Raw genomic sequence first — 288,358 nt, forward strand, 5'->3', positions numbered from 1 at the left:
CAGGTTGTTGAGCTCTGTCCCCCTGTAGGCACCTGATTTTGAACAAAACCACAGCAAAACCATGGTGGAGAACAGACAGCCCTACAAAGAGGAAGAGAGGCAGAGGAAGAAGCAGAGGAGGAGAAGAAAGAAGTAGAGGGCAAGGAGCAGAACAAGAAGGAGGAATAGAAAGAGGAGTGGGGAGAGCAGAGGAAGGGAACCAGGGCAGTACTCTTTCTGCAGGGACCTTAACCTTCAGAGCCGAATGGGCAACATTGCTAAATAGGATACATGCAAGTTTGATTCTCAACATCTTTTACCAAAGTTTGATTCTCAACATCTTTTACCAAGCAACAAATGGTGATAAGAAAACTACGATAAATCATGTGTGGGGTGGGGTGTGCCGGGAACAACCGCCAGACATATTGGAGACCATGAACTCTCACCTCCTTACTTTATAGCTGCAGAAACTCAGACCCAGAAGGACAAAGTGACTTGCCTGAGGTCCCACAAATTCGGACCAAAGGCTAGCCTCCCAGATTCAATATTTGTGCATTTTTCTTCTCATTTTATCCTCAGGGGGGAGTGGGGGTAATTGAGAAATACTCATGTGAACAGATATGTTTTAAACCAAATAAAAGGAAGCAGCATTTATCATGTTGGCTTTGTAGAATACTAAGTTGGTGGGTCTAATGATTTGTAAAATGTAATTGAAACGTCTTTTGAGCAAATAAAATTTGCATTCTGTGTGAATACTCTGTATTCTGGTAAATGGCATAATGAGAAGACTTCATGAAATAAAAATGGGATGGCAAGAAGCCATCCCTAGTCACAGAGAATCAATCATTATGGTCATGAGTAATGATAGACCAAAAAGGCAGTTAACTCCTAACTGGTTTCTGACAACCCTACGTTGGCTGTTGACCTTTGGACTGATCTCCTGAAGAAGCAAATTAACTTCAAAACTAGACCTTGTTTTCCCCTCAAATACAACCTTCTTGAGTAGATAGAGAATCTTTTTGCTTTCTGATCAAAAGCTGACCTTCTCTACAAAGCTTTTATTCATCGAGTGGTATTGATTTTTGACATTTCATTAAACTTTGATTTGGTTTCTAAAGCAAAATTCAACACTTAACACCTCCTTTAGGAGACACTAATAAAATAAAAGAATTTGTTGCCCTGTCCTATCCTTGCTACATTTCTGGAAATAGTGTTATCAAGAGGATGACCTTTTCCCTGGAAAGGCTGTGTGATTTTTGTCATTTTTCAAGTTCTATTTTTTTTAAAGAAAGAAGTTTAGGTATTTAAAGGTAATAATTATGTTTCTAGCAATCCTAAGGCAACAACCAGAAACTCAGATTCATATACAGATATACTCATCACTTAATCATCTATCATAATAAAAAATTAAAATCAGTCTAAATGTCAAACTATAGTATAATGATGATATTATCACATTTACAGACACTGGAATATTAGGTGCTGTGTAATCATCTTTTGAAGAATATTTAAGGACATGAAACGATATCTCCTATAGAACATAAGCTCCATGAGAATAGACACCAAGTCTGAATTTGCTCAATATTGTATTCCCAATCCCTAGCACAGTGGCTCAATGAATATTTGTTGGATGAATGAATAGATGGATGAAAATAATTAAGTGCAAAACGAGAGAAGAATTCAAAGCTATGTGTATATTGTAGATCATACTATTTCTTCTCAAATAAAAGATTCCAATGAGACACTGTCACTATTATCACAAACAAAAGCAATATTACCAAAAGCATTTCCATCTTGTGGCTTTGTACCATGTAAACATAATAAAAAATGTGTTTGCTCTTGAAAGCAGAAATATGTTTCTTGGGTGCTCAAGTACAGTTTTGATGCATACAATAAATAAGTTGAGACTAAAACAAAAGACGGTCTTTTTTATCCTAATCAACTTTTTTCTCCCCTAATTCTATTATATAGAACCTTATTTTTCAAAATTTGTTCTTTGTTGCCATAGTGATCAGCTCCCAAAGTGAAATTATATCACACTGGCTTTCTTTCAAGTTTCAATAACGTGCTGTCTCCACCCACTTCATTTTCAAAATGTTCAAATCCTCTAATCTCTGAGTACCTTAAGAGCCTTACTTTTGGGGAGTTCAAGTGGAGCTGGGGGGCGGGCGTGGTTAGGAAAGGGTTATGTATGAAGAATGAGAACAAAATGAAAAGAAAAAGTGAGATTTGAAAATAAATGAACTTGACATATAAAATAAAGTTTGACCTTCTCCATATAGTGATCTACTCTTCCCACCTTCTTAAATTTCCATTTTATAAATGATATACCAACAGAGGAAGGGAGCCTAAATTTAAATGAGAGTAATTTGATAATAAAGGTATATGGTCTGTATTAGAATTTATAGGTTATCCTTAATATAGAAAGAGTTTTTACAAAGCAATAAGAAAATGTTTTCCAATAGAAAATTAGGGGAAAGATAGAGATAGGTAATTTACAAAAGAAAATAATAAAATGCTGAATAAGCACATAAAACTATGTTCCACCTTGCTAATAGTCAAGTAAAAATTAAACAAGATGTTATCTTTTGCCTAGCAATTGATAAAAATTTAAAAAGATGATAATGCCAGTATAGCTGGAGTTCATTGGAGAATTGGGCATTTGTCTACACTATGGTAAGAATGTAGCCTTTCTGAATATCTTTTGATTTTTTTTAATGTTTTTATACATTTTTGAGAGAGAGAGAGGGAGCAGTGGAAGGGCAGAGTGAGAGGGAGACACAGAATCTGAAGCAGGCTCCAGGCTCTTAGCTGTCAGCACAGAGCCCGACATAGGGCTCGAACTCACAAACCGTGAGATCATGACTTGGGCCGAAGACGGGTGCTCAACTGACTGAGCCACCCAGGTGCCCCTTTAATATCTTTTGAATTAGGATTTCCACTTCCAGGAGTTGATCTTAAAAGGGGAAAAATGGAGAAATAGGAAATATATTCACAAAGACAGATATGCAATGATACTTAACTTTGTTTTCATACAATAAATGGAATCAAACTCATGCCTATCAATAGGGTGTAGTTATTCCAAGCATGATTTAATTATGTACTGGAGTGTTCTGAAGCCATTGAAGATGATGATGCAGATCTGCATTTGTTGACATGAAGTTTTTTTTTTAACGTTTATTTATTTCTGAGAGACAGAGAGAGAGAATGAGTGGGGGAAGGGCAGAGATAGAGGGAGACAAAGACTCTGAAAGAGGCTCCAGGCTCTGAGCTGTCAGCATAGAGCCCAACGCAGGGCTCGAATTCATGGACTGCGAGATCATGACCTGAGCCAAAGTCGGATGCTTAACCTACTGAGCCAGCCAGGTGTCCCGACATGAAAAGTTTTCATATTGACATGAAAAGATATCCACATACTATGTGCTGAAAAAAAAGGGGGGGATTTGGAGGCCTTCTCTATTTTTTTTTTATTATTATTTTTATTTTGGAATGAGAGAGCAGGAGAGGGGCAGAGGGAGAGAGAGAGAGAATCTGAAGCAGATTCCATGCTCAGTGCAGAGCCCAATGCGGGGTTTGATCCCATGAGCCTGGGATCATGACCTGAGCCGAAATCAAGAGTTGGGAGGCTCAACCGACTGAACCACCCAGGCACCCCTGGAAGATGTCTGAAAATACCCTAAGAAGAATAAATGCGAGAGTCTCCACAAAAACAGGTTGAGATGTTGCTACACCAAAATATGGATTGTGATTATTGCTGAGACAGATGTTTTCAAATGATTTTTATTTTCTAAATTTCTGTGTTGTGTGAATATTTATAATTGGCAAGTTGAAATCAGGAGAAAACAATAGGGATGTTTCTACTTTCATTACACACCAAGTAAGTTTCTTACAGAATTTTTGAAACCTAAGTCCCCAGACACATAAAGCAGTTAGGACTGAAATGGACCTTGGAAATAGAGATGGCCCTGAAATGAAATAATGATGATTGGGTTCGGGAAGTTTTGTGGAAACGCCTGGCACAAATCTGTGACTCAACAAATAGTTATCGAATTAGAACCTGAATTTAGCCCCTCATTTAACTAATGCAGGAAGCCCAGGCTCAGAAGCATGAAGGTGCTGTCTCCATCCAGGTCACGCAATGAGTGAGAGAGGAACTCAGGTTTTCCCCATTTCTGGGTCTTTTGGTTTTCCCACCCGGACATGCCAATCCCACTACATAAACTGAATGTGCCCTCCATTAATTTCAAGTGTCTGCCTACTTTGCATAGCAAAAGATGATTTTTTTTTCTTAGTAGTATGACAAATCTTGAACAAAGAAAGATACACAGCATGACTCAGTGAGCTGAGTTTACATAGAAATTATAGGCTGTGCTGCTGTTTGGTAAGAGTTTGGATCTAATTGCAAGGTATTCCCAAAACAACACCTCTTTGGGTATCATGTGCATTTCTGAAGATTTCCTTGGCTGACTGCTGGCCAAGAGCATTTCCTCCCTGAAAATCCAAACATTGCTTGTTTATTGTTATGCTCTAGTGCAAGACTTCTAGGAATGTTTCTAGGAGCCAAAGACTTAACAGGATGTGTAGTCTCTCACCACTGACCTGCCCCACTTAGGGACCTATCTGGCTAAGGAAGCATTTCCATTGCTAGTATAAATCACCATTTCTGAATCCAAGTGATTCCAATTTTGCTGTCTTGAACACATGAGATAAGTATAAATGGAGTCATATTAATGAGAAAAGCCCACATTTCTGCAACTCTTGACCTGACCTATACTAGAGACTCTCAAATGATATGTTTGAGTGTCCTTGACTAGTGGCTTGACCTTCTCCATATAGCAATCTACTCTTCCCACCTTCTCATATTTTCATTTGGTGTCTCTTCTGGGCTCCCAAACCTGACCCTCAGCTACATCACTCAAGGCGGACCACCTTCACTTCTTCCTCTCTGCCTGGTCTCTTCTCTGATGCTCTCTGGCCTCAGAGACCCTTGCCCCTACTGTTAGTGCCAACCAGAGGAAGGTCAAAGTCCATTCTCTGGCTCCCTCTGGATGTTGCCTACTGTACCAAACTTCACTGGGAGTCTGATGACATATCCTCTGAAGATTGAGGACAAAACATCACAGACTCTGGGCCACATTTTGTCACCAGGAGCTGAAGGGAGCCAATTCATTCACCAATGACTCCACAGGTCAGCAAGGTGAAGGCCTGGCAGGCACCAGACCTACATTTCTCTCTCTCCCCTAGGCACACCAGAATCTGCCTCACCTCTCCTGAAATAAAAATCAGACCCAGTGCAGGTCACCTCATGCAAATCACCTCTTAATGACCAGTCCTCTGATCTTCAGAAAGGTCTGAATCTTGTAATGGGCTCAAGAAGGGACCTTGGCTACATGCACTCTGTTGTCATTTTAGACTGCAAAACAAAAAACCTGTTTGGGGAAAATAAAACCAGTTTCCATGGTGCTAAAAAAATTTTGGCATCCGACTACTCTAGAAAGGTCTATTGGTTCGAGTGCAGTTCATTGGGAAAGAAATGCAAGGCAAAACACGCACCCAGGAATGTGAAAACCAAGAAAGACCTCAGAACCAAACAATGAAAACATCCCTTCCTTTTTGCTTAATTTCCTCTTTTGGCTTCAATCTGTCACAGTTGTCAGAGCAAATCAAATCACTGTTTAGACAACTCTTAAAAACTTAGCAGCAGTTTAAGCTCAATTTTATTTCAATTTTCAAAATGAACTTAAAAACTGCCTTCTGGGGCTCCTGTGAATGGACGGAGCACTGAGCACGGCCAGCGGCGGCTGAGAGAGAAGGCCAGGCTCCATTCGGAAGATGTATGGTTGGGCCCTAGCGAACGCACCCAGATCAATCTCAAGCACCAGAGATCATCTACGCAAACACACAAAATTTAGCACCGCTGAATTTGACTACTCAGACATAAATGCAACTGTTCTCAGAGAAGATCAATGTTTATAGCCTTAAATTCATTCAATATTGAATTTAAATGCAAACTAGTTAATGCCTGAAGCCAAAGCCTGATATTTCAGGGTTTTTTTTGTTTGTTTGTTTTTTGTTTGTTTTTTTTTTTTTCAATGTTGATAGGTCAACCCAGCAAAAAGCATCATGCAAATTCCCAGGTGCTAAGGTGCCGGGGCCTCAAGCACAGGACCCACCTGACCAGAGGGGCCCAGGAACAGGGTGGGAAGGCACACCCACATATCTGACCTGGTCGTGGAAAACCTGCTCACTGGCAGGGCCAGCTGATTGTTTCCTCTGCTTCCCTCCTCCCGGCTGGGGTCTCTTCAGGGGGACCTACGGGGCCAGCCTTCCCCTGACAAAGACAGGAAACACTCAACCCACCATTCAATTCAAGGCCAAGTTAAAGACCAAGGAAAACATTGCCAAAGAGCAGAGCAGACATAATTGGTTGAAAACCCAAAGTGGAAGTGCTCCTGCTGCCCACCCCCCACCAAACATCCAAACAAATCTAGATCCAACTTTTTTTTTTTTTTAAGTTTATTTATATTTATTTTAAGAGAGAGCACGGGTGGGGAAGGGGAGAGGGAGAATCCCAAGCGGGGCTCAAACTCACAAATCATGACCTCATCGCCTGAGCCGAAGTCAGACATTTAACTGACTGAGCCACCCAGGTGCCCCTGGATCCAACTCTTACATTCTTTCGTTAATTGCATTTTGTTTTATTATCTTGCATTTCAAATGCTGTGCACCCTTATCACCAAACATTCGGAAAACAGAGACCAGCAAAAAGAACATCTTTGTATTCATTACTTGGGTATCCTGGGATTCTCCCTGGTGGGCACGCATATATTGAGATAATATTTTCTACAAAACTGAACACCTAAATTATGTGCTGTTTTGTTACCGCAATTTAGGTCAGTGGTGCTCAAACCTAGCTGCACATTATAATCTTCCGGAGAATCTTTTAATGCCTAGATAGACAGGCCTCACTCTTACCACCAAATTAGAATTTCTGGAATGAGACCCGGGCATCAGTATTTTTAAAACTCCCTAGGTGTATCCAAGGTACAAAGAAGTTTGAGAACAACCGTCTTGTGAAGGGTAGCAGCCTTTACCATCCCTGGTACCATATGTATCTCTGGCATAAGGATTATTTTGAGAAAGTGCAGACACAGGCAAAGCTTGGCAAACAGGGTAGAAGTTACTTTTCACTAAGAAAGTAAAAGTAAAAAATGTTACTTTTGTAGGGGTGACCCCCCTCACTGTACCAGGAAGAGCTGACTAACCCGAATGACTCTTATCAGTGGACAAAACACTCCTGAGATCTGCATAACACTTAGTGACCCTTCACTAAACTTTTCCTGGTAACCCCCCATAACCAGCTCCCTTCTGGCCTTCGTCCCCACCCCCAACATCTTTCTTTTGCCTTTAAGATGGTATTGAAGGTGGTGGCTTGGGCCACTGTGGGGAGAGTAACTCAGCTTCCATGGGTCTCTCCCGTGTATATGTGAGGTATGCATGTCAATAAACTTGTCTGTTTATCTGTTGTTAACCTGTGTTTTATTACAGGGGGTACACAGCCAAGAACCTATAAGGATCGGGGGAGAATTCTTTTTCTTCCCCTACAATCACACGAAGAGCTGGGAGTGAGAAGATCAGGTTTGGGGCAAGGTAGGGCAGTGGTTGTCAAACTTTGCTGTGTATCCGGACCCCTGGGGAACCTGGTGAGCATGTGCAGTCCCTGGCCAGCTCCTACCTGCATGAGCCTTGGACTTGTGTTCTTTACTAGCCCTCTGGGCAACTCAGATATACACCAACTTGGACAACCATCAGTTTAGGTGACCAATCTTCTATTGTGTGATTACCTCGTAGGTGACATGCTCCTTCCTCCTCCTCACCGGACTATAAACTTCAGGAGCTGCTTTCCTCTATGGTGGGAGCTTCTACCCATGTGTGGCTATGGAACACTTGAAACCGTGGCTGGTGCACATTGAAAGGTGCTGACAATGTAAAAAGAACACTGGATTGCAAAGCTTTAGCATACATTGAAATCACGGTATTTTTGCTGCATTGGGTTCCTTTCTTTTTATTTCTATTTTCAATGTGGCCACTAGGAAATTTAAACTACGCATGTGGCTCACTTTATATTTCTTTTTTTTTTTTTAATGTTTATTTATTTTGCGAGGAAGAGATAGCGCGTGCGTGAGCACACGCACAAGCAGGAGAAGGGCAGAGAGGGAGGGAGACCCAGAACCTGAAGCAAGGTCCAGGCTCTGAGCTGTCAGCACAGAGCCCGACACGGGGCTGGAACTCACGTGCCGTGAGATAATGACCTGAGCCGAAGTCAGATGCTCAACCGACTAAGCCACCCAGGCGCCCCTCACTTTATATTTCTATGGGACAGGCTGCTCTAGGGGACAGGATCTATGTCTGTTCCCCTCTGTCTTTCCCGCATGTAGCTCATGTAGTGATGTTGCATCAAATAGGCACTCAATCACTGTATTTCTGAAAGACAGGATGAGTCGATGAATGAATGAATGAGTGAGTGAATGAATGAATGAACACAGACATTTGGCAGACCAAGCACTCACAGTGTGATTCCACAAAGGAGAAACTTTGGGAGAATAGTTGCTATTTTGATTTGGATTCCCCCAGACAAGGGCAGTCTGCAGTCCCCAAGACAAGGATTCCAGCACACGTGATCTGTTCGGGGAGGGATCTCCAAAACCCCGAGAAGGGGTGAAACACCATGAAGAACTGGGAAGAAGGAGCAGTATGTTCTTGAGCCAGTTACCACTGTGGGCGACTGCAACTTGGTCCTGCAGGGAGAATTTTAGGGAACAAGACAGCATTTGTGCCTCAGGGTGGTCTCCCCCACCAGAGTGAGGGAGCCAGGGCTTCTGTGCTCCACTTCCCATCAGTCATTAATTGCAGTCTGCAGGGAGGGCTGGATGTGTGAATCCCAGGCACCCTTGTCTCACTGTGTGGAGCAGACAGAGAAAGCCTGCCAGCAAAGAGCTGTCAGTGCTCGTCGTAGGTGGCACGTGCTAAAATGCGATGGCTGCGGGAACCAGGGCATAGCCAGTCACAGCTAATGACACTTCCTTTCTAAGCAAGCCTATTCAATGCAGCATCTAATAATTAAAACTGGCGCCATCATCACACAGGTCTACACCTCCCTCAAGGCGGTCAGTAAAGCCCTTTTAGGATTATTAGCCAGCTCCTTCCTTGTTGACCCCACTTCCTGGTCTCCTACCCGATGCTAGAGGCGCCTAACATATTGGGGAGGAATCTTCCAGCAAGGAGCCCAGGGTGGCTTAAGAGTTGCCCAAAATGGGGCATCTGGGTGGCTCAGTTGGTTGAGCACCCAACTTTGGCTCAGGTCATGATCTCACGTTTCGTGGGGTGGGTTTGAGCCCCATTCCAAGAGCTACCTTGACAGCTCAGAGCCTGGAGCCTGCTTCAGATTCTGTCTCCCTCCCTCTGCTCCTCCCCTGCTTGTGCTCTGTCTCTTTCTCAAAAGTAAATAAGTATTTAAAAAAAAAAAAGGGTTTCCCATATTGGCACCTGCATGCCTCAGTTGGTTGACTGTCCAGCCTCATCTCAGGTCATGATCTTACGGTTCATGGGTATGAGCCCCATGTCACCATCTATGCTGTCAGCATACAGCCAGCTTCAGATCCTCTGTCTCCCTCTCTCTGCACCTCCCCCCCTTCATGCTCTCTCTCTCTCTCAAAAATGAATAAACATTAAAAAAAAAAAAGAGTTGCTCATATTGATTAAAGGTGGCCCCAGCTCCTCTGACACCGAGGTCACAGTTTTACCCTTCATTGCCTGCTCGTTAACCCTAGGCGGAAGCTGCTAGGCAATTTTCTTTCTTCTGGTTTCTCCACTTTGATGCAAACTCACCCAGGGGTGTGGCTGGCCCTTGTCTTTGAATTGGCCAAAATACTCGCACGCAGGCCTGAAATGGCGGCAGCTGCGGGTTTGAATAAAGCATCTCAAATTTCTAGTTTCAGAAAATATGACTTCATATTAAGTCATTTCACAGAAACCAGACCATAGCAGTTCTGTTTGGGGAGGTTAATTCAGTCTGGTTCTAATTTGAAAGGAATCGGGAGAGGCTCCAGAATAATTTCATTAAGCACAGTGAAGCAAGGCTAATAAGCTTGAAGAGGTAGTAAACAAAATGTAACTGAGAAATGGTTGCTGTTGGACTCAAAGTAGTCCTGAGTTTTTACAGCAATTCAAGGCCTTGATTTCATGCCGGTGGGGCCAAATCACTGTCACAACGTGTCATTGCTGGCGTTCTACATTCAAGGCCGTTGCCCCAATCTAAGATTCCGGTGTTCACTTTCTCTCTGGAATTCGGATAATACAAATAGTTAGGTTATTTAAGAAAGCATTTAGGTTATAAATAAGTAGGTTATTTAATTTAGATAGATGATGGAGGGAGAGAGAGAGAGAGAGACATGGATGGAGAGATAATCTTAGAGTTCTGCCTGTAATCAGGCCACCACAACTCTTAAAAAAGCAAAACTGGATATTCCAATAAAAATATCACAGGGGCTCCTAGGTGTCTCAGCTGGGTAAGCATCTGATTCCTGATTTCGGCTGGGGTCGTGATCTCATGGGCGTGGGACGGAGCTCCAGGTCGGACTCTGCCCTGACCGTGGGTGGCCTGCTTGAGATTCTCTCTCTTCTCTCTTTCTCTCTCTGCCCCTCTCCCGCTTGGGCATGCCCTCACTCTCTCATTCTCTCAATACATAGATTAATTAATTAAATTAAAAATATCACAAAAATAAATGAATCCCCCGCTCCTTTTTTGTTTGTTTGTTTTAACAAACACAATATGAAGCATCCAAGGGCGGCAAACACAGATGTCCATAACTGGATATGTTGGATAACAGCTCTTTCTGAGCAAACAGCCCCCATGAGGTTCTACCCAATTGTTGCCGTGAGGAAATATGAGCCCCCAAATCTACTGACTTTACAAGAGAAGCCAAACCCTCAAATTTTTATCAGAAGTCTTTTTTTTTTTTTTAACATTGACAACTAATTTTTTAGAATGTGTAAATACTGTAGAGACCCAAATGAAAAGGGCTAGGCAGGGTTGTGACTTTGGATCTACCGTGGAGCAGATACAGTCCTAGGAACCCACTGGGCCAGATTCAAAGATCTGCTCTCCAGGAGAATGGATGTCACATACAACTAAAATGTTTATACAAGATTAAAAAGGTAGGAGTGGGGTAGGATGTATTAAGGTTTTCCAGAGAAACAAACACACACACAGACACATGCATAGATGCAAGGGAGGGAGGTTAAGATTTATGCTTTATGCTTTACGCTTTATGCTTTATTTCAAGCAGCTGGAGCAAGGACTGGTTAGCTTGAAATTTATAGGACATTCGGGCAGATTGGAAATGCAGGCAGGAGTTGATACTGTAGTCTTGATGTAGAATTTCTTCTTTTCCAAGAAATTTTAGTTTTCACTCCTAAAGCCTTCAACTGATTGGCTGAGGCCCACCCATATTATCCAAGGTAGTATCTTTACCTAAATCAACTGATTGGAACTCTCGGCCACTTCTATAAAATACATTCAGAGCAACACCTAGACTAGTGTTGGACTGAAAAACTGGGTATCATAGCCTAGCCAAGCTGACACACATAAAACTATGCCACGGAATAAGAAAGGTACAAAAAATTACTATAGGAGTTCAGAAGAATGAAAAATCAGAGAACTATAGAAGGTTGAAAAATAATCCCCATGGTAAAAGACTAAAAAAATATGGACTTCTCAATAGGGAAGACCAATAAGAAATAATATTAATCAATAGTGGCCAAGTTGTGGGGCGCCTGGGTGATTCAGTTGATTAAGTGTCCGACTTCAGCTCGGGTCATGAGCTCGCTGTTCCCTAGTTCAAGCCCCACATCGCACTCTGTGCTGACAGCTTGGAGCCTGGAGCCTGTTCCAGATTCTGTGTCTCCCTCTTTCTCTCTCTGTCCCACCCCAACTCATGCTCTGTCTCTCCCTCTAAAAAATAAGCATTAAAAATGTTTTTAAAAAAATAGTGGCCAAGTTGTTATTATGTATTATTTCATTTACTCACCTCAACTCATTGTAAGAGGGTAGCAATGATCGTTACCTCTGTTTAAAAAATTTTTTTAAGTTTATTTATTTATTTTAAGTGAGACGGAGACAGTGTGCTTGGGGGAAGGGCAGAGAGAGAGGGAGAGAGAGAATCCCAAGCAGGCTCTGCATTGCCAGTGCAGAACCCAGTGCAGGGCTTGAACCCATGAAATGGTGAGATCATGACCGACCTGAGCCGAAACCAAGAGTTGGACACTTAACTGACAGCCACCCAGGTGTCCCTTATTACCTGCATTTTATTTGTTTATTTAAAAGAAATTTTTTTAATGTTTATTTTCGAGAGAGAGAGAGAGGCAGACTGCAAGCGGGGAAGGGGCAGAGAGAGAGGGAGAGATGAAATCGGAAGCAGGTTCCAGGCTCTGAGCTGTCAGCACAGAGCCCAACGTGGGGCTTGAATCCACGAACTGTGAGATCATGACCCGAATCGAAGTTGGACGCTCAGCAGACTGAGCCACCCAGGTACCCCAATTCCCCCCATTTGATAGATGAAGACACCAATTCAGTGTTTTCAGTATCTCATAACTAAGAAGTAAAGGAGATGGGGCTCAGATTCAGGCAGTTTGAAATCTCTGGAGCCTTAACCACTACTTACACTGCCTCTTCAGTGAACTCATACCCTATACATGACCTCATTAATGCTCACAAAAGCCCCATGAGCTAGGTATTGTTATTTTCTCCATTTTACGAATGGGGAAACTGAAGCTTGGAGTACACCTGGCAGTGGGTTGGAACCCACTGCATCTGGTTCTGACCTTGGGCTCGGCTCTCACTACCCCCAGCACACCACACACCTCCCTCCTCAGCTCCAACTATACAAAGAAGAATGTGTCAGAGGGTCTAGTTTATGGTCAAATGTGACCTGCAAATGGGGCTTTAAATTCAAGTAAGAAAAAGTGTTAGGAGAACATTGGAAGTAACTTCCTGATTTTCCCAAGGGAAAATGCCTACCTCAGCTGGAGAAAGATACGTTTACCTTGGAGATCCTGCTGCTTTCAACATTAAACTCACCAAAGACCAGAGAGATTTCATTTAATGGGAATGTGTATGGAGACTCCGAATTTTGGTTATTGATTGGCAAGAATAAAAACACAGCACTTTGCACCCACACAGAAAACAACAGCAAAGTTGGCTTCCCTTAAATGAAAATATTTCCTTGGCTTCCTCTTAACTACATATTTTTAGCAAAAATTAAACATACACTGCAAATCATGCCTTCGTTTCTTGGGTAGGGAATAGACTCATCGCAATTGAACTTCAAAGGAGCAGCCGGAAGACTTTTCTTTCCTAGCCCACTTTGAAACACTCCCACACTATTTTATCCTTTCCCTCTGTGACTTATTTTTTTTTCCCCTCCACAGAACGTAGAGTATGTGAGAAATCTGTACTGTTCTATTTTTGCTGAGGAATGAGTTTTGAGCTCAGAAATTGTTAGCTATTCGATTGTTATTTCTTCTCTAGACCTTTATATCAGAGTCAGTGCCGGTCTTTCCTCTTCCTGTGATTGTACCAAAAACGTGAGTTACAGCCTAAAAATTTAGCTGTTGTCTAAGACTAAATGATGCCCTGTGACTGTAAATATCATTTTTTATTTTGATTATATCTCTGGAATAGTAATTATCTAACCCCACATAATTTTGTGTGGCGATCATGACATCACAGAGCAAATAATAAAGATAAAAGCTATATATAGTAAGGCTTACTCTGTGCCAGGAGTGGGCTATCCATACCATTAAGACTCACATTAACCCCATTAGTTAGATGCTAATAGCTGTCCCTATTTGTCTAAGGAGAAATCTAAGGTACAAAGGACTCAACATGGGTATCCTGCCCATGTTTACACAAGGATATTGCTGAGATTTAAAGCTGCAGAGACCATCTGTGGTTCTAACGATGTGAACAATTCCCACTAAAAATGGTAACATTTTCTTTTCCAGTTTCACTTTTCCTTCTTGGGAGTTCAAACAACATTCTATGGAGACAGACCAAATAAACACAAATGTTCCAAAGGGAAATGCTGAGATCAAGTACGTGACCTTGTCCATCATTCAGGGGAGATGCCAGCCACAAGGTTAGCCGTGAATCTACTCCTGAGAATAAGATGCAAGGTGGGAGGTGCAGACTTGGGGGGCCCTTTACTCAAACCACCAAACCTTATTGACCCCAACAACATTTCTCTAATGTAGCAAACTTTATGAGAAATCATACACACAGAATTTGACACCTGTCTTAGTCCGTTCAGGCTGCTATAAGAAAACACCAAGACCAGGGGGCTTATAGACAACAGGAATTTGTTTCTCCCAATCCTGGAGGCTGGAAGTCCAAGGTCAGGGTACCAGCATGGTGGGGCTCTAGTGAGAGCCCTCTTCCAGGTTTCAGAATGCCAACTTCTTGCTGTGTCCTCACATGGCGGACGAGAGGAGCTTTCTCAGACCTTGTACAAGGGCACTAATCCCACTCATGACCTAAGCACGTCCCAAAGGCCCCTCCTCCCAATACCACCGCCTTAGGCATTAGGACTCAATGGTATAAATCTGGGGGAGAGGACACAAATTTGAGTCCATAGCAACACTCCACACAATTCCCTCTTTTTACCTAAGTAACAACAAAAGGCTGAAGTAGGGAAGTGGCTTATTCAGAACCACTTATCCATGTAACCAATTTCTCTGCATCTTGCAGCTCAAGTTAGACAACAGCGACAAGAACATCAGTGTACCAGGCGTCCACCTTCTACGTGGCTTTAAAGCAGGTTTCAGCAAAATCTTAGCACCTCTAAATCTCTGGTAACAGGAACTTCTTTTTTTTTTTTTTTTAATGTTTATGTATTTTTGAGAGAGAAAGACAGAGCATGAGTGGGAAAGAGGCAGAGAGAGGGAGGGAGGCACAGAATCTGAAAACAGGATCCAGGCTCTGAGCTGTCAGCAGACAGCCCTCTGCGGGGCTAGAACTCACAGACCGCGAGATCACGACCTGAGCTGAAGTCCGACGCCCAACTGATTGAGCCACCCAGCCACCCCTGTTAACTGGAAGTTCTATAAAAGATGCTCATAAATTCTTCAAGATCTCACGGTGCTTTCTGGATCATTATAGGAAAGATAAAATTGTGGTCAGTGCCATTTTGCTGTTATGCAATCTATTTTATTCTGTCTCTCCATATGGCATTTTATTTTGTATCTCCTAAACTCCAGAATGTACTTATTAACCACAGCAGTCAGACTGAGCAGAAGTGGTTAAAAGTCGACAGAGCTGGGGCGCCTGGATGGCTCAGCAGTTAAGTATCTGACTTCGGCTCAGGTCATGATCTCATGGGTTCGTGGGTTTGAGCCCCATGTCAGGTTCTGTACTGACAGCTCAGAGCCTGGAGCCTGCTTCGGATTCTGTGTATCCCTCTCTCTCTGCACCTCCCCTGCTCTCTCTCTCTCAAAAATAAATAAAAACATTAAAAAAAAAAAAAAGTCGACAGAGCTGGGTCATCTTGTCGCTCCAGAAAAGTCAGAGGGTTCTAAGCATAACTGAAAGAAAACTGGGGCAAAATAACAGAGAGAAAATAGCTGTAATACAGCATCAAGATCTCTCAGGCAAAGGAAATATTATGATTTCTGCTTTCATGCAGGGGGAAAGCTTCCTTAAGCTTTTACATGAAGCCTCAACAAAGTTACCTTCTTTTATAAATGTAAAGCTGCAGAACCCAGTCCCATTTCAGGAAATACTTGGAAAGGAGGTGGCCAGAACCTTGCAAGAGAATCTAGGCGGCTCAGAAAACATGAAACCAGATAAGTGGAGGTTGTCATTACAGGAGCCCTGGAGGCCCAGGTACAAGGTCTGGGGCAGGTCGGATCCCCCTGGGCTCTGAGCGGAGGAGACTGGCCTGTAGGAGGTCAGTTAGTGGTGCTCTTGGGGTCAACATCTGAGGAAGGGAAGGGTAGGAGATTGGATTGGCAGAGAGGGAGATGATCATGGGCCACAGACAACCCCATTAGGAGATCTGACGCTGGGGTAACAGGTTTAGAGTTGCAGAATGGGCCTCTGTACCCCACCTCCAGTGGTCACTGAGTGTGCTCCACTCCAGCTAGGGTCAGGAGGCTCTCTTTAGCCTAGGAAAGTCCCCCAGCAGCTGAGAAGGGTAGTCCCCCACTCCTCGAAGGGACACTTGGGGTGAATCACTGCACTATCCCAGGGCCATGAACAAGCTCTTCTCCTAGGAGCAGGGCTTTGCAAGACCAGGCAAGGGCATCAGGGCTGCTCTCCCGAGACAGAGGTCAGGTAACATCTTCTATCTCAAGAGAGAAGGCAGGGCGGGTGGTACACATTGCATAGGGACTGGAAAATAAACCCATGTTTCACAACAAAGCACACACTAGACTCAAGGCCAGGCCTGTGATAGGGCCAACCCAGACAGGAGGGTGCCAACTGGAGACTATGTGAGTGCTGGGGGTGTGGCATGGGTCCCCTGCCCTGCTGCCCTCTCTCTTAGGCCAGCTTGGTGATAAGGAAACACACAGAAGTCCCTGGAAGCTTGGCAGGACTGTCTGGGCCACACAGTCACAGGTTGGGGAGTGCAGCTAAATCCAGAGGTACAAGGCGATTTACTGACCCATTGGATGAGGAGTGCAGTGAGCTGGGTGGGGGTGGGGCTGTGAGTGGGGAAAATGAGGCAGGTACCTCACTTTCATCACCTTTAAGGGAAATCAGGAAAGCAGAAGAAATCTGGTCAGGGTGGAAAAATAAGGATTGATAATACTGTACCTATGCCGGGTATTTTACAGCTTACAAAATTCTATGTATGAGAGAGATCCTGCTTTGCTAGTTTGCTCTGCCCGGAGAACGTTTAAAGAACCACCTCGAATGAATGCGATAAGTGCTTGTATCACAGCCGGTCAGAATGTAGCAACCTCACCCCTCACTCCCTTTCTCAGGGCTCCAGGGGTATGAGCAACACCCCGGGGGTATAAGCAACACCCCGGAGCGTGTGGTTTTCATGGTGGATGATCCTCTGTAGATCTCCTCGGCCGAGTACCCATTCTTGTCCAGGAAGACACCCCCAGTAGCCTTTCTTTTCTCTTCATCCTTTTCATTCACGGTGGCATCACCATTTCTTGGAGACTCACCCAAACTGTGAAGATGACAAGGCCATGTCACCATTGTAACGATGATACCACTTTCCTGTTGAACCGAACTTGCCACGGTGCGGTAAGGCCCTTGGAACAACCCTCTGATGTGTCCCCTTGCGTCCAGCCTGCAGGACTGAAATAAGCATTTCGTGGGAGAAAACATAAAACAAGGAAAGAAGAGACCTCCGCAGCTGTCACTGCTAATCAAATGTTGACTCTGCAAGAGCTGTGGCTAGAAGAAACTGAAGGGCTACTCGTGTCCTCTTGTTGTGGGGCCAAAGCATAAAGTAAAAGGCAACTCATAGATTGCCTATTAAAATTAAGGGGTTGCCACACCCCTGTCACTACAGAGTGGTTTGAACACCTGCAGGGAAGGCAGGATGATAGAAAATCATCTCCACACGGCCCGACCGACGGATGGGGAACTTCCATTGCTAGCTGCTCACGAGTGGGTCTTTGAGGTTCACACCCCTATTATCTTAACAGGAGGGACATAACCCTTCAGTGCCAATTAACAAATGCTTTATTCAGGTATTTCATGCTTGTAACTATTGAGGAATGTCCTTGCCCAGCAGCTTCCTGCTGTCTATTTTTAGGTACTTAATTAATGGCCTTGCTCGGGGATAAACACATTGTGTTTTCAATAAAATGATGAAGGTTTCTTAAAAAAAAATGTGTCTTGCATGCCATTATACTTGAAATTGTCCTTCAACAGAAAATTGTGAACAATTATTTTTAACAAACTATTGTAGTCACAATTGATGAGGATGTTAATTCTGTACATTCTCTGATGACTAATTCAGCCATACCTAGCAGATTTTAAGAAGATGTTTGTACTTTAGGGGCACCTGGGTGGCTCACTAGGTTGACCATCTGACTCTTGATTTCGGCCCAGGTCATGATCCCAGGATCATGGGATTGAGCCCCAAGTCGGGCTCTGTGCTGAGTGTGAAGCCTGCTTAACATTCTCTCTCTCTCTCTCTCTCTCTCTCTCTCTCTCTCTCTCTCTCTCTCTCTCTCTTTCCCTCTGCCCCTCTCCCCCACTTGAATGCTCTCTCCCCCTCTAAAATAAATTTTAAAAAGGAAGAAGAAAATGCTTATATTCTAAATTAAGTGCAAGATGGTATGTTCTATCATATCAGAGCTGTGTTCTCAATACCACTCTGGATAAAATCATGCAATTCTTTTTTTTAAGCAACTTTATTGAAATTCCCTTGTTTTCAGCGTACAATTCAATGACGTTTAGTACATTTTATGATTCCTTTTAACAGTGATTATCCCTCACAAAAGCATGTATTGAGTTTTTCCTAATCATGTGAATCATTTCCAATTCAGGTATTTTGGTTGCTCCTGTATCTAGGTTACTCATTTGTACAGAACTCACAGTTCTTGCTGGCTAGGAGATGGAAAGGCCTGGGTTTCCCTGATGACAGATTTTAAACAAATATCTGGTTTGTTATATCAGCATTGCAATGGGAAAACTGAGAAATCTGCCTGGCTGATGCTATTTAACATCACAAAACACTCTAAGGGCAGGGCATGTTATATTAAACATTTCCAATGCTGTGTATAAGTCTGTCTTTTGCAATCATATTTTAAAATGGTTTATTCCATTGTCAAAATACAGTGCATTTAGGTGTCATTAAATACATTTTTCTCTGCTATTTTGGCTGTTGTACAGCCTATCGATCATTGGGAAAGAATGCCATGATGCATAATTTAATGGTTCTGTAAAGTTTGCACCTTAGGAACACCTGTGCATTGGTGTGCTTGAACACCTTGCAATGTGTATTAGAATCCAGCTGATCTAATTTTACACTACTGTGATCCACTTGGAAAATAGGTGGAACTGTGATGCTTTCAATTAACATATATTTTATCCAAAGGGGAAGGAAGGAAGGAAGGAAGGAAGGAAGGAAGGAAGGAAGGCAGGCCTAAGAAAGAATTACTGGACAGTTTTAATTAAAAATCCATGTGCGGGCCATGTGTACAATACTCAGCAGTAATACAAGGCACATTCTTAAAGACATGAACCCTACTGAGAGGTGAGATCATCAAACATGGGATAATGAAGGCTATCAAAGGAACACATATTTGGGGGTAAATTGCATAGAAAAAGCTAAAGGGTCAAAGCAGCTTAGAGAAAAGAGATCAATGTAGATCATCAATATCAAGGAAAGTTTCATGGAGGTAACAAGCCATGAGCTAGACCTAAAGAATGGTTAATATTCTTAACAGAATGTTTCCAAATTTGGGAATACTCTGGTATATATGGTCATAATTTTGATAGATTGTCATAACCTATATTTATATCCACCTCAATTGAGTTAGAAATAGCACATAAATAAAAATATATCCATATGGTTATAAACACAACAATGGACCTGAAAGATATAAAAAGTAGTTTGACAACATCTGGTGTTCTGATGATCTGGGCAAAAACGGGGGTCCAATCACTCAGGGGCTCCTGGCTCAACAAATTCCTGACTTGGAGCACACCCCACACACTAAGATATTAAAGTTCTGAGAAGTTGTGCTGAAGAGAAACTCTTTAGCTCTGTTTACTTGAGAATTCCCCAAGCTCACCTGACCAATGCCCTTTCTCACAGAATGTACATGTCAAGGAACTGAACTCCATGGGAAATGGATTGGGAAATCGTAATCCACAACAACAAAAAACAAACAATCCAATGTTTAAAATGGGCTGAAGATCTTAAGAGACACCTCACCAGAGAAGATGTATGGATGACAAGGAACATGTGAAAAGATGTTTCACGTTGTACGTCATCAGGGAAACACAAGTTAAAACAACAGGGAGACGTCGTTACACACCTATCAGAATGGCCAGAACCCAAAACACTGACAACATCAAATGCTGGTGAGGATGTGGAGAAACAGGAACTCTCATTCATTGCTGGTGGGAGTGCAAAACGGACAGCCACTTTAGAAGATAGTTTCTTACAAATCTAAAAGAGATCGAGCAGCTGTACTCCCTGGTATTTACCCAAGTTGTTAGAAATTTATCTCTACACAAATACCTGCACATAGATGTTTACAGCAGCTTTATTCATAATTGCCAGAACCAGGAAGAAACCAAATGACCCTCAGTAGGTGAATGGATAAACTGTTGTGTATCCAGGCAATAGAATATTATTCAGCATAAAATGAAATGAATTAAGAAGCTATGAAGAGATATGAAGGAAACTTAAATGCATCTTACCAAGTGAAAGATGCCCATCTGAAAAGGCTGCATACTGTAGGATTCCAACTATATGACATTCTAAAAAGGCAAATCTATGGAGACAGTAAAATGATCAGTGGTTGCCAGAGGCTGTGAGGGCAGGAAGGTGGACAGACGAAGCACAGAAGATTTTTAGGGCGACAAAACTATTATGTATGATATTATAATGGTGGATATGTGTCATAAATTTGCCCAAATCCATAGAATGTACAACACCAAGAAAGAACCCTAATGTAAACTACGGACTTTGGGTGACAATGATGTGTTAACGCAGAGTCACTGATTGTAACAAATGTACCACTCTGGTGAGGGATGTTTGATAATAGGGGAAGCTGTACATGTGGTGAGGACAGGGGGTGTCTGGGAAATCTCTGTACCTTTGCCTCAATGTTGCTATGAGCCTTAAAATACTCTGAAAAATAAAATCTATTAAAAACATGCAATCCAGTGAGGCAGGTATTACATTCTAGTGGAATCTGATCTCCCCGCCTCCCCCCTACATTTTGCTAGTTTGCCTGTCTAATACAAAACTTTGTTTAAAACAAAACAAAACCAAAAAAAAAAAAAAGGAAAAATTGGCATTGAGAGATATTATATGACTTTTTTAATGGCCCAGTGAGCAGTTGAACCCAAATCTGCTCAGTTATAGTCTTGTGCTTGTTCTACAAAGTTCTATCTTACAAAAGCATCCTTATCTACAACCTGAAACCCTCAGAAGACTGATGAACAGATTGAAACAATGTCACAACTGACCTTGGGAGGAAAAAAATAGAAGCTTAAAGTTTAACCTACTCAAATGTGGCCAAATAGAAATAAGGTTTTTTTAATGATGAAAGGAAAATGCTTTATGGTTATAAAAATGTCAATATTGCTCAAAGGCATAGAGATGGTTCCATAGGAATTTGCAATCATTAACCAATTCTGTAAGGATTTCTAGTCTACTTTTTAATCATACAAATCTGTTGTTTCTCCTTACGGATTCCAACACTGTCACCCAATTCTTACCTTGAAATAAGAGACATTAAAGAGTTGTGGTTGAATGAACACAGTATATGGAGAAAAATCCAACTTAGTCAAACATATATAAGGTGTACAGGTCCTGTGTTTCACCTTTTCTTCTGTTGAAGTCCTTGCATTCCATACTGCCTGTCACCTACCAATGCTTCTCAATGTGTGTCTTTGATCATTTTTTTTTAAAAAAAGGAACCTCTATGCCCAACGTGGGGCTTGAACTCACAACCCTGAGGTTAAGAGTCACGTGTTTTACTGACTGAGCCAGCCAGGCACCCCGTCCTTGATCATTTTTAAGTTTGATTTTTTTGTTAATGTCTTTACTTATGTTAAATATGCTTGTTTTACTGTCTCTATCCAATTGTTCTGTTATCTGAAGTTCTTGGGAAGGAAGCTATCCCTGTTATTTATGAAATCTGATGACTTGTCATTATGCTGCATTACAGTTTTCAATTGTGAGCTCATCTTCAGTGGGGCTTAGTATTCTCCATGGCATGGGACAAGAGCAAGTCCCTCCAGAGGAGGTACAGGGCCACTTTCCTGGTATAGGTGATACATGAAGTATCAATTTTAAACTCAATTCCATTTGAGAAGGAGGCCTGAAGTTACAAATTCTCATGCACTTTATGGTAGATCAGCCTTTTGTCATTGGCCCATGTAAACGGTTGATTTTTATCCAGTCCAGCTCTTACTAAAAGTTTGATCTCTTGGAGAGAGTTTGATTCAGAATTGCCAAAAGTCTCAGCTCCTATTGAAAATCCTATGCCTTATATTTCTGAAGCTGACACCCATCCCCAATGCTGTCAAGATCCACTTGTATTTTCTTAATTTTTTTTCTTTGGTTATATCTTCCTTACTCTCTTTTGGGTGCAGATGTGCATTTAAATGGTGTTTGTTATATGTTATTAGTGTTTCTAGTACCTCACAGCTAGAGGGTTTGGGGGTTCCTTATTCCATATGCTGCCGGGTTCCAATGCCTTTTGGCCTTCACTGCATGACTTCTGTCAGAGACTGAGGGAACAGCTCAGGTTGGTTGGATTTTGGTGTAGGCCTTGCTTGGCTACTCTGAGAATACATAAAACTACTGTTAAGTTCAAAGTTTTCCAATGAACTCAGAAAAGCTGTTGTGTATTCTTTTCTGGGAGCTTTTCTTACATATCATAATAAAAAGCACTTGTAAATTAATTGAGGAAGCAGCAAACAGTAAAGGGAGATATTTTTGGTCAAATTTGAGATCCTTTATAAAAAACTTCTCTGTGCAGCAACCCTCGATGTCAACAAATAACATGTGTTGAGTACCTCATAGAGTTCTTTGAAGCAGCACTGAAGAATTACAAAGACTCTTGTTGCTTTAAGGAACTTTTCTAAAAGGTAAAGGGGAATCAGCTCAAACGTCCTCAGGGAGATATTGGAAACCTGGCCCTTGCCAGTTACCCCCAAAAGTCCTTCCAGACTCTTATTGTCTCTTCCACACAATTGTTAATGATGAACTGTGCAAGCAATGCTTATTTTACTCACACACAGTTTTATCTAGAATTTATCTGACTATAACATTGCAGTTTGTGTGATATTGTACACATGTATATGCACACATGTGCACAAAACCTATAAAAATGGAGTGCTGTGGCAGACATGTGCAGTGCATTTATGCCTATTTTTATTAGGCTTGAAGCAGAATTTTACTGTTTTGTATTTTCAGCGTTATAGATGCTGAGCCTTGGCTTTTACGACATAGTTGTGTTTACTGCCATTATTTATTTCATGCCTGATTCTTGGTCCGGAATGCAACCCCCAATTACCTCGCTCTTCCCATGGAAAAGTGCCATTCTACCATGGGCTGTATGATGCTCTAGTTCCCTGGGATGCATTTTGGCTAAAAGCAGACACTGTCTGTCTATCAGAACACATTGTAGCTAATTCATTACACTAAAAGGTAATCAATCCAGGAGAAAATGTTCACTGAGCTCTACCATGTGCCTAGCACCATGCTTTTTTAGTATGAGCTTTTTGAGATATTCTAAAAGATGTAGAACTTGGATTTCTAACACTTGAGGAGCCTCCAATTATTTTAAAAGTTTATATAAATGTGGCTTGTAGTCAAGTACCTCATCAAACACCATTTTCGAAGACATGCTAATGTTACTTCAGACGTATTGAAGCCAATTAAAATGCATTTTTTTAAAAAAAATTTTTTAATGTTTATTTTTGAGACAGAGAGAGACAGAGCATGAACGGGGGAGGGTCAGAGAGAGAGGGAGACACAGAATCGGAAGCAGGCTCCAGGCTCTGAGCCATCAGCCCAGAGCCCTACGCGGGGCTCGAACTCATGGACCGCGAGATCGTGACCTGAGCTGAAGTCAGTCGCTTAACCGACTGAGCCACCCAGGCGCCCCTAAAATGCATTTTTTAATATATGGAAGAATCTATTTAGTTAATATTTGAAAAAGTAATCACTTCTGCAAAAATCCCCCATCATGGCTGGGGAATCTATGTTTTTTAAACCTCAAGAGTGCTTAAAGGGAGGGAGTAGGGTGGAGGAGTGCAGGACAGGTGGGAAATGCATTTTCAGCTATTTTGCCTTTTTTGGGTAACCTTGATTAGGGACTATTTTTATAGATTGTGGTTGGAAAGCTACATTCAAGGATTTCTTCTAGGAAACCAGCAGGAAATAATAGGAAACCCAAGTAGATGTTTCTTTAAGAGAATTCTAAAGAAATGGAAAATGTGGCTCCTTCTGAATCATCACTGCCTGAGTCTATATTACCATTATCCTTATCAAGCAATAAATAATTACATTAATGGTGAACATTATACTATTAGAAGTAATTCTGGATTTCTAAGATCTTATAAACCCAGTGCAGTGTTCTTGAAGGGTATTTTCACAGAAATTTTCATCATCTCAAAATTTCTTAAAATTGAGAGAAAATTGCAGAAATACTTAAGCAGCAAATTAAATTACACCTATTATTCTTATATAGTTTTTTTTTCAAAGAGTAAATTTAGACCTACTAAATCTATATAAGCAGAAAATACCAATTTTATAGGCGTGTCAATTTAGAGTTCTTGTTGGGAGAATACAGCATTGAACGGGTCAAAGATTACTGCTCTATTTGCAAATCTTCAAACTGACAGAATCTTCTGGAAAGATTTATGACAAGTTTGTCTTTTTAAAAAAGCAACGTTTCTATAAATCCTACCAAACTGTTATGAATAAGGCTGTAAATCACTTCACTGACTTGAATAATGGGACTTGTGTCTCATGAAACCATGCCAAGAAACCTAGAGGCTTTCATTGATATTGAATCTTCTATAATATTTAATACCTATGTGCCCCTGAAAAGATGAATTCTGATACTGACTGCAAATATTTTTTACCATAAGTTTTGCTGTAAGGAAAAATAAATAGAAATCAATGGTATTAAGTCTGATGGTTTTAAGGAGGTTTATCAGTCACCGGCAGAGAAAAAAAATTAGAAGCAATAGAAAATAAATATAATACATTCACTAAATCAGTGTGCCTATAGTTTATTTGCAATCATGATTGGTACATCCAGTTCTACTGGTTGATTGATCTTGAGTGTTTCTGAATGACCTTTTTCTTTTTTTTTAGTCTTGCTTTAAATTTGTTTGACGAAAGAGAAACTCCTTTGAATGTTCTACTCTTCTTCCCAATTATAGCCACACATTCTCTTAGGGAAATGTAGAATCTGGTAACTAATTGCACTAAAAACCCACTAGCAGGTAAACCCCTGTGGGGAGAGAAGGGTACACGTCACACGAACTCCATATTTGCATATAAACGATCAAGTGAGCGAAATGTATACTGCCTAGTGGCAGCTCCGTGTGCCTTTAGTTAGGAACCTGACTGCCATTCTGGGCCATGACTTTTATAAGTGTTGTAAAGTGTTACCAATCTTTGTTTTAGGCAGCATCAGAACCTAGAAGAAATTGGGCTGGGCACAAAAGAAATCCTGCTGAGGGCAAGAGTAAACTTGTAACCCCAGAGGCGTATAATGTCCTGTGGCCTTTCAGATACTGGTCAGTGATTTGCAAGTGTTTATTTATGCCCCAGTTGTCTTCACAAAGGATTTGATGAGGGTCAGAGATGCATTCAATACCTCAGGGTACAATAAATGAAAATTGAAAAGAAACTGAGTCGGAGGGAAAGTAGGGGTAGAGGAATAGGCAAAGATCTATGCCATGGGGTCTTAAATCTGCGGTCACATAGTCCAGCTCGGGGGACCAGTGCGGTAAGGTGAAGCCCCAATCTTTAAACCCATGCACTACAAAAAAGGTGAGTCTGGAGCAACAGTGGGAAAAGGGGTCAGAAAGTTGTCTCCAATAACTCACAGGGCAGAAGAACGTGTGTAATGTGCGTTTGTTCTTGTGTTTGTAAATATTTAATTCTACTATAGAAAAGAAAATAAATGGGATGAATCAAATTCACAAGATGTATTAAGCATAGAGAAGGAAGTTAGCAACCTATTAGACCAGGAAGACAGCAAATATTCATGATGCACTATATATATAGGCAGGTAAGGCACTCAATATTCACAAGGTCTTAATGCACTACCCACTGGTGATACCCATTCTGGCCCCAAGAAACACAGGTAAAACCCATAGCTGCTCATCAGGCTAGTTGTCAATCTATAGCTGCTGGCCAGGCATACTTGCTCCTCTGTATTTGTTTGGGTTAACAGCTTATGTTCCCAAGAGTTCTGCCTTGCATGCTCTTTCTAGTCCTGTGTCCTGTGTCTAGGTGGCCTCAGCTACTCCATGCCTTGGTTCCTCTAGTATATACCAGAATCACCCTTGTCTATCTCATGGGTCTCCACCTCCCCTGGACATCATCTAGATGCCCATGGCACCTCAAACTTCATATCTCCAAGACTGACCTCATCTTCTCTTCCCCCAAACAAGTTGTCCACCTATATTTCAGCCTACAAGTCAGCAATATCTATCTAATCACTTAGCCAAAAATTTGGATATCACCCTGACTCTGTCCTTTTCCTCAAATGCAAAGACCTGTGATTTCTACCTCCTTAAGGTATCTCATTCTTGTTCTCTACCTACCATCTCTGAACGTGTGCCAAATTAATGACAACCCCTAATGGACAAGCTTGTCAAAGTCTATGTTGGTTTATCTCTCCACTGTTATCTAAGTCCCGGGCATGATGGAAAAGACCCTTCTTTCTCTGTTTCTACTTTTTGCCATTTCACTGCCTGAGTTCTATTGCTTAGAGATACCTGCATCTGTGATTTTACCCTCACTGTTTTCCTCTTTCTAGATGCCCTCTTCTCTCACCCCTGGCACCCTCCAATCCTTCACCCCATTGCCCACCATTTTATTCTGCCAACTCTTAATTTTTTTTTTTCATATGTTTTATCAGGATGTCAGCTCCTCCAGGAAACTTCCCTAAAGCCCTAGGCTCACCCCTATCATCATCCTCCTTTCTTGGTCTTTATCAGAATTGAGTGCCCTCCCTTTGTGTTTTCACAGCAGCCTGAGATTCTGCTCTCATTACACTAGCAATCAGGGTCTCCAAGGAAAGAGATGGCACATTGTAATTAGGATGATTCAAGGAGGTGTGGAAGAACCATAGGGATAGGGTGGGAACCCTAAGGGATGGGGTAGGAACCCCAGGTTAGTAACAATTGATCTGGTACCAACTAATCCAAATAGACAAGACTAGAGACTGGTTACCAACAGTCTGAACAGAGAAAATCATGTAGAAGAGGTTATCTGATGAGGAGCAGTGACCTTTGTTTTACAGTGACTGAGGCAACCTTTCTGCGAGGAAAATAGGAGAGTGATTCTCCTGGCTTCATTTCTCCTCCCTTCTACTTGACTTCATGCCAGGGTTTCCCAATGGCCAAACCAACCAGCGGGCAGAGGACAAGGAAGTGAATTAAAATAATCTCACAGCCAAGTCTGCCGACCTGTAAGGTTGGAGAAGCACCAAGACTGGCTCTAGAGACGTGAATGGATGATATCCAGCAAAATCACGCTGTAACAGAACTCTTTACTCATCAGGCTCCCGCATTAGACTGAGTTACTTGAGGACGAAGAATGTTTCTTTCATCTCTGCATCCTCAGTATCTAATATATACTAGATAATAAATGCTTATTGATCGATTCAGAGAATATCGTGAGTTGGACATTACTAGGGGGACTATACTTTCTGAGCTTGCCACATGCTTTTTGGAATCCAGGGAAAATGGAAAACAGAATGAACTTTATGATTTTCACTTTCTGAGAAAAAGAAACATAATTTGTTCAAGAGAGACGAGTTAGCTTAGTGCTCAGTACTGGGAGGGACTGGATTCAGTCATGTGACTTCCTACATAAGAGGCCTTCAGCTGCATAACGGGCAATCCCTCCAAGGAAAGCCACGGGTGCAGAAACGTTTTTTACGGGGCTGTTTAAAAATGTAAGTGCCTGTACACCTGAAACTAACATAACACTGTATGTTAACTATGCTAGAATTAAAATTTAAAAAAAAATAGGCCCTTGATAAAAGCCAGACTTGTTGTTAAAGAGTAATCCAAAGGTGAACTGAACTAATGTGAACCAATCTGATAGATCTTAGAATATCTTGCCACCAAATGGTTAAGCCTTAGACTTCAAACCTGACCCCCTAAATAAACCTTCAGTGTAGTCTTCTCTGGATTCTCTTTTCTCTTATCAGCCAGCAGAAGAAAAGGACCGACGAAAAAGCTCGTGTGCACTGAGGGACAATGGATCAATCAGAGGGCAGAAACTTGGATCCTTGAGTGATTATGTGGGACCAAGCTCTCTGTCTACCTCCTGCAGGCCTCTGTGCTGAGAGCAAGAAATAGACTTTTAATTTGTTAAAACTCTTAAGTTTTGTTGGGCTTTATAGCAGCAGTTGTTTTACCTTAGTAAAATAATGTTCTAAGTTTTATATTTGAACTTGTTTTAAATGCTATCACCATGATTATCATAATCCACTGTCCATATTCATAATCAGTTATTTTCAGAGAAGCCCTTTCCAGCTTGAATCTCATAATCTGAGGATTACTGTATTGCTGTCTTCCATTTGAAAGATGCCTCATGGAGCCCTTCTTGCTGGAAACATGATAGAAAATATGATAGACAATATTCTGATGTATCTTATAATGTACAAAGCCCTATTTTATGTAATATCTCTCTATATTCTCCCACCAAACCTGAGGAACATTCGAGGGTCTATTATCGTCCCCATTTTGCCGGTGATGAAATTGACATTAAGGTTAAGTATAAAGCGGAGAAAAAAATGGAAACAACTGATATACAGAGTTATTTGAAGATTTATTAAGAGAATGATTTAGTCGGCCTGGCATCTGGTACGTGTTATTTTCTATCTGAGTCCCTCATAAGTTATCTATTGCTGTGTAACAAACCACCTCCAAAATAATGACTTAAAACAGAAATAGTCATTGATTCTGTTCACGGAACCCGGTTGTGAAAACAGGAATAGCTGGGGGTGGGGGTGGGGCTGGAACAGCTGGCTTCCTTGGGCTTCTTTCTTCTGTGGTCTCTCCACATGGTCTCTCCACATGGCAGCCCCAGGGTAACCATGGCAGCTGAAGGCTTCCAGTGTTAGACAGAATGAGAGTAGAGTGAGAAAGAGAGAGCCAGAGTGAGATATGGAGAAAGAGGGTGAAGCAGAAGTTCTTTGTGCCTTATGATCTAGCCTTAGAAGGACGTTATGCTGTGTCACTTCCCTCACATTTTTTTTCAGAAGCAAGACATCAGGGCCAACTCATAATCATGGGGGGAAAAATTAGACTTCACTTCTTGACTGAATTTTTGGCCATGTTTTTTTTTTTAACTACCATATTTTCCTTCTCGAAAATGCTCGCCTAAATTAACGCAGACATGAAGCTTGGGGGTAAGAGACACATCCAGAGTCATTCAGCTGTTAAATGGTTCCACCAATATTAGATCCATTTTTGTGACTCCTACCTCCATGCCCTTTTCACTCCCCCAGAAAATCTCCTGTGATTAGCACACCAAATATGGTAGGTAAGACATGTTATTCCCCAAACAGAGATAATCCTCATTGCCTTGGAAAACATACTTCCATTTATTTTGCAGGAAAAATATTACCCAGAAAGCAGTCATCCATGAGTGCTTTCCAAGTTTCTCCCAAACATCCGTGTTTAAAATTCCCCACCCCCAACAGATGTATTCATTTGCATTCCCTCCCCCCCCAGATGAATCACTTTTTTGTTGTTGTTGTTATTTTTTGACTGTATTGCTCACCTCTCAAGATCTTTTTGTATTAATTTTCAAACCCATCACTAAGGCAGGTACCATCTCCCGATTTGGAACCTTCCCTTGTTTCTGTCATCATGAATGTGTACCCTTCCTGTGGACCATGAATTGAAATGTTCTTTAAGAGGACCATCTGATATAAGGTCTGAGGGGCATTCTTTTCTTTCCTTCTTTCTCTCTCCCTTTCTTTCTTTCTCTCTCTTTTTCTTTCTCTGTCTCATCTCTCCCTCTTTCTCTCTTTCCTTCCTTCCTTCTTTCCTTCCTTCCTTTTTCTCTTTCTTTCTTCCCTCTTCTTTCCTCCCTTCCTTCCTTCCCTCCCTCTTTCTTTCTTTCTCTCTTTCCTTCCTTCCTTTTTCTTTCTTTTTCTTTCTTTCTTTCTCCCTCCCTCTTCTTCCTTCCTTCCCTTCCTCCCTCCCTCCTTCTTTCTCTCTTTCTTTTCTTTGTTTCTTTCTTTCTTCCTCCCTTTTTTCTTTCTTTCTTCCTCCCTTCTTTTTCTTTCTTTCTTTCTTTCTTTCTTTCTTTCTTTCTTTCTTTCTTTCTTTCTTTCTTTCTTTCTTTCTTTCTTTCTTTCTTTTTCTTCTTTTTCTGCAATAGGCCAAAATGTCTACAGTTGATATTTATGTTGAACCAAAGAGAGTTGAAACCTTCTCATTTTAGGAAATCTAGATTATTCGAACAATGATGTAAATCTGAAATCTCAGAGGGCTCACATATTTTCTGTCATTCTAAGAAGTAAGATAAATTTCCCTGTAGGAGCTTTTTTCTGTTTGGGGATCCCCAGAAAGTCCCTATGGGGAACCATCCTTTCTGTTCCCCAGACCTAAAAGGGTGGTGGGAGCAGAGTAAGAAACAGAATGGATGAAGAGTCTCCAGGAAATAGACCAGCACAGTCTTCAGAAACATGATGTAAGCCCCAAAGGTAGTGTTATATTTTCTAGTAGCTGCATTTTAAAAAAGAAAAAAGGTGATATTAATTTAATAATAGATTGTATTTAACTCAATATATCCAAAACTATCATCCAAATATGTAGTTATTACAAAAATATTCACAAGACTCTTTTCATTCTTATTTCTATACCAAGTCTTGGAATCCGAGATACTTTTTGAACACTTCACTCTTGACTAGCCAGCCACATTTTAAATCATCAATAGCCAAAAACATATTGAAGAGCACACATATACCCTTCCTCTCTGTTGCTTCATTGGGCCCGTGAGACGTCAACTCTTTCTTCTCTGGTTGCATGTCTTATCATTCAGATCTCAGCTAGACATACCTATTCCGGAGAGGGACTGTACGACCCATTCCCTCTCTGCCCTACTCTAGCCTGTTCTGTGTTACCGCCTCCAGTGAGCCGATTTCTTCCAAAGTGATCTTATTTGCTTACGGCTTTTTTCCCCCCTGTCTTCTCCACCAGAATGTAAGTTTCATGAGGGCAGGGTTTTTGGGGTTTTTTTGTTTTTCTTTTAAATCTATTTTGGTCTCCGAGCTCCCGGTGCCCAGCACCGTGCCTGGCACACGCGGGGCGCTCATTTCACATTTGCAGGACGGAGGAATCGCATCTCTCTGGAACGCGGCGGCCGTGGGGGGCAGCCGAGCGGCGTGCACAGGTGGAGCGCCCACGGCGCGCGCGGCTGCGCTCCCCCGGCTCCCGGGTGGGTGTCGGTGAGTGGGTGTGCGCGGGGGTGTGCGCGGTAGAGCGCGCCAGCGAGCCCGGAGCGCAGAGCAGGGAGGAGCAGCCAGAGCGCTGCGCAGAGCCCGCAGCGCCGGCCGGGCCCGGCAGCTTGGAGGTGGGTGGGCCGTGCCGCCAGCCCGCTCGCGGGGTCCCCATTGGCCGCCCGCCGGCAGCCCTCCGCCAGGAAGGCGGCGAGGAGCCGAAGAGCTGCTCCCGAGCCGGAGGGGGGAGCGCCCGGCCGAGCAGACGCCGGGGCGGACGCGCGGGATCCGCGCCCCCCACCCGCCCCCTCCCCGCGCTCCCGCCGCCGCCCCGCTCGTCTCCGGCGCTGGCGCCCACGGTCGGCCTCCGACAGCTCGGGAGGGACTCGGGCAGCTCCTGGGCGCCCGGGTGAGTGGCCGCGCGCGCTCCCCGGCTCCTCCCGGGCCCCGCCGCCCGCTTTTGCTTTCGCGGCGGCGGCGCGGCGGGGTTTGCCCGGGCAGCGCCCAGGGCAACTGGGAAGGCCGAGGAGGGGGCGGCTGGACTGAGGGGGAGAAGTGGGATCGCAGCCAGGAGGCGGCCCCAGGCCCGCGGGCCGGGTGGGAACAGGTGGCGCGGGCTGGGCCGGGCGCTTTGTGTCGGGGCGCGGAGACCGGGAGCAGGCGGCCGCGCCTCCCTCGGCCGCTCCCTTTCCTCCCCTGCTCCCCCGGGCGGCCGCGCGCCGGGTCGGCCGGGTAACGGAGCGGGAGTCGCCAGGAATGTGCCTCTGGGGACTGCCTGGCTCGAGGGAGGGGAGAGGGTGGCCGCGGCTGCTGGGGAGTGCGGGAGCCGAGAGGTGGCGCGGGGGCCGCCGAGCCTCGGCGGGCTGGAGGGGGATGCTTCCAGCGAGGCGCGTTCCTCCCGGGCGCGGGCTTCATTCTTCCGCGGCGCCCCCGGAGGTGGGGAGCTGGGTGGGCGTGTGTGTGGAGAAAGGGGAGGCGGGGAGGCCAGTCACTTCCGGAGCCGGTTCTGATCCGCTCAGAGCGCCCTGCTTTGAGCAGGGGACGCGGACCTTGGGGTGCGGTTGTGCCCGGCCCCACGCGCGCGCGGGCGCTGCGGGGCCGGGGGCGTCCCTGGCGCGGGTTTAACAAAGGGTGCTCCTCTTCGCCGGGCGGGGAGGGGCAGCTGGGGAGAGGTGGGCTTCGGCGAGGCGAGCGGCTCTTAGCATGGGGAGGTCCTCTTCCTTTCCGGGTTGTCATTTTATTATTGTTATTGCTCTTATTTTAAAGGGCTGGAGACTGATGCATGAGGGGCCCACGGAGGCGCAGGAGCGGTGGTGATGGTGTGGGAAGCGGAGCTGAAGTGCGCTGGGCTTTGCTGAGGTGTGACAGTTTATCATGACTGTGTTCAGGCAGGAAAACGTGGATGATTACTACGACACCGGCGAGGAACTTGGCAGGTACAGGGGGCGCCCGAAGCGCCTGCCACTGGGTCGCGGGAATGCATAATATTGGGGCAGTGGGCAGCTGCAATTTGAATGCAATTTGAATCGGGCGGCTCCCTCTCCCTTCGAAGAGATGTGCAAATTATAGAGAAAGGAGTTACTAGCCCAGCGCGGGCTGGAAACCAGAAATAAACCACTTCATCCAAGGGGCTAGGATGGAGAGGCGATTTCAGTGATTACGTTGCAGAGGGTATTGATCAAGACCCCTGGGCAGGAACAGATTTAATTGCAGTAACTCTTGTCAGCGTTTGCCCTTCGAGATGAGGCAGACGCTAAGGTATGTTTGCGTCTGGAGTTAGGTCTTCTATGTGATTTAAACAGAGTACAAACTAATTAGTTGGCTTTTAAAATCTTAATACTTTCTGTCTGCATTTTCAAAGTAACAGGAGCAAGTAAGTATTGGTAGATCATATTTGGCGACTTGCCAGATGCTGGTGTTGGGTTTGGATTTTGAAACTTCCTCTAACCAGGAATTTAATTACCCCCTTGGTGTTAGTGGTTGCTTTGGTTTCATTTACAATGTTAAATTTTTAACAAATAAATGACGGAGAGTCTAATAGGGCTGTCTGGATTCAGAGCATTGCTTTGGGAGCTGTGTCTCTGTGTGTAAAGTCGTTCAGTTTCTAGGTAAACAAAGAATGATTATTTTGAGGCGGCTCCGGGCTGGCTCAGTTTCCCCTTGACTGGGTATTTGACAGGGTGTGTTGGTTGAGCTCTGGTCTAACTAGCAGAAAGCTGTTTTCACACCTACATTTAAATTCAATGTAAGAATTTGATTGTAGTGTGTTGGTACTGACTAAAGGATCTTGAAACAAACAGAAAGTGTGTATTTACTTACATTTGTATCAAAATATATTTTTTTCCATATACCCCGGATGTTCTGATGCAAAGCAGTTTCTTTACTAGAAAGAAATTCAGAAATGCCCACACTCCAGGTTACCTAATGAGAATTTCCACTGTGGAGCTTAACTAAATTTTTTTACAAGTTTAAGTAATAGTGCAGAATAAAAGCAATTTTGAAAAAAGTTACTGTAATAGAATATTTCTCTGTGTGTTTTGTATCAACTCAGGACATCACTGAGAGCCTGCACTTAAGAGGAGCTTCCCATCTATTGCAGATTTACTGAGTGAATACTTTAGAAAGAAAGCTCTCAAAAGTCATGTTTCCTGGATATGTTTAAGATTAAGGTTTAAGAGTGTGTGGTTGAGGTACTTGGTTTAACTAGAATTAAATCACTCTATTCCTGCGGTTTTCAGCAAGATGAGTGGTATATGGAGTTTTCCTTTGAGAGTAGGGGAAAAGGGTAGAAAAATATATTTTAATTCCGTTTGTGTTGTGTGGCCTGCTTATAGAAATTCTCTTAGAAAGAGGAGTGATTAAAATTAGATGAGCTGATTGCTTTATGGATTAAGTATATGACCTTATTTTCAGTAGGATCTTTTGCTCGAATTATGTGTTCTGAGAAAGGAAAAAAAAGTGAAGCCTCCCTGAGGCTGGTGGGGGAGTTTGTAATCTTTATTTTGTGGGCGAGATGACAGGCCCTCTTAGCTGAGCTGGGAGGTGGCCTGTTCACTTATCAGTGCATTTCACTCTGATTTGGCCTCAGTCTTGTTTCCACGAATAACTTTCTCCCCGCTGTGCAACACTAATTGACGCCTTGTTTGCTGAATAATTTAATTTATGTGACCTTTGAATTTGAAGGAAGGGCTCTGAAAAACTGGGAGTTGGGTTTTTTTTAATAGAGCACATATGCCCTATATCCATCCAATACCAGCTGCTTTTGCTTTGCCTAGAAATGGGGGAAATGGTTGATTGTAGGGGGAAGTTTTTTTCCAAGTGCTGTGATTTTTGCATCTGCCTTGGAGATAGCCACTTCCCGAAAACAAGTCCTGACTAAGGCAGACACAAAGAAAAGAGGCTGCTTCGTGTGTCACAGAAATGAAAATGGGCAGTTATTTAGCACCAATGCAAGGCTGATCTAAGCAGTGAGTGATACAGGGACCAGCGTATGGATTCAGCACTTGACCTGGGTGTCTTTAGAAGTCATCTAAGTGATAGCTACTCTCCTAACTTATGAATATGCGGAGACCAAGTCCATAGCGAGAGAAGGGAAGACGGGTCCACTCAGTAGTGTTATTGTTAATACTTTACGTTGAGGAAAAGCAGGAGCGTGTGTATGTATAAGTATGTGTGCATGCACGTGTCTGTTGGTCTGTGTATGTTAGTGTGTGTCTACCCAGGACTGTGCTACCCAGGACTGCTGTAAAAGCTCTCTGTCCCTGTAAAGAACTTTATAAAGTATTCTGGTTATTGCAGTGGTGATCCAGCAGACAGACCATGGGAAAGATATCCGGTTTCCAAATCTACCTCTGCAACTTGCTAGCTTTATGACCTTAAATAAGTCACTCACCCTTTCTGACCCTTAGGATTCTTCATTTTTATTTATTTATTTATTTATCTATCTTAATCTATCTATCTATCTATTTTTTGAGAGGGAGACACACACAGCATTCGTGCATGGGAAAGGGCAGAGGGGGAGGGAGGAGGAGAACCTTAAGCAGGCTCCACGCTCGGCACAGAGCCCGAAGCGGGGCTCGATCTCAAGACCCCATGAGATCGTGACCTGAGCTGAAATCAAGTGTCTGATGCTCAGTCAACTAAGCCACCCAGGCTCCCCTCCTTCATTTTTGAAGTGAGAGGTTTAGTGCTTGTGTCATGGCTGTTGTGTAACACATGTAAACATATTTTCATCAGCAGTATAGAGTTAAACAAATGCAGATCTCATCTGCAGGCCTGGCTGAGACCTGTGGGTGTTGCAGGCAGGCTGCGGACTTGGCCTGCAAGTCAACGTACATCCAGGTATCTGTTTACCAATTTGGGGAAAGGAGGCCTTCTGGGAAAAGGGTCCTTGGGGAGACCCTTTGATGTTGCCCTTGGCCTCCCCATCTGAGTCAGAGTGAAGCGGCCCAGCCTCCACGTGGAAACAAATTCCTGTAATGAGCAGGACCCCCGTCCTTAGAAGACTGTTTGGTGACCTTCCATGTTGACTCTACGAGGCCCTTTGGGGTCTCACTCTCTGTCTCAGGAGGTGGAGCAAAGCACTGCTTCCATCCCATGGAATGGTTTCTGGGAGGAGTTCTTATAAATGCAGATTTCTCCATCTGCTGGTCCCCTTGGGTCCTTTTAACGCCCCAGGGTGCCTCAGCCACTCTTATCAGTTGGCACTTGGAAGGCCACAGGCTGGCTTGTCCCACCTTTGGGCGCTGGTTATGTGGTTGGCAGTGGTTCAGCCTAACCTGTGAGCCTTCTAGACACTTCTCTGAGCACCTCTTTCCCGGGGAGCAGGCCTTCTTTCCTCTTCCGCTGTCTCACCTTACACGATCTTAAGACCTAGGTCTTCCCTCCTGAAGAAATCCCACCACAATGATGTGCCCCTTCTAGAAACCAAAGATGTGCCGTCTGAATCACTCTTCTGTGTTGGTATGTGACCGCAGCCGGCTTCGTGCCATGCTGTGTCCTTGATCTGTGTTGTCGTTATTCTTGTGTTGCCTCTTGTAGCCAGCTTGAACGTTCTTTTTGGGTGAGTTCCGCGGTCTTTTCTCCCGAGGGCACAGAGTGCGCTGTGTAACACCAGGCAAAAGCTTGACTCATGCCTGAACAAACTAATGCAGGTTGGCAGGTGCAATATCGAGACCAGAATGGGGATTTGAGACATAAATGATGATGTGAACGCTGATGCTGATAAGCATGCAGCGAGTGGTGTGGGCCAGCCTTAGTATACTCATTTGGAAAGTGAGGAGACACCTGCCTTTATAGGGTGTTGTGGGAGTCGGAGACAGTGGCTGTAAACATATGACACTGTCACTGCCTAAGGTATTATTTTTAATAACCTGTTGTCCCCATCCTGGTGTTTACCATATTGTAGAGTCATTGCTTCTTTGATTATCTGCTTTCCCCACAGGTTGTCACAAGGTTGCGACCTTGGATTTGCTCATCATTTTTTATCTCTAATGCCTAATTAGGTGCATGTCAGTAGGGGCTCAATAAATGCTTGCTGATGGATGAATGGATTGATATATGCAAAGCACCGTGAACACACACACGCACCCCCCCGCCCCACCAACATGTACGTACGTATAGCCCTCGATAAGTGATGACCCTGGTGGAGATGAGCTTAGGATGTTAAAGTCTGCAGCTCATAAACATCAAAGCTGCTTTTCCTTTTGTATTGTCTATGCCTGAACAGTAATATGCACAGCAGCCAAAATTTACAAGCACAAGATCAGTTTTAAACAAAACAAAGTGGAGCCTTAGAGAGTTTACACTGGTCGGCTGGTAGCTAGAAGCTAATAATTCAAATTTAAAACATTCTCCCTTTGGCATAAAATCCATAGGCATTTTAATTGAAGTAAGGCTTTGTCCTAAACTCCGAGAGTCGGAGTACATCATTCCTTTGGTTTACTGCGGACTGCAGGGGTGGGCCCTTAGAATTACGGCAGGCCTGTGTGGATGGAAGGAGGAAGGACTTCTTGGGACGTTTCCTCTTTGGAAGTGGGACTCACAGGCCCACTGGGTTGACTAGGAGATCATCCCGTAGGACAGCGCTGAATGTGATTTTTTTTTTTTTTATTTGTGTTTCTCAGATGTTTCCTTTGATAGGAGAGGCTGCAATGTTTTAAGAGAGATGACGTTCAAATATATGTAGCGGAGGTAACGTTCAGCAACTTTTTTTGAAGTATAGTTGACACACAATGTTATGTTAGTTTCAGGTGTGCAACATAGCAATTGGACAAGTCAGTGTGTTACAGAATGCTCCCAAGTGTAGCTTCCCTCTGCGACTGTACAACACTGTGTTAATATCATTGACTATATTCTGCATTCAGTGATTTTGAATTCTGTGCCTCTTAGGAAGGTCTAATAATGGTCTTCTGGGGTGTGGAGAGAAGGCGTGGTGATGGTCATGAGTGGCAGTTGGCTGGATGCTTGCTTGATGCACTGGGAAGGCACCTCTGGATCACTAGGCATTATTTAGGTTGGATGGGGCCATGAACAAAGGGGGTTGAGGTTTTGTTGATGGGGAGCCAAGAAGCATTGAAGCCGACTTTTGGGTCCCCTGTGCCCTGTTACGCTAAGCCTGTATCTTGCCCATCCACTTAGGAACCTAAGACCCCATAGCATTGGCTGCCCCTGCAAAGCCATGAAAAACACACAGTAAGCTTACAGAAATGGATGCTCAGATTAATTTCAGTAATTACATATGGGGGTTATATCGGGAGAGGTGACATTGGCGACATATCCTCTTACCACCCAGCAAAGTTGTGACTGCTTGAAGGCAAAGGCCATTTCCTTCCGGGTGGGGTAGAGGCAGGGAGGGCATCTGGGTGGAGAGGCACGAGGGCGTGCTGCTGGATACTCCTGAAAGTGGAGTGGTGCCGAGGCAGGGCTCTCGGAGGCCCTTTGGGGTCTCACTCTCTGTCTCAGGAGGTGACCTGTGAGTTACAAGGTCAATTACATAGTCTGACCTCTTGGAAGACCCCCTGGCTTCCTGCAGGGAATTTCATCCTGAATCCTTAATTCTAGCCATCTGCTGTGTGTGCCTAAGTTAACCAGGCATTTGGTATAAATGCAACAAAGCCTAATTTTGGTAGAAACTTACTACTCATCGTGAGACAAAGAAGCAGCCTACTGGTGGGGGAGGGAAGGGGCTCGCATTGGTGAAGTTCAGCCCAGAGACCCCTGGACACCCAGACCTAGAAGAAGCTGGAGTGATCGCTGGGTCCTCCCTTCTTATTTCATCTAGTGGGTGCTTAGGTCAAGTGGCTTTGTTAAGCAGCTCTTAGTAGGTAGCAGGAGGCGGGCCCCGAACCCTGGCCAGGCTTCCTTAGCATTCTTCACGCTACTTAGGATTTGACAATTTTCCTTTTTTGGAAGCCAGATGAAGCTGATATTTAAGAAAGGTGATTTGGGCAGCCTGCTAAGGCTAATCTGTTTTAATACCTGCGTTGGAGAGGGTGGTTAGAAGAGCTAGTAGCCACCTCAATGAAGGTTTTATGCCCCCCTCGCCCCCCACCAGCCAGGGGCTTACTCTGGGCACAGCACTCTTCCTTGGCACTTTCCTACCCACAGAAACTGCTTTCCTTTTCCCAATGGCTTGTGCCCCACGGTTATGAATGATGTTAGTGTGTGGCATAGTTTGACCCAACTCCGAAAGTTAATAGTTCAGCTTTTTAGAAAGTTCACAGAACACTCTTATTACTTTTTAACCTTTGAGTAGGGTAGTGTGTTAAGAGTCATGGCCCTGCCTAGTGGGCCATCCCCTACATGACAAAGTTTTTCGTTTCATTAAGTGGCACTCGTCGGTCTGGTTTGGGGCTGGTATGTGATTGTCTGAGACTTGAGGTGGAAGGTGATACTGAATTGTTTTGCTTCGGTTTATTGAGGTAAATTATCACAACACAATGCATCATCTCTCAGCCTTGAAAGAGATGATATGATAGTATAATTATTTAGAGTAAATCCAATTTATCACTTTGTTAACATTCTAAATGAATTCCTTTAAATGTGCAGTTAGGAGGGAGAGGAGGGGAAAAAATTGCCCTTCGGTTTTTCTATATCATCTAACTAAATGGGATTAAAATAACTGTGTCTAACTAGTGAATCTTTCTTAGGGAAACCAGAAAGTGCTGTACCTCTCTCTAGATTCAATGCACCACGAGGGTTGTTACAATGAAAAAGTTGGAAAGCCTAAAATGGTTCCCGTCTTATTTTCGACCCCAGCCCAAAACAAAACAAACAAAACAAAAAAACAAAACAAAATCGGTCATGTGCCTGTAACTAACCTCTGGTGTAGGTCACCAGTGTGATCCTGGGTGGCTTTTATTTCTCACTTCTGTCCTTTTTTAGGTGACGTTATGAGCTCATGTGGCTTAGGGATCACACTATGGCCATTTAAGTAATGTTACCTCCCCCTGAGAAATGACTGCGGGGCTTTCCTCTGTGTTCTACGACATTTCGTCGTGAGCTTGAGAAATTTTATTCAGCATCCTAATGTATATTGAGAGATGTCAGGAGAGGAGGTGGGGCGAATGTCGTTGATCTTTTTCCCTTTATAAACACGTTCAACTTCAGACAAGGAACGTAATGTTTGAGAAGATGAACGCTGTAACCTGCTGATCTCTGGTGTTTGGAAAATTTATATTGATGGTCCTTATATTCGTAAGCCTGGTGGTTTTCGGCTGGGCAATTTGACTCCGAGTGTGGACTCTCTTTTGGGACACATTTTCTGTCAAAACTGCCTAATCGTTCTTACTTAGATCTAATGTGATGAACAAGGCTGGTGTAGCTCAAATACAGCTGATACTGTAAGGGTTCACCTGTAAGGAAGGAGCTGATTTCCATTCTTCCCCATTGTTCTTTCTGCAGCTTCTTGTTTTCTGCCTTTGAAACCATGCACGCTTTTCCTTTGTCACTTAAAAACGGTATTTTTGTCTTCCATGCTCTTGTTTGAGGCCCCCAAAAGTAGAATTCTCCCATTGAAAGATAAATGTAGGGAACGTATCAGTGCCCCTTTTTTTGATCTGTCATGAAAAGGATTAGCTTTTCCACTGAGCTGCCTACAACTCGCATGTCTGTCTTTGAGCAGGCTGTGTATGCAGAGGGTAGGTATGACTTAGGTGAGGCAAGGCAAGGAACAGTGACGGAGGGATATGTTGGGACAGAGAAAGAGTGGCTTGGGGCAGAAGACAGAAGAGGTCACTAGCTCGAGCTGACTCAGTTCTTAGGTTCCCATCCTACTTTGAGACGTTGCCTTGCTTCAGTGTGGAGTCCCATTTTTTTTTTTTTTTCCATCTGTGGTTTCTGGGTAAGCAGTGTGTGTGTCTCTGGAAAAGTGATGAAAGGCTGCAACCTTTTGAGTGTAGGATTTAATAGACTGGGAGTTACAAGCTGCTGCACTTTACAAACAACAACAAACTAAGCTACGGGCACTGTAGGTATACGGAATACCTTCGAGAATAGACTTTTGACAGCCAACTGCTGCTGTCCGGGATGCTGATACACAGAGGAGCTGTCTGTAGAAATTGGGTAAGCAAAAACAAAACCGCCAAGAAGTCACTTGCTATCTGACGAATCACTATCTTATTGGTATATAAATCAGTATAATTGAAAGCAGCACCTGCCCGGGGTTTCTGCTGTGCACCTGGGACATGAATATACAGCGTTGTCTTTCTAAATGTTGTCTTTGCCCCTCCGAGTGTATGCAGTGTCGGCATGCAGGGGAGCCTGGGTGGCTCAGTCGGTTAAGCGTCCAACTTGGGCTCAGGTCATGACAAGCCGGGTTCAAGCCCCGCGTCAGGGTCTGACTGACAGCTTGGAGCCTGGAGCCTGTTTCAGATTCTGTGTCTCCCTCGCTCTCTGTCCCTCCCCCATTCCCCCTCTCTCTGCCCCCCCCCCCCGTTTCTCTCCCTTTCTCTCTCTCTCTCTCTTTTAAAAATAAATAAACATGAAAAATTTGGGGGGCTGAATTAGCATGTGAACAGCTTTTTGTGAAGCCAGAAACTTCTACTGAGTTTGTCCTCAGGAGCTCCTCTGGCTTCTGATGAGCACAGGTTCGTTTTCCTTCCCCACTGCGGTGTATGAATGGCCCCTCTCCTGGCTTGCGCACGCCGCAGCACAGACCATCATTGGGGTGGCACCAACATGCTCAGGGCAAGGCCCGGCTGACTTAACGGCGCTTCTGCTCCTTTTCCTCCCTAATGTCACGTTTTCCACATTGTGCCAGTGGAATTAAGTGGAATCCTCACCTGTCATCCCGTTTGGCCGTGAGCCTATAAAATGACTTCTTGGGATTCTGTTCTTGGCATTTCTTTGCACGGTAATTCCAACAAGCTTCGGGAGAGCTGGAAGATATTTACAGTTTTCCCATCTAGAATTGATGAGGGCTGGCCCCAAGCACCGTCATATATTTTCCCTTACGTAGAGCTTCAGGCGACTGGTTCAGTTGTTTGGGAGAGGAAGTGAATTAGTACAAATGGAATCTTTTCCAGGATGAAGTTGTGTCAGTCTGTGCTCTCCCCACCCCTCCTCTGGCACGAGGTAGCTGTGCTCGGAAAATACAGCAGTGGACAGGCGAGGGGAGCCTGAAACACGCTTTGAAACACGAAGTCCCTTGGTTTTGCTAAATGCAAGGCAGGCGTGGAATGAGTGTATCCTCTTTTATGAATATTGCTGATTAATAGGGACCACCCTTTGTAGGTCTCATCTTCTGAGCCATGTTCTCCCTTTGATGAAGATAATAAAAAAAGAAAAAATTATTTACGCTAGAGAGAAGTTATCACCTGGAGAAAAAGAGGCAAGGAGGAAATAACCTGGCCATTTTCAGTCCACATCCTTCCCCAGAGCATGTCCCTGGCTATTCCACCAGGAAGACTGTCTTTCTTAGTTTTTATGTTCCTTAACAATCTGGAATATAGAAATGACCATTTGTGTACTTTTGCAGTTGGTTTATGCATGCGATTCTTGGCTCTCCCTCTGGGTTGTAAGTTTCTTCTGAGAGTAGAAAACATGGCTTTTTGTCTCTTACATTGGATGGGATTAAATTAAGCACGCATTTGGCCTTGTTTATTTGCCTAATGCAGGTACATATGCAGAAATTAGAATATGGCTCAGAGCTTTGGACCCAAATCCCTCATTCCACAATATACTAGCTGTTACCTTGGGAAACTCACTTGACTTCCATGAGATGCAGGTGTTTTCCTGTTAAATGGGAGTAGAAATCATACCTATCTCATATGTTCGTTGTGAGGGGCTCCTGGGTGGCTTAGTGGGTTAAGTGTTCGATTTAGGCTCAGCTCATGATCTCATGGTTTGTGGGTTCGAGCCCCACATCCAGCTCTGTGCTGACAGCTTGGAGCCTGCTTCGATCCTCCCTATCTCTATCTCTCTGTCCCTTCCCTGCTTGCACACGTGTGCATGCACTCTTTCTCTCTCTCAAAAATAAATAAACATTAAAAAAAAATACGCTCATCGTGAGGTTGTATATAGTGAGTGTAAAGTGGTCTAGTACCCCGCATATATTAAATGCTTGAGAAGCAATGGCTGCTTAACAAGACAGAATGAGAGGGAATGGCATGGTGAGGGTATGGGGACTGTGTAACATGCTTTTGAATCTATGTATCAGAACCCTACCTCTTCTCCATCCATTCCTTATTTCCCTACTCAGGTTCTGGTCTGGACACCTAGGGAGGGTGGGGGTGAGGGCTCATGTGTCACTTCCTTCCTCCTTTTCTTCTCCTTTCTCCTCTGCCCTTGGCTCAGTCTGCAGGGGTGGGGGGTGGGGGCTCATTCTGCCATGTTCGACTTTGTTCATCTGATCTGTCCTTGTGGGTGTGCTTGCTCTGGGCTGGTGGGCCCTCACCCAGGACTCGGTTTGTGTGCTGGGCTCCCTCAGCGGGTCTGCCTCAAGTGTGGTAGATGGTTCTTCGAGTTCCTGAGAAACAAATGAGCAGTTTAGCTGGGCATTCAAAAGTTTAGCTGGGCTGCTAGAGATAGGATGCCAACTTGAACCTCCACCCAGACGCCGTGGGAAGAAGGAGGGGGGAGCTTCTGTTAAGGAGGTTCTATTTAGATGGAAAGAGATGTGTCCAGGGAAGCCAGGGCGGCTGAAGCTGCATGATGGCCAGGTGTCAGCTGCTCGAAAATGCTCAGAGGGGTAGCCCTCCTGGCATTGTCGGGAACCCGAGGCAGGTCAGCATGCAAATTCAGTTTTCATAGGGTGTCCTTCGGTACTTGAAAAGCCTATTTCGTTCTTCTAGCTCCTTTTTAAGTTAAAAATTGTCTCAAGCAGCCAGATAAGACCCTAGGAATTTGACAGAGAGACACATCACTGATTTTTGTTACAGATCTTTATGGAAAAAGAAGTCCGAAATGAGTGTGTGGGCCCCCGAGTTCCTGACCAAAATGAGCTTGCTGCAGAACACAAGACCTATGGCAGATCCGGGCCTCCATTCAGTTCTGACACGTACTGATTTAAGATGTGAAAATGAGTGTTTGGCCAAGCCCAAATCGCCCGTGCCAAGAAAAGCCTATTAGGATGGTGGCTGAAAGACTGAATTGTTAGGAGGTACTTAATGGCCAGGAGGCTCCGCCAGCTGCTGTGGGTAAATGCCCACTTACACATTTGAGTGCCCGTCCCTGTTCCCCTGGGCCAGGGTCTCGTTTGTGCAGGGAGCATGGCTGCTGTTCAAGAGGCCACTTTAAAAGGATGCTTCCTTATCGAGTGGATAGCTTTAGTTTATAAAAGCAACATTAGATGCTTGCAAATTTGAAAGGGCAAACACTTGGAAGCTGAGTCTGGGTGGGGAGTCGAGGTAAAATATCAGGGAGTGACACAGCTAACTATAAGCAGTCAGCATACAGAGAAGAGACCGTTGAACCAAAGAGTCTTGTGCACCGTAATATCTGTTCAATATCTCTTCCTTCATCCAGGGTGGGCTGCGCATCTGAATGGCCCAGCCCTTGCTGACGTGTTCCACAGGACAGTTTATCTCAACAGGTCTCTAATCCTGTAGAGTAGACGGACTTTCCCCAGTCAATGGTAATAGAAAGCCCAAGTAAGAAGAGAGAGAAACCAAGTATGGAAACTGTTTTTGGCGTTCAGGCAGGGAGAGGTCGTTCTGATCCGGAGGGGTCATTGATTTCTCTTCATTCGTTAACTCACATTCTTGTGGGCATGTAAAAATGGAAGCAGGTGAGCACCTGGGGGATACGTGTATGTATCTCTGTCCTTATGTTCCTTGGAAGAAAGTGGGAATCAGACATGAAGCAGAAAATAAGGAAACCGAGATGGACTGGGAACCCATGTAGACCGGGGTTTGGAGGTAGGCATTGTAATCCACGTTTTACAGATGAGAAAACTGAGGTTCAGGAAGACACTGGCCTTGGATAATGTGTGTAAAATGGCAGAGGTAACCCTTCGAGACCCGAACTGCTCATCTGTGTCTGCGAATTGGGTGGTGGGTGGTGTAGCTCACTTTGTGTCCTGTTCCTTGGTCACTGTCCTGGAGGGGAAGTTTATTTGTTTATTTTTTTGTTCTTTAATGTTTTTTTTTAAATTATTATTATTGAGGGTTTTTTAAAAAAATATAATTTATTGTCAAATTGACTTCCATACAATACCCAGTGCTCATCCCAGCAAGCGCCCTCCTCAATGCCCATCATCCATTTTCCCCTCTCCCCCATCCCCCCATCCCCCCTCAGTTTGTTCTCAGTGTTTAAGAGTCTCTTATGGTTTGTCTCCCTCCCTGTTTGTTTGTTTTTTTTTTTTTTTTGGAGGAGAAGTTTAAAGAACTCTAGAACATCTAGCAGAGTGCCAGCTCCTGTGATGTGTTCAGTGCAGGTTTCCTTTGTTCTAGGCACTTCTCAACCTTGGCACCTGTGATAGTTTGGTGGGGATAATTCCTTGCAGTGAGTGCTGTCTGGGGCACTGTGGGATGTTTAGCAGTATCCCTGACCTCCTTCCACTGGATGCCAGTAGCACCTCCGCCCCCGCCAAGTTGTGACAACCAAAAATGTGTCTAGACATTGCTACGTGTCTCTTGAGGGGCACCACCCTCCCCACAGCCCATAGAGAAGGAGTGGGCTATAGGGTCAAGACAAGGAAGTGTTGACTAATGGGCCTGAGGGCTGGTGCTTGCAGTAGGCAAGCCAGGATCCTGCACCCAGTGGGCAGAGGCAATGCCCTTGAAGGAAGCTATTGAAATTGGTGTCCAGAAGTCTGGGGCAGGTGATGTCTGACGTGCTGTCCCAGGAGTGGGTGGGTCTGCTGTCTCCCAGAGGTCTGGGGTGGGATTGGCAGTGAGTAAGACCTGGAGAGGCTGCTGGTCAGACTTCCAGATGTCACTCCCCTGGGCGTGGGTGCCTCCCCCAGCTGACAGCTTGGTTTCTGCCGTGCCCCTCCCTCCTGAGCAGGATGCTGTGAGTCACAGCTGGGATCCCATTGCTGCCTGACCTCTCTCCACCCCACTGTCTCCCGAGGGTGGCATCTGCTCCTGTCTTGATGATTCTGTTTTTAACCTGCTTAATAGGTGTTTTTGTTTTGTTTTGTTTTGTTTTGTTTGTTTTATACTGATTGCTAATTTTAGGTCAAAGCTAGGTAACTCCTACTTTTTATTCTCTTTTCATTTCTTTTAGCCCCCGGTTTCTGCCTGGATGGTGTAGCGTGCTGTGTGACAGTTGGGAGCCCACATGCCCTAGTTACTGCTCATAGATCCCTTCCTCCTGGCAGGGGCTTTGAAAGGTAGAAAGTCAGGTGGGGGTGGGGTGGCCCTAGCAGGAGGTGGAAGAGTGTTTTGCCCTGTCTCCCAGCTCCCTGGGGACACGGAGACAGGGCGCTTTCATGGAAGTCAGCTGGGGAAGCTTGCCAGTAGGGGAGGGTGTGAAAGGACCCTGATTTGGGGGATGTTGAAGAAAAGGGAAATGTGTCATCAGGGTGATGGCCGGAAATGAGTCCACTTCTAGCCGTTCAGGTGAAGGTTATAGGACGGCCAGGTACCCACCGTCTGGGGATCTGATAATCTGCCTCAGCTGAGCTGGAGCCACGGAGGAGACCTACCAGCAGCATGTGTCATTTTAGGGAAGAAACACCCTGACCTCTGTCTCCCTCTTTCCTCCCCTCCAACCTCCTGCCAGTGCCTGCTGTTAACCACCTACAGGAAAACACAGTGGTGCCATGTGTGGGGACAGCCTCCAGGCTGGGCAAAGAAGAGTGTAGAACACATTGGGGGTGGGGGGTGGAGATGGAGGCAATGAAGAATAATCAGGAAAGGGACATCCATTGGTGACAATAGTGACCTGGGGCCGGGTTTGTATGTTATTGTTACCCTCTGTTGTGCAGGTGATCAGAATCTCTGCCCTGTCCACATGTGGGACCTTCCTCTCTACTCTGGATGCTGGGTGTATATTCCATTTTGTTCAGGAGGTCATCCTGGGCATCCCACTTCAAAGTGATGACCTCCTCTTGCAAACTTCTGGGGCAATTTCTCTTTGGAACATTCATGTAGCATTTAGATTCCCCACCATTGCTTTGCTCACTACCGTGTGTGTGTGTGTGTGTGTGTGTCTCCCCTGAATTGTAAGCCCTTCGAGACATCATAATTCTTTTGTTCCTAGCATCTTGTAAGAAGGTATTCCAGAAATACCTGTTGTTTGATGATCAGTTCCCTTAACTGGTCATCATCACAGAAGGACGGTAGCCATAGTTCCTGAGTTTCAAATGTGGACAAATAATCATTAATGGGTTCTTTAAGATGCATAGTGTGTTCTCATCCTTGGGATAACCCTGAGAGGTGACAGCCCCCCAAAGGTCCCCATATCACAGTGCTATCTGCAGGGGAGGATGTGGACAGAACAGCTTTGTCTTTTCTATTGCAGTAGAGTGAGGATTTCCCCAAACTCTGCTGGTACTTTTGACCATGTTACATATTCTCAGGGTCATATATATTTAAGAATTTCAAAGTATGGGGGTCGGAGGGGAGTCTAGTGGGAATAAAATGTGGTTGACCCCATTTCAATTACAGATAGCAGAGGCAGTAGGTACCTGGTACTGATCTGTCCCGTGTCACAGCTGGTGTGGTTCTCCGAGAAAGCAGCGCGTGTCTGTGCTGAGTCTGGGAACAGAGCCTCTATGGCACAGCCATTGGCCCTGGAATATTTGCAGTTTCTAAGTGGAAACTAAGGGACTTGTGTTAAACCTTCTTGCAATCTGCAGTTGCCCTGGCTGTCAGGCAGTTCTGTCAGATCTGCTCTCATTTTTATATAATGCCTGAAAATGGAGGTTTCACAAAGGAAAACGGAAATCTTAATATAGAATCAACTTCTTCCCCAGTAGATTTCAATTGATTCTTAGTACATGTAGAAAGGTGTATCGTGTGTTCTGAAAGGATAGGGTTTAATTATGGTTTAAAATTACTTCTATAGGAAGTGCGTGGAATTATACCCAGAGTGAAGAAACAGTGCCTCCGGTAGAGTCGTGTAAAAGGGTTGATGGGAAAACAGGCATTGGCAGCCGAGCCTCCCCTGCCTGGGGCAAGTGTGGGGACAGTGGGGGCCGGGGCTGTGAAAGCACCTGCTGATTACCCCTGAATTACCCCTGAGCAGATAAGGACAGGGACAGCTGGAGACAGTTTTCAGTGCCTAGCTCTTGTTCCTGGGGTTGCACTCCCTTCTGTGGTAATAAAGAGATCATAGGCCGGAAGACAGGTTCTGGAAAGCCACATGACAAGGGGAAGGTTTTTGAGAGCAGGTATTTTAAAATCAGCCACTGTGGGGTGAGGGAAGAATCAGGACGTTGGTAACAACTGGAATTCAATTTTATAGTTTCTTACTGTCCCACGAAGGTGGTAGGAAGTGTGTTTTTTTTTAATGCTCCTTTTACAGACTGGGGAACCAGAGTTCATGGCAGCAGAGAGCTCAATTTAGTGGTAACTGAACTGTGGGCGTGCGTGCATATGCATATATTATATGCGTGTGTGTGTACAACACAGGTACACATGTATGTGTGTACATGTGCACATGTGCATTAGAGATTTTACTGATATAAAGGATGTATAACACAATTCACAAATACTAAGATGTGTGTAAATTCCATATAGCCGTTTGCATCTCACAGAATGCTCTCCTTGGTTTTTGCTTTGGCTGACCTGTGGTTGACAATATTTTGACAAATGGAGTTGCATTCCTATTTGCTAATTCTTTTCCCAATAAATACATCACCATTAAATCTGACATGCGATCTGCTGTTAGACTCAGCCTCGTACAAATTATATTCATTAAACTGAACCGTTTTTCAACTTCACTGCCAATTGCAGTAGTGGTAACTATCTTTTTTAAGCTCTCGGTGTCATTGTAGGCTTTGGGACATTATTTGATTGTATATTATTTAACAGTGGCTGCGTTTAGCAGGCTCTTCCGATTCCTGCAAAATGAACAGAACTCTCTCGTGAGCTGGCACAGGCAGGCTGGAACCTTCCCCTGTGCCACTGTTAAGGTCTGAAAAGGCAGGTGCTTGTTTGTCTTACTCAGTCCCAAGGATGGTGCTGAATGTCAGTGACAGATGCAGGAATTGTTGGTAGCATAGGTGTGTGAAGCTTCGAGGCTGGGCTGCCTTCTGGTGGGACGTCAGCCCTCGAGCAGTGTGACGCAGACAGGAAGGGAGAAGACAGCATCTCCTATGTTTTTTACTTCCAGCTTTATTTAAGCTGGTATTTTTCTTCCCCATCTTCTAGGAAAGGGAAGGCTTTTGTGTCAAGCAGTGTGGTGACTTCTGAGGTTCCGTTCTGTTACAGGGAACAAGAGAGTCGTATCCCTTTATGTCTTCTGGAATAGGTGACATATTCACATTGGCATGGAAGTCAAAGGGGATTTGCAGGGAGAGGTAGCCTCCTTCTGTCTGTCTTCTAGTCACCAGCAACTCAGCTTCTTGAGATCCATCCAGATAGAGTCTACATGCATTTAAGTCAATAAACTTATAAATATTTTCATATTTTTACTGAAATGCTATTCATCTTGTTTTGCGCTTTGTTTTTTTCACCTGGCAACCTATCTCGGAAGTCATCCTGTTACTGTACAAAAAGAAATGCCTCTTGCTGTTCTGGTTGTCTGCCGTAATTTATTTAACTCTCTCCGGATCTAGGTGCTCGTAGGGTTCTTTCCTAACTTTTTTGTTACAAATAATTCTGCAAAGAATTCCTTTGTGTAAAATGTTACAGTTATCCGTAGGATAACTATATTCAACAAAGTGGCAACCCTGCTGTTGCAGCAGGGTTGGGTTCTTGCCACTTTGTTGAGTGTAGTTTCATTAATTTTTAAATATGAATGAGTATAGACTCCTTTTCATGTGTTTAAGAATTTTTTGTGTATGTTGTGAGCTTTCAATTCATAGTTTGCTCGTTTTTCAGTAGCTTTGTAGACCTCTGTGTGTGGGGGCTCTTCATATATTACAAATCGCTTCATGTCTATGACATGATTTGTGCATCTTTTTTCTAGGCTATGATTTGTCTTTTGACTTTGTTTCTAGTGTTTTCTGTCCCATGGATAAATTTGTGTATTGTGGTAAAATACACATAAAATAAAATTTTCCATTTTAACCATTTTCAGGTATGCAGGTCATTAAGTGCATTCACATTGGTTGCACAACCATCCCACTAATCCAGCTCCAGAACATTTTCATCAACTCAGACACCTGTTTTTTTTAACATGTCAAATTTATCGAATTTTTTTTTCATTTGTTGCGGGTTTTATGTCACAGTTAGAGAGTCCTTTCCCATGTTGACTTTGTTAATAAATAATCTCTATGGTTTCTTGCAATACGTTTGTGGTATGTTACTTAAATTTAAGTCTATGATCCATCTGGAACTCATTTGAGTATAAAATGTGAGGTATGGTTCCAAATATATTTTTCCCAGAAAGTGAGACCTTTGATTGCCAGTTGGTCATCAAACATGGTATGGGGACAAGCTGGATTCAATTGGTGGGGTCGTGTCTGGCATTTCAGTAGCTATAGGGAAATGGTAAAGAAGCCATTCTGAGCAGTTTATGTGAATGGTGGGGGGACCTCAGAAATAAGCTTGACCTAGATTGAGGAAATCTCATTCTAGGAAAATACAAGCTCCCGGGTATTTATGTTTGCTAACCTCAAATAGAATCCCAGACATGCTCGTCAGTACTTTGTCTGAACTTGCTGAAAGACGGTCTATTTGTATCCCTGCTGACACAGTTGGATGGGATCTGTACAGCCCACAGGACAGAGCTTCCTGTCTCTCAGGCAAGGACGAGCATACTGTGCCCTGCCAGAGGCTGTAAAGGAGGCGAGGAAGGGGGTGGGCGTTGGGGCTGAAATCTAGCTGATGCTCGGGGGCCTCTGACAGGAAGAGGGGCACTTGTTCATGATTCACTCAAAGGCTCCGAATAGGCCAGAGGTGCCCTGACACTAGAACCCAGTTTCCCGAGTCTCTAGATTCACTACCGAGTACCCTTCTGGAGCTATCCTCCCAGGCTCCTTGAGAGGAGCTTCAGAAGTACCCTGCATTCCAGGTGTGCTTGACCCCTGAGCCCCTCACCCTCAGGGTAGCTGGCAGGGCTGGGGCATTGGAACCCCCGGGCTCATTATCTCAGGCCGCAGGCAGCAGAGACATCATTGCTGTGTGTTCCGTGAGGTGGGGTAGGAAAGGTTGGGAAGCCTTGAACTTGCATCTTTCTCAGAAGCCTGAGGTGAAGCTGAATTGGGTTCCCTGCCAGAAGCACCCCCTCAAAGAATTCCAGGGGACACCTGTCACCTTCCGTCCACATCCCAAACGGTGTGACTGGTACATCCTGCGGTTTCCCCGGGGCCCCCTTTTATCCCATGGTAGCCTGTGGGTGGCCCTGTGGATGCAGTTGGGGTGGAGGAATATGTCTTCCAGTGTGGGCAGGGAGCTCCAGGACTTACTGCGTCTCTATTTTTCATCGAGCTTAGCTCAAAAATGAGTTGAATTAATGAATGACACAATGTCAAGTTCCAAAAATAAGCAGAGATAGTTGTTTTGTCAGGGCAACTGTGTCCAGGCTGGGGACTTCTGGTCTACCTCCTTTTCTGTGTGTTTTCGTCTCTTCCCTCCAAGAGCTCTCCGAGACGTGGCACTGGGGCTGCTCCCCTGGTTGCCCAGCTGCCTGCCCACTGTGTCTGGTGTCCCTGGAAGCTTCAGTGTTTGAGGAGCTGAGTTCCCTGTCCCTGTTGCTCTCATCAGGGTAAGAGGTCAGTTGTTCTGAAGGACATGACCAGTCATTTGAGCCATAGCTGTACAGAGAGATGGAAGTTTGTTTTGAAATATTGAAGTGCAATTTACCTAGAAACGCTAAATATTTCAATTCTTTGTTGAGTTTTGCTCTTTTTCCTGATGATTCGATGTTTTTTGCCTTTTTCTCCCAGGTATAATTTGCATACAGTGACATTACACTTTTTTTTTAAGTTTATTTATTTATTTTGAGAGAGACAGAGCGCAGGAGCAGGGGAGGGGCAGAGAGGGAGAGAGAGAGATAATCCCAAGCAGACTCTGCACCGTCAGCGTGGAGCCCGAGGCAGGGCTCAAACCCATGAACCACAAGATCACGACTTGAGCCGAAACCAAGAGTCGGATGCTTAACTGACTGAGCCACTCAGGCGCCCCAGGCATCACACTTTTTATCATGCAGTTCTGTGAATTTTTTTTTTTTTTTTAATTTTTTTTTTTAATGTTTATTTATTTTTGAGACAGAGAGAGAGAGAGCATGAACGGGGGAGGGGCAGAGAGAGAGGGAGACACAGAATCAGAAGCAGGCTCCAGGCTCTGAGCCGTCAGCCCAGAGCCCGACGCGGGGCTCGAACTCACGGACCGCGAGATCGTGACCTGAGCCGAAGTCGGACGCTTAACCGACTGAGCCACCCAGGCGCCCCGCAGTTCTGTGAATTTTAACAAAGGCATGGTGTCCTATGACCTCTCGTGCGGTCAGAATGTACAGCAGTTCCCTTATCTCCCCAAACTCCCTTGTACTCCTGGTAGCTAGCCCCTGCCTCCCCCAGCATCTGGCAATCACTGCTGAGTCTTCTGTTCTCATAGTTTCCTTTTTGAGAATGATATAGGAATGGAGTCCTAGTGTATGTGCCTTTTAAGTCTGGCGAGCGCAATGCATTTGAGATTCATCCATGTTGTTGGGGTATCAGTTCATCCCTTTTTATCATTGAGCAGTATTCCCTTGGATGAATATGCCACAGTTTATCCATTCACCCACGGAAGGGCATTCAGGGTTTTCCAGTATATTTTTAATATTTTGACTATTTCCATCTGTTAGTGGGTGGGAGGCGTTCTAGAGAATTGCTATGGTACTAAGCAAGCATGTTTGGTATCTTTCTTCAGGGCAAAGCTTTTGGGCAACATCCTTCAAGACATCCAGTATAATTGTGCTGAGGGTCCTTTAAGATGACGGTGGTAGTGGTGGTGTCACTGTGCCCGAGTCTGGTTGACACCTCACCAACTCAGCCATCCTTAATTATTCTCTACCGCTCTCTTTCGTGAGTGACAATGCCTTCTTTGATGTTCAGGCCAATTAGAAACGTTATAAAAGCATTTCTCTGCAAACTCAGAACTCAAGCTAAACCATTTCCATATGCTGTTTTCTACTTCAAAGACAGTTGAAGGATAGTTTGACACAATTTCTTCCCTTTAGAACAGGGTCTTAGCAGTGGGGCCAAGGAGGAGGGGATAGAAAGAACCCCCTGAGGACATCCGTCTTGGGCAGCCTCACGACACGGACACCTAAAAGGGTGGAGGACCAAAGATGTTAGTTGTCTGTAATTATTTAGCTGATAGAAACAGAACTCTGTAAACATTCTGTGAGAGCAAAGCCTGCTACAAGGCTGCACATCCCAGTGGGGAGAACTGATGTCTGCACGCTTCACTGATAGGTTGTATCATGTCCAGCGACCCTCTGCCTCCTTAAGTGTTGATCTCCTAGAGGCTGAAAAAAAGTCCCTAGAGTAGTGTTGAGGAAACTTGGATTTTGACCTTGACAGTGTCGTCTTCAGCATTGTGCGTACTTCGGTTTCTCTTTGTTAGGATGAGGGGCTTGGAGAGGATGGGCCTCTTGGGTCTTTGATACTGATCTCACCGCCTCCAACCCAGCATATGGTTGCTCTTTATATCTGCTGGGTCCGTGAATCTAGAAGCAGCAACTTGGAACCTCGGGGATGCTGGGCTGCCGTCACTGGTCACCAAGCGTCAAGGGTGGCCGTGCACTGTGGTGGGCCAGGCCTTAGCTGGCTGAGTCACCCTAGTGGAGTACAGATGCACTTGCTCCTGCTGAGGTGAGATTCTGGGGAAACTTCTCTGATGCTCTCTGAATCCAGGCCTGTAAGGAGGATGATCTCACAAAAGACCCCTCATGTAAATGTGCATGCAATACTGTCTTCCATTAGCAAGTCTATCAAAACACAAACCCAATGGTTGTGTTACCAAACACCGAGCTTCCCTTTGAGCTGTTACTGGCTGCATTATGTGGTTATTTCACATCCTTCTTTTCTTGCAAGTGACATTTAAAATACTTCTCCTTTGAAGCACGCATGTTAGGCCGGGAGGAAATCTGAGAATGGAATGGGATCTTTTATCCAAGACCTTACCTGCAAGTGATCATTTGCCAGCCGGAGTACGGAAATCATTAATCCTTCTTTGCTGCTACATTCCTAGTGACTTTGAAATGGGAAGTCACATTTCAGAAGTATGTTGCACTCATACATCCCACATTATTTCATGCACTTAAAGACAGAGATAGTTTGAATTCCGTACATGGTTACATCAAGCCATGTTTGTACGGAATGTACTGGAAGCTCATACTGACGTGCAGCGTAAGACTAGCATCCTTGCTTAAACACTCACCTACGTCAATCAGACTTTTCGAGAACTTCAGCATGCCTAAGCATAACAACGCTTCGTCCATTTGGAAGCTTATTGTTAGAATACACTGTCTGTTCCTTCTTCTCCGTGTGCCCTTCCTGCAGAGAGCTACGCACCAGCCCTCACCTCCTTCAACCTTTGCTCAGATGTCACTTTCGCAGTGAAGCCAAACTTTACTGCCCTCTAAAAATCAGCTCTCACTCCACATCGTACCCCGTTTTCTGCCCCACGTTTCCCTAGCGCTTAGCACTTCTAACATGCTACTAACAGAACCTAACTATCTTGTCTTTATAAAAGTTAAGGGTATTATCTATTTTGGGACTCTTTCATCAGAGATCTTTGTCTGTTTTATGCCAGGCACCTAGAACAGTGCCTCACACACAGTAGTGCTCAGCAGAAAGTGCACACATGCATGAGGGGGTGCATAGCATAGTTTTTGGCTTATTCGTTTGCTTTCATTTCTTGACTGCAAAGGTGGGGGGACGGTTGCATTGGAGGAGACAGAGCTTTAAGCACATGCACTGAAGGCTTCATCCCTTTTCCCGCAAACACAACTGACTGCCTTGAGGTAGTAAAGAAGCCTCTTGCCCGATCGGGCTCAGGCTGGCCCAGGAGAGCCCAGGAAAAGAGTTCCTGGTCACCTGCCCCTCAGTGCAGGTCAGGCTTGCTCTGTGGTGCTGGGATCTGGCCTCCTGCTATAAATCTCCTTCTTGTCACCTCTGTCCCTTTAAATTTAGGTTTTCGTGAGAAATGTTGGTGTGGGGGAGTATCTGGTGGCTCCCTGACTTCATACAACCCTTGCTTCCTCATCTGCAAAGTAAAGATCAGGAGAACTGCCTTAGACATTACATCAGAGAGCAGACATCACTTCTTTTCTAAATTTTTTTTTAATGCTTATTCGTTTTTTTTCATAGAGAGTGTGAGACAGAGTGCGAGACATTTTTTTGATTGAGAGAGACAGAGCAAGAGACAGGCTCCAGGCTCTGGAGTGACAGCACAGAGCCCAACACGGGGCTTGAACTCACAGACCGTGAGATCATGACCTGAGCCGAAGTCGGACGCTTAACCGACTGAGCCACCTGGGTGCCCTGGACATCACTTCTTACTGTAGTGCTGTTCTTTTTTTTTTTTTTTTTTTTTAATTTACATCTAAATTAGTTAGCATATAGTGAAACAATGATTTCAGGAGTAGATTCCTTAGTGCCCCTTACCCATTTAGCCCATCCCCCCTCCCACAACCCCTCCAGTAACCCTCCGTTTGTTCTCCTTATTTATCAGTCTCTTCTGTTTTGTCCCCCTCCCTGTTTTTATGTTATTTTTGTTTCCCTTCCCTTATGTTCATCTGTTTTGTCTCTTAAAGTCCTCATATGAGTGAAGTCATGTGATTTTTGTCTTTCTCTGACTGACTACTTTCACTTAGCATAATACCCTCTGGTTCCATCCACGTAGTTGCAAAAGGCAAGATTTCATTCTTTTTGATTGCCGAGTAATACTCCATTGTATGTATGTATATATATATATATATATATATATATATATATATATATATACCGCATTTTCTTTATCCATTCATCCATTGGCTCTTGTGTCTTGATGATTACAGCTTTGTAGTATAGCTTGAAGTCTGGGATTGTGATGCCTCCTGCTTTGGTTTTCTTTTTCAAGATTGCTTTAGCTATTCGGGGCACTGCAGTGCTGTTCTTAATTTTGAAGCTCTTCCCCTCCCTTCCACTACTGTCTGCTATTTAGAATTAAAAAGCACCAATTTTGCCCCCTTCCCTTTTTTCCCAACAAGAACCTATATGGTTTTTCTCATGTTCTGTTGTTGTTATTACATTGACCACAACTTACACCATAGTGACATAGCATGTTCCAGAATGTGAGAAGTAAGCTGAACTCGGAGGCTGTCACTTTCAGGCAGTGTCGGAAGTCCAGAGCAAGCAGCGGAGAGCTCTTGTAACTCTTGACATAAGCCCAGAGACACTGTGTTTCCAGTCCGGGTTGTATCCTCAGTTCCTGCTTTCAGTCCTCCCTGGAAGGTAGCTTGATTTTAAATGTGCACATTTACTTCAAGTGTGTACCATTTATATGAAGCATATTAACAACCTCTGGCCCTCTGAGAGTCAAACACTGTCTGCTTTTCTGGGCCCATTTTGAAATTGGAAGAGAGAGTCTGTATTCAGCTGCATACACTCCATTTCAGCTTTAATAATTAATGGATGAAAAGTTCTTTCATCCACGGCACTTCTTTGAAAATTCCAGAATAGTTCTCCTCTGTCCGAGGCATAGTAATTTGGCTCTTTAAAAAGATAAACATGCTATTTAATTTTTAAACCGATCTTCATATGCATCTTGCCGGCTTGGGACAGACTGATTGAACTGGTTTCCCTTTATGTCAGCTGGTTCTGGGTGGAACCCCGTGAAAAGGGTGTGCAGAGGGAAACCTTCTTGTGGCAGGTGGGAGCAGACATCCAGGGAAATCCCCAAGGGACCCTTTTAAAGGTCAACCTCCCTGGAACAAAGTAGTCATGGGGGCCAGACCAGTGACCTCTTCACATTCATGTAGGTCTCCCCTTCAAAGGAGGTTTTTAAGTAATTTCCTTTCCCAGGGGGCCCAGAGCAGCTGTGAGCCACGGATTAGCATCAGGCCTTTTAAAAATACAGAGTAATGAATGTGAGAAATTGCTTATCTTTTGGAAAGTAAAGTAGAGTCATGGATATGTTTGAAAGCATCTATCTATCCATCCCTCCCTCCCTCGCTCCCTCCCTCCCACTCTCTCAAAGACAAAAAAGAGAGAGAGGGAGGGAAGAGACCAGCAATGGAGGAAGAGAGACAGAGGGGGAGGAGGTGCATTCATGGGAAGAGTGGGGGTGGGGAGGAAAGAAAGAGAGACTTTGGCAAAAACATAATTTAGGGGAACAAATGGTCTGATTTTCTCCCATTGTATGCTGTGGGTGAGGTTCAGTGTGCTTTTCATTTTTACACCATGACGGATCTGGGCTGGATTGCGAGCACCCCTCTTGTGCGTGGTCCCCTCCGAGTGGAAGACAGTGCCCCTCAGCCCACTGCCAGTAGCTGGCTGGTTTTCATTACCGGTGCCTATGTTGCTCTTGTTAATATTATATCAATCCCATTCATATTGTAATGTAACAGTTGTCATTTCGGTAACACTCACACACCCCCCCCCCCCCCCCCCCCCGATATAAATGCGAAAATGCTAGCTGATGAAAGAATGTTTATTGAATATACATAGCCAGGCATCTGTAATATCTGATGCTTTAAGAGAAAAAAGTCTCATGTCTTCTTTACTACCCTCTTTACTACTTTCTTTTCTTCTAACATGTTATGAAGATTTTCAAACATACAGAGAAGTTGATAGTTGAGAAGAACTTTTCAGTGAACACCCATATACCCACCACCTACATTCTGCAATCATTAACATTTGTTTTATTTTATCTGTAACATATCTATCCATCATTCCACCTCATTTTTGATGCATTTCAAAATCAGTTGCAGATGCTACTACATGAACTATGGGTTACTTTTATTTTTTATCCTATTTTTTTAAATGTGTGGTTTTTAAAAAATATTTTATTTATTTTTGATAGAGAGAGATAAAGCACAAGTGGGGGAGGAGGGGCAGAGAGAGAAGGAGACACAGAATCTGAAGCAGGCTCCAGACTGTCAGCACAGAGCCTGACGCAGGGCTTGAACTCACAAACTGCAAGATCATGACCTGAGCTGAAGTCAGAGGCTTTACCAGCTGAGCCACCCAGGTGCCCCTAAATGTGTTTTTTTTTTTAATGTTTATGTATTTATTTTTGAGAGAAAGAGACAGAGCACAAGCAGGGGAGGGGTAGAGAGAGAGGGAGACACAGAATCCAAAGCAGGCTCCAGGCTCTGAGCTGTCAGCACAGAGCAGGATGTGGGGCTTGAACCCATGAACCATGAGAGATCATGACCTGAGCCGAGGTCAGATGCTTAACCTACTGAACCATCTAGGTGCCTACCTTTTTTTTTTTTTTTTTAGTGTATCTCTTTAAAAAAATGTTTATTTATTTATTTGTTTTTAATTTTTCACGTCTATTCATTTTTGAGAGACAGAGGGAGACAGGGCATGAGCTGGGGAGGGGCAGAGAGAGAGGGAGACACAAAATCTGAAGCAGGCTCCAGGCACCGAGCTGTCAGCACAGAGCCCGACACAGGGTTTGAACTCATGATCTGTGAGATCATGATCTGAGCCGAAGTCAGACACTTAATTGACTGAGCCACCCAGGCACCCCGATTTATTTATTTTTGAGAGAGAGAGAGCACGAGCACCAGCGGGGAGGGGCAGAGAGATAGGGAGTATGGGTTACTTTTATTTCCACTGTTGATTAGGCATAGCCCAAAGGGTGTGGAATATTTGTACTCCCTGAATGTAATAAAAGGGAAGTGTTAAAAAGAAGTTGGTAGAAAAAAAAAAAAAACCAAAACCAAAAATAAGATACAAGTAATTAAAAAATATACATGTGTGTGCATATGTATCTGCACACAGGCATTGTAAAATTTTGTATCTGTATGTGTGTATGTATACATCTATGTGTATGTTTGTATATGGGTGTGTGTGTGTCTTTATATCAAATAAAGGAAGAAAATTGTCCATAAAGTAATGGAGCCTTTGGGATGCAGAGTGAGAGGCAGCTGCGGGGAGAAAACTGCACCAGGCAGTGATCGGATACCAGGGCAGTGTTGTGAAATTAAAGATGCCACAGTCATGTCCGTATGCAACCCCGTTTCTGGCCAGGCTATGTGGCTTCACCAGTACAGCCTTGACTCTCTTGCCCTTTGCTGGTAAATCCTCACGGGAAGCTTGAGCTCAGGACAGTTGTGCTGTGGCTCCCTGAACCTGTTTGACTCCCCTGCAGGGAGTGTCCAAGGAAGGAGGGGGAAAGGGCAGGAAAAGTGGCCAATGTGTGAGGGTGAGAGAGCCCGTCCCTAGGAAAAATGTTTGAAATGCATTAGGCAACCTGTTACCAAAGGGGCCAGGGAAGAACCTTTGCTTATCAGTCCTTTTATGACAGGAACACTTTCTCCTTCATTGACCCATTGCATTCATTCAGTTTCTCCCAGCTGTGCTAAGCTAAGGCTTGTTTCAATGCACACTTGCCTAGTACTTTACAAGTTTTAAAGCATTTTTCATGGGTACTATTGGCCTTCACTAAGATCCCATGGGCGTTGTGATCTCAATTTCTTAAGAGAATTTTTTTTTTTAATTTTGCAAACTGCTTGGAATTTTGGGGCGAAAAATAGGTAATAAACACCAGGTCCTGTTCATCAGTAAATGTGCTGTCTGCTGTATGTCACATGTAGCCAAAATGCGGATTGCTTGTTTTGGTACTTGTTTTTGTTTTTGTTTTGTTTTAATGATGCTGCTCTGCCGGTTTGGCTTGGAAGTTTTAAAATAGGCGGTTTTTGCTGCATTTCCTCCCCCTAGTCCCCCACCCCGAGTTCTTGCTCCTGAGGGCAAAGGTACCATGTTGGCAGATTTAAAGATCACATTGGTTTTATTCAGCCAATTCACCAATCGGGCAGCATTCCATCTAGCAATAGAAAGGCGCTCTGCTGAGCTTAGAGAAGGAAAGGTTTTTAAAGAGGACAGGGAGTGGAAACAAGACATTATTAGCAAAGAACGCATTGTTTCGGGCAAGGGGTATAGAAGGGGTCTATCAGGTAGAGGAATTTAGTGGTGCTGACCAGGTAATTCTGCGTGGACTGGTTAAAGATTACATTCCTGAGGGGCTGAACCTGCAGTTAGGTTAGGTTTGAAGTCTTGGTTTGCCGATGTGGGGCTTGGCACAAGTGACTCCATTTTGGGCTTGCTGTCTCCCTTTTAACAGACATTTCACTGGATTTTCCAAGGCCCTTAATCAGCACTGATCCCCATGCAGATACTCGGTAAATGTTTACTTTCCAGTGAGTTTATTTTGAGTTATTGGTAGGATGCCTTAGCTTTGATTCCATTTCTGACCCAAGGATCAGCAAAAACGATTTCAGGCAAATTCCGTGTTCTTATCAGCAGGCACTGCTGTGGACAAGTGAAATACTTTCCTGTTGGGTACCCTTATTTTAAAAGTGTGTTGTGTTCTTTCTTGATTTATTTTCTATGATTGATTCAATTTTTGCAAATGTATTAATATGAAAGAAAGCTTTTTAGAAGGCAGGCTATTTGGAAGATTAAAGAATAAGTAAAAATACTTGCCGATTTCAAACTATAATATAAGGCTATCATAATCACAACTGGTGCTGTATGGTGCTGGCATAAAAACAGAGACACGAATCGGAGCACCTGGGTGGGTCAGTTGGTTGAGCATCTGACCTCAGCTCGGGTCATGATCTCACCATTCGTGAGTTTGAGTCCCACATTGGGCTCTGTGCTGACAGCTCAGAGCCTGGAGTCTATTTGGATTCTGTGTCTCCCTCTTTCTCTGCCCCTCCCCCTCTCATGCTCTGTCTCTTGCTCAAAAATAAATCAACATTAAAAAAAAATTAAAAAAAAAAAAACCCAGATACCCAAATCAGTGGAACAGCATAAGCCCTCACATTTATGGTCAATTTTCAACAAATGAGACAAAGGACAGTCTCTTCAATAAATGGTGCTGGGACAACTGGACAGCCACATGCAAAAGAATGAAACTATACCACTGTCTTATACCATGCATGAAAATGAACTCAAAATGAATTAAAGATTTGGATGTAAGACTTGAGACCTAACACACCCAGAAGAAAAAAAACATGGGTAGTAAGCATCTTGACATTGGTCTTGGCAGTGATTTTTTGTTTTAATTTGACACCAAAAGCAAAAATAAATAAGTGACTGTATCAAACTAAAAAGAAAAGGCAATCTAAGGAATGAGAGGAAATATTTGCAAGTCATATATCCAATGCCCAAAATATACAAAGAACTCCTATAACTCAGTAGCAAAAAACAATCCAATTAAAAAATGGGCAGAGGAACTGAATAGACATTTTTGTAGAGAAGACCTCCAGATGGCCAACAGATACTCAAAACAGTGCCCAACATCACTCATCATCAGGAAAATTCAAATCCAAAGCACCATGAGATACCACCTCACACCTATTAGAATGACTGTTATCCAAAAGACAAGAAATAACAAGTGTTGGCAAGGATGTGGAGAAAAAGGAACCCTTGTGCACTATTGGTGGGAATGTCAATTGGTGTCACCACTAGAAAACAGTATGGAGGTTCCTCAAATAATTAAAAATAGGACTACCCTAGAATCCAGCACTCCCACTTCTGGGTATATATCCAAAGGAAACGAAAATAGGAAATCAGAGAGAGATATGCACCATTGTTATTATTTTTGTTTATTGCAGCGTTACTCACGATAGCAAAGGTATGAAGAAGTGGTATATCTAGTTGACCCTTGAGCAGTGCAGTGATTAGGGACACTGACCTCTCTTGCAGTCAGAAATCCCCATATACCTTTTGGCTCTCCCAAAACTTAACTATTTTTAAACATTTTTATTTTATTATTATTTTTTTTGAAAGAGAGAACAAGTAAGTGGGGGCAGAGGAGCAGAGGGAAAAGGAGAGAGAGAACATTAATAATATTATTAATAATAAGTAGACTCCATGACCCGCGTGGAACCCAATGTGGGCCTTGCTGTCACAACCATGAGACAAAATCAAGAGTTAAACGCTAAACCTACTGAGCCACCCAGGCGCCCTGAAACGTAACTCTTAATAGCCTACTGTTGGTCTTACTGACATGAATGGTTGATGAACACATATTTTGTATGCTGTATGTGTTATACAGTATTTTTAAAAAAATTTTTTAACATTTATTATTGAGAGACAGAGAGACACAGAGACACAGAGCATGAGCAGGGGAGGGGTAGAGAGAGGGGGAGACACAGAATCTGAAGAGGGGTAGAGAGAGGGGGAGACACAGAATCTGAAGCAGCCTCCAGGCTCTGAGCTGTCAGCACAGAGCCCGACACGGGGCTCGAACTCACAAACTGTGAGATCATGACCTGAGCCAAAGTTGGTCACCTAACCAACTGAGCCACCCAGGCGCCCCTATACAGTATATTCTTAAAATAAGCTAGAGAAAAGAAAATGTTAAAATCATAAGGAAGAAAAAATATATTTACAGTACTGAACTGTTATTTACTGGGAAAAAAAATCCTTATCTAAGTGGACCACACAGTTCAAACCTGTATTGTTTACATATTTGAATGAATATTGTGTGTGTGTGTGTGTGTGTGTGTGTGTGTGTGTATATGAATAGATACTACTCAGCCATGAGAAAGAAGGAAATCTTGACATTTGTAACAACATGGATGAACCTTGAGGTCATTATGCTGAATGAAATAAACCAGACACAGAAAGACAGACCTGTATGGTATTGCTTAAATGCAGAATCTAAGAAAAAAAAGTTAAACTCATAGAAAGAGTAGAAAAGTGGCTGCCAAGGGCTGGGGTTTAGGGAAATAAACCAGACACAAAAAGACATACCTGTGTGGTATTGCTTAAATGCAGAATATAACAAAAAAAAGTTAAACTCATAGAGAGAGTAGAAAAGTGGCTGCCAAGGGCTGGGGTTTAGGGAAATAGGGAGAGGTTGGTAAAAAGGTACAAACTTTAAGCTATCAGATGAGTAAGGTCTGAGGATCTAATGTATATCATGGTGACTATAGTTGATAACACTGTATTGTGTAATTGACATTTGGTAAGAGAGTAGAAGTTAAATGTTTTCACATACACACGAACAAGAAAAACAAAAACCAAACAAACCCTGTTCATCAGTTCTTAGCTTCTGGAAACCACATGATGTAAATGGATAAACAGATGACCCAGAGACCATGCCATTTTTTTTTTGTGTTCTCTGTGTGTGTTTCCACCCACAGGCAAATCCTGCTGTGGGCTTGGCTTCTTATAATGGCCCCTGTTCTGTGGTCACCAGGGCATATGAACTGCATTTCCATTAACCCCCCTTTCCCGGGCTTACTTGACCCTGCATTATTGTTCCCACAGCAGCGTCACGCAGAAAACCAGCATGGAGATGCTTGTGCATGTGCTCTATCACCAGTGTTCTTAAGATTTAGTGTAGTTTTCGATTTTAGTATTTTACATGAAATGGATCTGTTTTTCATACTGAGTTACATGAAAATTGTAAGCCATACTAAGTTTTGAGTGTGGCTAAAAAAAACCCCATATCTTTGAAATTTATATGGGATCAGCATTTTATATTATAAATTATAGGCACTCAGAATAACTCACAGGGTTCAGTTGCTCCTAACTTGAAGTTCTCATGTGTGAAGGTCCCCTTTGATGTCAAATATATAATATTCTTTTAATACAACACTGTCTATAAATATGATTTCCCCCCTCTGGGAAAAGTTGTTACATTCTGTTCTAGTATATTTTAATATGTAGTCTGTTAGAGTTTTATTTCTCTTTGTATCATAGGAATATAATTCTAGGTATCTTAGAGTATATCCAGATCCATAAACTTTCTTCACCAATTCTTTACAAAATTATTAGGTAAAATACATGTTTTTTTTTTTTAATTTTAATGTTTATTTTATTATTTTTTTAAATCTTTACTTATTTTTGAGAGAGAGACAGAGACAGAGACAGAATGTGAGCAGGGGAGGGGCAGAGAGAGAGGGAGACAGAGAATCTGAAACAGGCTCCAGGCTCTGAGCTGTCAGCACAGAGTTGGAGGCGGGTCTCGAACCCCCGAACCTTGAGATCATGACCCGAGCCAAAGTTGGGTGCTCAACCAACTGAGCTGCCCAGCCACCATTTAAAAAAAAAATTTGTGTGTGTGTGTGTTTTAAGATTAGTTGAAGTATAATTGACAAAATTATAAAATATTTAAAGTGTACCCTGTGATGATTTGTTACACATATACACTGTGAAAGGATTTCTCCCATCTAGTTAATTCCATTCATCACTACACACACACACACACACACACACACACACACACACACATTTCTTTTATTATTTTTGTGAGACCATATAGGTTCTACTCTTAGAGAAAGTGAATTATACAGTACACTGTCACTGACCATAGTCACCACATGGGTTTTAACTTACCTTCCTTATTGTCCTTCTAGGTTAGGTTACTGCTCAGATCAATCCCCAGGTGCTCTGGGAGGTTGGGAATAACAGCAGTATGGTGTCACCAAAGTGACCCCGATGGCACAGACACTAGTGTGGAGAAGGCTGCAAGGCTCACTGGATTTTAAGTCAACAAACCCGTTTTGGTTTGTTCTGGGAACCACAGCGTGCAGAGAGCTCAGGCTTTCGGTTCTCCAGCAAAGGTGTTATTGAGAGTAGTCTCAGTGATGTAAATCGGAGCACATGCCTACAAGTAAAGTTGTTTTTAAGGCACCCACCATGTGGAATGAGAATGTGACCCAAAGATTGTTTAATAATACAGTCTTTTCTCCAGAGAAATGCTAAATAATTAAAGCTTTTGTATGTCTGTACTGATTTTGAAAACCAGGAGCGTAAGATTTTGACAGCTTAATTAGTTTAAAGAAACCCTGCAGGACATGTGGGAGTTGTAAAAACATAATCAATACCTGATTTTTCCTATCACTCTACCTTCCTGTCGCTCCCTGTTTGCGTTAGGTTTGGATGAAATTAATATTATGCTATATTCAGCTCATTTTGCAAATTACTGCATTTATAGCTATGCTTTGTGAGCCATTTGGCTTTAGGGCAAATGATATCCTCTTTGTGAATGTTTTATTCTTATTTAAATTCTGCATTGTATTGAATAGGCACAATAACAATAGATTTATTCAAAATTCAAGGCTAGGAAGGAATTTTAATTAACCTGATCATTTTATATTTTTGTAAGGCAATAGCAGTGTTAGCTTTATTATCTGGACAATATGGTTGTTTTAAATTAATTTTTACTTTGGAAAACTTAATATTGGAGAAATGAGGTTTTAAAATGTTTTGGAAGCCCTCTTTAAGTGGTACATCATTGCCCTGTGTTAGCTCACTCCTCTTGGCAGGCTTGGTGCCCAGGGAATGCTTTCGGGTCTGCTATTGTGTATGTTTGTGCGTGTATTGTATGTGATGTATATGGGATGTGTGTGTCGTGCATTGTGTGTAGCATGTGGTGTGCAAGGGGTGTGCACCTGCCGTGTGCAATGTGGTGTGTGTTGAATAGGTGATGTGCAGCATACGTGTGTTGTGTGTATGCAGAGTAGGTGATCTGTATGGTGTGTGCTTGTGTGTATGGAGAATGTGGTGTATATGTCGATGTGGTATGTGTATTCATGTGGAATTTGTCATGCATGATGTGTGCATGTCTATGTGGAACGCGGTGTGTGTGCATGTGGAGTGTGGGAGCGTGTGGATGTGTCTGTAGTATGTGATGTAAATGGGGCGTGTATGTTTGCGTGTGTTCAGAAGGAGCAGTGGAAGCAGCCACAAAAGAGGCATTTCTCACTCTCTGCTCTTAATGGAGGTTTTCTGGAAGCAGCAGATGGTATGAAATGTGCAGCTGTAAAGTTAGAAGAAAATCTTCACGGGGACCAGATTGGTTCTGAGGCCGAGGAAGGGGTATCCTCATAAAATCAACGCCCGAAAACTATAAAATCAGCTAGGAGAGCCCAGGGGCCACCCAGGGGGTTGAGAGGAGCTGAAATGTGTGCTCATTCACAAAACTAGTGGCTGCCAGCTTTCATCCACGATCCCACGGGAATTACAGTTGTTTTACTGCTCCAGGACGCTTTGTAATTCAGCAGATGGCTTGAGGAATTCAGTGTCTTCCCGGTTTTTACTTTAAGGTCAAAGGGATTCTAATTAAAGCTAAAGCTACAGTCTCAATGCCATTGTTTAAATGAATTCACCAGGACTATTGTGGAATTTTTTTAGAGGCAATTTAAGATGTTAATTGCCCACGGAAGTATGGTGTGCTAATAATTGAGTCAAATAATGACACTGAAGAATGATTTAGGGATCTGCCTTCTCGGAGTACATGTTTTTTAAAGGAAGGGTTTTTTCCCCCCTCATTATAAAAGTAATTCATGCTCACTGAAGAGAGAGAGAGAGAGAGAGAGAGAGGAAGAAAGAAAGAACAAGAAAGAAAAGGAAGGAAGGGAGGGAGGGGGGAGGGGGGAGGGCAGGAGAAAGAGGGCGCCTGGGTGGCTCGGTTGGTCTGTCTCTTGATTTCTGCTCAAGTCATGATCTCATGAGGCCCGAATTGGTCTCTGTTATGGCAGACTGTCTATGACAGTGCGGAGCCTGCTTGGGATTCTTGCTCTCCCAATCTCTCTGCCCCGCCCCCTCTATCTCTCTTTTTAAAAATAAATAAATAAACCTGAAAGGAAAGGAGGAAGCAAGGAAAGAAGGGAGGAAGGAAGGCAGGAAGGAAATCCCACCACTCAAAAGAATCACTGTAAATATCAGTTTCCCAATCGTGTATGTAGATGTCTGAATATGTGTGGCTGGGTGGGTGGGGGTGCGCATGGTGGTTTAATTGGCAGATCTGGGGTTCATGTTATATGTATAAAGACTAATATGTTTTCATTCACTTTAAGATTATATTATTTTCTCAGTTTAAAGGGCCTTTATCTGAAGTCCGCAGTGAAAGCCTCGATATGTCACATGTCTCAGAGACCTGCTGTTAGAACAAAAATTTGAGCAACATGCTTTTTAAAACACTGAAATGAGAAAGACCCAGTATTGAGCAAGAGTGACTTTTTTGCCCAGCTGTTTTCTTGCTGGCTGGTTCTATAGGAGTTGCCCACATAACTAAAAAGAAATTGCGAGAGATTAAAAAAACCAGAAACCTCCATCTGGTTAATTAAAAATTTAACATTATCTGTAGTATTAAAAACTTAAATCACAAAACAACAAATTATAAACTGTTGGCTTTGTTTTTTCTTTTTTTTAAATTTTAACTCATCTTTTAAAATTAGGTGTTTTTTAAAAATTTTTTTTTAACATTTACTCATTTTTTCGGAGTGAGAGAGACAGAGCCTGAACAGGGGAGGGGCAGAGAGAGAGGGAGACACAGAATCCGAAACAGGCTCCAGGCTCTGAGCTGTCAGCACAGAGCCCAACATGGGGCTCAAACTCACGGACTGCGAGATCACCACCTGAGCTGAAGTGGGATGCCCAACTGACTGAGCCACCCAGGCGCCCCTAAAATTAGGTGTTTTTGAGTCTTTAGCTGTGACAGATCTTTGTACTTGTTAGATAATGCATTTGGACTCTGAGGAAGGAGTAAAACCAGAATTGGATTGTATATATACTTGGAGGCCTTTTATGGGGCCTCTGTGCATGTTAGCTTAAATTAAGTCTTCTAAAAGTGATGAGGCTTATATTAGGATGGTTACTGACATTTAAGATACATAGATTATACATAGATTTAAGATGTATGGATACATAGTTTCCACTGTATAGATTATGTGTGCTAGTGAAAGCTAAGTATTCTGGACTGCTGTTAAATCAGTTTAACGAGGATGGTAGCTGATGATAGGAGATTTAGTGAGACTTCAGTATATAATTCTGTTATTACACACATTATACCCAAATGTAGTTACTCACTTACCTGGCTTTCCCGTTGGTTAACGCTCTGAGGGGAACCTGTGTCTTAGTCATTTTTTAATCTCTAGGGCTAACATGTACTTGAGATATCAGTAATTGTTGAATTAACGAAAGGCCTTCTCATTGAGCTATCCTCTCTTTAGCCAAATTCTTTTGGACTATGATGAAGATACCACAAAAATCTGTTTTCATTTTCCATACCAACCTAAACCTTATACAGAAATGAGAGTAATTTGAAAGACTTCCCAGGAGCACTCTCATACTTTACCGTATTTTAATTAAAACACTCCAGATTTTCAAAAAGTAATAATATGTATCATGTATAAATTATCCAAAACGTTTTTAGAAAAGACAACGTCAAGAAGTTCAAATAGAACCTCCCTTTCTTAAATGCTAAATATTGGTAACTGTTTTGATTCCTGGATCAGCAGTTTCTGGTGAGTGTATCTATCCTACATCCAGCTCAAGCATAAAGGGATCTTCCAGCACTTAAAGAATGATGGAGAAAGACCTTATAAGGCATCAGAGTAGACTGCTTCCCACTAGAGGAAACATCGGACTTTCAGAAAAGTTCCTCAAAACACTCCAGTTAACCACTGAAGAAAAGCAGAAGAGGAAATGTGAGATTTATTTTCAAATTGAAAGGAGAAGTGGGAAGAGTTAGAACCTCTCCAGGATACACTTTTGTGAACTACTATATATTTTTAAATACATATTTGGAGTGGGGGAGGGGCAGAGAGAGAGGGAGGAAAAAAATCCCAAGAGAGAGGGAGCGAGAATCCAATTCGCTGTCAGTGTGGAGCCCCACACAGGGCTTGATCTCATGAACCGTGAGATCGTGACCTGAGCAGAAGTGAAGAGTCAGATATTCAACGGACTGAGCCACCCAGGCGCCCCTCGTGAACTACTATTTACATATTACGAGTCAGTAGATGTTAGTATAATCTGTGTGACCATTGCTGGTACTAAGGCGATTGGCTGCTTTTTCTCTTATGTATCCATCACATACCCGTGCCGTCCCTACCTGTTTATGTTTTTCCTGTTTGTTACAATTAGATATTGTTATTTTCTGCTGCTGTTTGTGTCTCAGGTCTGAGAGTGTCTTTGCTCACCTCCAAAATACTGCTGATAGCTCTACAGAATTTCCGTATGAAGTTTTACTTAAATATACATTCAAATTGATAGTTAAATTAGTTATTATTAAATTAATTATTAAATGACTCCTGGGAGAAACAGAAATCAGAATGTTTTCAGGCCCCAGACGTAAGGACAACAGCACCGATTATAAGCCCTCAGCTGTTATGTGGAAGAGTCAGGGGCTTAGAGAAAAATGACTTGCAGGGTTGGTCAGCAAAGTTTCATACTCATCTGCAGTTACAGGACTTCAGGACGATTTAGCCCACTTTACTCATGGATTAACAATGAAAAATTAGTTGTGTAGTTTTCTAAGGTTTGGGAATTACTTAGTTAATGGCAGTAGGTAACCTTTCCTGAACATGTAAGACAAGTCAGACAGCGTTTGTATGTGGCTGTGCTTTCTATGGATTGTCCCACGTGGCGTCACAACCATCCCAGAGGGTGTGAGGTGTCCTGCCCGTTTTAGAGATGAGAACACGGATGCTTGATGAGGTAAAGGGATTTGTGGGTGGGCACCCAGAATAAGGGATAAAGCCAGGCCCTGAGCCCCAGGGTGCATGACGCCCTGGTCCCTGGCCCCTGCTCCGCCCACGATTGCTGTCGGAGTCAGTCGATATGAAACTTCGAGCAGTGCGTGCGTGATCGCCTTCTCAGAGCCGCCCTGTGCTGTAGAGATTTCAGCTTGGTTTTCCTGTGCATGTTCATTCCCTCTTTTGTAAGAGAAATCAATATTTATCAAGCGCCTACTGTGCTGGATGGCTTATACTCACTGACATGGTGAAGCCTCACCAAACCCTATGGGGAGAGAAGGATCTTTCCCGTTTTAAGGATGAAAAGACCATGACTGGGCGTCAAGTCGCCTAAAGAGAAATGGCCAGCGAGAAGTGCAACCCAAGTCCGTCTGATGCCAAGACTAACAGCCTCGTCGTTGCTCAGGGTGGCCTAGCTGCAGGGCCACGGTGGAACCTCTCCGCCAGACCCTCCAGTTTCGACAGGGCGCGCGCATTTCCTTGCTGTCCCCACCCCAGAGCTCTCTGAAATACGTGAAACATCAGCGTGGTCATAAATAGATGCTCGAGTCACTTGGTTCATTGCCAGCACGTCTTTTTATAATTAAATATCTTAATGTGACCGTAGGGGTGACAGATTAGAAAATAAATTTTAATTGCTTCTACAATAGATATAATGTAGACATTTTGTAAGAGTTCTTTTAATAATGAAGTACTCTATGGCGTAGATTGCGGAGAACAAGCCAGGGAATATTAGCATAAAAGAGGTGTAAAAAGTATTATTTAAGGTTTCACATTTGTGTATAAGATATGTACTTCTTGGCTGGCATAGGTCTGCTTGTCTACAACAACTGATCTGATAGGGAACCTGTCTTGTCTTTGAAGTGGAAGCAGGGAAAGTCAGTCTTTACAAAAAAATAAAATTATGGTGGCCTCCATACGTATGGTGGGCGTACAGTTGAGTCTTTCTCAATGCTCATCATGCGCAAATCGGTTCTCACAATTTATATGGCTCACCATTTAAGTGTAACCGTTAAATCATTTAGAATCCAGTTTTTTAAAAATGCGCTGTTATTAATAAATGTTTTCTGATCGTAGATAAGTGGATTCTGACATAGTGTGCAAAAACAACACAGTCGGCCAAGGATTATCTTTTCATTTTGTGGAACTTTCTGCAATTTCATCATTTATCCTTGGCTGGGGTTTTTCTGAAGTTGCTTTATTAAGTATTGCATTGTTTGGTAGTATAGGTTATAAGCTGGATGTAGTGATTACAAACTTGGGAACAATGTAAAAGCCTCATTTTTTAAAATATCCAGATTAAATGGCTGGTAGAGTTGTGTGTTTGGATTTTATTTGTTATAACATTGTAGATTTGAGGACTGAGGACTTGGAAGATTTCATGCCACATTTAAAAATAAGTTCGAGTTGAGATAATAAAAGTGGAAGTTAGAAATACATAATCCCCCCGGAAGGCAGGGATTCTGTCCATAAAATTATTTAAGATCAAGTTTCGCAATAGGAATATACATGATTAAGTATATGAATATGTTAGCTTCAGAAAAAAATGTAGAAGTTACATAATTCAGTATCCAAATTTTGGAAAAACAGGAGAAATCACCCATAGCTTCATTATTCCAATAAATTTCTGGGATGATTTTGGGTTAGTAAACGCTTTCTGACAGTGAAGATGAACCAGTGAGCTCACCACTTTTTCATCATTAAATATTGTGTGCTTGAGGGGGGAAAAGGTTTGCGAGTACCATCATACTCAAGGATATATGGTACTTGAGATATATGTGTATGTGTATACGTATGTGTGTGTATCCACGATCACACACACACACATTTCAGAATATTTGTCTGATGTTCCTTCCAAAACACTATCTGGACCTTTTGCAAGTAAGTGATTTTTGCAGTGTATTTAGTGATTAAAGCTTTATTTTCAATGGTAGGACTTGGGTGGTCCCTGCAGGTATGGATTATGTATGTATTGCTTCAAACAGGAAAAGCGGGAGGACTGGGCAATGGTAGCTTTTATTATTTTAAAGGTTTTGTTTTATTAAAAAAATCTTTTTAATGTTTATTTTTGAGAGAGAGAGAAATTGTGTGCGTGCGCAAGCAGGGGAGGGGCAGAGAGAGAGGGAGACATAGAATCTGAAGCAGGATCCAGGCTCTGAACTGTTAGCACAGAGCCCAACACGGGACTCAAACTCACAAACTGTGAGATCATGACTTGAGCTAAAGTTGGACGCTAAACTGACTGAGTCACCCAAGCACCCCTAAAGATTTTATTTTGAAGTAATCTCTACACCCACCGTGGGACTCGAACTCACAACCCTGAGATCAAGAGGCACATACAACCTACTGAGGATAATGGTAATTTTTTTTTTTTATGTTTATTTATTTTGAGACAGAGAGAGACAGAGCATGAGCAGGGGAGGGGCAGAGAGAGAGGGAGACACAGAATCTGAAGCAGGCTTCAGGCTCCGAGCTGTCAGCACAGAGCCCAATGTGGGGCTCGAACTCACCAATTGTGAGATCATGACTTGAGCCGAAGTCGGACGCTTAACCGACTGAGCCACCCAGGCGCCCCGATAATGGTAACTTTTAAATGAGAGTTTAAGATTGACTTAAAGTGGATTTCCCCACCAGTATTCAAAATGCAGGAAGAAAGGCATTTTTCAATAGAATGAAATTGAAAAATGAAGATTTTAATTTGAAGAATGTAGTCCCCCCGCTTCCCCCGGCAGGGGAAATAGGCAATACAGCTTTGCCTTCTCCAGATAAATGGTTTTGTGTACCTTTGCAGCCCATTCTTGAGCTGTGGGCGGTGTCCCCACACATTCTAGGTTATTTTCAGCATTCCATTGCTTGCTTTTCCAATCCGCCTTGCTATCTGAAAGATGGTATCAGCTATCTCCGTACTTTGTATGCAAGGACACAACCAGGAGTGGTCAGACCGCCGCTGACGTGCCAAGCGCCTCTTCTTCAGAAAACCAGAGGCCTCCAGTAGCCCGGCCTCCCTGCCTCTCTTGGCCTCTCTGGTGAGGCCTGAGGAAGTGCTTGACTTTGGAAATGGTTCCTGAAGCAACAGCTGAACTGTGCATTAATAATGTCAGCACCCGCAGTTCCTTGGGGTGAAGAGATCTTGATGGCTGGTGTAATTAAAATACACATGATCCTGGAGGATCAGCAGACCACAAGCAAGAATCTAAGTCATTTGTTAGTTTCTTTGAATTTTAGATGAAGGTGCAACCGGCTGAAGAAAAGATGCCAGCTAGACATCAGTCAGAATATTTACGTTTGAATCCTAGCTTTGCCCCTGCCTGTGAAGGTGACCTTGGCTGAGGCATTTCAGCTGTGAAGTGAGGCTGTTTATCTGATCACCTGATAGCTAAGTTCTATCCCTAAGAGGGACCATTCTGGCGCATTCCCAAAAAGTGTAAAAGAAGAGTTTTTTGGTTTTTGTTTTTGTTTTGTGGTATTTCCACATCCTCGGTACCTCTCAGAGCCAGATAACACAATCCAGCTTCTTGGCTGGGAAGTTGATTTGCATTTAAAAACCGTTGAGATTTCCTTTGGTGAGACTGGGTGTGGTCAAGGAAATGTTTATAAAATGTAGATTTTATTATTATTCGGGTGTAGTGAGGCCAGCAGGTGGGGAGACAACTGCCTTGGCAAGAGAGTTTGTCACTCACAGTCCCCGAGAGAGGAGGGGCACAGCCCACCCGGGGGGCCACACCCAGAAGCACCTGGGTCTGGTGGGTCTGGAGGCAGAGGAGGTGAGGGGAAATTGTGGGCATGAGCCTCTCATGGTTTCTGCAAGAAAGAATGAGCGGGCGAGCAGGGTGAGAAGGTTTGGGATCCGCTGGTGTGAATGGTTTCTGAAGGCTCAGGGGCAGAGGGGAGGTCCCGGCTGATACCTGGTGAGAGCCTGACAGAGGAGGTGAGGGATCTGGGCTCTGGATTGATGGGTTTGCATAGGAAAGGTACACTGGCAGGTGAGTTGTTTATCTCTAGGAAAGGTCAGCAAGGCCCCAGAGATCAAAGCATCAGAATATAAAATTTAAAAAGGCATGAGTAATACAGGCAGCATGTTGACTTTGGATGACAAAATGTGTGTCCCCTCTCTCTTCCCACACCCTTTGTCTCTGCGCCTCCCTTTCCTTTTTCCTGTCTCATTCTCCCTCCCTTCCTCCTCATCTCTTTGTTTTCCTGCCCTTCCTTTTAATGGAAGACTCAGCAGAAGGCTGCAATGACCAAAGCGATCCGCATTTCATTTTACTAAGTGAAAACCTCAGAGAGGGCGTTAAAAAACCTACTGCGATGATGGTGATGATGATGATAAAGCCAAGACCCACTCTGGCGTCCTAACAAACCTTTTACTTATGAGCCACTGGCTGGCTTCCTTGGGAAGAGGTTCATTCCCTTTTGTGAACGAGGACTGTCCAGTGACACTTTCTGTGATGATGGGAGTGTTCTCTGTCTTCACTGTGCAGTCCCGTAGCCCCTAGCCACATGTGGCTGTTGAGCATTTGAATTGTAGCTAGTGAGACCACTACTACGAATTTTAAATTTTGACTCATGTAAAGTTAAATTCAAGTAGCCACCTATGGTTAGTGGCCACGGAGGGGACAGCGCAGGTTTAGAAATACTCTGCCCATAGAGTGCCAGACATTATTCTAAGCACTTTCCTTGGGGCTCCATCAGATAACAGCTGTTGTTATCAGTTCTATAGAAAACATTAATGAAACATGGAGTAAGTCACTTGCCGAAGGTCACGCAGCGAGTAAATCAGGAATCTCACCCAGGCAGCTTGGCTGCGGGTCTTACCCTTTACCATCAATTCTGTTGAGCCTCCCTTGTCTTTGAGGGGCAGGCTTCTTTCCTAAACACTTTTTTTTCCTCACAGGAGCCAAAGAGACCAGGAAGGCCTGTGGACCTCTCTGAACCTCAGTATCATCATCTACGATACATGAATGATCATTTTCTCCCCATGGATTTTTTTTTTTTTTTCAGAGGGAACCGGTGAGAGGGTCCTGGCATTTTGTTTTCTCTCTCACCGTTTTGCGAACGTTTTTCCTATTCCCGTGTCTCTCCTGCAAAATATAAGCTTGGTAACATTATGAATAAAAGACATTCGGTTATTGAGAAGTTGAATCGATTCACATTTGTTTTTTGAAGTTATCCTAAAATGCTGGAATTGCTTTTTCTATTTTGCAACAACTAAAGGTGCATATTCAGAATTACCTTGCTTACCCAGAGAGGAAGGCATAGCATTGTTTCTCATTTGTGTACGTTTTTCCTTTTGGGAAGCCATTTCTGAGCCGGTGGTCCCTGGATCTGGTGTTCGTCCTGGGGTGCACAGTGCTGATTTTCCACTTGCCGCGCATGCTCTGAGCTTCTCAGTCTCTTGAGCTCCAGCCGGAGCTTTCTTTCCCCTGTGTGTTTCAGAGTCTGGTTCTGCTCCGGGGTGGGGGGGGGTAGGGGTGCTGCTGTCCATGCTGAGCCTTCACACAGGGTTGCAAAGAATGTACTTAGGAGCTCACCGTGTAGTGAAAATTTAGTTTCTATCTAGGTGGTTGGTTTGGACTTTCCTCAGGGTATTTAAGAACAGACACCTCTGAAATGAAGAAAAAGTTCTTGGTACTTTCCATACCCTCTTCTGTTTTTAAACAGGCATTTCATAAAACTTCAGTTAGTCTTACCAATAGATGAGGGTGGGACAGCGTTTCTCATCCTCGACAGTGAATATTTCAGCATCATGTTCTCTCTCTCCCATAGTTAAGTTTCCTTTTAGAACACCTTTTATTAAGTTGGCTTTTAGATCCTTGGTAGCATCATCATGCGATCATACTGTCAGCAGAACCTTGAAAGAGATCAGACTGTGGGCAGGGTAACCCTTCCATATTTTATTTTGAAAATTTTCAACTATAGACAAAAAATGAAAAAAACTGTATCACGAGTGCCTATGTATGCGTGACCTAGGTTCACAACTAACATCTTGCTGTGTTTGCTTTACCACATATCTATGCATATTTGTTCATGCATCTAGCCCTCTTATCACACTATCTTCATTTTTAATGATTTTCAGAGTTGTAAATTATGGGTATCTGTCTACCTCATACCTTAAACACTTCTAAGTACATATCATACCCTAGAGTTCAGTATTTGTTCATGGTTCTTTTTACGATGGTAAATTTTACGTATAATGAAATACACTAATCCTTACTGCACCTTTTGATGAGCTTTGAGAATGCACAGCCCTGTGTAACCTGAACCCCTGTCCAGATAGTCAGAATAGTAACATCACCCCAGAAAGTTCCCTCCTGCCCCTGATGCATTCCCACCCCCACTCCAGAGGAAACCTGTTTTTTTTTCCACCATACTTTTGTCTAAGCTGTTCTAGAACTCAGTGTAGGGGAACTCATATGGTATGTATTCTTTTGTGGGAGACCTCTGTTGTCCATTGTGTGAGTTTGCTGGGGCTGCCCTAAAAGTACCCGACTGGGAGGCTTAAATAACAGAAATTTGTTGTCCCACGGTTCCAGAGGGTAGAAGTTCAAGATAAAGGTATGGGAGAGCCATGCTCCTGTGAAGGCTTTAGGGAAGGATGTATTTCAGACCTCTCTACTACCTTCTGGTGGTCCCTGGCTTGTGACCTCATACCTTCAGTCTCCTGGCATTCTCCCTGTGCATATGTCCCTGTGTCCACAGCTCCCCTTTTTTTACAGACACCAGTCATACTGGATTAGAGCCCACCTTCCTACACTATGACCTCATCTTAACTAATTACATCTGCAATGGCCTCATTCCCAAATGAGGTCACGTTCTGGGGTGCAGGGGGTTAAGAGTTTTAAACATAGGAATTTGGTGGGCTAGAATTCAGCCCAGAACACCAACAGATGATTTTGAGATTGGTCTAGGTGATTGCACGTGTCCATAATTTGTTCCTTGTTGCTGGGTGTTTTCTCATGGTAGAAGGAAACTCCAGTTTGTTTTTTATTTTAATTTTTATGCTTTAAAAAATTTTTAAGTGCTTTGATTTGAGTGTAGTTGATACATAATTTACACTAATTTCAGGTACCGAACATGATGATTCACCAGGTTTATACATTATGCTATACTCACCTCAAGTGTCCTTACCATCTGTTCCCATACCTTACTGTTACCATATCACTGACTATGATCCTTATGCTGTGCCTTTTATGCCCACGACTTACTCATTCCATAACTGGAAGCTTGTAACTCCCTCTTCCCTTCATCCATTTAGCCCAACCCCTCCACCTCCCTCCGTTTTGGCCACCATGAGTTTATTCTCTGTATTTATTGGTCTGATTTTGCTTTTTGTTTATTTCATTTTTTGAAGAATCCACCTACGAGTAAAATTATATCGTGTTTGTCTTCTTCAGTCTGAGTTGTTTCACTTAGCCTAATACCCTGTAGGTCCATCCATGCTGTACATGAGCTCATCCTTTTTTAATGCCTGTGTAATATTCCACATCTTCCTTATCTAGTCATCTATTGATGGACACATAGATTGCTTTTGTATCTTGGCTACTGTAAATAATGCTGCAGTAAACATAGGGGTGCATATGTCATTTTGTTGTTGTTGTTGTTGTTGTTGTTGTTGTTGTTGTTGAATGTATCTTTTTGAATTAGTGTTCTTGCTTTCTTTGGGTAAATACCAAAGAGTGGAATTATTGAATCACATGGTAGTTCTATTTTTAACTTTTCAAGGAAACTCCATACTGTTTTCCAGAGAGGCTGCACCAGTTTACATTCCCATCAACAGTGCATAAGAGTTCCTTTTTCTCCATATCCTTGCCAATGTCTGTTATTGTGTTTTTTGTGTGTTATTATGTGTTTTTTATTTTAGCCATTCTATCAGGTATAAGGTGATACCTCATTGTGGTTTTGATTTGCATTTCCCTGATGGTTAGTGATGTTGAGCATCTTTTCATGTATCTGTTGGCCATCTGTGTCTTCTTTGCAAAAAATTCAGATCCTCTGCCCGTTTTTTAATTGGATTTTTTTTTTTTTGGTGTTGAGTTGCATAGATGCTTTATATATTTCATATGTTAACTCCTTACTGAACGTATTATTTGCAAATATCTTCTCCCATTCAGGAGGTTGTCCTCTAGTTTTGTTGATGGTTTCCTTTGCAGAAGCTTTGTATTTTGATGTCATGCCAATAGTTTATTTTTGCTTTTGTTTCCCTTGTCTTAGGAAACATCTAAAAGAATATTACTATGACCAATGTCTGAGAAATTACTGCCTGTGCTCTCTTCTAGAATTTTTATGGTTTCAGGTCTCACATTTAGGTCTTTAATCCATTTTGAGTTTATTTTTGTGTTTGGTGTTAAAAGGCAGTCCAGCTTCATTCTTTCACGTGTAGCTTTTCCATAATCTGCAGTTTTGTTTAACTGTTATCTTGTTGGTGGGCACTCGTTTCGGCTATTGTGAACAAAACTGCTAAGAAACATTCCAGAACAAGTCTTTTTGTGGACATGTGTTTTTGTTTCTCTTAGATACACACCTAGGTGTGGAACGGCTGTGACTTCCTGAGATTCAGTGGTAAATCTCTGGGCTTCTGTGCTTCTGGTTCTACCTCTGCTGGATGAAGATTATTAGACCAAATAAATAATGGCTCAGAAAATAGCTCAAAACTTGTACATTTTTCTATAATTCTAACCAAAAGATGGAGAATTCCCAGTATGTCAGGTCCTATCAACTGGTCATTTCCACAGGAATCCTTGAATGTTTGCTGTGAGCACAAAGGAAAAATGGAAGAACAAGTGAATTTCAATTTGCCGAACGATTGACCTTTGACCACAAATATTTCTTTACAACACGGGGAGTTCTTAATAACATAGTGAAAGGGTCAGTTTCTACTTGATTGATACTGCGGGGCGAGGGGGTGTTCAACAGATGAGGTGGGCCTGTGGGTGAAAGGTGTAGTGCTTAGTGAGGATTAATTTTGCCGGTAGGTAAAGCTTTGGGGGTTCAGGAAGGGGGGAGGTGTGCCAAACGACCTGCTTTGTCTTTTCCGTGAAAGAACTTAAATGCATTTGAGTTTCTTTTGGATTGAAGTTGTGCTTGCTTCCGGACTAAGCAGAGGCTCTTTCTGAGGGGTGTGGGGTAGGGTGAGGAATAGCCTTGTATTGGATCCCCGAGATCCTGAGGAGGGGCTGGCATGAATGCCCGAAAACGCAGGGGCACTGGGCTGTGAACTGAAGCCATTTCTCACCTCTGAAATGGAAATGCAGGGAAGGGAGGGCCCTTTGAGCCAAGGAAAGGAGAGACAAAAATGGGCTAGGTGTGGTGGTGACAAGGGACCCCTTAGTTGAGGGGTGAAGGAAGCAGAACCTGAGGAGGGCTGAAGACGTTCAGCTTCATCTGAGCAGAGAATGACTGGGCGCTCCCAGGACCCACACAGGACGAGGGAGCAGAGCCAGAGGAGAAGGCTGGGCGGGCTGCCAGGGGCTCCATACTTCCAGAGCCTTAGAGGAGAGTCTAAACCCCTGTGATATCGCAGAGATCTGTGGGACCAGGAGCAAGGATGAGATGTGCCAGCATCCAGAGCAGCAGTGTTTAGGAAGGCAGAGACAAAGGTAGAAATCTTAGGGAGTCTGGGAGAGAGAAGGTCCTCCGCCCACACGGAAGCCAGAGGAGCCGACCCTAGGGGTGAGGGCTTATCTGGGAGTAGATGTGGAAGGGTGTTCCTTCCCAGGTCAGAGGAGCCTAGTGGGTGGGTTTCCCACCTCCCGTGGGCAGCAGCTGAAAGACTGGCAGGGCGGAGTCCAGTCAGGAGATGGCCATTACAAACCACAGATCCAACTTCTTAAAACTGTCTTCAGGACCCTTTATTTATTTATTTATTTATTTATTTATTTATTTATTTATTTATTTTACTTTGGGAGAGAGAGAGCAAGCAAGGGAGGGTCAGAGAGAGAGGGAGATGGAATCCTAAGCAGGCTCCGCACTGTCAGCAAAGAGCTGGACGCAGGGCTCAAACTCATGAACCGGAGATCGTGACCTGAGCCGAAATCAAGAGTCAGACACTTAACTGACTGAGCTACACAGGCACTCCTTCATGACCCTTTATTTAGATCCTAAGCCAGGACCTGTTGGTTCTCCTGTAAGGTTAGCGATGAAATCCTTAAAAACCCAGTGGCTGAGGGCCTGTTACCTGGGACAGCAAAGATGAAGGGATTTGGGGAGATTGTTGTGGTCCCCAGGCCTGTGGTGCCATCTGATGAAGGACAGGGAAGCAGCTGCGATCCCCCAGCGCTGTGGAGAAGAGGGGAGCATGAGGGATCCCGGGCATCCTTGAGGGCTAGCCCAGCAGGACACCCCCTGCCGCCAGCAGGAGAAAGCGATCAGCTCCAGGAACTCCCTTCGGGGCAGCTCAGGTCCTGATACATGGGCACAGAGAAGCTGTAACCAAACCAGAGGTGTAGCCACAGGATCCTGAAGGAGGATCTGGAAGATAAGCATCAGCGTGTGTTGTCATCTCCCGGTGGGGGGCGGGGGGTGTGCACAGCAAGTAGACATGCGAGCCCCAAGCAGACGCGGGGTTTCAGGTGCCTCTGCGGGACTGCGATCTGCAGGTGAATCTAGACGCGCTGCACTCTGGGTAATCTCAGCTGCCGGTAAGCCTGGGGCCTCTGTGGAGTCTCTGTGATAACCACGATCAAGTTCTGGTCCGACCAAGAGGCCCTGTAACTCTTCTGTCCAAGCCCCCCCACCCAGTGGCTCACTTTTCAGGCTGCTAGTCATGGAAACGTGACACTGTCTGGGGCCCATACTCTCTGGGACCGACAGGGAGCCCAGGGAGCGGGCAGGAGATGCTGAGGCTGGTGGCCGCTACTGAGTTGTGGGGAGTTGGTTCCATGAGGCTGCCTGGAACTCCAAAGCTCTGGCCAGGGAGCCCCAAGGCTTCCTTCCCGGCCCTGCTGCCATCCCAGAGAAGAGACAGGATAAGAGTGTGTAGGATGGGCAGTGACAGGAACACCACTATCTGGCAAATAGGGAAAAACCTTGTGTGCACCGTCAGAGTTTGTGAAACTCTTCACCCAGCAGAACTTTCTTAGTAGCCTGGCAGATAATGGGCTAGGAAAACATCTCTTTTTGCCAAATACATACAGAAAAATCAAGAGAACTTTAAAAAAAATTTGTAGGAAGATGTACATTCCATAAAATTTATCATTTTGACCACCTGTTAATGGGTCCAGTTCACTGCCATTAAGTACATTCACTTTGCTGTGCAGCGATCACCACCATCTGTCTCCGGAACTTTTCATCTTTCCCACCTGAAACTCTGTACCCACGAAACACTAACTCTCCATGCCTGTCCTTCCTTCTAGGTCCTGGTAACCACCATTCTGCTTTCGGTCCCTGAATTTAAGGGGTGCCTGGGTGGCTCAGTCGGTTAAGCATCTTACTTCGACTCAGGTCATGATGTCACAGTTCGTGAGTTTGAGCCCCACATCGGGCTCTGTGCTGACAGCTCAGAGCCTGGAGCCTGCATCACATTCTGTGTCTCCCTCTCTCTCTGCCCCTTCCCTGATTGAGCTCTGTCTGTCTCTCTTTCAAAAATAAATACATGTTTAAAAAAATGAATTTAAGACTACTCTTGAGAAGATACATCTTGTTCTTCATATTTAAGTTCCAGTCAACTAGGCAAGAAGCCAAGCAAAACCCTGTTCATCAGACTCTTCAAGTTATCATCTTTCTTGACTTTTTATCTGTGACATAGGGTGGGGTTGGGTGACTGGGAGTATTTGATACCTACCCAGCAATCTCTGACCTCCCCCAGCATTCTGTCCTTTGGCCTCTCAGTACTTATAACACGTGGCAGATTATCCACCTATGTGGCCTTTTCTTCCACCTGACTATGCGCTCCTTAAGAACACAGACCTTGTCTAATTTGTCCTCATATACCCAGCAGTGAGCACTATGCCTGGCACATATGTCGCTCAATATTTATTTTTCTAAATATTCATAGATGAGTGTGACAAGGAGAGGTTGAGAAGGGGAAAGGATGAGACGTGGAGCCTGTGGGTGGAAAGAGGGGACAGGAAAACACCCCCCAGTTTGTGCCTTCCACTGAGCTTTGTCATGGTCAGTGGGATAAAAGGACCGGATTGGGAAACTTAGCTGTAAATTAAGTGAGCTCTAAACTTATTTTGGGGGGAATGCCTTTAAGAATAGTTTAGAGCTATACACCCCCTTCTCAGAAAACTCACCGCCGATCCTCGAACACATAGCCCTCGGGTCAGAAATCCTGTGCTAAGGCGCAAAAAGTAGGCAACATGTTTATTTTCATCTGAGTAGCTTAGTTCATAAACAGCTACTGATCCATTGAAATTATGCACTTGGGTTTGCCATCAGTAGTCTCTTCAACAAGTGTAAAAAAATCAGAATGCAGCTGTGCTGACGCTTTAAGGGTTCTTGTTGCTGACTACTGTTTTTTAAATTATTATTCCCAGTTTTTGCAATGCCTCAAGGGCTTTTTTTTTTTTTTTTTTTTTTTTTTTTTAAGCTCAGTAGCGATCTTTAATTTAAACAATTGTGAAATACTGGAAGAAGCTGTAAAAAGAAAATGTAATATACCACAAAAAAAAAAAAGGGTCATCTTCACTTCAGCTAGAAAATTTAATTTAAAGGAAAAAAAGCCTTCCCTTCTAGACATAACTGACCTGACGAAAGCAGAGCACTCTGTCTGACCCAGCAGGAAGATGGGGGGCCAAGCCTACCAACTCTGTACACCGAGCCCCCCACTGCCGTGTGACTTAGGGGTGCCCACTCAGCTCCCCCATCAAGAAAGTGCCAATTGGGCCTCGGTTGGGGGCATCCGGGGACACGGCTGATCTCCATGGCAACCTGGGCTCAAGCCAGCAAAGCCCATCAAGTTGTCTGGGAGGACTGGAGGGAGCCCGTCCTGCGGTCCTGCTGGGGCTTCCTCTGCTGCATCGTCTCTGCACGCCCAGAGCAAGAGGCTTCTGCTCTCGGCTTCAGCTGCTTCTCCAGGTCTTTATTTTTTGTGTATTTAAAAAAGATTTTTTTTAATGTTTATTCTGGGGGGCAGAGAGACAGACAGACAGCAGCAAGGGAGGGGCAAGCGCAAGAGAGAGAGGGAAACACAGAATCAATCCCCAGCAGGCTCCCAGGCTCTGAGCTGTCAGCACAGAGCCTGACCCGGGCTTGAAATAACAAGCCTTGAGATCATCACCTGAGCTGAAGTCGGATGCTTAACTGAGGGAGCCACTCAGGCGCCCCTCCAGGAGGTCTTTAAAGAGACGCTCAGCAGGTGACAAGTTCTCTGCCACAACCGTCAGGTTGTCATGACTCGGTGTGTGGTTCCACTCCCGCACAGCGGAGCATGGGGGGCGAGCTGGGTGCTCAGGCAGCCTCACTATTAGACTTGTAAGGCCTGGAGGGGGTTCCACGACATCCCCTTTTCTCAGCAAAGCAAGTTCCTTATTTCTGAATCTCAGGTCCCAGAAGACTTGGTTCCTGATCTCGCTGTCCCGTGAGAGCATTTCCGTAACGCGGCACGCGTTCTTGACGAGACGTTCAGTCAGCAAGCACTTGGGTCACAGCTAAGCCTGGTCTTAGCCTTCTAATGCAACGCATCTGTCCTTCCTTTGGTCCCCTGTCTTCTCTCTCACAGACACAGGGAGAACATGGAAGTGACCCCCTGGGGTCCTCAGGAAATACTAGTAACATGGAAAACAAAAACCGATAAAAAACAATTAAAATCTTTTTAACCCCAAGCTTAAAAAAAACCAAACGCTGGCAGCACCTTAAAACTTACTGTTAAGCACAAATACGCAATCAGCACACTATTAAAAAATTGCTGGCAACTACAAGGTAGGTGAGTGCCATATCCCTACAATTCAACAATGCGCGGGAAAAGGACTATTCAACGGAATGGAGGTCGTCACTGTGCTCCACTGTGGGAGATACTGTTTTATTCTCACAAAGACAAATAAGAAAATTAGGTATTATGAGGGAGGAAGCAAGAGCAAGTGTGATCGTCGTAATCACAGCAGAGGAGCAGACGAGGCGCTGCTTATCTGCATTCAAATCTTGGTCACTGGGACTCATGATTTTTGGATGCAAGGCCCTAAGACAGGAGATGGCAATTTTGGGTGGACACTTCGTCAACAAGGACCACGCTGGCTGAGCACCTGTGTGTGGGCCGGGCGTGGTGTGAAGCGCTTTTCCTTGTGTTCCCTCATTTACTGCTTCAAACAGCCGTCAAGGTAAAGGATAATGTTCATTTTGTGGTTGAGGAAACTGAGGCATGGAGAGGGGAAGTACCCACCCCGGCTTCTTCTGTTAAAGGTGGCAGGGCCCGGTTGAGTGTACCCACCATTCAGGTAACATGCTTCTCATGCTGCCATAATGGGCTTCCGTGTGTTCTCGGGCTCATTGGCTTATTCCCTGTGTGTTGATGGAGCCGCTGGGGTTACAGCAGCCGACAAGACCGTCTGACCCCACAGTGCTCATGTCTGGCGGGGCAGAGGTAGTTGGCAGGGGATGAGGCAGGTAAGGCCTGCTGACACCCTGGGAAGTAGCCTCACCTGACTTTTCTCAGAGGGGAGCCTGGGTCTCTGAGAAGTGAAGTCATTTGCCTGAGGCCAGGATCCTTAGAACACGTGGGGAGGATCCCAGCCCTGGCCTGTGTGGCTCCACAGCCCATCCCTTTAGGAGGAGGAATAATTGCCTGCTCAAGTTTTTACTTAAAGAGGTGGCAGAATCGCTTTACCTTGTCATGGCTGCCAATAAGGGACGAGGAGTGGAAATGACTCCAGTAGACTTGAGTCACAAAGGTAGGGCCCATGAGCTTAGTCTCAGGCCAGTTCTGAGTTGGTGTTCCGTCAGGGACCAGCCTGGGAGGTGGGGTCAAGGCCTGAAGAGCTTCTCAGAGCTTGGTAGAGGAGGTGGGTGGATGATCTCCAGTTTCCCCCTCTGGGGTCCAGCTGCCCACAGCCCCTAAGGGTTAGAAAAGAGGAAGGCAAAGGCCTAGCTAGTCTCTACCCCCATTCTCCCCGCGCCCTCCTCCCCCACTGCAAAGCCTTCCTCGGCTGTGTGGCTTCTCCAGTTCCGTGTCTGGCTTTTTGAGACCAGTGGTTTTCAAATCCTCTCTGGTTCCAGAGCCCTTTATTCAAAGGGACCGTTACCTGGCAGCCTCACATCCGCCAGGCAGCCCTCTGAGGAAAGCAAGAGTCCTCTGAGAAGAGTCCGGAAACCCAGCATCTGCCATTTCCACCATGGCCAAGCCAGGGGAGAATCCTTGCCCCTTCCCCACCCATCCTGCTCCCCACTTACTATAGGCTGCATTCCTCTCATGAAGAAAAGTGCAGTTTTCTTTCTGTGATTCAAAGAATCCTCTTTCGGGAGCTCTAAAACCATGCAGATTAAGAAATTGTAAATTTAAGATAACATCAAATGTCCGTAGTTCTTTTTCAAAAATTCCTTTTGCTAATGTTTATTTATTTTTGAGAGACAGTGAGCCGGGCAAGGGCAGAGAGAGAGAGGGAGACACAGAATCCAAACCCGACTCCAGGCTCCAGGCTGTCAGCACATAGCCTGACACTGGGCTGGAACTCACAAACCTTGAGATCATGGCCTGAGCCAAAGACAGACGCTCAACCGACTGAGCCACCCAGGCACCCCTGTCCATAGTCCTTATTGACAAATTATTTGGGGGACAAAATCATTAGACTTTTTTCCTATCACCCACAGAGTCCCCCACTTATTACTTTCAAACTATTCCTCGTTGAGAAGGAACTATTAAAAGAAAAATGTTTTAGGTTTTTAAAAATACCTAATCCTTTAGCCAAGTCTGTGTCTTGGAAAAGTCAGTTAGCAATCCTGTGAGTGTTTTCCTTCCTTCACTTACCCGGCTATCAATTTTTAATTGTAATTTTAACAGTCAGAATTTTGAGGAAGAGCCCAGCGTGGTAATTGCTAGTTAGCCCGCCCTACATCTGCTGATCCTGTACCCCGTCCCTTGGAGACCAAGTGCAGGAGGCAGGTGATCTGTCTGCTTTTCACATAATGTTCACAGAATTTGCCGTGGCTGATGTCTTATCTGCACACTGGGTTTCTCAGCCTGTCCATACCAGGAAGATCCGAAACAAAGTGAGTCATGTCCCTTTTTTAAACTTTTTTGAAGAGAGAGAGTGGGTAGGAGGTGGTGGAGGGCAGAGACAGAGGGAGAGAGAGAATCCCAAGCAGGCTTCATACCCAGCGCGGACCCTGATGCAGGGCTCGATCTCACAACTGTGAGATCATGACCTGAGCTGAAGTCAAGAGTTGGACGCTTAACCGACTGAGCCACCAGGGCACCCTGGGTCATGCCCTTTTGTCCTGGGAAGCAAAATTTGAGGATCAATCCACAGACCAATGGGAGAAAACAAATAAAGCTAGCCTAAAAAAGAAATTAAGGGATATATTTTAATTAATCACAAAAAGTCTTAAATGAGTGAAGGATCTTGGAATCACTTGAATATGCTCCATACACATAAACACACGTGTGTCTGCACACAAATTCACTGACCAGTATGCTCACACACGTCAGCATCCACACACAAATATACATGTGAACATCCCTTTAGATGGGAATGAACAGTATTTGGTCCTAGCCGGTCCCTAGGTTTCTGCTGTCTCTTACCGCAGAGTCCTTGTGGGGAAAGGCTGGGGAATGTAGGGGTTCCTTTAGACCCAGGCAGTAGTTTCCTTCTGTGAATCCCCCACCAGACTCACTGGTAGGCCTGCCAGAGCCACGAGGGGGCTCATTCAGAGCCTGTTCCGGGCTTCACCCACCCAAGTGGGTTCCCACATGTGGTTCCTATTCCCATGCTTCCTATGGGTTGGATTTCTGTTGGGCCAGTGGGAGAGAAGGGAGACCAGACCATCCCCAGCCTGGTCACAGAGCCTGTGGGGCTACCTGGAGGTGCTGTCCGCTTCAGCTGTTTGATCGGAACCTTCTGCCCCTCCTGGGGGTGGGGAGGATGGATGATGGTACAGGGAAGTGACTCACTGTCTGCAAAGAGTCACAAGTGTGCATGTGTTTGTGTGCATGTGTGCACCAGTTGTGTCCCCCTTCCCTTTCCCCAGAATGATAGCCAGCACTGAAGCCTTGATGCAATGATGCCCTGAAGCCTTGTGGTGGGCCACATCTAAGTGCTTTGCAAGTATGATCTAATTTAGTCCACTCAACTACCCTGTAAGTTAGATGCTCATACTGCCCTTATTTGACAAATAAGGAAACTGAGGCAGGGAGAAGTCATATGTCATTACTAGTACGCCACAGGTTTCCCAGTGGCCCGGGATAGCTTCCTTTCATTACAGCACATTAATCAGTATGTAGTGTAGAGTCTGTACCAGTCCTGTACAGTAGGGCCTACTGTGGTTATGGAAATGTTCTGTGCTGTCCCACGTAGTGGCTAAGATGTGCTTTTTTAAGGCTGACTGATACTCTATCGCATGCATATACCACATTTTCTTTACCCATTCGCCCTTTGGTGGACGTTTGGACATTTGGTGAACCTTCTGTCTTTTCCCCTTCTTCCTCCCATTTTCTCCCCCGTGTAATCTGTAATGAAAATACCCGGACAACTATTTGATTTGATGAGGAGCAGTTTGTGTCTATTTCACATTTTAAGAGCAGCAAGAGTTAAGCTTTTATGCTTTTTCCCCTTGTCACCCCACAATATACCAAATGTGTTTACCCAGAATGGGTTTTTAGTCTAATGAAACCACCTATTGACTTTGAAATTCCCCGGGCCACTGACTTTCCATAGAAGAAAGAAATTCCCCAGGTTTGCCTAGGGGATGCCCCTGATTGAGCAGTAGGTTGGACAGGTATTGTATTTGAGTAATGTTTGAGTATGCGTTACGTAGTGGTGGTTTAGTCAAGTTAAAGGATCAGTTTTTCTCTCTACAGAAGTGGGGAGGCATGTGGCCCTGTGTGACATGACCCCTCAGTGCCATTGGGGAGACTCAGGCTCCTCCTGGGTTTCTGTCTTGCCATCCTTAGAGGTCACTGGCATCTGCGAGGCTCCATGTGGCCACCAGAGCTCCATCCACCGTGCCCATGGTTTCAGCCGGAGGAAGAGAAGTGTGAAGGGCAAGAAGGGGGTGAGCGTGCTTCATTGGCCCCCTTAATGGGCTTTTTGGAAGTACCAGTAGAGCTCTGTTCACGTCTCGAAAGCGGACTGTGTCACCATGCGCCCTGCCCCCACCCCAGAGCACAGGAAGTAAAACACCCCCCGAATACAATTTGATTCTGATAGGAAGACAGAAGGAGGGGAGCCTGGGGCAGCCAGCCAGCAGCTCCACATTCACCTGGTGGTCTTCACCATCCACCCTCTCGGGGTTTGGGTGATGGTTCCAAGAATTTGGGGCACGAGCCCCTTTCCGATGGCTTGCCCTTGATACTTAGAGGCATCTGGCTGCTTTTCTTTTGCTGCTAGAGCATGCCAGCTTCCCTTTGTGAGTGCAGGCTCTAACTCCTTCCAAAAATAGAGGAAAGGGGTGTGTTGTATCTCTGTCTGGTCTCCGTTTCTTTGTGTGTCTGGTCATGGAGAAGTGTGGGATAAAGTCGCTGCCTGTGAGGACTCCTCTGCCTGGGTTTGTTTGAAAATTCTTCCATTTAAATGGGTTTTAAAATGTGAAAGGGGAAAAAAGGGTTGGCCCCTTAAAGGAGTCCCTTTCAGATGGTAGTTCATCAAACTGCAGTTTATTCATAGCGATTAAGACCTTTATGAGAAAGGATGGGGGAGAGTTACTGGAGCTGGTTTGCAGAACCTGTGATAGCACAGATACCCAGGGTTTGCGCAGATGTGTAACTCAGTATTTCTAGACACTTCGGTGTGGGTCTGTGAAAGAAGGGGCTCGGGGCTTGTGGGGACCGCAGAGCGTCCTGGCTCCTAACAGGAGGGATGTAGGAGCTGGGTGGTTGGGTGGGGCCCTGAGTGCTCAGTGGGAGCACCGGAGAATCCAGTCACAGTTTCATTTCTGAGTGTCTGTAAGCAGAGGCTTTGGCCATCCAGGAGCTGGCCTTTGGGAAGATGGAGCTGTAGAACCGGCAGAAAGAAAGCTCATGGGAGGGCAGAAGAGATTCAGGCCCAGGAGCCCACAGACCAGCTGTACAGAGGCAGAAAAGGCAAGTTGAGATTCCAGGGGAGGAAGAAGGCAGGCAGGAGTTCATGCACAGTGTCAGGGGACAGTTCATGCAATAGTGTCAGGGGACGGGCTAGTCTACAGGATTTTCCTGGAAAAACAGTGATGGTTTTGGACCTGGGTTTACTACTTACTCTAGGCAAGTGGCCCACTCTTTGTCCCTCAGGGTCAGGATTATGAATGATACGGTCTCAAGGGGCAATATAAATATCCTCTGGTCCCATGACTCAGACTTGGAGATGGCTATCAGAGGAGTCAAGGCAAAGGTCCTGTGGTAGGTAAGGAACTTAGATATGCCCCAAGCTCTCTCCCTTAACCCAATAATTTCTGTGGCTTTCTTGCAAAGAAAGGAAAGAAAGGAGTTTCCTAACCTCAAGGCAAGCAAGAAGAAAGAAGTAGGACTGACTAGCCAGAGGGAAGTGAGAATTCGGGTAGTTACTAGCATTTAAGCTACTCTAAAACCAGGAGCCATCTTGCTTAAAATGAACCATCTCTTTATTCAACATAGCAGTTAACAGTAGTTACATGTTTACTGTAGTTGTAGTAAGTTAGGATGGACAAAGTTAGGCCAGGGTAAGAAACAATACCGATGGCTTAAGTGAATTAGATGGAGGCTCTGTCACACGTGTTGTGACTCCAGGACCACAGCAAATGAAACCTTTGCCATGTGGGAAATGGCAATTGCGTTGTTAAGAGACAGCATGTGACACACTGAGGAGTGGCTCTCGAAGCTTTCATTGGGAGTCAACACAGATACTCTGGCTCCCATTTCATTGACCAAAAGAAGTCACCTGGCCACACCTAACTTGGAGACCATGGAGGTGCCCTCCTACCATGTGCTGGAACGAAAGGACTCTGACTGGTGATGGATAATAGCATTGTCATAGTAGTTATTTTTATAAAGATTTCTATTTTTACAGGAGAAGCGTATAGGAACTGGGTCATTTGCTAACCCAGGAACGCACATTATTTACACGTGAAGAAAGTTGGGACTGCCCATATAGCCTCTTACCATGTTATTTCACTTCATCTCAGGCACACTGTCCAGAAGGAGATAAATCTTGCCAAGTCCAACTCATGAAATGATAGCTTGTCAGCTGCCCGAACGAGGAAGACAGATTGAAAGAGTGGTCTGCTCCTGTTGGAGAGCAAAGGCAGTTTGCTCTATATTAAGCTTAAAGAGTGATTTAAAGAGGATTCTGCCTGGACATGATGACTTGGGCTGCTTTCTTCTGGAACCTAAAGCAGATGCTGACCTCTTCAACTTTTTTTTATGTCCTTCCTGACGATGGGATTTGGACCGAAGATTGGAAAACGGAAGGAGAGCAGCAGTCTGCCTGGAGCCTTGTTACTGGTGAATTTCAGGCCGGATGCTTTTTGTGAAATGGTCCTGTTCTTCTTCTAAGTCTTCTTGACATGTTTTGTAAGCAGGAGAGACTTTTTATTCTTTATGAATTGTATCTTTGAGCATTCTTGCTTGGTAAACAATACTTCCCAAATTTAGAAGTATGTGCATTTGTGAGGATTTAATTAATCCACATATGTTTATTAAACACCCACTGGAAATGGTGGGAGTTGCCATTGGGGGGGGCATAAAGAGAAATCGGATTTTAAGTTCCTTGAATGCTTTTGAATTTAAGGGACTTCATGGACAAAGTGTGAACACATGCACTAATCCTATATCTTACCACGTGGGTGAGCTGTAATATTCACGGTCCCCAAGGAACCGTGCATCCCTGGGCCACACACTGTGGCAGTTCGGTTTTGTTGTCCTTCCCTACCCCTTGAATCATGACTTACTCTGACCAGAGAGTTCTATGGAAGGGACGTTGTGTGACTGCGAAGGCTAGGCCTTGCTCTCTTGGAACACTTCACCACCACGTAAAGATGATCTGAGTAGCCTCCATGTGGACGAGCCTGGTCAGCATCGCGAGGGGTGGAGGACCTGCCCAGCTGAGCCCAGCCCATACTGCAACCCAGAGAACTGTGAGCCAGCCGCTGCCCACATAGACCTTCTTGCCACTGTTATTTGGGCCACTAAATTGAGTGCTTTTGTGCCCAGTGATTGACCACGGTGGCCACACAGACCTTCTTACCATCCCCCAGTATGACGTGATTTTGTCATCTTCTTGCACGTGTTATTCCTGCAGTCTAGAATGCCTGCCTCTCTTTCCCTTCCTTGGAACTTCTTCCTGTCTTCCAGACCCAGGTGCCTCTCCTGATTCTCCAGAGCCCTCGATACATATTTCTGTCACTGGCCCTTTCTCCATTGCCCTGTGGTTGTTTACAGGTTAGTATCTCCCATTGGATGCTAACCTCCTAGGGGAAGAGGCTGTTTGCTATCCTTCACTGACTGTTGGGCCCCTATGCAGATCCTGGCACAGAGTGGGTATGGTGGCCCTTCGGGTGACAAGGTGTGGGGGATAACTACTGTGTGAGGGTGAGCTCTGCCCTGGGTGTTGGGACGTGGCCGTCACGTCCTGGATATAAATGGATACCACTCATCAGTGTTCCCAAACGTTACTAATGTGCACGTAAGTCACCTCATATCTTGTTAAAATGCAGGCTTTGATTTAGGAGATCTAGAGAGGGGCCTGAGAATCCACATGTCTGGAAACTCCCACAGTTCACACTCTGAGTAGCAAGGCCACAGAAGATAACGCACATGCCCGAGGAGGATGATCAGTAGTAACATAGGTCCTCAGTGGTTTTTGGAGAACAATAATAAAGATGAGCCTTGGCAGTAGTGCCCTGGGCACCGAGGACAGAAGATGCCGACTAGAGGGAGCCTGGTCATTTTGAGGGGTAGAAGGAGATGAATATTTTGGGGGAAAGGAGTGCTCTCAAAAAGCTCAGATTGTGCAAGGGTCTACCAAAAATAAAGTGGGGAGAATCAATTCTATAAGTGCTGTTCACTGCACAATTAGCCTAGACTCTACCTGGCTGATTGTGAGAAATACAGAAACAAAACAGTTCTCAGACCTGTGTTCTGAACAAGAAAAACTAGGGTAAGATGGATAGACACACACTGGTTGGGGTTGGAGAAGGATGAAAGGGAAGCAATGAACATGAGGGAGTGGTCATATCAGGCCAACCTGATACTCTTTCCTTTTCTTTTTTCCTAAAGAGATTATTTAGTTTTAATTTATTTTTCAAGTTTATTTATTTTGGTGAGGCGAGGGGCAGAGAAAGAGGGAAAGAGAATCCCAAGTAGGCTCTGTGCTATTGGCACAGAGCCCGATGAGGGGCTCATTCTCACAAACCCTGAGATCATGACCTGAGTTGAAATCGAGTCAGATGCTTAACTGGCTGAGCCGCCCAGGTGCCCCCAGGTTTTTGTTTGTTTGTTTTGTTTTTTAAGTGATCTCTACACCCATCGTGGGGCTCGAACTCAACAACCCTGAGATCAAGAATCACATGCTCTGTAGACTGAGTCAGCCAGGTGCCCCCAACCTGATTTTCTTATTTGAAAACATCAGTGGACTGCTGAACAGAGTCATGGAGTTGTGGCACACAGAGGGTGTCAGGAGGGTATCTGACAATGCCCTTCCTGGGACAGATCCTTGTGATCTGCATGGAAAGAGCATGAGCTGATACCGGTACATCTGGGTGACTGGTTAAAAAGCCAGATAGCAAGAAAGCTGGTCAGTGATGGCTTACCAGCGCAAAGTGTCCAGAATTCATGTTGGTAGTTTGTCTGAAGATACAGATGGACTACTTACGAAGTCCAGAGTTCCTTCCAAGACAAATTATTATGAGATTAAGATATACTCTTTGTATTGGCAAAGCAAGTGAAGGCGGAGTGGAAGGGACATGGCGACTTTAGAAATGCCTGGTATCTCCTCCCCTGGTTGCTCGTGCCAAGTCAATCTGTAGCTGATTATTGTCTTGAATATGTACTCAAATTAGCTGTGTAGCAGGCCATCTGCTGTCTCCTCCAGACTCGGTGGATAGGCCCTGGGAAGGGGAAATCCTGCCAAAATGCAAATAACCTACTAAACTGATAATATAGAGAAAGATAAGGTCTGTTAGGGGGAGGGGGAAGGAATAAGGGACTGTGTTCTTAGCTCTTTTATGTGTTTTCTTTCTCTCGTGTTTCTGTTGGGGAAAGACCAGGTGTGGATCAGGAGACCCTGTCTCAGTCCGAGATGATGGGTCAAGTCCGGAAGTAATGAGGGAATTAGGAGGCTTGGTTTCAAGAATACATTTTGCAGAGCCTCATACTAGTTTTCTTTGTTTGGGTTCAAGAACGGGCAACCTCTTGATTTCTACTGGTGGGCTTGCCGTGCTCAGCAGATTTGCATTCTTCTAGCATCTTCTTGGGGCTACAGTCTCTGCCCTCATAGGGCTACCGCCTAGATTGCCCAGGTTGCCTTCTCATTAATCCATGACCCACTCCACTGGGACTGCCCTCATGGTCTTCCCACCCAAACATGACTCACGTTTTCAAAATGGCAGCCTTGAACTGATTGGCCAACTGTCCTTTACACGTGCGTACTGCTTTATAGTTTCCAGACATTTGAACGCTCACATGCAGTTACTTTTATTTAAAAAAAAAAAAATTTTTTTTTAACGTTTTATTTATTTTTGGAACAGAGAGAGACAGAGCATGAATGGGGCAGGGGCAGAGAGAGAGACACACAGAATCGGAAGCAGGCTCCAGGCTCTGAGCCATCAGCCCAGAGCCCGACGCGGGGCTCGAACTCACGGACCGCGAGATCGTGACCTGAGCTGAAGTCGGACACTTTAACCGACTGAGCCACCCAGGCGCCCCTGTAGTTACTTTTAATACACGTAAACACGCCCAAGAAGCCATCACTGTTCAAATGGAATAGTAATGTGAAAGAAACTGAGGCTCCATCCCAGGAGGAAATAGTGGCCCTTCAAGATCTTATGGCTATGAGTAGAAGGTCAAAAATGTGACTACATATTCTGTCGCCAGTTCTGCCCTTTTAGGACCATTGATTAAAACAGCGTTTGCAAACTCAGACGCCTGTAGTGAAGTAGACTCGGTGAAAGGCAATGGGGAACGGTGAGGCATGCATCCAGCTGGAGAGCACAGGACCATCCAAAGCGGGTAGCCGTTTTGCATTGTGTGATGGTTATGCCAGCTCTTCCAAGTCTAGGCAGTGCAGGGAATTGGACTGTAAAACGTGGACAGTGGGCTCAGTTCTTTTCAAAATACTCTGTGGCTCAAAGCAAAAACCATCCGCAGAACCCTCCCGTTTTGATCAGTGGGTTAAAATAACACTCCCTGGTGAAGGAAGCTTAGCTGCTTTTGAGGGTTACTTGCATTGTCAGAGTTTGTTGAGGCAATTTAGTTTCTAATTAATCCAGTCCTCGGGGGAGAAGTTTTGTCATCCGTGGCACCTTCTTGCGCCAGCTCTGGGTCTCCCAGCTTCAATGAATCTTGGCTAAAGAAAGTGGGAAAACGAGGCACAGCCTGCATGGTGTTGCCTCACAGCTAAACCATGCTTCCCCCATCCTGTCTGCACACAGGTCTGGACCCACAGGTGGCAACCTGCCAGGATACGGAAGGGGAGGCTATCTAAATATACTTTGGGTGATGCACAGAACTCGTTAAAAAACCATTTTCTAAAATTCCTTGGGAAGGGGGAAAAGAGCTGTCTGAGCCATAGTTTATACTTTGGGGTTGTCACAAAGCAGGTGCGGTTTCAAACTGCGGTTTGTTCATGATCTATGCTCTGCGTTTGAAGGGGGAGCTCTCCACAGGAAGGGGCTCCTTCTGATCCTGGGCTGTGGCTGTGGACTGCTTGTGGCAGGCTTCATACAGAGAAAAGGGTTATAGGTCAGCTCCTGAAAGGAGGCACCTAGCGGAAGTGATTAGAACATTTGGGGAGAGGGGCTCCTTTTGGTGGAGAGATCGCATTAGGCCCTTCTTTTTTGCATCAATGGTGCTGTGCTGGTTGGTGTTACCTCAGTGGTTCTCAGCTGGGTCCTCTGGGGCAATCTGCTGGGAGCTTTCTTTTTTATTTTATGTTACTTATTTATATATTTTTTATTTTTTTCATTTTTTCCATTTTATTTATTTTGAGAGAGAGAGAGAGAGAGACAGAGAGAGAGTGTGCTCACGAGTGAGGGGGAGGGACAGATAGAGAATCCCAAGCAGGCTCCCTGCTCAGTGCAGAGCCCGACTCGAGGCTCAATCCCACAACCCTGGGATAATGGCCTGAGCTGAAATCAAGAGTCGGATGCACAACCGAGCACCCAGGTGCCCCTGGGAGCTTGAAAAGCCACTGCTTCCTGGGTCCAGCCTCAGAGATTAGGATTTCATGGGGCCCAGGTCCGCCGGAGCACCTGCGTTCTCAGCGGCTCCCCAGAACTCTGGTTGAGAACTCCACTCCAGGTCAGAGCACGTTGTGAAAATGCCCAGTGCTGGGCCCCATCCCATCCACGGAATCAACACCTCAGGGAGGCCCTGGAATCTGTATGTTTTAAAGGTTCCACCTCCAGCCTTGCCCCAATGATTGTTGGCTTAGGTTGTGGGCGGCCTTTCCTACTCCCTGGAGTGGGCACCCATCTGCAAATACACATACGTGCTATTGGCAGCTAGTAAATAGAAATTCTTTAGTGTTCCACTTTGGGCACATATTTGAGGAGAAGCCGGATTTCCTGAAACAGATGTCAGTTAAGGTACAAAGGCTGCGGCACCCTAGTTCTTTACCTCTGGGGAGTGGGGTCGGACAGGCTGTGTTTTGTGGAGGGGCGGGCGCAGCTTGGATCAGGGTGGGCGTGAGGCAGTGGCTTTCTGTTTAAACTTAGGCTTTCCCTCTGAGAGGTTTTCCAATCCGTTGACCTCGTGTCCCTGCTTCCTGCCTGGAATGGTGGTTTATAGAAATGGTGCCAAACAGCTGTAAATGCAAGACTGAGAGCTGTTTGTTCCTTTGCTTTGTTCTTTTTAAGACTCCGGACAACTTTGACCAATCATGTTTTAATTATTCTTTTTTGATGGAAGAAATCACCATAAAATACAACTTGGAGACCTCTGAAAGTTGTGCGTTCCGTTCTGGCAATATCATGTTTGTGTTTCTGTGTCTGAATGAGTTAGAAAAGCTTATGAAACGCAAGCAGTTTGTTTTTTCTGCATCTGATTCTTTTACCCCTTATCTTGAAACTTGCATTGTACTTTTAGCGTCGGTCTTTGCATAACTGAGTCACTTGCTAGAATTTGTTGTTGTTGTTGTGACTTTGTGCTAAGAGAAGAATTTTTGTGAGTTGCAGTCCAGGAAGGAGCAGGTATAAACACTGCAGGTCAAATATCACCGAAGTCCATATGGACTCCTGACCTCATTTTCCTCCTGTGTCTAAAGGAGACAGACTTTATCCTGTCCGTGTAGTGCTCTGTGTTAGAGACTTCCCTTCTGATTCCAACCTTGTCTAATTATTAACACTGAGAAGTACTGCAAGTTGGTGGTTAGAAAAGGAAAGAAAACTTATGTTTAAGGAAGTGATTTTATATCTCAAAATGGCTTTGATGTAAATCTACCATATGTGTCTTTTTATATATCGTCAAACACTTTGCTTTAATGCCAATAATCACATCCTTCAGATGCGCCATACTCTTTTCCATCTTTGTTGTTGTTTTGTTATGCAAATAAATAGCCAATTGCACATAGCATAAGTAATACAGGTTTTATGCTGTAGAGCCATGGCCCTGTAAGCAGAGGGCTTCGGTGTGGGGATTGAAAAGCTTGCTGAACACACCCACTTCTCCCATGTTTCTTGATGGAAAACAGTCACCATTTATGGCAGCCACCTCGGAGATTTGATTCCAAAGACTGAATTTCCTGTTCAAATGTCCGAAATGCCCGATTCTCCAGATACTGGGGAAAGGAGAGGAAGACAGAGCATTCTGGAACACACAGGGTCTTGGGTATGAATCTCAGTGATGTTTTTTCATCCAAAGTGTCATATGCTCAATTTGTTTTCCTTGCTTACATGGGCAACTGACCCCTAAACGTGCTGATAACAGAAGAATAAGTAAGTAAACACTCTCAGCGTTCGAGGCTGATAGAAAAGTCACTGGGTTTCAGGGGACTGGACTGGAACACGAGCCTTTTGTTTGCTGTTGAAAGTTTAGCACTTGAATTTCGGGTTGGGCTGTTCATTTCATTAAGGAAAATGTGGACACCTCATGCCAACGCCTGTTTTCTTTAGTCCCTGAGAATGGAAGGTATTGTGTATTTGGTACACACACACACACACACACACACACACACACAAAGTGAACAGTGACTTGATTGTGCCCTGGGAACAAAAGCTATTACCTGGGGACAAGATGGGAGACCCTAGGCTTCAGCTTACCCTGTTTCACTCTTTATAAAGGCGGCATTGCTGGGAACCCCGGAGCAAATGCCTGAACTGTTGCTGGTGTTTGAAATTGTAACCCATGGACTAGTTTCTCCTGGCACTTAAAAATTAGATGAACTTGGCAGAGCGGGGCTTGGCTTGATTGGAAGAGACCAAGAGTCCAGACCCTACGCCCACCGACAAACACGAGGTGTCAAACAGAAGGAGGAGACTGGAAAGGGAAAAGAGGGAGTTTGGTTTCCCCCACTCAATCTGCCTCTCTGCAGAGGCCCCAGTGACACAGACTGATGATTGTGTCATGTGGCTACCCATCTGCTTTCCCGCAGTTCAGCTTTGGTTAAATCCATTCAAAAAAGCATTTACCCACTGATGTCTGCAGGCAATGGGTGCATGCCAGTGTGAGAATAGGGGAGCATTCAGCATTTCAGGTGCATAAGGGCAGTCCCTTGATTTTTCTGTCACATGAACATGATGTCACTGTAGCTCCTCGAATTGTGGTGTAGGAAGCCTCTTTTCTCCTGAAGTGGCCAAGAAGTTGGCTTTGCCATTGGCTTGATCCGGCGCTTTGGTTGACGACCCCGAGTCCGAGGCTGTTGTGTTTTCTTTTGCCTTTGGAGTATCAGTCAAGACAAGATTTCAAGTGTTTTTTGTTCACTGGGGAAGAATGTTGCCTTGCTAGGGGTTGGAAATAAAATGTCTTAAATAAAAAGAGTTGCTTCAAAATTTGGAATTCCTATTCCCCACAGTGGTTCTCTTGAGTTTTGGTAGATCGAGACCAGTGGATATGGCAGCTAATAATAACAGTGGTACAAAAGCAAAGCTAGAATTTATTGACCTTTCATGCCCTCCATACCATGCCTTTTATAACCATTAAAACTTATAACCTCACAGTAAGTGGTTTTTGTTTTTAAAATGAAGCAAAATGAAAAGCAGGTACAGCTTAGATTGGGTCCCAGGATGATGACAAATATATTCTTGAAGTCATGATATCGTACATGTAAGCCAACATTTTCCCAACTCCAGTGTGCACATGAATCACCTGGGATCTTGTTACCATGCAGATTTTGATTGAGTAGGTCTGAGTGGGGGCTCAAAGTCTGCATTGCTACTGAGTGTGATGCTGTGCGTCCACAGAATATGCTGGGTGGCAAGTTTCGAAGTCAGAGAGCACCAGACCTGGCGATCGTTGGTTTCGCCTGGGGATTCTGAAACACACAACCCTTCCCACCTTCACGATGCCAATACTTAAGACATCAGCCTCGCTCTTACAGTCAGCCAAGTGGGGGCCCTGCGAGAGTCTGAGAGCATCTGTGACCTATATGAGATCACACAGCGAGAACCCAGCCTCCAGGGGCTGGGAACGCGCGCCTTCCTCGCACTACCTGGTATCACACGCTGAAAAGTACACAGAAGTTCACACCCGTCCTCCTCTCGGAGCCTGCACAGCTGACAACCCCCTCTGGCTGCCTGGGAGGAAGGAGTCTCCCTCCCTGCCGAATAACCTGAGCTGGTCTCCCCTCCGTCAGGCCCATCGTGTGCTGCACGTTTTCCCCAAGTGGCAGTACAGCTAATGCCGTCTCTCCAGGATGGAAACGCTGCTCCTCAAAGAGCCGGTGACTCTTGAGTTCTGTCTTTTGCACACAGCCGTGGGGAGGAGGAAGTGAAAGTGGGGCGAGGGAGTCTGGGGTGGGAATACGTGGCTCTGAAGGAGGCCCGGTGTGTTTGCAGAGGTGGGCAGTGCAGCCGGGGGCTTCCCCCCACCCAGCTGTGTGGTTGCTGCACATGCCTGACCGGGAAGGCTCAGGCTTCCAGAAGTGCTCCCACCCCTCGCCTGCGCTTCATCTCAGTGTCCTGTGGCTGCAGGACTCAGACCTTCTGTAGTCACTTCTGTATTCACTTCATGTGTCCCTAATCTCTGTGATTCTACCCTAAGCTGTCCCCTGGTCATTTGAGGTTTTAAAGGTTTATGTTTTAAAAATCTTTTTTTTTTTAAGTTTATTTATTTTTGATAGAGCAGGGAAGGAGCAGAGAGACAGAGGGAGAGAATCCCAGACAGGCACTGCACCATCAGTGTAGAGCCTGATGCAGGGCTCGAACCCATGAACTGTGAGATCATGACATGAGCCGAAATCAAGAGTTGATCACTTAACCGACTGAGCTACCCAGGCACTCGGACGGTTTCTTTAGAAGTATTTTCATTACTGGTTGTTTGGTAGGATTCGTTTTGGCTACTTGTGACAGAAAGCCCAAGATGATAATGGCTTAAAGAAAATAAGAGTTTCTTTATCATGTAAAGGAGTCCTGAGCTGGTGAGGCAGGTCTGCAGTATTAAGGACTTTGCCTCTATGATGTGACTCCTGAGAATATGTCCTTCATTTTGTGGTCTAATGCGGCTGCTCGTGTTCCAGCCATCACATCTTCATTCCACTCAGGAAGAAAGGAGGAAGAAGGGTATGCCCTCTCTTATAAGGACATTCCTTGAATGTTGCACAGAATACTTTTCCTTTTTTTCCTGTTGGCCAGAACATAGTTATATGGCCGCAGCTAGGTTGTTACATGGCCATAAGAAAGTGTAGAAAATGTGGTCTTTATATCAGGTGGCCAGATCCACAGCTAGAAATTGATAATTCTAGGACTCAAGACAAAGGAAAGATCAAATATGGAATACACAATTCCTGCCTCACTTGGGTCTTAAGGTCATTTTCAAACCCAGGTAATGTTTGGATTAAGTCCGAATGTTTCAGACTGATGCTTTCAAGCCACTTTATGTGCCACAGGAGGTTTGGGGTCATGCTGGATCTCTTAAGCATTCTTCCAAGAGGAGCCAGAGCAGGCCTGTTATAGATTGCACTCAACTAATTATGGTTTAATAATTGAATTAACTAGGGCTGATGAGGATTGCAGATATAAGGAAAGAATTGCTATCTATAATCAATGCTTAAAGGCAGAAGGAAAGACTCATAGATTCATGGCACTTCACCTGGTACCATCTTCAGCTTGCAATGTTTGCACCTGTGTTTTGAGCCAGGCAAAGAGATTGCCCACCGTGGCCATGGCAAGAATAGGAAAATGGACCGAGTCTCTCAGCACTAGAAGGATGGTTGGTTCTGAGGCAGCACTGAGGGCTTTCTGGGGCATGATGAAGCCTATGTGTCTTCAGGAGTGTTCAGATTCTCTTACTTTGTAAGAGAAAGCCAGGAACTGGAGGTACCGGGCATGTCAGTCTTCTCTGGACGTACTGGAGCCATTTGAGGAGTGGCATCCGTATTATTTGAACAATGATAGTTAACGAGATTTCTAGAGCTAGTGTAGTGCTGATAGGGCTATTCTGTGTGTGTGTGTGTGTGTGTGTGTGTGTGTGTGTGTGTGTGTGTGTGTTTTCTTTCCTGAAACGTTTCACCTTGTTCCTAGAAAATACCTAGAAAAACTTTTGTACAGGTGAAGACTACTAAGCGGGCTGAAAGTTATCACCTCCCCCGCCCGACCCCCTCTTTTTGGCCTAACAGCAAACACAGTCCTCCCTTTAGAAGAGCATGTGCCAAGAGAGGGAGAAGAATAAGAATAATTTTCTTCAACCTAATCATCTCGTACTTGAACAGAACAACGCTCACATTCACAGGCATTAAGGAGCTCCCCTGGGAAGTGAAATCTGGGGCAGGACAGAAGGTGTGGGTGGGATGTGTATTCTGTGGGTGTGGAGGCGGACCTGGCCGTGCTCTGGGAGGGAGGACGAGAATATAAGGTCCTGAAATCCAAGCAGCCGCCTCTCACAAGTATACAGAAGCTTTCCACGGTTGGGCGCTTTGCTTTCTGTAACTAGCTCAGGATGTCTGTTTCCATGTAGTCTTCTTCAACATTAGCATTCAGTGTATTTTAAACTTGACCGGAGTTTGAAGGGTTCATTCTTCACACACATGGACACACAGAGGCCAGAGGCAAATGAAAGTATGTTTGAATTTGTGATCAAGCCAGGTTGAGCAAATGTTTTCTGGCACCGTGTCTTTACCGGTACTAAGAGTTGTAAGAATAACAAACAAAAAGCATAATGAACTCAGATATTTGCTCCTATGTTTTCCCCGTATTATTTAAGTGCTGTCTTTTCAGGCAGCATGCTATTTGCTAATAGGCAAGGTTTTATTTTAGTTAAGTAAGTCTTGGCCTCCACCCCTCATGGGCTGCCTGTCCCTAGCAGATTACCATTACTCTGGATCTCACTTGTCATTTTCCTATGATAGAAATGGCTATGCCTTCCTCACAAAAGGATGGAATGAGCTGTAGAAGACGGGAAGGGCTTCCTGGAACGCCTGGTTCCCTACAACTGCTCAGTGAACGCTCATTTCCTCTCTCTGCCTTGATTTTCCCTTTGCCTTCTTTGGTAAAGAAGTCATTGTTTAGGGGCAGAAATAATAATCTGGTTTGTCACTAAAATTTATCTGGGAACCTGTTGTGGAACTCAAGGTCACTAGGGCAAATCCAAGTTCACAAAGTGTGGTCCTTGGACCAGCAGTAGTAGCATCATTACTGGGAACTTGTTACAAATGCAAATTCTCAGGCCCCTCCCCAGATGTAGCAATTGGAAACCAACGGCAGAGCCTAGGAATTTATGTTTTAACTAGACTTCTGGATGATTTGAATGCATACTAACATTTGGAAACCACTAGTGTCTACATCTGGGTTCTTAAGACCTTAGATTTCCCCAGAGAGCATTTTAAAATACCATCAGGGCCCTGCTCCCAGAGACTCTTAACTCAGCAAGTTTTGGATAGAGCCCAGGCATGGGGATTTTAAAAAATTTCCATGGGTGATTCCCAGTGTACCCAGGAATGAAAAATTCTGCTTTAAAGTGTTTCTGTCTTGTCTTCTTTTTTAAAAAATAATATTTTAGGGGCGCCTGGGTGGCGCAGTCGGTTAAGCGTCCGACTTCAGCCAGGTCACGATCTCGCGGTCCGTGAGTTCGAGCCCCGCGTCAGGCTCTGGGCTGATGGCTCGGAGCCTGGAGCCTGTTTCCGATTCTGTGTCTCCCTCTCTCTCTGCCCCTCCCCCGTTCATGCTCTGTCTCTCTCTCTGTCCCAAAAATAAATAAAAAACGTTGAAAAAAAATTAAAAAAAAAAATAATATTTTAAAATGATTATTTTATTGACTTTTGAGAGAGAGAGAGAGAGAGAGCACACTCGAGTGGGGGGGGGGGTGGGCAGAGAGAGAAGAAGAGAGAGAATCTGCACTGTCCGTGCAGAGCCTGATGTGGGGCTCGAACTCACAAACCACGAGATGATGACCTGAGCTGAAATCGAGAGTCAGATGCTTAACTGACTGAGCCACTCAGGTGCCTTTGTTTTTTGTCCTTCTCCTGCCTTGTTACCCTCCTTGCCTCCTTCCTTTCCTCTGCTTCTTCATCTAGTCTTTTGGGGTGCAGTTTTAGAAATAGGGGAGCGGTTCTCTTGTGATATGATCTCAGTGGGACTCCTGGGGAAAAGGTGAGATGTTATCCACAGGCCGTAGAAAAGTTCCACTGCCTTTGCTTCATTCCTGTAGCACTCGGATACCTTTAGCTGGCGGTCTTCTAATTTTAAATGTAACACATGCTTATGTAAAAAGTTTGAAAAAAACCTCTGAAACTTTGAAAGAGAAAATAGAAATCTCCCATAATCCCATTCCTCCAAAGATCCGTGAAATGGTAACATTTTGCTGTGTTAGCCTCATCTCTTGCACTTATATGTCATTTTTAATATAAAATTAGGATCGCATCGATAGTTGCATGTCTTGCTTTTTACTGACAGTATATGATGATAGTTTTGCAGGATATTTTTTGAATTCCATTTTCAAAGCTGGCATCAGATTGCACTATGTGGATTTGTCGTAACCGGCTCAGTCATTTCTCTCTCTTTAATTCCAGTCTTTTTTTTTCCCCAAAAGTTCTGATATCTTTGTAAATAAATCCTTGCTTTTCTGATTATTTCCTTAGGATAGATTCCTGGAAGTAGGGTCACTGGGCCAAAAGTTATAAATGTTTCAGAGGCTCTCATTACTTATGCTCCATTTATTTCTGGAGGAGCCCTGCCTGCCATTTGACTTCTGCTCTCAGAGCTGCCTGTCTCCCTGTACTTTTGCTGGCATTGGTTATTATCTTAACAAACAAACAAATAAAATGTTATCATTTTGCCGAGCCAAGTGGTGGAGTCCTTGTTCTCTAGCAGCAGAGATTTCTAAACCCCTGTGTCTTTATCTTTCTTTCATCCATCTTTTGGAATCACGTTTATGTCTTAATATCCGACAGCTCTGGTTTAGGGATTTTCATCTTATCTGGGGATTTCAACTCTGCTGTCTTGTAACTCTGTCTTGTTGTATCTGGGCTTCATCTTTAATGCCTTTGTATCTTTTAACCCATTCACGTCATGCACATCAGCACTTACCAGGAAGACGCTTAGTGCACCCTCAAGACCCTTAATAAATGTTCTGGGATATTGTAGCAAAGCATAGCATTAGAATCAAAGCTAAATTATCTTAGATCCCAAGGTGTATGTTATCTCTTAAAGAAGTGGTACTGCACCCCACCCAAAACACACACACACACACACACACACACACACACACACACACACACACACACAAAGGTGCTTCTTCAGTGCATCAAGCAAGGAAGTCTTTTTGGACCCCCAACTAAAATAATCAGAGAATCTGTTTCCTTGGCTTTCCTTGACACATGATATTTGAGTGAAGCACCAAATGACTTGTAATTGTACTTTCCTTTCAAACCGAATGCACCTTAATTTGGTAGATGAAGCAGTTGAGAACATTTCCACTGTCCTCATTTAACATCTTATAAGCATCCCAGGCTGTCACGATGGTTAAGCCATATTGATCAAGCCCAGATAACATGTTTCTAGGTTTGGGGAAAACTTCATGCGGGAAGGGCAGTGGAGAAGTAGTGGATTATCATTGTTCTAATCCATGAGACTTCTTCTGGCACCTTCTTATCCTGGGGGCTCTACTTTAGAAAGTGTAGATGTCTACCTGCCAGCCTAGATTCCTGCCTTAGCTTAGAGGACCTGGGGTCTGGGGAGAATAACAGCAGAAGCCCAGCTGTTAGTAAATTCCAAGAAGTTGGCATTATTTGAGAGGTGGGGAGGTTTGGAAGGTACAAGGGCAGCAAGAAGTATTGAACTCGTCTACTGCAGGGTCGAAGCCACAGATTTGCACATTCTCTTCTGTTTCTTTGCAGAGTGATTCCTCTTTTTCAGTTTGGGGAAATCAATTAATGCTGCAGGAATGAACTTGATGGTCTTACTTTTATCCCAGAGGCTCTTAAATGTGTCTGTCCATCCATCCATCCATCCATCCATCCATCCATCCATCCTTCCAGTAAACATGTGTTGAACACTTACAACTAGAAAGTTGTCCATGGTTTTCTAAAGCATAGGGATAATGTGTGTGCATGTGAGTGTGTGCTAAGTATCCAGAGACTAGTGATGGCCTGGGGTAGACTCACTCATATATGCAGAATTTGTTTTCATTTAAACCAGATGAGATGATAAACAAATAGAGAATTTAGCTAATAATAAGCCCTTCTCCATTCAAAGACAGTGGTAATAGCAGGTAATAGTTATTGAGGAAGCAGGCAGGGAAAACATTTACCTCATGGTTATAGGTAGAAATGGCTCAGTCTGCTTTTCCTTTTAGAGAACTCCTTTTAATTCCTAACTTTAAAAGGAAATAAATACAAAGGTCTGTGATTATGGTTAGCTCATTTGAGGGCTGTGGTAGGGTTAGATAATGACCCTTGGTGATGTCCTCCTCCTAATAATGCCTGTAAATAGGGACCTTATATGGCAAAAGGGAGTTTGCAGAGATGGCAAGAAGAAACTGACATGGGGTGGGAGGTCCAGGGCAGAAGCAATCTCAAAGATTTTGTCCTCATAAGTATAATTTGAGTTTTTAGGCTACATGCCCTGGTTTGGGTTTGGCAAATGAAATCTCCATAGTTTATACACAGTCATGAATTCTATCCTTCATCCCTTTACCTTTGAGGAATTTCTTACTCCAGAGTTTAGTTCATCAAAATATCGAGCACTCACTGTGTACAAGGCTGTCTACAAGGCTAGTGTAAGCATCAGCACACAGACTGATGTCTGCACTTGATCTAAGACTTCCTTTTGGCTCTCTGTGGCATTCCAGTCATGATCAGATGCATCTTCCAGGTAGGATGGAGAAGTTAAACTTTTTTTTTAAGTTTATTTATTTCATTTGAGAGAGAGAGAGAGCACAAACAGGGGAGAGATAGAGAGAGAGGGCACATGTACACATGAGAGAGTTGGGGGGAGGGGCAGAGGGAGAGGAAGAGAGAGAATCCCAAGCAGGCTCCACACTGTCAGCACAGAGCCCAATGCGGGGCTCGAACCCACAAACTGTGAGATCATGGCCTGAGCCAAAACCAAGAGTCGGAAGCTTCACCAACTGAGTGACCCAGGTGCCCCGAGAAGTTAAACTTCTAAAGAGGCTTTCTGGAGTTTTCTGGAGAAGCTGGCGTCAGAGTGTGGTTCTGACAGCCCGTGAGACATTTAATCTGATACTTGGCCATCATTTTGGTATGTGGCCTTTATATATCTTTGCTGTGGACTAAGTGTGGATGACATACCCCTGTGTGGGGCTGCTACACCTATTCCCCTATGTATAGAGTCGGTGCAGGGTGAGCGCGCCCCAGTTAGATAAAAATCAGGAAAGTTAGCTGAGTTGTCTCTCTCTACCTCTTTCAGACTCCTCATGTAACACTGGGGCAAGCTGTGCTCACTGCTGTTCAGACCAGCCTTCAGAAACACATAGCTTTTGGAGATCCATGGGCATATTTATTAATTCCTTGGACACAAACTGTATTCCTCAAATTGTGTCATTTGATTGTGCCTCTGTTTTCTTTTTACTGTCTAAGGCGTAGGAGCTGGGAATAGCCATGAGTGGCAGGCTGGCCTGGAGTTTACTCCGGGTGTCCCGATTAGCATCCTTAGAGCTCTTGTGTCTGTAGGCAGATCGATTCGGGCTCACCTGAGCACAAACCATGATAACAGAAGCATGCTGTGACCTTTTCAAGAACATGGTTAATTTTACTTACGACCACATCCTGAAATCAAAATGGATTTAAAATCGCACGCTTATCATTATCTGTAATAGAGAAAGTGGACTCTGAAGCCTGTGTTTTCGGGGGTGGATAAGCCCATTACAGTGGTGAGGCCCATGTATTTTGGGTGTACTTGTGGCAAGGTTGGGATGTAAATTAGAATTGGATTCTTTTCCTGAACTACCCCAATTCCCTTTGGCCATGCGGAAAATAAGCTCTTGTGGGTCAGAAGCAATGTACTCACATGACCAGCCTGCAAAACAGAGCCAGCCTTAAAACCGGCCTGTCTGAACCAGCCTGCAAACTTGGAGAAGCTTCTCCCGGTGGGAGAGGGTCTGTGGCAAAAAGAACAAGCCAGCCTTTCATTCTCTGCCCTTCACCTGGAGGAACTCACGTTCCCCCGAGGTCATGTGTATTTTTTAAACGTTCATTCCCCCTCATTTTCTTTCATTTGAAACTCTTGGGCTTGATGTAATAAGAAATTTCAACTGAAATTTAATTTGGACAGGGCCTCACGTAGAGTTTGGTACTCTACAAAAAACAACTGCACTCCATAAGAAAACAAATCTAGGAGCCCTTCAAAGCTATACCACTTAAGATGATCAGCTTTATGTTTTCCATGAAGATGGATGTTGTGCCCTGCTGGAATGTGGCCCCATACCAGGTACATCCTTCTCCTCGGGTTCCTTTGTCAGTGACCTAGACGACCTAGTGAGATCCGAATTCGGTGGATGTAAAGTCATAGTGAAGGAATTGTTAGAATCTTGGCACCCTTTCTCATTGTACCAAGAAGTGATTTAAAGCAGAGTAGAGTGAGGTTCGACGTGAATGTCAGTCAGCTTGGGCTGCCATAACAAAATACCACAGACTGGGCGGCTGGAACAACAGAAGTGTGTTTTCTCACAGCTGGGGAGGCTGTAAGTCTGAGATCAGGGTACAGGGTGGTCAGGTTCTGGCGAGAGTTTTCTTTCTGGATTGCAGATGGCTGCCTTCCTGCTAAGTCCTCACGTGGCAGAGACAAAGGGAGGGAGAGAGAGAGAGCAGATCTCTTTCCTACTACGGGCCCTAATCCCAGACTCTACCTCTCAGAGGCCCCACCTCCAAATGCCATCACACTGGGGTTAGGGCTTCCATACATGAATTTTGGGGGGTGGGGGACACAGTTCAGTCGATAACGAGGTGGAGTGAGTTAAAAGGCTGGATGTGTCATAAAAACACCAGGAGAGAAATGGCAATCATTAGAGGCTCCAGGACTGTAGCATCTAGCTTTTTGGGGCCCAGTAATGGTTGACGTTCCGTGACACTCTTCACTGCTCTTCAGTAGAGAGGACAAATCCTAAAAAATGTGGCCAGGAGTGGCTGGCACGTTTGTTGAGACTGACACTCCACTTGTGTTCCTTCTGCCATGTTCACGACCATGAAGATTTTCTCCCTACCATGGGACTATTTTTTCCCCTACCATGGAACTATTTTCTCCCTACTATGCTGACTGCCCCCACCTCTAATGGGGTCTCTGTGTCGTAAGGAGTATTGTTGACCAGAGCTATAGCCGCATAGAATGTTCCTGCTCTGTCAAGAAGTAGCCCAACCCTAGGATCTTGGGACTGTCTTCTCCAGATCAGTGGTGCATAATAGTTGGCCGCCTTTAGAATGGCATGACACTTATCTTTCTATTATTTAATAGGGAGAAGGAAGGAAGCAAAGGAATGGTAAACAGAGAGAAAGACTCCTAGAGATTGTGATTTTCAGCCAGGAGAGGGAAGAACAACATTTCGTTCTGCATTCCCCCTTTTTTGGTGATATTTTGGATGTTTTAAGACATTTTAGGAAATATTTTAGGGGGGATAAAACCCCAAACACCATGCTGTGTCTGACACAGAGCCAGTGCTCAAGAAATGTTCATTGAATGAAAGCAGGAATGAATGTGGGTAGCAATCACCTGGATTTAGGTAGAGAGTAGAGATCCCTATTGTACCTCAGCATATTTAACCCTCCCCTTTGGGTGGAACGTGAGGCACTCTCTGCAGAAGTGCCTGTGAATCTCACCTCATGGGTTTGTTAATGCTTATGACTTTCAGCAGCAAGAAGTCATGGGCATCAGTACTGTGATGTCTCACAAGTGAGGGAGAAATGAATCAGCCCTGTATTTAAAAAATATGGTGCAGAGAGAGGGCAGATGTCTGTGAGCAGTGAAAATCTGGGCATGCAGACTTCTCTTTCACCTCCCCCTGCCATCCTGTCAGCAACTTTTATTTCCTTGCAGATGATGTAACCATTACTCTGCTTCCTAGTTTGGGGCTGCCTCATTACCAATAACTCTTCCTCTGCTCCACAGCCATCAACCAAATAACCCAAATCTCCATTTCCAACAGCCACTCACATGGCTCCTCCCCCCCACTGACTTGTCCGCACTTTCTGCCCTGACCAACTTGGCCTCCCAGGAAACTTCCAGTCCATCCACCATTTTCTCACTATCACGCTCTCCTTCCTTTGCTTCAGTCCTTGGGCAGGAGGAGGGGGAAACTGAAAAAATAAGATCACATACAAAGTCAGCTTACCAAATAGGATCAAACTTTTATAGTTGGGTCATAATCTGTATTTCTCACTGGGGTAAGAACTGCGTAGAAATCTGCATGGAAATCTTGCTGCATAGAAATCCTTCCTGGAGCCATAAGCTTGTCTGCAGGAAGAAGAATTTGCTAGAGAAGCTGGAAGGAGATTTGGTAAATGCCTTCAAGTACACGAATGCTTGTTAGAGCATGTGGGTTGTCCAATTGACTTCCGTGCTCCATACGGCTGAGTATGTTTAAAAAGAAAACCATTTTAGCACAAATAAATGAAGAGTTGAAAGTGTAATCATGTATTTTTAAAAATGTTTATTTATTTTTTATTTTTGAGAAAGAGAGCGCACGTGTGTGCGTGCCTACGAGAGAGCAGAGAGAGGGAGACAGAGGATCTGAAGTGGGCTATGTGCTGACAGCAGAGAGCATGATGTGGGGCATGAACCCATGAACCGTGAGATCATGACCTGAGCCAAAGTCAGATGCTTACCCAACTGAGCCACCCAGGCGCCCCAGTATAATCACATATTTTTAAGATAAAAATACCTAGAATACATAGTCTGGGTTGCCAGGATACTTTTTGGTCCCTATTATTATTCTAATAAGGTCAGTGGTAGTATCTTTCATCTTTCAATGATTCATGTGCTAAATTAGCAATGTTTCACCTCCCAGTGACTCCACAAGTATCCTTTCCACTTTCCTTCTATAAATAAAATAATCAAGCTATGTCCCAGTTTTATATGATAGCTATAAAATTAGCCTGAAGCTGGGCTGTTTGACACAATAGTCACAGGCCGCTTATGGATGTGGAGTACTTAAAAAGTATGGAGAGTCCAAATTGAGATGTACGGGGGACACCTGGGTGGCTCAGTGGGTTAAGCATCCAGCTTTGGCTCAGGTGATGATCTCATGGTTTGTTGAGTTTAAGCCCCATGTCGGGCTCTGTGCTGACAGTATGGAACCTGCTTGGGATCCTCTGTCCCTCCCTCTCCCTGCCTCTCTCTCTCTCTCTCTCAAAAATAAATAAACATTAAAAAAAATTTAAAAAAAAAACACCAGAGATGGTTGTGGGTGCAAAGCACACGCTGGGGTTTAAGCCTCATCCCCCCCATGAGATAAGTAAAATATGGCATAATAAATTTTTAAAAATTTATTTATTTATTTAATTTGCTGTTTAGTGCAGAGCCTGACACGGGGCTTGTGAGATGATGACCTGAGCTGAAACCAAGAGTTGGATGCTCAAGGAACTGAGACACCCAGGGGTCCCTAGAGATAAGAGTTTTAAAGTTAATTCAGCACCCTAAAAGTTACATTCTATGGTTTGTTAATACAGTGATTGGGCCAATGCATCAAAAATTAAGCAGAAAAATTTGGAGTTCCAGGGCTGAACAAATCGATTCATCCATCCCTTCAGTAAACATTTGCTGGAGGAAGAGAGAGGGAAGGCATGAGTTCTAGCAGGTTCAGAACTCCCTCCTCACCCACACCATGTGAGTTCCATGGATTTGTAGGCAGATCCAAAAGCAGAGATTTGGGAAATATGGGATGTTCTAGTAGCTGTACATGTTGCCTGATTCATCGTTGTCAGGCTCATGTGGACAGTTTCAAAGCTAACTCTCAGGCATGAAGCTTTCCTTGGTGTTTCCTGCCTTCATAGTCAATAGATAGTAGCATTTCACATTTACATTAATAATAATGGAAGAATTGGATTTGGGGTTTTTTGGTGTTGAGTTGTATAAATTAATATATTTCTTGGAAAACAATAACTTGAAAGGATATATGCACCCCTATGTTTATTGCAGCAATATTTACAATAGCCAAATTTTGGAAGCAACCCAAGGGGGTCCATAATGACGGTAGATGAATGGATGAAGATGATGCGGGATATATATGTGTGCGTGTGTGTCTGCGTGTGTCTGTGTATACACACACACACACACACACACGCGCGCGCGCGCACACACACACACCCACACCCACACACACGAATATTATCCAGCTATGAAAAAGAATGAAATCTTGCCATTTGCAACAACATGAATGGAGCTAAAGAGTATAATGCCAAGCGAGATAAGTCAGAGAAAGACAAATACCATATGATTTCACTCATATGTGGAATTTAAGAAACAAAACAAACTAACAAAGGGAAAAAGAGAGACAAACCAAAAAACCAGGCTCTTAACTATAGAGAACAAATAGATGGTTACGGAAGGACAGTGGGTGGAGGGATGGGTGAAATAGGTGATGGGGATTAAGAGATTACACTTACCTTGATGAGCATGAGTAATGTATAGAAGTGTTGAATCACTGTATTGTACACCTGAAAGTAATACAACACTATGTTAATCATCCTGGAATTAAACACACACACATGCAAAATAATAATGGAAGAAAAAACAAGATCAGATAATTCTCTACTTTCTTTGCAGATTTAAATTTTCCTTTTAATGCTTTGTTTTCCAACAGGGAGCATTTCTGGAGGATGCTAATCTTATTTTTCTGGTGCATGATACATGTTAGGCTTGAATGATCAAAGTTGCAAAGTTAACTGGAGAAATTTGAGTCTTCTTGGAACACATGCAAACTTGAGTTAGCAACAGCCCCAGATGGCCTCAGTTAGAACCTCTGCTCCATAAGCTGTCCAAGAGATAGATCAATAGCCTATAACCCTCCTGAGGTAAGGTTGCCTCATAGAATTTGACCATCCACTCACTCCTGAGACTGTTAGGCCAGAAAGACTTCACAATATTAATGAAGGACTCCGGGTGTAGAAATCTGCCATTCATGGTTCCCTTCTCTGTACCCTGAATATTTCAGTATTTCATTAACCCGAGCAGTCAGCACCATCCCCTCATGCTGAGATATTCTGAAGCCAGCAGGCTTTGTGGGAGATAGACTCAGCAGCATGTGCCCAAGATGGCTGCTCCAGAACAGGATTGGGAAGAACTGGATTGGTTTTACCTTCTCTAATTTTCTGTAAAAGGACAATATATGAGCCTCAGCATGTGCCTAAGAGATGTAGGTGGTTTTAAGCAAACACATACAATAATAATAATTGTAGTAACAGTAGCAAGCAGGTGGTCTATATTATGAGTCAGGCCATATTGAAAGATCTTGACTTGTATAACTCATTTAATCCCTTACAACAACTGTTTAACGTAGGTACAGTTATTATGCTCAGTTTACTGATGAGAAACCTGAGCCACAGAGAGGTTGAAAATTTGCCCAAGATCACACAGCTAGTAAGTGGCAAAGCCAGGATTCAAAACCAGGCCCTTTGCCTCCACAGTTTATGAGTCATAATGTCACGCAGAAGATTAATTTTATCTATCTAGATATTTAAATTAGTATTGGAAGACTCGAACTGGCTGTTTCTAAATCCTATTTAAAAGAATACTTTTCTTCCTTCATCATCCCTTATTAGAGACTGACTGGATGGAACCCATTTAGGAATCTTTGGAAATGGAGACAGTGGTTTTATTCCCAGCTGTGAGGTTATTCAATATTTCCAAATATTGATGTTATATTTGTTTGGTAGTATGGAGTACATAAGACACAATTACATCTTTTTACATCTTAGAGCAGTCCTGTAAGTTAAACATTATTAATCTCAATTTTTTTTTTTAATTTCCTAAATGATCATGCTGAGGCTCAGAAGAGGTACAGAATGGTCAGTGTTCCCACTGATAGATGGCAGAGGGGGGTCAGCATCCGGTACTGCTATCTTGTGGCCTAGCACTCTACCCTGCACACAATACATTTCTGCTCAGGTTAAGGGGACTCTCTGTCACATTGCAAAGTTAATCTTAAGGCACATGTGTGTCAAATCTATTTCTAAAACGAATCTAGAGAAGTTGATGGCAATATGGATTTTCAAGTTTCAATCTGGGAAGATCATTAGGGTAATAGAGATTCAGGAAATGTAATTCATCATAGGATTCTAACACTACTGAACGATATGTTTCCTTTCAGTTAAGTGAGGAGAATGGTAAGGCAGGGCCTTGATTTCTGTACCGAATCTTAAAGTTGGGAGGGACCTAAGAGACCATTATCCCACCTTCCACTCATTCCTGGCTAATGGCCTAATTCCTTTTGACAACCTTTCAGATAGCGACAGTTCTCGTGCCCAGAAGCAGAACCTCCCTGTTGCCCTGTCCCCGCCCCTCCCACTGCCACCTACACTGTTTCCATCTTTCTTACCATGTGGAAGTGCCCAGTGTGGGGCCCAGACAGGCTGAGTGCAGGAGTGCGGTACCCCTAAAACATGCTGGTGCTGTACCCATGATGTCAGCAGGGATGTGGCTTGTGTCATTTGTGATCAACTAGTTAGGTATTTTCTGTATGAGCTGCTGTCGTGTGAGGTGAATTTCTCTGAACTTAGATATAGGGATTTCTGTTTATCTCTCTTATGAGTTTGGTTATTCAGCCAGCTGGGATAATTTAGATCCTAGGTTCCATCAGTTCTCTAGTCATTCCTCTTAGAGTGGTTATTAAAAAATGCAGTAAGTATGCCTTCATCTAATACACTGAGAAACAGCTTATCTAGGACAGTGCTAAACTCAGGAGCCCTCTCGCCTGCCACATGGTGATTCACCATTTCATCTACAAAAATATCGTGAAGAATTATGTCACAGGCCTTGTGGAAATCAAAATATTTTTTTGGTCTATATTATTTCCCATTCCTGCCTGTGTTGTTACCAACCCAAACAGAGGCAGGGAGAATGTTCTTGCTGATTGTGCTGTTGATCACCTGCTGTTTTTAATTCATCTGATCAATAATTGATTCTCAATTTTTGCTGGAGACTAATGAACAAGCTGATTGATCTTAAAAAACAGAGCCAGTTTGGTCCTCTTTTGAACATCAGCATAGCGTCATTCCTTAATATTTGTCCAAGATTGCCAGCAAAGATTTGAGACTGCTTCGGCCACCCTCGGGTTTGACTTGCTCAGACCTGCAGACTTGAATTTCTTGTAAATGCCCAACCAGACAATCTTTCATTATCTTTTGTTCTAAACTCAAGCTTTAGTTAGTTCCACCTTTAGTCAGTTCCACGAACTGAGTAAAGTTCGTTGACCCCACACATGAAAAAAATGGAAGCTCAAAAGAATTCATTTTTTTTCCTACATGTCTATCACACCATCGACTCTGACCAGCCACTCTTAGTCCTTTTCTGTCCATCTTCTGTTATGTGTTGTTGTTTTTTTCTTTCTTAAAGCTTAGTTTATTTGAGCTTCCTGAATAATGTGTGCCGTTTTATTGTATTCATACAAGATCATGAGTCTTGCCTTCCCATTTTCCATTCTTTAGAAATCTGACCTCATGGGCTTTGCAGACTGCATTGATTTCTCAAGGGCCAGTTACAGATTGCTTAATGACTATGGAAAATTCTTATTTAAAAAATATTTAGGTTGTGCTTCAGTTTGCCCACTTACCTAAAGTTATGGCATAAGGCATCTGCTTATGCAAAGCACTTAGCCCTGAGGAGACCTTAGCTCCAAGGAGCCCGGGAGAATTCCCTTAGGTATCAGTAGCCCATATGAAGACTATAATATACCTTTGGTTTTCAAATGAGTGTACAAGATCAAATACACTGATTGTCCCCTTGACGAGCTTCTGAGGCAGGTGGGCAACTCCTAGGGGGCCTATTGGGACCTAGCACATGGCTGGAGCCTGGTGAATGCTGGAGAAAAGTGAATGCACAGGGACTGCCCAGAGCTAGAATGTTCTTAAAACAAACAATGGACATCTTTTGTGATATTTCTAATTACTGGAGCAACTGTTCAACCACGTCCAGAGGTTCAGTGGAAATAAATGTTTCCATAGGTAGGTAGTCAGCATATAGTTTTAAGGTGACAGATAAGGCGATTGAGTCAACCGGCACAGCCGACCCTTGTACAACACAGGTGTGAACTGTGTGGGTCCATTTATGTGTGAGCTTTTTTGTCCCCCCAATAAATACAATGCAGTACTAGAAATGTATTGCCTCTTCCTGATGATTTCCTGAGTACCATTTTCTTTTCCCTAGCTTACTTTAAGAATCCCGTATATGATATCCCAAACGTGTGAATCAACTGTGTGTAAGGCTTCTGGTCAACAGTAGGCTATTGATAGTTACGTTTTGGGGGAGTCAAAGTTAATACTTAGATTTTCAGCTCTGTGGGGGTTGGGTTGCTGTGCCAATTCCTGTGTTATTCAAGGGTCAACTGTATTAATTCAGAAATTTTTTCGAATGCACCATAGTAGGTTCTGGGGTGTTAATTTGCATAAAAATCGTATGCACAAATATGATATGAACATTTTTTTTAAAGCTCACCTATTGGTAGAGTGCAGTGTAGGTAAGCCCAGTGTAACTTCTGGAAGTGCATCTGGTAAGCCCAGTGTAACTTCTTTGTGGTTCCAAAGTAACTGGTGATAGAGCTCTCATAAATGCCTAATGACTCCTGATTAGCTGGAAACATGGGTTCTTTTTTTGTGCCATTCACTTGCCTATTAAGCGGAAAATAACCTTCAAATCGTATGTACTGACCTTTTACAGCTTTTTAGCCAGCACCAACTCCCTCCCAGAGCTCACTGATGCCATGATGCCACCCAGCTTTAGCGGAGACGGGCAGCCCTCACTTCTGGAGTTGATCTAGAAGCCCCAGAGTGGCTAGAAGCCACTTCTGGAGTTGGGCTAGAAGCTCCAGCACCTAGAGTGGAAAACTTAAACTAGTGGCTCGGGGTGGTGCGCCTGCCTTAGGGCATCATGAGTGCGTTAGATTGTTTGTTGCTCCAGGCCCGTAGCCCTTGTTTTCTTTGGGCCTCATTACCTGCCTGGGAATTGTGGTTGGATCTTTAAACTGTTTTCATGGGAATGCATATAGGGACAAGCTGGTGATCGGAGTGGTAAGACCATGCAGGCCCTCAGGGGAGGCTCTGCAGAGTCAGAGGCCATGGGTGTGGGGAGGGGAGCAGGGACCCGCAGCCCCCCACGCCACAGGCAGCTAACGAAGGACTTCCCACCACACCTCGACAGGGGCCTTTGCAGAGGTCAGCCCCCCTTCAGTTCTGCAATACCTCCCTCCCCTGCCTGCCAGAAATTTGTGTTTTCATAAGACAGAGCTCCCCCTGAATTCAGATTCCACATTTTCTTAGGAAGTGACACCTCCCCGCTGCCCCCCCCCCCGCCCCAACACACACACACACACACACACACACACACACACACACACAGAAAGGTGAATGGGTTTGCAATCCCTGCTTCAGGAGGTATCACTTTCATACCTCATACACGCGAGGTGTGTTCATTTTCTGTAGTGTTTGACCTAAGACCTGGTTAGTGTCACCTGTGCCTCAGAAACCCCACTTCCTGGGAGAAGTGACGTCATGTGTGTGTTGGGTCTCCTGGCCGTGGGATTCACAGCCCTCCCCTGCCTCTGATAATAAGCTTCGTGCTTGCTCGGGTCCGATCACAGGGGTGAGGTCAGCCCACGTGGCAGGCTTCCAGGGTGTTCTGCTTCCCCTGAGGGGAGACTCAGACTTCCCGGGAGCTCTGGTTTCTCCTTAACTTATCATCTTTCAGTTTTATCTTCGTGGCTGTCTCTTCAGGTAACTCCAGCAGTGACTTTCCCCGCCAGCCTCTCCTTGCTGGCCTGAAGTGACCCCCTCAGTGCCTGTTTTCTCCTCTCCCTAGACTTCCTCTGTGAGGTGAGTCCCCACCTGATTCAGAGCCAAGGTGATGGATCTGTAGGCATCACGGGAAAGGACTTGGCCAAGAGCGCTGTGGAAAGGATTCCTCTCGGCCGGGCCGAGAGCCAGACAACTGCTAAGTGCCTCTTAGAGACCTGGGTCCGGGACTCTTGCAGGCCCTGGGAAGAAACACCATGAAGAAGCCACTATCCTCCGTTGTAGTCAGTCTCCTGAGCCAGACAGGCCTGTGTCCAGCGTCTCCCAAGCACATCGGTCCTCAGGCTGTGCCGAAAGCCACATGATGCCAAGCTTATTTCAATTTCTTCCAAGGTCACTCAAGTCCATATTCCTCAATATAGACCTGGCTTTTGGGGATAAGGCGGAGCTAATTCTTCTGATGACAAAGCATGGCGGAGGGAGGGGGGCCCAGACCTGCCTGTGACGTGCTCCCCTCGGCAGCACGTCTACCAGACCTGTCCGTGAAAGCACACAGGCAGATAGAACTTCTACCTAAGCTGAGAAGGAAGATGTGCAAACATCCAGACATCTTTGTGAAGCGTCTCGCATGTTCCAGAACCGGGCAGAGTCCATGTCTGGGAGGACTATCACAGTTTCTGGAAGCTTCGTTGTTTCGATGCAACTGGGTGCTATGGTTGTACAATTACAACCTGTGCCCATTAGTCTCGGCTGAACTTTACTTTTCATGTTACCTTTGGCTGGCTTTCCCTATCTTGAATCTCCACATGAATGAAACTGACTTTCTTTTTCAGTCACGGGAGAAGGGACTTCAGCTCAGCTCCTGTATTTCTTCTCTTTCCCCATAAAGTTATATGAACCTACTGCTCTCTTTTTCAGCTCTTTCCCCCTGAGAGGAGCTTGCTGCCTGGAGGACAGATCGTACCTTATGACCCAGTTCACTTTAGCCCAGAAGCTGAATAGGGATGATATGACAAAATCAGGGTGAACAAACACTGGGACTGATCCCAGGGGAAGCATTGCCGAAGTCAGAATGAACAAATAAGGGACTGACCCCTCTGAGTCTCAGCAGGGCACCCAAACCCCCACTGTGGTTTGAACACACTCTGGGGGCGGGAAGCCCACGTCTGCAGTCACCTGTCGAGGTCACCATTGATTAAATGGGAGGGCTGATCCTGGCCTGGCATGACACCCTTTCCTTATAAGGGCCTTGTACTCTCCAGAATACTGGACTCGAAGGGCAATCCTGGTCCCACTGTGGGACTTAACTATATTTGGACCGAATGTTTGGAGTGTTGTTGTTTGTTTTATTTGTCTGGTGAAGGTTCTCTTTAGATTGTATCAGATGGCACTGTCCTGATACTTGTTTTCTTCCTTCCTTTCCCTTCGGCTTAAAAAAACAAAAAACAAACACCAAGCACATGTCTGTGTCCAGCCCTGAGTTTGGTAGCCCGGGTGGTGCTGAGTGGATTAGGTGGAGTTCTCCCCCAGCCCTCAGCTAGAGCGGGGCCCCCACTCACTCTACACACCTCTGTCCATCATACAGAGCACTCGCAACCCTGTTATATGGAGATGTCCTGTTCGTCACTGTGAGGTACAAATTCCAAAAGTCACAGACCGTATCTGAATCAGGCAAGATGATGTATGGCCACAAGTGACAGTAACCAAAGGAAGGGCCCCCAGAACAAGATGGCAGCATTGCTTCTAGGCGCGTGTAAATCAAGGGCCCGCGAGGCTGCTGAGGACTCACTCTAAGAGGTTTGCAGGGTCAGGGCTCCTTCCCGTCATTGCCACACCCTTTTGGTGATGGCTCCCATGGTCCAAAGTGGAGTAGGGTCAGGAGTTGTCCTATAAACCCACCGGCAGGGGCGCCTGGGTGGCTCAGTCGGTTAAGCGTCCGACTTCAGCTCAGGTCACGATCTCGCAGTCCGTGAGTTCGAGCCCCGCGTCGGGCTCTGGGCTGATGGCTCAGAGCCTAGAGCCTGCTTCCGATTCTGTGTCTCCCTCTCTCTCTGCCCCTCCCCTGTTCATGCTGCTGTCTCTCTCTGTCTCAAAAATAAATAAACGTTAACTAAAAAAAAAATAAAAAATAAAAAAAATAAACCCACCGGCAAATAGTACTGCGCCCTGCCTCGGGGCCTCTACCCTCCACAGCTCCCCTGCCAGCTCTCAGTTCCTATCAAAACTACCCAACCCAATGGACCACCTGAAAGAAGAGAAAAATTCGTCTCAAATGGTACTGGGCCTGTGTCAGGACTGAGACCATCGTGCATTTGCCTGTCTCCTCTAAGCTGCCAGACCAACAGCCTGAAGGAGGCAGAGGAACAGCCACCCCAAAGCGGTGGGCGGCTTCCTCGCCCCGGCCTGACTTAGTGGGCCCCCACCCTTCTGAGGGTCTGAACGCTCCCAGTGCCATCTCTGCACGTAGCTGCCTGGCACCAAGGAGGAAGCAGCCTGACCGGGGCCATGCCTTAGGAAATAACCTCAGAGTGTGGCTCTGTGTTGAAAATTAAAGGGAAACTGTGCATACAGAGTCCAGTCCCAGCTCTGATGAAGAAACTAACTGGGAGAGAAGACTAAAGCAAACTTTCCGAAGAAAATGCGACTTCAAAATGCTCCATGACAAAAAACAAGCAAGGGGCGCCTGGGTGGCTCAGTCCGTTGAGCGTCCGACATCGGCTCAGGTCATGATCTCATGGTTGGTGGGTTCGGGCTCCACGTCCGGCTCTGTGCTGACAGCTCAGAGCCTGGAGCCTGCATCACATTCTGTGTCTCCCTCTCTCTCTCTGCCCCTCCCCCATTCACACTCTGTCTCTCAAAAGTGAATAAACATTAAAAAAAGAATTAAAAAACAAAACAAAAACAACAACAACAAAAACAAGCAAAACAATCACAAAAGGGTTTTGTGGTTATTGACCGAAAGCCTCTGAAACGTTGAATGCTGTATACCCGCTCTTGGAGACAGCAGTCAGCTGAGTCTTTTCATACAGACCTGTGGGACCCTCTTCACACAGTTTTCCCTCACCTGCTTGGCTGTGAAACCCTTTCTCCGAGTAGCATCTCTTGATTTGAGAAACGCTCTTCCAGATGGATCTCAGACCTTCCCCGTCCAGAGAGGTGTCCTAGGGACAAATGGGATGAGTAAAAACATGCACTGCTGATTTTCTAATCTTTCTTATTTCTGAGTCCTCACCTGCTTGGGGTTGCTAACTCCTTAATTATAAGGAGGCTGCTCGAGCCGCCCGATACTCTGGCTTCTTTGACCCACCGGCAGCACCGTGCTTCTGCTAGAAGCCAGATCCTTGGCCACCCTTGCCTTGGGTCCAGGCTTTTGCTGTCTTCTCCTGGGCGTGGGTTTCTCTGTGTGGTCCTGGCTTCCAGGAGGGTGCTCTCCCAAGGGGTCCACTCTCTGCCCCGGGCCTCCTCCCGCTGCATTGCTTTTACATCTCCTGGCCGCCCGTAGGCGTCACCTCGAGTTCTGCATCTCACTCCTGACTCCTGTGTTGCTCTGGTTCCCGGGGCGACATGCTGGTGTTTATGCCCTTGGTAAACTCTGCCCCTCCCCTGTCCGTACCCTGGCAACCTGCGCTGCTTTCTCATTGGTTGGGGGAACCCCGTTCTTCCAATCATGTGCCATTTTGACCGAGCCCCGGTAGCAATGTCAAATAGTTTTTGAGGGGTTGTGTGTTTTTGATCACTTTCACTATCTGCATCAGCAGCATCATCACCAGCTTTGAATTTTTCTAAAAAGTGTTTTGCCTGCCTGTCGTGTGCAGCTTCTCAAAGGGCAGAGAGAGGCAGTTCGGAGTGTGGGCCGCACCCAGAAGCCTTCCAAGGGAATTGAACTTGGTGCTGAAGTATGCGGTCCCCAGATGGGTTAGCTGTCATCATCTGCTGAAATCCGGGCACTGGTGGGCTGGGATGGAAGGGGGGGCTTCCACCGGGCAGGGCAATGTGCGTTCTCCTCACATGCGCTCATCTCCAGGTGGCAGTCACCGTGGGAATTCCCTGGGCACGTGGACATGAGGGAGCAGCGTGTGCACTGAGTCTTGTCGGGGCAGTAGGTTCTGTGTTTCAGGGTGGGACCTGCGCTCAACATGGCTTGGGCGTTCTTGTGCCTTCCCATGCCTTCCCGTTAGGCCGGTCTGGGATCCCGGTCACCTGCTGGCCTCTCACCCCCCAGTATCGAGTCCTTCCTCCACACGGCTTTCTAGGTCATGGGCCAAACCCACCATCCGAAATATTTTATTGGCTGTCCCACCTGTCCGTTGCTGTGTAACAACCCCCCCCCCCAAAAAAAAAAAAAATCATGGAAGCATAAACCAGCAATTTGCTATGATCTCTCACGCTTCTGTGGCTTGCCTGAGCATTCCTGCTTGGGGTCTCTCAGGTTGCACTAAGTGGTTGGGTGGGGCTGGAGCCATCTGAAGACTTTTTTTAAAATTTTTAAAAATATTTATTCATTTTTGAGAGACAGAGAAACAGAGTATGATGACGGGAGGAACAGAGAAAGAGGGAGACACAGAATCTGAAGCAGGCTCCAGGCTCTGAGCTGTCAGCACAGAGCCCAATGCTGGGCTCGAACTCAGAAACTGCAAGATCATGACTTCAGCCGAAGTCAGACGCTTACCTGACTGAGACACCCAGGTGCCCCACCGTCTGAAGACTCAATGAGCCAGATGTTCAATAGCCACTCACTTGGCCAGCCTGTTAAAGCTGCTGTCAGCTCAGAGGGAGCTGTTGATGGGAACACCTCCACATGGCCTCTCCACACAGCCCGGGCTTCTCCCAGTATCGTGGCGGGGTTCCAAGTGGGAGCACCCAAGAGTGTGTGCTCTGAGAACCAGGCAGAAGTCCCAGAATCATTTCTCCTGCATTCTATTGGTCAAATAAGGCTCAGATTCCAGGGGACAAGGATGAGAATCCACCTCATGATAGGGAGAGACAAGGTCACACTGCGGGAGAGCATGTGAGCTGGAAGGCCATCTTTGGCCATCTTTGACCGAGGCCATCTTCACAAAGGGTGGTTTGCTTCCCACTGCTTTGCCACAGACAAAAACTTCAGCATCAAAGCAAAGCCACAAGGTCCTTTGGGGGCCACAGGGGACAAATCAAATAGGCCTCATCCAGAATGGTTGAGTCCTAAACAGGAGAAAAAAGGCGTAGAGATTTAGTACTTAGATCGCACAGTTGTTGCATAGAAAAATGCCAAAAAGAAATTTGGTGCTGCTTTTCAGCTGCTGAAACAATGCCTTCTGGGCTCCTTTGAGAAGTTTGAAGCTGAGACATCTTGTTAATTTTCATCCTTTACACTAGCACGATGTGGTTCGAGAACCCAGCTTACACTCACATGCATGGCCTCATTTTGTGTTGTCGTTACCCTCACATAGATGGGGAAACTGAGGCTCAGAGAGGTCACTGCTTTCCCGTGGTGTTGGCAAAGTTAGGGCTGGCATTGTTGTATCCTGGGCATGGCCCAGTTTGTGGGGCCTGCCCACTTCTCCACCATTGCCTCATCTCTCAGAAATATGAACAGACTCTTTCCTGCCTCCCTGACTCAGCTCCTGTTTTCTCCTCCTGGACACTGTTCCTCCACACATTCTCCTCCACGCTTTCTTCACCCCTTGGCTGGCGCTCAACCTTCAGAACACAGCCTGGGCCTCCTGACCTCACACTCTCCCCTGGGGTGGTTCAGAGTGGCCACGTCCTTTTTTATGGCCCTTCCCGTATTCTGGTGTTACGTGCTCGTCTCTCCCATTAGTCTGTAAACGCTTTGGGGTCTTTTCTCCTGCCATAAATGTTAACTCATCCTTGAAAAATAATTTCTGTCACCTCATCTCTTATTTAAGACCTGTGATTCCAGTGTTCAGGCAGGATTCAAGCCACTACCACTCTCTCAATACAGCTCTTCAAGAAAAGCAAATGACCCATAAGCCAGCACTAAAATTGTGCTGAGGTTGATACATGAACTCAAAAGTAGAAAATATTTTGCCTTAATTAGAAACCTTGTTGCAGGGGTGCCTGGGTGACTCAGTCAGTTAAGCATCCAACTTCAGCTCAGGTCATGATCTCCTAGTTTGTGGGTTTGAGCCCCGTGTCAGGCCCTGTGCTGACAGCTCAGAGCCTGAAGCCTGCTTCGGATTCTGTGTCTCCCTCTCCCTGCCCACCAACCCTCCCCCCCCCCCCCCCCCCCGACTGGCACTCTGTCTTCCTCTCTCAAAAATAAATAAACATTAAAAAAAAGAAAGAAAGAAAAAAGAGACCTTATTGCAAAGATTTGGTAGGAGGGAGAGATGGAGCTTATCATCTGTTGTATTGAAACCAGATCTATTTTCAGCATTAATAGAGGGAATTCACAGCAATAGTTACCATAAAGAATGTTTTAAATAACATATACTGGGAAGAGACATATTTAAAATCAAAGAAAAATTTGTATGCTGTTTTAGCCACTGTATTTTTTTTTCAAATATGTATTTATCTTTGAGAGAGAGTGCGCGCAGGAGTGAGGGAGAGGCAGAGAGAGAGAGAGGGAGAGAGAGAATCTCAAGAGGCTCCCGGTCAGTGCAGAGCTCCATGTGGGGCTCAGTCCCAGAAACTGTGAGTTCATGACCTGAGCCGAGATCAAGAGTTGGTTGCTGACCTAACTGAGCCACCCAGGTGCCCCTGTTTTAGCCACTTAAAAAAAAAAAGTCTGCACCCCCCTTCCTGGGTGGGAACTTGTTCTCATGTGGTGTCTAGATCAAGGTCAACAAGGAAAATGTTAGATCCTGGGCTAGGTGCCCACCCAAAGGGAGAGAACACATCGTCACGTGGGGCCGGGTTGCTCTTTCTCCATTCTGAATGTGATGCTTCTGTCATTGTACATTGATGTCAACTTTCCCCAAGTGAGCAAAACTCCCACAGACAAATGAATTTGAAAATCAACCCGACTCAATTAAACAAAGTTCAACAGCTTTATTTTTAATTTTTTCAACGTTTTTTATTTATTTTTGGGACAGAGAGAGACAGAGCATGAACGGGGGAGGGGCAGAGAGAGAGGGAGACACACAGAATTGGAAACAGGCTCCAGGCTCCGAGCCATCAGCCCAGAGCCTGACGCGGGGCTCGAACTCACAGACCGCGAGATCGTGACCTGGCCAACAGCTTTATTTTTAATGCACTACATGGACCTATCAGAACCCACCTGCTTCACAAATGTGTGCCTGCCGTCCTTGTGCGCTGACCTTGAGAACCTTCTGTGGTTCTTGCTAATTGTCAGTATAGGGCTTCTGAAGCACACACACAAACACGAGTTGCTTTTTATTGCAGAGAACTTCAGAGCATGTTAAAACAGTGGTTTTCATTGGTTAAAACACTTAATGAGTTTTCAGTGGGGAGGAGAAGGCCACACTCCCCAAACGTATTTAACCACAATCCTCCTCTCTTGTGCCTCCCATTCCCAGAGCCCTTTCCTAGAATGATTTCCAGACCTGTCTGTAACTTCACAGGGCGGTGGCCTGTCTTTCAAACCAAATGGACACAAGCCCAGGGCAGCAGCGAGGTTCAGTGGATAGAGTGTTGGAGGCAAATACACTTGGGATTCACTTCTCAAGTGTGGCACTTACTTGCTTGAAAGATTTGAGGGGAGTAGAAAAAAAATCGCTCTAAGGCTTGGTTCTTTCCTTGACGGAAGAGTTGATGATGATATGAATCTCATAGGGTTGTGATAATGAATGAGGTAATTATGTGTAAAGCTCCTTGCATAGAATTCTGGTTGTAGTTTTCGAGTGACTACAAGGTGATTCGATTAGATATACCAGTGAGTCAAAGACATTAGATGTCAAGTTGTTCTTTCTGCAGTTTTGCTCCTTTTATCCAAAGTTTTCTCCTTTTAATAAAATCTGTGATTATTTTTGAATCAAAAAAATTTTTTTAGTATCAAACTCTTTAAAGTAGGGATGTGTCTCATTGGTTTTGTATAGTCTGGCCATTGGTAGTTAATACGTGTTTATTACATTTAATCGAAAGTGTTTATGTCAAAATGAATTTGGATGGCTGTTCTGTTAGTTATTAGGTGACAGAGAATATTAGTATATTTTTATTTTATCCATTTGTTTATTTATTTATTTATTTTGGGAGAGAGAGAGAGACCGTGCACAGGGGGGAGAGGAGCAGAGGGAGGAGAGAGAGAGAGAGAGAGAGAGGGAGAGAGAGAGAGAATCCTAAGCAGGTTCCACACTTAACACAGAGCCTGACACGAGGTTCAGTCTCACAACCCTGGGATCATGACCTGAGTCAAAATCAAGAGTTGGACGCTCAACTGACTAAACCACCCAGGCACCCCAATACATTTTTTAAAAACAACATCCAGTCGGATTCTCATTATTTGCGGTGTAGTGATATTCTGTGACTTTACCACAATCACTGAGTTAGCGAATACTGACCCATTTGTTCTAGAGAAAATACAGGGTTAAGTTTCTGTGAGCCTCTGGTCATAGCATTTCCGTCATCGGATCAGTGCACAACCTTGTTTTCTGTGTGTTTCTGCTTAAAGGGACTTCTGTAATATGTATTGTTGATTCCTTAACATTGGACTCATGGCCAACAGCGCTGATACTCCTGCCCAAACAAAGCTTATCTATGTGGCACATGTTTTCTCCGTAAGGCCATCACAGCCTCTGTGCCTGTGAACAGTGGACTTCACACTTCGGGGCTGATTTTAAATAGTGATATCACCAACAATAAGCAGAAATGCAAAGACATGGCACTAAACAGACCGTTAAGAGGACATGTGTACATGGTACAGAAGCTGAGACGGAAGGCGGAATGTCCCCTTGATCTGCCTCAGCTGGGAATGTTAATGTTGGACACCTCAGATCCACAAATGACCGTGAACGCACTGTCAAGTGTTGATTATGCAGTTACGCGTGCATTTTAGCGAGTAGGTGAATTTGCAAATATGGATCCCGCAAAAAGCGAGGATCAACCCGTATTCTGTTTTGTCAATTTAAATGTGCAGGTACGCACTGATTTTCTACCACCCACTGACCATCGCTGCAGCCGTCTGTGGGGCTGTCAGTCACGGAGGAGCCTGCGGGGTTTGTAACAGGAGGGAAGCTGGAGCTCAGGCCATCGATCCCCCCCCTCCCCCCAACCCCCGACGGGCGACGCAGGTGGCCTTGCTCCTTTGTGTGCATTTACTTTCCTCCCTTCCCGGAGCTCACCCTGGCAGCTGTTATTAGGTTGTTTCTCTGGGATCCCATGATTGAGAAGCCCTGGCCCAAAAAAGCCCAAATGAGTCCTTTTTTTCAATTGTTTTATTGGGGGAGGGGGATTGGAGAAGAGGAACTGTTCCCCCCCCCCCCACCCCCCCAGAGTGGGTGTGGCAGCTGGTGTGCTGAGGGCCAGCTGCCCAGGAAAGAGAGAGGTCAGGAGCAGCCGTTAACTGCCAGTCCAGTTCGAATTAGTCCTCATGAAGCAAATTACAGTGTTTAGAAAAGAATTTCTTCTCCGAGGGGTCTGGCTTCCGTTTGCTCCCTGCCAGAGGAGATCTGCTGTGAAAGCTCTGGGCACGAGTTACCGAGTGCACACTAAGGCCCAGTAGCCTCGCGTGGGCCTCCTGCCTGCCCTCGCTCAGCTGTGACTCAGTTTCCCGGGCTGCTGTGGGCAGCAGCTCGCCCTCCACGTGGGGCGGGGGTGGGGACAGCAGGGATGCTGTGTTTGGAGGATGAAGCCAGGTGCCAGGTTTGCCCGTAGCTTTACACACTTAAACACAGTACGGCCCTGTTGTGCTGTTCATTTTCTTTTTAGGGCTCTCTTCCCCCAGCAGTTTTGAGAGGTGATACTTTGTTTAGTTTGTTTCTTTTGTTTTTTAAAGCATACATTTTCATGGTGAATTGCAAATCATTAAAATAGGGAACACTGCCTCAGGCCAGAGGGTAAGAAGGTTGAGCTTTCAGAGAGAAGCCTGGAGATTGGGGGTGGGGGTGGCCCTCTGAGCCGCATAAGCCAGGACCTGGGTCGGCCAGACCACGCCTACTTCCGCAGTGTGTCCTCTTGTCACAGATGAACAAAGCCGGACACTGGTTAAAGTGGAAAGGACCAATTTTAATCAGCAACGTACTGTCACAAAAGGGAAGGGTCCAGTGTGACGTGCACGAACTTTGGTTTGTGCAGAGGTGACTGACTGGGTGTTTTAAAGGGAGAATGAGGGGTTGGAGAGGGGCGTGAGCAGGAGCTCAGGACAGTCAGGGCAGTGAAAACTTACAAATAACCGGAGGGGGGTTGATCCATGTGAAACCCATCTGGGTTTGCTCCCCCCCCCCCGCCCCCCAACGCTGGAGACCAGAGCCCTATCTTCAGGTGTCCTCTGGAAGAAATGGTCAGTTCTTTTGGAAGCCTTGCGTTTTCTCCCGCAGGCACTTTAAGGGGGGGGGGGGGGGTAGAGTCATCTCAGGGATGCAGCCTTGAGTATGTTAATGTTTGTTCAAGTCTTTAAAGGCCAAGCTGGGGGTGTCACTGAGCAGAGGGCCTAGAGGAGCCTGGCTAGGGTTTGTTCAAGGAGAGAATGTTTCACCTCTGAGAGGGTCTCGGGCTAGCCAAGGCACCGTGAGAGGTGATACTTTGAAGGCAGCACCAGTGGCACTTTGGGCTTTTAAGCACAAACCGTAAGCTCATGACAGTAGCACCAGTTGTCGAAGGTTAATAATAGAAAACAGTTATTGAAGACTTAATACTGCCAGGCGCTGTTCTTAGTTTTTTTTTAATGTTTATGTATTTTTGAGAGAGAGCGAGAGAGAGACAGAGCATGAGTGGAGGGGCAGAGAGAGAGGGAGACACAGAATCTGAAGCAGGCTCCAGGCTCTGAGCTGTCAGCACAGAGCCCCACATGGGGCTCGAACTCACAAACTGCGAGATCATGACCTGAGCCGAAGTTGGATGCTTAACTGACTGAGCCACCCAGACACCCCTGCCAGGTACTGTTCTAACCACTTTCCATGATCTATAGGCTCATTTAATCCTTCCTTTCCACCCAACAACCCTCCCAGGTAGGCGCTGTTATTCTACCCAGTTGGCAGATAAGGACACTGAGGCAGAGAGCGTTAAGTCAGATGTAAGTCCACAGTTAATACAACTAGTATGCGGGGAACCAGCTCAGACAGGCACCCTGTGCTCCCAGCCCCACACAATTCTGCCGAATCACAGGCACGCGTCTTCAGGTAACGCCTCGGGTTTTTAGGATTCTAGACTCAGAGGTCAAGAGCAGCACATAAGCATCCTGCGTGAACTCCTGGAAGAGCTCTGCATCCCCTGCCTCGGGGGACGAGATGTCTGCCAGACAGGCCTCTGTTCTCATGGAATTGCCCTCTGGGGAAGGGTGGAAATGGGCAAGAAACAGGCAGAAAGCATCAGAGGTGCTCCGTGGACTCAGGTGCCGGAGAAAGCACCAGTCGGAGTCGGAGCATGGTGGGGGTGGGGGGCGGGCAGAGGTTGGGTAGTTGGAGATAAATAGGAAAAGTGTCTTTATTTTTTATTTTTTATTTTTTTGAATTTATTTTTTCAACGTTTTTTTTTTTATTATTATTTTTATTTTTGGGACAGAGAGAGACAGAGCATGAACGGGGGAGGGGCAGAGAGAGAGGGAGACACAGAATCGGAAACAGGCTCCAGGCTCCGAGCCATCAGCCCAGAGCCTGACGCGGGGCTCGAACTCACGGACCGCGAGATCGTGACCTGGCTGAAGTCGGACGCTTAACCGACTGCGCCACCCAGGCGCCCCAGGAAAAGTGTCTTTAAAGAGATAGCATTGAGATGAGTCTAGAAGAGTAGTCCTCAAAATTAGTTCACACCCTCTCAACCACCTGCAGCCAAGGTTAGTCAGGACACTAGCCGCGGCCGTGGGCACTAAAATCACATCTTCTCTTGGGTGGGGGTCCTTTCCCACCCTCTGGCCTTTATCCCTGCCTGCTTTCCCCTCAGGGGACCCAGAAGTGTGAGTGAGGGATCAATTGTCTGGTGAGGGAGTAGGTTCCAGATATGTCGCTGCAGATGGGGGCAGCGCGGTCAGCTTAGGCCTGATTCACACACTCCTGGCCTTGACGTGTGGATTTCTGAGTGCCTCACCTTGGCCCAGTCGCTAGCATGGGCAGGCCTTGATGCTTTCACCTTCCCATAGTTAAAAGGGGAAAGGTCGGGGCGCCTGGGTGGCTCAGTTGGTTAAGCGACCAACTTCGGCTCAGGACATGATCTCGGTTTGTGAGGTCGGGCTCTGTGAGTTCAGAGCCTGGAGCCTACTTCAAATTCACTGTCGCCCCCTCTCTCTACCTCTCCCCTGCTGGCACTCTGTGTCTGTCTCTCAATAATAAATAAACGTTAAAAAAAAGTTTTTTTTTTTTCAAAAAGGGGGAAAGGTCACCATGAACATTTGGCACTAAAAACACATTTGGAATAGTCTTTGAATTTAGGCTCGCATTTAAGTTCTTTGTGGCTTGCCTGGCTTTTTGGTTTTGTTTTTTAAAGCACCATGATTCAGACCAATGAGTCCACCTTGAATCTTGACCGCCCCCGAGAAAAGTCGCAGTGACCGTGTGAGAGGCACGCACAGGCCCAGCCCCAGGAAGCACGAGCTGCCTGTGGGTTGGAGGTCCCGGGTTGGGCCAGGGCACTGTCCCACCCTGCATCCGGGGACCTCTTCGGGGGTACTCGGTTGGGAGAGGGGTGTTTTATAGTCAAGCTGTTTTGTAGGGTTTTTTTTTTTTTCCTCATAAGTCCCATCTCTGCTGCTCACCTCCACCCTCCAAGAGAGAGAAGGCCCAATTCTTTACTCTTCAGAAAACCCAGAAAATGTTGTAATAAAGTCATAACAGATCCCACGGCTCTTTAGGATCGTGAGTTTACAGTCAGTTGGTGCTAGCTTTCTGGTGTGATTTATTCTTCAGCCTCTCTGCTCTTCTGCTGCGGGGGGAGAGAGAGTATTAATAACCTGTCATGCAAAAATTTGGCAGTGGTATAAAAATAATCCTTTACTATGTGTTTTTCTTCGCTGACCTCTGCTGCTAAAGTAAATGAGTAACGTAAAGTGTCCCTTCTTTACCATTGAAATGTTACTGTTAATTTGATTTTCTCTCTCTCTTTTGTCTTCATGTGAGAATAAAGCTAGTGAAAAGTAACCGTGACAGTTTTCTACATATCAGTTCACCAGCACCTGCCAAGAAATACACAGATCCTGTCATGGGTGGGCTCTGGGGAAGAAGTGTGGGTGCCAGCTTTGACACGGGAAGGGGTTTTGTGTTGTGTGTGCATATTGTGTTTGTGTTACTTTCAGGGTAGCTTACTTACCTCTCAAGACTTTACCTGCTTATGTGTTTATTTTATTATTTTATGTTAAGTTCTGTTATTGTACTCTTTTTTTATGTTTTTCTTTTTTTTAATGTTTGTTTGAGAGAGAGAGCGGGGGGGGGGGGGGGGAGAGGAGGATAGGGGCAGAGAGAGAGGGAGACACAGAATCTGAAGCAGGCACCAGGCTCCAGGCTTTGAGCTGTCAGCACAAAGCCTGACACGGGGCTTGAACTCACGAACTGAGAGATCATGACCTGAATCAAAGTTGGACGCTTAACCGACTGAGCCACCCGGGCGCCTCTGTTATTGTACTCTTTTATATATAGGCAGGAGGCTCTGGTTACATGCTGTGGCATAGGATATATCGATAGGATGCTTTCCTCTGCAAGAAATTGAAAACCCAGATCAAACTGGCATTAGCAGTAAAGAGAATTTATTGGCTTCTGTTGCTGAAAAATCCAAGGGCAGATGGCTTTCAGGGTAGGGTTGATCCAGCCATTTCACAGTGTTACCACAAACCTGGTTTCTTTTCTTCTACTGGCTCTGCCTCTGTGATGGTTGGCTTTAAACCAAGAGTGGACCTCCTCCTGAAGTCCTAAGATGGCTGGAAGTGGCTTTTGGGGTCATATAGTTAAGTGTTAACATCCAGAAGAGAGTCTCAGAAAAGGTCTTTGTCTCTGCATTCTCCAAAAGGTCTTACTTAGGTCGTGTGCCTGTCAGTGGAGTCAGGAAGATATAGTACACTGATTGGCTTAACCTCAGTCACCCTATGCATATCTATATATGGGGGTAGAGTCAGCTTCCCCAGAAGTGCAGGGTCCCTAGTTACAGATATTTTTGGGAAAGGAGGGAAGTGTGTGATGCTGGAAAAGCCACTGACAAATGTTAAGTATATATGGCTTATCAATCCCTGAAGTATGAACAAATAGCTTTCATTGTTGTTCTGGATGTTTCAACTGATAAATACTGGTCCTAGAAATATGTCATTGAAAGCAGGGCCCTATGTAGTTTTCTCTCAGTTCCCCCGTCTTGATCCCTTGTTTTCCTAGCCATACAGGAGAAGGCTTGTCAGAAGGAGGTCAGGTCGGGGAGCTCCTTCCTGCTATCCCAGAATCTGAAACAGGAGGGAGGGAGGAAGCACAGAAAAGCACGTTATTAACCCATTCAATAAACTATAGTTCAAGAAAAGAATTTGTACTGCTTGCAACTTTATTCATAAAGAAACAGGTTCAGTGAAACCAAAATGTCATAAGAAATATGCTTGCTTAATTTGTTAATTTCCCACGCTGTGGACTTTCCTCCTCGCAGTTCCACAGCCTCTCCTCCCCCATGCCACATCCTTGCTGAAATCCTCTCTTTTCCAGTGAGCAATAAAGAAATGACCTGTAACCTCTCCTCCTCTGTCTCCAGTGGGCAGTTTGCAGTCGTGAAGAAATGCCGGGAGAAAAGCACTGGTCTGCAATATGCCGCCAAGTTTATCAAGAAGAGGAGGACAAAATCCAGCCGGCGGGGCGTGAGCCGCGAGGACATCGAGCGGGAGGTCAGCATCCTGAAGGAGATCCAGCACCCCAACGTCATCACCCTCCATGAGGTTTATGAGAATAAGACGGACGTCATCCTCATTTTAGAACTGTGAGTGCCGCCTTTGTGGCTGTGGCTGGGCCGAGGAGGCATGGGGTGGGGATCAGGGTGGGTCGAGCTCAGCCCTTGGCGTCCCTGCAGCTGGACAGCTTGGGGGCGAGCGCTGAGCCTCAGGAAATAACTGCTTTGCCTAGTTCGAGAACAAGCGTGAACCGCCTGCCCTGAGGCCTGGCTGCGGTTTCCTAGAATGACGCTGAAGAGCAGCTGCCGTGAATGTGGTCCTGCCCGACTTGCAAAGAGGCCCCCAAATCTTGGGGCTCCTCTTCCTGTGTCATGAGGCCATCTGTCTGCTGAGTTTTATGATAAACTTTAAGCTTATGTTCTTTTTCTCCTCTTGCTGTTCCTCTGCCTTCCCTCTGTTTTTCTGCTTCTCTTCCACCTCCCTTGATTTTAACCCCCACCCCCATTTTCAGCTGTTGGAATTGTCAACACTGATTATATAAAAGGGTAAAATTGAGCCATAATCACCCCGAGGTGATTATAGGACTTGTTTTTAAAGCATTTTGCTTATTTTCTTAGCCCCTGCCTGTAGGATGTTATTGTGGGAAACTGATCTCAGCCTGTTGTTCTGTGTTGTATCTGTCTGTTCCCAGACCCCTGCTTGAGGGCCCCACTCCTCCTGCTGAAGAGACAGGCTGGAGGAGGCAGGGGTGGGGGATAGGAAGCTCTCTAAGAGAACCTGGCTGGGAATGCCTCTGATGTCTCTGGGCTGCTCCCATGGAGGTGAGGGCAGGAGCCATGGATGGAGCAGAAGACAAAGGGACAAACAGTCCTGGGTGGTTCTCAGTGATGCCAGGCTCCACTCGTTTCCTGGGTCCTCCCGAATTCACATCTGCCCTGGGCCAGCCAAACAGCTCCCCTTGTTTGCAGACCAGTTAGGGCTAGGAGGCGATTTCTAGACCGGAAGGGATGGAAGGAAAGAAGTTTTTGGAGGGCCCAGCCTAGCCCTGAGGGCATCATACTGCAGGCTCCCTGGGCTTTGCCATCAGAGGGGCCTGGGGCTGCCCACAGATTCTCATCTGTCTCTGGTGTAGGGGCATTGTATTTTAGTGGGTCTGAGCAGCAACTTTCTTATCTAGAAATTGGGGTTAATAATAGCTATCTCAGCAGGGTCTTGAGGAAATACGAGAATTAAGAATTTGACAATACTTAGCACAGTGAACCGTGAACATGTTTCCTTCCTTCCGTTCAAACAGAAGATCCCAACCTCTGCCCTAGAGACATTTGGGGCTGGATAATTCTGTTTCAGGGGATTGCCCTGTGCACTGTAAGATGTTTAGCCGCATCTCTGGCATCTGCCCAGTAGATGCCAGTAGCACCCTGCCCACTGTCTGTGACAACTAAACCCACCTGCACACAATGCCACATGTCTCCTAGGGGACAAAATATCCCCCTTCTCTCCATGGAAAACTCCTGCTTTAAGGAAGAGCAGAGCCTTAAGAACATAGGGGATTAAGGGGCCCTGCTGGGGACAGCAGAGAAAAGAGAGGAGTCAGAGTGTAATCCTCGCTGCGGTTTCGTGTGGTGACTCTCGAGAACCAGACGGAACTCAGATCAAAATCCAGGCCAGTCCTTGACCATCCATAAGCCTGCATTTCCTCTCTTTAGGCTGTTGTAAGAGACCATGAATACAAAATTCCCGGGGGGAAAAAAACATTACAAATCACAGCTGTTTTGCCTTTTCAGAGAATTCCAAGGTTGTATGCAGTGACTCAGGAATGTCTCTTATCTTCTCTATACACTGAACTGTTGGCTGCTGCCTGAACCCTTCTGGCTCCCACCTGCCCGTGCACATTCTGGATTCAGCTTGACCCCATCCTGTAGACATTTCCTGTTAGGTCCATTTATCCTATGCATAAATTGGGTGATATATAGGGTTTTTTTTTTTTTTTTTACCATTTGATTTTCACAATTTAAAAAATCTCGTAACCGTAAATTTGATGTCGGGGGAGGGTTGTGGAAGTTAACACATGTTTAGATTTGTGTAACCACCACCCAAATCAGGATTCAACACAGTCCCATTACCCCGCAGGCTTCCTTGTCTTACTCCTATAGAGTCACACACACCTTCCGCCCCCCTACCTCCTGGCCACCGCTGAGCTGTTCTGTCTTCTCAAACGTGTCCCATAAATAGAATTGGACAATATTCAGTCTTTTGAGACTTCTTTCACTCAGCACATTACTCTTCAGATTCATACATGAGTGCTTTGCTCTCTTTTACTGCTGAGTGGTATTCTGCGTGGATGCTTGTCTGTCCATTTACCCCCGGAAGAACATTTGGGTTGTTGCTGGTATTTGGTGATGGTGAACAGAGCTGCTATAAAAATTCACTTGCAGGCTGCTGTACAAACTTAAGTTTTCATTTCTTTTGGGTAAATACCCATGAGCCGTGAGTGGGATTGCTGTGTCACACATAACTGCGTGTTTAACTTTCTAAGAAAGTGCTGAGCTGTTTCCTGAAGCGGCTGCACTGGATAGCAGTCCCTTCAGCAAAGGATGGGAGTCCCAGTTGCTCTGCCCGCACTGGCAAGTGTCAGTGACTTTTATGTGTCAGTTGGGGTGTCGGGAGACATTTGATCCAGTATAATTCTGGGTTGTGTCTGTGAGGGTGTTGCTGGATGAGATTACCATTTGAATCTGTAGACTGAATGAAACCAGTTGCCTTCTCCTGGGTGGGTGGGCCTCACCCAATCAGTTGAGGGCCTCAATAGAACTAAATGGAACCTTACCCTGAGTAAGAGGGCATTCCTTGGAGCCTAGGACATTGGCTTTTTCCTGCCTTAGGAGTGGATTGAACCATTGGCTGTCCTGGGTCCCTAGCTGGGTCCCGTCCACTCACCCTGCAGATCTGAAGACTTGTCAGTCTCCATGATTATGTGAGCCAGTTCCTTAGAATAAATCCCTTCTCTCTCCATGTACACATATACGTGTCTCCTACTAGTTCTGTTTCTCTGGAGAACGCTGACTGACACAGTCAGAGGGAAAGTGTAACCCATGTTTAAGTATCACAAGCCTGCCCCATTTGTATATGTACTTTGCTGTGAAGAAGTATTTTAATTTTTAATAGATTCCTCAAAACATTAGGTCTGCCCGGAAGACACAGCCATCTTTGTCTTTGAGGAAATTATCGTTGTTCTAAATTCTAATAGCTTTAAGGGAAGATTGACCATCAGTGACATATTACATCCCCTCTTTTCTTTCTTAAGAGTGCTGAGGTATAGGGTGGCTTAGGAGAGAATCAACTTTAAGAATTTGTGAGAAAAGAGCCATGTGACTTGATAGTAGCTACTTGGCTGAATCTTCTGCTTCAATACTCTTTCGGTGAATGTATTTATCCGATTGATTGCTTTGGGATGATCTCCCAGGTAAGTAGCGCTTCCGTTCAGGCTTTCTGTGAAGCTTGCTCCCTCCTTGAAAACTTGTCCCTGACTCCACTTGTATGTGTGAGTTGTCACTTGCAAACTCCAGGTCCATCCGTACAGCTGGGGTGAAGAGACCCCAAACCACCACTCAGTTCCCCTTTTCGCAAACTGCCTCCCATGACCTGGCTGAGGTACAGAAATGGCATCTTTTCTGTCCTTTGTAAAGAAACTATTTGGTGTCTGTGTCAAAGGCAAAGTTGTCAAATCCTAGCCCAGGATCTGCCCTTAAACAATTTTGTAAACCATGGGACGCCTGGGTGGCTGATTCGATTGAGTTTTGGCTCAGGTCATGATCCCAGCGTCATGGGATTGAGCCCCACATTGGGCTCCATCCACACTGAGAGCGGAGCCTACTTGAGATTCTCTCTCTCTCTCTCTCTCTCTCTCTCTCTCTCTCTCCCTCCCCCTCTGCCACTCCCCTTCTAAAATATGTGTGTATGTGTGTGTGTGTGTGTGTGTGTGTGTGTATAAAAGAATTTTATAAGCTTTGAAAGTAGCTTTAAATAATAGCTTCTCCAGTTGTTTTACTGGGGAAGAATCATTTGTTTCATAGCTGATCTGCTCAGCACAGCAGGCACACAAAGGCGTTAAGTGATGTCTCATCTAGGTTTCATGTTCTCTATGTCCCACTGTCCCCTAATGAAGCCATGCCAATACGAAACTCTCTTCTTACTGTGCTATTACTCACCCTGCATTGTTGCATGGGCAAGCCACTTTAAAACTTTGATCGTCAGTGTTTGAGTCACTTCATAACTTCTGTTACCTGGTAGAAAGGGAAGCTAAGCTCTCAGAACTTAAAGTCAGTGCTGATCAGAGCCACCGGCTTCTAGAATTTCATTCCTAAACTTGCCGCTTAGAAACAGCTAAGTATTTCAGGCTGTAGATGGTGATGCATTTTTCTCCCTAACTCTCCTCTGGCCAGATATGGTTCAAGCCCAATCGCAGAGGCCAGAGAGGGACGATATGTGAGCAGGTATCATGTGCATGGAGCCTCGCGGTTGGTCAGGCATCGGGAATAGTGGGGACTGTGACTCAGCCAGAACCCTGATGCCTCACCTCCGTGGGCAGCCACCAATCAGTTGATTGTTGCCACGTGGAATGTTGGATCTTGTGCTGCCAAATCTTGCAACTTTTTTTCCAAGAAAAGTCTGTAGCCTAGGCTTTTAATGTTGGCAGTTCACAGTAGTCATAACAAACAAAAATAAAACCTGTCTGAGGGCCACATGTGACCTGTGACCTGAGACTCCAGTCTGTTTTATCACAGCAGTATTAGTTGGTCACCACTGTGGGGGAAGCAGTGTGTGATAGGTATAGTCAGAGGCAGCCCAGAAGGGCAAGACGCACACTTGCTGTCATCGAACGTCACACGCAAAATCATTGAAAATGATTTATTTTTTTAAATTTTTTAAAATGTTTATTTATTTGAGAGAGAGAGACAAAGACGGAGACAGAGACAGAGCATGAGCAGGGGAGGAGCAGAGAGAGAGGGAGACACAGAATCCGAAGCAGGCCCCAGGCTCTGAGCTGTCAGCACAGAGCCTGATGCAGGGGTCGAACTCACGAACCGTGAGATCATGACCTGAACTGAAGCCGGATGGCTAACCAACCGAGCCACCAGGAGCCCCGAAAATGATTTTTTAAAAAATGGGCAATGTGGTTTAACACAGTGGTTCTGAAACCTCAGCGTGTGTCAGAATCTTCTGGAAAGCCTGTTAAAATATACGTTTTTTGGGTGTACTTCCGGAGTTTCTGATTCAGTGGGTCTGAAAATTGTCAGTTTAAACAAATTCCCGGCTGATGCTGATTCTGCTGGTTGGTGGTCATCTTTTGAGAAGCTGTTTCAGGTTGAATCGTGAAATGTTGAAATCCTAACCCCCAGTACCTCAAAATGTGATCTTATTTGGAAACAGGTCTGTACAGATGTATTTAGTTAAGATGAGGTCATTTTGCAGTAAGGTGTGTCCCTCATGTATGACGTACGGTGACTGGTACTGTTACAAGAAGGAGGCCGTGTGAACACAGAAACTGGAGTATTGGAATGATGTGTCTATTAGCCACAGGGGAGAGGCATGGTCCAGCTTCTCCCCCAGAGCCTTCGGGAGGAGCGGAGTCCACCGATACCCTGATTTTGGACTTCTGGCCGTCAGAACCCCGGCAAGGCAATAAGAGTCTGTTGTTTTAAACCACTCAGTATGTGTACTTTGTTAAGGCAGCCCCAGCAACTAATACAGAAGGGCTGGTTGAACAGAAAATGGTAATTCCTAGACTGGGAGCCCACTCACATGCTAGTCTAAAGTTCTGTAAGCTAGTCAAAACCAGAACACAACGCCTAATTATGGTGGTGGCTCCATCGGGCACCTGAGCCATGATGCGATGCATCAGTCTTACTCTCTGCAGAAGGCCTGGGCAGAGGAGGTGATAAGGGTCTAACTCAAGGCAGGGGCAGACGTCACCCCATCGCCTGCTCTGGGGTAGTCATCCTGGAGCTTTGAATCACCTTTCTGGAAGTTACCAAGAAAAGATTTATGAAGTGAAAATGCTGACACTGCCATGTAAGTATCAGTGGATTGTAGCAGAAAGTAAGCCAGTTTGGGTTTTCCAGCCTTAATTTTTTCTCCTTATCTGTTTTGTTTGGAACTTAAAGAGGAGCCTGAAATCAGCTAGCTAGCGTGTTCACTTTCTCTCTCTCTTTTTGTGATAGGAAATTCAGTTTAATTAGTACATTAAATATTAGTGCCTATATACATTGTTATATATTTTTTTAATTTAGAAATTTAAATTTTATTTATTTTTATTGTAACAAAAACACATGAAATGGACCACCTTGGCCATTTTTAGGCACGCAGTAATGTTAATTGTGTGCGCCTTATTGTACAGTAGATCTCCAGAATTTTTTTCTCTTGCAAAACTGAAACCCTATGCTTTTGGAATAACAGCTCCCCTTATTAGCTTACTTTTTGACTTTGGCCAGGTTAATAATTGCTGGGATTCAGCATGCCCGTTGCAAACAGCCCCTGAGTTATAGTCAAACCTTTGTGCAATATTAGATTATTTTAGACAGGATCACTGTTAAGTTGGCTCCCTCTCTCTTTCACCACCAAGCCAAGATGATTTTTTTTCATTGTACACCAGCACAGGGTATGCAGATGAGCTCATGCCACACTGACGTCAGCTCAAGCCTAGAAGAATCACAAGAGCTTTTCAAGAAAAAAAAAAATTCAGTGGTTGGAGTGACGGTCTCAAGATACCTTAAAAGGGGCAAAGTTGTATCAAGCTGAATGAGTTGTAGGGATGTAGGCGATGCTGGTAGGTGAGGTGTATCTGATGCTGGAGACCTGTCAGCCCCCAAGCCCCACCCCTGCCTTTCCCCCCCACTCCCACCCCCTGCTCTCTGCTCCACTCCTCTCCTGGTCCTCACAAGACACAAAAGCACACTCAGATTGCTTCAGTGCTATTTTTTTTTTCCTAGCTACATTTGTTCCTTCTTTTTGAGCTTGTGCCAGCTCTTCTGACTTTTTGAACTTTTGGTTTTATTCAGAAAGGTAATTTCAAGATCTGTTCTGGTTTACAGTTTTGGCACCTTGCTTCTCAGATATCTGCTATTAGGCAAGAGCGGAGAACCGAAGTGCATTTGGCAGCGGCTTCCCCTTTCACAACAGAACTAAATCACACAAAATTGGTTATTTTCCCGTTCAGGCGCTCTCTTGAGAGACAAAACCCTGAGTGTTATGTCTTCCCCCACACCCTCGCTTCTTGCCAGTTCAGTCGAAAAGCATTTCCTTACTGTTTATTCAGTGGGCATTTTCACTCACTTATGTGGATTATTTGGTTGCTGGATGGTCTCAGAAAACTTGGGAAAATGGCAATGATAAAAACAAACCAGATGTGGCATCTGAACTCATAGATAGTGGGTTTTTTTGTTTTTTTGTTTTTTTTTTTAACCGGATATGCATTATCTCAATATCTGGCTTGGTGTTCCCTGTGCTGTCTACATGAGTTGTTGGTATTTGCAATCTTTCTTACCTCCAAGAAGGACCTGTAGTTGCCGTGGTCTGGTGAACGGGTACCATTGCTGCCCGCCAGCCGGCCTTCGGGACATCCATGGCTCCAGTGACAGGCGATTCTTGAGCCCCTCCCCAGGGACCGCAGACTACTTTAGGACACTCTGGGGTAATCCAAATCCCTGGGAACCATTCACACTTCCTCTTGGAAGCCATGTCGCAAAATCTCTTTATTCTTCCTGTCTTGGTCACCCACTGTCCTAACCAACACTTCGGGAGGATATGACAGGAGAATTCCGTGGGATTGTGGCTTAACTGGCCCTTCAGACGTTCTGATTTCCTCTCTTGCCCCATTCCCTCTTCTTGCTGCCCCAGTTTCTTTTATGCGTGGCTTGGCCATCCCAGTCACAGGTCCCGGTCTCCCTGTACTGCTTGGCTTCCCCTCTGCATCCAGAGCCCGGGTCCCTCCCAGGTCAGGGGCTGCCATTTTGGTGCTCCAGGCTCGGCCCAGACCTTCCATCTGGCTTTCCTCCATGCTGATCCTGTGGCGCCCACATCGAGGCACAGTGCATTCAGGTTTCTGGGAGCATGGTTGGTGGGATGGTGGTTCAGCTTGGAGACAGGAGCCTGGGGGGACTCACCCCCAAAAGAGAGAGCACCCAGACCCCAGGACGTGGGTGGGATTCCCTTCTTAGGCCGGTGTCTAGGGCAGGTCAGTAGCAACCACTCTCGATCAACCATCCTCCAGTCTCTTAGAACCTCCTTTCTGCCTCACATCATTGCAAAATGCTGCTTAAAAACGAATGGAACACTTCTAAGGCAGCCTTCTATTGCTTTTTTTCTCCTAATTTGTGTTTCGAAGTAGCTGAATATTACCTGACCTTCCCATGTTTGCCCCACCCCTTTTCCTTCCATGTGTGTCACTTGTTTTTCATACAGTCAGAGTCACTGTAATGCAGGTGAGGGACGCCAGGCTAGCAGGGTGGCAGTCAGTATTTGCATGTTCCGTGTGCTCAGAGGCCACTTGCATCTCTGGTCTGTGAACCAGCACAGTTACCAGGTATGGCCGCAACGCCACCCAAGTGCCGTGTTGACAAAGTCGGCTGTCAGACGTGGGCTCAAAGACCCTTCCTTTGGTGACAGCAGCATCAGTGATTTTAGTTGCCTGATATGCTGAGGGGGAAATCGAAGTAGAATTGGGTGTTCGGAAACAGGGGGTAGAATGTTCACTTCTCCTGAGGTACTTCCAGTTTGCTGAGGATCTTCGCAAACTGTCTTGAGAAAGAGGATGTAGGCGAAGGACGAGACAGGCTTTTCGTGGCGAAGGGAGGGAAGCTGCACTTCATTTGACTCTCCGGGTTAGCCACCGTGGGGCCCCTGCCTTCCATACGTCATGTCATTTAATATTTGGGTGCAACTCCAGGGTATGGTCACCACCCTGCAGGTTCAGAAAGCTGGCCCAGTGTCTCTGGATATAGGAGCCGGGGATTCTGATTCTCAGACAGTAGCTTTTGGGGGAGGGGACTTTTTTGTTTGCATCCTGAAATTCTGCTAAGCCCATGTAGGATTTAACCTACAAGGCCCATTGCCCATCTCTTATAAAACAAAAATTTTTTTTTTTAAATTTATTTTTGAGCGGGGAGGGGGGGGAGAGAGAGAGAGAAAGTGGGGGAGGGGCAGAGAATCGGCTCAGAGCCTGGCGTGGGGCTCGAACTCGTGAACACAAGACGATGACCTGAGCTGAAGTCAGGTGCTTAACTGACGGAGCCACCCAGGTGCCCCCCCGCCTTGCCCATCTTTTAAATGCTGCTGTCTTTGGAGGTTGTGAGGGAGGCAAATGAAATAAAGAAGACCCCCTTGGAGCACCAAGGACTCTCCAAGCCTACTCCACTCACTGTCCTCCTCATCTGGGGCTTGGCCAGTCATCTCTGGCCAGGGCAGGCCTGTTACCCCCCAGGGCACCGATTCTCATCATCTGTGAATCTAGAGCTGTATTTGCCCCTCTTTAATTTCCAAACAGTAATTTATCAACTTTTGGAAGTGAACTTGGACTTTCAGGACCTTTCTGTTTCTCTGCTGCTTCTCCAGCAGCCATGTTGTTCCTGCCCCTAATTTCTTAGCATTTCTGTGATGCTAGGAGAGGGCAGAGCACGTTCTACTGTAGCTATGGGAATGGTGAAGTTCAGGAGGTAGGATGGCGTTGTGATGGCTTTGGTATTATAGCTCCACGTGCATTTTTTCCCCACCCTCAATATGTTTCTTTGAGGGCAAGACCGTGACCTGCTCTGGCGCCCACAGAACTTAGCACTGTGGTCTATTTGGAGAGTCCAAATAGAGCGAGAAGAATATCATGATGTAAGGGATGGGTCATGTGTGTCTCAAGAACAGTTGACCATTGATGTAGATTTTTTTTCTTTGTGAGTTGCTGATCTACTTGCTTGGGCTTCAGGAAACATACTCTTGACTAAGTCTTCTAGAGGGTAAGGAATAAAAGCTTGAATACAATAGCCAAAAGAGTAGAAACAACCCGATGTGTATCTCCTGATGAATGGATAAACAAAATATGGTCTGTTTGTATGATGGACTGTTACTTGGCCATAAAAAAAAGAATAAGGTGCAAATACATGGTACAACATGGACGGATGAACCTTGAAAGTGTTGTGTTAAGTGAAAGAAGCCAATCTCAAAAGACTGTATATCATATGATTGGATTTATATGAAATGTCCAGAATAGGCAAATCTGTAGAGACAGAGAGTAGATTCGTGCTTGCCTAGGCCAGATGAGGTACTAGTGGTGGAGAACGGGAATGGCTACTGTTGGGCACAAGGTTTCTTTTGGGGTGATGAAAATATTCTAAAATTAGATTGTGGTGATGGTTGCATACCTCTGTGAGTACACTAAAAACCATTGTACTGTATACTTTAAAAGAGTCACTTGTTTGGTACATGAGTTATAGCTCAATAAAACTTTAGAAAATATCTCTGATGGCTCCCTCCTTCCTGTAGAATGAGGTCATGATCCATAGAGTATATAGGATCTTTGAGGGTGTCCAGCACCCTCCTTATGGACAACCACTTCTCCTCTACACCTTTTGCCTTTGCCCCTGATGCTCACGCTGCAGACAAGCTCTTGCCTTTACCACATTATTCCATGTTCTTACCCGCAACCCATTGTTTATGCTTCACCCCTCTGCCTGACGTGCCAAACCTTGCCCACCTGTAGAACTCCTGCTCCTCTCTTGAAGTCCAGCTCACACATCCTCCTCTCTCTCTTTGGCTTTCCTACCTACCCCATTAGATTTCATTGCTTCCTTAATGTGTGTTTTCATCATCTCGTAGAAGTGTGTTGATTATAACGTTTACCATACTATGTTTTAAATGTTTATGTACATTTCTCCTGCAAGGGACTGTGAACTTTCCAGGAGATGTGCCAGCATTTTACTTACCTGTCTTTCTGCCTCTGCCTCCCTCCCTGTAGGAGAGGGTGTGAATACAAGCACCTGGGGCTGGTAAGAGTGGCTGAAGTTGGATTCCGTCAAGGAGACCAGCTGGGAGATCCTGATGGACAGCAGTGAGGGGCCTTTCTAGAGTAAGGACAGTGGGGACGACAAGAGGGGACAAAGCTGAAAGCTCTGCATCATTTCTGACCTGCCAAAAGTACAGAGCAGTTTGTCACCGTAGCTGATTTCCACATTGGGCCTGAGAGGGCTGGGCTGTATGTGTCAGCCAAGTACCTGGGATGGGGAAGTAGAGTAGAAGGGTAGCTGGTGGGGTTCTGAGGGACAGGAACTGAGAAACTACTATGCGCCTGGCATTATGATGCTGGACATCAATGACAGTCAGAAGTGGGCACCTACAATTCCAGCTGCTGATTGTCATTGGCATCTAGTATAATAATGCCTGTAACAGGGTAGGCACTCAATCAACATGTATGCAAAAGGAAAAGGAAGGAGGGAGGGAAGGAAGGAAAGGAAGGAAGGAAAGAAGGAATGAAGAAAGGGAGGAAGGAGGGGAGAGAAAGAAGGTAAGCTCTTCAGACAATCAGAAGTCACCTTTGCCCAGTGTGCCATTCTGTGTCACACTGACCCGGCTCAAACTCGGGCAGGTTCCCGGGCTGACTATGCTGTTGAAAAAGAGATCCAGGTCTCATCTCTATCTTTCTTAGAGGTCTCAGGTCACCCACCCCCCTTCTCGTCACCAAGGTGTTCATTAGGAGGCGCTCGGCTTGATGTCCGGCTTCTGCCAGTGGCCGGGTTTGTTAGAGCTCCTGGAGGGAAACCGTGGCAGGAGATGGTCTGATAGCATCTCCCCCTGCTGAATGAGTGTCATCTCTTTCACCTTTCCCACCTCTTCCTCTTCCCACTCTTCTTCCTCCTCCTCAAATCCATCCTCAGACTCAAGGGTAGGACCACTCTGCTTTAAGCCCATTTTAAATCACAGCTTTCCACGCCTCGGGGGCTGGCTCAAGAATGGGCAGCTCCAGGGGCCCCTGGGCGGCTCAGTTGTTTATGCATTCGACTCTTGATTTCAGCTCGGGTCATGGTCTCACAGTTCATGAGCATCAGCCCCTCGTCGGGCTCTGCACTGACAGCGCGAAGCCTGCTTGGGATTCTCTCTCCCTCCGCCCCTCCCCCCTCTCCTCTCTCTCTCTCTCTCTCTCTCTCTCTCTCTCTCTCTCTCTCTCTCAAAAATAAATAAACTTTAAAAAAAAAAGAAAGAAAGAAAAGAACGGGCAACACCATCCTTCAGATTGGTGAGTGTCCCCTATCTGATGGGCAAGTGGTCTTTCATCCTGGGATTTCCTGGTTGTCAACAACAATTAGAAGCTTTCATTTGAGCACTTTGGGCTGGATTGTCAGGGAGAATAGACCCAGTCAAGGAGCAGGAGGAGAGATGGGTCCCTGTGTTTCCCTGGATAATAATAGCCTTCCCTTGTTTTCAACTAGATGAGACTGACTGGTTTTGGAATAAACCTCCATCTATGGCTGTGCCAGCTTGGTTTACTTCCCACTGGCCTTTTGTTCCAGCACCTGTTATGGTGACCCAGGCCGAAGCGATGTCTGGCTGCCCCAGCTTTTCGTTTGCTCCAATTTTCTTTGGCCTCATTATTTCTGTGGGTCTCCAAAGCTTGGACAGAAGCCATTAAAATAAAAAGAGACTTGGTGTGTGCTGTGGTCAGTCTTGCTGTTGCCTGTATTTCCCTTTATGTGAGTACTCTCTGTACTTCGGGAAATCGGTGTGGATCAGTTGGAAGGTGGGGCTGGTTTCTCTCTCAGCCCTTTCTCTACCACCCCCATCCCCACCATATTGCCTGTGGGCATGCTCCTCATCCCTTGTCACATCACGCCAGTGTGCAGTGCACGTGGTCATTTGTTTGGAGCACGGAGGGGGGGGGGGGGGGGAACAGCTGAGGCTGTTTGTGGCCGGAGATGGCCACCCTCAAGGTCCAGCCAGGCAGCTCTGGCCTCTGTCCAGACACCTAAGGGCTGGGGCTCCTGTGCCTCTGAACACTTGTACCCCGTTTGTGGTAACCAGGTGGGCGGGTTTGGCCACTGAACTCTGGGACACCATAGCCGCAAGGCCATATGAGGCCTTTCTAGTGGGCTTCCTGCCGAAACCAGGCCAGGCAGGGAGTCCTCCGTTCCTGGGGCCACATGTGCCCAGCATTCCTGCATCTCCTGGCCCCCCTAAATGTCCCAGGGAGTGGACAGTCTTTATGGTCAGCGTCGTGTGTATCTCTCTCATTGTTGGTGTGGCATTTCCTGAATGTTCTCCAGGCTCCACATCTCTCTTGAAATATAGGGCCCATGACTGTCTGCAGTCCTCAGGATGTTGACTGATGGGGGGGACAGGCCTTGGGCCTCAGGCTCTAAATCCACACTGCATTCCCAGCACATCTGTTAAGGATCTCCTCTGACCCTGCGTTCCCTCTCTGGCATGCTAGCATCTGCTTTTTCTCATCTGAATTTGCTTAATTTCACCGAATGTAGACATTTCTGACACTCCCTCTCTACCTTCCCTTTCTTCTTCCCCACCTGGGTGGTTCCAGATCCAGGACTCCTCATTGCTCTAACCCAGAAACCCAAGAGTCTACGAATGTCCACACTGGCTCCCAACACGACCCTTTCTTGCACACTACTACCTCTTTTCAAGGGTATCCTTTGGTCTCGTGGAATTATTTGGGAAGCAGATTGAGCCATCTTCCACAAAGGTTTCCATTCTTGTAGTCTTACACTTTTCTCCTCTTTACCTTCTTGAACTGATGGACTCCATCGTTTGCTTTTTGTTTGTCTCTAGAAGTTTTCTGGATGCTTTAAACTGATTTTTATCACTTTGGCACATTTTTATGCTACCTCACTCCATCCATTCCTCTTTCCCAGGTCTCTTCTCGCTCCATCCAGTATGGAAACAAAAATGCAAGTAGGGAATCAGGAAACAAGCAAGTGTTCAGAGTTGGGGGGGGCACTATGGTGTATGGGAATCCACTGTAGGAGTGACGATCACCATCATAAGACATGCTGTAGGCGTCACCTGTTACCTCAGTGCCTGATCCTACAAAAAACAACCATCAGCGTTTTCTTCTCCAGAGAGCTGGCTCTAACCAACCACGTCTCTGAACCACTAGCATATTTTCATGCGTTGCAATCATTTTGATCTGGTTCATGGGCAGAGGACAAGTAGATTCTATTCCCAGAAACAGGAAGAGAGAAACAAAAATGTTTTCGGTTTTGGTTTATTGGCTTGTGTTATAAATGTCTCATTATATTCCTCATAAGTCTTCTTCAATGGGAATCTTCAATGTGGAAAAAAAACAAAACATCCCCCCGCTCCCAGTACCTTGTCTCACTGGGAACTGCAGCCTCTTGTTTGAAAATCTGACTCAGAAAACTGTGCCTCCGTTTCTGGCCTTGAATTTAGCATGCCGTCATTTAAATGAGGGAGGTGGATAATCTTATCAGGGACCACTTGGACTGGAGCACAGTTGCCTATTACACACCATCCACAGCCGCTGCCATCTTCTTAACAGCTGAGTAACGTGGGCAGCTCATGTCTGCTGGGATTGATAAGGTATGGTGTGGTGTTTTTGTTTTTGTTTTTGTTTTTGTTTTTGTTTTGTTTTGTTTTTTGTTACCAACCCAGTATTCTGTTTCCATCTCAGATACTGGAAAAAAGTCATGATTCTGCTCTTTCATCTATGAATGAAAGTGATTGCTTTAAAATCTTCATTTTGCCATGGTGGCAATGCTTTATTTTTACTTATTTTTGAGAGAGAGAGAGAGAGAGCGAGGGAGGGAGCGTGAGTGGGGGAGGGGCAGAGAGAGAGTGTGGGAGGGGCAGAAAGAGAAGGAGATAGAGAATCCCAAGCAGGCTCCACTCTTAGCACAGAGCCTGATGCAGGGCTCAATCTCATGACTGCAAGATCATGACCTGAGCCAGTATCGAGTCTGATGTTTAACAGACTGAGCCGCCCAGGTGGCCCCGGTGGCTATGCTTTTAATCCAGCTTCACATTTGAGTCCTTCATGATGGTAGAAGACAAGATTTTTGAGGTAAGGGGATCTTGGGGATCTCAACTTATTTCCAAATGTGAATCTTTCCAGATCGGAATCTTGCTTTCCCTACCATAGCTGGCAGAATTCATGGGTTTGGTCCTTTACGCACAAAGCATGCATGCCCCAGAGCATATAGACCAGCTCTCCATTTATTCAATACCATGTCCTGTTTACTTACCAATCACAACAGTCTGTCCCCCTTGAATCGAGGAGTTCCCATGGATCTGAGGAGTTCACCTGGATGTAAAGGAACTAAAATAAAATGGGTAGTTCTCGGAGAGTTTGGGGGATCAGGCAGAGCCACCCAGATGGAGTGGTTTATGTGGTGGGCCGGAGGTGGGTTGGGAGTGGAGGTTTGAGACGAGTTAGAACTTCTGTGGAGGTTTCTGGGTATCAAAGCGGAAGGATTTTTGACATTTCCTGAGCAATTACTATATGCCTTACTCTGTGCTAAGTGCTTTTCATTTCATCTCATTTAATGGAAAAGCCATAAAAAATGTCAGCCTCTTTCAAAAGCTTGGCCTTAGAAGCAAAACCCCTAAGATAAGGAGGTGAAACATTTCCCCTGTATGTGGAAGGTAACTTAAGGGTCTGTATTTTTTTTCAGAACAATTGCCATTCATTGAGGACATTTTATGTGTCAGTCACTTAGCTAAGTACCTGGCATATCATTTAATCCTAACAAAAGCCCAGGGAGGTAGGACTCTGAGGCCCCATTCTGGGTGTCTTCTGCTGTGTAACAAACTACTCGGAAGCTTAATGACAGCCATCATTTGTTTTGATTTTGAATCTACGATGTGGGCAAGGGTTAGCTGTTCTGGCTTCTCTCTGTTCCCTGGAGCATCAGCCTGGCCACTGCATGAGGCAGGATGGCCCCCTCGAATATGGCTCTCTCACTTGACCAGCACGATGGTGCTGGCTGTAGCTGGGAGTTCAGTCAGGGGTGCTGGCTCTTCTCCATGTGCACCATTCATAGTGCTGCTTGGGTTCACCCACAGCATGGCAGCTGGGTTCCCAGGCTAAGTTTTCCAAACAGGAAATGGAAGCTGCCAGTGTCTTAAGACTGACGTGGGATCACTTTTCTCATCTGCTATTGGCCCAGCAGACACAGAGCCTACTCGGGTTCGAGGTATGGAAAAAGAGACCATGGCTCTCAGTGGGTCATGTAAGAATTTGCAGCTATCTTCATTCTACCAGAGGCCCAGAAAGGTTAAGTGCCTTACCCTGTATCACACAGCTAACATGTGGTGAGGCCCCCTGAGCTCTGCTTCTTAGGGATTCTGTGACACTCCTGAGTTGGTCAGAACACCTGACTGACCTCAGTCCAGGTTTCTGTACCTTTTCCTGCCATTAACTTGGCCTCTATATCAATCCCACCACAGCTACAGAAACCCAGTAAAGCACATCCTAGAAACATTCCTAAATCACTTTACTTGGTTTTGGAATTGCCTTTAGGAGCAAACTTGGAAGAATCCTAGACCTGAGAAGAAAAGACCCAGGGGTGTGTGAGAACCATTTTCGGATACAGGAAGGATGGTGTGTAGGTCCCAGAGTGCCTTGTGTTCTGTTGGCCGTGTTGTTCTTGAGCAGGGCTTCGCCAACTACAGCCGGGGAGCCAAAGCCTGCTGCCTGTTCATGCACAGCTCTTGAGAAGAAAATGGCTCTACATTTTTAAACGGTTGAAGAAAAAGGCAAGAAGACTGTGGAGCAGAGTCGAAAAGTTGCAACAAAGACCAAATAGTCCATGAAGCCTCTTGCACAAAAGTTTGTTGACCCTGGTTCTAGAAGGCAGAATTAGGACCTGTGTTACCAGAGCTACATTTCAGGTCTGCATAAGAAGACATTTTCCGACTAGACATGAAGAGGAATAGCAGCCCACAGCTGGAGGTCATGCAGGCAGGTGGCTGTGCCTAGGATACTATAGGTCAGTGGTGTGCTGGAGAAAAAAAGTGTGTAACATCTAGCTCTCCAGGCAAGAGGAGCCCTGATTTGTAAAGTTTGTCTATTTCTATGGTACAAATCCCACCGTGGCCAATTTCCAGTTCTGATATAACATCACTCCAGGAGGAGTTGGGAAGAGAGGCACATAATCTGCTCTTGGAGCCCCAGTTTCCCACCATGACAGGTTTAGGGGACCGACCATGTGTCACACTGCCCCTCAGGTAGCTCCTAATCTAGGGACACACCTGGGTTTGGGGAGGAACAAAAATGCTGGAAAACCTTTGAAATTCTACCTGCCTCTCTGGGCTCACAGGGAACCGCTATTAGTATCTACAAACGCAGGAAGACTAAGTTCTTGCTCTGGCTTCACAGCGGCTATACCCCACCTGCTATTCCATTGTCCCCACATTTGGTTCAAAAATCTTGATTTCTTCAAAGAGTGACAAGTGTGACTGCGTCCAAATTTAGAATTGGTCTAACAAAGCATCACTTGAAGCAAAGTTATAAGACAAATCACAGATCGGGAGAACACATTGGGAATATAGAAGAGATCAAGGTTTTGTGTGGAGAGGACGATGTAACACTTATCAGCCAATTAAAATGGAAAAACAATTGACAGTCCAAAAGGAAAATGGGCAGAGTGTAGACAGTTTACACCCATTCAGATACAAAAGGCAGAAAAACGTGAAAAATGAGCCGTCTTTTGATCCGAAAGGGCAGCAGTCTCTCTGTTAGCAGGGACAGGTAGGATACAATGGTGATTCATTTATGTCATCCATTGGATTGGCCCAAAGTAATAATACCAAGCACATGATCTGGGAAACTATGGCACGTTCACCAGCTACAGCTGACGAGCATAAATTGAGATTAAAAACAAGCCTAGCCTATGACCTAGAAATTCGAAATTGGGCTATACATACATCCAAGAGTCCAGAAAAACTCTCACCTCTTCAAGAGGCAAGTACACACACAAAAATCATTGCGTTATAGTTTGTGATAGTGAAAAATCAGAAGCAGCGTTAAGTCCATCAGCCAGGGAATGGCTGAGTAAAACTTTGGTCTGGAAAGCCCCATGGCCATTGGGCAGCAATGAAAAGGGAGGGTGCAAGAGCTGTTTCCCAGCGAGCATTGCCAAGGTGAGATCGCTAATTGCACAATGACGCATACAGTCTGGTATCATTTCCGTTCTTAAAATGTAGATGAAACAGTGCTGTGCAGTTCACAGAACATACTGAGAAAGTTCTGGAGGGCTACAGGAGATGATAGGTGGAGAGAGAGAGGGCCGGGACCTGGCAGGAGAGGGATAGTCAAAAGGGTCTTTAGTTTTATGTATGGGTGTGTTAATTTTTCTTAAGGAGAGTATATTGATATATTTCTTGGATAATATTTTTAAGAGATATTTATGTATTTCTTGGATAATATTTTTAAGTTAAAAATTGAGTGACTTCTGTAAGAGAATGTGCCAGCTAACTGGGTAAGCACAGATCTGTGGGGTTGGCCATCTGGGGGCTTCATGGGTGAGGTGGGGGAGTGGCTGGGTGTGGTGGTCCTTTTGGCCCCATGAGATTGAACTTCCCTTGAGGACTGTCCCTCATCACCTCTCTCAGCTCCATACAGGCCTTGGTATTCTCTCCACACTCTTGACTAAGCAAGAAATCACGTCTTTAATCTCCTGTGGCACAATCTAGACAGGGCCATGTTACGTCTTTATTTGACAGGAGAGAAATAGTCACATTAAGTGGATGGTGTTGCGTTGGGACTGCCAGTGCTTCCTCTTGCTTGCCTGCCCCATCAGGACCCACTTTCTCCCATTCCCTCCCCCACCTGGCTGCCCTCAGGCACATCTAGATTCCTCTCTGTCCAGACCCAAGGAAACAGAGGCAAAACCCACCTTCCCCCCCTTTTCCCCAAGTTTGTGCCCCAGGAATGACTACTCATTTCAGGGAAGCCTTGGTGTATAACCAGTGAGCAGCCTCACGTCCCTCCTTGGCATGGCAGCCATGTCCAAATCCCACCCCGTAGGCTCGCATCTGGACGTGAGACACAGAGGGCAGCTCAAGGGTTTTCCTCACCCGGACACCTATGGTTAGGTGGAGTGAAGGCGAGGGACGGCTGCCTGGAATATTGATAACACTTGTCGAGTGCCAGATGCTCTTAACCGAAGTCACATTTTCTCCTTTCATCCCCGGTAGTAATGATGAACAGTAGGTTTTATTATCTCCATTTGATAGACAAAGAAACTGCCTCTGAAAGTAACTTAACCTATCTGAAGTCATAGAGCGCAGACTGAAACCCAGAATGTCTGCCTCCAACGCCTTTTACCCTTTTGGTGATGTTCCTCCTGTAGGGATTTCATTCTAGAAACCCTGGGAAGGCTCCTCCCTGTTTCCTGCACAGCCTCTTTGGGTAAAGTGAAAGATCACTTCCCCCACCCCACCCCCACTGTGAATTTTGGGTGCCAAGCATGCTGTGTTGTGAGGATCCCCAGAACTCCTCTTAAGTTGTTACTTGAACTTGAATTTGAGGTGAAACAGGCAGAAAATGTATTTTCAGATATAGTTTATGTTTTGGATTCAAAGGAGGCAGGGCTAATTCAGAGGAGGTGTGAAGTTAGGAACTCCTTTGATGCTATTTATACAGTGCCTGGGGGATAACACAGTATCTAAACAGAGAATGTGTTCTCAAACCCCCAGGCTACTGCTGACCTTAAATTCACACCTATTTCACAAATTCCACAAGGAGGGGGTGTTGTGTTTCTTTCCCTTCAGATTACCAGCTTTGCATTCCTCAAAGTCTTCAATTACCTGGGGGGTTTCCTTTTGGACCCTGAGAGGTGACAGTGTGAAAGCCTTCCAGGGCTACCCCCTAGATTAGCAAGAAGGAACCTGATGATGACAGTAGAGCACTGAACTCTAATTTTTGTTCAGAGGCAGAGCCAGGAAGAAGGCGGGTACTTGCCTTCAACACCTTCACATCACATCCCGCACGATGTAAGAGAAGGATCATCTCAAAATGTTGGGGAAGTTACTTCAGGACAGGACCAGATATGCATTTTTCATTCACATTTGTCTGATGTGAATTATTTTTCTAGTTTATATATTTATTTTGAGAGAGAGAGAGAGAGCGAGCACGCGCGCACGAGCACACGGGTGAGGGGCAGAGAGAGAGGGAGAGAGAGAATCCCAGGCAGGCTCTGCACCATCAGCATGGAGCCTGATGTGAGGCTTGAACTCATGAACTGCAAGATCATGACCTGAGCCAAAGTCGGACACTTAACCGACTGAGCCATTCAGGCGCTCCCTGACCTGAATTTAAAAGTTTTTATGACGGTGCATGAAGGGACCCTTCTGTCCTAGGAGAATCTGAAAACAAGGCTAACAAAAGACATGAGCAGATTAGGATTATCCTCCCTTTTACTTCCTCCACTGGTCCTGAGACGCTGTAGCCAGCCTGTAACATTTTGCTTGCAGCCTGTGAGCAGCTACTACCTGTTATGGGTTGAGTTGTATCCATCCCCAGAAAAAAAAAAAAAAAAAAGAGAGACAGAGATGTTGAAGTCCCAACCCCCAGTACCTCAGAATGTGACCTTCTTTGAAAATAGAGCCTTCATGGACATAACCAAGTGAAAATGAAGCCACTAGGGTGGGTGCTAATCCGGTTAGACTGGTGTCCTTGTAAGAGGGGAAATTTGGGCATCACACACAGACCTGTGCATGAGGGCAGAGGCCTGGAGTGGTTCATCTCCAGCCAAGGACACCAGAGGTTGCCAGCAAACTGCTAAGACCTAGGAGAAGCAAGGAAGGTCCCCTTAGAGAGTTCAAAGGAATCAAAACACTGCTGACACCTCAATTTCGGAGGTCTAGCCAACAGAACTTGAGACAAGAAATTTCAGTTAGTTTGAGCCAACCGTCCCCCTCCCCCATTTGTTGGTGTGGTCCTAGCACACTAATACAACTACCTCTAACTCACCCTCGTAAAATACTCCTTCAGGTGAAGTAAGGTTGAGAATTTCAGTTTGTCTGTCACAGGTAATGTGATGTGTGTTCCGAGGAAGATTGCAGTGTCCTCTCCTGTCCTACGTGTTGTGTAGAATGTTGAAGTTCCCCCCATCAAGAGATGAATTCTACATCTCTCCTCTTGAATCTGGAGGAGATTTTGACTTGCTGTTGAGGCTGTGTGACTGTTGAGGCAGCTTCCACCCTGGAATGCTTGCCCTGAAGCCATGAGCTTCCACACAAATGATCTCCTTGTCTTGAGTCTGCCATGCTGTCAGGAAGCCGAAACTAGCCCGCATGGAGCCATGACTTTACATGGAGAGAAATGCCCAGAGAGCCCCCCGGTGGTCCATCATCCCTGTGCTTTCAGCTGCAGCTACTGTCTGATTGCACCTTGATGACAGACCCTAAGCCAGAGCTACCCAGCCAAGCCTTCCTGGATTCCTGATTCACAGAAATCGAAGGAGACAACAAAATGATTGTCATGTTTAAAGCCACTAAGTTCAGGGAGATACGTTGCACAGCACTAGATAATCAGAATAGTTACTGTACTCTGTGCTTTGCATTGGTTGCTTTCTTTTAATTTAAATTTAAAAAATAGATTGTATTCTTACTTCTGGTTAAATAGATTGGTATTCACAGAAGCGGGAACACAACTGCAAAATCTCAGTGGCTTAACATAATAGGATTTATCTCTCACTCAAGTACAGTGTGGATGTTACAGGTTGGGTGGGTGGCCTCCAGACAGTGGCTTGGGGATCCGTATTCTTTCTTCTTAATGTCTCTGCTGCCCTGGTCCTCCTCAGAGTCCCCTGCTGGGCCATCAGTGTTCAGGTAGCCAAAGAGACAGGGGAAAGAGTGAGTGGAGAATAGTGCAGGATATTTCAGGGGCCAGGCCTGGGCCTGAAATCCACAACCTAGGGCCAGAGCTGGGGTTGAGGGCCTGTGTGCGGAGGCCTATCCAGTCCTAGCAGTCCAAGACCTGAATGTGTGTCCTGAATTGTTCCAGTGGCCCCCTCTTCACCAAGTGGGGAAATCCAGCCCAATGCTGATGAATTCTAGCATTTACCTTGAAATGCTCATCAGGTATAGTTATCTTGTAGCCAAGAGCCCCTGCAGTTTAGGTCACGACCAGTCCTCTTCCAGAACAAGTCCTACTAGATCTTGGACAATTCTTAGCAAAAGTCAGGGACCCTGAATAGTGTTATAATTCAGAAATTGGAATTCTGTAATAGTTTCTCTGTGTCACTCTGAAGGCACTGTGTTTTTAAAATTCTACAGTGGGGCGCCTGGGTGGCTCAGTCGGTTGAGTGACCGACTTCGGCTCAGGTCATGATCTCACAGTCTGTGAGTTCCATCCCTGCGTTGGGCTCTGTGCTGACAGCTCAGAGCCTGGAGCCTGCTTCAGATTCTGGGTCTCCGTCTCTCTCTGCCCCTCCCCTGCTCATGCTCTGTCTCTCTCTGTCTCAGAAATAAATAAACAAAATTTTTTTAAATTCTACATTCTGTGACAGCAGCCTTTTAAGGGAGGTATTGGCGGCAAAGGAAGGCATGGGGAGGAGAGGAAACCTTCCTATTTTCCAGCTTTCTTGGTGAAAACAGCAATGCTTATTAGCATGCATTTCACACAATTTCCATGATAATGCTGTAATTTAAAACACTCTGAGTCAAAGACCTAATAAAGGAGGTTAGACTTGCTTTCTAAATTTGCTGCACAGATTGCTCATCTCTCTCCCCATCAATCTTCCTTCTCTTAAGCAAAATGTAAAATTTGGAACGAAGAGTGGAAATACCAAGGTTTTGGCTGATCTTGTTAGCATTACCCTGCTGTTCCCCAACAACATTGTAAGCCTTTGAGTTCTGGTTCTAAGCCTGTATATGGAAAAAGTCCTCAGATTACTTTTTGCCCTTCTGAGATTTGGGGGCTAAGTGGGGTAAATTATCCAGTGATGCTTATAATGCCCCCAAACCTTTGCCAAAATCATGTAGTGTTGATTTCCTTGGTTAATGACTAAATAATTGATGAGTTTTATCAAATTTAATATTTTAGAAGCCATATTTAAAATTGATGGCTAGAACATCTGCCTTTCCGTGTGAAGGAGAATGAATATATATGTACGGCCTTCAGGGCAGTAGGAAACCAGTGATGGGTCCAGGCCCAGTGAGGTGGGGGCTCTCCCAACACTCCTGAAGTCCAGCTGAATAATTCCCTGGATGAACCACAGCATGGAGCTCATCATGAATGCCATGAGATTTGAACAGGGCCTGGAGAAGGATGATGGAGAAACCAGAGATGATTCAGGTCTCATTCCTCTCAGTCTTGACCAGGCACCGCCACGTTGCAGGCTGGTCCCTCACTGTCCTTCACTCTGGGGGCTCCAGGGTTGTTCTGGTTCTCATCTCTGTGATCAGGAGGCACTGTTGGAGTTAAGTTGCTTGAGAAAGGAAGACTGAATAGGGTAGAAGGTGACCGGGCCCAGAGAAAGACAAACCTGGTTTCTGTTGGCTGAACCAAGTGAACAGACCCAGTTCAAGATAGTGTTCTGTCATCTACTGGTCTGTAACAAACTACCCCCAAATTTAGTGGGGTGCAGGGTAGGTTCCCAGGGAAGCAGACGTGTGGAGGATGATTATTAAGAACTGCCCTTGGGATCAAGACTTGGAACAGAGGGGAAGGAACAGTAGTGGACAGAAGAGGTCGTGCTGCCTTGCAGCTCAGTGGCAGCCCCAGTGGGCCCAACAGAAAATTCTGAAGGAATTTTAGAATTGCTCCAGGTTGGACTGAGTTGTCCTGGCCTTTATGTCACGGTAGGCAAACTACAGCCTATGAGCCAAAACCAGGTGGTCACCTGGTTTTGTAAATAAAGTTTTATTGGAACACACCACACCCCTTCATTTACAAATTATCTAAGGAGGCTCTCACCTTACTTGGGCAGAGTTCAGTGGTTGTGGCAGAGCTATATGGCCCCCAAAGCCTGAAATATTTATATCTAGCTCTTTATAGACATTTGTTCACCCCAGCTTTATGTTCCTATGCTCAGCAGCCATTGGATGTGACCTTGAACGGCAGCTTGTAGCAGAAGGAAGCTCTGGTATCCTCCTAGTAGTGGATAGTGCATCCTTCCTCCATGGGGAGCATGGGTGGTATTCATGGTGCCCTCCATAGTGGATCAAAATGACCGTTTTATTTTGCACATGATTTTGTGGGTCAGGAATTCTAGAAGGGCTCAGAGTCTGACCTCCATGGCCTCTGCTGGACAAAAGGATCCACTCCCAAGATTTCTTTCTTGCTTAATGCTCCTTGGCTTCTTTCTCTCTTCATGGGGCGTCTCATCTTCCAGGGTTTCTTCATACCGCATGGTGGTTTCGGGACCATCACACTTCTTACATGAGGACTTCGGGATGTGGTAGCCATAGGTCTATGAAGAACCACATTGAAGCTGGCACAGAGTCACTCTGCTATGTCTTATTGGTCAAAGAATCAAGGGGGTGGAGCCACAGAGGCACGATCACAGCACAGAAGAGCACGTGGCATGACATGCTGTGGCGCCATCCTTGGAAAATACCAGAATGTGTCGGTGGGCCAGGTAGCTGGCTCGCCCAGGTCACAGAGCTGTTTATGCTTCCCAACCGCACGGTCACCATCATCACTTGGGTGGCTTGAAATGACCATGAGAGGAATAGGACAGCTCAGGAATGGGCTTTGTCCCTGCCCCCAACCCCAGGGAGTCCATTGTTAAACATGCACCTGCACACCATGCCGCTGTGGGAGGGCTTTTACTTTGAAGCCAGAAGACAAGAAAAACAGTGTTTATTGAGCGCCAAGGGGGTCTACATATCCTGAAATCTCCAAACAACTCTGTGGGGTGTGATTGACCCTTATTTTACAGAAGAGGGATCCCAGGCTCAGTGGAAGTTGGGTAATGGGAGAGAATTTGAACTGGGGTCTTCTCACCCCTTGCTGTCCCGCTTCACAGAGCCTGGAGCCCAAGGAGAATGAAATTAACTGCTTCTCCAGGACCAGAAGGAAGCTCAGGTCAGACACAAGGCAGGGAAAGCTACCAAAGGGAAAAGGAGCAAAGACCTGGGTTGAAGTGGCAGTGGGGTTTCTAGGAAGGACCCAGGCCTCTGCCCTGTGCTGATGCTTTCGATACTGGAAGGTTTTCCCCATTTCCAGGCAGCCAACCCCCAGCCATTTCTCACTGTCAAGAAACTTCTGATGTGTTGAGAAGTGTGAGCGGTCTGTGTGAGCGAGGGGGAGTGGGGACGCCCCTGAAAGCGGGGCAGAGGGAGGAAAGGTGGGACTAGCCTCCTCTATCAAGCTGCACCCCCTCCTTGCGAGCGCACTGGTCAGGCCAGTCAGTGGGTTTGAGGGAAAGCAGGGCAGGAAGGGGGCTTTCCTCTGGGAGCCCTGGGGCAGGTGGCATGGCAGCCCACAGGGATGGTCTGTCCCTCCTTTAAATGGCATCCATTCCGCTTCCTGGACCTCAGCCTCATGCCAGACCTGCCAGCCGAGTCATGTGTATTTATTACCTTTCATTCTCAAAATCCTCAAAGGAGTAGGTCCTGTTATACCTGTTTGGTGAGAAAGTGAGGCCCAGAGAGAAGGCATAACCTTGTGGCTGCAGAATTAAGGTTTGCACTGGGTGTGCCAGCTCTGGACCTCACCCTAGCACGCGGCCCAGGGCTGTGCGATGCACCTCAACGACGCCATACAGCCCAGAGAGTAAGGAAGCACCCAGGTGATAGACCATCTTGCTCAAAATTAGTTGGTTTGTTTCCCTGTTTTCCCCTGGAGTTGAAGGAATCCCTCTCCCTGTTTTGTTGTTTTTAAGAGGAGTAAGGAGACAGAAAAGTGAGGAGTGGTGGGGAGCCAGTGTGGGGTCCACGGCCAAGGGCTCCATAGAGAGGAGAGTGCAGTAAGGCTAGGAGGGTGCAGGCAGGGAGGCCACTGCTGCAGGAATGTCCTTGTCACCTGCAGGTCTCTGTCCCCCGGGCCAGGCTCCAGGCCTCCCTGGCTGGCTCAGGCTCTGTGGCTTGTGGCATATCTGCGCGAGCCCTCTGCTGGGGTCCCAGGGGCGGAGGAGCCACCTCGCCTTCTGGATAAACATCCAGACCTTAAATATCAGAGGGAGGCCATGCAGCAGGAGGATGCAGTTAAAACTTTGAAAAATGGCCCTCACTTTTTAGTGTGCTAAGAATCCCCTGGGGGCGCTGGTTAAAAATTCTGCGTTTCTTGGTGCCCATCTTGGAAACTCTCAGGTAGCAGGCTGGAAGGGAGGCCCAGAACCTGTATTTTTAATTTTTTTTTTCTTTAAATTAATGTTTATTTATTTTTTAGAGCCTAGAGAGAGAAAGAGACAGAGCATGAATGGGGGAGGGGCAGAGGAGAGAGAGGGAGAGACACAGAAGACACAGAATCTGAAGCAGCTCCAGTCTCTGAGCCGTCAGCACAGAGCCCTACGTGGGCTCAAACTTACGAGCCGTGAGATCAGCCAAAGTCAGACACTTAACCACCTGAGCCACCAGGTGCCTCAGACTCTGCATGTTTAAAACACCCCGAGCAATCCTAATGCTAGTGGAGCTGGGGCCAGGTTAAGAAAAACAACAACTTAGAGGGTGAAGGGGCAGGATCTGACCCTGTTCTTTAAGACACAGACTTTTGTCATTATAGTTTAATCTCGTAAGCACTGTTTTTTTTTTTCTTCTGGATGTAGAAGTGGTATGTATGTTTATGGAGCTGTCTTGCTGAAAGAAAGATAATGAACACAGCAGTTATGTGCGTAATTACAGTTAATTATTATGTTGTGAATGTATGGTTAAACTTGAGAAAAGATGAACTTATAAAAACTCTTATTAAAAGTTCCCTGTTATTTGCCATTAATTACTGCTGTAGATTTCTTTGGGGAGTTTGTTCATTTATCCACTGGATAACAAAGTTTTGAGCTCTTGCTCTGTGGCTGGGACTGTGGGAGAACCTGGTGGATGGCCGGGGGCTGACCTCTGTCCTTTAGAGATTTACGGTCTGGCCAGGGAGACTGATTGATAAATCCCCAAACAACCTCATGCATTTCAATTTTGTGTACATGTATTCTTTTTTTCTTTTAATTTTTTTTTAATGTTTATTTATTTTTGAGACAGAGAGAGACAGAATGCAAGTGGGGGAGGGGCAGAGAGAGAGGGAGACACAGAATCTGAAGCAGGTTCCAGGCTCCGAGCTGTCAGCACAGAGCCCGACGCGGGGCTCGAACCCACGAACCGCGAGATCATGACCTGAGCCGAAGTCGCTTAACCAACTGAGCCACCCAGGCGCCCCTATTTTTTTTTTTTAACATTTATTCATTTTGAGAGACAGAGAGAGTGCGAGTGGGGGAGGGGCAGAGAATGGGGGAGGGGCAGAGAGAGGGCGAGACACAGAATCCGAAGCAGGCTCCAGGCTCTAAGCTGTCAGCACAGAGCCCATCGTGGGGCTCGAACTCATGGACGGTGAGATCATGACCTGAGCCGAAGTCGGACGCCTAACTGAAGCCCAGGTGCCCCAGTGTACATGTATTCTTATTAGTGAAGGTATTTGTTAAATTCATTATGAAATGTGATTTTTTAATAAATATGTAAGTATTTATATATAAATGGATATAAAACAACAACAAAAAATCCTTGTAGGCCGTATATTGTGATTTGGGGTTTAAAACAATTGATTAGCATACGGATTATGAACTTTCCAGGTACTTTCTGATTGTGCTAGGAAGATCTATTCTATAAATGCTGCCCAAAGTTGGCTTATAATTTGTTTTTTTTTAAATCAGTGAATTAAGACTTCACCTGTAAGTATGTGTAACGAAGATGTTTTAAATATACATTCCTCCCCCCCCCCCCCCATCACGTCTCTGCTCCCTGCCTTCATGTGTGAACATAGCACATCAGGAGAATGGTATCCAGGTGCTTTCAAGTACAAATGGGCAGAATTGTCAGCCCAGTGTTGAGAAGCATGAATTCTAATTCCTTGCTTGGCAGTTTCGGCTTGTCCTTGGGCCATTCTTTTGCCTGAAATTTGAGCACACCAATAGTCTACAAGAGAACAAATCTGTATGAAACAAGCATCCTCAGTAACCTCTGCTTCCTGGTTTTCAGAGTGGCAGGTGGGGAGCTGTTCGACTTCTTGGCTGAAAAAGAATCTTTGACTGAAGAGGAAGCAACTGAGTTTCTGAAACAAATTCTTAATGGTGTTTACTACCTACACTCCCTTCAGATTGCCCATTTTGATCTTAAGGTACGTTGCTGAGTGTAAGCCGGAGAGAAGGTTATGCAAATCCCAGCATTGGTGGTTGGCTATGAAAAATTGAAGCATCTGAAAGAGATACATTTTTTTAATCCTGTATGGGTTTTTTTTTTTTTTTTTAGGTTTATTTATTTGTTTTGAGAGAGAGAGAAAGGGAGGGAGGGGCAGAGAGAGAGGTAGAGAGAGAATCCTAAGCAGGCTCCATACTATCAACGTGGAGCCCGGTGTAGGGCTTGAACCCATGAACCATGAGATCATGACCTGAGCCGAAATCAAGATTCAGATGTGTAACTGAGCCACCCAGGTGCCCCTATCCTGTATGAGCTTAACAGATGGAATTATGAAGAGGTATATAGTGAAGGTATATACCTCATATACTCAAGGATTCCTAACCTTTTGTGGGATAGAGGCTTAGGACGAATGATTACATTCAAGAATCCCTGGGGAAGAATCAAAGGGGTTTACCAGCCAGATCTCTAAGCTGCTATTGGTTATGCAATGTTTTCAGCTTAGAGTGGCCACTGGCTGTCCAGTTTGCATCCCCTGTGGCTGCAGGGCACGTAAGGTGGAAGATGTCTTGATCTCTCCTCTCCCTCTTGATGCAAAGGCCTGATTTTGTCACCGGCCATCAATCAAGACAGCCGCGGAGATTGGCTAATTGGGGTCTTTGCCTGTCTGGAGGCACAGCACTGTGGGGGATATAAAGGCATGTCCTAGTTCTAACTGTCAGAAAAGCTATGGTGTCTCTAGGAAGGAAAGGCATGCACAGGAGCAACATACAGTGACAACGGAAGAATTGAGGTACAATCTGAGGCATTGAGAAGGTAGTCACAAAGAAGCATGCGGTCGACTGACAAGTGAATGATTCAGATCGTTGGAGCTAGGACAAGGCTTCAGAGGAGGGAGGACTTCCTCCATGTTTCTTGTAGCAATGCTGTCAACACCCCATCCAGATCCCCCCAACACTCGCTAACGCACGCCCTGAATACCGCTGCTGGACACCCCTGTGGCTCCCTGCCTGATGTCTGGTTTCTGGCCCTGGGAGCTGGAAATGCCAGAGTAAAGCCCCACAGAGGCCGCTGTTAGCAATGGAGGACGGGGAGTCGGTGGATAAATACCCCGGCTCCCTCATGCTCCAGCTGGAAAACTCAGTGCTGCTCCTCCTTAAGTTCCCCAAAGGGATTGTACTCCAGTCACCTTCACCTTGACAAGACACCTTGTGTGGGTTTCCTTCCTTCTGTTTCCTGCCTCCCCATCCTCTCCCAAGTATTCCCTGGAGCCTGCTCCTACATAAGCCACTTGCACCCGAATCTCTGTCAACAAGTCTGCTCCTGGGAGAACCTAAACCACAACATTTATTTTTCCTGGTGTTCTCTTACAACTACCCTGTTACCTGTAGGTTTTGGTGGTTTTTCCGGGGTGGGGTGGGGGGCAGGGGACAATTCTACCACTTTGTCTTCAGCATAATATATCATAGCTCTTTGTTTTTACTGTGGTGAAATAAACATAGCATGAAAATTACCTATTTAACTATTTCTAAGTGTACAGTTCAGTGGCATTAAGTATATTCACACTGTGGTGCAAACCAGCACCCCCGTCCATCTCTGGAACTAGTGGATCTTCCCAAACTGAAACCCTGTATCCGTTAATCCTGAGCTCCCCATCCCTCCTCTCACAGCTGCTGGCAACCACCCTTCGGCTTTCTGTGTCTCTGAATTTGCCTATTCTAGATACTTCTGATAAGTGGAATCATACAATATGTGTCCTTTTTCTCTGACTTGTTTCACTTAGCATAATGTTTCCAAGGTTTATCCATGTTGTAGCATGTTTGATGAGTTGATGGACATTGGGGTGTTTCCACCTTTTGGTTTTGTGAATAGGCTGTTTTGAACACTAGTGTACTATTTCTGTCTCTCTCTCTCTCTTTTTTTGAAGCCTGAAAACATAATGCTTTTGGATAGAAATGTCCCTAAACCTCGGATCAAGATCATTGACTTTGGGTTGGCCCATAAAATTGATTTTGGAAATGAATTCAAAAACATATTTGGGACACCAGAGTTTGTTGGTAAGTTTTTTTTTACTCCTGTGCTCATTTATTTCTCATCAATAATATGAATTATACTGGCAGAAACTCCCCTGCTGTAACATCATTTATTTCCCTGGTACATATTTCTGGTTTATATGTGAAAATAGAATCTGTTGATTCACTTTCTCTGAAAATTAAACATGCGTTTATTTCCTCTTAGCTCCTGAGATAGTCAACTATGAACCTCTTGGTCTTGAGGCAGATATGTGGTAAGGAGCATGTCCTTGATGCTTTCATCTTTCCGCTTTAGTGTACTATTCTTCTGACATTTGTTTCTGTTTTCGTTTTGTGTCTAGGAGTATTGGGGTGATAACCTATATTCTGTAAGTACCAAAATCCACGCCTTGTATTCTTTTCCTCTTTCTTTGAGACCATATGTCTTATTAACCATCTATATGTCATGTTGATCTCTTCAGTTTATGCATGCTTTTTATGTAAACATATTCATTTCACACCCCCAGAACACGTGTAGTTTATACTAATTAAACATTTTCTCCTAATTCGCAATGAGTCATCAGAAACTACAGCCTAATCACTGAAGGAAGCGTGGCTGTCCATCACTGCTGAGAAAATAGGAAAGCGGTGTTTTTTTAAATTTTTTTTTAACACTTATTCATTTTTGAGAGACAGAGAGACAGAACATAAGTAGAGGAGGGCAGAGAGAGAGGGATACACAGAATCTGAAGCAGGCTTCAGGCTCTGAGCTGTCAGCACAGAGCCCGGTGCGGGGCTCGAACCCACAAACTGTGAGATCATGACCTGAGCCAAAGTCGGAAGCTTTTTTATTTTTTTTTTAACTAAAAGATGCTATTCCAGATTAACTTTTTAAATGCATCCTATGCATTAAGCTGAAGCTGTTGTGCGTGACAACTAAATGCCCTGTAAAACGTAATCGGATTCTGAAGTGACTGCGCAAGGACAGATTATCATATTATTCCTCACTCCCCTTATTAGATATGCTAGGAATGACATGATATCCCAAGAGGTAATCATTCATGTTCTGCACCCCACTTTATTAACAGCCTCAGTGGGGCCTCCCCATTTCTTGGAGACACTAAGCAAGAAACGCTAGCAAATGTATCTGCCGTCAACTACGAATTTGAGGAAGAATACTTCAGTAATACCAGTGCCCTAGCCAAAGATTTCATAAGAAGACTCCTCGTCAAGGATCCAAAGTGAGTGTCCATTATTCCTGAGGGGTACTTGGCCGTGGCTTCAGCAGGACCAGGGCCAGCACTTGTATTGTGCATGCGGACCACGTTTATGAGAGCCTGGTGGGTTCCACGTGGCAAAGGAAAGCATGCCATGTGGAACGCTTCAGAAAATGCAGGCGGGGCCTTTGCACCTGCTCAGTCAGTCCCTGCAGACACAGTAAGATAGTCACAGAAAGACTGACTTCTTTCCAGCTTTCTTCCACGAAGCAGGCCCTGAACTGCATTTTCCAGAGCATCTGCTTGGTAGGCCCAACTGGCATGGAAACAACCTCAGTGTTTGCTTCTATGGTCACAGCATTTTTTTTCTTTCCCCTTCCCCCTACAAAGGAAGCGAATGACAATTCAAGATAGTTTGCAGCATCCCTGGATCAAGGTAAGTTGCATATTGTGATTGGTTTGGTGGTATAGGACATCCCAGAATGCATTTGCCTTAGGCCTAGTTACTGTGGGGGTCTCACCACAGGTCACATCTGAAGTATTGGTTTTGACATTGGTGCCCTATTTTAAGATGGTGCACAGATGAGAGTGTCCTAATGATCACGGAGATGGAGGAGAATAAGCTATCACAATGCAGGATTGTAAACGGGGAGTTGAAGGTCAGTTGTAAATGGGTCAGGTCTACTCAACAGCCATGTTTGGTTTCACCTGTGGGATGTTGGCCCAGAGAATATTTTAATTTTTTGGAATTAATTGCCAACATTTAAATACCGTATCAAATCTGGATTTCCAGCGTCTGTTGAAAAATCTGAATGTCTACCAGTACTGAGCCCTCATTCCATAAGGCCACCCAAACCCTGCACAGCTGCCTTTGGGCCAGGGCCAGCAGCCGCCCCCTGGCACAACGTATACCTTTACATTACCTGCAACACCCATTGCCATTTGGGTTAAAGAACTGAAGTGCTCCGGCTAGAACAGAAAGGACCAACGGTGAGGGAATGTGGCAATTACAGAATAAAGTCATGGAACCGGTGAGGGGATTATGGTGCAGCAACTTGCATTGCAGAAGTAGGGTTGGGGCATCCAGAGAGCTTTGCTGCATGAGCTCCTAGCAGTTGCGTGGGTTCCCTGAGGAGGCAATGGTGTCTCCTCTCATCAGTAGAACTAATGGCCTCCCAAAAAAGATGCGGTACAACGGATCCTAATGCTATCAGCCAGGCCAGATTTGCTAACCTCTGAGTTCCCTACCAGCTCTAAATTATTACTTGATGATATATTAAGTTCAAATGCCTTATAACATAACCTCACCACGAATCTTGCCATTCCCAAACTCTCAGTCCAGAAAGTTGAAATTTAGCCTGTTCTGAGCCCAACTCTTCAGCTTTTCCCAAGACCCAGTCTTTGTGGATTTTATCAAACCCTTAGCCCTAAGAGTTGCCCTCCAGAGACTAGGTTCCTAGCTTTTGCAAGTTATCCCAACTTGTTCTGTTATTTTACTAAGGTGAGTGTGTAAGCATCCTAACTAACTACAGGTTTCCAAAAGTTGTCATGTAACCCATTTCCATCTTGGAGTGTTCTAAATTTGCTTTCTTGGACTTTGATTTTAGCCTAAAGATACCCAACAAGCACTTAGTAGAAAGGCGTCGGCAGTCAACATGGAGAAGTTCAAGAAGTTTGCAGCCCGGAAAAAGTGGAAAGTAAGATTGTTTGATAGGGAGGGATAACTAATTTATTTTCTCCGTGGCACTCCCTGTGGCCAGGCTCATCTCTTCTGACATTGACCTTCAAAAGTGCATCCTTTTTGTTTTTTTCAATTGACTCTATAGTCTTCTGCACCATTAAACACTATTTTCAAAAGATAAGCAAAAATAGTATTCAGTCCTCTTTAAGTCTTATTTTTGCATGTAATTTTGCATTTGTTTTAAATCAAGACCATTCCCAAGGCAAATTTTTAAATCAGTGCAACAAAATTATAGTGTAATCTTTTCCTAAGTTCAACAAACCACATTTTGAATAACTCTGTTCTTTGTGGTAAGCAGCATGGGAGTGCATTTATAGTAGAACTTGTCTAAATGGTTCTCTGAAACCAGCCTTGGTCTATGAATGGTTGGGATGGGGGTTGGGGTGGGGCCATGAGCATTTGTACTGTGGTCTCGTGTTCTTTTTCAGTGTGAATGGCTTCTGCAGGGGCTGTACGGGGCATGGCTCTAAAGGGCATTCCAGTCAACCTTGAACAAATAGAAATTCAAGGTTGAGAAGGTGACAGGATGTCTTCTTATGCCCAGGATCATGTGAAGCCCGGAGGAAGCAGATACCTGCCATGTCTCTGAGCACTGGGCCAGAAATGTACCTCATTTTCACACCCGTCAAGTTTAGGGTGCCATGACAGGGATGAGGAGGACCACAGCACTAGGGTTACTTAAGACTTAACACTTAGTCTGAAAGAAGCCCTTAGACTAGGCTTAAAATGTAGAGAGAACACCATAAGTGTCTCTCTTTTTTTCTCTTTTTCACATACCCACACTCACCCCACCCCCCACCCCCAACACACACATTCTTTTACCTATTGTTGTTCTTGCCTTTGAGAGTAAATGCAGGGGTGTTTGTCCTATAGGCTAAGGAGTTCCCCATCTGTTTGTTTCTAACAACTGTATGAGTTTTGATAGTCACATTACTATTAATACCAGCTTGCCTGGGCACAAGGACACAGGACAGGACCCTTGAGTGGGGATGTGCAAGGGGTTTTGTTAGGGTAAGATTCCATTCCTCAAAAAGTAGAGAAGAAAATATTAAGAGAGAAGGGGTATAGAGTATACAGTTGTGTAGTTAATAATGAAATGCAGAAGGAGAATCTCTATCCTGTTGTCTTAATTTGTAAGACCTTTTGAAATTTCTTTAGGCGTATATGATCCAACCTGCTTGGAAGGTCTCCCACCCCTAAAGAACATGCTGTCAGCAGTGAACGCTATCTCAAAGACTTTGTCATTTGTACTAATTTGAATATCCTTACATAAACTCTCCCTCTTCCTCTCTCCCTGCCTTTTTTTTTTTTTTTTTTTTAAAGCAATCCGTTCGCTTGATATCACTGTGCCAAAGATTATCCAGGTCATTCTTGTCCAGGAGTAACATGAGTGTTGCCAGAAGCGACGATACTCTGGTAAGCACACCTGTTTGCCTTGCTGAAGTTCTTTCTTACAATTGTGTATTTCCAATGTTTAGGTTGTTTGATTTGTTCAACAACCCAGAAAACCTAAAGTCACGGAAGTGTCAGGCCTGTTCTTCCTCTGCTCAAGGTAGGGAGTTAGGTGGCTGATTTGATGTACCGTATTGGTTCTTTCGTTCTTTTTTCTCTTTGTTTGGATTGGCACCATGCCCAGTCCCACCCACTACCTCTGACACTACCATGGCCTGCCCCACTCTTCCCACACTCACAGTTTGGTGAGAGAGTGACTGGCCAGCAGAAGAGGAAAGAGTTTATTCTAATTTTCATGAAGAAATGAGAGTCCTCTATTGCCACTGACCTTGGAAAATACTTGGTCATAATACCATAAAAGAGGCAAATACTCCTCCTACCAACACACACACCCCAAAATCAAGGCAAATACTGTGGAGCTTGCTGGGGGGAGTTTGTGGTAGACCAGAAGGCTAAACCTACTTGCTCTGTTGACATTGTATTGAGTGCCTAAAACCCTTGAGAACAATTCCATACTTTTTCCCGTAATGAACACTGAAACCTAATCACAGATTAGCTCTTCAGATATGACTGGACACATCCGAATTCAATAAGACTGTCCCCTGACAGTCAGACAACAGGGCTTTGGGAGCCCTGGTGGTAAAGGGGATGTCAGAGAAGGGAGAAAGGTTGGTTCTGTGGGAACCAACCTGCTCCCGTGACTGCATAGTCAGTGTTTCATGAATGATTCCAGGGACTCCATGGGCAGGATCACACATCAGCAGACATGAGCTCTATCCCCGCCCCGAAGCTAGTTGCTTCACTGAGCCTCCAGGTGTAGCCTTGTAGAGTCAAAGGAGAAATGTTAAGGAGAAAACAGGAATGGGAAAGAAGCAAGGTTGGAGAAGGAGGACATGGAAAAGAAAGTCTAGGTTCGGGAATTGTTTGAGGGTAACAGTGGAACCAGGGACAAGACAAAATCTGTTAACCTAAGGAAGATGAGAACAATTAAATGTTATAAATTAAAATCATCTTGAATAAGCACTTAGAGGAAAATATATGTGTCACAGTGTGAAGTTTAGGGAGGGAGAGGGCCCCAGGGTGCATGGGGGTTCTAGGTGGGATGACCCCTCCTGGAACTCATGTTCCCTCATCATTCTGATGTCCTACTGATCATGAGGACCTGTCAGGACCATCTGCTTATCTCCGCCCCCCATTCACCTCGTTTCTCTTGACTGTCCCTTTCATGCAAATGTCCCTTAGTCATCGATTGGAATTGTAATGGAAAAGCAAAACCTATGACATTCTTAACATGGAGTCTGTCCAAATATTATTAAAACCCTCATGAGGTTTGGATTCAGACCCATAGAGAAGAGAAAGCAGAAATCAGAGAAATGCTTTCTCCATTCCACCCCACAAGCAGAGACTCAGCCTCTGTGATAACGCTTTTCCAGATTTGAAATATTAGGAGCCATACCTCTGTGAGTCCAGAGATATTGTTTGGGATTTTTCTAGCTTATTCTTTAGTTTTAATGTACCATATTTGGTAAATATCTTACTATAAGAAAACTTTGACAAATTGGCAAGGATTTAACTAGTTTGACATTCTCTATTTTCTCTTTGTAATTAGCAATGCATCTGTTTTCCTTTTTCTGGCCTTTATTTTTACATTACTCCTCCTTTAGGATCTTTAAAATATACATATATGTATATATAGTGACTAGCTGTCAGAGAATTTTGCCATGTTATTCTATACTTAGAGGAGGAAGAAATTCCAGTGATCAAAAAATAACAATTCTATAATTGGACAAATTACAAATTAAGACTGTAAAATTCAGAGGTATCATTTCTTTGGTTCTATGGTTTTTAGACTCTGAGTTATGCCTGATATTTTCTACAGTGGTTTCTGGGACTATATATTTTGAAAGGTGTCCAAGATAAACACAAAAGATAACTTGTTATCAGTTGTTCTAAATCTGAATCTTGAAAGGTGTTTGCCATCTGGGTTATAATGCAAGTGACGTTAAGGCACAGGTAAAAGAAGGTGGCGTTAGTTTCCTACATGGAAGGAGCAAAAAGTAACCTCCTGGTTCCTTTCATGACTGTGTGGATTTGTAGATTAAGTGGCCTACTTTCCTCTAGATGCTTCTCTTGACAAATGAGCATTGATTTCTCTTATGTTGATAAGAGGATCATGGCCAGCAAGCTAACTCTTTTTCCCTCTTCACTGTCCCTCTCAAGGATGAGGAAGACTCCTTTGTGATGAAAGCCATCATCCACGCCATCAATGATGACAACGTCCCAGGCCTACAGCACCTCCTGGGCTCATTGTCCAACTATGACGTTAACCAACCCAACAAGGTCTGCTACTGTTCTGCCAGGGGTAGTGGGCGGGGGGTGGGGGGTGGTCACTGTGACTGTACACCTCCAAGTTCACGGTGAAAAAGATCCCTTCTGCTTCTCCATCCCCCCCTTGCTGTTACAAACTCCATACTGTGGAGAAATCACTTCTGCGTAGAGAGTGAATTGAGTTAGAAATGAGGTCAAATGCACCGAGGGCCTTTCTCCACGCAAAGCCTTTCCCCACGACCCTGTGAATGTGCTCATCCTGGACATGAAACTGTCACCTTTGAGTGTGAATCCAGCAGAGGAAGGCTGGGTGTTCCCCCGGCTGTCCCCATTCCTGTTACACAGCAGTGGTTGTGCATCTATTGAGACCTAAGAAGCTGTGTGGTGTTGGACAACGGTGACAGTTGCTTTTCCTTGCCTACCAAACCTCAAAAAATGTTTTTCTTGTCTCTTCCAGCACGGGACACCTCCATTACTGATTGCTGCTGGCTGTGGGAATATTCAAATACTACAGTTGCTCATTAAAAGAGGCTCAAGAATTGATGTCCAGGACAAGGTCATAATTCTGTTTTATTGCCACTGAATTACCTCCTAAGTATTTCCAAATGTCTTCCTATCACAGAGTTAACAGAGGAAAACCACATGTGCCCCTTACTTCATTTCTCAGTCTCCTACAAAGGAAGATGACCTGTCCCATAGCCTGGTCCAGTCTGACCCGTGTTACAAACAAAAAGGCAAATACGTCCCTTTCTCTTGGCTCGGTTGCTCAGCATCAGCCTTTCCTTGCGCGCTACCCCAGATCTATTCCTTACTCATCACATGTACTCAACAGTGTTATGAGATGTCACATCCGGGAAAATTTTCATCGTCCGATTAATCTCATCAGAGATGTATTTGCCTGCATGTGTATTAGGGCAACAAAGTCAGGATGGTCCATGTGCGTTGAGGTGCGGGGTCACGCTGGGGGGAGAACAGACACAGTTGGTCAACAGTTAATAGTCATTACAATGCATCTGCCATCAGTGGCCATAGATTTTACAGAACTGTGCACGGACTAGAGCCAATCCTGACTACGGAGGAAATTTGAACCGGAGATTGAAATGAAGGTTTTAAGAAAACAAAAACATGATTTTGAAGTAATTCTAGATTTACCAAAGAAAGGTGCAAAGATAGGACAGAGGGCTCCTGGAGCCCCTTTGCCCCACTTCCCAGAATGTTAACATCTTACATCACCTTGGTCTTTTTATCAATACTAAAGAATAAAACGAGAGTTCGTTCCTCTTGGAAGTTGCTCCTTTGAAGTTTGCTGTCACACAGGAAGGGAAATGGAGTGAGTCTGAGGGACGTGTGCATTTGGATCTGGAAATGTGACTCCACATTGGTTTTTATGCAGGGGGGATCCAATGCCATCTACTGGGCCTCTCGCCATGGCCACGTGGACACCCTGAAATTTCTCAATGAGAACAAATGCCCTTTGGATATTAAAGACAAGGTAAGGCTCCTTCTCTTCTTAGGGATAGTGGGAAGTAATCTGAGGCGACGTTTGAGTGTGGACATGCCACCTGCATCTGGATCCAAAGCAAAAGGGTTCGTGATCAAAATCTTCCTGCAGGGAAGTTCAGAAGTGTCTTTCTGCTACTGGCTGAGTCTAATATTAAAATCTGCATTTAGCTGACATCTGCCAGCTAGTTGGCATAATATGCAAGCAGTGAATTATCTGCCCCATAACCTGGACACTCAAGGTTCTACTAGAAAGACAACCAGAAGCAGATCCGAGTCCTGATCCTTGTATCGAATTGCCATGTGTACATCTCTTTACCCTTCTCCTCCCCTCTGAAGTAGCTGCCAGTGCTGATCTTACAGTCCCTGGCACTAGAAGAATTCATGAGACAATGCATATAAAATAAGGCTTTGGGGAGCAAAGGTATTATAACAAAAGCTGTTGATTTAGCAAGTTACCTTATTTTCATGTATCTGTGTTTCATTCAGTTCACACAAGAACCCTGTGAGTTCATTGGCAGGGCTCGAACATGTACCAAGGATGTTACCTCCTCATTCATTATGCGTTCTACTGTGCAACTCCTGTCTGCTCCTAGTGCTTGTAGACTGACTTTTCATGTTTAATCGGAGCTGCCATATACAGTTGTATGGACTGTGCACTGCTCTGTAAGGGATGATATTCACGTCAAAGACACACACACACGCACACACGTATGATGGCAGTTTTCGGTCAGGTAGCAGCAAGCATCTTGTTTTGTATCAATCAGTTTATAGTCACAGTTTTTGGACAGGTATAAGTAAAATATCATAAGGAAATCGTAGGGAAATTGCACCTATTGCAAATTCGGAGAATGCCACTGTGGGCTAATAGTGATGTTTTTTTTTTAATCTCTGAGAATGTAAGAAATAACATTCTCAATGTAGACAATGAAATCAGAAACTTGCTCATAAATAAAACTGTGTTAAAACAGGAGTTTTGTGTTTTAAAAAGAAAATCACCTGGCTACAAGCATCCGTACATAAAGAAGATTGAGAACCGCCATGACAGAGAAGGAAAACATTCTCACGTAGGAGGTTTTATGACAAGCAGGAGGGGCTACACATGTGGGTTTCACACTAGCTGTGTGGTGGACCCTCCACCCCAGGACCAAAGGGGCATATGGCCTGAGGGTGGTGGGGGCCCCTTCAGGGGAGGACTGGAGCCAGGCATGCATGGGAGTGGGCCTCCAGTCCTGTGCATTTAGTTTCTAGAGTCTGCTCCTGGAGAGTGCTCTGAATTTGGCTGTTTCTTTTACAGTCTGGAGAGACAGCCCTTCATGTGGCAGCTCGCTATGGCCATGCCGATGTGGTTCAGTTACTGTGCAACTTTGGCTCTAACCCCAATTTCCAGGACAAGGTGGGTCACGGTAGCCGGCCTTACTTCCTTTCGCCTGCTGGGTGGCTGTACCCGTAGCCGTTTGATATGGTCGGGTCCTTTGGGGTTTTATCCAAGGTAGGTTTTCTGCTTAGATTTCTGAGGGCAGGGACTCAAACAGGAGCACTAACATTCATTCATTCATTCATTCATTCATTCATTCATTTACTCTTCTGGACAACCCTGTGAGTGAGTTGCTATTATTTTCACTCCTTCTTTTACAGAAGAGAACATCCAGGCAGAGAGAGGTTCAGTAACATACCGAAGCTCACACAACCTGTAAATGGTTGAGCTGGGGCTCAAACCCAAACAGTCTGGTTCCAGAGTCATCCTGTAAACACTTCACTGTACTAACCTCTCGTAGACAGACATCTGTGTCTAATGATGTTCGTTGTGAATATACAGGCCTTACAATCCTATAGATCTCATGGCCAGCCATCACCCTGACTTGTTAAAGCACAATTATCTCAGCACGTCTTTGCCAGAGCAATAACAAATTATGTGAGTGATCTCTGTGTTATACACATGACAGAAATCCTGAGGTGTTAAGCTTGTTACAAGAATTCCCGCTCAGATAAGTGCTCTCCTCCTGTGAGGAGTCTCAGATGAACTGAACGAAGGCACTTTGACAAGAAAGATGTTATAAATCCATCCACCCCGGGGTTCTCCTGTGTAGAAGAGCTGAACCAGTGGTTCCAGGAGGCTCCTAAAAGTCAGTTGTTAGTAAACTGCAGGGAAAACTGAATTTATCCAACACCCAAGTGTTGAGGAAAGAAAATTAGTGAAGGAGAGACATCAGACCTGCGTCCATTATTTCAGATTTTGCTCTTTTTTTTTTTTTTTTTTTTTTTTTTGCCACGAGCTCTTTTTTCTCTACTGCCTTGACTCGGCTGCCGATGTTGGCTGGAACTCACTGCGTCTGTACGGTGTTCTCTTGTGTTCTCCTCCTTCACCTGTGTGTCTCTTTGGCCAGGAAGAAGAAACCCCCTTGCACTGTGCTGCCTGGCACGGCTATTATTCTGTGGCCAAAGCCCTTTGTGAAGCCGGCTGCAATGTGAACATTAAGAATCGAGAAGGAGAGACGCCCCTCCTGACGGCCTCTGCCAGGGGCTATCACGACATCGTGGAGTGTCTGTCTGAACACGGAGCCGACCTCAATGCCTCCGACAAGGTGGTTTGTGGGTAGATGTATCACACGCACTGGCAGGTGATCCGGCGGGCTGATGGGACCACAAGACTCCTCCATTAATTACCTACAATAACAAACTGGAATGTAGCAAATTACAATGGTCCTTTCTCTTCTCTGTTTGATAATTAATTATTAATCTATTAATATGAGATTCTGTTTGACAATTAATATTCATTTGTGGCATGTTAACACTTTATGGTCAGATGGCTCAGCTGTCTATTTTATGTTCTGCCTTTTTAGCTTTGAAGCAGGTATAGGAATGATCACTGGGCCTAAGACAATCTTCAGTTAGGACCAAAATTGGCAACTCTCTATTACTTTGTAGCAAAACAGAGAAATAGATGGTTTATTTACTTTTATCGCCCGCTGTTTCGTAAAAAGATAAAAACCACTCTTAGTTGGCTGATAATTGCAACTCTAGACCAGGTGCTCCTTTATTAATTAAGCAAATTCAGCATAAACTGTTTTTGTTTGTGAGCTTGTACTTAAATGAGGCTGTGGTGTTCTTCGTATCGTCAAATTTGGGATATTGTAGGTAAGTTAGGAACTGCCATTTGTGGAGTGTTTTCTTGGTGCAGAGAAGTGGTTCTCAGTTGGGAACAAGCTTGCCCCAGGGGGGCATTTGGTGGTGGCTGGAGCCTGGTTTTGGTTGTCATAGCCAGGAGTGAGGGTTACTACTGGCATCTAGTGGACGAAGATCCGTGTGCTTTTGTTACACATCTTACAACTCCCAGCACAGGCCCCAGATGTCAGTTAGTATACTGAGGTAGAGAACCCTTAGAACAGATAAGTTACAGACATGTCCCCAAACTCTCTACGCAGCTCACGAAACTCAACCTGTCTATTCGCCAGGGGTTCCGTAACAAGTGGAGGGAATTCCCAGGCTGGTCTTTTGTGGGATGCATCGATTCAGCATGTTTTATTTGCCTCTGATATGTATGACAGCCCTTGAGCACATCACTTCCCATGGCTTTCTCAGTTTCTCCCTGGGTAAGAGAAAACAGGCTTTTTTTTTTTTTTTTTTTTTTTTGAGAGAGAGAGAGAGAGCAATTGCCAGCAGTGGGGAGGGGTAGAAGGAGAGGGAGAATCTTAAGCAGGCTCCATACTCAGCGTGGAGCCTGACTTGGGGCTTGATCTCATGACTCTGAGGTAATGACCCTACGCCAAAATCAAGAGACACTTAACTGACTGAGCCCCCAGGCGCCCCAAATGATAAGGCTTTCTGCTTAGGAAGTAAGTGAAGACTGCTGAGCAAATGTTTTTAAAAGTGGTTTTCAAGGCACCTCGGTGTTTCAGTTGGTTAAGCATCTGACTCTTGATTTTGGCTCAGGTCATGATCTCATGGTCCTGAGATTGAGCCCCGTGTCGGGCTCCACCCTGGGTGTGGAGCTTGCTGAAGATTTTCTCTCTCATTCTCTCTCTGCCTCTCCCCTGCTCATGCTCTCTCTGTCCCTCTTTCTCTCAAACAGGATTTTAAAAAAATAAAAGGGGTTTTTAAGCGCTTGATAAAACAGGCCATTGGAGAGCCAACAATTACGTAAGTTCTATACAGACAAGAAGTGTTGGGTCTTTCTGTCTGACTGTTAGGGCCACGCCCGAATTAGTCAGGCTGATGGTTAGCTTAGTCTGTGGTTGTTCAGAGTGGGGCACACAAAACCTCTCCCCCACTCGCCAGGAGTAAAGAATGTGTTGTAATCCTTCTTCAGGATCTGCAGTAACAATGCCATTGGCCAAGTAAACTTGGCCCAGTGGTGGCTGGAAAGGCAGGTGGCCAGGCCCACGTGCATAAGGGAAAGTGCTCACGGCCCCTGGTGTTTGTTACAGGACGGACACATCGCTCTTCATCTTGCTGTGAGACGGTGCCAGATGGAGGTCATCCAGGCTCTCATCAGCCAGGGGTGTTCTGTTGATTTCCAAGATAGGCACGGCAACACCCCCCTCCACGTGGCCTGCAAAGATGGCAACGTGCCCATTGTGGTGGCCCTCTGTGAAGCCAGCTGCAATTTGGATATCTCCAACAAGGTAACCCTGGAGGGGATCCCTTCGGGGGCCAGCAGGGCATGTCCCTCCACCTGCTTCTGGGTTTTCTCCAAGTTTCTCTTCGCGTCTCTTCATTGTTCAAAGCCAGTGGTACTCATAGGGACCTGTTCTGTTCTGGCTTGTAGAGCTGTCTACATTAAATCATACTTTACGTTGGACTTTTGAGTAACTTCGTGAAATAACAGAAAATCATTACATTATTAAGTACTTCCTACCTAGCCAGGTTGTTACTGATGAACATCAAGAGAGGGAGAGAGAGAAAGGGGGAGTGTGTGTGTGTGTGTCTGTGTCTGTGTGTGACCTCTTGTAGAAGAATCCCAGAATATCAGTCAAATTAGAACATCTTTTTGCAGTACTAAATCTCCAGGAAAACACCTCATTGAGATTCCTAGGACCAGATTTCTCTTCTTGGCTTTCTCCCTTGAGAGTTTTTATGGTCAAACATTCAGAACACCTTTTTTGTGCTAAATAAATTTAGTAAGACCAAGGGAATGCTACTATTTGGTGAATACTAAAGAAATGAAAATAGTCACACGATGAAATGAAAAAACCCCATATGTTGACTTCTAGAAGTTAGCTAACACCTTTCCTTTTCCCTGAATACTATAGAGACTTTCATTACCAAATAGGACAGAACAGTTGTATATTCATGTGGCTTAAGGCATGTAATTGTACAAAAGGCAAGCACTACTCTTTCACGATTGTGTTGAAGACAAAGTCCAAGTTGAATTAAAATTTTGATTGTGGGAAGTGTTTGTTTATAAATGGCAGACACGATGCCAGCAGAATTTTCTCATGATTTGTTTGAGGTAAGAGAATTAACAGCTAAAATAGCTGGAAAATTACACGTCTACAAAAAATTATTCCTCTTGCCTATTATGTGATTAATTCTCATGAATCTTGAAATCAGCAGTCTTCACATTCTGGAAATTTGAAAACACAGGATCATAGGTCTTAGGCATTAGCTGCTGTGCTGGTTGCTTTCTTTGTTTATCCCATTCTAATCCTGCCAAGTCTGTTGGGTAAAGTGGCTTAAGGGGAAAGCCAAATGTAATATTAAGCAGCATCAAGATCTTGGCTTTCCTTCTAGGAGTCTTTAAACGAATAAAAAATGGCTTCAGGGAACATCATGGTACTTACTTGAATACCTTTGGACTTGGCCATAGTCCACACAGCTGGCCTACTGTGTGCACAGAATCTGGGATGAACTGTCTCCTGGGAAGGTGGGGGAGCAGAGCGGGTGACTCATGGTACTGGGCACTAAGTGAAAGAAGGGAATGGGTGTTCACCCCGCGCCTAAGTGCAAGCCATGCACTTGCTAAGTCTGCTTTTTAAAATACCCAGCAAGATAACCCTAGACTTTCATGTTTAAAAACAATTGACTTATTTAATGGGAAGGCCTCTACGTTGTTGAGGCTGCAGATGGTAGTTCATACATACCCACACACACTTGCTTTTACCATATTGGGCCACACAGCAGCACAAAGAGGGCATTCTGTAGGTGATTTTGTCACTGAGTTGAGCTCAGCTGGAGCTCCACAGTGTCACCCTCCTAGAATCAGCAGCCTCGTGTAGACAGTTACTTGGGACCCTCTTGGTGTAGCAGCAAGCTGACTGGCAGCTCCACGTGGAGCCAGAGACGAGGTCCCCAGGCCGCCATCAGTGTTCAGGGACTCGGCACACCGTCACTCCGTGGGCCTCACACCTTCTTCAGTGGGTTGGTGACGTCTTCGTTTTTTCCTTCCTCTTCCCAGCGAAGACAGAAAGCATGTTGTACTCATGCACGCACCCGTGCACACACAGGCACACACACAGAGATGCACACACAGACACCCGTGCATGCATGCACGCAGACCAGCACACAGACACGTGCACCCACAAAGATACACAGACACACGCACATAAACAGATGCGCACACACGCAAACACACAGATGCGTGTACGTGCACACAGGCACACGGACATGCACATAGACACGCACAGACTCACATCTACAAATGGGCACACATACACACACGCGCGCACATGTGGACATGTACACGGACACACACACACACATGTACATATCCAGGCATATGCGTGACAATTCCGTGCCCAGTAAGTGTGTGTTAGTGCCTTTCTCTGACAGTACTGTGCCAGAGCAGGATGAGGGGCTTGTGGATAGCATAGTGAATGGTTCGTGCCCCCAGGTGTTTTTTGGTGTAGCCGGGCTCATGTTGCAGTCACTGCTGTGAAAGAGGCACCAGGTGCTATGGAGATGCGGACATCTGCACATGAAAGAAACAGAGAGAGCTTTTGGATGAAGGAGAGAGGAAAGTGTGTTTCAGACCAGGGGAAGTGTTTGTGTATGTTTGGGGGCTGTCTGGCTGCACCTGTAGCTGACGTGGAGTGTAGGCATTTAGGGAGGCTGGCAATGGGGCAGAGAGAGAAAATGCAGGTGGAAGGGGACATTGGGGTGCAAGACCTTGACCGTAAGGCTCGGGAGTTTGGATTTGGTTCTGCCAGAAGTCGGGGCCTTCAACATGTAAACTTCCTAGTCCTTTTTCTTTGTTGTCCTTTTTCCCTTCCATGAACGATACCTCCCATTGCCAGGCTCCTCTTCCTTACACAGAAATCCAAACACCTTGCTACATCTTCACAACTTCTTTTCCTTCTCACTGTATCTCTAGGGTATTTGATCTCTGCTCCCTAGATCACTCTAGACGATAGTAAACTAACACAGGCCGGTGCGCACATTGCAGCATTGTTTGTAAGGGGCAGGAATGGAACCACCGTAAGTGTCCATCTTCAGTGGGCTGGCTGAGTGAATTGTGGCACATCCACATGCCAAGTGTTACTCAGGTAGCCGAAAGTACAAATTAGAGATAGTCACAGGCCCCGCAAGGTGTGTGCCATGTATTACTAGGGGAACATAGCAAGTGGCAGGCTAGAAAGTGGAATATGTCTTGGCTTTTCACATTTTTTCTTTCCTTTTGTGGATTCATAGCTAAAAGCTTGGAAGGCCGGGCACCAAAGGATCGAGCTGGAAGTGCTCTGAGGAGGGGAGCCTGGGGAAGGGGACAGAAGGAAAGGAGCGCCTCTCTTCTCCACCACGGATCCTATGTGTCCTGCCACGTCCTTTGCACTTTCTCTGTCAGCATGTGTTCGCTTCATAACAAAAACTTACATTTGCAAATAAACAGCATAAGACAGACACCTGAACTTCCTCTGCTTCCAGTATCCACCAAGGATACTTTTTTTTGTGGTTCCCCCAGGGCAGAAGAAATACCTAACAGTTCTGTTTATTAAGCAGTTCAGTCCGAACAACCTAGTAAGAATTTATGTCCTAACGACTCAGTAGCTGTTGGGGAAAAAACGATGCCCACAAATGGAAAGAAAATGAATATTTTCATTTCATTCTTCCATAACCACACTTGCATGCTGACGGGATGTGTGTGCTGATTGGGCACCTCACAGCTCCTCAGACCTTGAACCCAGCCAGGCTGGACACTGCATTACTTCCTATTCCACACCCGTGTTCTCAGGGTACTTGTTTCTTGTCACAGTAACCACCAACCCCCCGCTGTGCAGATACGATGGCATTGAAAGGAAGGCAGTGTGATCTAATGCTGAGACCCTAAGCTGCCTGGAGCGAGTAGTTCACTTTATGTCTGAACCTGCTGGTTCCATCAACAATGTAAAATATTCCTCAGTACCCCATGGATTCACTGCAGCGCCCTGAGGTGCCTTGGCACACAGTTTGGGAACCACAGACATAAACAGTGGAGAGCATGGTGGGCATGGCTTTGCAATGTCACCTCATTAGATCGACTTCACTGGCTATCGTTCCATCCCTTTGTCCCTTGCAGTGTCTAATTTGAACTGTGGTGCAGATCTTTCTGGAACCTTGGGCCCCTTAATAAGAACCCTGACTCATGCCTCCTTTCTACCAGCACAGGAGGAGACTTGATTTAGTTATCTTATGATAAGCCTCCTACTCTTTCATCCTTTGCAGTTTTCTTTCAAAGTGACTCTTTTAACTGGAAAATACTTCAACACATTCCTCTTGGCTTGCCTCCCCCCAGGAGAGGGAGGGTTTCTGGAGAAGGGAGTCCACACGTCCTATTTCTTCTGGGGGATCCCAGATCCCGCACACAGTACCGGCCCGTGGGATAGACTCCCGTCAGTGCCATCCTCAGAAGCCATTGTGAGAAGGACTCTCTTTGGGCTTTTTTTTTTTGTGTCTTTCAGTATGGACGAACGCCTCTGCACCTTGCAGCCAACAACGGGATCCTGGACGTGGTCCGCTACCTCTGTCTGGCGGGCGCCAACGTGGAGGCGCTGACCTCGGTGAGTCACTTTCTGGCAGGAGAAAGCCACGGAAAGCCGTAGAGAACGTTTCGGGCCTCAAGGGCATCGGGGAAAGGTATTGCTTGGCAACTGCATCTCAAGCAGACAAGCTGCTCTTAAGCTTTGCTCCTGCAGTGCCGTTCCATAGACAGTTGCCCACACAGAGCCAGGGTGATAGCTGGTTATGCTCATTGGTGCCAGGGCCCTTGGTGCTCTGGGGCCCGCACTGCCAGGAATGCCTGCTGTTTCCCGTGCTACACAGCAGCGCCTTAGGGTGTTTTGTTAGATATGTGTGTTTTCCTTTTCTAAATGCTCCCCCTCCCCTACAACGGCTCTGGAGGTGCCCTGGGCTTTGGGGGAGGAAGGAGGAAGGAGTCTCAGGCCTCAGGGTGGGGAACTGCTTACAAGAGCTGTTCTCTCTTGTTTAAAAAGTCTGCCTTTCTTATTTTGTTCCCGGCGCCTCCCCACCCCTCATTCCGTGCCTGGCACCACCCTCCAGGAGGAGCCCTTTGATTTACAGTTCATGAAATACCAAAGAGGGAAAATACATGGACTGATGCGATAAGATGGTCATTTTACTGCTACAGTGAAATTTTATCATTTGACTTGTTTCTGGCCTGATGGTAGGTTGAGTCTGCTAAACCTCACTAATGCTTTGCTGATGTAAAGTGTGCATCTGAGGAAATCCATTGGGATTTTAAAATATGGCAGCCAACTTTGTGAAAATCAAGACCTCATTTCTTGGAGAGTCATGTAGGGGTTGGCAAACTACAGGCCGCAGGCCAAATCCAGCCCGCTGCCTGGTTTCTGTAAATAAAGTTTTACTGGGACCCAGCCATGCTCATAGTTTACAGCCCACCAGCTGTTTCTATAAATCAAACTTTATTGAGACCCACCCAGGCTTATTATTTACATATTCATGGCCACTTTCATGTTATAAGGGCACAGTTGAGCAGTTACGACAAAGACCCTATGGCCTACAGAGCCCGAAGTTATCTATTCTCTGGCCCCTTATAGAAAATTACTGACCTCTGGTCGGAGACATTGCCTCCCTGACTGTACTGATGATCCTTTGATGTCATTCTGTCCCCACAAGTAGTGGGCCCATTCTCTGTAGTGTCAAGCCCTGTGCTGGGCTTTTCTGCAGGCCCAGTGAAGGCCAGTGCTCTAGATGGGATTGTCCCTTTCTCAGGGTACCTCCTTGCCCATCACAAAACCCTGCGTGGCCATGCGTGGGCTTCTAGGCCTCGTGTGCCATTATCAAACCCTGCCCAGCCATGTCTTGGCATTCAGTTCAGTTACTCCACAATAGAGTATTTATGTGCATTTTTATGAGGAGAAGTTTGTTTGTTTGTTGTCACAAATGTTGCCTCATAAAAAACAAACTGTCAGGGATAGCTCTGAAGATACCAGCTGCTGATTCTGCCATATCTCACAGGTTGGGGACGCTAACATGTGCAGCCCTAGGCCTCTGCTGGGTCCCCAGTGCTGCCCCATGACCTCTGTGAGCCCTTGCCCACAGCAGCTATTTCCTTGCCTCCCGCGAGTGGCCTCCCCTCCAGTGAGCCCTCAAGTGTATCTCCCCACTCATTCTCTGCTCACCACTGGGCCTCCCTGCTACCCGGGAGTCCACTCACGCACCTTACTCCTTTCTTCATTCCCCAAATACTAGGCATGTACTGTGCACCAAGCACTGCTAGGACCCAGGAACACAGTGGGGCACAAGCAGGTGATTTCTCCTCCCTCAGAAAACTTCCAGTCTCCTGACAGAGAGTCAGACAGACCCACAAGCCACAGCAGTAAATGTACAGTTAATGGGGTCTCCAGAGGGTTACACACCAGGGCCCTGAGGGAGTTTCCACGGGTCAGGAGTGCTCCTCAGGGAGAGTGTAAGGAGCACCCTGTGAGAAGCCACAAGGCCTTACAGGAGCCTGAAGGACGGTGGGCTGTAGTACAGCATGGCGGGCCGGGATGCACAGGGCCAGATTGCGCCCTGCCTCCCAGGCCGTGCAGTAGAGACTGAGGGTCTCCCTCTCCCAGTTGTCTTAGGTGTCCAGCAGGAGAGGGGATCATCATGGAGACACCGTGCTCCCTGCTGACGACATCTCTAGCAGAGCCCTAACACGCGTAGTCGTGCCGCCCTTAATGTGCCAGAAGCCATATCCAAAAAAGAAAAGCAACGGAAGAAATTAATTTCAGGAATATATTTTGTTGAGCACAAAACATGCAAAATGTTATCATTTCGATCTGCAATCTGTATTTTAAAACTACTGAGATCTTTCACATTCTTCTGGGCCTCATTTCAAGCATTGAGTAGTCAGGGCTGGGGAGCAGCCGCCTCCTTATTGGCAGAAAACAGTGCCGGGAGGTGGGGGGGCTTTCCTCTGCTTCTGTCCCCGCTGCCTGAGCCCCAGAGTTCCGGTCCTTAACCTCAGCTCTCGACCCTGCAGCGCCCCCTAGTGGTCACCTTACCTCTTTTTCCGGGGCTCTGCCCCCCCCCCCCCCCCCCCCCACGCAGTCCCTGCTGGACTCCAGCCTCTAGGTCCAGTCCCCAGTCACCTCCTGGTCTCTCTCTCCTTCAAAACTTTTTTATTGTAAGATATAACACAGATTTTTTTTTTTTTTTTTTTTTGCAAAGCACATGAACAAAAGTAAAACTTACTGAATTGTTATTGTAAGATCAGCACCTTTATAAGCACTCAGGTCAAGAAATAGAACCTTAAGGTCACCACCCCGGGGCCTGTCTCAGTCGCTGCATCACCCTCCGCACAGCATAACCCTGCCCTGACTTTTGGGGCAACTGTGTCCCTGCCTGTCTTCGCACCAGCAGCGTTTCCTGCCTCTGCTCGCCTCTTCCAGCCGCGCGTCCATCTCAGTGGCCTCCCCCATTCTCACCACCCAGGCCTGCAGCTGCTCCTGGGCTCAGGCCCACCTCCCCGGCTCTAGCCTCGCTTGTCCCGGAGCGCCCCCTAAGACTCCTTCTGGGGGGCACCACCGTCACAGGGTCCCGGCCCCCGCGTTCGTCCTCTCCCTCTGGCTCTGCCCATCTCTGTCAGTATCTGACCTCTGCAGGGGGCGTCAGTATGTGGCACGTCGCCCAGTCCGGGGAAGGGGAAGCTCTGCTTGCCTCTCCTCCCCTGCATCCTCCTGGGGACCACATCCTGGGTTCCTCTTGGTCTCCTAGCACTGTGTTCTCTGGCCTCTGTCTGGTTAAGGACCTCTGTGCTTCCCCCAGGACCAGCTCATCCTCAGATCTGGGTCTGGATTGCCACATCTATGGTTCTGGAAAGAGCCAGTGAACTCCGACCTCCACTGCCCAGCCTCACCCTTCACCCCTGTCCCCCCTTAGCTGGACCTGGCAGAACAGGGCTCTTTGCAGGTCGTGGGAATCCCCTCACTCTCTCCCACCTCATCGAATTGGCACATGCTCTTTTTTCCCTCTGGAATCTCATGCGTTTCCACCCCCTCCTTCCCCTGCATGTGGTGCCTGTGCACACACACCCCTGCTATAAGGTAACATGATGTGCTCCTTCTTTCAGAGTAAGAGACTATTTTAGTGTTTATTTTATTATTTTTGAGAGAGAGAGACAGACAGAACATGAGCAGAGGAGGGGCAGAGAGGGAGAGGGAGACACAGAATATGAAACAGGCTTGAGGCTCTGAACTGTCAGTACAGAACTTGATGAAGTCTTGAACTTGGGAACGACCAGATCATGACCTGAGCTGAAGTCGGACACTTAACCAACTGAGCCACCCAAGCGCCCCCAGAGTAAGAGACTTTTAATGCCTCGTGGCAGGCACCCAGGCACATAGTAGCAGATGACATTAGTGGCAGGAGGATTCTGGGACACTAACTCCTTCTCATCTTTCGATATTAAACTGGAGCCCCAGACAGCCTCCTCTTTCCCAGCCCCCTCTGGCAGGTGTGATTTGCTTTCCTTTCTTGCTCTGTTGGAATTGGCTGCTGGTCCCCCATGAAGCTGTGAACCCTTGGCCATGATCATGTGCTATTTGTTCTGGTCTCCTAACTGATCTCCTTGCTTCTACCCTCACGTGTCCAGTCTGTTTCTCAGGCAGCAGCTTGTGTGACTCTATTCAAATATAAATCAGAACATGTCCCTTTTCTGTTCAGACCCCCCATCAATTTAGAAGTCCTTATGTTGGGGGTTCCCTTAAATCTCAGCCCCTCGCATTGCCTCCCTGACACCCGTCTCTTGCTCCATCTCTTCCTTTTGACCCCCCTGCACCGCATGAGCCATATGAGCTTCTTTGAAGTTCTTCAAACATGATAGCCATGCTGCTGCCTCAGGCCCTTTGCACTTGCTCCTCTTCACAGGACTTTCTTCAGGTATCCAAATGGCTTGCCCTCTCATCTCCTTCAGGTTTCAACTCAAAACATCACCTTCTTAATGAGGCCCTCCCAGACCACTGTTTGTAACCAAGAAGACACTAAGGGTTAGAATTGCTTGTGGGAGCCAGCAGGGGCCCACGGTAGAGCAAGGCCAAGAATGCAAACTTCCAGCTCCTACCCCATTCCCTCCGAGAAAGGCTGAATTCTCAGCTCTTTAATTAATAATTATTGTTGCTTCCTTTTCCACGACTGACAGTCTGTTCTTTCTATTTGGTTTTCTCTAATCTGCTCAAGTGGTGAGGGTGTCTGTTTCTGCCATACGGATGAAGAATTTTCCAGGAGGCCGAGTGACTGAGCACGTAGCTGGTGAGGGACACATTCAGGACTTCAACCTGGTCTATCTGACTCCAAAGTTCTTTCTACTACACTGACAGGCTTTTCTTTTGGGAGCCTGAATAGTGTCTCTTAGGGCAAAGCATTTTGCAAACTGTAAAGTGCTGTATAAATGTAGGACATGTGGTTGATGGGGGTTTTCCTGTTGTTTGAAAGGCTCCATGATGGACACTAACTTTTGCCAGCGAAGGTCCTCTGCCTGTGTCATGTGCAGACCTGGGGTCTCTGAGAGAAGTGCTGTGGCCAGAAGGCACACAACTTCAGTCAAGGCTCAGTTTTTCCCAGTGGGGACAGTGGTTCCCAAACTTTGCTGCACGATGGAATCACTTGGGAACATTTACAACCACAGTGTCCAGGTGGCAACCAGACCTAGAGAAGCAGAGTGTCCAGAGGGAGTGGACATGTGCAGGCACTGGGAGGCATTAAGGACCCCAGCGATTCCAGTGTGCGGTCAGATTTGGGAACCACTAACCTGAAGCCTTTTCTTATGTCAGTAAGGATCTGGGCAGTTGGGCATGAATTCCTGGTTGGGCTGTGGTGTCCGACAAGATCCCTAATTGACCCCAAAGCAAACGAGGAGCCCTCAACTGCCCATTGGAGACACCTGGGGACTTTAAGGGAGAGAGAGAGATGGGTGGGAGACTGCCTCCCCGGAGCACCCACGTGAGCTTCCAGCTTCGGCCCAAGGCAGTGGTTCTCAACCGGGGCCATCTCGCACCACCCAGGGAATGCTTGGCAGTGTCTGAATGTTACTGGACCCCCAAGACCAGGTTTTTGAGTCTCAACCCTAAACTTGAGAGAAAGTAGGCAGGCAGAACTTATTAGAGATAGCCTGTGTACGAGGGAGCCAACAAGCAGGAGGAATGTTGCTCCCAGAAGGGACAGCATGCAAGGCTTATAAAGGCACGTTTCCAAAGGGTGAGAGCAAGCAGTGGGGAACCATCCTTCAGTCCCACAGTCATTATCTTGTGGTTGTTACTTTTTAGTGGATACAAGACAATCACAGGATGCCTTTCCCCATGTTCAACGTTACTTTAGAACTCCTGGAAAACAGAAATACTTGTGCAAGGAGCCTTTAAATTGCTACTTTAATTTTGCCCAGACCACCGTTACTCCCTAATGGCTCTCATCTCTCCCTTGTTCTCCCTTCCAGAAGGAGATTTTTGTCTCTAAGCCTATGGAAACATTTAACCCTTGCCTTAGGCCAGTGGCTTTATAGGAGTTAAGTCCCTTTTGCTTTCCCTATATTGTCTCATGAAGACACTTTGGGTTGTCACGTGTTTGGAAAGGCGATGCTGCTGGCATCTGATGCCGAAGCCAGAGATGCGCTAAACATTCCGCATGCGCAGGACAGCCCCGCCCACACAGTAGAGATTGATCTGGTCCCAGACGTCAACAGTGCTGAGGCTGAGAAACGCTGGTCTCATGAAACCCCGCGCATGGCTCAGATTATGACTCGAGTTGAGAAATTCAAAGATGTGCTGTGAATCAGATTCGGGCGTCCGTGAGCTTCCGTGGGAATGGAACTTTAGCGGTTACTGATAAACATTGACAGAGGGGCCGAGATGCTTCTAACTCTTCTTGTTGAAAAGATACTGCATGTAATTGCATGGAAATTGCAATTTTCTACTTTCGAATTTGTAATGTCTTTAAAACTGCAGCAGACCAGTCCCAAAGCCTCCATTTCCTCCTTGGGGGCACGCGAACAGCCTCCGTGCCTGCCTCTCCCAGGCGACTCCGAGGGTCAGTGCAGGCACAGCCCTGAGAGCTGGACCAGGCGCATGATATCGGGAGGTGCTCCGTACGTGTTAGCCGGTGTCGTGCTTATTCATGGCACAGAAATGGAAGTGAATTTGCTCGCTACGAAACTGCAGCCCTATGAAAATTCTCTAATTGAAAGGTGCTGCAGACTCTGATGTCCTTCTTTTATGTTCCCTGAAACTCTTTAGGTCAAAATGGTCCATAAAACTAAGCCTTTTCTTTGAAATGCAGTTATTACCAGTAACTAGCATCCTATGAGTGCTGAGGTTTGTTCTTAGAAGGAATTTAAGTCATTAGCTAGCACTACCTAGAATTTGGCATCTGTGAAAGTCTTCATTGTCTGCTTTATTGGAGAGGGGTTCAGGATTTGGGGTAATCTGCTCGCCAACGAGGTGCCAAGTGTGATGAAAGCTTGTGGGTCTGAAACATCGCACCGATGGACTTCAAGGCACCAGTGCACAATTTTTTCCTAATTCTCCTCTTCTTTTTCTGGGAAGCCCAGTGAAATAAGGATTCTACAGAAGAGAAAGAATCTAGGACACACTGTTTATCCACCTTCTTTGTTTCTGACGCCTGTTACGCCTGTTTCTGCCTCCGAAGACAGAGCTAATGTATGGAACAAACAGCTCTTGTGCGAAGGAAAGAAACTAATCCTTTTTCTCCAACAGGATGGGAAGACAGCAGAAGAGCTGGCTAAATCAGAACAGCACGAGCACGTAGCAGGTCTGCTTGCAAGGCTCCGGAAGGTGAGAAATGCTGTTTATCGGTCTGAAATTCTCTGTTTTATATGAAAAGGTCTGCCTTTTTCTTTGTAAAGAATGAGATGAACAAAATGAGGCTTTGGGCACACGGGTTATTTGAAAGGTGTCTGTCCCTGTCCTGTGGCTTGCATACAGTTAGCGTCAGTGCATCAGCTACCTATCAGTTTCCTCTTCTGTGTTTGGACATGGAAATCATGTGACGTCCTTACAGTTGCTATGCCTGGTTTCCCTCCTCCCGCCCTCTCTGTAATAACCGTCCCCACAAAGTAGACAGGAAATGAGAAGGCTGACTGCTTCTTTCCTTCTTAATGTGTTGAGCCCCCAGATATCACATGATACGCTCTGATCCAGGAAACACTGTTGCTCTAAGGTTTAAGGACACAGGACAAAATGAAGTAAATGGCAGGTGTGTCTTTCCAGCCCAGATCATAACAATGTGTATCAGGAGTCCTCAGAATTAGTCACACCCTTTAAGGTAGGAACTCTGTGTCTGAGACTCTATCCTAAAGAAATGAAAGAAATGCAGGAAAAAGTGTTTTATGCATGCAGGTTTCATTGCAGTTATATATAGTTATATATATAACTATATATATAACTATATATATATATATATAGTTATATAGTTATATATAATACAATAATAAAAATCGGAAACAGATGACCAACAATGATGTCTAGTAAATTGTTATACAGCTACAGGGTAGAACTGTTTTTGACCACTAAAATATTTCTGAAGAGGTTTTAGTAACAAAAGTTCAGTGCTTAGGATGTTGCAGGGTTTCAAAGCAGAAGATAAATTATACATATGCACATTATAATCTCTCCTGTATACATAGAAATACATAGAAAATATTAACAGTGGTATTTTGGTAACTAACATTTCCTTCTGTAAACATTACTATATTTTTTCCAAATTCCTTATAATATAGGTGACCTTAAATAATACAGATTTGAACCGTACAAAGTCCACCTCTATGCACGTTTTTTAAATAAAGACAGTACAGTGCTGTGAATCTATTTTCTCTTCCTTATGATTTTCTTACATTTCCTTTTCTTTCACTTACTTTATTGTAAGAATATAGTCCATGGTCCATATAAACATACAAAATATGTGTTAATCACCCGTTTATGTTATCAGTAAGACTTCCAGTCAACAGTGGAGTGTTATTAGTAGTTAAGTTTGGGGGGGGTCAAAAATATATCTAGATTTTCAACTGTGTGGGGGTCCAGCACCCCTAATCCCTGTGTTATTCAAGGGCCAACTATAATCATGTAGTAATTTTTCAAAGACAGACTTTCTAGAAATAAATAATAATTCAGTTGATTTAAGTGCTCAATGGAAAGGGATTATCGAAAATAAGCTTGGGGTATCCCATAGATGTCCTGCCCCATATGAATTGGAAAGTGAGGGGGTGCCTGGGTGGCTCGGTCGATTAAGCAACTGACTCTTGGTCTTGGCTCAAGTCATGATCTCACAGTTTATGGGATCAAGCCCTGATCAGGCTTTGAGCTGGCAGCTTGGAGCCTGCTTGGGATTGTGTCTCCCTCTCTCTCTGCCCTTTCCTCAGTCTCTCTCTCTTAAATAAATATATATTAAAAAAGAAAAAAAACAAATTGGAAGTGTCCTGGGAGGGATGATCACCTCTCACCCTCCACAGCTACTGAGAGTCTGAATTTTCATAGTGGTCCCAGGGTCCTGGCCGTGGGGCGGGGGAGGGGACATGGGTGCAGTAATTTCCTTCCCAGCCTTGGAGTTGAGCTGGGAGAGATCATTCTTCTTCACACCTTTGTGCTTCGGAGTCTGTGAGCTGGCTGCAAAGGCAGTAGGAAGATGACCCGTGAAAACAGATGTCCCTGGCCACTGCAGGGATTCAATGTGCCCTTCCTTCTGGAAATTCCAGAAAGAGAAGTCTGGAAAAATGTTCTTAGCCTTACTCAGATGTTCTTTTTTTTTTAATCTTTAAAAAATGTTTTTTGTTTATATATTTCTTTTGAGAGAGAGAATGCAAGCAGGGCCAGGGCAGAGAGAGAGCGAATCCCAAGCAGGCTCCACATTGTCAGCACAGAGCCCAGCGCGGGGCTTGAACTCACAAATCGTGAGATCATGACCTGAGCTGAAATGGAAAGAGTCAGAGGCCCAACTGACTGAGTCACCCAGGCACCCCTAGCCTTACTCACATGTTCTTACAGGAAATGCATGCGTTAAATGTAGACATTGTTTTCTCCCACTCTGCACTGCCATGCACTGTCTCACTGTGGAGGAGAATTTGGACTAGAAAAACAAGGGAAAGTGTTTTGTTTACAAGCAGAAAGAGAGGGGGTGGAGCCTGGGAGTCACTATCAGCAGATCAACCAGGAACTTGCCCACAAAGTCTCCTAATCTCCAAATTCCCTTAAAGTAAAGCAGTGTGTCAGTCAGCACATGGAAGAATGGAACAGTCTGGAACACAACAACCGGCTGGATTGGCTCAGTGTTTGCGACCTTTGACTCTGGGTGGACTTTATAGCAAGGTGCCCTGCATTTGAGTGCAGAGCCTATGTTTATAGGTGACATGTCACAAGAGAAGGGTGGTTGTAAGTCGATCACTCATTGTAGTATCCATCAACAGCAAAAAGAAACTGACCTGAAATCTGGCCTTGGCAACTCACTTGATGAGGACACAGTTTTACTGTGAATTGTTAGATCTCTCTTACAGTCCACTGGTGGAGAGGAAAGTTTCGTTAGGCTGAACACCTCACGGATCAGGGATTCTCAGGCTTCCCACATTCCACGGAGGAGGGTTCTCACCCATGCGGGGTGCCACCACCCGAATCTGAGCCCTAGTGACGTCCCTGCCGCGTGTAGAGGGCTCAGCGGTCACGGTGGGCCGCGTTCCTCACAGTGAAGCCTCTGGCGAATCTTTCTGGGCCTGGAGTGCTGCTTACCATCTCAGAGACTTCTCACAGAGCTGCGACCCTGGGATGGGACAGACACTCATTTTTAAGCAGAAATCAGTGGCAAACCATGATCCCCGCCTGTCTGGTGGGTCACCTGGGGAGACATCCTCTTCGGACAAGGTGACACAGCTTTTCCTTGGGCTGTGCCGTGTTTAACACACAGGAAAGGTCCATTCTTTTGTTTTAAAATGGATGGCCACACTGGGTGCAAAGCCGGAAGTTATTGTGGTGACAGGTCTGAAACAGTGAGTAAAGCCCAGACCAAAGTACATGAAGGACAGGCTCTCCAGTGACAGCAGAGAGGGATCAGACTGAGGGGCTTAAAAGTATTTTCTCCCTTAATCTGATCCCAGATTTCCTGCCATGTGCTTACGTTGCTTTTATGATTAGAAATACAAATACAGGGAAGCTCGTATGGTGATCCTGCCAACCCTGTGTGCCCAGGGGAGGCGGTAGGCTGTCTTCCAGTCTAGAATCTTTAAATCATGGTAGGTGCGTTCTTGCACTGTCCCGGTTTCGGATTTCCTTTATTTTCTCCCACCAATTGGCGCCCTTGTGTTTTGGTGCCTAGCTTTTTATTTATTTATATAAATAAATATATATTTATTTATAATATTTATAAATATATATATAAATAATATATATATTAAATATATAAATTTATATAAATTTATATATTTTATATAAATATATATATTTTTTACATATATATTTTTTATTTTTTGTTTTTTTATTTTTTTTCAATATGTGAAATTTATTGTCAAATTGGTTTCCATACAACACCCAGTGCTCATCCCAAAAGGTGCCCTCCTCAATACCCATCACCCACTTTCCCCTCCCTCCCGCCCCCCATCAACCCTCAGTTTGTTCTCAGTTTATTTATTTATTTATTTATTTATTTATTTATTTTTTCAATATATGAAATTTATTGTCAAATTGGTTTCCATACAACACCCTGTGCTCATCCCAACAGGTACCCTCCTCAATACCCATCACCCACCCTCCCCTCCCTCCCACCCCCCATCAACCCTCAGTTTGTTCTCAGTTTTTAAGAGTCTCTTATGCTTTGGCTCTCTCCCACTCTAACCTCTTTTTTTTTTTCCTTCTCCTCCCCCATGGGTTTCTGTTAAGTTTCTCAGGATCCACATAAGAGTGAAAACATATGGTATTTGTCTTTCTCTGTACGGCTTATTTCACTTAGCATAATACTCTCCAGTTCCATCCACGTTGCTACAAAGGGCCATATTTCCAACTCCACACCCGAAAAACAACCCAGTGAACAAATGGGCAGAAAACATGAATAGACACTTGTCTAAAGAAGACATCCGGATGGCCAACAGGCACATGAAAAGATGCTCAACGTTGCTCCTCATCACGGAAATACAAATCAAAACCACACTCAGATATCATCTCACGCCAGTCAGAGTGGCCAAAATGAACAAATCAGGAGACTATAGATGCTGGAGAGGATGTGGAGAAACGGGAACCCTCTTGAACTGTTGGTGGGAATCCAAACTGGTGCAGCCACTCTGGAAAGCAGTGTGGAGGTTCCTCAAAAAATTAAAAATAGACCTACCCTATGACCCAGCAATAGCACTGCTAAGAATTTACCCAAGGGATACAGGAGTACTGATGCATAGGGGCACTTGTACCCCAATGTTTATAGCAGCACTCTCAACAATAGCCAAATTATGGAAAGAGCCTAAATGTCCATCAACTGATGAATGGATAAAGAAATTGTGGTTTATATACACAATGGAGTACTACGTGGCAGTGAGAAGGGTGCCTAGCTTTTTAAAAGACAGATGGGAGAGAGAATATTCCAATGTTCTGATATTTCTGATATTCTGATATTTTGCCATTATCCTGGGATTTTTCTCTAAGGAGAGGTCAGCGCAAAAAAAGTCATTTTAATACCTGTGATCAAAGGACATCATCCCTGTTAGTGCCCAGAGTCCACAGAAAGATTCCTCTCTCTTTTTGCTTTGAGAGGCAAAATATAAACTGATGGCTGGGTGCACAGACTCAGGAGTCAGATGGCCTGGGTTCAAATCCCAACACTGCTGTTTTCTGGCTCAGGAAATAGAAACCTGCTTAGCTTCAGTTTCCTGTTTGTCAAATGGGGTAATTGTAGATCTGCCTGACAGTATGGTGATGATGTAAATGTTGTCTTTACACCAGTGTCTGCACACAGTAAGCACCGTGTGTTTGCTGTTGTTTCTGGTAGCCTGCAAACCAATCTCTGAGTCCCGGGGAAACATAAGAATTTCCCTGTGGTGGCCCCTCCTGTGACCCAGCACCCAGGAGCAGATGTGGGAGTGTCAACAAGGCAAGTGGGCCCCCTTGAGAGCCAGCGTTACAACAGCCATCATTCAACCGTCCATGTGTGGCAGGTGCTGTGATTTTACAACATCCCAAAGATGGAGACGTTCCTGCAGGAAAGCGGGGCTCAGTGAGGCTACGCAAATGCTCATCAGTGCAGCACCCAGAGTCAGTCCTGAAATAAGATGTCCTGTGGCCTTCAGTGGGCTCCGGGCTTCAGTGCCAACTCCTCACCAGCTGCGGGACAGGGGTCTTTCCCCGTGTTGAGCTCACCCGCTGTGCGGTGAGCCCCGATCTCCTTCCAGGGGTCCCCACGGCCTGCTCCCTTCAGCGGAGTCTCCTGGACTCCGTGTTCACTGAGACCCATGATTTGTTTGCCACAGTCATTCCCTCAGAAGGCTCTAGACTCAGCTTCCTGATGAGGCAGAAAGGGAGGAGTTGGCTGCCCCGTATTTCTAACCACATTCGTGTCTTTTAAAATAAATATATTTTCAAATAAGTAACTGCCTGGAATTGGGGACACCCAGTCCCGGAATCTGGTTCTTGAAAGTGGTTGAGGCATCACAGGAGCGACCCTGGAGAAGATGTCAGTAAGGACTTGTGGTAGGTTGTCAGGAGGAGTAGGTGATACCTTCAGAGAAGCCAAGACAGTAGATGTATTTGCAGTTATAAGTCGGGTCCCTGGAGGAGAGTGAGCACACCAGGATCCGCGGATAAGGGAAAGGAAGAGGGCAATCTCTACATAGGAGCATCGTGTCACCAATTTCCTTTCCATGTCATTTTTTCTTGATGTTCCCAGTCTTTCTCACCAGGGTGCAGTGGGCAGTTTGGGGTGGTGGGACTTCCTGTCCTTACAAGATAAGAGGACCCCCAAGCAGCTCCAGTCATCTTGGCCCCTCCCCCATTCATTGTGAAATAAAAAACTGCACATTTCCTGACACCCCTGGGAGAGAACCATCCTCTGTAAGACCCCCCTCCCTGTGGATCCTAAACACATTCATGGGGATAAGTCTGTATCTGCACAGCAGGGGGGTGGCCTTGAAATAGGTTTCCAAGTAGACCAAATTAGCAACAGAAATGCCCCCTTGAATTCACATCTAATCAGTTGACAAGCCTAGGAACAGATTTTTAAAGGTTTGCTGGGGAAGCCAGGGGCTTCCTGTTCCAGAAATAAAACCTAAGTCATCTTGTTGACCTGCAGGGGGCAGCAGAGGACTGGCCAGAGCACAGCGAGAGGCTACTTGGGTCCTCAGACAGCTCAGGGGGGCTGACCCTGAAGAGATGAGACCTTGCAGCCAGTGCATCTGGGCAGGGTGGGGGTGGGGGTGGCCAGGCCAGAGCTTGTGGGGAAAGGAAGAACCCGGGACAGGCCTGAGCTGGGCGAGGTGTGCTGTGACCCAGTTCACCACCAAGTGATTGGGGGGCAGCCGTGTGCGGGAGCCTCTGGTGCCCCCCGCAGAGCCCACCACATGTGTCTCTTCCCACCTGCGTGTTCAGTGCCCTCACACTGGGGGGCTTGATTGTCCTTCCAATTAGATTTTAATAAGCTGGCATTAAAATAGTTGCTGTTCTTACACCTAAGATGAGACAGTGAAGAAAGGTGCCTGGGAATATTTTGGAAAATAGGATAAAGTGTAGAATTTACCCAGAATTTAAAATTCAGCACAAGGAAACTACATTTGCATAATTAAGACTTGCTGCTCCTTCCCTGCTGGGTCTAATTGCATCCTGCCATGTGGGGAAAGCCACATCACCTCCCTGTGCTCTTATCTGGCTTTCCCAGATTTCAGATGGTCTTCCCTGTCAATCTGCTGATGTTTAGTCATCTTTGCTGATGGGAAAGTGGAGCTAAATTGCCAGGGGTAAAGGTGCAGGAAGAAAGTTAGCTAGAAACCAGGATTCCCCAGGGCATCAAAGAGCAATGCAGTTACCAAATAATATTCATTTAAAAGATATTCACAGTGTCTAGATATGCTAAGAACTATTCTAGGCACAGGAGAGACCACAGTGAACAAAAGAAGCAAAAGTCAGCCAAAAAACGAATAAAGAAAAATACCAGATGGGGTAAGTCAGGGGTTGGCAAACAATGGCCTCCCAGCCAAAGTGGGTCCACCACCTGTTTTTGTAAATAAAGCTTTATTGGAACACAGCCACACCCATTGACTTTCTACTATCTATGGCCGGTTTCTGGGTACATGACAATCATAGGAGAGACCACCTGGCCCTTTATAGAAGGATCGTTGCCCCTGCTGTAAGTGCAGGGATTCAAACAGGGTGAAATTAGAGAAGGGAGGGGAGTTACTTTCCACCCACTCTGCTGGTGACATTTAAACCAACACATGAAAGATTGGAGAGGGGAGGCAACCAGAGAAGGTGGTGGGGAGGAAGCAGAGAGAAAAGTGAGTGCAAAGGGCCTGGGGCAGTAAAAAGCTGGGTGGGTGTGTCCCAGAAAACAAAAAGGAGAGGGATGGGCCTGCACCAGGACTTGAGCTTGGTGGTCTGGGAGAGAATGGTGACTGATCAGAGAGGTAGGCAGCTTTACAAACCTAGGTCAGGAGACTGGGTTTGGTCCAGTTGTGTTCAGCAGGTGGGAGCAAAATCTGACTCTCATTTTGGGACTTGCCCTCTGACTGCCCCGACAGAGACCAGGTAGGAAGTGGTCTTGGGAGCCAGGTGAGATATGACGGCACTTGGATGGGGTTTTCCAGGCTCAGTTACACTGTGACCCATGGGCAGGAGTGCAGATGGAGGGTGCCCATCCCTGGGTAAATATTTAAAGTGTAAAGTTAACAAAAGCAAATGGGGAAATAGTCCATGTTGTGCCTCCTACTTACAAAATACACCTTCTGACCACCTGGAAGGCAGGACTGGTTCAGAATTCTGATCCTCACGTTCCCTGCTGCTTTCCCCACCTCTCCCCAAGCCTGGCAGACTCACCTGCTAGAGGCTCACCGCCATGGCCACCCCAGTCCTCACCTCTGCACTAACCACAGGAGAATATTCCAAGGCAGGAGCCAGAATTTAGGAAACACGGTAGTCCTTGGTGTTAATGCAGGAAGGTCTGATGAGGCGGGGCTTTGTGGCCACCAGGGCACAGGTGGCCTTGGATCTCCTGGTAGGTAGAGACCACAGAGGGACTTGTGTGCTCCCTCCAAAGAAATCGGTGTTCTCCCACCTTCAGAGCTGTGGGGCGGGGGGAGGGGGGGCAAACTCACTGTCTTCCTCAGGCCCTCTCTGCGTCAGAACCACAGTCAGCCTTGGAGAGCACGCCTGTCTGGTGATGGCAGCTGCCTTCCCTGGGACACTGCTCTAGGCCCCAACAGTCTTTGTGCCGCCGCCTACTGGTGACAAGAGAAAATGCGCCACCCACCTGCAGTCCGGGAGAGATTTCAGCACCTTCTGTTGTACTTCTGCATCAAAATCGGTTGTGTTCAGATTCTCCAAGGCTCTTAGTGAGCAAGAGGAGGGATTATCCTGCAGGACCAGGTTGGGTCTCCTTAGAAAGGAGAAGACTCATATTTTGCTTTCTTGCCTTATGGCAGATCTGTCCATCTTGATGGGGAGCTGTTTCCAAACTTGTCTTCTTTCCAAAGAGAAGGTGAAGGGTGGATGAGGCAGTCCCAGCACAGCCAGTGGGTGGGGAAGCAGGGAGAACCCCTGGCAAGGGCATCATGGGGGAGCAGCGTGGGGTATACAAGGAATGTCATTGGGAGCATTTGAGTGTCCCTGGGTCAGATTTGGGGGTTAGAAGGAAAACGTGAGGCATGGCTCACCTTATCACACCGGTATCCCAGAGCCTGTGTGTAGGGACATACTCAACAGGATTCTTGCCAAAGCAGGCCAGGTGATCAGATATAGGGGAGAGGTGAGAAATTTCATCACGTAGGAAGGAGTGGGATTTTTACTAAACTGACTGAACAGGATTCTTGCTAAAAGTAAACTAACTTGGCCAAGGACAGGGCAAGACACAGAGAACCTTGACTAGAGTTAGGACCAAGTGAGAGTTTTCATCCCTGCCTGCCTCTGTTCTTGGTCTGGCCGGGGAAGCAGCAAACACATTACCTGCAGCTTCTAGCCCCCCAATACCCTGCATGGAATTTAAAGGAGTGAACTGTAGTCATTTGAGGGCAGCACTGAGCAAAGCATATACATGACTTCCCTCAGCTGCCCTGGAGCAAGCCAAAGAAACTTCTGGAAGTTTGCTGGGGCTGCAGCAGTGTGCCATGGTTACCAAGCCTCTAGGTCTTCAGACTGCAAGGGCCTGAGGGACTCAGGCAGAGGGGACACACATACCCTCAATCTGGCACACAGGGCATGTGATGGCCAAAGTCAAGGTGCCAAGATCAGAAGTGCACAAAGCAGAAAAGGGCCACAAACCAACTAATTGCACACTGTCCCTGGGAGCCGGTGGTTGGATTACAGCCAGAAGCAGGTTTTCTGCCTTTCCCCTGTCACAGGAGAAGAGGACACTGGTGTCCTCAAAAGAATCTTATGTTAGTAAGCTGTGTGTTACAAAATAAGTGGAGAATGTTCTATTCCCCTTGGTGAGATACTCCTAGTGGATGGTGATGCTCACAGGACATGGTGACTGCAGTTTAGATGCTTCCTGTGCAGGGGAAGGGAGTGCCAGGGACTGATTGGAAAGGAAGGGGAAAGGGCAGTCTTTGAAGGTTAAATTAGAGGGTTGGGAGGCAGATTTGCTTCTGGGGTCAAGGGCTTATCTGTAACACTACATGGCATCAGGGAGAGATCCAGCTAGCACCCCATCTCTTCCCGCCTGGTGGGCAGCTCTGGGATGAGTGACTGTCACAACAGAACGTCTTCAGCCTCTGCACTGACTTGGGTCACAATTCAGGGGTCCCCCAGCCCTTTCCCTCCCCTGCAGGGCTTTGTGTCTGAACCTATTGGAATTTGCGGCTAAGGGAGAAGCTAGAATAAGGACAGCGTCAAGTTCTACAGAGCACTGGGCAGGGGGAGGAGTTCACAGATGACAAGTACCTGCACAGATTATGTTAAATGTGAATGGAATGGCCTCCCTGTGACATACCAGAGACATCAAAGGGAATATCTATAGTGAAATATAATGTGTTGCAGTGTATAAATGCTGGGGCCCAGGGCATGAGGGTTGTAGTGAAATTGGCAGGTATGGGGACCCGTGCACGGTCACTATGAAGTGCCTGCAGACACCCGTGCATCCTGGAGTGCTGGGATGGCACGCGGACACTGTAGCAGCTTGTCTACCTGATTTTCGCAAGTGAGGGTAGGAGCTCGTGAGGGTTTTTTTTACCAATTTATTAAGGATTTGCATTCTTGGAAACCTCAACTATTGAGATAACACACTCTCCAAAACAGGCTGGGTCATATGTGGCATGCAGTTAAGCCTAAGGTCATGTAATCATAAGCAAGTTTTTCTCTTAAATAAATGCTCAGCAGACTCAGCGCTCAGGTGGACCCAGGGAGTTGTTACCGTCCAGGACATGTGTAAACGTGTGTGGACACATAGCACCCACATCCACGAGCACCCCCAACATCAAGAACTGAAAACGTAGCGCCCATTCCCACCGTGCCCACTAGGAGGCAGTGTTGCCATGTGGAGAAGGAAGGTCAGGGTCACACAGAGAAAATGGGGAAGGAGTGGAGTCTGACAGGTGAGCCTGCTGGGTGGTCAGTGGAAGAAGCCACCGTGGCTCAGCGGGAAGAGGCCAGCAGGACATCCCCCCTCCCGGGATGAGAGCTGGAAGCAGTGTCTGCCAGGCCTGAGACCACAGGAGACTAAAAGCAGGCAGTTCCCTCTGAGAGGCTCCTGCAGGTCCCCCTGAGTCCTGTCATTTCTACACACCCCTTTATTGAGCACCTCCCTGCCAGGTGCTGGGGACACGACTTTCTCCTCAAGTTGGCTCCCAGTTGAGGGGGAAGATCATCCCACCACACCCTACAGTCTAGCGGGGTCATGATGGAGAACCCCACCTGGGCTGGAGCCTCCTGGGGAGGAACGTTCTGGAAGAGAACCCAGTAAAAGCGGTCCCCCCGGATGTATGGAAGTTAGCAGGTTAAAGCGGAGGGACCATCCTGGGTCGGGGAAGGACCCTGAGCCTGCACCCCACACTCCAACAGGCCCCTGTTCTGGGGCCAGGATCAGGCTGGGGGTGGGAAAGCAGGCTGGCTGTGAGGGTGGATGGAGCCAGGGCGGCGAGAGCCGTGCCTGACTGTGCAGGTGTCCAGGTGGGCTCTCTGGATGCACAGAACACCTGCCCACACTGTCCTATCAAAGTGCTCTTGTTGTCTTTGGTGTCAGTGTTCACGTGTCTCTGTGTCTCCAGGACATGGATCTGGGTCGGGTCTACACCTTCCTGTTCCCTGCACTTTGCTCAGCCCATGGGGGCCTCCATAAATGTGTGCTGATGAGCGAGTGAGTGAGTGAATGTGTGAATTATCCTGCTTCTCTCTGCAGGGCTGAGAGAGGACAGTGGGAAGGTTACGGGGTCCCCAGCCCCACCACAGCATCATGTATGTACTTCCTGATGCCCCTTCTCAGCATCTGGTGCCATCATGGTGTTGTGAGGGAACGGGGCCCCTCCACACAAAGGAGCAGGGGTCCCTGGCCACTCTTGATGGGCTGACCCTGGTTCCCCTTTAAATTGATGGCTTCACAGGAATTACTTCACCCCATTTCTTGTGCACCAAAATGCCATGGACATGGGCACCTCCCTGATGACAGAAAGCTCACCAGTGGTTGCCAGAACCCGGGCAGGGAAAGGCGGTGACTGGTTATAGCTACAGAGCTTCCTTAGGGGGTGGAAATGCTCTGGATCCCAATGCAGTGCTGGTTGTACACATTGTATATGCAGTAAAGCCTCGGAACTTCCAGACCACTCAGAAAGCCTTCCAGACCACTCGGAAATGGTCAATTACGTGTTATGTGCACTGTACATGAATCTTTTTTATAGATACCATGGGACAGAATAAAACGTCTGCAACACAGGTAAGCGTCGCAGACCAGGGTACAAACTTCCAGGGGTAAAATAAGTAAATGCCAGGATGTGCTGTACAGGATGGGACCACAATTCATAATACTGTATTGCATATTTAAAAGTTCCCAAGTGAGTAGCTCTTAAACCTTCTCATCACAAGAGAACTCTGAGGAAGGACACGGCGAGAGTTCCTAACTGTAAGAGTCGGCATTGGCTGTTTGCTCAGAGCCTTCTCTTTCTCTGTGGCTAATTCGCCCCTTTTCATCTGTGTGCAGGATACGCACCGAGGACTCTTCATCCAGCAGCTGCGGCCCACACAGAACCTCCAATCCAGAATCAAACTGAAGCTGTTCGGCCACTCAGGCTCGGGGAAGACCACCCTGGTGGAGTCTCTCAAGTGTGGGCTGCTGAGAAGCTTCTTCAGAAGACGCCGGCCCAGACTTTCCTCTGCCAGCTCCGCCAGGTTCCCGCCCTCACCCCTGGCATCCAAACCAGCAGGTAGGCGCCTCCTCCCCTGCCCCTGCCTCTCCACTAGGTGCTTGCTTTTGTGCTTGTCTCCTGTCACGGTCTAGGAGGAGTGCTAGCTTTGTGTTGGGTTACCTGGCCTGGGGTGACCAGATCTCACTGTCTTGGTGGCTTTAGGTGTTACTCTACCCCGGCTGTGGGCCATGTGTTGGCCTGCTGGTGCAGATGCCCCAGTAATAGCAAGGACGGGGCCTCACCAAAGTCATGGTCACAGACACAAAGATCCAGACTGCAAATGCGTGGATCACAGAATGGTGTCGTGTTCTACTCTAAAATGGGTAATGAGGTGAATTGTATGCTATGTGCAATTTATGTGAATGTATTTTAAATGCAATGGGACAGAATAAAACATATCTGCTACATGGGTAAAAATACAGACCAGGGTACCCGGCCCTTGAAGACACAAGTCACATGAACAAATACAGGTTCCAGATTGTGCACGTCGAATATTGGCCCCAAGATGGGTTCTCCCCCTTAGGCTTTCTTTTTGGAATGCTGGGCACACCCAGTGACTCAGGAACACAGCAACAAAATTCGGTTCCATCCCTGTGCGACTCCAAGTAGGTTGGTGGTTTCGAAAGGCTCCCTAAGGATTTTGCGGTTGGTCCATCCACTCACACGCAGCCTGATTGGGGGAGTCCCGTTTTGCAAAGGTAAGAATATAACCCTTCACAGAGTTTCCTCACTCTCCATTTTGTGCAGGGATTCAGTTTCTACACATGATATTACAAGGTGTCTCATCAGTCCCCCCACATTGAAAACAGCGGTTTTACCGTTTTGTTTCTACGCAGTCTCTCTGTCCATGAAGAGGAGTGTCTGGGGAGCATTCGTCAGGGCTGGGGGACAGTTGACTGAGATTTACACGCCCTTTCAACTTCTTTACTGTGAACAGCAGTGGAGTTACAAGCAGGCGCTGAGATAATAACCACAATGGATTTATAATTAGTATGACTACAGTGTCGCTCACACCTATTGCTTGTGCTTTCTGAGCACCGAGTGTGTGCCAGGCACTGGACAAAATGTGGTACGTGTGACACCTCCTTTGATCCACACGACAGCCTGCAGGGTATTTAACTGAGGTCCTGAGGGGTCAAATGGGCTGCCCGGTGTCACACAGCTGGCATTCTTGATGTGTCTGACTCCCGAGCCAGTGCTTAGGGACGATGCTTACAACTCCGTCTGGAGTATAAGGGCATTTCAGACACACATTTTCCCATTGTCTCCCATAATTTGGGCTCAGTTTGTAAGATGGGTTTCACCTTGTCTGAAGCCAGTAGTTTTCCAGATTTAATGATTAGGTTCAGCCTCTGTGTGTGAACCACGCCCTTGTTTGTGAGTGTGTATCTGTGTGTGAGAGAGGGAAAGGGGGAGAGACAGAGATAAAGACAAAGACCTCTATTTAGACCTGGGATCTGCAATGTCTGTGAGTCCTCTTTGGGTATGAAGATTATGCCCTATAAGCCCATGAGCTGAACTGAACCAGCCACAGATTCTATCTCCTGTGCATCCCTCACCTCTCCGAAGCAATGTCTCCACTCATCTTCCACATCTGGAAGAATCTGGAAGTAGATCCTTGATAAAACGCGCCTCAGGAAGGCTGCATTATCAGCCAGGGTCACGGTGCTATAGCAGCGTCCTCCAGGCAGCGCCGAGGGAGACTTGGTCGTGGGGCTCGGTCACAGAAGGTTCTGTGGAGGACGAAGTCTGCTCTGGACCAGAGAAGCCACTTGGCCGCAGTCGGCAGAGACACAGAGGGTCTTCCTCTGTTTAGAATTGTTCAGAGCTGTCTCTCCAGTCCGAACCCTCAAGTTTCTGTCAAGATAACAGGTTAGTGGGGTCAGGCTTCCCCCACAGAGCTGCTAGGAGGTAATCACTGCTTGCTGTTGTGTCCCACGTGACTCAGTTCTTTAGAATCTTCCTGGTGCCCTGGCGTCGATGCTGGTTTTGCCACCAGAAGCAGCTGAAGGGAGGGACCATCACGTGGTAGTCCCTTCTCCTAGGAGCGGGCGGCTTTGTTCTCTCAGGAGGCACAGGTCTGCTCTCCCTGGTCACTCATGTGAAAGAAAGTCCCCTTGGGGATTCGCAAGATTGAAGAAAGTGGCAGATGCTGGAAAGACACAAGAGCAGGCCAAGGGGACACCACAAGGAGATCCAGCTGACAAAGTGGCTGCCCCTTGGGGAGACCGCAGTAAAACCTAGAAGCAAGAAAGAGTGGAGAGCGGCCTGTGGTTGACCGCCTCTGTGCTGACCTGGGTTCAGGTGGCGCACATATGTCATCTCACTGGATTCTCACGAACCTACTTTAGAGAGAAGTAACCTGGGCCTCAGAGACATAATGTGTGTCTAAAGCAGAGGCTGAAACCCAGCTATATGTGATACAAGAGACGGGGAGGAGGAAAATTGGATTTACTGCTGACATTCAGAACTCATTCACCAAGAAATTTGGATACGGGGCTCTTTGTGGAAAATTGGAAGCTCTGGGTACACTGATTCACATCCCCGATATCGGATATAAATGTTCCACGCAAGTGCATTCATATCTCGCAGACAGCAGGGAGCTGGTTCGTGTTAACAACTTGGCCCTTTCCGAGGTCATCTCCTGAATATGCTGGAGGTCGGGGGCTGACACCAGCCAGAAAGCCAAGACCAGGGGACATGTCTGCCACCCCTGTCTGCAGGCACTCAGGTCACTTGGTCCCTACCCCATGCTGCGTGGTCTGGCCACCACACATACACTCGCTCTGTGGCCAGCTGAGTATCACAGCTGTGGCATGTGGGGCTGCAGGAGGAAGGAGATGACCCAGAGCAGAGGGGGAGCGAGTGTCCAGGAGCCACCCTGCAGGGGCCGCTGCCTGCTGTCCCCAGAGAAAAACAAGTGGGAAGAAGTGTCTTTTTCATTTCCTTTTTAAATTAGATTCAAGTTACTTAACATACTGTGTAGTATTGGTTCCAGGAGTAGAACTTAGTGATTCATCACTTACGTGTAACACTCACTGCTCATCCCAACAAGTGCCCTCCTTAAAGCCCATCCCCCATTTAGTCCATCCCCCCACTCACCTCCCCTCCATAATCCTCAGTGTGTTCTCTGTATTTAAGAACAAACTCCAGGGTCGCCTGGGTGGCTCAGTCGGTTGACATCTGACTTCGGCTCAGGTCATGATCTCACAGTTCGTGGGTTCGAGCCCTGCATTGGGCTCTGTGCTGACAGCTCAGAGCCTGGAGCCTGCTTCAGATTCTGTGTCCCCCTCTCTCTCTGCCCCACCCCTGCTTGTACTCTGTCTCTGTCTTTCAAAAATGAATACACATAAAAAAATCTTTTTTAAAAAGAACAAACTCTCAGGGTTTGCTTCCTTCTTTGTTTTTCTTATTTTATTTTTTCTTCCTTTCCCCTATGCTCATTTGTTTTGTTTCTTAAATTCCACATATAGGGAAATCATATATTTGTCTTTCTCTTTTTGACTTATTTTGCTGAGCATAATACACTGTAGTTCTATTCACATAGTTGCAAATTGCAAGACTTCATTCTTTGTCATTGCCAAGTAGTATTCCATTGTATATATAAACCACATCTTCTTTATCCATTCGTCAGTTGATGGACATTTGGGCTGTTTCCATAATTTGGCTGTTGTTGATAGTGCTGCTGTAAACATTGGGGTACATGTGCCCCTTCAAATCAGCATTTTTGAATCCTTTGGATAAATACCTAGTAATGCAATTGGTGGGTCATGAGGTAATTCTATTTTTAATTTTTTGAGGACCTCCATACCATTTTCCAGAGTGGCTGCACAAGTTTGCATTCCCACCAACAGGGCAAAAGTGTTCCCCTTTCTCTGCATCTTCACCAACACCTGTTGTTTCCTGTGTTGTTCATTTTAGCCATTCTGACAGGTGTGAGGTGGTATCTCATTGTGGTGATTTGTATTTCCCTGATGATGAGTAATGTTGAGCATCTTTCATGTGTTCATGAGCCATCTGGATGTGTTATTTGGGAAAGTGTCTATTCATGTCTTCTTCCCTTTTCTTCAGTGGATTATTTGTTTTTTTGGGGTGTTGAGTTTGATAAGTTCTTTATATTTTGGATACTAACCCTTTATGTGATCTGTCATTTGCAAATATCTTCTCCCATTCCATTGGTTGTTTTTTAGTTTTGTTGATTGTTTCCTTCGCAGAAGCTTTTTATCTTGATGAGGTCCCAGTCCTTCGCAGAAGCTTTTTATCTTGATGAAGTCCCAGTAGTTCATTTTTGCTTTTTCCCTTGCCTCTCGAGACACATCTAGTAAGAAGTTGCTGCTGCTGAGGTCAAAGAGGATGCTTCCTGTTTTCTCCTCAGGGATTTTGATGGCTTCCTGTCTTACATTTAGGTCGTTCATCCGTTTTGAGTTTATTTTTGTGTATGGTGTAAGAAAGCGGTCCAGGTTCATTCTTCTGCATGTTGCTGTCCAGTTCTCCAAACACCATTTGCTGAAGAGGCTGTCCTTCTTCCATTGGATATTCTTTCCTGCTTTGTTGAGGATTAGTTGGCCATACATTTGTGGGTCTATTTCTGGGTTCTCTATTCTGTTCCATTGATCTATGTGTCTGTTTTTGTGCCAGTATCGTACTGTCTGGATGATTACAGCTTTGTAATGCATTTTGAAGTCTGGAATTGTGGTGCCTCCAACTTTGGTTTTATTTTTTAAGATTGATTATTGGGGGTCTTTTCTGGTTCCATACAAATTTTAGAATTATTTGTTCTAGCTCTGTGAAGAATGCTGGTGTTATTTTGATAGGGGGTCCATTGAATATGTAGATTGCTTTGGGTGGTATTGACATTTTAACAATATTTATTCTTTCAACCCATGAACATGGAATGTTCTTCCATTTCTTTGTGTCTTCTTCAATTTCTTTCATAAACTTTCTTTAGTTTTCAGTGTACAGACTTTTTACCCCTTTGATTAGTTTTATTCCTAGTATCTTACAGTTTTTGATGCAATTATAAATGACATTGATTCCTTGATTTCTTCTTCTGATGATTCATTATTGGTGTGTAGAAATGTAACAGATTTCTGTACATCGATCTTATATCCTGCGACTTTGCTAAAGTTGTGTATCAATTCAAGCAGTTTGTGGAGTCTTTTAGGGTTTTCCACATAGAGTATCATGTCCTCTGTGAAGAATGTAAGTTTGACTTCTTCCTTGCTGATTTGGATGCTCCTTATTTCTTTTTGTTGTCTGATTGTTGAGGCTAGGACTTCCAATACTATGTTCAATGACAGTGATGAGAGTGGACATCCCTGTCATGTTCCTGACCTTAAGGAGAAAGCTCTCAGCTTTTCCCCATTGAGGATGATATTAGCTGTGGGTCTTTCTTATATGGCCTTTATGATGTTGAGGTATGTTCCTTCTATCCCTACTTTCTTGAGGGTTTAAAAAAATTTTTAAATGTATATTTATTTATCTTGAGAGAGCGAGCCAGGGAGGGGCAGAGAGAGGGGGAGAGAGAATCCCAAGCAGGCTTTGCACTGCCAGTGAAGAGCCCAACACAGGGCTCGACCTCATGAACTGTAAGATCATGACGTGAGCTGAAATCAAGAGTCCAGTGCTTACAGCTGAGCCACCCAGATGCCCCTTTGAGAGTTTTTATCAAGAAAGGATGCCATATTTTCTCAGATGCTTTTTCTACATCTGTTGAGAGGCTCATGTGGTTCTTATCCTTTCTTTTATTAATCTGTGGTGTATCACGTTGATTGATTTGGGGGTATTGAACAAGCCCTGCATCCCAGGAATAAATCCACTTGATTGTGGTGAATTCTTTAAATGTATTGTTGGATTTGATTGGCTAGTATCTTGTTGAGAATTTTTGCGACCGTGTTCATCAGGGAAATTGGTCTGTAATTCTCCTTTGTAGTGGGGCCTTTGGTTTTGGAACCAAGGTAATGCAGGCCTCATAGAATGAGTTTGGAAGTTTTCCTTCCATTTCTATTTTTTGGTGTAGTTTCAAAAGAATAGGCATTAAAATGTTAGGTAGAATTCCCCTGGGAAGCCATCTGGCCCTGGACTCTTGTTTTCTGGGAGATTTCTGATTACTGATTCAATTTCTTTACTGGTTGTGGGTCTGTTCAAATTTTCTATTTCTTCCTGTTTCAGTTTTGGTAGCTTATATGGGTCTTCTGACCTTCTCCGTCAGGCCTGCCCTGCCACTTTTCACCACTAGAGGTCAGCAGTTAGCAAAAAGTCATGTTTTCTTTCTATGATTTCAATATATCCCCGTGAAATTATTTTTTTAAGTTTATTTATTTATTTTGAGAGAGAGAAGGAGAGAGAGCAGGGGAAGGGCAAACAGGGAGGGGCAGAGAATCCCAAGCAGGCTCCATGCTGTCACCATAGAGCCAGATGTGGGGCTTGATACCAGGAATAGTGAGACCATTACCTGAGCCCAAGTCGCTTAACCAACTGAACGACCCAGGCACCCCCCCACCATGAAATTATTATTTTAAAAATATTGTATAAAAACTCTTTCCTAATGAAAACTCACCGAGGTGTACCAATGCCTACCTTTTACCAAGTCCTGTCAGCTCTCCCTGGAGAATCCTAGCCTGCCACTGTGTAGAATCTATTTGCAGTCAACCTAACACCATCTCATGTACCAAGTGGTACCGCTTTATCTGCATCTGTCAGGGGCCAGGTGGGGACATTAATGGAAGGACAGTGTCCTGGACAAAAGTCAGGGGATCATTCTAGAGACAGTGAAGCATCCAAGTCCTGGAACAGAAGGAAGCCGTTACCTCCCTTCGGGCTGTAAAGACAAGAGGAAGAAATCGTGTTCCTGGGAAAGCTGGACCCCAGGGGTAAAGCTGCTCTGGTGTCTAGGGTCACAGACACACAACTGGAATCAGAGAAGCAGCTGGGAGTGATGGGGGCGGGGTGGGGGGGCGGGGGGGGAGACGCCTGGGCCTTCTCTCCCTGCAGCCTGTCCAGGGCCTTCCGTTGGTTGACCCCAACCAGAAGCCAAGTGGCCGGGGGACCCCAGAGATGCAGCCCATGGGGTCTGTCTCTGGGGCCCAGAGCAGCTCAGGAAAGGCATGTGGGAGGTGCAGCAGCCAGAACGAATCCAGGCAACATCCCTGAACCGCTGCCGCATAGCACACGGGAGGGGTCCACACAGCCCAGCAGGGGGTGGGGACGAAAGAGTGTCGTGTCGTGGGAAGGGGCAAGGCATGGCGAGGTGGGAGGGGCTCATGCACACACGCCGCCCTGGGCGGGGTCTCACTGCCTCCTCTCCTCCTGCAGGCTCCGTGAGCATCAGCAACCTGTACCCGGGCTGTGAGCACGTGAGCGTCAGGAGCCGCAGCATGATGTTCGAGCCCGGTCTCACCAGGGGGACCCTAGAGGTGGTGGTGGCCCCGCCCCAGCACCCGCACTGCGCGGCCGATGACCAGTCCACCAAGGCCATCGACATCCAGAACGCCTATCTGAACGGTACAGTAGCCCGCCCACCGTACCGGGGAGCGCGCCCAGAGTCCCTTTGCCCGGACTGTAAATCACCGCCCCCCCAGGGGGCCTCTCCCGCTGCATGTGTCACAGCCCCATGAAGGACAGAGGAAGAGCCGCACAAAGTGACCTTGGGATGACCCAGTGAAGCATGGCTGGTCAATACCCCTAGTGAAACCAGACACCCTGCTGTCCTGGGCACCTAGCAAAGCCCCAGGCACACAGTAGGTGCTTAATAAATGACTGCTGAGTAAATCAATACATTTTCTAGGCAGAGCCAAACATCCACTTGGATGAGAAAACTTATAAAATGTAATCCCATTAGCAGTTTGACAAATGCAAGTATGAGAAGAGTGATTCTTGAATACATCTCCACTCATGGCTGATGCTATGATACAGGCCAGGCAGTTTTTTCCCACAGGCAAAATTTCAAGTGCTGTCAATCATTTCCAAGGGGGTGAAGCTTTAAATGTTACCAGGGAAGGTTTACTATCTCCATCAACCACTGAATCCTTGGTGCTGTACCTTCCGAGCTCCCAGGAACCCCAGTTGGGCCCATGTCACTTGAACACCAGCTTCTGCCCTGTTGAGACGCAGTTTAGAGCAGGGATCAAGCATTTTCTTCGAGACTCATCTGTGAAGAGTGTATGAGCCGATGTTCATTCGAGTGCCTGGTAGAGTGGCACAGGGGAGGCGCTCAGAAAATGGCAATCGGGAGCATCTTCACGGAGGTTCTGCTGGCCCTAGTGAGGTGGCATTGAAGTCCATGGGCATTGTGCTATCCTAAAAGCTGAGTGCTCTCCGAGGTCCCGGAGCTGAGTTGGCATGCTTCATAGGGAGAGGAGAAGTGTGTCCTCAGCACCCCACAAGCCTTCACCCAGCTCCTCCATAACTCCCTCCTGCCCCAGGTCTGGCTCTCAGTGCTCCCCATTCTCAGAGGACTCAAGCCCGTGTTCCAGAACCTCTCACACCAAGGTCTCAGCTGCCAGACTTAGAGAGTCCTGTCCCCAGGAGTGTGTGTGCTCCTAGAGGGGGCTCCAGAAGAGCCACAGATCTTCCAAATTGTTGACTACAGAATTTCTGGCCCAAAATAAGCACTGAGGGTAGAATTAGGGAAAGAGAGCCTGAAATCCTACAACATAAGTGGTCCTGCCATGTCCCCCCAGAGGCTGGTGGGTGGGTGGTCACTGTCTTGCTGGGGTGTGGCCATGTAGGGGTGGGGCGGTCCTGTGTCTGGATGGTCACTGCAAGGTGCCAGGTCCCTCAGGAAGTGCAGTCAGAGTCTCACCCACAGACACTTCTACAAAAACCCTCTGCACCCACACTCAGGTATGTGGGAGCAGCTGCCCCCCACGCTGGGTGACCTCACGGACCCCCACCTCCTCACGCTTTCGCCCACATCCTTCAGGTGCAGAACTGCGAATCAACTGTTGTGTCTTTCCCCTGTGCAGGCAGCCTGCTGGCTCCTGACCCACCTGAATAGGTCACTAACTCACCTGTGGAAGGGGAACGTGGTCATCACTAAGCCAGAATTAAGTTACATGTCGTAGTGACTTTTATGTTCAACGTCGTATACCCTGTCATGTTCCAAAAATAATTTATACGTATGTGAGGATATGGAATCTTATCATGTACGTTCTCTGTGTGAGTTTGTTGACGGGGAACCCAAGGCGGCATCTTGCCCTGACTCCTTCCTTGTGAGGAGGAATCCCTGGGGGGAGAGATGGAATGCACGTGTCTCCGAAGATGCAAAGATAAACAGGTCGATGCTACGGACATCACTCTTTCCCTTGGTGGTCACTAAGGTGCAAGCAAAATGGTGATTGGCACTTGTTGGTACTGTTTCAGATAGTAATCTTCATTCTGTCTGTAGGAGTTGGTGATTTCAGTGTGTGGGAATTCTCTGGAAATCCAGTGTACTTCTGCTGTTATGACTATTTCGCTGCAAATGATCCCACATCCATCCACGTCATCGTTTTCAGTCTGGAAGAACCCTACGAGATCCAGTTGAACCAAGTGATTTTCTGGCTGAATTTCCTGAAGTCTCTTGTGCCGGTTGAAGAACCCATAGGTAAGCCAGCACGTCCTGGTGGAGAGTGCCCTTCCCGTGGGCCGCTCAGCCACTTGGGGGATCTACAGCTCGGGGCTAACAGTGAGGCTTCCTTGGTCGCTGCTTCCTGTGACAAGATTCCCACTCTGGACGTTTCTGCAGGGAATTGTTGCATGATTGCATTCTCCTGCCTCAGAGACCAAGTCTGAGGGATTTCTTGAGAGCTGTTTCTCGCTTTCTTCCTACACTTTAGAGCTGTGGTCACTTTTGTTGGGTAGAGTTGGACTCCTCCCAGAGATGGCCTCTGTGTCTCTCTACCTAATGATACGTAATTAATAAGCAGAATTAACCCCCTTCGTTCTGTGGTTCCATCCAGAACGGAAGGGTCCATATTGAGTGAAGGCATTATCTTAACTTTATTCCTAGAGCAGAAAATAGCGTGGAATACGATTTTGTTCCTTTGTACAAAACAGAGGGAGGGGCGCCTGGGTGGCTCAGTCAGTTGAGCGTCTGACTTCGGCTCAGGTCATGATCTCCTGATTCGTGAGTTCGAGCCCTGCATCTGGCTCTGTGCTGACAGCTCAGAGCCTGGAGCCTGCTTAGGATTCTGTATCTCCCTCTTTCTCTGCCCCTCCTACCTCCCCCTGTCAAAAATAAATAAACATTAAAATTTTTTTTAAAAAAAACAGAATTGGGCAGCCTTTCATGGTGGAAACACAACTGGGCTATCAATTTTTTTTTTTTTTGAAATTCCTATAAAAGTCAAATAAGTGGGCTTACCCCCCTCAGGGTCCATCCACTCTGCCTCTATTTCTCATTCTTTCTGGTGTTTTCTTTCCAAAACACTCTCCCCACAAGAGACTGTGTGCACCACCACAGGCCCTGTTTTGGACATTTCTGGGTGTAGCTGCACTCACAGAACTTTCTAGGTCTTAGGTGCCTTTGCTCAGAGCCAGATTTCCTCTCACTGGACAAGCAGGGCCACTTGGGGGGACATCTGAGAAGCTGCCTTGAGTTCTGTGGTCAGTGCTGGTCCACTTCTGAGCTGCCCTCCCCGAGGACCAGGAAACCCACTCTTGGCTGGGCCAGGGCCTTCTTGAGGTGACCCTGCACGGCAGGCTGGCCAGCACGCCCTGCCTTACCTGCCTTGGAGACAACCAGGAAGGACAACCCGCCTGTGAAATGTCTGTTCTCTGCCCTCAGCCTTTGGTGGCAAGCTGAAGAACCCGCTCCACGTCGTGCTGGTGGCCACCCACGCCGACATCATGAACGTGCCTCGGCCGGCTGGAGGCGAGTTCGGGTACGACAAGGACACGTCCTTGCTCAAGGAGATCAGGAACAGGTGAGGGCGCCGCTGGGGACAGGGGCCATCTCACAGAGCTCACGGACACCGGAGGAAGGAATCAAGGGTCTCCTTTGCTTGGTTGGCTTTGTGGCGTAGATTTCATTTTTTATCAAAACGCTGAAAACACAACAAATGAAACCAAAGTAAAGGCCACGGGATGTAAAACAACAGACTTATCACCTCCTTCCTCACCTCCAGGTACCACTGCCCGGGGGACCTTCTGTTAGGAGTTGCATGCGTCAGTTCTCAGCTTTGTGGAGGCAATTATAATCGACAAATCATATTTTAAGATACTTGAAGTGCGTGTCGCGGCGATCTCATGCACGTTATGAGAGGACGCGCCCGTCTAGTTAGTTAGCACATCTGTCACCTCACATGTTTCTCTGTCTTTGCTTTTTATTTATTTTTTGGTGAGAATGGTTTTTGTTTTTTGTTTTTTTGAGACTTCAAAACTGATCATGTATTGAGTCACTAAAAGTAGGCAATAAATCCGTCCCCCGCCCCCTGGTAAGAAATTTCCACAGGCGTGGCAGAAGTTTGAATTCTGGGTGAGAATGTTTAAGTTCAACCCTTAGCAAGTGTTAGTCGTATAATACAGTGGCATCGACTGTTGTCACCATGCCTGACACAGATGCGCGGTTCTTTTTGTTGTGTTGGCTCTCAGTTCCTCTGATGACTGTCATCTTACCACCAAGCAGTACTTCTCAAAGTCTAAGTTGCCACTCACCAGGGGCTCGTGACAGTCACCTGGGGGTCCTGACCTAGTCACGAAAGTGGGATGGACAGGAGGGGAAAATACCAGAGTGCCTTTCCTGGCAAGCATTTATGGAAAACTTTTGTTTCACTGAGCAGTATGAATGTGCATGGGTCACGGTGTAGAAACGTGTGGTTTTACTTCATGTTTGGCCAAAAAACGTTGAAGCTGCATCTCTATATAATCCGCCAGTAACACAAACTATTGGTTTATCTACTGCAGACACTTCCCTGTTGTCCTCCTGATAGGAAAAAGAAGGCTCATGCTAGTATTTTCCATTGAGGGAGTGGCCTTCATGCCTACCCTCTGCTCTTACCCGTCCCTCTGTAGTGGCCTCCGTCCTCCCAGCATCTGAGGTGAGGGCATGGGCCTCACCTGTGCTGCATCAGGGGACCTGAAGTCTTCCCATACTGTGTCGCTGCCAATTTGTGCAACCTGAGCCACCCCCCCACCCCCATCCGCAGGACTGGGAGCTCAGGGGTCCCAGGCCTCACACCACCGTAATATGACGAGCCAGTGGACAGTGGGGAGGGGGCAGCCTCTGCAAAGTCACCAGGACATTCTGGCTTCAGATCAGCTATACGGGAGCCTCGTGTCCATGGTGACACCTGGTGAGACCGCATCACCCTGATGAGGCCACTGCCCTTCCCTTAGGTTTGGGAACGATCTTCACATTTCAAACAAGCTGTTTGTTCTGGATGCTGGTGCATCGGGCTCTAAGGACATGAAGGTACTGCGAAGTCACCTGCAAGACATTCGGAGCCAGATTGTCTCGGTGAGTGTGCTGGAGAGCCTGTGGTTCCACCTTTGCCCAGACCATCCAGTCACCCCGGAGCTGGCCTCTTCGTGCTCCTCTTGGTTAGATTCGGTTCTCAGGGGACCCAGCACGAGGCGGATGCATGGCTGTGTTTGTGTCCCACTGGTCTACAACAAGGAACGAAAAGTGAGAAGCAAGGACGTGGCTGGGAGATGAGGGAAGTTAGGAGCGAGGGCCCCACCTTAGAGCATATGGGATTCTGACGGTGTTAATGGTTAGTTTATAAGTGACATTGCCTTTTACAAATCATAAAAACTGCCCAGAAGTGAGTTACTGTGAAATGCTTAGAAAATGCAGAACAATAGAAGAACCGTCACCAGCAAGATTTGTTGAAGGACATAAAGTAATAGATACTCAAACGAGCTGGAATGTGCTTGTGGAGGGCAAGATCTTACTCAACGTTTCGTTTTCGCAAGTTATATAAACTTAGTCCGGTACCGGCCAGCAACTCATGGGAATGAGGAAATTGGATGTTTTGTCTTAAAATTTCAGCGGAAGGATAAATAAGGCATATTGTAAAGGCTGTGTAACTAATAAATCCAAAATCAAGAAACCAATAGATGGAATAGATTAGTGAATACAGAAGTAAAGCACAACATCTGCAGAAATTTAATAGAAAACAAAGGTGTTATTTCAGTTTGGGGGAAGATGTTTATTTCATCAGTGATCTGACACGACTGGCTATTAGTCTAGAATGAAGTGAGATTGAATTCTTTTCACTACAAATCCCCAGAATAGATTGTGGGTGGATTCAAACATATAAATGTAAAAAAGAAAAAAAAAAAAAAAACCAGCAGTATCTTGAACGTGTATTTATTTTTTTTTTTAATTTTTTTTTTCAACGTTTTTTATTTATTTTTGGGACAGAGAGAGACAGAGCATGAATGGGGGAGGGGCAGAGAGAGAGGGAGACACAGAATCGGAAACAGGCTCCAGGCTCCGAGCCATCAGCCCAGAGCCTGACGCGGGGCTCGAACTCACGGACCGCGAGATCGTGACCTGGCTGAAGTCGGACGCTTAACCGACTGCGCCACCCAGGCGCCCCGAACGTGTATTTAAAATAACTTGATAGTGCTTTGGAAAACCCTTTAGGCAATATCGAGGACCCTAGAAGTTTTTGCAGAAAATATACCTATTTGACATTACAAAAGCTAAAATTTCTTTTCTGGCAAATAAACTCCATAAACAAAGTTAAAAGGAGAAATCGGCTGGAAAAATTACTCTCAGTGCCTCTGACACGTAAAAGGTTTCTAATCTATGATATTCAAAAAGTTCTCCCCAACTGATGAGAAAGGATAAACACCCCCAAGGGCAAAATGTTCCCTGGAAAGTTCCTGCTGCCCCAGCCTGCGTGTAGATGAGGAGGCTGTGTCCATCCCTCCCTGGGTGGGGAGTGGCCCTTCCAGTTACAGCTTACTCCTTCTCTGCTGGGAAATGCCCCCATTCACAGCACCAGGCTCCAGTTCCAGACGTGCTTTTGGAATCTTCAAGAAAACTCTGGGCTCTCCTGAAGCCTGCCTGGCCCCTGCCTTCTGATGGGGGCCCCACTATGGCATAGAGGGTGAGTGGGGAGTAGTCTGGGGGAGCTCAGAGGAAGCCAGTCGCAGAGAGCAGTGGCCAGTGATCTGGGACAGAGGTCTGTGAAGGACCAGCACCTCCCCACCTGGTGGTGGTGGCGTTAGGGCCTCTATGATAGGCTGTAGGGGTTCCCTGAAGTTTTGAGCTGAGGTGTGGTGAGATTGTCTGCTTCCCAACCCCAACCCTCAATTCCTGAGGCCAAGCAGGCAGAACCCACCACAGACTGCCTTTATCCTTGGGAACTTTGTTTTAGAAACAGGGAGTGGAATTCAGCTGACATAAAGGTGGGATTCGAGAAGAGACTGCCTGGTTAATGATGTAGAGCAGCGGTTGGTTTTGTTTTTGTTTTTGTTTTTAATTAGGATGGTGTGCGGATTATATGGGCCTGTCACATAGATGATTTATTTAATCAAATTAAAAGATTAAAAACCTATTTCAAGGGTGGTGAGGGGATGGGCAAAATGGATGAAGGCGGGTGGGAGATACAGCCTTCCAGTTGTGGAATGAATAGGTCACAGGGATAAAAGGCACAGCATAGGGAATCTAGTCAATGGCATTGTAATAGTGGGAGGTGCCATAGCTACACTTGTGGTGAGGCCAGCATAGCCTACGGACTTGTCCAATCACTGTGTTGCATGCCTGAAACGCATGTAACCTTGCATGTCAACTATACTCAAATAAGAATTTTAACAAATTACGAAAAAAGAAAGCTGTTTCAAGCCAATTACCAAGAATTAGTCTAATTTGAAATAGTATTTCCACAGCAATCCTACAAATACTTAATATACTGGTAAAAACTCACTACAGTATTGCTGATGACAGTTCATCTCTTTTCCTCTTCCTTTGCTCATAAAATTAACCATCATCTGGCTGAAACAGTCACTCCAGAGGAGGGGGGAGGGGGCGCACAACTTTAGGAGTTGGGGAACACTGTGATTGAGTCCAAGAGCATTATTGTGAAGCCTCACCACCTGTTTAATTATTAGCAATAGAAATGAAAGCATCCACGGGGTGCCCGGGTGGCTCAGTGGGCTAAGCGTCCGACTTCGGCTCAGGTCATGATCTCCCAGTTCATGAGTTCAAGCCCCGCGTCGGGCTCTGTGCTGATAGCTCTGAGCCTGCAGCCTGCTTTGGGTTCTGTGTCTTGCTTTCTCTCTGCCCCTCCCCCATGCACACTGTGTCTGTCTCTCAAAAATAAACAAACGTTAAAAAAAAGGGAAGAAGAAATGAAAGCATCCATACCATTTTACCCTTGCAAATGGATTTTGCTTAGAGGCAACACTTTAACAAAAGAACCGCCCAGTACCCAACCAAAAAGCACTAACTCATCCGAAGTATTTTTGCAATAGTGCAGGAAAGAGCACCAAGCTTTCTACCATCTCCAAGGGAGTCCCCTCAGCTGCAAATTGACCTGTCCTGTGCTGTGTGTCCTAGGTCTGCCCTCCGATGACCCACCTGTGTGAGAAGATCATCTCCACGCTGCCTTCCTGGAGGAAGCTCAACGGGCCCAACCAACTGATGTCACTGCAGCAGTTCGTGTACGATGTGCAAGACCAGCTGAACCCCCTGGCCAGAGAGGGGGATCTCAGGCGCATAGCCCAGCAGCTCCACAGTGCTGGCGAGGTAGGGAGCTGGAGACCAGGCAGGGGTCTGGGAGGGGCTCGGGAGATTGGTTTCTGTCCCCACTGTGAAGGTGGTTTGAGCCGAGAGAGGCAGAGTGGAAACTGCCCGACGACCCATAATATATCCAGACATGTGGCGATCACAGAGGCTTCGGTGATCTTCTGAACTGCAGTTCTCTGCTCTCCCATGCACCCTAAGAGCTGGTGTTTGGTTTTCTTCTGATGCGTTTGTTTTCCAGCTTGTGTCAGGGAGCACAGTTTCTACCACACTGGGCAACTGGGCCTCTCCTCTCCTCCGGGGGCGTCTGTTGCTTAGCTGTGATTCCTGCAGCCTCTGGCCGGGGCTGTTATCTGCTCCACACAGACTCCTCGGTTCACAGATGGTCCAGACAAGGCAATGACAAGAGCCTGTCCAGAGACACTAAGGCCCAGCAAGCAGTGTCCCCAGAAATGACAGCCTTTCCCAGAAATGGGAATCTTTGCTCCCACTCATGTGGCATCCAGATCGCTGTTCTAATTGCATCCCGGGAGAGGGGAGCTGGCCTTTGTATCCCTCTGTCCTGTGACATCCGGGGACAGTTTAGGCTAGTCTGGGCCACGAAAGGCAGTTCTGAACGTGAAAGCCCAGAAGCAGTTCTGAGATTTTTAGACCCCAGGAGCTTCTTTCCTGTGCAGTCTCAGTCCCACCTCTGACTTGAGGCCAGTGCGTGTAAATCATAGAGACTTGAAATTACAACTGAACTTACAACTGAACTAGAGTGTCATGCAGTGACAGCATGAGCCTCTGAACTTCACTGAAACTACCAGTAATCTATAGACCTCTCCAGCAGTACTTTAAAGTCATTGAATTTGGGGCGCCTGGGTGGCTCCGTCGGTTTAGTGTCTGACTTTGGCCCAGGTCGAGATCTCACAGTTTGTGAGTTCAAGCCCCAAGTGGGGATCCGTGTTGACAGCTCTGAGCCTGCAGCCCGCTTCGGATTCTGCGTCTCCTTCTCTCTCTGCCTCTCCCCTAGTCACGCTCTGTCTGTCTGTCTCTCTCTCTCTCTCAAAAGTAAATACCAAAAAAAATTTTTTTGAATAAACAAAAATCAGCATATAAATTAAAAAAGGGTTGAATCCAAGGACTGGGATCCAGACTTACATTATAAGATGCTTATTATAAGATTAACCATAAAAATAAACTCACTCCATTGGCCCAGTATTCTCTTGCCTTCCATTATTTGACCAGCAACTTCTAGATCAAAGGTATAATCCACTTTATTCTGCATCTCACACCCCTCCCTGCCCTTGAGGCTTCAGTGAGTGATGAATGAAGACTTGATGGTAGGAGTAAGGAAGGGAAATATCGGTCAGGTGGCCCCCTCTGCTTGGCCACCAGCCTCTCCCCCGGTGCTATTACTGCCGCTAGTGAGGAAGGCCCGAGTCCTATGCACATCTCACCACTTATCCTCATGATGCCTGTTTCTGCTCCCGGATCCCTCACTGCCCTTGGTCATCTGTCCCCTTAACCTCCTCCAGTGTGGCCAGTGTCTCAGCCTGTCTCCCGTGATCCTGAGGGGATGGCAGTGCCCAGAGCTGAACTGCAGATGATGTCCCCACCAAATGCCTTATCAAGAAATAGATGCTCTACCCTCCAGGAACTGTCAACCTAGGGACCGGTTTGAACAGAATCATATGCAGAGGGTGTTTCAAAGCTGTCACCGGAGTGTGGACCAGAAAGTACTCTTGGTACAAACAGTGAAGAGTCTCAGGCTCCGTGTGAGAACAGAGTGTCCCTTGGGTCAGCACTGTGTGTAGACCTGGCCCTGAGCAGGGAGGGAGGAGAGGAGGGTGAGTGTTGCAAAGAGACCAAAGTTGTCTCTGCTTTTTGTCATATTTCTTTCTTTCAGACTTTTGCTTTTTAAAGAAATAAAGGGGTCAGGTAAGCTCCAAGTCTCCTCTGGCCATCTACTATAGTCTCCTTCCTCTCTGCCCTCTCCAGGGTGCTTTCCAGACCTTTTCTCCTATGCGTATTAAAATTTTATATCGTGGACTCATATAACAATTTGAATCTCTCTTTGAAAAATCTCAAGCTTTTAGGGAAGTTGCAGGAGTAGCTCAAAGAATCTTCATCTACTTCACACTTAAATTAATCAGTTGTTTACATTTTGCTCCATGGGCTTTGTCTCTTTCTCTTCTATTTATTTACTTATTTATTTTGCAAATATCCTGACATTTCACCCCTCAGTACTTTAGCCTGGATCTCCTAAGCAGCGGGGTGTTTTCCCACTGTTACAGGGTGGAGGACGGACAGTCAAGTATCCCCCACATTGAGACCAGAAAAACAGAGCAGGTGACTCCTTATAGTTTACACAGTTTTAATTGGGGTAACTTCCTAACCGGGGAGATATGGCGGGCAATGATCCTGCTGTGCTGCTGGTCTCCACAAAGTCTGGACCTTAGTCTACAGATGTGATAGAGCGAGGGTTGCACAGAAGGGCAGTGCGGTGAGATCAAAGAGTCCGTGTGCAACTCACTGACCTCTAACATCGAATTAGATCTCCTGGCTCCACCTGTGCGTCAGGAAAGGGAAAGACTTTGTTATCTTTAACAAATCTACCGGGGTTGGGGAGGGGCAAAGCAAGCTTCTCACCCTCCTGGCGGTGGCGGGCATGTCTAAGGTATGTATATCAGTCTCCAAGAGCCCCGGGAACACGTAGCCGGGGGCGTCAGCGAGTGGACGTGAACCAGATGGAGTGCCGAGGATAACCATACAATGATCACATCCCAGAAGCACATAGATGTGACCTTGTTATTGAATGTATAGTTCGCACTCCAGTGTTTGCCACTTGTCCCAATAATTTCTCTTGTAACTGCTTTTATTCGTGTATTTTGGGATGTAGATCCCCGTCAAAATTTACTCCTTGCATTTACCTGCCATCTCTCTCTCTTTTTTGTCTTTGAATTTATTACCTTGACCTTTTTTTTAAAAGTCAAAGGTAGTCCTTTCAGAATCTCTCTTATGACCTTCTCAAGCTGGCGTTTTGGCTCAGTGTTTGATTTCTGAGATCCATGAATGCCCTGGGTCGTTTTTTGCAACATGTGCACAGATTTTATCATTGCTCTCCTCCTTCAGTGCTCTGAACAGCTGGTGCCTCTGGCCCTCTGTGTTCCCGTGTGTGACCTCCTGTTGTCCCTTCTGGCAGATCAACATCATGCAGAGTGAAACAGTCCAGGACGTGTTACTCCTGGACCCCCGCTGGCTCTGCACCAATGTCCTGGGGAAGCTGCTGTCCGTGGAGACCCCACGGGCCCTGCACCATTACCGGGGCCGCTACACTGTGGAGGACGTTCAGCGCCTGGTGCCTGACAGCGATGTGGAGGAGCTGCTGCAGATCCTAGATGCCATGGACATTTGTGCCCGGGACCTGAGCAGCGGGACCATGGTGGACATCCCTGCCCTCATCAAGACTGACAACCTCCACCGCTCCTGGACAGATGAGGAGGATGAGGGGAGGGTCTACGGGGGCGTGCGTATCGTCCCCGTGGAGCACCTCACCCCCTTCCCATGTGGCATCTTTCACAAGGTCCAGGTGAACCTCTGTCGGTGGATCCACCAGCAGAGCACCGAGGGAGATGCGGACATCCGCCTTTGGGTGAATGGCTGCAAGATTGCCAATCGCGGGGCCGAGCTGCTGGTGCTCCTGGTCAACCACGGCCAGGGCATTGAGGTGCAGGTGCGAGGGCTGGAGACGGAAAAGATAAAGTGCTGCCTCCTCCTGGACTCCGTGTGCAGCACCATGGAGAACGTCATGGCCACCACTCTCCCAGGGTTGCTGACAGTGAAGCATTACCTGAGCCCCCAGCAGCTGAGGGAGCACCATGAGCCCGTCATGATCTACCAGCCACGGGACTTCTTCCGGGCGCAGACTTTGAAGGAGACCTCGCTGACTAACACCATGGGCGGGTACAAGGAAAGCTTCAGCAGCATCATGTGCTTTGGGTGTCACGACGTGTACTCGCAGGCCAGCCTAGGGATGGACATCCATGCATCAGATCTGAACCTCCTGACCCGGAGGAAACTGTGTCGTCTGCTGGACCCGCCCGACCCCATGGGGAAGGACTGGTGCCTTCTGGCCATGAACTTGGGTCTCCCCGACCTTGTGGCAAAGTACAACACCAATAACGGGGCTTCCAAGGAGTTCCTCCCAAGCCCGGTCCACGCTCTGCTCCGGGAATGGGCATCCTACCCCGAGAGCACGGTCGGCATCCTCATGTCCAAACTGCGGGAGCTGGGGCGTCGGGACGCAGCAGACTTTTTACTGAAGGCGTCCTCAGTGTTCAAAATCAACCTCGATGGCAATGGCCAGGAGGCCTATGACTCCAGCTGTAACAGTGGCACATCTTATAATTCCATCAGCTCCGTCGTGTCCCGGTGAGGGCAGCCTTTGGCTTGGGCAGGGTGTCTTCGGACTGCAGAGCAGGGAGATGCAGCCCATAGTCCCGGCAGAAATTCCCCCATCCCTCCCTGTGCCCTCATCCTGAAGGTCCCCGCCCTCCCTCCTGCTTCACCAGTTTCTCTGCCACTACCTCCCTCCTCCCACACATTCCACTGTGTGTGAACGGTCTTTGTAGTTACAGAGCAGACCACAGCCTGTCCTTTGGCCAATTGAGAAGCCAGTATCCCTCCTCCCTGTGCCCTAGATCATCTCTCATCCGCCAGCACCTTGCTTCTTACTGATAATTTTACTGGAATTCCTAACTTTTCAATGAAATTTTTTTAACTACTGTATGAATTGTCCTAAAAAAAAAAAACAAACATTTATCCCAAATGTGTTTCTTATAGCCTTTTCCTTGTCAGACCATGTCCTCGTCTTATCCCTTTGATATTTGTAGGACAGACTCCCATGTGTGGAATCCCACTGTCTGACTGACAAACAGACAACATGTGAGGCCTTTGCAGAAGAGGCTGTGTCTGAGACCATCCAGGGAACGCTCCCTCTGTGTCCCCTGCTGTCTGCTGATCACCGCCTGAGGTGCTCCCCCCTGAGTCGTGGTTTTTCCAGAAATTTTTGTGTTTCATTTCACACGGAAAGGGGAGGAAGGAATCCTCTTCTAGAGTGATTTCACACACAGTGTTGTTTTTATGGTAAGACACGTCCTTGCTGCTCTTGTGTAAACGTCAACGTGCGCGTCCACGCGGAACCCTCAGAGTGTCAGCTGATCATTCCCGCTCATCTCAGGTAGAAGGTGACACAGCTGCAGGAAAGGAAGGTCTGTGGGAGGACTCAGCAGACCCCTGACTCCTGCTCGGTGGCAGTCTGCTGTCATTTGCGCGGAGCAGATGGTTTTCACATGTAGATCCTGGTTCGATGACTTCCTGTCTGTGAAGTCCGACAAAGAAGGCGAGGAAGCAAGATTTCCTGCGGTGATTTTAAGTAGTGATGGAGTTTTAGGTTGAAGTGAGGGAACACGTCCTAATTCTTCTGTCCTGAGAAGCGTGTAATTTTAATGTTACATTACATGTGTGTATATGTGTGTATATATATATATATGCATTATGTATATACATATATATGAATACAGGTATTTTTACTTAATCTATACAATGTAGTAAAAACATGTTGGTTTTTCTTTTCTGTTCTCTTTTTTTTCTTTTCTTTTTTTAAAAATATAAATAAACTATTGCTTGTTGCATTTGATTGTTGGTCTTTAATACAAAAGGAATCCTTTTTCTCTGTTTTCTCTTCAGTCACCAAAACCCCACATGGCAGGGCAAACCAAACTGAAGTCCAGAAAGTCAGTTAACCTAAACTCCCGTGTGGAAACACCCGGCTCATTTGGGGGGCATTAGTACTAAAGTTGGGGATGGTAGGGGGAAGCAGGAGGAGCCCAGATGGTTTTCACACTGTTGTCACTTGAAGAAGGGAATCCCTTCTGTTGTCCTTGGGTGACCCAAACACCACTGGAGTCCTTGAGTGCCGCCCCGGGCCTGTGGGGAGCTTTCTCTGTCTGTACAGAGGTGCGGGGACCAACCCACAGGAGTAAGAGATAAACCTACTGCCAAAGATGTGTATCTTCTATCCTTCCGGACAGAGCCCGTGGCCCAGGCCATGTACTGGAAATGCTAGCTTTGACGTGCATGGAAGCACTCAGTGACAAAACCTGCATTTAGTAAAACCTCAAGACTTTTTAAAAATACATCGACAAAGAAAAAAATTTGGAAGGAAAAAGATTAAAACGGTAATGATTTTCTCTGTGGGGCTGGGGAAACAGGTCATTTCCATTTTTCCAAATTGTCCACAATAAACACGGTCTAGTTACATTAGGAAAATAAATGAATGAAATAAAACTAAAAGCTACATAGACACGCCTGAAAAGGATGGTACTGAGATCGAAGCTGTGGTCACCTTACAAAAGTAGATGCTTTTATCCTGTGTCACCTCTGTCCTGAGTGGCCACTTCACTCTCTCCTGCTTCAAAGAGTGTCACAGGGGAGTGACATGACACCAGGCCACTGAAACCCCCAGGCACAGAGTAAGTCTCTGGTATCACCTGTATGTAAAATCTCAGAGAAGGATGTGACTGGGGCAACCTCGGGTCCCAGAGCAGCCCTACACAAAACACGGAGGGAAGGGAGGTGGGGTTCTGCAAGGCCCTGGCCCCGGGGACCCTGGGTCAAGGTGAGGAAAGTAGCCATTCTCTCCGAGAAGGGAGTTGTGTTAATAGGAGAAATAGGCAGAGGCAGGATGCTGGACAAATAAAAACAAAGTACTGGGGCACCTGGGGGGCTCAGTCAGTTGAGCATTCAACATTGGCTCAGGTCATGATCTCGCAGTTCGTGAGTTTGAATCTCGCTTTGGATCCTCTGTTCCCCTCTCTCTTTGTCCCTCCCCGGCTCATGCTCTCTCCCTCTCAAAAATAAATAAACATTAAAAAAACACAAAGTGCTGCAAATCTTTATACTCTTGTTTTATGCAGGTGCCAGTGTTCTTAAGGATCTGGGCCACCTGGGCTCCTGAAATGTTGAAGCCATAGTAAGAATCATTACGACCCAGATCTGAAGAGATTATGGGCGACTGAGCTCAGTGCCACATCCTGGGATTAGGTGGTGGCCGGCATTCCTGGGGACTTTTGGGGTCTTCAGGGACATGAATTCTGGTGAGACTGGAACTGTCTGGTGAAGTCCCACTGTGGGCAGCCGGCTCCACCCCCTGCATGAGGGCCAGAAAGAAAAGCCTCTCATGGAACCATTGCTCTGAGCGTGGATGTGAGATGCACAGGGAACGTGTTCTCTGTGCTGTGCTGCCTGTTGGTACAAAGTCCACCTTGGGCTGCCCTGCGGTGCCTGAGGTCTCCTTATGGACAGGAGCTTCCCAGGGACCCCAAGCTGTTATGGAGTGGTGACAGACTTTTGTGGCTCTGATTTGTTCAGAAACCTGGATTCCCCACCTTTCACAAAACGAATCAGAACTGTGGGTGGGATTTCTGGCGGACAGTTTGCGGAAAGGGGTATCATTACAACTACAGGATTCACTGAAGTGTCGAAACTGATCGGCTCCCCCTAGTGTCCTGAGTCTACCCTGGTCTTACTGAACCCTTGAAGGGAAGGAAAAATTCTTCTCCACCCTCAAGTTCACCAGGGTGGACTAAGAATTAAATTTACACCAGATTAACAAGAGAGAAAACCAGAGTTCAATTATGTGCACACTGAGGCCCAATCGTGAGACCGGGACCTACGGAAATGACCGAGGTGCAGTTTTTCTACTTCTCTACTTTGTTTTACTTTTGAGAGAGAGAGTGGATCTGTAAGGAACTGACAGAATCAGGAAAAGCTAACTCCGGGAGCTTCAATTAGTAGGGAATTCTGGACGGAATTTGGGCTGGTTGAGATTTGGGAAAAAGTAGCAGGGTTGTGGATACAGCCTTCTGGGCTCTGGTGACGAGAATATCTCTATTTCCTGGCACAAGGAGGGTGTCTCTGACAGCCAGAGTTCTTTCCCGTTCTTAGGGGCACGGGGAGGCCCTGAGTGCCCTTCTTGTACAGGCTGTCTCTTGCGTAACTTTTATTTATTGTAACCAATACACCAAAGTGGCACATTTTGGGGTGGCCTGCCCTTGGTCATGGTGTGACCCTGGAAAAGCCCCTCCAAGATGAAGGGCCAGCCTGGCTGTTCCTGCATAAACAGCCCCTAGATGGCAGCCAGGCTATAAAACCCACAGGGACATCAGGAGAGCTGAGCCTGGAAATGGAATGTCTTCCTGACGAGTCGAATGTATTTCCAGTTTTCCAAGGTGAAAACTGTTCTGGAGACGGATGCTGTGCGTATAGTCACCACCCCTGCGCGCTGCAGGGAGGTATCGTTAAAGTGAGTGATTTTATGTTCTGTCTCTCTTACCACAATTTTAAGAAAAGGAGATTTAAAAACATGAAACTGAAACCTAACAATATTCCTTAACAGTTAAGCTTGCAGAGGAACACGCATGATTACCTACTGTGTTTAGTGCGTCCAGAAGACAGGGCTCTAAAGTGCGGTGGTGTGGGGGGATAGAAAAAATGACAGATTGCTGTTTGGAAGAATTTGGTATTTGTTATTTCAAAAAAAAATCTTTAAAGTGCTTATTATAGGAAAAAGGTAAGAATTTGATTTGGCCACTTTTCTATTTTGTTTTTCAATTTTTTTTTCCAGTTTGAATCCATATGTGGGATGGCACCATAGTCTTGTCCGGACTCTGGATTCTTGGGGACTTAACTGAGCCAAACTGTTGATTAGGTGCATGGTTATCATACTCATTGTCTCCAGACCATGGCTGAGCAGGTATCGTGAGTGCCAGCCCCAGACTAACAAGAGGGCACAGAGACAGGTTCGCCCATGTGCCTGGTCACCCAGGGGGGTCACCAGGCTCAAGTCAACAGTGCCTGAAAAGTTGGCTCTGGGAGCTACTTTCAAGGATTGTACCTGTGCTTTGGCTGGCCACCTGAGGGTCAGAGCAGACTTTAGCTTTGCAACCAAAAGTTGCATGCTGCTGAGAGGCTGGAGCCACAACCCCCTCAGGCTGGGGACTCAGCAGCTTCCAGACATGAGCCAGGACAAGGACAGGAGCACATTTCCCCTCTGAACACCTGGAGGAGGGATGGCCAGGGAGGAGCCCCTGGAAGGGGTTTTAAGAAGTGGTCAGTCCCCTCTCATGGGCACCTCTGGAAATGTGTGTGGCAAGAGCGAGAAATGGCCCAGGGGACAGCTGCTAATCTCCCAGAACCCCAGCCTCGGATGCTTACTGGTCATGGCTATTGCTCACAGGGCCAAGTCTTTGCTCCAAAAGGGTGAAGAGTGTGGGCGTGGGGAGGAGGGGCAGGAAAGAAGTTGCACAAGTTTCTACAGCAGAGGTTCGCCTGAGATGGGCCCTCCCTCTTGGGGATGATGTTTGGTGAGGGGGCCTGGCTGGGTGCCCAAGGCTGTGACTCCAGCCTGCGGGACTCCTGTCAGGGGCACAGAGGGGACTGAGGTCAGCTTTTGGTGGATGATGTGTCTTATCCCTCTGAAATCAGTTTTACAACTGAAAGAGACTTACAGATGGTCTGCTTCAACCTCACATTTAAGATCTAGAAACAGAGGGTTTAGTGATTTAGACAAAATTGTGCCATCAATTACTAACAATTCAGACTAAGTGCCAGGACATCTGCCCACACCTGGGGATCCATTATTCTTCTGTGCTAAGTATTTGTATGGTAATGTAGTGTGTGTGTGTGTGTGTGTGTGTGTGTGTTGAGTGTGTGTGTGTGTGTTATGACTGTGCATGTATATATGTGTAGCATGAAAGTGTGTATGCATACATGTGCATTTGTCTATAAATGTGTGTGTATGTGTGTGTTGTGTTTAAGTGTGTGCATATTTGTGTCTGTGTTTCACGAGATATAGGATTCTCTGGCTCTGGTGACCTGTTCTCCTGGCCAAGAGCCATGACCCTCACCGATTCATCCATGAGTGCCTCTTCCCCACAGTTATGGAGACTCACAGAGCAGGGTGAGGACTGTCTTCTCCCCCCGCAACTCCCCGCCATCCCCGCCCCTGTGTGAGCCCCACGGGGTCCTACAGAGTCCTCGGGTTACATGGCAGCCGGTGCGGAAGATAATCTTTCTGTCTTCCAAGAAGGGAAGGCCAGTCACCCGAGAGCGATTCCTGTGACTCATGTGATTCTGTGACCAGTCCTCACACGGGAAACTCTTCAGAAAGTACAGTTTTAATGCCTGCGTGACACCAGTAGTGTTGTCATATCCCTGTTGACTTAACCTGTCCCCATCATGAATATTTCAGTCATTTCTCTATTACACATAAAGCTGGAGTGAACATCTTTATGCACATTTTCCCCCTGTATTTTGGATTGGACATGAAACTTTGGAGGGGGGAGGCTTTAGTCACGTGCTTAAAATCCCAGAGAAAAGGATTGATTGCTGAGTAAAAAAGTGCATTCGTGTTCTCTCTGCTGGTTTTCCTTCCCCCAGAAAACATTATTTCATTAATTAAGTGTTGATACAACTTACGATACTTTCTTACCTCATTTTTTGGTATATATAAGAGTTTTTACAATATCACTCTGAACAGAATGGGAAGAAAGGTCAATCATTCCCCCATCATGAAAGACAAAATACGTTAGTTAAGAATGTAGTTATAGTTATTGATAGTTTAGGACTTTTGGCTTTAAACTCATTCTTGGTAATGCCACACACATTTTTAGGATTGGTTTCAAATCCCAGGAACTTCCGTCATGTTTGGGTTTTTTTTCATATCTAAGCTGCAGGGTTTTCTGCCACATGGAGTTCTCACCTGCTGACTCATTTGAATGCTCGTTTAACTGACAATACTATTAGCCAGTCTGTGGGGGTCCATGTCCTTCTCTGTCTGGTTTGAAGGGCTGAGATCCTCTGAGGGCTCCCCTCGCTGGGGACGCGGCCTCACTAGTGTTCTGGGCTCTTCTCTGTGTGAGGCTCCCTTGCCACCTGGCCAAGGTCCCCACTTCTCCAGCCTCCTGACCTCTCTGCGCCTGGGAGCCTGCTGTCTGGCTGAGCCCTGCCCGCCCTCCCATTGGGAAAGCACTGGGGGGCCTTATCAGACAACAGGGGCTGTAATAGTGGGGATGCCGTTAAAGACCCCTCCATGTAGAGCATACCCAGCCCCAGGGCAAACATGCAAAACTGGTTATCTTGTAGAATGTTCAGATTTGTGGCTTTATCTGATTGCTTTTTCCTGGTGACATTAAATTATCCCCCATGAACAGGACAATGATAGACTTCAGCCTTGATTAGGTTTCCTTCACCATTTTGGTAAGAATTCTGTCCTAAAAATAAGAAATAAATGTTACCACTCTTTGCATCCAAAATCTAGAGCCTGAAACCGTTTTCCAATGAAGATGAGCCTCATTTCCTGACTCCTGAATGCTGATCAGCCCTACTGTGTGTCAGTGGTTCCCATGCTTTGGAAATTTCATGGAATAGTCGGATTTCATGAAGAACATGGGGGACTGAAACTATTTTCCAAAGTAAGACCACTTAGAAACACCGTAGCTGCCTACTGTTGTCACCATCAAAGTACAAAAAACACTTCTAAAACATTGTAATGCCATAAAAAAAAAAAAGAATAAATTTTTTTAAATGCAGAATGTTAGAGTTTTAAAATAATGGATATTTCTCTCCTTTGAATGATTTAATCTTGTTTTTAATTTTTTAAGGGTTTATTTGTTTTTCAGAGAGAGACAGAGCATGAGCAGGGGAGGGGCAGAGAGAGAGAGAGAGGGAGACAGAGAATCTGAAGCAGATTCCAGGCTCTGAGCTGTCAGCACAGAGCCTGACACGGGGCTCTAACTCATGAACCATGAGATCATGACCTGAACCAAAGTCAGATGCTCAACTGACTAAGCCACCCAGGCACCCCTGAATAATTTAATCTTAAAGATATCATCCAGTGGTCATCATTAGTGATCACAGATCATTGTGGGCAGTTGGGGCTCTAAAGCTTTTTATTGTATTATTTGTCCCTAAGCTTTTGTTCTGTGTTGTATATAGAAATGCAGAGAAAGCCCCACAGGCCCCTGCCCATGAAATATTTCGTGGCCACGTGGATCCCATCCCCTGACACTATAAAACTCACCCTGTGTTCGCAGGCAGGGCCTCACATGGGGAAGACCAGTGGTTCTGGCTGCTCTTGAAACCCTCTCACAGATCTCAATGTTAGAAGGAAACCTGGAGTCATGCACGTGTCAGACCATGGCCCTGTCATGAAACACAAAGGTCAGTGTGTCTCTATTCCATAGACTCGAGGATGGAGAATGGGAAGAGCAGGTTTTAATTCATAAGAGTGCTCATATTCCCAACTGAACTTCCCATCCCTGTCTTTCCTTCCAGATCACATAGACACCTGGATTTGTTGTCTTTTGTTTTGTGTATTTTTTTATTTACTTTGAGAGAGAGAGAGCATGAGAAGGGAGGTGCAGAGAGAGAAGGAGACACAGAATCCCAAGGAGGCTCCATGCTGTCAGCTCAGAGCCTGACACGGGACTCGAACTCAGGAACCATGAGATCATGACTGGAGCAGAAATCTAGAGTCTGAAGCTCAACCAACTGAAGTACCCAGGCGCCCAGCCAGGTAAACATTTGTTAACACAGTAATGATGCTGTTTGCTGACTTCTTTCATCTAAAGATGAACAGTGGAAGACAAACTAAGCATGAGTCAGTATATCCTAGGTACCCACCAAAGATAGGAGCTTCTGGCATTTAGAACAGTCTGTCTCTCTATATAAAGCCTGGCTTTTTATTGAAAGACAGGAGCTCAAAATCTGGTTTTGGAAGCTAAAGTTGGAACATTTGACTTTTATTTACATTTCTTCTTTACTACTCCTAATCCTTCCCTAGGCAATGGATGCTTCTGGTTGAATCATGGGCAGGTTACATCTAAGAAAGTAAATAAAAATGAACATAAATAAACCTTCCAAAAATATTATCCTCATCACAGTTGAAACTGAGGGGCTGGGACGAAAGTGAGTGGGGAGTTAGTATTTCATGGGGACAGAGTTCAGTTTGAAATGAGGAATGTTCTGGAGATGGATCGTGGTGATATTTGCATAATAATGTGACTGCACTAAATGAAAATGGTTAAAGGGGTCACTTTTATTATGTATGTGTTACCAGGATAAAGAGAAATCAAGGTTGCTTCCCAGTGAGCAGGTGAGTGTCTCACCCCTTCCTGGAAAAAGAACAAGGAACAAGTTGGGCATGATGGCAGTGGGTGGTCTCAAAAGGGCAGTGCTGACCACCTGGGGTCCAGCTCCCTGGTGCAGTCCTGTGAGTGTGACCAGCCAGCCAGGACCCTGTGCCTGCCCCACCTGTCTAGATCATGAGCTCTGAGCAAGTAGGGGTGCAGCGGGCTGTACATCTTCCCTGCAGCAGCATATTTCCTGTCCGCCCCCTGCAAACACTTGTGTGCTGTGTAGACTGCCCTCAGTTCCTGGAGGTGGGGGAAGATGGCATTCATATGACACTGGCATTCAACCCACTGAAATTTTTTTCAACCCACTGAAATTTTAAAGTAACTATTCACTCATGTTTACTAGCAAGTCCAGTTTCCCAGGACCAGTTGGAGAGTGAACCCACTAGAACTTGAGGGAGTCGTTTTTGACTTTGTTATTATTGTTCTGAGAACATGAAAGAGAAGAAGGGGAAGAACACTGGCTTCCCAGATGGATCACTGATGAGCAAAGTTCACCAAGGCGAAGCCTGGACTCAGCATTGCATTTTGCCAACATTCTGCCCACAGGTGACCTATTTCAATGCATTGTGCACATTTGGGGGCCGACTAAGCAAAGAAAAGCATGGCAGAAAGCCAAGATGATTGGAAGCTGGTTTGGTTGACAGTCTCCAAGGTCACCTTAGTGACCAGCATTGCACCATTGTTAATTCCCACTAGCAATGTAAAAGAATTCCAGTTTTACTCTACCCTCAACAACGTTTGGTCTTGTCAGTCCTCTTAATTTTAGCTGTCTTAGTAGTTGTAGTAGGGATGTCAATGTGGTTTTAGTTTGTATTTCTCTAACAATTAATGATGTTGGGTAGTTTGCTGGTGCTTATTGGCCACTTTTCCATCTTCTTTTGATAAATATCTGTTCAAGAGGGAAATCTTTGTAACCTTTAATGTACAAACTAGAAAGTAATTCCTTGTCTATTTCAGAACAAATTTCTCTGAATATCTGTAAAAGAATGCCATAGGGGTACCTGGGTGGCTCAGTCAGGTAGGCGGCCGACTTTGGCTCAGGTCATGATCTCATGGTTTGAGGGTTCGAGCCCCACGTCGGGCTTTGCACTGACAGCTCAGAGCCTGAAGCCTGCTTCAGATTCTGTGTCTCCGATTCCCTCTCTCTTTCTCTCTCTCAGAAATAAATAAACATTAAAAAAAAAAAAAAAAAACAAAAAAAGAATGCCATAGAGTGTAGTTCTAGGGAGAAAAAAAAAAGGATCGGTAATAATTCTATCTGAAGTTAGGTCAAATTTGCCCTAAACTTGAAGGCTTCATACTCCTTCAAATAGTTGCAGAATTCTTGACCATGATCGTGCTGTATTGACCATCAAGTATAATGCCCTGCAAATTTGAATTTAGAGGCCGTGGTCACTAAACTCTTTTGTTTTCAATGGAACTCATGGTAAATGTCAGCTTACCTTTCCACACCTTACATCTGAGACAATCCTGGGTGATCCTGCTAACCAGTAACCAGCAGAGTGTGACCCCAAATCCAACAACCTGAATGTATACTTTTCCCTCTAATAGGAGCCCCTCAGCTCTGGCATTCTGGCAATGTGATGATGCCCATGGATCTTGTCTCACAACAGTGCTTTTAGGTGTCTGCCATAAAATACTTAAGCTTATAAGGCGATTGGGCATTGAAATGTATTTATCAAAATATAAAAATGAAATAGGGAACATGATAATATGAGTGCCTCCAGTAGAGGATCTTCTAAGTGCTATAACTTGGAAGCACTGAAAAGCATTTATAATTTTGTAAGTTATGTGGATTTTGTAAGTTATGTGATTTCTCATGATCACAAAGTCGTGGGTACTACAAATATTACCTCAGTCTGCTGGTGACAAACACACTTGAAGGGAATGCCAATTTTCAGTCAGTGCTTGATAAAAGAAAGATGCACTTTTCACCCATATAAATTTGTGTTCTCTGCCATGAATTCTGTACCACCCAAAATTCATTGTTAAAGATCTAACCTCCAATATGATTGTGTTTGGATGTAGGGTTAAAGGAGCCCAGGGAAGGCGGCCCTAAAATGTGCCACTTTGGCATATTTATTATGATGACTAAAAGTTACTCAAGAGACAGCCTGTGCAGAAGGCCACTCGGGGCCTCCCCCGGTCCTCTGAGAGCAGGGAAGAACTCTCCCTGTGGCAGGCGCCCTCCCTGCACCAGGAGATAGAGACATTCTCATCACCAGAGACAGGGGCATTCAGAGCCCAGAAGACTGTATCCACACCCTGTTACTTTTTCCTAATTTCTCACCCTGCCCAAATTCTGTTCAGAATTCCTTACTAATTGAAGCTCCCAAAGTTAAGCTTTCTTTGTCTAGTCAATTCCTCATAGATTCATTGTCTCTCTATCTGAAAAGTATAAAAACTGCCTGTCTAGGTCCTTTCTTTAGTTCCCTATTTTATAATTAGGCTTCTGAGTGCAGGTAATAAAACTTTGGGGTTTTTTCTTCTATTGATTTGTCTCCTAGAAATGTAATTCTTAGTCCAGCCTGAAGACCTCAAGGGTAGAGAAGAGTTTTTCCTTCTCTTTTCCCGCTATAGCTTCAGCAGCGGATTTTGTAATAATATCAAAATTAAGGAGAAGTTTTTGATCACAGCCTCTTACATTGGTCCCTAACCCGGGAAATGCGGATGTCCCTGCCCAAAGGCGTGAATCTTGCGGAAAGACTCCTGGTAGGTCCTTTCTAACTAAACAATAAGAATTCAGGGGAGTCGACCAATGAGATGTCTTATTTTGCCTGTGCAAAGTTAGGGGGCAGTTAGATTCTTCCCTAGCCTGAAATAAAAGAGTTCACCTACCTTCCTTTAGCCATGGTCTGGGAGACACATGAAGAGGGCCCCATCCTTCAAGGCCAATCAATGCCAGAGCAGAGGAAAGGAGACTCAGGAGAGAAAGCTTCTTATGGTCAGTGAAAGTGTGTAGTGTTAGCCCACTGTCCTGGGCGGAAGCGGTGGACCCTCCGTGTCACTCCTTCTCTTCCCCGGGGATCTGACTTCAATGTCTCAGCATCCTTGAGTTCTGCAGCAGCATCAGTGTGGGGAGCCCTCGGTAAGGTCCCCTTTACAGACAGGAAGGCTGTCTTCCCCTGATGAGGTTTACAATACCCCATCACCTGCTCTGACAGTGGCCGCCAGGTTCCTTTGAGTTCAAATGCAAGAAGTCTTCTTTATCCTGTTGATGACAGGCGTGAGCATCAGACATGAGACTGACAGCAGCTGGCCCCCAGCCCGAGACAGCAAGGGTCCGCAGAAGGTGTGTGCTAACAGGATCCCAAGACGTTTGTAAGGTTCTTGTTAACTCCTAGGGTTTGTCCGGTGAGGGTTTGTCGAGGGCCTTGCTCACTGGAGAGAGAAGGAAGTGCACCCCAAGTGGGAAACACATTTTAACTTGGTTGGTCACTGTGAAAGCATCAGCCCTGTGACAAGGACAGGCTCTAACCCATCTGGAAATGAGTGTACAATAACAAGAACCTATGATCACCCGTCCTCAGTGGCAGTTCAATCAAGTCCTGTTGCAAGTGTTACAATTTTACGGAAGTGTCTACACCATTGTCTGTTTCTAATTTGAGTCATCTGGGGAAACACTTGAAAAAGGAGGTTTGTCAGGGAGCCCGGAAGAACCGAGCTGCTGTGTTGGACTCTCCCCAGCCCTGTTTATTGAATTCGCCACTGTTATTTGTCCGAGTTAAGGTTTGTTTTTTTTTCAAAAGCTGACTGTGTGCATGTCACCAGGACAGTAGGACAGCTAAAGTCTGGCAATGAGGGGCTATTTTTGCGGAAGCAGAATTAAATTTAGCCACAAGTGACACAATCTTACAGATATAACCTAAAGGCTTAGTATTATTAGTATATGTAATCAGCCTATGTAGTGTAACAAATCTTTGGGAATATTTCTGTGCAAAAGAGGCTATCAAGCACTTATTAGAATAGGATCACAGATCTTTATGAAACTTAGACAAACTAATTAAATTAAAAAAATTTTTAATGTTTATTTTTGAGAGAGAGAGAGAAAGACAGAGCATAAGCAGGGGAGGGGCAGAGAGAGAGGGAGACAGAATTTGAAACAGGCTCCAGGCTCTGAGCTGTCAGCCCAGAGCCCAATACAGGGATTGAACACACAGACGGTGAGATCATGACCTGAACAGAGGTCAGACACTTAATGACTGAGCCACCCAGGTGTCCTACTTTCCTTTTCTTAACAGCAAAATGTATCTCTATTTCTTATGTCCTTTTTTTCTCTGAAAACTTATCTCATTCTCCTGACATACGAAGATATTTCTCTTATCATTTTTAGTAGTTTTAATTACTTATCTCAATTATATTTTTTAACTTTAGAAACCTAGACTTCTGGTGAAAACTAAGTAGCAAGCCATGGTGATCAACCTGTCATCAGAGCATTTTTTAATTTGCAAACTTAGGAATGTATTTAAACATTTCTAGAGGCATATGCCTTTTTAAATGTCTTTAATGTAACATGAACATATGCAAATATTTGTAATTTCTCTGCAACAAGAAGCCAATAGTAGATAAACCTATGTTTAGTAATTAATGTCCTAGTGTTTTGTGTTATTTGGGAATGATCTAGATTTTTAATGAATTTAACTTAACTCATTATTTAAAGTAGCAAACCTTTTAAGGTTTTATGTTATCAAAAAGATTAGAGGAAACTATTATTTATTCGGGAATGTTAAAAAAAAAGGCCCCAAATTTTGTCGACTGGGTTCCCAATCTTGTGCTTAACACAGAAACTAACTGCAGTTTCAACCTCCCCAGGAGTGTAGTTGTAACCTGTCGTCAGGGAGTTTACTGTCTGGTCCAGTGAGTCTGCCACTTGGGCCGTCTCTGTCCCCCCCAAGAAGGGGAAGTAGCTTGATAAGACAGCCTGCTTTGTCCCCTAGAAAGAGGCATTGCCAGGAACAATCCTTTTCCATGGCTAATAACTCTCTGGCCACCCCCTTCTTCTATAAAAACCTTCCATTTTGTACCACTCCTGGGAGCACACTTCTACCTGCTCAGTGTGGTCTTGCCTGATTCGTGAAGCATTTCAGAAAGCCACTTAGATCTCCAAATTTACTTGGCTGATTTTGTTATTTAGCAGGAGGAAGAATTTCCTCTGTTTTTAAGTTCTTTGAGTTGTGCAGGTTAGTTTCTCAGGTAGAAGGACTCTCTGTTAATGCCCTATTTCTGCTAAGGCAGGAATGTGACGGGGAGGTCGAGTTTTTCCTGAATCAGCTGGGTTTTGATTGCTTTAACTCAAAATAATCCTTATGCCTCAGTGGCCCATCTTGGGACAGCCTCTCCTTGGCCTCTGTACTATTTAAAAAATTTATCCCCAAACTTGCTATTTATATTTAATCTGCCTGTTTGAAGCACTATGTGTTGATTAGTTACAAAACAGGTTATTAAGCATTAGACATAGTCCTTATCCTAAGCTATTTTGTTGTTTTTGTTTTTTGGGGTTTTTTTTTGCTGATGACAGATTCTATAAGAAATAACAAATTTATTTGGCTAGTCACCTCATGTAGAATAAAAGTCTTTGTATTGATTGTTGATAACTCTAAAGACAAGTTTGGGTTAATTAAACCACCAACCTTAAAGTAGCTTTAATATCAAATAATTTCTTAAATCATGTGAACTTGAAAAGCACTTGGGTTGGTTTCTACCTCTTAGAGTTTTAGAATGACCAGTGCTTACTGTCACTTGCCTTCAAACCAACCAGAGGTCTTCACAAAGTAATTTTAGCAATGCCATCCGAATATAGAAGCATTTATAACACAGATTGCAGACCTTCTAGATTCTGTTGTAAAATTAACTGCCATGAAATTTACCAGCTGTAAAGGGTGTATCTACTTTTATTTTTTCTGCTCAATGGAATAAGTTAAGGTTATTGGTCTAGATGGCTGAAGCCTGTTTTCTTTTTAATATTTGTAGAGAAGACCCTTAAGAATTGTATTTGTCGTTGGCAAGTCGGGTTTTCTGGCCTTGCTCGCCATGTTTGCGTGGTAACAACGGTCTCCCTGGAATCTGCACTGTGAAGAGATGGCCCAGATAAGAAATTCCTGGAGAAGACGGCAGAACACTGAATGTTTATATTTTGAAGGCACAGGGGGAAAATGCAAGCACTTTCTAGAAGGACTTTTCATCTCTGTAGGGCAGAACTTTTACAATACTTATAAGCCTTTTGAGATAAATAAGGGAGGTTTGAAGAGTGATAAAAAGGATTGGAGTTCTCTGAATTGTTTTTGGAACCAGACTTCTGGTCCAGTAAAGACTAGATTTGTAAAACAAGGACAGCTGTTTTTAGCTTCTGAAAGAATTGGCTTGTTGCCTAAATAATAATAAAGGGCTAACACATCCATCCCTATGAGGAAGTCTTCTTTTCCTCTGGATGGTTTGCTTAACAGAGAAGCTGAGCCCCTCCCCCACCCCGCCCCCCGCCAAAAAAAGTCTATCAGGCTCTGATTATCAGCTTTTAATTTGGCCAAATTTTTTATTATGGAGTTATTAAAATTAAAAAAAAAATTTGTCTGATTTTAGCCGGGACAAACAGGAAAGATTTCTGACAGTGCTAAACAAGCCCATGGTCTCACATGGCATCCTTAGAGGTGTAAACAGCACGGTACTACTTTTACAAGCTCTGGAGCCACCCCCAAAGATCATTGAAGACAGAGCCGAGGAAGTGGAAGGCCAAGCCATGAACCAGAGGGACAAGAAGAAAATGGTTTTTCCCAGGAAAAAAAAGATCCATATCCAATGGGTCTGGACTTGGAAAGGAAGGGATAATGTGAGTGTTTATTTCCCTTTCTCATATAGGCTCAGGAGGAATTGATTTAAAAATGAAACAAACTCAACAAACTCAAACTCTTGGGAACCCTGCCCAGGTTTACGAAATGTTTGACTGTGGGCCTCAGTTCAGTCCTTAACCAAGGATGAAAAGCATCTCAGGAGGATCACCTGTAACCTCAGGTGGTGTTCCTGGACAAAGGTGAGTGTCTCGAAAGGCACCTGGGACGGGGAAGTAGCAGATGGAGTGCTCAGGGAAAGGAGGGTTGAGGAGGTGGAGGACATAAGTCAGTCTTACAGTCTTCGGTCTTAAGCACCTCTCATGTTTCTAATTGTTCAGTAGCCTTTTCTAATGAATCTTTCAATGCAACTATTTTGGAATACTGAAGGCTTTTGGAGTCTTCTGCATACGTATTAAAGTAGGCCCCCCATTCTGTTTATTTAGATTGGAACCCCTGACTTTCATGTACACTCCTTGAAAGAACAGTCCTGTCTAACTGGATCGTTTCCTGTAATGGCCAGTGTAATTCTAGGTTATTTTCTAATTATTCTTTTCCATCTTTCTAGATATGTTTACCATCTGGGATTACAATTCTTAGACTTAAATAAACAAGTGTGCCAGAAAGGATTGCAGTTGATTCTTTATATATCCAGTTAGCTAAGCCTTTGGGTTTCTAGGAGCCAAACTAATACCTAAAAGGGAGGTACCACGGGTTGGGGACTGTGTGGTGTTTCACAGTGGTATCTAGTGGCATGAAGATTTTCTTGATGCTGGTGGGTGACCTAGTGCCCATGTAACTTGTTTCATGGCTGATTTATCCTATCACAGGAGACTTCTTGAGGTGGTGGGCCCTCTAACAGCCTTTAAATGCTGAACTCATGTCAATCAATTTTTGTGGCTTTTTAACCTCCAAGATCCGGCTGTTAGCAATAGCCTTTATTTACACAAAACAAGGCAAACAAACATGTACCTTCATTTATCAGCAGCACTGTGTCTCGTCACTAGGAAGGCCCTATGAGCACCACCATCCATTCCCTTGGGAACCTCTTGCTGAGGAATGTGGCATGAAAGGCAGGGGTTGCCTCAGGGCGACCCTTCTGTCAGCTCAGTGGTAGTCCTGGCAAACACACCAGCACCATTGGGCTCCTGGCATAACCATCTGCAGCTCAAGCTGGCCTGACCTGTAATGGAAGGTCAGTGGGATCAGGATCTCCAAGGCAAAGATAGAGACAAACAGAATGGAGCTCTGACCCGGAGGAGCTTACCCACAGCGCTGGGAAAGGAGGAGAAGGCCATGAACCTAAGGCTTGTGGGCACCACACCTGTTTCTCCTTGCTGGGTATGTTGCCAGAAGTTTTCTCCAGATCTTGTCCCTGCCACTAAATCAAAATTCAAGTAAAGTTGAGAAATGAATTGGATTTCTTAGAGGATTCATGAATCAGGCAGCATCCCATCTAGCATATAGAAGGAAACTCTCCTGAGCTAAACAAAAGAAAGGTTTGAAAAGGTAAGGAAAAGCATAAAAGGAAGAAAGGAATGTACTAGCAAGGAATGCATTGTTTGGACAAGGTGGCCCTGTTAAAGGGGAGCAGAAAGGCTCTCAGTAAATTCCCCAGCATGGACCAGGAAATTCCAGGTTGACTCTTTCAGGGTTACCTTGCTGGAGGTTGAACCTGCAGTTGTCTTGGTTTCCTGACCTGGGCCCTTAACCTAAGCAACACCATTTTGGGCCTGTGGCTTTCTGTTCAACAGCCCTCACAAGGAAGCGGTATTAAATTAGCCCTACTCTATGCTCATGCCTAACACGTATTATCTCATTTAATCTTCACAAGAATCCTCTGAGGAAAATCTAATTATTGCCCCATGTCCTCACTGAGGAAACTGAGGCTGAAGGTGTTGTGGAACCTGCCTGGGCCCACACCAGGAGAGCTGTAGAATGGCCCTGCTGGCCCAGCCCTGACTCCGAGCCCATGTGCAGAGTCCCTTTGACCACTGCTCTCCCGGAGCAGAAAAGTGCTGGAGACAACGCATGAGGAAGATCACTGGGGTGTCTCACTAAAGTGGGTCCAGAGGAGGTGCCAACCCACTGTTTAGATATGTGGAATCCTGTTTCTAAAGAAAGCAACACTGGTCGTCAGAGGGCAAATTCGTGGTCTCCTGATAAATACGTCCTTGCTTGAAATAGCTATTTATCTTAAACTTGTAAAGTTAAATCTCAAGAAAAACACTTTAGACATCGAGAAACATAATATCCATACAGAGAATGGGGAAGTGAATGCAGTTCCTATATTCTGCTTTTCCTCCATCTCTTAATCCAGTTTTGTTTTGTTTTTCAATAACTTGTTTCTATCTGTTTTGAGAAGGAAAAGGAAAATAACTGTGAGGGGACTGGAAACATTACAAACTGCCACTCCATCCCTGGACATCCTGCTCATCTGTCTCCTTCAGTCCAAGGATTTAGGTCTTGCCCATCATATCCTGAGTTTTGGAGATTTCCAGTCCACTACAGATTCTTCCAAAACCCAGAGGCATCCCATTCTGAGACATTGATAACACCTCTCTCTGTGGGTGCTGCATTCCTCCCCCTGCCCCACCTTTGCCTGGAATAAATAGGAACCACTAGGCTAGATTATCCTGCTTTCAGCCCTCCAGGAGACTTTAACCCAAAACTCTAGGACTAAAGGACATGCAGGCTGATGCTGAAAATCAATCTGGGGCTCCCGGTGAGCTTCTTCTCATGGACCACCTGCCCATCTCTTGTAGTCTGGGTAATTAGTAGCTTCGGGTCCCAGGGATGAGCTGTACCCTCCCTTCTCCCTCCAGGGTCTTGTTCCCGTTCAGCAGGCTTGTCTCCCTGGGGGCCAGTGGGCAGATACTACCTACCCTAGGAAAGGTGGGAACGCTGCCAAGAAGCCCCGCCCCCCGGCCGGCTGAGCCAATCACCTTGAGGACAGGTGGTCAGCGCTGGGCGATCCGGCGGAATCATGGGCCTTAAACCGACAGCCTTGGACCCACTTCGCGACCCAGTGGACCCCCAGCCCTGTACTTGGGACTGTGCCTACACAGCTACACCTGCCACAGGTGAGGCCCAGGGTTGGGCTTGAGTGGAGGGCCAACCTGGGAACGAGGTTGGCCACCAGCCTTAGGATTTGGGGTTCGTGGCTCCCAGGAGGTACTGTCCCTGGCCTGGCCCCACCAGACGCTGAAGCCAGATCTCTGCACACCAGGTTGTAGAGCCCGCTGAGTCATGGCCCCTTGTCCACATGCCTTAAAACTGGTGGGCAGGTTCCAAGGCGGGGAGTGGAGCATCAGGCCCCTCGCACATCCCACATCCTCCACAGCCCTGTGTAAACATTTGATAAATGCAATCTTTTTACCCTACCACAGGGCTCTAACACCTTAGAAGAAAGGAGGATGCCCTTTTAAATGGATTGTTCTAATCAGAATCTCATTTCTTTTCCCTTCCTAGGTTTTTGAAACATGCATCCTTCTCCTTCTCTCTTCCTGGCTGCCCTTTGCTTGGGAATAGCCTCAGCTGCTCCGCAACTCAACCAGAGCTTAGATGAACTATGGTCCCAGTGGAAGGCAACACACAGGAAGCTATATGGCATGGTTGGTAACATCTAACCTGTCCAGAGGGACCCCTGCAGAGAACAGTCTGTGCTGTGGGAGTTCATAGCAAGGAGTAGCTTCTTGAGGCCGCTCTTACCAAGGCAGTAAGCAGGGCTCCTTGACTGTACACAACGTGGGCATATGTCCTGCTGTGTGGTTGCTGGAGATCAGCTCGCAGAAGCATCAGTCCATCCCTGGCTGTGGTTTCTCCTCCTCTCTGTGAGCACATCCACTTGGTGCAGGTGAGTTGGTTTTAAATAGAAATAAAGACGTGTGATTGTATCTTCCCTCTAGAATGAAGAAGGATGGAGGAGAGCAGTGTGGGGGGAAAATATGAAGATGATTGAACAGCACAATCGGGAATACAAACAAAAGGAACACAGCTTCACGATGGCAATGAATGGCTTTGGTGACATGGTGAGTGTGGCATAGATTGGTGAACATTTTGTTTTTCTGAGTACTTTGCCAGAGTAATCTCAAACTTGTCAACATCCTACTTTCTTTTCCTTGAAGACCAATGAAGAATTCAGGCAGGTGATGAATGGTCTTCAAATCCAGAAGCACAAGAAGGGGAAAGTGTTCCAACCACCTCTCTTTGCTGAGATCCCCTCATCTGTGAACTGGAGAAAGAAAGGCTATGTAACTCCCACAAAGAATCAGGTGGGACAGTATTCAGCAGGTTCCTCTCAAGAGTATAGGCAAAAGGGATCAGTGTCCTTGCTGTGGTAGACTGAGAAATAATGTGCCATTTGCTATGTTTTAGAAGACTTTGAGATGTGTGCTCTGTTGTCAAGTCCTGCTATTTGTTTTGTAGGCTGAGAACTTTTTACTTGGGTTTCAGGGTCAGTGTGCTTCTGGCTGGGCTTTTAGTGCAACTGGTGCCATCGAAGGACAGATGTTTGGGAAAACTCACAAACTTGTTTCACTGAGTGAGCAGAACCTGCTGGACTGTGCTTGGTCTGAAGGCAATGGGGGCTGCAGTGGGGGCAACATGGATAATGCCTTCCAGTATGTTAAGGACAATGGAGGCCTGGACTCAGAGGAATCCTATCCATACCATGCACAGGTAAATGGAGCTCCTTATCTTGCTATAAACTTGAACACATTCAGGGAAAAAGGGATGCCATATTTAATTTTCACAATTTAGACTGTAGCCTTTATATCTGCAACTGTCTTGATCTCATGTTTCCCAGGATGTAGGTGGTAGTAATAAAGTCTCTACCCCTTTACCTTTGAAAGCTCCAATCTTGCAAATACAATCCAGAAAATTCTGCTGCCGACATAACCGGGTTCTTGACAATCCCTAAGACGGAGTACAAACTTATGAGGTCAGTGGCAATTGTGGGTCCCGTCTCTGCTGCTATAGATGCAAGCCTGGATACCTTCCGGTTCTATGACCAAGGTAAGGATTTGTCTGTGTAGAAATTTAGGCAGAGAAATGGAAAGACCGTCATCACATACAGCAAGACTGACTCTTTGGCATGTCGAATTTCACATAGAATTTTGGGGGGTGCGGATTTAACACAATTGTTTATTGTCTACATGTAATATTTGTGCCTAATGTTTCTATCTGTAATGACTGGAGACACAACCTCGTGATGTTAATCACTTCATAAATATGTGTAAAAGGCTACGTAATTTACTACCTGATTTTGAAGTTACTAGAACTTTCAAGTAATTCAAATGATTCTACTACTGAAATTAAAACTTAGTTCAAGTAATTCTGTGTTCTCTGCTGTTTCCTTAGGCTGACATCCTAAAAGTAGGTTTCTGTGAATGGTCTTTTATGGCTCGTGACTAGTTATTTACAAAACAGATTGTGCCACTTCATATTCAGCTGGTATTAGACGAGGCCCTAAGTCTCTTGCCTGGCTCAAAAAAGATCTGGCTTTCATTTTTTAATTTTTTTTTTCAAAGTTTATCTATTTATTTAGAGAGAGAGAGAGAGAGCGCGCGTGCATGCTCACATGAATGGGGGTGGGAGGATGCAGAGGGAGAGAGAGAATCCCAAGCAGGCTCCACACTGTCAGTGCAGAGCCTGATCTCACAAGCTGCGAGATCATGACCTGAGTCAAAACCAAGAGTCACGTGTTTAACCCACTGAGCCACCCAGGCGCCCCTCCCCGCAAAAGTCCTGGCTTTTAAATTGTATCTGGAATTACGTCATTTCACTGCATTTTGAAATGCCTCCCTTACAGCGGTGGATAGGCTGAGTTACTATCACACATCATGTGGGAATCTTCACCCCAGCACTGAATTTTACTTTCCAGGCATTTATTATGATTCAAACTGCAGCCATGAAATCCTACACCACGGCGTTCTGATAGTTGGCTATGGCTTTGAGGGAGCAGAGTTGGATAACAAAAAGTATTGGATTGTCAAGAACAGGTATAAAAGCCAAAAATACTTACCCTTAAAACTGAAAAAGGAATCCTTTTTGGAATCAGGGTTTGGGTACAGGTCTCAAACCCCTGAGCACACTTGTAAAATCTCAGGAACCCAGAACCCCACTTAGGGAAAACACAGACATATTCATGTAATGACAACAAAGTAAGATACTGTCTCAAGCTTGCTAGGGTCTTGATATAGTTTTGGTACCACTGCGTTTCTAAACCGGGAATTTTATGAATTCTGAAATACATCTGGCCCCAAGAGTTTCTTCTTTCTGTGTCTCCATTTGCAGTCTGTTAAAGGTCTGGGGATAGAATTCTGTGCAGGGTTAGAACTCAATGATGAACAAGAATGGCCTCTCCTATTCTTCCTAAATCTGCTGTAGCCTCTGGTGCACTGCTCAATATCAGGTGCTGTCGTTCATAAAGATAAATGTGCTTGATTGTGTGAGTAAAATAGCAAATGCTGTCTTCTTTCAGCTGGGGAGAAGCCTGGGGCATAGATGGCTATATACTGATGGCCAAAGACCGGGACAACCACTGTGGTATCGCCTCCTTGGCCAGCTTTCCTACTGTGTGAGACGATGCAATAAAGAAGGCCTTGACTGGGGACAGAGTATGCAGAAGAGGATTTTACCTTAACACTGACCAGAACTTCCTGTGTGGGATAAAACACTTGAAGAGCTGAAGATCCAAGTTGTGAACTTTATACTGGGAATGTTCCCAACTCTCTCATTATTGTTGTAAACAGCCTTGTAGGAATTTGTCTAATGGCATGTAACATTTCATGTTTTAAAATGAAGTGTGTAGTTTTATTCTTTAAAATAAAAACATTTCAAGGTATTCAAGTTTTTAATACACTCAATTTTTATACAGCCAAAAATGTCACTGGGCTCTAGGGACATAACTGAATGTGCCAGTGGCCCACTAGGAGAATGCTGAATGGTGTCTGGTTCTTGTAGTTGTAAATAGGCACATGTCATGGCAGCTGCCCTTTGCCTGTGTCTGTCCCAACACTTGAATAGAGCAAAATGTGAACAATGATCTATAAGGAAAAAGGTTAATTATTTTAATAAGGAAAAAATACACACTAAGTGAACATACATACATTGAATTTCCAAGGTAGAATAGTGCCTTAATTATCATGGTCATTTGACCCAAATGGTTATATCCCACCCAAGTACAGGACAGATGTCACGGTCAGTTTCAGGTGCATCTTCCCCAAATGCCAGAGAAGATCATGTAACCTCTTTGCGGGTGAGGAAGAACCAGACGCAGTGGGTTACAGGAACGTGTACCTTGGGTCCACAAGGGTTAAGGGTAAACCCCAGACACGAGGCCAGCTTCAAAAATAGAACTGGGCCTCAGAGGTGGCAGACAGGTGAGGACATCCAAAGTGATCATCTGAGGCCTCATTTACACCTAGCCACTCAAGCCCGGAATTGATTAAAAGAAGACATTCTGCCTACTGTTCGCAGGCTAAAGAAGCACATAGTTCCATTTTCTCTCTGCAGGTTGACTCATGTTCCCACTCAGAAAGCATGAGGAGAAGACGTAAGGTTGTAGTTAATAGACCCCGTAACCGGTCATGAGCACATGAGGTGGAAGACAGCAGGTCTCAGCCCACAAGACCTCCAGCACCTTGAGACAAGTCCCTTTGGACTGGGCTACCTGTCATGCCGGAAGGACCCTCCATGAGACTTCCCTCCTAGACGCTTACATTTCCAACTGTTTAACCTAAAATGACAAATGTGGTGTGTGCAGGGAAATTCTGTGGGCTTCCTGACAGTGCTGTCAGGGGCAGTCACAGGAGAGGTGCGGACTCCCCAGCAGAATCCCTTCTGCCAGGGGGAAATTGTATTGGAACAACCAGAACTGATGCAGCACCTGCTGGGTCTCAGCCATCACCTGGTGGAAGGCACATCCCCAACCGCCAGGAGGAGCAGGTGCTGGGAGGGGGAGGAGGTGGCTCAGAACAGTAGGAGGAAGAGGTGTCTGATGAGAACCCAGAGGAGCCAGTCAGGGGGACAGGAGAAAAGAGGGGTGTCTGAGCAGAGGCTCGGGCTCAGAACCCCGGAGAAAAGAGACAGTGTATCTAGAGAACATGGAAAGAGAGTGAGGTGAGGGTGCGGGGGGATGAGGCTGGGTCCACACGAGGGTTTTAGGACAGGGGGGCACCACTGGGGAAGCAATGGAGAGACTGGTTATCTGTTAATGTAAACACACTCTCGGAATCCTCGCAGCTCTGTGATTTTGTCAAAAATCGTCTCTCCCGTTTCCCACCTGGGGTCAGGGGCATGGTTCTTCCTGGAAGTCTCTCCAAGAGCTGGAACCCCATGTTGCTTGGGAATGGCTGGTGTCCACGAAGGCCCACTGGTGGGATGTCCTAGATGCAGGTGTGGGCGGGGCGTTCAGCCTGGGCTGGTGACCAGAGCGATTGCCCAGCCCTCCCCATTGCTTGGACTCCCACAGTTTGAAGGCGTCTCTGAGTTCAAGTCCCAACAACAGGTGGGCCAGGATGCTCACAGGGAGCTCCAGACTCCTATGGCCTGACCTTATTCCCTGGTGAGACTCTGCTCCTGCAGGTATTTGGGGCCTGTCACCAGGGATGGCCCAGGGACCCGGAGACAGGCTGAGACCCTACCTCATGATGGGGAGAGCCAAGGCCACTGAGCAGAGGGGCGTGTGGGATGAAGACAAGGCTGGGGCCGTCTTTGGAACATGCAGTCTGCCACAGTTGGTCTCTGAACATCCCTTAGGAAGGACTCCTTGTGATTGTCATCTTGCTTCACCATGCCAGGCTCGCTCAGCCTGCTGTCCACACTGTCCTGGGAGTTCAGACCAAGACTCTGAGAACATGTGCAGGTGCCGATGTGAGGGAAACCAGGAAGAGCTGGCTGATGTGTGAACTTCAGATATTAGAAGCTTGTGTACTTTTCAAAGTTATGTATATTTTTTAAACTTGTGAAAAGTTCCGAAGTGCATCTTCGGAGTTTTCAGAATGGTTGTGTTTTCTAAGTTTGTCTCCCTTTGGACTGAGCAGCTTTTCACCAGCACTGCCTTCAAGGTCATTTGAAAGAGTGAGCTGGAGTCAGTGGAGGACAGCGCTGGAGTCAGTGGAGGGCGGGGCACAGACATGCTCTCCCTCAGCTGCCCAGGAGCAAGCCAGCCTTGGGTCAGAGAGGCTTCTGGAAGTTCTCTGGGGCTTCAGCAGTGTGCCATGGCTACCATGCCTCTAGGGTCTTCAGAGTGCAAGGACCAGAGGGGCTCAGGCGGAGGGGATCCCCTCAATCCTGCACACCGGACAGAAGTGCTGGCCAAAGTCAAGGTGCCAAGATCAACAGCACACAAAACAGAAAGGGCCACAAGTCAATTATTGCACAGTGTCCCCCGGCACCTGGCGGTACAATTATAGCCAGAATTAGGTTTCTGCCTTTCCCCTGTCACAGGAGAAAAGGACACCAGTGCCCTCAAAAGATTTGCTATGTTAGTAAGCTGTGTGTTACAAACTAGGGGGAGAATGTTCTATTCCACCTGGTGACATACTCCTAATGGATGGTGTTGCTCACAGCACATGGTGACTGCAGTTCAGATGCTTTCCCTGCAGGGGAGGGGGAACCAGGGACTGACTTAAAGGGAAGGGGAAAGGGCAGGCTTTGAAGGTTAAATTAGAGGGTTGGGAGGCAGATTTGCTCTGGGGTCAAGGGCTTATCTGCAACACTACATGGCATCAGGGAGAGATCCAGCCAGCGCCCCATTTCTTCCCGCCTGGTGGGCAGCTCTGGGATGAGTGACTGTGTCACAACAGAACGTCTTCAGCCTCTGCGCTGACTTGGGTCACAATTCAGGGGAATTACTGGCAGGCTCCCCCAGCCCTTTCCCTCCCCTGCAGGACTTTGTGTCTGAACCTATTGGAATTTGCGGCTAAGGGAGAAGCTAGAATAAGGACAGCGTCAAGTTCTACAGAGCACTGGGCAGGGGGAGGAGTTCACAGATGACAAGTACCTGCACAGATTATGTTAAATGTGAATGGAATGGCCTCCCTGTGACATACCAGAGACATCAAAGGGAATATCTATAGTGAAATATAATGTGTTGCAGTGTATAAATGCTGGGGCCCAGGGCATGAGGGTTGTAGTGAAATTGGCAGGTATGGGGACCCGTGCACGGTCACTATGAAGTGCCTGCAGACACCCGTGCATCCTGGAGTGCTGGGATGGCACGCGGACACTGTAGCAGCTTGTCTACCTGATTTTCGCAAGTGAGGGTAGGAGCTCGTGAGGGTTTTTTTTACCAATTTATTAAGCATTTGCATTCTTGGAAACCTCAACTATTGAGATAACACACTCTCCAAAACAGGCTGGGTCATATGTGGCATGCAGTTAAGCCTAAGGTCATGTAATCATAAGCAAGTTTTTCTCTTAAATAAATGCTCAGCAGACTCTCAGCGCTCAGGTGGACCCAGGGAGTTGTTACCGTCCAGGACATGTGTAAACGTGTGTGGACACATAGCACCCACATCCACGAGCACCCCCAACATCAAGAACTGAAAACGTAGCGCCCATTCCCACCGTGCCCACTAGGAGGCAGTGTTGCCATGTGGAGAAGGAAGGTCAGGGTCACACAGAGAAAATGGGGAAGGAGTGGAGTCTGACAGGTGAGCCTGCTGGGTGGTCAGTGGAAGAAGCCACCGTGGCTCAGCGGGAAGAGGCCAGCAGGACATCCCCCCTCCCGGGATGAGAGCTGGAAACAGTGTCTGCCAGGCCTGAGACCACAGGAGACTAAAAGCAGGCAGTTCCCTCTGAGAGGCTTCTGCAGGTCCCCCTGAGTCCTGTCATTTGTACACACCCCTTTATTGAGCACCTCCCTGCCAGGTGCTGGGGACACGACTTTCTCCTCAAGTTGGCTCCCAGTTGAGGGGGAAGATCATCCCACCACACCCTACAGTCTAGCGGGGTCATGATGGAGAACCCCACCTGGGCTGGAGCCTCCTGGGGAGGAACGTTCTGGAAGAGAACCCAGTAAAAGCAGTCCCCCAGATGTATGGAAGTTAACAGGTTAAAGCGGAGGGACCATCCTGGGTCGGGGAAGGACCCTGAGCCTGCACCCCACACTCCAACAGGCCCCTGTTCTGGGGCCAGGATCAGGCTGGGGGTGGGAAAGCAGGCTGGCTGTGAGGGTGGATGGAGCCAGGGCGGCGAGAGCCGTGCCTGACTGTGCAGGTGTCCAGGTGGGCTCTGGGTGCACAGAACACCTGCCCACACTGTCCTATCAAAGTGCTCTTGTTGTCTTTGGTGTCAGTGTTCACGTGTCTCTGTGTCCCCAGGACACGGATCTGGGTCGGGTCTACACCTTCCTGTTCCCTGCACTTTGCTCAGCCCATGGGGGCCTCCATAAATGTGTGCTGATGAGTGAATGTGTGAATTATCCTGCTTCTCTCTGCAGGGCTGAGAGAGGACAGTTGGGAAGGTTACGGGGTCCCCGGCCCCACCACAGCATCGTGTTTGTACCTCCTGATGCCGCTTCTCAGCATCTGGCGCCATCATGGTGTTGTGAGGGAATGGGACCCCTCCACACAGAGGAGCAGGGGTCCCTGGCCACTCTTGACGGGCTGACCCTGGTTCCCCTTTAAATTGACGGCTTCACAGGAATTACTCCACCCCATTTCTTGTGCACCAAAATGCCATGGACACGGGCACCTCCCTGATGACAGAGAGCTCACCGGTGGTTGCCAGAACCCGGGCAGGGAAAGGCGGTGACTGGTTATAGCTATGGAGCTTCCTTAGGGGGTGGAAATGCTCTGGAACCCAGAGCAGGGCTGGTTGTACACATAGTACATGTAGTAAAGCCACAGAGTTTCAGTCCCTCTGAAATGGCTAAAATGGTCCATTACCTGTCGCATGCACTTTACATGAATTGTTTTTAGATGCAACGGGACAGAATCAGACATGGGTAGCATCGCTGACCAGGGTACCACTTTCAGGTGTAAAATAAGTAAGTCCCAGGATGTACTGTACAGGATGGGACCACAGTTCATTACACTCTATTGCATATTTGAAAGTCCCTAAGGGAGTAGCTCTTAAAAGTAGTTATCACAAAAAGCACAGACCAGGCAGGAGTTCTGCACCTGGGGCAAAATTTAAAATCTGCTCAGGGCCTTGCTTTTTTCTGTAACACAGCTTCGGTCACCTGTGTTCAAGATACACACTGAGGACCCTTCCTCCAGTAGTTGAGATCCTCCCAGAACCTCCAGGGTGGAATCAAAAGCAGCTGTTGGCCCCCTCGGGGTCTGGAAAAACCACCCTGGTGAGATCCTTAAGTGTGGGCTGCTGAGAAACTTCAGAAGACGAGGGCCCAGACTCTCCTCCACCAGCTCCGCAAGGTTCCTGCCCTCACCCTGGCCCTGCAAGCCAGCACATAGGCGCCTCCTCCCCGGCTCCTGTCTCTCCACTCCGTGCTTGCTTTGTGCTGTCTCCTGTCACAGTCTAGGAGGAGTGCTGGCTTTGTGTTGGTTGCTTGGTTTATGTCTTCTGGTGCCTTGGTGGCCTTAGGTATGGTCAGCCTGGCTGTGGGCCCTGTGTCCACCCCCTTCCTGGCCTGAAATTGCAGGTGTCCCAGCAATAGTAAGGACAGGCCTCACCAAAATCATGGCCAAAGATCCAAAAGTCCAAACCACAAATGTCACATTGCAGATGGTGTTGTGTTCTACTTGAGGGGCTGTGAAGGGATCAGCCCTTGAAGACACAGTGAGCTTGGTCGAGCACAGCTTTCAGATTGCATAGATCAATATTGGCCCTAAGATGGGTCCTTCCCCTTAGACTTTCTTCTTAGAATGCTGGGCATACCCAGTGACTCAAGACAGAGAGAGAGAGACAAAGAAATCTATTTAGATCTGTTACCTGGAAATTTCATAGGTCCTCATGGGTAATGAAGATTATGCTCCAGGAGCCCTGGAGTTACCCTGAACCAGTCACACACAAGTGACACATGGTTCCTGGGGAGGGAGAAGTGTTATTTGCTACTCACCCCTCACCCCTCAGAAGTCGTGTCTCCATTCATCTTCCTTCTCACCGATTTTCCCTAACTTGAAGATTCTGCAAGTAGATTCTTGACAAAGTGTGGCCCAGGGTGGCGGGATTATCCACAAGTGTCACTGTGTGTGGCAGCATCCTTCAGCCACTGCTTAGGGAGACTTGGGTATTGGGGCCTGGTGACAGAAGGTTCTGTCAGGAGGATGTACCCTTTGGACCCAGGAGCCGCCCCAGCTGCAATCAGCACAGCGATGCAGCGGGTCTCCCGGGGAGGCTGCTGACCTGGTCCAGGTGCCACACACGTGTCATCTCACCGGATTCTCTGGACTTGGTGAGCTTGTGTGATAAACCCCCTTCGGGGAGAAGTAACCCGGGGCTCAGAGACATAATGTGCCTGTGACAAAAGCAGAGGCTGAAACCCAGGGTCTGGCAGTGCTGTGTACATGGGTGAGGGAGGGAGGAGGAAAACTGGATTTGCTTCCAACATTCACACTTGAAGAGATGTCATTGGACAAGTTGGGTATTTGGGCCTCTTGCAGAGGGCTGCTGCCCTCTGTCCCCAGAGAGGAGCACAAGGGAGGGTCTTTTGCCCAGTTTGCAAAGGGGCTTCTCCATCAGGCCACTAGGGGCCAGCAGTTAGCAAAAATTAATGTTTTCCCTCTGTAATTTTAATGTCTCCACATGAAATCATTATTGTTGTAATACTGTGTACAAGTCTGTCCTAATCTTTTATTCTCCCGACAAAAAATTCCTGCAGGAGGTGCCGGAATGCCTTTCATTTGGCAAATCTGGTCTGCTCCTAGGAAGCCAGAGGCCGTGGTGCCACTGAGATAGTCCATCCCTGACGGTGCTTGTCCAGGACACAGGCTTGATGCCACGGGGAGTGGACAGACCCCTTCTCGGGAAACCCGAGAGCCTTCGCCACTTGGACTAAGAGTCTGCAGAGAAGCACACTGCGACAGGGACCACGTTGCCACTGAGGGTTGCATCATTTCTTCTTTACATTTCTATTTGCCAGGTGTCCTACTTGTATAATCAGAGAGACCTATTCAGTTAAGAGTAACTGTTCCTGCTTTTCTCCTTCCTGCCTTGAATTTTCCCATTGGGCTTGTCCTCAGTCTGAAATCTTTGCTCTTATGTAAGGGCTCACTTTGTGTTTGGCTCACCGACTGTGAAAGCCAGGCAGCCTGGGGGAAATGGTCAATTCTTCAGGACTTTGCAATGTGTGTTACTATTCCCTGCAAACCTAAGGTGCTACCTACAGCTGTATCTCAGCTCCCCGGGTCCCTCCCCCAGTGCACTTATGGGGAACCGCCTCTCACCGCCCAAGTCCCAGCCCTGAGGCAGACAGACTACCTCTGCCCTCAGGACAATGGAGGAGAGACAGGCAGGCGCGCTAGTAATGGGGCCGTGGGTCCATGGGCACCACTCCTGGGGCCCCCAGGCTCTAGGTACAGACGCAAGGGACCCAAATCGTGTTTCCAGCTAACCTCACAGGTCTCACCATAAATGTTCATGTGATACTTCAAAATTGACCCATTATTTCCATTTAGTAACAGACGTGGACTTGAAAAGTGGATCATTAATATCCTTCCCATAACGGAAAAGCACTACTGCTGCCATTGATAGAAATATTGCGTGAACAGCCAACCACGGGGCTGACATCTGGTACGTGCAGTTGCTCAGTCCTGCTTTCTCAACAGGGGAGATTAGCCGGGATGGACTTCAGACCACAAACCGAGACCTGCCCCTAGAGCGACCGAAAGCCCTGGAGGGGATTCCATAAAGGAAGACCTTTCTCACTGGGACGCTCAGCGGCACTGAACACCACGGACAGCTCCTGTGGGCACTTATTGTTGCCTTTGACAAAAAACGGTCTCTCGGACCTGAGTGGTAGTGCTTGATCCACATCAGTCAGGGTCCTGGTGGGGACATTAATGAAAGGCAGAGTCATGGGCAAAAGTCACAGGAAGACCCAAGAGACAGTGAAGCATCTGGAGGCTGGGACAGAAGGAAGCCATTACCTCCCCTGGGGCAGAAAGACACAGGGATAAATCCTTTCCTGGGGAAGCTGGAGCCCAGGGGTGAAGCCGCTCAAGAATTTAGAGTCACAGACACACAGCTGGAGTCAGAGAAGCAGCACTGCATGATGGGGGAGGAAACACGTGAGCCTAATCTCCCCCCCAGCCCATGCAGTACCCCCCCCATTAGCCAACCCTAAGTAGAAGCCCAATGACAGGCAAGCCTGGGAGAGGCCATCCATGGGGTCCTTTCGGGGTGTCCCTTCCTTAGGAGAGTGGATGCTCTTTTCTCATGACAACATTCTCCTGAATGGCCACGTCTCTCTCTATTGCTTCAAAGAGATCCTCACATACAGGGATGTGGCACCACACTGCCAGAACCCAGAAGTCAGGGTTGTCTCTGTCTTTCTCTGTGTGCAGAGCTCCACAGAAGGTTCTGACTGGCCCAGCGTGGGTTCTGGAGCGGGCCTGCATAAACATCAAGGGGTGGCTTGGCCCCAGGGCCCTAGGGCCCAGGGGCGGTGCTGGGAAAGGAGCCATCCTCCCCACGGGGAGAGTTCTGTTAACAGGGAAGGGGCCAGAAGAGCTCTGGACAAAGAAAAGCAAAGGATGGCAAGAGTCTGTCTACTTTTCTCAGATGCAGGTGCCAGGACTGGCACATGTTCATCAGGATGTGGGGCTGCCTGGGCTCTGGGAATGTTAAAGTAAAACAACGAGGCGTATAACCCAAATCCGAAGGGCTTAAGGACCACTGCGCTCACTGCCCCATCCTGGGAAAGGCCTCAGGGGACAGGCCAGGGGGGCTTTCAGGGTGTTCTGTTCCTGAAATCAGGTGAGGTGGGAACTGTCTGGTGAAGTCCCATCATGCGTAGCTGGCTCCACCCCCTGCAGGAGGAAGAAACCAGAACATGGCTCAGCCCCTGCAGCCAAATGAGACTCATCAACGTCCAGAGTCCACGGGGCTGTCACTAAACCTGGATGGCGTGACCCTGGGAGAGCCCCTCCAACACCAAGGGCAGGCCTGGCTGTACCTGCGCAAGCAGCCGCTAGATGGCAGGCAGGCTGTAAAACCTGAGGGAGGTTGGGAGACCTGAGGCTGAAAATGACTGCCTTTGTGAGTAGTTTCCAGGTTTGCAAGATGAGAAACGTTCTGGAGAAGGCTGGTGCTGAGGGTGCACAGGACTGGCTGCCCCTGCACCCCGCAGGTAAATGTGCTAAAACGACCAATTTTGAGGTTTGTCTCTCTTACCACAATTTCTTAAAAACAAAGTAAAAAGACCCATCAAGCTGAAAGTTAAAAATAACGAGGTAAGAGAAAACTTGCAGAGGAATATGCAAAATTACCCAGTGTGTTTAGAGTATGCAGAGAAGCTGGGCTCCCAAAAAGGGCTAAGGTAGAAAACACGATCCAATGCATTTTGCAAGAATTTGAGATTTGTTACTTTAGGGAAACATCTAAAGTGGTATCAGAGGAGGAAGAATTAAAATTTTTGTTTGACTTTTTTCTTTTGTTTTTCCATTTTTTCCCCCAGTTTGAATCTATATGTGGGGTGGCATCATAGTCTTGTCCGGACTTTGGATTCTTGAGGACTTAATTGAGCTAAACTGTTTATTAGGTGTGCGGTTATCACATTCCTTGTTTACAGATCTTGATTGACCAGCTATTGGTGAGCTCTTGTGAACACCAGCCCCAGGCTCACAAGAGGGCACAGAGACAGGTTCACCCATGTGCCTGCTCACCAAGGAGGGGTCACCAGGCTCAAATCAACAGTGCCTGAAAAATTGGCCCTGGGGTGTTATTTTCAGGGATTGGAGCTGAATTTTGGGTGTCCACCTGAGAGTAAGATCAGACTTCATCTTTGCAACCAAAGGTCATGTGCTGCTGACAGGCTGGGGCCTCAACCCCCTCAAGCCTGGAACTCAGCAGCTTCCAGACACAGGCCAGGACCGGGACGGGAGCGCAGGTCCCCACTGAACACCCTGGAGAAGGGAGGGCCGGGGGAGCCTCTGCAAGGGGATTTTAAAGAGAATCCATGGGCACCTCTGAAATGTGGGTGACAGGAACAGGAAATGAACCAGGGGACAGCTGATACACACACACACACACACACACACACACACACAATTTTATTATCATGTGTGTATGTGTGTGTGTGTTTTTCATGAGGTAAAGGATTTTCTCGCCCTAAAGACTTGATCTCATGGACAAGAGCCTTGACTCTCACCGATTCATTCATGAGTGCCCGTTTGCCACATTCAGGGAGTCTAAGCATCTTGAGAACTTTTCCTAGAAAAATATAAATTTATTAATAACTGTTGACATACCTTGTAATACTTTTTTACAACATTGTTTTACTACTTATAACAGTCTTTATAATACCACATTTTTACAAGAATAGAAAGAAAATGCAATCTTCCCACTATCATGAGAGACCAGAATGATTGGTCAATATTATAGATATTGGTAGTTTCAAAACCTTCAGTTTCACAACTCATTATGGGAAATGCCATAGGAATTTTTAAGATATTTTTCAAATCTCGAAAATCTCTTTCAAGTTACATGTTTTTTATTCATACGTAAACTTTAGATCTTAAGACATGTGGAGCTTTCTCATCTGCTGACTCATTTGAATGCTCCTGGAATTGACAACACTATTAACCAGTCTGTGGGGGTCTACAACTATCTCCCTCTGGTTTAAGGGGCTGAGTACTTCTGCGGGCTCCCCTTGCTGGGGAAACAGCCTCCTTAGCGCCCTGGGAGCTTCTCTGTGTGAGGCTCCCCTGCCACCCAGACAAACGGCCCAAACTCGAGGATGGAGAATGGGAAGAGCAGGATTTACTTCACAAGGGTGCTCATGTTCCCTCCTGAACTTCTCATCCCTGTCCTTCCTTCCACGTTACATAGAAGTCTGGATTCCTTGTCCATGATAGCCACGTAAACATTTGTTAACACAGTTATGATGTTGCTTTTGGATTCCTTCATCTCTTGAAGACATGCAGAGTGGAAGACAAGGTGATTGTGAATCAGAGTGTCCTCAGTGCCACCCAGCTTCTCCTGAGCGTCTGGCATTTGGAAGGACAGTGTATCTATCTATAAAGCCTGGCTTATTATTGAAAGCCAGGAGCTCAAAACTCTGGTTTTGCAAGTTAAATCCTGAACATTTGACTTTTATTTTCATGTCTCCTTTACTACACTTCCCAAGGCAATGGATGCTTCTGGTAAGTCAAGGGTGTGTTGCATATACGAATGTGAATCAAAAGTGAACATAAGCCTTCCAAAAATATTATCCCCATCACAGTCGAAATTGAGTGGCTGAGAGGAGAGGGGAGAGGGGTCTTAGGGTTTCATGGGGACAGAGTTCAATATGAGAGGAGGAACATTCTGGAGATGGATAGTGGTAAGGGTTGCAACAGTGTGACTGCACTAAATGAAAACGGTTAAAAGGGTCAATTTTGTTGTGCATATTTCAGCACAGTAAAAAGTAATTCACCTTGCTTCCCAGTGAGCAGGCGAGCGTGGGAAGCTGTCTCACTCTGTCCTGGAAAAAGAGCAAGGAACACATTGGGTAAGATGGTGGTCTGTGGTCTCAGGAGGACAGTGCTGACCTCCTGGGGTCCAGCTCCCTGGTGCTGTCCTATGAGTGTGACCAGCCAGCAGGGATCTTTGCTTCCCACCTGTCTAGATCATGAGCTCTGAGCAAGCAGGGGTGCAGCAGGCTGTGCATCTTTCCTGCAACAGCATACTTCCTGTCCAGTCCCTGCAAACGCTTGTGTGCTGTGTAGACTGCTACAATGTGCTTGGAGGAGGGGGCCGTGGGGCCCACATTTCACCTGCATTCAACCCAAGCCCTGTGTGGTTGGGGCGGGATCTCCTCCTGTACAGGTGATTGTTGGCACCAAGCCTGACCTTTCTAGTAACACCATTTGGCATAGCCTGTGTTGGATTATTGCCCAGACTGCTTGGATTCCTCTGATTCAAGTGCTCACTGAGCCTCTAGTGTGCAGATCTTGGGGCAGTGACCTTAGAACAGTTCCCCTCTGCAACAAGAATCTACATAAGTCAGGTGGAGGACAGTGGGGCGTGGGGAACGAGTTCCCAGCCAGGACGCAGAACCCACACCTGAGCACACATGGCTGAAAAATGTTTTCCTGTGCTCTTAAGATCTCTGGACTAACGTGAGATTAAACTGACATAAGGCAAATTCATCAGAGGAAGCATCCAAGTTGTATTAAATTTTTATATTCAATGTGAGCCTTCACAATCGAATTAAATACCCCAAGGAGTGACCACAACTGGAAACTTCTATACCTTTAGAGAAAGTCTTGATAAATTTGTAAAGAAATGACAAGAAAAAGTGCAGTAAGTTGTGGGAAATGATAATGAGATACTTTGGGGGGCAGGGGACGAAACTAGTGGAAGAACAGGATTATTTAGGAATTGTTTTCATAGATGCGTTCGGTGTTGACTCACAGCCTCCGTTGGTCAGGATGCTCTCTTGCTGGATCCTTTCTCAGGGGAGAACACCTTTCTCAGGGAAATTTTATGACCTGCTTCTGGAAAGCGGATGTCAGAGAGTCCTTCCTGCACCTGCTGCTTTTTAAGTGCCTGCAGCTCAAACAACCAGTATGCCACAGTCGCTTACTTTGGGGGAGCGTGTCCCAAACCCCTGAAGCCTCACCGAATAGTAGAATGTCTTAGGAACAAAACTGAGGTTTCTGCGGAAGAAGGAATGCTGCATCTAGACTGTGACACAGTGTGTGTGTGTGTGTGTGTGTGTGTGTGTGTGTGTGTGTGTGTATGTGTGTGTGTGTGTGTTTACATGGGGTGGAGGGGTTAAACTCTGTTCTGTTTCTCTGGGGAACTCACTGATACATGGACCCATCTTAGACCCACAGACCATCTCCTACTTACCTGTATATCTTTTTCATGCCTCTTCCCATTCTTTGCAAAAAAGAAAGAAAGAAGAAGGGAAGAAAGAAAGAAAGAAAGAGAAAAAGAAGGTGGTTAGATTTCATTACATGGTTGTGAATAGAGAGTAAAGATGATGTTATCATCAGGTTAGGCGGAAGGAAAAGGCCTTAGCATGGAGTCAATGTATTTATTTCTTCCTCAATTTCTCTATTGTGATGTGAAGAATGCCTTTGTATAAAACCAGGTAAGGGATTTATTTCCATGTTCATAAAAGCTGGAGCGGGTTTCTAAGTAATTCCCAACTTTCTCAAACCACTGAAGAGCTTTCCACAGTCAACCGTCTCCCTACTGCTGGACACTTCGATCCTTCCCATCTTTTTGCTCTTACAGACAATATGTAACTTTAGAAAGGCTCATCTAGGTTTCCCTGCTGACCTGCAGGTCAGAGGGCCTGCTTATCTAAACTTCTCAATGTCCACAGAGCTGCCATGTTGCCGTCCCGTGGCCATCCTGTGATCTGTCTCTCCAGCAGGCAGAAGAGGACCGTGTCCCAGCACCTGAGGACATCTGAAAGGATCAGTCGCGGCTGTTTATTGTGGATCTGCTGAGAACGGATGGGCCATGTTCTTCTCATTTCCTGATCTCAGGGAGGCTCACCGTCTCCCATGGCTTCATCTACTATTTGTATTTTCTCTTCACAAACTGTAGTCTTATATCCTTAGTTTATCTCTTTGAAGTGATTTATCTTTTCCTCCTTAATAGGTATGTTCCTTGATGTGCGCTTTGTGTTACATGTTACAAACATTTTTCTCCTGTGCTGTGGAGTGTCTTTTAACTTTGTTCGTGGGGTGTAATTCCCATTTTGACGTAATCACATCTATCTTTTCTTTACACTTTGTGCTTAGTGTCTTTGGTCCCGTGTAAAGTCATAAATACATTTTCTTTTATGTTTTTAATACTTTCATACTTTTGTTTTTTTTATGTTGAATTCTGGAATCCATCAGTAATACGTTTTGTGGATCTGCTTCTAATTTTTCCTAGATGATTAGCTATTTATTGACCATTCTCTTCTCACTGATTTGAAATAACATGTTTCTTTTTATTTTTAAAAAGCATCTATTCAAATAATCATATGGCTCTTCTCCTTTTGATGTGTTAATCGCTCAGCCTTCCAGTCGCTGAAGCCTATTTTCCCAGAGTCCAATGCAACCCAGTGAATGCTCCCACGTTCCCCAAGTAGGGCCAGAGCTGTACAGAGTACTTTAGGGGATGCTAGAAAATGGAAAGCACACCTGGATTCCCCCTGAGACAGGCCCAAGCATGTAACCTTCCAGTGGAAAGGCAATCAGGAAAGAATGAGAAACAGAAGAAAGGGGTTCTCAGGTCACAGGCTAGAGATCCCAATAGTTCTTCTGTCCCCTGCCTATGGAATGATGGTCACCCGGGTGCCATTCCACCAGTGGCTTTGAATCTTTGATAGGTAGCCTCTGAGAATGAAATGAGGGGAGTCCCAAGCTCCTCCCAGCTCCCTGTCCTCAGATTTGACATGCAGGGACACAGATCACTAAATCACCACTAAATATATCTCAGTGTGCCTTCAATACACACTTTTTTCATATCTTATAATGGCATCAACTAAATGGAAGTTTAACATTATTTTCTTTGTTGAATAAGCATGAACTTTTTCTTTTGGACACTTAGCTGGACCACTGCAACTGCTCTATTGTTTTAGTCAAACCATCTAAGGACCATTTGACAGGGAGTTGACCCCAGACCATGGTCAACAAGTTTTTCTTCTGTAAAGAACAAGCAATTATCATCAAGAAAACATCAGAATAGAAGTCATCAGCTTGGGAAACGAAAGCAGATTGGGAAGATTACAGTATACTGGCAGGATGGACAGGCCAATCAGGCCAAACCCCAGGGCTTTAAGTGGGCGGCCTCGGAGCCCCCACCCACCATCAGAGAGCCCTGGGGCTACATCTGCTGAGGGCCTCTGCACAGCTGCATGATTAGGTGAGCATCCCCAGTGGGGCTAGACTCATCCTTGTGTAAGTATTTGGGAGGATAAATTCAATGTTTTTACTCCACCATAGTGGCTCTAACATCTAGAAGAAAGGAGGATGGTTTTTTTAGACAGATCAGTCTAATCAGATTCTCATTTTTTTTCACTTCCTAGGTTTTGAAACATGCATCCTTTTGCCTTCCTGACTGCACTTTGCTTGGGAATAGTTTCAGCTACTATAGAGCTTGATCAAAGTTTAGATGAACAGTGGATCCAGTGGAAGGAGACACATGGGAAGCAATATGGCATGGTTGGTAACATCTAAACTATCCAGAGGACCCACAGAGAATGTCCGTACTGGTGGGAGTTTGTAACACAGAGTTGCATCTTGAAGCCGCTCTTACCAAGGCAGTAAGCAGGGCACCGTGACTGCGCACAGTGTGGGCATATGTCCTGCTGTGTGGTTGCTGGAGAACAGCTCGCAGAAGCATCAGGCCATCCCTGGCTGTGACTTCTCCTCCTCTCTGTGAGCACATCTACTTGGAGCAGGTCAGTTGGTTTTAAATAGAAATAAAGGTGATAAGTTATATGTTTGCCTCTAGGTTGAAGAATGCAGAAGAGCCGTGTGGGAGAAGAATATGAAAATGATTATACAGCACAATCAGGAATACTATCAAGGGAAACACCGCTTTTTGATGGCAATGAATGGCTTTGGTGACATGGTGAGCATGGCATGGACTTGCTGAATATTTTGTTCTTTCTCTCAGTACTTTCTCCCCAAAATCTCATGTTTATAAACATTCTACTTTCTTTTCCCTGAAGACCAATGAAGAATTCAGGCACATGATGATTGGTCTTAAAACGCAGAAGAGTGAGAATGGGGAAGTGTTTAAAGTCCCTTTCTGTGCTGGCACCTCTGTACCTGTCGAGAGAAAACAGACGTCCACTGTAAGTCCTGTGAGTATCAAAGATGACTACTTATCAGGTCTCTCTCCAAGAGGAAAGCCAAAAAGAAAGTGGCCCCCTGCTATGGTTTCCTGCTGTGGAACAATATGGTGTTGCTATATTGTTGTTTTTAATGTTCATTTATTTGAGAGAGAGAGAGAGAAAGAGAGAGAGAGAGAGCATGAGCAGGGGAGGGGCAGAGAGAGAGCGAGACACAGAATCCAAAGCAGGCTCCGAGCTGTCAGCACAGAGCCTGATGCAGGGCTTAAACCCCCAAGCCCTGAGATCATGACTTGAGCTGAAGTCAAACGTTTAACCAACTGAGCCACCCAGGCACCCCACCATTGCTATGTTTTAAAAGTTTTTGTATAGATGGTCTGTTGTCACTTTTGTTAATTGTTTTGTAGATTGAGACCTTTATAATTTGTTTCCAGGGTCGGTGTGCTTCTGGCTGGGCTTTTAGTGCAGCTGGTGCCCTTGAAGTACAGATGTTCCGGAAAACTGGCAAACACGTTTCCTTGAGTGTGCAGAACCTCCTGGACTGCTCTTGGCCTCAAGGCAATGAGGGCTGCAATGGTGGTCTAATGAGTAATGCCTTCCAGTATGTTAAGGACAACGGAGGCCTGGACACAGAGGAATCCTATCCATATGTTGCAAGAGTGAGTGGAGCTCCTCACTTGTCACCATTCCAGCTCTGCCCTTAGAGCTAGATGCTTTTGAAGAAAACAGACACCATATTTAACATTCGCATTTTCAATTGTAGACTATCTGCAGACTGTCAGGACTGTCATTAAACGGTATTTGCCTGGCATAGTTCTCTGCTTAGATGGTTACCACATAGCTGTTTTTATTTCTACGTTACATGGAGATATGCATACCTTTCTATATAGGGTACAGATTTCTCCAAGGTGAAAAACTTTTTATGGACAGGTAGACCACGAGTGTTTCATTGAATCCACACCAATTAGCTTTGCTTTTTTTTTTTAAGTTTATTTATTTATTAATTTTGAGAATGAGAAAGGGAGAGAGAGAGAGAGAGAGAACATGAAAGGGGGAGGGGCACAGAGACAGAGAGAGGGAGAGAGAGAATCCCAAGCAGGCTCCATGCTCCGTACAGAGCCCAACACGGGTCTTGATCCCATGACTGTGAGATCATGACCTGAGCTGAAATCAAGAGTTGGACACTTAACTAACTGAGCCACCAGCACCCCTCACACCAGTTTTTCAATTTTAAAATAATAAATACCCTTTCACCTCCTGGGTTGCTTCACAACAAACTTGACTTGGAAATCTTTCACCTGCAACCTGTCTTGAAGTCATGTTCCATAGGAAGTGGATGGCAGTAATCAAGTTTCTTTTCCTTTACCGTTCAAAGGATGGACCCTGCAAATACAGGCCTGAGCATTCTGCTGCCAATATCACTGCCTTTCACACAATCCCTCAGCGGGAGAAGATCCTTATGATGATACTACGAAAGGTGGGGCCCGTCTCTGCGACTATTGATGCAAGCCTGGATACCTTCCGGTTCTATAAACGAGGTAAGTATTCGTTGATGTAGAAATATAGGTAGAAAAATTGGAAAACCACCCTAAGAAACAGCAAGAGTGACACTTTGGTATGTAGAATTCAGTGTAGAATTTTTGGGTGTGTGGATTTAACATAGTTGTTCATTCCGTACACATAATATTTATGCCTGCTGTTTCTGTATGCCATGACTTGACCAAAATCCCCATGAGTTTACGTATATCACAAATATATTTAAATGGCTACATAATTCGATGGGTAGAATTTACTTTACTTTTTTCTAATTGTTAGACCTTAAAAACTTTTAAAGAATTTTGCTATTGATGTTAACACTGGAAAGAGGCCCTTGGCTCAAGCAATTTTATGTTCTCTGCTGTTTCCCTAGGCTGACATCCTAGGGTAGATGTAGTATTTTCAAAAGAGATTGTGACTGTTAGTATTTCTCCTGGTGTTAGATGAGGGCCTAAATCCCACCCCCACCCCCACCCCCAAGCTAAACAAAAGTATCTGACTTTTAAATCTCATCTGAATTCATATCACAACTGAATTTTGAAATGCCTCCCCTAGTGTGGTTGATAGGCTGGGTTACTATCACATGTCACGTGGGAATCCTCACCCCACCATTGAATATTACTCCCCAGGCATTTATTACGATCCAAAGTGCAGCAGTGAAGACCTGAATCACGGTGTTCTGGTGGTTGGCTATGGCTTTCAAGGAAAAGAATCCGATAACCAAAAATATTGGTTTGTCAAGAACAGGTATGAAAATCCAGGAATACGTACTTTTGAATTTGAAAAGGGAATATTTTTTGGAACCAGTGTTTGGACGCAGGTCCCCCAACCCTTGAGCACACTTCTGAAATCCCAGCAGTGTTTACCCCATCTAGGGGGGAACACAGACATAGTCATATAATGACAACGTTAAGATATTGCCTCACCTGCTAGAGTCCTAATATAGTTTTGGTACCACTGTATTTTTTTTAATTTTTTAAAATGTTTTTATCTATTTTTGGGACAGAGAGAGACAGAGCACGAGTAAGGGAGGGGCAGAGAGAGGGAGACACAGAATCTGAAGCAGGCTCCAGGCTCTGAGCTGTCAGCACAGAGCCCGACATGGGGCTTGAACTCACAGACTGTGAGATCATGACCTGAGCCAAAGTCGGACACTCAACCGACTGAGGCACCCAGGCACACTGGTACCACTGTATTTCTAAATTGTAATTTTAAAAAATTTCTATAACACATTTGGGTGCCAAAATTTTCCTTTTCCTGCTCACGTTGCAGTTTTGTGAAAGGTCTGGGGATAGAATTCTGTGCTGGGTTAGAACTCAACCATGAACAAGAACAGTCTCTCCTGGTTCTTCCTGAATCTGTCCTGGTCTCTGGTGCACTGCTCAGTATCAGATGTTCTTGTTCAAAAAGATACATGTTTTTGATTGTTTGTAGTATTTGGAAAACTCTCTCTTCTTTCAGCTGGGGCACTGACTGGGGCATGGATGGCTACATAAAAATGGCCAAAGACCGGGACAACCACTGTGGAATCACCACCAAGGCCAGCTTTCCTATTGTGTGAGACGATGGTGATGAAGAAGGCCTTGACTGGCAACAGAATATCCAGGAAATGGATTTTATTGTAGAGTTGATCACATCTTATTGTGGGGGATAAAACACTTGAATCACTGAAGATCCAAGTTGTGGTTGGATTCTGTGACTGTTCATTGGTGACGAAACTACTTTTTTAATCCCTGCTCTAATCAGTGGTGTGTGATTAACTTGCTTAATAACTTTTGAATGTTCATGTTTTAATTTTTTCATTTATTTTTGAAAGAGAGAGAGAGAGAGGCATACAGAGTGCGAGCAGGGGAGGGGCAGAGAGAGAGGGTGACACTGAATCCGAAGCAGGCTCCAGGCTCTGAGCTGTCAGCACAGAGCCCAATGTAGGGCTCGAACCCACAAACCAAGAGACCATGACCTGAGTCAAAGTCGGATGCTCAACCAACTCAGATACCCAGCCCCCCCTGAAGGCTCATGTTTTAAAACATTCATAAAATTTTTACCTTTTAAAATAAAATTTACTTGCATATGTTGAGGTATGATTTGGTTTTTAATACAAAAACTTCTTTACAGTAAAAAATTAAATGGTTTTGGAGGGAGGATAAAATGTCCTCATTTCCCCCATAATTCTTCAAACTGGTTTAAGAATTTAATTGACATAAGACAGGTAAACAGTAGAAAAAAATCACTCAAAGTTTTATTACACAACTAGGGAAGCCCAGTAATGAATTTGAGCCCCCCCAGAATGGCAAAGGCAGGTAGGTGTTTTTTTGGCAGTTTTTATACATTTTAGACAATGACAATAATTTGTGAGGAATTGACAGGAAAAAGAGGTGTGTGGGAGCTTTAAATTGTAGGAATTCCAAGTGGCATCTGGGCTGAGTTTGTATATGAGTGAAAAAGTAACAAGGTTTGTTTCTATAACTTTCTCAACTTTGAAGCCCCTCTCTGCTGATAAGGATGTCTCTTTACCTCGTAGTACAGGGAGGGGACCTTTCATATGGGAATGCTCATTTTCTGCTTTCAGGGGAGACATATGACAGCCTGGGTGTCCTTGCAGCATCTGTGTCTCAAATAGCTTCAACTCAAGATAGTCAATATGCCATGTGGTACCTTCTGGGGTGACATCCCTGGGCCCCCACAATTTCTTCCTCTGAAACTCCCCTGGAAGTTTACCTACTAACTATCTGAGCAGGTGACTGTGGAGACAGAAATCCAGTTCATACATGAGTGGTAACAAATCTACAAAGAATAAGAAAAGCATAGATCCCCTGGAGGATGAATGAATGGGTGAACGAGGGTGGGGGTTATAGGCTTCCAGGTATGGAATGAATCAGTCACAGGAATCAAGGGCACAGCAAAGGGAATATAGTACACGGTATTGTAATAGCAATGTAAAGGGTGGGGGTAGATACACTTGTGGTGAGCACAGCATAATGTATACAGTTGGCAAGTTACTATGTTGTACACCTGAAACTACAGTAACATCGTGTGTCATTTATACTCAAAACATTTGGGGAAAAAAAAGCAAAGGATGAATAAACAGAAGAGAACACGTTTCTCCACACCTCATGAAACGAGTCCCACAATCCTGGAAATAGATCTGCTCAAATAAATGTGTTTCATTTATCTGATGGGAAATATTAATTCCTTTTTAAAGGAAGATTTGAGTAGACATTATATGCTTCATTTGGTTTAGATAAAAGCAATATTTTCCACTGATGATTGCACGAGCACCCCCTGCTAAGCAGTCACGGTATCTAGAACATGATGACTTTGGAGACCTCCAGAGGCTAAGCTGTTACCTTCTGACTGGAGTGTTTTCAAAGCATGCATAGTGGTATTGAACCCTCTTTGTTCCACTATCATAGACAGATTTAGGATTGCTTTTTCTAATTCACCATCTCAGAAATTTGGGAATAAGATCTTTAATGCTGAAAAGAACCTGGAATTCTGATGTATCATCCGATTTTCTATGATTCTTCAACAGGCATGTTGTGTGGCACAATTTTCTGAACAAATGATGTCACCAAGCACAGTGACAGAAGAGCCAGGTATCCAAGTCAATATGATTCTGATCATTTTGGTGGGAGCCCTTTATATGCTTTGTTACCACATGAAATAAAGGAGCAGGGGTACCTGGGTGGCTCAGTCCTTAAGCATCTGACTTCAGCTCAGGTCATGACCTCACAGTTGATGAGCCTGAGTCACATATCAGGTGAGTTCGAGCCCCTCTCAAGTTAGCCTCCTGTCTCTCTCTCTCCCTCTCTCATTCTCTGTCCATCTCTGCCCTTCATTCACTTGGGCCCTCTCTCAGTCTTTCAAAAAGAAAAAAAAAAACAATGTGGTTTATAGACAAGGTGAGGTTGAAACCTGTACTTTTCAAAGTCTGGAGTGTTAATTGATAGTGTTAATGTTCATACATCTCCATTTTTCTTGTGGTCCTGTCAGTCTTTGAGAGCAGCACACGTTTCAAAATAGCTGATTTCAGAGTCTTCTGATTTGGCTCTGGCAGCTAGAAAGCTTGGTTCTGTCACTCAGCCAAGAAAGCCCAGATTTTTGGTCCACATTTTTAGGTGGTTCCTTCCTCTGCAACTTTCTTGGAAGATTCACAGATTCAAAGTTGAGCTGATAGTTTTATCTCCTTAATCCAGTCTCTTTGTTCTGACAATGAGTCAGTTCAGTCAAATTCATTTCAGGAAGAGGCAATGCAGGTATCTTCCTAGAGGGAGGCCTCTGCTTCAAACAATCAGGTAATAAATAAGAAGAAATTCTATGGCAGTACAAGAAAGATAATGTTTATTAATAAAAGGATCCAGTTATAAACCAGTTTCTGAGTTCCAAGGACAGCCAGTTGAAAGAATCTCTAGATGCTGGGCTTAAAGCATCTTTAGGCAGGAGGGGTAGGTAGTCAGTGGCAGGCTGACAGACTTTCTGAGAGGCTCATAGAGGAACAGGCATGAAGATTGTCTACATATGAGCTATTGCGGTGATTTCTCAGAAGGTTACATCAAGTTGTTCATATTCAATTTGCAGGGCTTCAGGAAAAGGGGAGTTTTGGGTATCCAGTGATTCCAAGTCAAAAGGATAGAAAAAAAGTGGAAAACATTAGTTTGGAGATTGTGGCCAGGCTTCAGAGGAAACTAGAAGAAACTAGGATCTCGTCCAGTTCATAGTGAACTCCATTAGACTGTAATATCCACAATGGTGTGTTATTGAAACATAATGTTTCTTTCTATAATCACCCTCATTTTTACCAAGGACAGCCAAATTAAGACCAATTTGTTTGCAAAGTGTAATAGTTGCTTTTTTTTTAACTTGGCCTGATGATGAAACTGCTGTAAATCATAGCTTATGAGAAAAAGTTTCTTAGGATTCCTTACTAATTAACAGTCCCAAACATCTGTTTTCTTCATCCTGTTAATTCATCATGAATTTGTTGTCTCCTTGTCACAATGTATAAAAACTGACTGCCTTGCTTAAGGACCCAGATATAAGTATCAGGCTGTTTTTCCAATGGGCTTTATTGGCTCCATAAAGTCTGCCTGAGTTCCTTCAAGCAGTCTGGTCATATCTGTGTCTGTGCAAGTCCCTGCTTGAATATGACATTTCTGTCAAAGCCTCGGTGATGTAACCAGAGTTTCCAAATGTGTCCTGTTACAAGGAGAGCAGATCCTTATTCAACTTATGCAAATTAACATATTGTCAAGAACATATGAGAATACTTACTGAAAGTTTTTGAATTCTGGACAGATCAGGTAGGGAGAAAAAGATAAGTGTCCCAGTCTGTTCACAAAGGCATGTTTTATCAAACGGCTGCTTTTTTCAAGTTATAGCTTAAAACAGTTTTTTTAATACTGGACAAAAACATTTAAAGATCAGAAATGCTTCAAAAATATATATAAAAATGATAATCATCCTCTGTTCATCCAGTCTCATGTTATTAATTCTTCTTCTGCTTGAATCCAGATCTTCCATTCATTCTGGAAATTCTTACCCAGGTCAGCTTCATGATCTTGAGGTTATCAGAAATCTGTACGCAAGAGTTCCTTCCATTGGTCTCATTGCAGGTGAAACACATTTGCAGAAGCTTTCATAAAAGCATCTGAGTAAAAGTCTAACTGTCTATAAATGATAAAAGACTTAAAATGTCCAAGGTTAAAGATCTGATGAGAGATCATGACAAGGCTGTTGACAAGGAAATTGGTTATTTCTCTGACACACGACAGTAACATCTCAGGACATATCAGGATTCTAAGAGTTGCATATGATTTCTAAAACACTTACTTTATTAACATATTTCTACATAAATGTAATCTAAGGGTGTTAGTATCCCTTATTTGACATTGCTTCCTATGTACTTTAACATAAGAAATAAGCCTAATTTGTGTAGTATCTTGCTTTTATAAAAAGACCAAATCTCTTGAAAACGTTCCATGGATCCTCTGGAATACTTTAATTGCATTGTGGTCAAAATACTTCATTTTAGAATTTGATTTTGGAAAGTGTGTGTTACAAAAAATCAAAATATTTGAACATTTGATTAAATAGGATCACAGATCATTATGCAACAATATTTAACTATTCAACCCAAGTGACAATAAAAGATTCCTTTTTGAAGAGAAGTGAGCCTTTATTCCCTTGTTCCACAAATAAAATGGGCTGAATTGGTTGCTTTTTGGTAATTAATCAAGAGACAAGTCCCATATCCTCATGCAACTCATCTGACTCTTTCTTTGCTTCAACTTTGGCCAGGGCTGAGGGCAGCAGCAGGTACAGCAGTGGTGGTGATGGCTTCAGCAAGTAGGAAGCGGTAACCAGTCCATGCAGACAAAGCCGGAACCTGCTTGTGTCCATTGATGATAGGATGGGGCAGTGAGGCAACAATCAGGTGACCTATCGGCAGACAGACACTGGCAACACTACAGACGCCCTCCAGGAAGTGAGAATGTAGTTTCCTCTATGATGTCAAGCACTTCACGGTTGTAGATGCTGCGATTGTCAAACACCTGCTGGTGATCATCCCAAAGGAGAAGGGGGAGTTTCTCAGCACATTCAGCTGTGTGGCCTCGCTGGCCCCTGCTTTGTCTCCAGTCTTAATCAGCTGCACATCACTCAGTATTTCAGTGGTGCCCCTGGACATTTTAGTGGTGATGCCTAAAGCCTGGGAGAAGAAGGTCTTCTTCGGCCCCAGACAAGTGTTCTGGGCTAGTGACTTCACATGGGGCTATGGCACCACCACGGGCGGCAGCTGGCACCTTAGCCAGAACCATGTCCCTGATCTCAGTGAGGTCCTCCTTGGTGAGCACAAAGCCCACATTCACCCAGATATGAGGCAATGGTTTCTCCAGAGCTGGTTGTTCTCCAGATGCCCTCAGATGATCTCATACATCATGGGGATCATGCCACAGCAGCAGCACAGCGTTCCCATGCAAACACATGCGGGCCTACTGCGTCTTCCTGGAACCCACGTTGTCTGCTCCCACAATGAAAGATGATCGTCCAAAAGATGGATGATCTTAAGGAAGTACTTGGACTTCTGGGTCACCTTGTCTTCCCTGGGCATCATGCGGATGCATATCAATGATTGCCATGCAGAGTGTAAAGAAGATGTCACTCTCATGATGACACCTGGAGAGAGGAGGGTCAAGAATAAAAGATTTTAAAGGCAAATGCTGCAGGTTATACAATAGTGAACAAACTTTAGCTCTTTTAATATTAAGACTCAGTTTTCTTGAATAATCTGATAAAGATAAAGCATAGAAAATTTGTATTTTTAGGCCATTGGCCATTAAAGAGAAGAAAAAACTTTGTTTATAATTTTTTGTAATAAGCAAACTGAGACTCTTTTTAAAACATTTTTTTAATGTTTATTTATTTTTGAGAGAGAGGGAGAGACACACCGAGCATGAGCAGGGGAGGGGCAGAGAGGGAGACACAGAATGTGAGGCAGGCTCCAGGCTCTAAGCTGTCAGCACAGAACCCGACGTGGGGCCCAAACCCACGAACTATGAGATCGTGACCTGAGCCAAAGTCATATGCTTAACTGAGCCACCCAGGTGCCCCAAACTAACACTCTTAAGAAAATGTTTTTTCCTCTTTAACAGAGAAATCCTAAGTTCTAATGTTGCATCAGTGTACTTCTGATATTAAAACTCATTCTGAAATAAAATTGATTTTGACATGGCTTCCAAGAATTCAGGAGGGTTTTTGTTCTGTTCAGATGGTGGTATAGCTGTTGAGCAGCACTTCATAAGGTCCTTCCCAGTGAGGTGACTGCACACGTCTTCTTCCAAAGATCTTGAGGTCCACCTGGTCTTCTGGTGGACAGCTGTGGCCAGCCTCACCAGTTGGTGGAGGCCATGCCTCTTTTCTCTGTTGGCAAGGTGCTTCAGGTGTACTAGAGAGTCCTCATCTCGAGTAGTCATAGCATCACATTGTCCAGCCACGGATGGAAGATTTAGAGATGCCAATAGGCTTTGACAACCAAACACTATTTCAAAAGGGGTCAGTCCGTGTCCCGTGTTTGGAGTATTCTGGATCCTAATAAGGTTCAGGAGCAAAGTGTTTGGTCTTTCATGGTTAATTTCTTGATATTTATCTTACAATCCATCTTATGTCTAGATTTTAATGTTCCATTTGCCCTGGTAATTGAAGATAATATATGGTATGAAATTTTAATGTGTATCCCAGAGATTTTGCAAGCAGGTGGATTATACCTTCTGTAAAAAGAATTTCTTGTCTGATTCAAACCATAAGGAATGGCATTTCTCCATAAGGAGAAATGGAGGTGTTAGTTTCTTTATTGCCTGCTGTGGCAGTGCCACATCTAGTCAGAGAGCATCAGCCCATCTGCTGAGCATGCAGACAGTGACCAAACAGTGAGAATAGCACAGGGCTTGGGGCAAATCTATCAAATCTGTCTATACAACCACAGAGGGCAGGTGGGCCTAGGAAGCCTTCCTGGGGTGTGCTGATTTCTTCCAGAGATTTCCCGGGGTTTACAAATCATTCACTGGGAAAGCATGTGGTCAGGAATGTTGTGGATGCCTGGGCAAATCCAACTGTCTTTTTGGTCCTTCATTATCTTTGTGTCCAATTTGGTGGGTGGTAAGTGTAAGCCACAGGGTCAAAAGAAAGGGTGCTCTAGGAAGTCCATTTGGCCCACTGTATAATCCATCTGATAGTTGTTTGACACCTTTTTGTATCTGACTGTCCTTTGTAGACTGTGGGGCATTTGCCGGGTAATAAATACTGTCAGGGATAAAGGCAGGGTTCACAGCTGGGTGGAGAATGAACAAGGGGGCCTGTTTGGGGTGCATACTTACAGCTCTGCCAACCCTATCATTTTCTAAAGATGCAACATCAGCTGTCTTAGTATGTGCTGAACAGTGAACAATGATGGTTTTAGAAGGAGGGTGAATAGTTGTAATATGTCAGCAATTATAAGCCTTTTAGCAACGGAAATAAGATGACAGAGGGTTAGTTGAAAGCGCTTGTTTGTAACGGGTCTGTCATGTTGTAGAGAGGTGCTATGATTTATGAACTTGTAAGACAGCAGGCACCACGTGGGGACACACAGGTGAATAGGGGAGCTTAATGTCAGAGTGCTGGCTTTGTCCATCAGGCGGCAGCTGTGGCCACCGCAGGAAAGCATGGGGACATACCTGATGCCACAGCATCTGATGGGCATGAGAAATGTGCTCCTGGCTGTATCTAATTGGCAAAAGGCTGTCCCAGAAAGCATGCAGCAACACCATGCCTTTCATTAGTATAAATGAAAGGGCTTGTCAAAGTTAGGTAAGCTAAGAGGTGGGGTGTGGACAGAGCCAGTTTTAAGGCTTCAAAGGAGGTTAATGCCTCTAAAGTCCATTGATATCTGAGAGAAGAGCATACAAAGGTTTATCAAACATTGCAAACTAGGGACCCTTTGGAGGCAGTAGCCAGCTGCCCCTTAAGATTTATGTAACTGTGTATTCATTTTGGGGAGAGGGATGGACATAATTGATTCAAGAATATTTGGAGTGAGATTTTGAATGCCCTGAGGCATGTCCTAAACAGGTCACGTCATCCTAAATAGAAAACCGTTGTTTACATCTCTTGGAGTCTAGATGTAGAGCTGTATAAGCTGTCTGCCTTGTTCAGCTAATGCCCCTAAGAGAATGAGGGAGTCCATAAAAGCTCCCAGCTTGCTTTGTTTATAGAGTAAAGGGTACCAGCAGGGAGCCTTGGGTAGAAGTTACAGTGTCTAGCTGGACTTTAAGGACTTGGGAAAATATTGCATACACCAAATATCCTTGGGGTATGCAAGGCCAGGTGAATGGTCTCCTTTTAACTGTGAAGGCACAAGAAACCAGGAGTCAGGGTGCAGAGGAATTGAAAAGGAAGCTGTTCACAGGTCATTTCTGTAAACCAGGTTGCATCAGCAGGAATGATGAAAATTATCAGCTGGATTGCAGGGCACAGGATGCCGAGAAATTATGAAAGAGATTATGGCTTCTAAATCCTGTGCAAACTGATGGATTTGGTTTCCCTCTGAGTCACATTTGCCTTCTTTCTTTATGGGCAAGATTGGGGAGATACAGGGTCGGGTGGTAAAGACAAGGATGCTGTGGTTCAAGAGAGACTCTATTACAGGGGTATCACTTGCTCCGAGTCTCTAGAGGGAGGGTGCTGGGCCACGAGGGCAAGGGTGGGTCCCTCTCCTGAGAAATGCACCCAGGCTCCCACTTCCTAACAACTTCAACCGTGTGTGTAGCCCAAAGACTGACTCGGGCATCTTTTAAACATCCATCCTCTTCAGAGGAATTTATCTCAGGATGAACCTGCAGTAAAGACAGCAGGACACTTGGAGCTTGACCTGAAGGTGAGGAAACAAAAATGTCTTTTCTTATTGCAACTTATGTTGGCATTAAATGTAGATAACAAATGTTTACCAGGAAAGTTTGCCAGTGAACATCTGGGAAGCAGCAAGGCCTGGGAATGTGAACAGGGCCTGAAGATACTGAGCTGGGCTGGGCTGGCCAGGGCTGGGACTCAGGCAGTAAAATGGGTCGCCCCGAGACTCCAAGAGCCTGAACAGAGTCAGAGGTGACAGGTAGAAATCAATCCTCTGAGCAGATGGGAGAGAAAGTCACACCAACATCAATCAAGAAATCTAGCCTGAGCCTCTGTTTGGAGTTTTCTGGTAGGTCCTGGGGGTGACTGAGTACTGGCTGACCTGTCACTAAAGGCGAAATTGTTGGGGCGCCTGGGTGGCTCAGTGGTTAAGTTGCCAACTCTTTATTTCAGCTCAAGTCATGATCTCACTGTTCATGTTTTCTAGCCCCAGTTCTGGCTCTACGCTGACAGAATGGAGCCTGCTTGGTATTCTCTCTCTCCCTCTCTCTCTGCCCCTGCCCTACTTATGCTCTCTCTTTCTCTCAAAAATAAATAAATAAACATTAAAAAAGCTAAAGGGGGAATTGGCTCTCAGGAGAAAAATGAATTTTTCAGGGTTAAAGGGTTAGGGGAAATTGTTTCTGAGACTCCCCTTTTTCTTAAGTGCAGGACAATTTCTCCTCCATTGTCCTGGTTTATTTGCAGTATCTGCAGTTGTGTGGAGACAAATAGGGTCCCATTGGAGTGGGCTTGGAGTCTTCTCCATCACATATTCGCCTTTCCAAAGATTCAAGTTGTGAGGCAATAATTGTTGTTTTTAGTTCTTTTCTTTTTGTTGGCTTTCTTGTGAGCTATTCAAAGATCCAGGTGGCTGCCCCCATTATTTTGTTTAGCGGTTGCCCTGTCCAACCTACCACACTATTGTGTACTTGTCGGGGTTATTTTTAACGTTTTTTTTTAATGTTTATTCATTTATTTTTGAGAGAGGGAAAGAGAGAGCAAGCTAGGGAGAGAGAGACACACACAGAATCTGACGCAGGCTCCAGACTCTGAGCTGTCAGCACAGAGCCCAACGGGGGGCTCAAACCCACAGAAGGTGAGATCATGACATGAGACAAAGTTAGACACTTAACCGACTGAGCCATCCAGGTGTCCCTATTTTTGTAATATCAGGGAGGAAATTTCCCACACAAGCAGAAATTAGAAGAATTCTATGTTCTGGGGCTACCGGATTGAATACAGTATGCTTTTTAAAGTTTGTATAAAATGCTTAACAAACGCTTTTGGGTGTTCCTCTACACCTGAGTGTATATTTCAACCGTAGACCAACTCATTTTGGGGGAACAGGCCTTTTCCATTGCTCCTATTAACCCTTGAACAGTTGTGCCTTCTCCTGGTCATTCCCAGGAGGGCCAGAGAGAGGCTGTGGCCCTCTGTGTCCCCTGTGAGGGGGGCTGTTTGGCCTGCCTGGTAACAGCCATATACTAATGGGCTGGAAGGACTCCCTTTAGCAGTCAGTGAAGGTGTCTGTGAGTTGGGTTGTAAAAATGTATTAATTTTTAAAATTTCTCTGTAATTTCGGTAGGATCTTCTGAGAGTAGAGGTAAAGGGACTTCATAATTGAGAAGGCCTGTCACTGTCCAGGGGACATTAATTCTTTGTGACAGGGGTCCAGGAAACCCTCCTCAAGGACATTGCTCAGGAATGCCTGGAACTGGCAGAACTTGATCACGAAGCCCTGGAGACTCTGAGCAATTGTACGGACCGCAGCATGAGCTTTACCGCCCTTCCTGGCCGCTCCTGCTAGATGTACTTCTCAACACTCAGCACTTACAGGAACAAACTCTATTTCCCAGGCCAGGAGGCCAGGCTGAGGTACTCTCTATAAATCTTGTAAAGAAACAATAGTTAAAATAAGGAGCTGGGCGTTCAGGATTTTTCTGGGAGAGTTGGAGTTTTTGTATTTAAGGGAACTGGCTGAAGAGCTGGGGCTCGGTTTTGAAGGGAAAGTTTCTAGACCAGGAGCCCAGAGATCCAAAAGATCTCCTGGAGGGTCAGGGACAGAGGCGTGGGGATGAAGGAGATATAAGAAGGGGGATTGATGTCAGATTTGGTTTTTGATTCTTATTCTGATTTTTGTTCTTTTATTAAGAGACTCCCTAACACTAGCCTTATACTGGCTTGTGTTTTCTTTTCATTTTGATCCCCTCCTAAATACCAAGAAGGCAGCTGCTAGAAGGGAGAACTCTCTAAGAAATGTTCTAAATATAGAAAATTTTCTAGTTTGAATGAATTGCAATCTGCTCCTGGTGAGTAGGATCACCATTAGTATATTTGTTTTAATAGTGACTCAATCCAAGAAGCCTCTTTTTTTTTTTTAACGTTTATTTATTTTTGAGACAGAGAGAGACAGAGCATGAACAGGGGAGTGTCAGAGAGAGGGAGACACAGAATCTGAAACAGGCTCCAGGCTTTGAGCTGTCAGCACAGAGCCTGATGTGGGGCTCGAACTCACGGACTGCGAGATCATGACCTGAGCCGAAGTCGGCCGCTTAACCAACTGAGCCACCCAGGCGCCCCCCAAGAAGCCTCTTTACGAAAGGACTCAGTGACAACTTTCCAGGCTTAGAATAAGTCTCTACCATGGACACAAGAGATGTTTCTGGAAAGGGTATGGACAATGAGGCCTCCATGATCCAAAGTTTACTCCTGAAAGGAGTCTAAGTAAACAAAGACCTTTAAGCAACATCCCAAGAACAGGTGTGCCAGGATACCCCTGAAGAGCTCCAGGTCTTGAAGACCTGGCTGATATTCTATCACCTGGCCTTCATCCCCAGTGAGACTTGCTGCTGTATTGTATTTGTTGCCTGTCACCAGATGGCCCAGGGACCTGGGGAAGGGCTGAGACCCCACCTTGTGATGGAAAGAGGCAAGGCCACTGAGCAGAAGGGTGTGTAGGATGAAGACAAGGCTGGGTCTGTTGGAACATGCAGTCTGCCATTAGTCGGTCTCTGAACATCCTCTAGAAAGGACTCCTTGTAAAAGTCATCTTGCTTCACCATGACAGGCTCTCTCAGTACTCTCCACACCATCCTGGGAGTTCAGCCCAAGACTCTGAGAACTTGTTCAGGTGTTGATGGGAGGGAAAGTGGGAAGACCTGGCTGATGTGTGAACGATTCAGCAGGTATTAGAAGCTTCTGTAATTTACAAAGCCATTTATATTTACTTAAAAATTTAGGGGCGGGGCGCCTGGGTGGCTCAGTCGGTTGAGCGTCCGACTTCAGCTCAGGTCACGATCTCACGGTCCATGAGTTCGAGCCCCGCTTTGGGCTCTGGGCTGATGGCTCGGAGCCTGGAGCCTGCTTCCGATTCTGTGTCTCCCTCTCTCTCTGCCCCTCCCCCGTTCATGCTCTGTCTCTGTCTCAAAAATAAATACATGTAAAAAAAAATTTTTTTAAAAATTTAGGGGCGCCTGGGTGGCTCAGTTGGTTAAGCGGCCGACTTCGGCTCAGGTCATGATCTCCCGGTACGTGAGTTTGAGCCCCGCGTAGGGCTCTGTGCTGACAGCTCAGAGCCTGGAGCCTGTTTCAGATTCTGTGTCTCCCTCTCTCTGACCTTCCCCCATTCATGCTCTGTCTCTCTCTGTCTCAAAAATAAATAAATGTTTTTTAAAAAAAATTTAAAAAGCCCAAACTGCATTTCTCATAAAATTATTTTTAGGAGCACCTGGGGGGCCTAGTCAGTTGAGTGACTGTACCCTGATTTCTGCTCGGATCATGATCTCAATGTTGTGAGGTAGATCCCCATGTCAGGCTCTGTGCTGAGAGCCTGAAGCCTTCTCGGGATTCTTTCCTTCCCTCTCTCTCTGCCCTTCCCCTGCTTGTGTTTTCCCTCTCTCAGAATAAAGAAAGAAATAAACTTTAAAAAACCTTATTTTTAAAAGAATCCCATAGGCATGTAATAAATAAAGCAGAAAACAAATTTTGATTCCTCCCTAGGTCTGTAGGTACCATAAAGTTATTACCAGCGTTTCCCATATTTCATAGATCTTCATAATTTCTATCAAAATAAATTGCAAAGGAACCAAATGATTCAGGAATTATAAAGTTAAATTTGGTTAAATGGATATGCAATTAAACACTGGGTTCTTTTTAGAAGGAAAGGGGTCAGAAGAGAGGAAACTTCCATTCTAAGCAGCATACGTATTTCAATCATCACCAAAACTTAGTTACAAATCATACGATATTCAAGTCCTTCCTTTTTGTTACAACATTTTATGGTGGAGGAAAACATTAATGGTAATTAGTGCATGTTTGTGGGTTTCTCTAAAGAAATTAAAATCCCATGCTGTCAGCTCATGGAGCCTGACAAGGGGCTCAATACCCTGAACCATGAGATCATGATCTGGATCGAAATCATGAGCTGCTCACTCAACCAACTCAGCCATCCAGGTGCCCCTGCAGTTGTTTTATTTTTAAAAAGTAAACCTTCATACTTTTTTTAAAAAATGAAAATTCTAAAGTTACTAGACAAGTCACTGATACAAAGGTGTTTACAGCAGTAATGAGTGAGTGGTAACATTCCCAGTGTAAAATGTCACACAATCAAATCACAACTTGAGAATTCAATCATTCAAGTGCTTCATCCCATACAGTAGGGTGTGGTCACCTTGAAAATAAAACCCATTTTCTCGATAATTTATTGCCAATTAAGGTCTTCTTTACACCATCATCTCACACGGCAGGAAAGCTGGCCATGGTGGCGATTCCACAGTGGTTGTCCTGGTCTTTGGCTATGAGTATGTAGCCATGTTTGCCCCAATTTGCACCCCAGCTGAAAGAAGATGGGGTTTTTCATTTATTACAGAGGAATAAATACATTTCTCTTTATGGACAATGACACCTGACACTCAGCAGTGCCCCAAAGGCCAGGACAGATTCAGGAAGAATCAAGAGAGGCCATCCTCGCTCATGGTTGAGTTCTAACCCAGCAGAGAAATCTATCCCCAAAACTTTCACAAAACCACAAAATGAGAGACAGGAAAAGGAATTTCTTGGGGTCAGAAGTGTTTCAGATGCAGTGATATTCAAACTATAGCAGGACCCTTGCAAGCTTGAAAGAGTAGCTTAATGTCATCAAATGAATATGTCTCTGTTCCCGCTAAGTGGGGCAAACACTTCTGGGGTCTCAGAAGTGGGCTCAGGGGTTTGACGATCTGTATCCAAACACCGATGCCAAAAGGATTTCCTTTTCAAATCCAAAGATAAATACTTTTGGCTTTTTATACCTGTTCTTGACAATCCAATATTTTTTGTTCTCCGATTCTTCTCCTTCAAAGCCATAGCCAACCACCAGAACACCGTGATTCAGGCATTTATTGCTGCACTTTGGATCATAATAAATGCCTGGAAAAGTAAATTCAGTTCCAAGGTGGGACATCAAAGCGACATGATAACATCTAACAATAACCGAGTCACCGCAGTAAAGGAGGCATCTCAAAATTCAGGTGGGATATAAATCCAATAAGACTTAGAAATCAGTTCTTTTTGCTTAGCAAGGCTAGGGATTTAGGCCCTCATGCAATACCAGCAGAAATACACATCATCACAATCTCTTTTGTGAAGAACAGTCAAGAGGGATAGAAGAACACTCGCTGAAACTTTGTTATTCTATTCTACCATGTCAGCATTGGGAAGCAGCAGAAAAACACAAAACCACTTCAGCCAAGGGCTTCTTTCCAGCGTCCATTTCATTAGTAAAACTCGTTAGAAATCTTCCAGGCTTAACATTTGGGAAAAACTAAAGTAAGTTAAGCTATACCAATCAAATTATGTAGCCATTTAAATATATTTATGAAGTGCTTGAAAGAGAGGAAGTTGGGTCAAGTCATGTCAATATGTTGAACAACAGGCACAAAATCACATGTGCTGAAGGAACAACTACATGAAATCCATACCTTATAGATCAATCTTGCCTTATATGATGGTGGTTCCCCATTTGTCCTGCCTACTTTTCTACGTAGACACATGCTGACCTTTTTTATAGAACTGGAAGGAATTCAGGCTTGCATCTACAGCAACAGAGACAGGCCCCACAGTTGCCACTGTGGTCATTAGGCCATCCTCCTTGTTTATGACACTCCAGAAGGAAGTCACGTTGGCAACAGAACTCTCAGGCTTGTATTTGCAGGACTCGTTCTTTCAAAGGTAAAGGGGGAGAGACTTGATCACTACCATCCACCTCCAGGGGAACAGGAGTGCAAGACTGTTTGCAACTGAATGATTTCCAAGTCAAGTTTGTTATAAAGCATCTCAGGACATAAAATGGGTTTGACCAATTTGACAATAAACTTCATATATTGAAAAAATAAAAAATAAATAAAATGGGTTTGATTGTTTTGAAGTTGAAAAATTAGCAGTGTCTATCCAATGAGACACTCTTTGGGTCTACTCGTTCATAAAGTTTTCACTCTGGAGACCTGTACTGTATATAAGATGCTGTTCGTGTCACCGTGTAACATAGTTGTAGGAACAGCTATATGGTAATGAGGTAATCAGAGAGCTGTGCTAGTAGGGTAATACATTTTAATGTCAGTTCTGACCATTTGCAGGTATAGAGTCTATAATCGCATACAAGAATTCTAAATACAGGATCTGTTTCTACTGAATATGCTCAACTTTGATAAAAGATAAGGAACTCCACTTACCCGTGCATGATATGGATAGGATTCCTCTGAGTCTAGTCCCCCATTGTCCTTAACATACTGGAAGGCTTTAACCATTAGGCCACCACGGCAGCTGCCATTGCCTTGAGACCAAGAGCAGTCTACCAGGTTGTGCTCACTCAGTGAAATAAGTTTTCCAGTTTTCCGGAACATCTGTCCTTCAAGGGCACCAGTTGCACTAAAAGCCCAACAAGAATGACAGTCACCCTGAAAACAAAATGCAAACGCGCTTAGCCTACAAAATTAATTGCAAGACTTTAACAACAGCCCATAGGTCTGAAAACTCTTCTAAAACATAACAAACTGCATATTGTGCTTCAATTTCCATAGCAAACTGCATATTGTGCTTCAATTTCCATAGCAATGACACTGATTCCTTTTGGCTTTACTCTTGAGAGGGAACTGCTGAGTATTGTCCCACCTGATCTTTCACAGGAGTTACATAGCCTTTCTCTCTCCAGTCTACAGATGAAAGGATCTCAGCAAAGAGAGGTGCTTGGAGTGCTTTCCCTTTTTGTGTTTCTGGATTTTAAGGTCATTCAACACCTGCTTGAATTATTCACTGGTCTTCAAGGAAAAGGAAACAGAGTGTTGGCAAGCATGAGATGATTTGGAAAAGCACTTAGAGGGGTTGGAAGATGGCGACATAGGAGGACGCTGGGCTCACCGCGTGTCCTGCTGATCACTTAGATTCCACCTACACCTGCCTAAAGAACCCAGAAAACCACCAGAGGATTAGCAGAACGGAGTCTCCGGAGCCAAGCGCAGACGAGAGGCCCATGGAAGAGGGTAGGAAGGGCGGCGAGGCGGTGCAAGCTCCACGGACTGGCGGGAGGGAGCCAGGGCGGAGGGGCGGCTCGCCGGCCAAGCAGAGCCCCCGAGTCTGGCTGGCAAAAGCGGAGGGGCCGGACAGAGTGTGTTCTGACAGCAAGCACGACTTAGCGTCTGGGAGGTCATAAGTTAACAGCTCTGCTCAGAAAGCGAGAAGGCTGGAGGACAAAGGGAGGGAGAGCTGCTGAGCCCCCGGACGACAGAGCTCAGTTTGGTGGGGAACAAAGGCGCTTGCCAGCGCCATCTCCCTCGCCCATCCCCCAGCCAAAATCCCAAAGGGAACCAGTTCCTTCCAGGGAACTTGCTCACTCCGTGCAAACACCCAACTCTGTGCTTCTGCGGAGCCAAACCTCCAGCATGGGATCTGACTCCCTCCCGCTGCCACAGGGCCCCTCCTGAAGTGGATCACCTAAGGAGAAGCGAGCTAAGCCTGCCCCTCCTGCCCCCATGCACCTTGCCTACCCACCCCAGCTAATACGCCAGATCCCCAGCAACACAAGCCTGGCAGTGTGCAAGTAGCCCAGACGGGCCATGCCACCCCACGGTGAATCCCGCCCCTAGGAGAGGGGAAGAGAAGGCACACACCAGTCTGACTGTGGCCCCAGCGGTGGGCTGGGGGCAGACATCAGGTAGGACTGCGGCCCCTCCCACCAACTCCAGTTATACACCACAGCACAGGGGAAGTACCCTGCAGGTCCTCACCACTCCAGGGACTATCCAAAATGACAAAACGGAAGAATTCCCCTCAGAAGAATCTCCAGGAAATAACAACAGCTAATGAACTGATCAAAAAGGATTTAAAAAATATAACAGAAAGTGAATTTAGAATAATAGTCATAAAATTAATCGCTGGGCTTGAAAACAGTATAGAGGACAGCAGAGAATCTCTTGCTACAGAGATCAAGGGACTAAGGAACAGTCACGAGGAGCTGAAAAACGCTTTAAATGAAATGCAAAACAAAATGGAAACGACGACGGCTCCAACTGAAGAGGCAGAGGAGAGAATAGGTGAACTAGAAGATAAAGTTATGGAAAAAGAGGAAGCTTTGAAAAAGAGAGATAAAAAAATCCAGGAGTATGAGGGGAAAATTAGAGAAATAAGTGATACACTAAAAAGAAATAATATACGTATAATTGGTATCCCAAGGAGGAAGAGAGAGGGAAAGGTGCTGAAGGGGTACTTGAAGAAATAATAGCTGAGAACTTCCCTGAACTGGGGAAGGAAAAAGGCATTCAAATCTAAGAGATACAGAGAACTCCCTTCAGACGTAACTTGAATTGATCTTCTGCACGACATATCATAGTGAAACTGGCAAAATACAAGGATAAAGAGAAAATTCTGAAAGCAGCAAGGGATAAACATGCCCTCCCATATAAAGGGAGACCTATAAGACTCATGATTGATCTCTCTTTTGAAACTTGGCAGGCCAGAAAGGATTGGCACGAGATCTTCAGTGTGCTAAACAGAAAAAATATGCAGCCGAGAATCCTTTATCCAGCAAGTCTGTCATTTAGAATAGAAGGAGAGATAAAGGTCTTCCCAAACAAACAAAAACTGAAGGAATTTGTCACCACTAAACCAGCCCTACAAGAGATCCTAAGGGGGATCCTGTGAGACAAAGTACCAGAGACATCACTACAAGCATAAAACATACAGACATCACAATGACTCTAAACCCATATCTTTCTATAATAACACTGAATGTAAATGGATTAAATGCGCCAACCAAAAGACATAGGGTATCAGAATGGATAAAAAAACAAGACCCCTCTATTTGCTGTCTACAAGGCATTCATTTTAGATCTGAGGACACCTTTAGATTGAGAGTGAGGGGATGGAGAACTATTTATCATGCTACTGGAAGCCAAAAGAAAGCTGGAGTAGCCATACTTATATCAGACAAACTAGACTTTAAATTAAAGGCTGTAACAAGAGATGAAGAAGGGCATTATATAATAATCACAGGGTCTATCCATCAGGAAGAGCTAACAATTATAAATGTCTATGCGCCGAATACCAGAGCCCCCAAATATATAAAACAATTACTCATAAACATAAGCAACTTTATTGATAAGAATGTGGTCATTGCAGGGGACTTTAACACCCCACTTACAGAAATGGATAGATCATCTAGACACACGGTCAATAAAGAAACAAGGGCCCTGAATGATACATTGGATCAGATGGACTTGACAGATATATTTAGAACTCTGCATCCCAAAGCAACAGAATATACTTTCTTCTCAAGTGCACATGGAACATTCTCCAAGATAGACCATATACTGGGTCACAAAACAGCCCTTCATAAGTTTACAAGAATTGAAATTATACCATGCATACTTTCAGACCACAATGCTATGAAGCTTGAAATCAACCACAGGAAAAAGTCTGGAAAACCTCCAAAAGCATGGAGGTTAAAGAACACCCTACTAAAGAATGAGTGGGTCAACCAGGCAATTAGAGAAGAAATTAAAAAATATATGGAAACAAATGAAAATGAAAATACAACAATCCAGACGCTTTGGGATGCAACGAAGGCAGTCCTGAGAGGAAAATACATCGCAATCCAGGCCTATCTCAAGAAACAAGAAAAATCCCAAATACAAAATCTAACAGCACACCTAAAGGAAATAGAAGCAGAACAGCAAAGGCAGCCTAAACCCAGCAGAAGAAGAGAAATAATAAAGATCAGAGCAGAAATAAACAATATAGAATCTAAAAAAACGGTAGAGCAGATCAATGAAACCAAGAGTTGGTTTTTTGAAAAAATAAACAAAATTGACAAACCTCTAGCCAGGCTTCTCAAAAAGAAAAGGGAGATGACCCAAATAGATAAAATCATGAATGAAAATGGAATTATTACAACCAATCCCTCAGAGATACAAACAATTATCAGGGAATACTATGAAAAATTATATGCCAACAAATTGGACAACCTGGAAGAAATGGACAAATTCCTAAACACCCACACGCTTCCAAAACTCAATCAGGAGGAAATAGAAAGCTTGAACAGACCCATAACCAGCGAAGAAATTGAATCGGTTATCAAAAATCTCCCAACAAACAAGAGTCCAGGACCAGATGGCTTCCCAGGGGAGTTCTACCAGACGTTTAAGGCAGAGATAATACCTATCCTTCTCAAGCTATTCCAAGAAATAGAAAGGGAAGGAAAACTTCCAGACTCATTCTATGAAGGCAGTATTACTTTTCCTAAACCAGACAGAGACCCAATAAAAAAAGAGAACTACAGGCCAATATCCCTGATGAATATGGATGCAAAAATTTTCAATAAGATACTAGCAAATCGAATTCAACAGCATATAAAAAGAATGATTCACCATGATCAAGTGGGATTCATTCCTGGGATGCAGGGCTGGTTCAACATTTGCAAATCGATCAACGTGATACATCACATTAATAAAAAAAAAAAAGAGAAGAACCATATGATCCTGTCAATCGATGCAGAAAAGGCCTTTGACAAAATCCAGCATCCTTTCTTAATAAAAACCCTTGAGAAAGTCGGGATAGAAGGAACATACTTACACATCATAAAAGCCGTTTATGAAAAGTCCACAGCTAACATCATCCTCAATGGGGAAAAACTGAGAGCTTTTTCCCTGAGATCAGGAACACGACAGGGATGCCCACTCTCACTGCTGTTGTTTAACATAGTGTTGGAAGTTCTAGCATCAGCAATCAGACAACAAAAGGAAATCAAAGGCATCAAAATTGGCAAAGATAAAGTCAAGCTTTCGCTTTTTGCAGATGACATGATATTATACATGGAAAATCTGATAGACTCCACCAAAAGTCTGCTAGAACTGATACCTGAATTCAGCAAAGTTGCAGGATACAAAATCAATGTACAGAAATCAGTTGCATTCTTATACACTAACAATGAAGCAACAGAAAGACAAATAAAGAAACTAATCCCATTCACAATTGCACCAAGAAGCATAAAATACCTAGGAATAAATCCAACCAAAGATGTAAAAGATCTGTATGCTGAAAACTACAGAAAGCTTATGCAGGTAATTGAAGAAGATATAAAGAAATGGAAAGACATTCCCTGCTCATGGATTGGAAGAATAAATATTGTCAAAATGTCAATACTACCCAAAGCTATCTACACATCCAATGCAATCCCAGTCAAAATTGCACCAGCATTCTTCTCGAAACTAGAACAAGCAATCCTAAAATTCATATGGAACCACAAAAGGCCCCCAATAGCCAAAGTAATTTTGAAGAAGAAGACCAAAGCAGGAGGCATCACAATCCCAGACTTTAGCCTTTACTACAAAGCTGTCATCATCAAGACAGCATGGTATTGGCACAAAAACAGACACATAGACCAATGGAATAGAATAGAAACCCCAGAACTAGACCCACAAACGTATGGCCAACTCATCTTTGACAAAGCAGAAAAGAACATCCAATGGAAAAAAGACAGTCTCTTTAACAAATGGTGCTGGGAGAGCTGGACAGCAACATGCAGAAGGTTGAAACTAGACCACTTCTTACACCATTCACAAAAATAAATTCAAAATGGATAAAGGACCTGAATGTGAGACAGGAAACCATCAAAACCCTAGAGGAGAAAGCAGGAAAATACCTCTCTGACCTCAGCCGTAGCAATCTCTTACTCGATACATCCCCAAAGGCAAGGGAATTAAAAGCAAAAATGAATTACTGGGACCTTATGAAGATAAAAAGCTTCTGCACAGCAAAGGAAACAAGCAACAAAACTAAAAGGCAACCAACGGAATGGGAAAAGATATTTGCAAATGACATATCAGACAAAGGGCTAGTATCCAAAATCTATAAAGAGCTCACCAAACTCCACACCCAAAAAACAAATAACCCAGTGAAGAAATGGGCAGAAAACACGAATAGACACTTCTCTAAAGAAGACATCCGGATGGCCAACAGGCACATGAAAAGATGCTGAAGATTGCTCCTCATCAGGGAAATACAAATCAAAACCACACTCAGATATCACCTCACACCAGTCAGAGTGGCCAAAATGAACAAATCAGGAGACTATAGATGCTGGAGAGGATGTGGAGAAACGGGAACCCTCTTGCACTGTTGGTGGGAATGCAAATTGGTGCAGCCACTCTGGAAAACAGAGTGGAGGTTCCTCAGAAAATTAAAAATAGACCTACCCTATGACCCAGCAATAGCACTGCTAAGAATTTACCCAAGGGATACAGGAGTACTGATGCATAGGGGCACTTGTACCCCAATGTTTATAGCAGCACTCTCAGCAATAGCCAAATTATGGAAAGAGCCTAAATGTCCATCAACTGATGAATGGATAAAGAAATTGTGGTTTATATACACAATGGAATACTACGTGGCAATGAGAAAGAATGAAATATGGCCTTTTGTAGCAACGTGGATGGAACTGGAGAGTGTGATGCTAAGTGAAATAAGCCATACAGAGAAAGACAGATACCATATGGTTTCACTCTTATGTGGATCCTGAGAAACTTAACAGAAACCCATGGGGGAGGGGAAGGAAAAAAAAAAAGAGGTTAGAGTGGGAGAGAGAGCCAAAGCATAAGAGACTCTTAAAAACTGAGAACAAACTGAGGGTTGATGGGGGGTGGGAGGGAGGGGAGGGTGGGTGATGGGTATTGAGGAGGGCACCTTTTGGGATGAGCACTGGGTGTTGTATGGAAACCAATTTGACAATAAATTTCGTATATTGAAAAAAAAAAAAAAAGCACTTAGAGGAAGCCTGAAATGTTCAGCAATCTGTGCCACACTCACCATGTCGCCAAAACCATTCATTGCCATCATGAAACTGTGTTTCCCTTGGCTGTGTTCCTGATTGTGCTGTTCAATCATTTGCATATTCCTCTCCCACACTGCTCTCCTCTGTCCTTCTTCATCCTGGAGACAAACATATAACTTATCATCATTATTTCTATTTAAAACCACCAGATGTGCACCTAGTGGATGTGCTCAAAGAGAGGAGGAGAAACCACAGCCAGGAATGCCTGATGCTTCTGGGAGTTATTCTCCGGCAACCACATGTATGCCCACACTGTGGGCAGTCACAGTACCCTGTTTACTGCCTTGGTAAGAGCAGCCTCAAGAAGCCACTCCCTGCTATGAACTCACACCAGCATGGAATGTTCTCTTCAGGGGTCCCTCTGGACAGCTTTAATGTTACCAAACATGCTATATAGTTTCCCGTGTGTTGCCTTCCACTGGGACCATTGTTCATCTAAGCTCTGTTTGACTTGTGGAGCAGCTGACACTATTCCCAGGCAAAGGGCAGCCAGGAAGAAGGAAGGGTGCATGTTTCAAAACCTAGGAAAGGAAAACACATGAGTTTCTGATTAGACCAAACCGTCTAAAAAGCCATCGTTCCTTCTGAGATGTTAGAGTCACTAAGAGCAGAAAGAATGAATTTATCCTCCTGAGTGTTTACATGGGCTGTGGAGGAAGGCTGAGGTTGTGGGACGTGCAGTGCTCCCACTCCCTGCCCTGTGACCTGCCTACTGGTTCCAAAGGCATGTAAATGGCAGTGCAGGGAGTGAGGAGCCCTGAGTCCTGGTGTGGTGGTGGGGGGGGGGGGGCAAGCTGCCATGTCTGGAGGGGTCAGGTCCTGGAAGAGTGCCTCCTGGAGCCCCAAACCCCCGAACCCTAAGGCAGCTGTCCCCAGTGTTTTCAGAGGTGGCCCACCCTTCATGTTAGTTCTGGGGATCTCACCTGTGGCAGGTGTAGTTGTGCAGCTCAGTCACAGCTTCAGGTCAGGGGATGTCCAGGAGGCCTGGCGATGGGTAGGAGGCTGTCCACTTAAGGTCTGGGATTGGCCCTAGCAACCCTGCCCCCACCACCTGCGTGCCCTGCAATTGGCTGATCCATCCTGTGGGCGGGGCCTCTGTGCCCTGGAGCTCTGGGCTGCTGGGGCATGTGATGCCTGGGTCCCTAATTATCCCAGGGGAATTTGTGCCTGCTTCAGTGGCTCCAGGGGAGGTGAGCTGGAAGACCAGGGACAGCCCTGTGGAGGGATCCGGTGCCTCCCTGAGGGCCCACATCAACTAATTACCATGAATTTATACGTTAGTGGATGGTTCATGAAAAGAATTCACCCGGAAAACCCCAACTGGCTTTTCAGCATCACCCTGCCTGTCCTTTAGTCCTAGTGTTTTTGGTGAAAATCTCCTGGAGGGATGAGAACAGGATAATCTAGTCTAGTGGTTCCTGTTTATTCTGAACAAACGTCGCTCAGGTGGAGGATGCAGAGCCCACAGTGGGAGGTGTTATCACTGCGTCAGGATGGGATGCCCCTGGGTTATGGAAGAATCTGGAGAGGTCAGGCAGTCCCCCAAACAGGGTATGCGCTGGGCAAGGCTCAAGTCCTTTCAGGGAAAGGGGCAGAAGGGAGGGGTGTCCCAAGAAGGCGTGGCATTTTGTAATGCTCCTGTCCTGCCTCCCCCAGGTAGAGATTCTTCTTCCCTCTCAAGCCTTTCTCAAAACCAACATAAAAGAGTTATTTCCAGAAAAATTTGGTTTAATAAAAGGAGTAAAGGCAGCATGTAGAAATAGCATTTTCCTCCCCACTCTCTGCGTTATGGAATATTGTGTTCCTCAGTGTCCAACATGCTTTTCTTCAGCTTTAATTTAAAAAGTTTCAGAAAGACATTTATTTCAAGAAATAAAGTATTTATCAGTATTTATGAATTTGCCCTCTGACAACTGGTTTTGATTCCATATGGCTAGACAGTGAGCTAGCGGTTCAGGACCTCCTTCCCCAGACCTACATTCTTGAGACACCCCAGTGATCTTACTCATGTGTTGTCTCCAGCACCTCTCTGCTCCAGGACAGCAGTTTGCAAAGGGATTCCATACAGGGACTCAGAGTCAGGGCTGGGCGAGTATGGCCATTCTACAGCTCTCCAGGTGTGGGGCCCGCAGGCTCTGTAACACCCTCAGCCTCAGTTTCCTCAGTGAACACATGGGGCAATAGATTTTCCTCAGAGGATTCTTGTGAAGACTAAAGGAAATAATACATGTCAGGCATGAGCATAGAGTAGGGCTAATTTAATACTACTTCCTTGTGAGGTCACAGAAAATCCTTCCAAAGGTCCTGCTTCATTCAGAAAATATTCATCTGAGAATTTGAGGACCTAGGCAATCCCTACTGATTTCTTTACTTCCTGTGGGCCAGGTCACCAGATTAGCAAAATGAACCATAATGTATAGTGGTTAAGTAAGCCTATAGGGTCCTAAGTATGACTACTATATCTGTATTTGTTGATGTGATGGAAATAAGCAGCGACAGTAAGCCTCCCTTGGAAAAGCAACTGGGAAAGGAAAGCCTGACCTCCAGCCTCTCCAGGTCACTAGTGCCTGCAACCTGGGTTCACCTGAAGCCACAGGGCAGCTCTCAGCGGACAGAGTGGTCTGAACTCAGGGTGAGCTCCTGGGAAGCCTGTCCTCCTATTGGGGCCTTACTCTCTTCTTCTGTAAATTATTCTAAAAATGCTCAGCTGACACAGGATTTAAATAGCATTTTTTAATCTTTAAAACAGCAAGGGAACAATTAGTTACTGATTTCACATTTATTTGTAAAACAATAAAAATTTCCTCCAGATTCTTAGTCTGTATTTCTAAAGTAAAATGTTAGAAGATCCCCCAGAGAAGCTAAGACGTGTGCACCTGCTGGGAAGGAGCAGAAGAGGGGGAGATGTGGGAACTGACTTTGCCTCAGGGCAAAAGCTGGTTTTACTTCTGTATTTGACTTTTCTGTTTGTAAAGCCTGTTTCTCTGTGTGAGGGACCTCATTTCTACTAAGCTATATGCCCCAGTCATTTCATAAAAAATAAAAACTCTACTATGGTGCTTGCTTTCAAGGATTTACACTATGTTTATGCTTTGGGGAAAATGTCTTAAAAAATTATTACTTCAGTAAAACATTTATTGTGGGTAGTTATCTGGTTCTGTACTCCAAATTATAGAGACTATGAGTCCTTTAAAATTTCACACTTTTAAATTTAATATCATATTCATTATAGTTTCCAAATATTTCACATCCTCTGGGTAGCACCAGAATAATCCATTAACAGAAGAAATACATTGTTTCTAGATATTTAACAGGAAGTAGAAGAGATGGCCACAGTGAGCACTTGTGATGTCACTCTAACAGTCCAAGTCCTCCCAACCTCTATGTGATACAGGCAGGAAATGTTTAATTTAGCATGGTGTAAAGTCATAGCAAGTGGTTTCTGATTAATTGTCCATGACTGTCAGGCTACTTAATCCTTCACAGTGTTATCCCTGGGCTCATTGTTCTCTTATCCCATTCTGAAGGATCACCATCACTCTCATCATTATCTTTGTTTTCTGCCATTCTTTATTGCTGGCCCTAAATGGCATTTCCAGGCTCGTCTCTCATCCCTGCCACAATGCCACAAACAGTGCAGTCCATCAGCGCGCTACTCTGAAGACCTGATGTTGCTGCGAGGAGCTCTCCTGTGCCTCAGTGCCTTGGTCAAGCCATGCCTTCCTCCTGGAATCCTCTTTCTTTCCATTCCACCTCTTTGAATGTCTGGTGGAATCCTGCTCTTCTCCCCAGTCCCCTATGAAAAGTCAGCAAATGGATTTTTTCTTTGTGTTTCCATAGCTTCTGGACAAGTCATCAGGGTACCTGTTACAGTGTTTGTAAGTTTTTGGTAATCCTGGCTAGGCTGAGCTCTTCAAAGTCATGTTCATGTATACTACACCACTGAACCTATTATGTCAATGACTGGGTCAGTAGGTGCTTGATTAATAAGAAAGGTTGCATGTTGCACTAAAAATATGGGCAGCAAAGCCAAATGATGACTTCCAATTCCTTTAGATTTTGACACAAATCAAAAAATTTGCAAATCAAAAAATTTGCAATGTATATCCATACATAAAATTGCTCTCATTTTGGTCACATTAAAAATGAGTAAATGGAGCAGAAATATTCCCAATTCTGTTTATATATTTTTCTGTTTCTTTTTCCAAATAATAATCTGTGATAATCCATCCAAGGCAGCTGAATTTTCCTTCCACACTATATATGAAGAAAGAATTTCATGAATAAATTAATGTTCAAGCAAATGCAGAAAATGTTTTAAATTATTTAGTAGAAAAAAATGCTTACAACATGGTTAGTATCATTATTATATGTATTCAAATGAGCAGAAAATTACAAGTATATCAGCTACTTATTAAGATCATTATTCCACTGGTTTCACTTTATCAGCAACAAGAGCAAATTACTTGCAACTTTTGCTTCGGACATTCTACAGTCCAGGAAACCATCATCATCACCATCATCATCATCATCATCATCATCATCATCACCTTTGTAGTAGTTGTCAACAACTTGTGATATGTTAGGCATTGTTACATGGTTTAAATATATCACTGCATTTCCTTTCACAATGACTTCTGCCTGAGAGAGTCTTTGAATCCTTGTTGCACTTCCCAATGATAAAATTTTGGAGTTGGTGAACTCTAAGTTAGTCCATATGCAAAGAATAAGAAAACTGACATGATGTGAAACTAGGGTAATTGACAGCTCAGGTATTTTAAGATATCTTTGAAGAGCAAAAGGCAGGTAATCCAAACCAATTAGATTCTTTTTTTTTTAATAGAATTTTGGAGAAGATACTTCGTTGTTCACAGAGTTGATAGCAATGCTAAAGAAACAGATGTCAGGACTGAAATAATTAGAATCCAGGGCAAATCTGGCAACTAAGCAGCAGGAACTAGTCAGCAATGTGGTCAGGGCTCAGTTGCTATAATAAAAGAATTCACATTGTTTCTTCCATCCTTGCATCCACTCTGCTTCCAGATTGAAAAACCTGGAAGACAATGTCTGTCAATATTTCATCCCGTGTCTAAGGGAGGGAAAGGCATCTTAATATAGCCCCCTCAAGACTGTATGTAATGGGGAAGAAGAAACCACAAAAGAAAGCATGCTGCTCCTACCAAGACAAGAGGAAATGGATGCTAGTGGCTAAGAAATGGCCCTCACTTAACTCATTTAGCTTCTCAACATACTGATAAGCTTTTTCTTTTCATTAAACATTTTCTTTTGAGATAATTATAGTCATATGCAATTGTAAGAAATAATACAGAGAAAACCCATGTCCTTCTTACTGGCAAGAAAACAAACACATAGATGGTTGGAACAGAATAGAATCAAAATCCCAGAAATAAACTAACACATATATAGATGATATGAATAAACATTTTTCCAAAGAAGATTCATGGATGGCCAACAAGTACATGAAAATATGCTCATCGTTGTTAATCACCAGTAAATGCAAATCACATTGAGATGATACCTCACGCCTGTTAAGATGGCTGTTATCAAAAAGACAAGAAATAAAAAGCATAGTAAGGA

The 288,358-nt window shown here is 45.6% G+C and overlaps 3 protein-coding genes, 1 long non-coding RNA gene and 2 pseudogenes across 14 annotated transcripts; 3 read left to right on the forward strand and 3 right to left on the reverse strand.

The window, feature by feature from the left end:
* The first annotated feature begins 31,380 nt into the window (after positions 1-31,380).
* Positions 31,381-220,140, forward strand: DAPK1 (death associated protein kinase 1). 8 transcript variants are annotated; one of them, XM_019423488.2, is made up of 26 exons: positions 31,381-31,403; positions 32,671-32,840; positions 131,157-131,378; positions 159,430-159,568; positions 161,513-161,642; positions 161,824-161,872; positions 161,960-161,986; positions 162,686-162,838; positions 163,205-163,250; positions 164,422-164,511; positions 165,879-165,971; positions 168,228-168,347; positions 168,793-168,891; positions 169,729-169,827; positions 171,133-171,231; positions 172,223-172,420; positions 174,263-174,460; positions 178,709-178,807; positions 185,981-186,058; positions 198,579-198,801; positions 206,098-206,286; positions 208,172-208,369; positions 209,552-209,690; positions 211,102-211,222; positions 214,277-214,465; positions 217,650-220,140. In XM_019423488.2, the coding sequence occupies exons 2-26, from the start codon at positions 32,779-32,781 to the stop codon at positions 218,880-218,882; spliced, it is 4,293 nt and encodes a 1,430-aa protein (XP_019279033.1). In that variant the 5' UTR covers positions 31,381-31,403; positions 32,671-32,778; the 3' UTR covers positions 218,883-220,140. The 8 variants fall into 8 exon arrangements, with proteins under 8 accessions (XP_019279033.1, XP_019279026.1, XP_019279025.1 ...); XM_019423481.2 differs by lacking the exon at positions 31,381-31,403 and adding an exon at positions 31,420-31,538; XM_019423480.2 differs by lacking the exon at positions 31,381-31,403 and adding an exon at positions 31,545-31,813.
* LOC109251683 (uncharacterized) lies at positions 108,810-119,949 on the reverse strand. 2 transcript variants are annotated; one of them, XR_008424179.1, is made up of 4 exons: positions 119,623-119,949; positions 119,455-119,551; positions 111,054-111,104; positions 108,810-109,019 (listed from the first exon to the last, which is right to left on the reverse strand). It is a non-coding gene; the product is annotated as an uncharacterized LOC109251683 (long non-coding RNA). The 2 variants fall into 2 exon arrangements; XR_002073628.2 differs by having other exon boundaries at positions 119,455-119,949.
* A 17,349-nt stretch (positions 220,141-237,489) lies between the features above and the next one.
* LOC109251681 (procathepsin L-like) lies at positions 237,490-241,379 on the forward strand. 2 transcript variants are annotated; one of them, XM_019423478.2, is made up of 8 exons: positions 237,490-237,610; positions 237,999-238,141; positions 238,436-238,558; positions 238,655-238,801; positions 238,983-239,207; positions 239,381-239,543; positions 240,412-240,529; positions 241,012-241,379. In XM_019423478.2, the coding sequence occupies exons 2-8, from the start codon at positions 238,010-238,012 to the stop codon at positions 241,109-241,111; spliced, it is 1,008 nt and encodes a 335-aa protein (XP_019279023.2). In that variant the 5' UTR covers positions 237,490-237,610; positions 237,999-238,009; the 3' UTR covers positions 241,112-241,379. The 2 variants fall into 2 exon arrangements, with proteins under 2 accessions (XP_019279023.2, XP_019279024.2); XM_019423479.2 differs by lacking the exon at positions 237,999-238,141 and having other exon boundaries at positions 237,503-237,610.
* Positions 241,380-256,459: 15,080 nt separating this feature from the next.
* Positions 256,460-260,630, forward strand: LOC109251680 (procathepsin L-like). Of its 2 annotated transcripts, none has more exons than XM_053907849.1 (8): positions 256,460-256,511; positions 256,675-256,810; positions 257,103-257,222; positions 257,323-257,457; positions 257,880-258,104; positions 258,821-258,983; positions 259,611-259,728; positions 260,443-260,630. In XM_053907849.1, exons 2-8 carry the CDS (start codon positions 256,685-256,687, stop codon positions 260,540-260,542), a joined length of 987 nt encoding a protein of 328 aa, XP_053763824.1. In that variant the 5' UTR covers positions 256,460-256,511; positions 256,675-256,684; the 3' UTR covers positions 260,543-260,630. The 2 variants fall into 2 exon arrangements, with proteins under 2 accessions (XP_053763824.1, XP_019279022.2); XM_019423477.2 differs by having other exon boundaries at positions 256,466-256,546.
* Positions 260,631-264,310: 3,680 nt separating this feature from the next.
* On the reverse strand, positions 264,311-266,089 carry LOC109251679 (60S acidic ribosomal protein P0-like; annotated as a pseudogene).
* Positions 266,090-273,872: 7,783 nt separating this feature from the next.
* LOC109251636 (procathepsin L-like) lies at positions 273,873-283,274 on the reverse strand (annotated as a pseudogene).
* Positions 283,275-288,358: the final 5,084 nt, after the last annotated feature.

The sequence above is a fragment of the Panthera pardus genome, unplaced genomic scaffold (assembly GCF_024362965.1).
Source record: "Panthera pardus isolate Hobbes unplaced genomic scaffold, ASM2436296v1 HiC_scaffold_20, whole genome shotgun sequence".
Classification (NCBI taxonomy): Eukaryota; Metazoa; Chordata; class Mammalia; order Carnivora; family Felidae; genus Panthera; species Panthera pardus.

Excerpts from the sequence above, each read along its gene's own strand:
- DAPK1 (XM_019423488.2), top strand. The coding sequence starts at position 32,779 with ATGACTGTGTTCAGGCAGGAAAACGTGGATGATTACTACGACACCGGC. Across the intron at positions 161,987-162,685 it reads GGGGTGATAACCTATATTCT|CCTCAGTGGGGCCTCCCCAT; the intron begins GTAAGTACCAAA and ends CTTTATTAACAG. Across the intron at positions 211,223-214,276 it reads TTCGGAGCCAGATTGTCTCG|GTCTGCCCTCCGATGACCCA; the intron begins GTGAGTGTGCTG and ends TGTGTGTCCTAG.
- LOC109251681 (XM_019423478.2), top strand. The coding sequence starts at position 238,010 with ATGCATCCTTCTCCTTCTCTCTTCCTGGCTGCCCTTTGCTTGGGAATA. Across the intron at positions 239,208-239,380 it reads CCTATCCATACCATGCACAG|CTCCAATCTTGCAAATACAA; the intron begins GTAAATGGAGCT and ends TACCTTTGAAAG. Across the intron at positions 240,530-241,011 it reads TATTGGATTGTCAAGAACAG|CTGGGGAGAAGCCTGGGGCA; the intron begins GTATAAAAGCCA and ends GTCTTCTTTCAG.
- LOC109251680 (XM_053907849.1), top strand. The coding sequence starts at position 256,685 with ATGCATCCTTTTGCCTTCCTGACTGCACTTTGCTTGGGAATAGTTTCA. Across the intron at positions 256,811-257,102 it reads ATGGGAAGCAATATGGCATG|GTTGAAGAATGCAGAAGAGC; the intron begins GTTGGTAACATC and ends GTTTGCCTCTAG. Across the intron at positions 258,984-259,610 it reads CTTCCGGTTCTATAAACGAG|GCATTTATTACGATCCAAAG; the intron begins GTAAGTATTCGT and ends ATTACTCCCCAG.